The sequence below is a fragment of the Bos grunniens genome, chromosome 23 (assembly GCF_055505025.1).
Source record: "Bos grunniens cultivar Pamir isolate PY7600 chromosome 23, Bosgru_T2T1.0, whole genome shotgun sequence".
Lineage (NCBI taxonomy): Eukaryota > Metazoa > Chordata > Mammalia > Artiodactyla > Bovidae > Bos > Bos grunniens.
In genome coordinates this window covers 32129011-32417368 of record NC_141187.1, presented here as the reverse complement: position 1 = coordinate 32417368, position 288358 = coordinate 32129011, and the positions used below count along the sequence as shown (strand labels likewise).

The window sequence follows — 288358 nt, the reverse complement described above, 5'->3', positions numbered from 1 at the left end:
AATATGCTATCTAGGTTGGTCATAACTTTTCTTTCAAGGAGTAAGTGTCTTTTAATTTCATGGCTGCAGTCACCATCTGTAGTGATTTTGGAGCCCAGAAAAATAAAGTCTGACACTGTTTCCACTGTTTCCCCATCTATTTCCCATGAAGTGAGGGAATCCCATACTGAGGACCTAATCAGTACAGATCATTGTGTGGGAAGCTGGAATAGGTACAAAATGCCTTGTGTCTACATTCATGGCTAGTATTTTGCAAGCATAGGTCACTGTCTGATCCTATATTGGAGATCTCCTAGTGATGAATCCTTGACTTAGAAGGACTTTAGAGGAATAAAAGTGATGGTCAGCTCAGGAATTTGCACTTTCTCAACCTAGCTAAACCATTGAATTCCCACATCTCATTAAGTCCCTTCTCAGTCTGTAATGTCAGAACACTCCTTTATTTGCTAGGTCTGACAGTGTATATAGAAGGTGGATCAAAAGACAGTCCCCAGATTTGATGACTTTTTACTCTACTTCTGCCTCTGCCTTCCCTAGTACCTTCTTCATGGCCTCTTTAACATCTTTGTTTCTCAGTGTATAGATTAGGGGGTTAACACTGGGAGTGACTATTGTGTAGAAAAGAGTAAGGAACTTGCCCTGGTCCTGGGAATAAGTGTTTGCTGGCTGGAGGTACATGTATATAATCGTACCATAGAAGAGAGAGACAACAATGAGGTGGGAGCTACAGGTGTTGAAGGCTTTCTTTCGCCCGGCAGCTGACTTGATCCTTAGCACAGCTCGTGCAATATAACCATAAGAGACAAGGATGAGGATGAGTGGTGCCAGGATGATAAAGATTGCCAAGGCAAATGCCAGTGCCTCAAGGGTCATGGTATCTACACAGGCCATGCCAATTAGTGCTGGCATCTCACAGAGAAAGTGGTCCACCCGCCGGTGCCCACAGCGAGGTAGCATCAACGTCTGGGGTGCCATTATGAGAGAATTGCCAAAGCCACTCAACCATGCCACTGAAGCCAGCTGCCCACAGAGACGCGGGTGCATGATAACAGTGTAGTGCAGGGGTTTGCAGACTGCAGCGTAGCGGTCATACGCCATGACAGCCAGGAGAACACACTCCACCCCTCCCAGAGCCAGGACGAAGTAGAGCTGGATGGCACAGCCCAGATAGCTGATGGTCTTATCTGCACCCCGAAGGTTGTAGAGCATCTGAGGGATGGAACCTGTGGTGAAGCACATGTCTAGGAATGAGAGGTTGGCCAGAAAGAAATACATGGGTGTGTGCAGCCGGGGAGCCACAACTGAAAGCAAGATGATAGTCATGTTGCCAAGAAGAGTCAGCAGATAAAAAGTGAGGACAACCACAAAGAGGATCAGCTCTAGGTGGGGACGATCAGAGAAGCCCACCAGGATGAAGCCTTCAAAAGCACTTGTGCTGTCATTTTCCATCACCTGTGATCACATGTTACCTGGTAGGAGAAAGATGAGTATCTATGAAGGCCATAGATACGCTCCCTCGAAATGGAATGACTGGTAAAATGGTAGAACAGAAACTTCTTTGGAAATGCTGAATGCTTGACCCAGAATTTCAATAGGTGTTAGTTAAGTCATTACTGGATCTGCAAATATATTGTTTGCAAATTTTCAGGCTCTGGGCTATGAATTTTTTACCAATATTTTGCATCACTCTTTTTAGTTCTGCAGGATATAAAAACCTACTTTCAAATGCTGGTTATTTTACAAGAGAATTAACACAAAATTATCCACCTTTAAAAAAAATTTTAAAGGAAGCATTAAGTTCTTCTAGTCGCATGTAATATATGGATGGGAATAGTGGCTTATGTCTTTGGATCAGAGAACCAGTTTGCTAATGGGTGAAATTTCATTCTGTATGTTTAATGGATAGAACTCCATGGATAAGTTCAAAATCTCTCTCCAGCTTCCTCGTAGAATGAGGATTTGATCAAGCTTATGTAAATAAAGTGCATAAGCATTTAGGCTGTGAAGTATTGGCATAATAGATCAAATTGCCCATAATACAGTTATGGTCTAAAGTTCAAAAAAATATCAGCCCAAAACAAAATAAAAACAAAACCAAAACAAAACAAAAACCCATAAATGATAGGAAAGAGGCCTAGGTTATATTTCTTCCTACACAGAATCACTAACTTACCAAATTTGACTGCAACCTCAGAAATCCCATGTCCACAGTTGCTTCTCTTTCTTGGGACTTTACTTGGAAGTCCAAGTGAGATGACCAGAGTGAAAACAAAGAGAAGAGAAAGATGACATTTAGGAAATCTATGAGAGGGAAAGACGGTAAGAAGGCAACAATACCCAGCAGAGGCAAATCCAAATGAAGAGAGAATATTGATAAGTACACAATAGTTATACCACTTGAAGCCCCCAAATATCCACATGCCCCCTCCCACTCAGATAAGGAGTCAGAGAAGGAGCAGGCCAGGGGTAACTCTGATGTACGCTCTGTACAGGAAACACTTGAAGATCGGAGGATTCACATTTGAAAAGGAAGAATTTATATTGGTTTCAGAGTTGATATCAGATTCGATTCTTCCTTTTCTGCCTCACCCTATGGAGTAAAACTTTCCTTTCAAAATTCCCTGAACTAATTATCTCTAACAAGCGATGGGAGAGTATATGGTCTCAGAGGAAATATCACTTTTACTAACACACACACACACACACATGCGCATGCGCACGCGCGCACACACACACACACACACACACACACACACACACCACACACACTACAGATTCATCCTAGAGAGAGATGGAGAGAGAGCACCAAATCTTCCCTCCTGGTTTTGTCAATACCAGTAGTTAGTGATAAGCATTAAGGCATGGAACTTGGTCACCTCATAATTCAGAATAGAACCTAGAATCAATGAAAAGATGCATAAGGATCTATATTGCATTTTTAGAGCATTTGTGCAGAGAAATACTATTCATAGCCCTTTAAAATTTTGTTGAAGATTAATTTTCTATGCAAATTTAAGGTCCATAACAATAAAGCTTAACTTGAAAAAGAGAGACTAATTTTGACATTCAAAATTAATGCACAAACTATCTGTTACAATCATAAGGTGAACAATATGAAAACTATTGCATCTCAAAAATGTTTTCTATATTTAGCTTTCAAAGACTTCTAAGGGAGATGAATCTCATGTTTCACCTCGACAGCCAGAGATTTCAGCTGGTATACATGAGATACTATGTATAAATGTGCTTTATACATTGAAAATATTGTTAGATTTTGGTAACCAATATTATTAATATCCTATGGCTGACTAACTTCAGTAACCATTTCTATAGATTTTTCTCAAGTAAAAGCAGAACATATTTGATAATTATCAGGTCAAATACTATGTTTTAAACATACAAATATTAATGTCATATAGTATAATCTTAATACCACTAGTTATATCAGTAGAGATGGAATATACTAGCTAGAAACAGTGATAGTATTATCATCTCCTTTAATTTATAAACAAATGGCATGCAATGATTGTTTTCTGTCAGCAAACACTGAAATACATAGATGAGCAATAAAAGCAAATCAACATTAATTCTGAATTCCAGCAAATTTCTTGACACAGTGGGGTGACCCATTCCCCTTAGAACTGCTTCTTTTACTTACACTAAGTGTAAGCAGCTTGTGTACCATCTCAACCTACTGTTTTCTCATGAAAAGTAGGGAGAAATACCTAGATAATTTGATGCTCTCAAGAATTTCCTTTCTGAGATAATAAGTCCTTCTGAGAAATGAAGATGAGATCCTCATGGAGCACTTAATGAAGGATGTAGAATTGTTAGCCATAGAAGAAAATTTTGAAGCAATCTTTAAATTTTTTTGCCACCTCATTCTTATCCATTTTAGTCACACCTGGCCCATCACTAACCCTGCTGCTGCTGCTGCTAAGTCGCTTCAGTCATGTCCGACTCTGTGTGACCCCATAGTCGGAAGCCCACCAGGCTCCCCCATCCCTGGGATTCTCCAGGCAAGAACACTGGAGTGGGTTGCCATTTCCTTCTCCAATGCAGGAAAGTGAAAAGTGAAAGGGAAGTCGCTCAGTCGTGTCCGACTCTTTGAGACCCCATGGACTGCAGCCTACCAGGCTCCTCCGTCCATGGGATTTTCCAGGCAAGACTACTGGAGTGAGGTGCCATTGCCTTCTCCCTAACCCATTACAAATACATTTAAACTTGTAACTGATGGAAATAATACAGTCACAGAATGTTGTTTTCTGTGAAATAAAATAATACAATCCAAGCATTACAGTGATTACAAAAGATGTTTCCCAGTTGTGATATGACATCATAGAATGTTATCAGAGAAAAAGGATGAAAAGATAGAATTGGAGGCCCACAGAAAGGATGAAGAGAATGAGGAAGAAGTACTGTAACTGAAGAACCAAAGAGATTCACGATGCAGGAAATGGCAAAGGGATTTTCTTTACTTGAGGAGGCACTGTTAGTTTTTGAAGCACATGACCACAGGAATCAGAGCTGTGCTATCAATGTCAGGCTTGAGTGTAATTCCAGCTTGCCCTCCATCTCCTATCGCTGATGATCCTTCAGCTCTACCATCTCCCACCTCCTCTCCTTCCTCCAGTCAGGAACTCTTCTTGCCTGTTCACTGATGCCAGCCCCTGTATGCCAGCTGTCGTACTACACTGTACATTTCAAGGTCCTACACTGTAAGAGTAAAAATGTTTTCTTTATTTTTTGTGTTAGTTTGTTTTTAGGTATTATTTGCGTGAAAGGTATTATAAACTTATACACTACAGTACTACATAGCTGATTGTGTTAGCTGGTACCTAGGATTACTTTGTTGGGCTCACAAACATGCTCTTGGAATGGAACTTGTTTTTATGTAGGGAACTTATTGTATTTCTCTGTGCTAAAAAAGGAATCTTTCTAAAATATAAATGTTATACTGCCAGTACTTCAGGTCCTGAAATGACTCATTGTCTAGAGAAATATACACATTTCTTAATATTAATGCTACTTCTGGACAAATTTACATTTCCAGCTCTTTCTAAAAGGGATTCTGTTTATTTTATATTCCAAATATTTTGAACTAGTCAACATTTCCCCTAAACAACAAAAAATTGAATTATATCTGGAAAATAATTTTGAATAAATGGGAAGGAGAATAACATTTGGAGATAGAATGGCTCAAACTCCAGATCAGAAACAATACAGGCTTAAAAACTAGAAAGCTTCATTTACTATCACTAGGGAGAAAAATTACTTTGAAGAATGTTTGTGAAAGTTAAAGAAATATTAAATATTGAATGTTGTCCCTGACAATATATAGTAGATCTTTAATAGTTGTGATTTTTCCCAACTATATGTCTTCTTATTACATTCTCTTTGATGAGGATACTTGTTCTATAAAAAATAATACTTATAGAAAAAGCAAGGGAATTTCAGAAAACATCTATTTCTGCTTCATTGACTATGCTAAAGCCTTTGACTTTGTGGATCACAACAAATTGGAAAATTCTTAAAGAGATGGGAATATCAGACCACCTTACCTGCCTCCTGAGAAACCTGTATGCAGGACAAGAAGCAACAGTTAGAAACTGGACATGGAACAACGGACTGGTTCCAAATTATTAATTTATGCTTTAGAACTGTGGTGTTGGAGAAGATTCTTGAGAGTCTCTTAGACAGCAAGGAGATCAAACTAGTCAATCCTAAAGGAAATCAACCGCGAATATTCACTGGAAGGACCCATGCTTAGGCTGAAGTTCCAATACTTTGGCCATCTGATGCAAAGAGCCGACTCATTTAAAAAGACCCTGATGCTGGGAAAGTTTGAGGGCAAGAGGAGAAGGGGACGACAGAGGATCACATGGTTGGATGGCATCTCTGGCACAATGGACGTGAGTTTGAGCAAACTCTGGGAGATCGTGAAAGACAGGGAAGCCTGGTGTGCTGCAGTTCATGAAGTTGCAAAGAATTGGACAGAACTTAGCAACTGAACAACAAATATAAATTCTTACACTTTTAATTTTCTTAAGAAATACAGATTAAATATACATGTATATAGATAAATACATGTATTTTTTGTGAATTAAAGTGTAAGTTGCTCAGTCACATCCAACACTTTGCGACCCCATGGACTGGGGACCTGCCAGGCTCCTTTGTTCATGGGATTATCTAGGCAAGAACACTGGAATGGGTTTCTGTGCCCTCCTCCAGGGGATCTTCCTGACCCTGAGATCAAACCTGGGTTTCCTGCATTGCAGGCAGATTCTTTACTGTCCGAGCCACCAGGGAAGACCCCCTATGCATTAAAAAAAAAAGAAAAAAAAAACTGATAATATATGTTCTTGATTTTTTTAGCTTTTTATTTTGAAATAATCTTAGACTTACAACAAAACTGCAAAAATAGTTCAGACGGTTACTGTACACCTTTCAACTATCTTCCCTTAATGCTTTTTTTTTTTTCCTGCACTTGGTCTTCTTTGTGGTGCAAAGTCTTCTCTAGTTGTGGCACATGTTGCCCTGCAGCATGTGGGAATCTTTGCTTCCTAATCAGGGATCAAACCTGCCTCCCCTGTATTGGAAAGCAGATTCTTAACCATGGGACCACCAGAGAAGTCTCTATCTTCCCCTAATGTTGCATCTTGCATAATCATTTCCCAAAAAATGGGAAATTAACATTGATAAAAGAGGATTAGAATTTTGCAAACTGTCCCACTAATATTCTTTCATTGCTCTCGGATCCAATCCAGGAAACCACATTGCATTAGTTGTCACATCTCCTTAAGTCTCCTCTAACTTGGGGCAGTTGTTTATCCTTTCTTTGTCTTTCATGACCTGGACACTTATGAAGAGTAATAAAGTGACCATGATGTTAACTTTGATCATTTGGTTAAAGTAATTTCTACCAGGTTGCTCCATCGTGAAGTTACCATTTTCCTTTTGTAACTAAGGATTATCTTGTGGGAGAATGTGTTGAAATTATGCAAACATTTGTATCTGATCATGTTTTTACATTTATCTTGGCATTCATCAGTGATTCTTCCCTACAACAAATATTTCTATTGCATCTATTTTCTATTTCCATTACTCGTTCTCCACTTAATAATTGAAATTCTAGTAAAGAAGAGCTATTACTTCTCCTTCTGTTTGTTTAATCTTTCATTAAATCATTATTTAATCAGTATAGACTTGTGAATATTTACTTTATTGTACTGGTTACAGTCCAATACTACCATTATTTTGCAGCAGAAATGGTCTTATATTTGGCCTTTAAAACTCCTTCAAGGTGGCTCATCCTTCCAACATGTTATGTTACTTCACGAGCATTTCCTTGGGACTATAAGATATAACCTGTTCAGTCTGTGTTTTATCCTATTGTTATAATTAATTAATATCACTATTTATACTGCTGCTCAAATTGTCCAAACTTTGGCCTTTGGGAGCTCCTTCAAGTTGATTCCCATGTTCTTTTAATGTGCCCTGAACATTTCTGGCCTCTTGTTCCATCACTTCATGGCAACAAGAAGAGGGAAAAGTGGAAATGGTGATAGATTTTACTTTCTTGGGCTCCAAAATGACTGCAGACAGTGACTGCAGCAATGCTTGCTCCTTGTAGGAAAGCTAGGACAAACCTAGACAGCATATTAAAGAGCAGACATGTCACTTTGCCAAAAAAGCAATGGTTTTTCCAGTAGTCATGAACCGATATAAGAATTGGACCATAAAGAAGGCCGAGCACCAAAGAACTGGTGCTTTTGAACTGTGGTGCTGGAGAAGACTCTTGAGAGTCCCTGGACAACAAGAAGATCTAACCATTCAATCCTAAAGGAAATCAACCCTGAGTATTCATTGGGTGGACTGGTGCTGAAGCTGAAGTTCCACTACTTTGGCCACCTGATGCAAAGAGCTGACTCATTGTAAAAGACCCAGATTCTGGCAAAGATTGAAGGCAGGAGGAGAAGGGGACAACAGAGGATAAGATAGTTGGATAGCATTACTGACTCAATGGACATGAATTTGAGCAAACTCTGGGAGATAGTGGAGGACAGAGGAGCCAGGCATGCTGCAGTCCATGGGGTCGCAAAGAGTAGGATCTGACTTAGGGACTGAACAAAAACATTGCTGAACACTATTCTGTGGCATCATCAGATATTCCAAGATCATCTTGTGCTTTTGCAGTCCAAGCCCTAAAGCCAACCGTTTTACCAAGGACCCCAGGTTCCTTTTCCTGTATTAGAGAATGTATTTAGAAATCAAAATCTGGGTGCTAAGTATGCTCATTGCTATTTTATTATTCCTTCTAGGCTCTCTCAGCTAACAGAGCTTAGAAATATCTATGTATACTCATATATACATTCACACATATATTTTTATTTCTTTACATTTATTCATGTTTGTATGTTTGTGTGTGTGTATAACCACAAGTTCCTACTGATGCCTCCAATTCCAGTAAAATATCACAGAGCTTGTTCTAGCCTCCATTGTTTCCTTATTTGTAACTTTTTCTCTGACTGTGGAAAGTTGGCTCTCATGATCTGTAATTTATTTACTTACTTTGTCAGTTCTAATATGCAAGCAATTTCAGAAGTTCTAACCCCTACTCCTGCCAATAACAACTTCACTAACTAGAGAACACAACTTGTGCATAGTTGTGGTTTTTTTCCACAACTTTTGTTTCACCTTAGAGTTGTCTATACTGGGCATGGGAGTCAAATGCTTTTTCAGAAAGTTAATTTAGGCTAATTTTTTTCTTCTTTACTTTCTTTAGCATGGTTATGCTGTTCATCTGTAACACTGGTGGGTTCATTTATTACCATTTGTATCTCTTTTAGGTACCTCACCTTCTGGTTGACTTTAAATTATTTATTTAAATTTTGAATATGTGAAACATTTTCATGGTTACAAGGTTAAGAATTATATAAAACATTGTATTCAGAAAAGGGTCACTCCTCTCTTATCCCCTTCTTATATGAAAGGTAACATATAATACATAGTCTTTGTATTTTGTTTTTTAAGTTAACAGAATAACCTGTAACAGTCAATAGTTTATACAGATTTTTATCTTACTTTAAATTATCTTTATTTTGAAAAAAATCATATATTTGCAGGAATTTGCTGCAATAATAATACAGAGAGGTCCTGTGTACCAAATGGGCCATTGGGACACTTAACATAAATATAGTACCATGTCAAAAAAGAAAATTGACATTGCTACAATTTACAGATTTTTTTTCAGATTTCACTGGTCTCACATGTACTCATTTGTGTGTGTGTGTGTAGTTCAATGCATACCTCCACAATCAAGATACACAGGAACCCAAATGGAAGTGAGAGAGCCAATTCCTAGGCAGGTTGATAAGAAAAGTCTGGGGTCCTGGAGGAAGAGAGAGGGGTCTGGAATTCTCAAGGAGGAGAAAAGGACAAACGTTTTTTTCGTTAAGCCCACAGCTAATGATTGCACAACAAAACAACTCATCTTGCTCAAGGATATACTTTCTCTTAAACTCTGTACCAATGATTATATAACAACAATGTATCCTGCTTGAGGATATGTTTCTCCTTCTTGAGAACCTTCTAACTAATCCTGTCATCTTAAAATGTATGTTGTGGAAGTGGGTCTGGTGAGACCTTTCTGTTGATAGTTCTAATCTTGTTAATTTAAGATTTATATTGTGGGAATGGGTCTGGTAAAAGTATATAAGACTAGACTAATTATAAGTATATAAGTATATAAACTTATATATACTTATTATAAGTATATAAGACTATACTATACTAAAAGTATATTGACAAGACTAATGAGTGGGGCACTCGCCAACCCCCTTCTGATGTCTGTGTCAGAAGCTTTCTCTGTCCCTTTTTCACTTTAATAAAACTCTGCTACACAAAAGCTCTTGAGTGATCAAGCCTGGTCCCTGGTCCCGAAGCTGAATCTTCTTCAGAGATCACGAATCTGACATCATTCACCATAAGCTTTCAGAAGTTTAGCCAAATATAACAGTGAGGAATAAGAGAATTTTCCAGGAAGAATATTTTAACTGAGTCTTTATTATTTTAGTATTATTTTTGTTGCTTTTCAGTTGGTAAGTTGTGTCCGACTCTTTGTGACCCCATGAACCACAGCACACCAGGCTTCCCTGTCCTTCACTATCTCAAGGAGCTTGCTCAAACACATGTCCATTGAATCAGTGATGCCATCCAGCTATCTCATCCTCTGTCACCTCCTTCTCCTCCTGCCTTCAGTCTTTCCCAGCATCAGGGTTTTTTTCCAATGAGTCAGCTCTTTGCACCAGGTGGCCAAATATTGGGGCTTCGGCTTCAGCACCAGTCTTTGCAATGAATATTCAGGGTTGATTTCCTTTAAGATTGACTGGTTAGATCTTCTTGCTGTCCAAGGTACTCTCAAGAGTCTTCTCCAGCACCACAATTCAAAAGCATCAATTCTTCGGCACCCAGCCTTCTTTATGATCCAGCTCTCACATCCATATGTGATTACTGCAGAAACCATAGCTTTGACTATATGGATCTTTGTCAGCAAATGATGTCTCTACTAGTTAATACACTAACTTTTTCATAGCTACTCTTCCAAGCAGCTAAAGCATCTTTTAATTTTGTGGCTGCGGTCACTGTCTGCAGTGATTTTGAAGCCCAACAAAATGAAATCTGACACTGTTGCCACATTTTCCCCATCTATTTGTCATGAAGTGATAGGACCAAATGCCAACATAGTTTTTTGAATGTAGAGTTTTAAGCCAGCTTTTTAATTCTCCTCTTTTACTTTCATCAAGAGGCGCTTTAGTTTGTGTTGATTTTCTGCCATTAAAGTGGTACCGTCTGCATATCTGAAGTTGTTGATGTTTCTCCTGATTCCAGCTGTGATTCATCGAGCCTGGCATTTGGCCTCATATACCCTGCATTTAAGTTAAATAAGCAAGCTGACAATATACAGCCTTGACGTACTCCTTTCCCAACTTATATTAGTTACCCTTTAAAGCACTAACTTAAGGTGTTCTACTTTCTATTTTCCTCAGTTATTCATTCCTTTCCAAAGATGGTACAGGGAGGGCTGTGCATAGCTTGGGGGGGGTGGTGAGGGTGAGGGGTTGAGTAAGGATGGCAGGTAGGCCTGAGTTCTAGGCTGCTACTCTCTCCAGAGATTGCACTGTACTTGTGCACCAAGTCACTCATTTTATTTGAACATTGCAAAAATCTTTCAAATTTCACATGAACATTGCCAACTTTTTGAAAAAGTTGCTTGTATTCATTTGTGTTCTGGATTCTCTTTTAATTCCCTGAAAATATATTCCTTCATTAGTCAGAATCCTTACAATGATTATGTATGCATTTTAAGACTTGGACAGCTGTATAATAACTATACACAGTCCATATACTTCGGAGAAGGCAATGGCACCCCACTCCAGTACTCTTGCCTGGAAAATCCCATGGACGGAGGAGCCTAGTAGGCTGCAGTCCATGGGGTCACTAAGAGTCAGACACGACTGAGTGACTTCACTTTCACTTTTCACTTTCATGCATTGGAGAAGGAAATGGCAACCCATTCCAGTGTTCTTGCCTGGAGAATCTCAGGGACGGGGGAGCCTGGTGGGCTGCCGTCTATGGGGTCGCACAGAGTTGTACACAAATTAAGCAACTTAGCAGCAGCAGTAGCAGCAGTCCATGTACTTCAGGTGACTGGCATCATCAGACATCTCCACATCCTAACCCTACATCATGGTGCTGGTAAGTCAGCAGAGTCAGAAATCAGAGCATTCCTATATCAGAAGGGCTAACAGCTACTAACCTACATGTAGAAAATGACTGTGAACTTTATAACAATATCTCTAAAACAACTTTCTCTTAGTCAGTTGACAAAAATTCTTACAGCTACTTCATTACCAGTTTACATGAGAATATGACAGGAGGAAGTTGGAGTTAGTGGTTTTAACTAATTATGGATTAGTTTTTTGCCTTGGTTTGTTTTTTGTTTTTACAAATTTTGCGAATACATGGGTTTAGGTGAACACATTGCTAGAATCCTGCCTTCCCAGATTCTTAGAAAGGGCCCATGGAAATGATAGTCTGAAGATTAAGCTCGATCGGTTTCATGGTAAATCCATCTCTGACATTGCTCATGAAGCCACCCACATCAGCAAAATCTGTGCTGTTAACTACAGACTTAGCTCAAATCTGCTACAAGAATTCTGTTTTCAGGAAAGATAAAATTGCTTTCAGAAGTCCTCAAGAACTAGAAAAGACATAAAAATAAAATCATTTGTGTTAAAATATCAGGGAGCCATGGGAACAACAAAGATAAAAATATTAAGATTCAATTAATGCTCCATAGTGAAGAACTTGTGAAAAAGTGAGCTGACGTTGCTTTTTCCCTAAACTTACTGATTCTGTATGCAAATAAGCTGATGCCTTTAGCTGGTAAAGGACTATTAGAAAAGAATACAGGGGGAAAAAACTCAGAAATTTGTTGTTTGTGTAAAGCAAAGTGACAAAAAAGAATTGAAAGCCTGAACTATAAGGCAATTTTCCCCTAAAGGTATTTGACAAGCCTTTAAATAAGGAGGGGAATTTTAAAACTATGTCAAAATCTCTCAAAAGATTGAGAAGTCAATTGGTACTGAGAAGTTAAAGTTTAAAGTTTATGATTAATCCAGAAGCATAATACTGTCTAGGTCTGTTGACATTGTTCTGAATAGCAGGATTTCATTCTTTTTTATGTTGAATTTTATTCTTTTATATATATATGTGTGTGTGTATATATATTTTATATAAATATATATATCTGAAAAAAAAATCAAAACACTAACTGGGAAAGATACATGCTTCCAGTGTTTATAGCAGCATTATTTACAATAGCCAAGATATGGAAGCAATCTAAGTGTTCATCAAGTGATGAATGGATAAAGAAGATGTGTACTAAATATGTGTTTCTTTTGGCAGAATGCAGTTAGGCAAGGAAATCATTGTGATGTCTGTCCTTGGGGCAAGCTTCAGCATTCCCTTTTATTTATTAGAATACTACCACTCTCTTGGGACTCTAATGCTAAAATTTCATTTTATTTATTTATCTTTTAGCTGTGCTATGTGGTATGTGGGATCTTAGTTCCCTGACCAGGGATCACAGATTTGCCCTTTGCATTGGAAGCACAGAGTTCTAACCAGTGAACTATCAGAGAAGTCCCTAAAAGTATATTTTAAACTTTAATAGAGTTTGAATATATCTCTACCCCCCTTTCCTCCTAGATAAGCCATTATCTCCAGCTTTTTGTAACATTTCTCTTACAGAAAACACAGCTGGTTTGCTTACGCTGCTACTGCAGACTTTTATTCCCTGCCTACCTCACCATTGCAGGCTTTTGTTCCAATAGGCAATATTAAAATGTCACATAGTCAAAAAGTAACATACCAAATAATCTTCTTCTAGAGGTTCTTTCCAAGCAAAAGGAGAGAGCTACACTAATTAAATTGATTTCTTAAAAATGAGTCTTGGTGGTAATGAAACAGAGCAGGACTCTATGCTCTTGGTCTATCATGTCCTCTGTCTACCTTTTGTCTGTGGAAAAACTTTAGCTGAAGAATAAATTAAATCAGAGAAGTGAGAACACACAGGAAATAAGGAAAACAAAGGAGACCAAGTAATGGTTTAGTCATTCAGTTCAGTTCAGTTCAGTTCAGTCCCTCAGTCGTGTCCGACTCTTTGCGACCCCATGAACTGCAGCACGCCAGGCCTCCCTGTCCATCACCAACTCCCAGAGTTCACTCAAACTCATGTCCATCAAGTTGGTCATGCCATCCAGCCACCTCATCCTCTGTCGTCCCCTTCTCCTTCTGCCCCCAATCCCTCCCAGCATCAGGGTCTTTTCCAGTGAGTCAACTCTTCACATGAGGTGGCCAAAGTATTGGAGTTTCAGCTTCAACATCACTCCTTCCAATGAACACCCAGGACTGATCTCCTTTAGGATGGACTGGTTGGATTTCCTTGCTGTCCAAGGGACTCTCAAGAGTCTTCTCCAACACCACAGTTTAAAAGCATCAATTCTTTGGTGCTCAGCTTTCTTCACAGTCCAACTCTCCCATCCATACATGACCACTGGAAAAACCATAGCCTTGACTAGATGAACCTTTGTTGGCAAAGTAATATCCCTGCTTTTCAATATGCTGTCTAGGTTGGTCATAACTTTTCTTCCAAGGAGTAAGGATCTTTTAATTTTATGGCTGCAATCACCATCTGCCATGATTTTGGTTTAGTCATTAAGCATAGTCAAAGACTTTTAGTTCCTTCTCAAGGGATATAGATAGTATTCTTAACCATATCCTGGGAACTATTTTATAGATACTGAATTCCCACCAGGTGGAGAGTTCACTACATGGTGACGAGACTGTAGCCATGACATAAGCTGCCACAATTGCTCAAGAAATGGAAACAAACATACCCTGAAAGTGAAGATTGACTCTACTTAAAAAAGTCAAGATGATGCTAGTCAAACCACCGATGACCCATTCCAAGATGGCTGTGCTGTTTCTGCATGTAGGCCCTTCCTTAGCCTATAGAAGTTCTTGCCCACTGATTGTCAGTGAAGTTGGCCTTTGAACAGGAGTCTGCCCCCTCCTTGGCCCACGCTGGTTGCCAACATCCAAAATAAAACAAACTTTCCTTTCCACCACCTGGCTTCTTTATTGGCTTTTTGAGTGTTGGAGTGGCTGGATTCCACTTTCATCTTCATTAAGAAGGGAGGCCCATAACTCTTTGGTAGCAGAGCCAGAAGGTTAAAAAAGAAGAAAAGAACAGAAGTGGGACTTCCACTTATGTAACCAATTTCCTAACACATTTTATTTTAACCACTTTAAGCCTCTATTTCTGTATCTATGTATCTTTGGAAATAATGAATGACTGTCTCACAGGGCACTTATGAGGACTGAGTGAAACAATCCTTTCAAAGCACTCAGCACTGGTGTCTAGATAATAATGATAACCTTAATAGATCCTCCCTATTTCTAAGATCTCCAATAAGTGTGCACTACTTGGTACTTTCTAAATTTAAAGAATTCTGAAACAATTTCAATTTGTATATACTTGGTCCATTCTGCAGAATAAATATTTACCTTTATTCATATTTTCTTTAGTCCTTTCTTTACTTTCTTCTTAAATTGTGGTTTTTGTTCATTTAAATGCAATCTGTTAAAAAAAAAACTATAAAGATAATTTATACTCTAGTTCAATTTGTCCCCTAACCATCTTCAACCTTACTCCTACTCTTGTATAGAGAAGTAACCAGTGTCATTAATTTTTAAAACTTTTATAAATATACACAAAGTCTCAATTTGTTTCTTTTCTAGCTTTACTTCATGCCCCATCTTCCTCTAGATATTACCCTCTGCCCCTTTCCAGATCATTCATGTTCATGTTATTTAGATTATAATGTTAAGAATTAGTCATTCTTATTATTCTTAAAAAAAAAAAAACTAGAAATTTTCTCATGTAATCTCATACTGACACACAATACATAATAAAATTATATCTCAGTGTCTTAAATTATTGGTTTATAAAAGTAGGGCCATGTAATGTATTTGTTTCAGCATTTTTGATTTCCTCATTCAGCAAAACCTCAGGAAAACATCTCCAAGACATGTGTTAGTGCTATAATTCCTTGTTTCAGATGAATGAATATTTTCCATTCTGTGAATATATTAGATGGTAAATTTGCTATCAAAGGACCATATATTTTTCTTCATCATTGGTCATTAAAGTATTTCTACATCAAACATTATTGTTCATTTGTCCTTTCTAGGGGAATGATTCCTGCGAATAACAGCACTAGATTGAGAGTTTATGTAGTTTTTAGAAGACATTGCCATATTTTCCCCAAGAAAACTTGTAACTCTTTGAATTTCCACCAGTAATCTGTGAGTAGCACTTTTCCTTCATTCTCATTGGCAATAAAATTCAGTTCTTTTGCCTCCAGTCTGGTGAGTATGAAGAGATTTATCATCATTATTTTAATATATCTTTCTCTATTTGAGAATTTGGTCACATTCTTATATATCTTGTTCATTTGGATTTTGTATTCTAAATCACAAAGAGTCAGCCATGACTTGGTGGCTAAACAACAACAACAAATTGTCTATTCATATAATTGCTTTCCTATTGGGATATTTGTGGGGTTTTCCCATGTTTGTTAAAATCATAATCTTTTTTTCAGAATTATAAATATATGTCTTCTAAATCTACTCACCTGGAAAAGAAATTGAAAAGAACTTGAATATGATAGCACATAAAAATAGAAATGTAATATTTTGGCCAGAATAAATACTATAATATAAAACATTTAAATTACAAGACAATCTATATAATTGTGAGTTGAAGAAGAACTTGGTTACTAAGCCTGGAAATTTTAAAAATCCATAAAAAAATATAGAATATATTAGTTCTACATAAACTCTTTAAAACTGATTTACATAAAATGTGTCATAAACCAAGTTAGGCAATTTTCTTAAGAGAAATTAAATTGAAGTCTATTTTCTGATACACAAATCAAAGGATTGGTAGCATAACCTCAGATGAGTTCTCAGAAAATTTACACACAGAATAAAAATTCCTTCATGAGAGAAATAAGTAAGTAACTTTAGACTAGAAAACAAATTCCAATTCAATAACAGAAAGTCCAAACTGTCTTTGAAAGATATTTTAGTCCCCACTGTCATTTTGTCTTAGACAAAGTTGAGGATTCAGTCCCTGGAGAAAGAGTTTGCTGAGTAAATCAATGATGAAAGAGGAATATCACTTCATAAAGCTGTCCTCTTTCTCTCTTCCCACTGGGTATTTGCTATAAACTATGGGGGAAGACTCTTGCAATTCAGTGTTTGAGATCTCTGCCAGAGACCAAAACAAATACCAATATTGATAGAGAAAGCACATTTATTTTGAAAAACTAGCTGGAAAAAAAAAAACAAACTTGAAAACAGCAGTTGATGTACTAATTAAAAGTGATGCCAGAACATCATTCAGATCGTCTGTAATACTTCATTCTTATCTTCCAGTTAACTCTGAATGGAGACATCATGACTTGCTACATTGTGAGTGTAACTAAAAGAAGCTGAATGAATTTCATCAAATCAGTTATACAGCTAAATAGTATATGAAGACGTCATTTTATCTGTGCACTTTAAATTAGTCCTATTTTGAACTTAAAATTGATCTATCACCAATGTTTAAGATGGAGGTAAGTAGCATATATTTCAAAAAAATGACACTAAAATTTGAGAATTCTAAGCATGTGTTTCATGGACTGTTTATATTTCAGATCTCAGAAAAGACCAACAACTTATCTGTTAGAAAAAATCTGATTTATCTAGCTTCAGCTTCTAAAAATCTTTTTTATATATTTTGTAAAAGTATATATTTTATATGTGATATAGTTTATATTTTAATCATATGTTTTAAGAATATACTACACATGTACATACAAATTATATTATATATTATGTACAAATATGTTCAAATGTTTTTTATACAAATATATTTTGAACATATCTGTAAAATCTAAAGGAAATAAGAACTTTAGAGCAGGTCGGTTTTAGGTTCTAATCTTTAGTCTGTTATTTACTAGCTCCAGGACCTGAGGAAAGTAATTTCTCTAAGCACATAAATTCAGTTCCTGCCTGCAAATTTAATCTTAATAAAATGAAAAAATTTTTTGACAAACTTCCTTGTGTTGATAAGCCAATCTACAATGTATTAGCTGTGTGAAAAATTACTCCTATTATTTATCTTTTTGGGCTTCCCTGGTGGCTCAGACAATAAAGAATCCTCCTACAATATGAGAGACCTGGATTTGAGCCCTGGGTTGGGAAGATCCCCTGGAGGAGGGCATGGCAACCCATTTCAGTATATTTGCCTGGAGAATCCCCATGGACAAAGGAGCCTGGTGGGCTACAGACCACTGAGTCACAAAGAGTCAGACAGGACTGAAGTGACTGGGCAAAGTGTCTCTGAGTTCCCACATCACTATCATACTTTGACTAACATAAGCATATTCATCCTTTTACTCCTGGAAGAATATGGTATCTATGTGGTATTTGGAAGCCTACCTTATAGGGATATGAAATAATTTAAGAAAATGTAACAGTAAACAGTTTTCATGCTAAAAGGAAAGTAGGATTCCTATAGTCTTACTGAAGGTAACTGATATCCAAAGCTATTAATTAACTTGTTCTATTATACAATGATTTACTGGTTATTTGGGGACTAAAATTCTTGTTAATTCTATTGTCTCAAGTCTTTTTCCATAGTGTTGCTTAAAATGATGCTTCCAAGACTGTTGAACTTTACCTTTTTGAATGTTCAAGGTCAGATATGGGATAAGAGAATTCAGTACAGAGATGATAGATATAAGATTAATGCATCACAGATAAAATTTATTAATATCTCATCAGCAGCTTTCTAAACTCCTTCTATCAACTTCCAGTAACATCTGTATTATCCCAGTTATACTCCCTTTCTGATCTCCTTGATATCTCTCATAATTCAAATGTTTCCTTCTGCTGCCCTCTTGAATGCCACTCAAAATGAGATAAACAGTATCTTGAGATTCTGGCAATGTATGTTTACTCAAAAGCAGAGGAATCTTCTCAGTGGCCTTTCAGGAATTAGCCACAATTGCAAGCAATTATAGAGATGTCCACAGGTAATACTCAGGAGCCTGTCTGATATAATTTCAGAGAAGCAGATAAGGACTTCCTAGGTTTTTGTTCTTTTGTTTTGTTAATAAACACTTCAGTCCTAACACTGGGAATATGAATCAGAATTCAAATTACTTAAAACTTCTAAAATGCAAAAATGATAGCACAACTACTTAGTCTAAAGATATACTTTCAAGAATGGATAAACATTTGAGGTTACTGTGTGTTTGAAAGGTGAGTGAATGGACAAAAGAAAAAAAAAAAGAGTAAAGCAAAATACAAGAATTCAATGCTCTGAAATCTCCTATTTCCTCATTACTTTCTGGCTCCACCATCTGTAGATCTAATTCTGCTCCAGTGCTTTGTGCTGGAGTGATAAATATTTTCCCCCTTACTGTGCCCTCACTGAGTACAGGATATGAGAAGATATTACATATGACAAGATATGTGAACTAATATATCATATTGATGCAGAAGCAGTTTATCATGTTTGTAAGTAGCGAATCTCAGAAGGAGAGGGATCAGTTGATTAAAATAAAATTAACTGATTCCCTCTACTGTAATCTTCCATAGAGAGGACTTCCTTGACTGAGTTTCAGGAAGTAACATCCTATCTAGGATCAGTCAGGAAAGGACATTGCCCATGTGAGAGAAGAAAATACATGCAATGTCCTCCATGATGAGATACCTCCTGAGCAATAATATAAAAATAAAATAAAATTTAAAAAAAATAAATAAAATAAGGATACAAAAAAAAAAAAAAGAATTGTGTCATTCTGCAATATTACATTTAAAGAGATACTGCACCTTATCCAAACAGGAATACTGAGAATGAAAGTGGCTCTATTAACAAACTGCAAGCACAGTAGGAGTAACTACAGCAGTCCTGGGTAAACTGGGGAGTGTCATTCACCCCAGTTACATGGACCAGAGTGGATCTGTTCAACACTTATGCAACTCAAGGAAATTATGGATTGTGTGAAATCTCTCCACTGAGGCCATTTATGCTGTTTAACCTGATTCCTCCATTCCTCGGCAACATTTTTTTTTCCCCAATAAAATTCAAAATGCCCTTCACCACCCCCCCCAATTCATTCCTTAGAAAAACCCCTTGCAGATTCAGATATAATTTTAAGAAAACATGAGGAGGTTAAAAAATTAATTTTCTTGCAAAGATCTGCACCCTAATGAGGATCAAAGTATTAAACTAAAGCAATGCTGCTCTGAGAGTTAAATACAGCGAGTAAATTGATATGTGCGTGTGTGTGTGTGTGTGTGCTCTCAGTCCCTCAGTCATGTCCAACTTCTGTGGCCCCGAGCACTGTAGCCCACCAGACTCTCCTGCCCATGGAATTTTAAGTGAAGATTTTTTTTTTTTAATGTTAAAAGAATAATGTCTCCTTTTTAAAAATTAGAACAAAAAACACATAAATTTATAAATAATTCTGCTTACTCTCCACCATCCCCATTTCTCAGGAGTAACACTTTCTTCTGTATACTTCAAGGTAATTTTAAATTTATGTATTAGTATCTTTATGCATGTATGTGTAAAATAATGTTTTATAAATTGATAGAATTATGCTATACAAATGTTCAGTAACTACTTTTTTTCATTTAAAGATACATTTAAACATCATTTTACGTCTATATCTATGACTATGTTTCTCAAAGTTTTTGTCAAATGAGAGTAAAGCCATTTTTAGGGGACTAGTAGTCCCAGAAAAAGTAGAACAAAATTAAAATACACATTGCTATCTTTCAAATGAACCTGAATAATCATGAAATTTTGTATTCTGATATTGATAAAATAATAAAATAATTTAGAGTGTCCTGTTAAGATTTCTTCAGGATGAATACATGTTTAGCAGGTGGAACTGACATATCAGCAGTTTTAGGAAATTCAGGGCGCTGAATAGCTTTTGCTTAAAACATCTCTAGAGGGCTTCCTGTGTGGCTCAGAGGTAAAGAATATGCCTGCAATGCAGGAGACACAGGAGATGCAGGTTTGATCCCTGGGTTGGTTAGATCCCCTGGAGGAGAGTATGGCAACCCACTCTGGTATTGTTGCCTGGAGAATTCTATGGACAGAGGAGCCTGGCAGGCTTACAGCCCATGGCATCTCAGAGTCAGACATGACTGAAGTGACTGGGCAAAGTGTCTCAGAGTTCCCACATCACTATCATACTTTGACTAACATAACTGTGTTTCTATGTGCCAGGCACTATGCCAGCCAATTTTCACTGAAAAATCACATTTATACTTCACAGCAGGTGGTTACTAGGATCCTTACTTTGAGGGTTGATAGTTTGGGGGCTAAGGAGGAAAAAGGAAGATGAGTTTTCAACTGGCAGAACCATCTTTCACAGGTAAACTTAGAAAATTTATAGTTTTATAAACCATAAGTAACTCCTCTCTGAGCAACCTCAGAGACCTTGAAACACTCTAACTTCTTTCATCCACACTGCTCTGTTTCTAAGGGCCAGGGTCTAGACTAAATAATATGTGTATATGTTTTATATCAAGACAACCTAAAAACGCAGGATTATTTTCACAAGTGAAGAACATGAAGATCAGAGGATAAGAAACATTCCCAGTGTAATGTAACTAATTAGTCAAGGTAGCCTATGAGCCCAAGTCCAGTTCCAGATTATTAAATAATCCCTTATGAATTCTGAGCTTCTAAAATAAAAAAATATATATATGTTCTCAGTTGTGTCCATTATTGATACTTTCTACATGTTCTTTTGGGGGGAAGGGGTGTGAAATTTACACAATTTTAATTAATTTTAATTTACACAATTTTTAAACAGGGAATCTCATTGGCATTAGGAGAAAATAGATGTCGATTGGGGTAAAGAGCTCACCTGCCAAAGAAGGAGACGCAGGAGATGTGGGTTCGATCCCTGGGTTGGGAAGATCCCCTGGAGGAGGACATGGGAACCCACTCTAGTATTCTTGCCTGGACAATCCCAAGGACAGAGGAGCCTGGCGGGTTACAGTCCATGGGGTCGCAAAGAGTTGGACACAACTGAAGTGACTCAGCAGGCATGCAGAAAATGAATTCAAATGGCAGGAACTGTGTCTATATCTATCTAATAGTAGGTACCCAGGGTAGAAAAAAGTGAGAACAATGAATTTACAGAATAACAAAAGATCAAATTTTGATATTTTATAAAGAATAAGTTCTATGAATACAGAAATTGATGATACTTTAAAATTTTTGAAATTTATTTTGCTAATACACTTAAAAATAGAAACACTTGAAATACTTGGAAAGATAAATATGTATATTTTTGTCAATATATTTTCACATTATTAATAGCATCATTCTATAAGTTTATATAAACTATTAGCAAAATGCTTATAACTGACAGTAAATAAATGTGCTTGTTAACTTACTTTTTATATTCCAGAGAACCAAGAGCTGACCATTTAACATGAATAGGATCAATGAGAGTGTCCCCCAAGAGTTCATCCTCTTAGGTTTCTCAGATCGACCATGGCTGGAGCTTCCACTCTTTGTGGTGTTCCTAATTTCCTATATCTTGACCATCCTGGGCAATCTAGCAATAATTATTGTGTCCCGTCTGGATTCCAAGCTCCATACCCCCATGTATTTTTTTCTTACCAATCTCTCACTCTTGGACCTTTGCTACACCACAAGTACAGTTCCACAAATGCTGGTAAACATACGCAGCATCAGGAAGGTGATTAGTTATGGCAGCTGTGTGGCACAACTTTTCATTTTCCTGGCTTTGGGTTCCACTGAATGTCTCCTCCTGGCTGTAATGTCCTTTGATAGGTTTGTAGCTATTTGTCGGCCTCTCCACTACTCCGTCATCATGCACCAAAGGCTCTGCCTCCAGCTGGCAGCTATGTCCTGGGTTAGTGGCTTTAGCAACTCAGTCTTGCAGTCCACCTTGACCCTGCAGATGCCACTCTGTGGCCACAATGAAGTGGATCACTTCTTCTGTGAAGTTCCTGCTCTGCTCAGGTTGTCATGTCTAGACACAACAGCAAATGAAGCTGAACTATTCTTTATCAGTGTGCTATTCCTTCTAATACCTGTGACACTCATTCTGATATCATATGCTTTTATTGTCCAAGCAGTGTTGAGAATACAATCAGTGGAAGGTCGGCGAAAGGCATTTGGAACATGTGGCTCCCATTTGATAGTGGTGTCTCTTTTTTATGGCACTGCTATCTATATGTACCTGCAACCACCATCCCCTGCCTCCAAGGATCGGGGAAAGATGGTATCCCTTTTCTATGGAATCATCACACCCATGTTGAACCCCCTTATATACACACTTAGGAACAAAGATGTAAAGGGTGCATTTAAGAGGCTGATTGCAAGGATTCTCTTAATCAAGAAATATCCAAGTGATAGGCCTTGTTAAAGCCTTGAGGTTTACTATTTTAATAATTTAATAAATTTAATAAAATTAATTTAATTAAAGTTAAATGAAATATGTTGAAGTTGCTTTAGTCTGACTACTGTTAGAACTATTATCATGAACTTCTTTAAATAAAATGTCACTGACAAAAAATTACACTTATTTCCTACTGTCTACCTATAGTCATTGCACAAGTCCTGAGAACTGGTGCATTATGATCCCCTAAAATAGTGTAAGCTTGAAATATTTAAAGTCTCAGGCTTTATAACACTGGTTTGTGTACTTGGTAAAGATTCTTAAACTTCTGTGAGTCTAGAATAAAAGTTTAGGAAACATAAAATTTTTATACACGTTCAAATATGCTTACACACACCACAAATATTTTCTTAATTACAGGAGACAGAACAGAAGTCCATAAAGCCATCCAAAGCCCCCTCCTCTTATAGATATAAAGTTAATGATAATAGCTTAAATTTTAACACTATTCCCACATCAACACAATATTTGGGTTCCACAATGATTTTACTTCCACAGTTTTATCTGGATCTTCTCTCATGTCTATACTTTCCATTTATCCTAAATTGAAGTATCTTATCCTATTCCATCTACCAAATAAATTTGTAGCTACATTTTAGACCTGAATCACACACTCTTTATTGGAATTTTTTTCATGATTCCCTTACCATCTATGTTATCTGTCTCCTTTTAATCCTTAAAGCAATTAGAATCTAAATCATAAAACTAGCACAGTATATAATGACATTCATTGCTTATTCAATGCACTTTTCTTGTGTAAGAAGAAAACCTTATGTTAGCTCCCTTAGGTACCATAGATTATAATTTATACTTCTTCCACATGGCCTTCAGAGCTCATCAAAGTGCTGAGAAAAATATTTGCACACTGTGAGTTGGTTTTTGGCTGATTTAATGAATAGCTGGCGTGCTGCAGTCCATGGGGTCACAAAGACTTGGACATGACTGAGTGACTGAACTGAACTGATGAATAGTTCCACTGTAATAACTTTAACTGCTTCTTTTTCTAATTACTTCTTCTACTAAATCCAAAAACAGAAAATACAGTAACTAAGAAACGCAATTAGCTTGTTTCCTTTGAACACCTTACAGTAACAAGGTACATTTCTGCCTCAGTGTAATTTTCTGACACAACATGGTGGATCTTAAAACTTCAACTTGCATCAAGACCACCTGGAGGGCTTTTAAAATCCAAGATCCCTGGGAGTCAACCCACCTACACTCCTAGAGTTCTAAAGTAGGAGGTCTGGAGGGAGGGCCTGGGAATTGCATTTCTAATCAATTCTCAGGTTGTGCAGATCAGGGACTGCACTTTAAGGACTGCTGTGCTAATGGTTAAAATGAATAAAGATGTCTTGCCAGTCCTGGAGCTCAGGGTGGGCCACCTCCTAAAATATCACAATGGCATTATTTTGAGTTGAAGTTGCTTGAGAAGCAGCAGATACAAAGAGGAAACTCTGACCCTCCTCTCTCTCCCGGAAAACAGGGAACAAATCTCTCATGTGAAAGGTACACTCTCCACATCTGGAAGTAGGAGGACACCCTGATCACCGCAGATAAGGAATTCAGGCTGAGAAGCCAGTTTAAACCAACTGTTGTTAATTAAACATACAAATCACTGACTTCTGTTCTAGGATTCACATTTTGAGAGATACATATATTGTAAAACCAAAATGCCTCTGCAGAATAATGACTAGAGAAATGAGGAATCAGAACATCATGTCTCTTGAAGAACTACTGAAGGCCTAGGTTTACTTAACATGGAGTGAAAATGCTTTGTCGATGTTTGATGCAATAGTTCTCTTCACGCATATTAAGGGCAGTCATGTAGAGTATTGTCTGTTCTGTGAAGGATAGGATTCATATTAATGGGTAAAAATAAAGTTGGTATTATATAAAAAGGGATTCACAATAAAATTTACATTATACCATGATGAAATAGTTACATTTCTGGCAATATGGGAAAATGGAAATCTATATAAAATAGAGACTCAGTTAGTCTACCTAAGGCTTTTCCTTTTTAAAATATGCTTTATAAATTTTCTGTAGTTAGATCACATGTCATAACCATCTGTGAATCACCAAAGAATAAATGTAGACACAGAGAAAATGATAGATATAACCACGCCTTTAGAAAAATATCATGTAGAAATTGATTCTTGTGGCTTCTAAGGGAAGAGTTAGGTGGAAGCTACTGTGATTCAGTGTATAAGAGTCAACACTGGAAGAAAAAAAAGAGAGAGAGTTTAAATGAATAAATATATCTGTGGAGACAAGATTTTCAGTTCTAGAAGGAATTGGACTACATGACTTATAAGATCATTCCTGATCCAGGAAGTCTGTGGCTAAGTCAGTAAGAATTAGGAGAATTTGATTAGATATAAAAAACAACCTCCTGAAGATAAAATTTGTGATAAAATGGAATATATAAATAAAGGAGACAGTGAAATTTATTCTTTCACAGTTCTGGAGCTCAAAAGTCTAAAGTCAAGGTGTCAGTAAGGTCATGCTCCCTCTGGAAGCTGTGTGTGGGGGGGCACGGGAGGGGTAATTGGTGGGATCTGTTCCTTGTCTTTTTTGCTTTCTAGTGGCTACTGGCATGCTTCATGTCGCATCACTCTCAGTTCTGCCTCTGTTTTCATATCTCCTCCTCTGTGTGTGCCTCAGTCTAATCTCCTTCTGCCTTTCTCTTATAAGGACACATGCGATGGCAGGTAGAGTCCACCCAGGTAAACTAGCATAAATTTCTCAACATCCTTGAGTAATCACATCTTTTGCTACTGAAGGTAACATCCAAAGTTCTGGAGATTATGAGGTGGACATATCTTTTGGGAAGTCATTCAAGCTACTACATCATCTATAATGTTCAGGGTGATGTAGCCCATCATGCCATGAAAAATGAAGAGTAACATTAGCTTCTGAAGATTTTCTTCATTAAATGTGTTGAGGGGTACATGTGGGAGAGTTCCTCCTTTAGTGCTTCTTTTTACATTTTTTTATTTTTTGGCTGCGCTGTGTGGGATCTTACCTGATCAGAGATAGAACCTATTTCCGCTGCATTGGGAGTACAGAGTCTTAACCACTAAACAACCAGGGAAGTCCCATTCTTAACTCCATTTTAAATGAGGCTTCTTTCATTTTCACAGTACTTAAAGCAGAGTAATGAGCTAATGTGACAAAAGGGGCAACCTGGAGACAGAGACTGTTTTGATATTATTTCCATAATTCACTGTTAAGATAGTCAAAGCTGTGGTTTTTCCAGTAGTCATGTACTGATGTGAGAGTTGGACCATAAAGAAGACTGAGCACCAGAGAATTGATGTTTTAGAACTGTGGTGCTGGAGAAGACTCTTGAGAGTCCCTTGGAAAGCAAGGAGATCAAAGTAGTCAATCGTAAAGGACATCAACCCTGAATATTCATTGGAAGGACTGATGCTGAAGCTGAAACTCCAACTTTGGCCACCTAATGCAAAGAGCTGACTCATTGGAAATGACCCCGATGCTGGGAAAGATTGAGGGCAGGAGAAGAAGGGAACAACAGAGGATGAGATGGTTGGATGGCATCACCAACTCAATGGACATGAATTTGAGCAAACTCCAGGAGATAGTGAAGGACAAGGAAGCCTGGGGTGCTGTAGTCCATGGCGTTGCAAAGAGTCAGACTCGACTGAGTGTCTGAACAATAACAACAACTGTTAAGGATATAAAATTATATATTTTGTATGAAAAACCTATCCAACGATCTTTTTTTGTTTGTATTTGATTTTATCCAGACGAGAACCCTGAAATGGATATTGTGTGTGCTTAGTTGCTCAGTTGTGTCTGACTCTTTGCCACCCCATAGATGTAGCCTGCCAGGCTCCTTTGTCTATGGGATTATTCTGGCAGGAATACTGGAATTGATATCAATAGTGCTCTAATCTTATGGTTTATTATAAGATTTGATAGTCCCTATTTTAATAAGATGAGCATACTGTGTCTCAGGTTATGTGAAGGGATTCCTTGTAATTTAGATTTGAGACAGCTAGCCCTTTTAAACATTATATTCTGACAACTCTAAATCACCCTTTCACACACCAAATTCAGTCTTTTATACACCACCCAATAAATGATTGGATCCCCACATGGTGACATGCTCTACTAAGATAGGGAGAGGTTGAAGGAATGACTAGTGAACAAAACATCTAGTAAATATTAGTGGGCAAAATCACAACTTTTAGAAGCTGTGTTATTGTGTACTATTAATTTTAGGAAAATTCATTGGTGTTTTTACATATAATTCAATTGTTTAAGTCATTTTTCACTGATCTCAAACTTTCTTGATAGTTAATTATCAAAAGATAGTATAAGTATTTCTTTGGTTAAAATTTTACATTTATTGCACTTTGTGGCATTTTTCTCTTCTTTATTTTGGTTTGAAGAGTCTATACAATTAGCTCAAGCTCTGCAGTATCCAACATTTAATGATATATTAAAAGGTAGAAAATTTTAGAAAAATTTTAATGTGAGAAAATAAATTTGTTCACTCCATATTCCACTTAGTCAATGAAAGGGTTTTATTTACACACCAAATTACTGAGAATCATTACTTGTCAGTTAACAGGGATACTCAATGAAGAGGATTAAGAACGTTTTTACCCTCAGATCAGATCAGATCAGTCGCTCAGTCGTGTCCGACTCTTTGCAACCCCATGAATGGCAGCACGCCAGGCCTCCCTGTCCATCACCAACTCCTGGAGTTCACCCAGACTCACGTCCATTGAGTCAGTGATGCCATCCAGCCATCTCATCCTCTGTCATCCCCTTCTCCTCCTGCCCCCAATCCCTCCCAGCATCAGAGTCTTTTCCAATGAATCAACTCTTTGCATGAGGTGGTCAAAGTACTGGAGTTTCAGCTTTAACATCATTCCTTCCAAAGAAATCCCAGGGCTGATCTCCTTCAGAATGGACTGGTTGGATCTCCTTGCAGTCCAAGGGACTCTCAAGAGTCTTCTCCAACACCACAGTTCAAAAGCATCAACTCTTCGGCACTCAGCCTTCTTCACAGTCCAGCTCTCACATCCATACATGACCACAGGAAAAACCATAGCCTTGACTAGAACTGCTTTGCAGTTCACAAATCAGGGACTGAAGCAGAGATAGGATACAAAGACCCATAAATGTTTCAGTCATCTACTGCTGTGCAAAAAAACTTAATGGCATGAAATTCCATCCATTTTATTATGCTCATGGATTCTATAGGTGAATTTGGACAGGGCACAAAGGAGATGGTTTGGCTTTGCTCTATAGTGTCTGGGAAAACTTAGTCTATAGGGACTAGAATTATATGGAGGCATCTTCACTTTGTTAACCTAAAATAATACAACAATCAATTATTTTATCAGAAAAAAGGGTTTACTCAGAAACAGTAAAGAATGACATTTCCTGGCATGTAATCTATAGGGAACCACCGGCAAGTCCAGAGAACAAATGAGAGGAATGCTCTTTTATAAAGAAGGGCAATAGGGCGGAGCTGCTATAAACATGAGTCCATTGGAAGAAACTGGGAGTTTGAAGTATACTGGCTTTTCTCTGGCTGAGTTGTGGCAGTCTTTTATTGGCTGGGCTGTTGCCTGGCAATGAGAAATTCTTTCTTCCTCCTGCTGGGTAGTCAAGTGGTAACCATCTTCCTTTTGGAGACACCAAGGTACCATCCCTTTCCATTGGATCACCAACTGACCTGGAGTGGTAAGGCTTAGAGCTCTCCCTATGGCCTCTTAACTCCATTTAAAATGAGGTTTCTGTTTATTAACTTTCATAACTTGTAAGTCTGGCATCTGGGTTGGGATAACTGAAAGGCTAGACTCTTACTGGGAATGTTAACCAGGGCACTGTTAGTAGTCTCTCCACGTGACTGGCATAGGCTTCCTCACAGAATGGTCTCAAGGTAGTCAGACTTCTTAACATGGTCACTCAAAACTCTAAGAGTAAGTTCTAACCAACAAGGTGAAAGTTGAATGTCCTGTTAGGACCTAGCCTTGCCTGTCACAATATCACTTTTGTCATACTCTATTGGTTAAAGCAGCCACAAGCTCATAGACCTCTCTTATCTTCAACCAAGACAGAGTAGCATAAGTCTGGATAAGGAGGAAGTGGGAGGCTGAATGTGATGGATATTTTTCCTTGGCTACCTCACACTCTCATCCTCTTCCCCTCTCTATCTTCAGTTCAGTTCAGTTCAGTCGCTCAGTCGTGTCCGACTCTTTGCAACCCCATGAATCACAGCACACCAGGCCTCCCTGTCTATCACCAACTCCCGGAGTTCACTCAGACTCACGTCCATCGAGTCAGTGATGCCATCCAGCCATCTCATCCTCTGTCGTCCCCTTCTCCTCCTGCCCCCAATCCCTCCCAGCATCAGAGTCTTTTCCAATGAGTCAACTCTTCGCATGAGGTGGCCAAAGTACTGGAGTTTCAGCTTTAGCATCATTCCTTCCAAAGAAATCCCAGGGCTGATCTCCTTCAGAATGGACTGGTTGGATCTCCTTGCAGTCCAAGGAACTCTCAAGAGTCTTCTCTAACACCACAGTTCAAAAGCATCAACTCTTCAGCGCTCGGCCTTCTTCACAGTCCAACTCTCACATCCATAAATGACTACTGGAAAAGCCATAGCCTTGACTAGACGGACCTTTGTTGGCAAAATAATGTCTCTGCTTTTGAATATGCTATCCAGGTTGGTCATAACTTTCCTTCCAAGTAGTAAGCATCTTTTAATTTCATGGCTGCAATCACCATCTGCAGTGATTTTGGAGCCCAAAAAATTAAAGTCTGACACTGTTTCCACTGTTTCCCCATCTATTTCCCATGAAGTGATGGGACGAGATGCCATGATCTTCGTTTTCTGAATGTTGAGCTTTAAGCCAACTTTTTCACTCTCCACTTTCACTTTCATCAAGAGGCTTTTGAGTTCCTCTTCACTTTCTGCCATAAGGGTGGTGTCATCTGCATATCTGAGGTTATTGATATTTCTCCCGGCAATCTCTCTATCTTAGGTCACCTTAATAGTAACAAGCAGGAATATGAAAGCTCAAAAATAGCTGGAGAAAAAAGAAAAGAGATTAACATAGGCCCATGAATTACCCTCCTTTTCACAGATCCTGACATGGCAAATTAAGGTACAGTGCCCAAGATTTTTGCCGTAGATGACGGGAAACATGCCTTATTTCCTAACATAGTACCCTGGGGAATTTATTTGAATTTCATTTAATCAAATGTCAAAATAGGATAATACAAAAAAAAAGTGATTTTACTAAACTCAGCCAGTAAATAACAATGAATGAGAGTTCAGAAAGTTCCTTTTGGACCAAAAATTCTGTGATCTGTTGTTATGATTTTACATTTTTCTGAACTCCTGCCTAATTCCAATGATCACTCAGTGTGGCTTAGATCTTTCAATTAATAAACAGAGTTGTAGCTTGGGCTACATTTGCTAATGTGGGCAGTCAGCAGTGTTTAGATGGCTTTCCTGATCCTATTCTACTACATCATTTACTTTGAGTTGTTTCTTCTATTTCTTCTCAGCTTGTAATTAAGATTTGTATTCCTACTTGTATTTTTAAATCTCCATTCACAGTAATAAATATAGAAGATTTGCATAACTGAATGAACTTTAAAAATTGATGGTCAAATTCTGTGCCTAGCTTTTAAACTATATCTTGCATTCTTTTCTACAGAAAAGTAAAATGTTTTTATAAAAGTGTACACACTCAATCAGGATTAAAAAAAAAAAAAACATGATGAGAAGAAAATGGTCAAACAGCAGTGATATTAAGAGAACCCAGCAGTTAAGGCAATTTTCACAATTGCATAGAAAAAAAAAAAAAACCTTTAAAAGTGGCCTGGCAAAATTCACAGTTCATGTGGGATAGTAATTCTAGTGGAGTAAGTATATTTCATTCTTCCTTAGAAGAATGAGACAACATAACTGCTTAGAGAACAAACATAACTACTCTTATTTCCCATCAAGTCACTGCACAGGAGTTGTGGATGGTTGTCCTGACCTCCTATCTTCCATCTGATTTTAGGAAAGGATCAGGGTTGACTGAACCCCTTGGTATGCATCTAGAATATCTGGAATCAGTGGTACAGACTAATTCCCCTGTGCTGGGGGAAGCAGTTTCTAGCCCAGGCTTTGAGTGTGGGTCTAGGCTCCACAAGTTACCATTTTGTGTTATGTGGCAACTCATCTAACCCTTGGCACCTCAGCTTCCTCCTCAGGAAAGAACTAGCAATATGACTTACTTCACAGGATTGTTGTGGAGATCAAATAAGATTAACACACAAAACTTGCTTACAGTCTCCACCAGATGATGAACTACTACCTCAAGAATAGAGAAGAGGCTGTTTTCATCTTTTTGTACTGTTTATCACAGTGATAAATGAAGAGCAGGTATGCAATCAATGGCTGACAAATCACTGAAATAATTCATCTCTGGTAGAAATTAGTAACAGCTCAAATTTCTTTCTCACTATTAAATACTAATGTTGTAAACAGAGTTTAAAATAATCTAGTCTTCAGGATCTTTAAATCCATCTGAATATGTTGAATTCTTACTAATATAGATAAGTTTCAAGACCTGGCTCAACAAGTATGGGCCATTTCAGAACCTTCACAAGTAAGGTTATAGGTATTTTTCTTGAGAGCTGTCAAGTGCCTCGCACTATCCAAAATGCCTTGGGCAATTCAAAAGAATCACAGAGCATACAAGCTGGAGGAAATCATTATAGAAGTTTGAGGCTTGGAGGAGTTGACTGATTTGCATATCTAACAGCATTAAAGTAACAGATCTACAGCTAAAGTCAAACTCTGACTCCCAGTCCACTGTGTTCTGCCAACTGTGGAAATTCCGTATTTAAGCATACGAGAATTGAAGAGAAACAAGCCCATAGTACCTGACTTGACAGACTTATTTGGTGTACAATACTGTCTTGTAGTTGTTCAGTTGCTCAGTTGTGTCCAACTCTTTGTGACCCCATGAATTACAGCGTGCCAGGCTTCCCTGTCCTTCACTATCTCTTAGAAGCTCACTATCTCATATCCATTGAGTCTATGATGCCATCCAACCATCTCATTCTCTCTTTTCCCCTTCTCCTCTTGCCCTCAACCTTTCCCTGCTTCAGGGTATTTTCCAGTGAGTTGGCTGCTCCCATCAGGTGGCCAAACTATTGGAGCTTCAGCTTTAGCACCAGTCCTTCCAATGAAAATTCAGGGTTGATTTCCTTTAGGATTGACCGGTTTAATCTCCTTGCAGTCCAAGGGACTCTCAAGAGTCTTCTCCAGCACCACAGTTCTTAGTAGTGTGGCTTGTTGAAAGATGAAAAGTAAACTCAACCTCACTGTTTGAGGTCCTTTTCTGGGAGACTGCAGTCTTGATCCATGTGAGTGGAAATTCAGGTTTTCTTTGTCCAGTGGGCTCAAAAAGTAGTCAAGAAGTTCTCTGCCGAATGTGCTGTGAGGAATTCTACTGACGTGCACTGCTGTTGCTGGCTGTGAGCAGGCTCCTGCAGGATCACAGTTCTGCCCTGCTTCTGAGCAAATCATCTTCTCTCCTCCTTTCTGAGTGATTCAACCAGGAGCCAGCATCCAAAGACTCAAAATTTGACAATGAATTGTCAGTTGGAGATTACATTTGAAATCTAAATTTAAATTTTAAGGAGAGAAAAATTATTTTTTGAAAAGTTAAAGATATTGTCAAATGTCAGAAGAGAATACGAAAAAAGACTACTGCTGCTAAGTCGCTTCAGTCGTGTTCGACTCTGTGCGACCCTATAGACGGCAGCCCACCAGGCTCCCCCGTCCCTGGGATTCTCCAGGCAAGAACACTGGAGTGGGTTGCCATTTCCTTCTCCAATGCATGAAAGTGAAAAGTGAAAGTGAAGTAGCTCAGTCGTGTCCGACTCCTAGCGGCCCCATGGACTGCAGCCCACCAGGCCCCTCCGTCCATGGGATTTTCCAGGCAAGAGTACTGGAGTGGGTTGCCATGGAACCAAATGGATACCAGCAAGTAGTTATGGCACAGTATTGTTTACCAAACATTGAGCAGGTGACTTGATCACCTGGGTGGTGAATTTCCAGTCATTTGGAGGGGGGTACTTTTATCTTTTTAAAAGACATTTTTTGTTACATAATAAAAAAATTAATGCACCTCTGCCCCCCAAAAAGAAAGAAAAGTTGCAAAGGATGAAAGAAAGGATGTGATCCATGTTCTCAAACTATGTTTTCTAAGAAACAGGAAATACACTTAACTGCATGAGAAAGAAAATGCAAGTAATAAAATTCTACCTTTTAAAGTTTTAAATTTGCAAATATATGAAATGTAAAACCCTGTGCAGAAGAAGCTACTCTGATAAAATTACCAAAGAGGATGCTGTTGGGGGCTGTCTGGTTCAAAACAGAATACACACTCAGATCCTACCGACACCAAACACAAACAAAATCCTACACTTTCATATAGGAAAGTTCTTTAATGTCCCTCAGACTGAGCTATCCTTGCTCACATGAGGGTATCCCACAGCCCTTTGAACTGTCATAACTCACTGCATTGCATTCTTTAGGCATCACTTCCCAGGTGTCTCTCTTCCCTAATAATTAAGTTACTGGAAATTTGGGACTGTTTTTTTCCTTTATCATTCATTTTGTCACTTCTTGGTGCCTGGTATTGGGCTTCAGACACCCTGGATTTCCATAAAGTTGAATGGTAATTATATGTTTTATATTTATAAAATATAAATATTCCTGTATTCAATTCCTGATTTCATTCGTTATCACCCGAGTGACTAGGGGCTAACCCTAATCTCTCCACTCCCTCAACTCAAACATTGGGACAAGAATCCTGGCCTTGAAGGTTCTTTTATGGGTACTCAGGGAAGTTAGTAGTGGCATGTAACAGAAATGATCTCAGCAGATGGTGATTTTGTGAATTATCATGATGCTTTCAAAACCCTTCAATTATACATTACCTCTTAAAGAGAAATACTCATTGCCACTGGATCAATTCCCTTCTCTGGGTCTCAGTTTCTCCTCCTGTAAATGAAGGACATTAGGCTAGATTTTATCCGTCCTTTAGTGAGCTTTCTTTCTGAGAAATTTGTTTTCAGGTGCCCCTGAGGAATGGTCCAAAGTGCATTACTCTTTTCTTTGACCAGCTTGTAGCTAGAGGACTAGCATAGGGACCCAAAACTGCAGGTGAGATACAAAGACCACTCTCATGCTCACCTCACAGAATTCCCACACCCTTTTCCTGATGTGGCTCTGTCCTTCTCCTGCCTCTTCAAATCCACCTTCAGAAGAACGTTGCTTTGATGATCCAACAGTCATTCTGGAGAACTTAAAGGCCGGCACAGTCGTTGCTACAAGGGTCAGGGCGTGAAGTTTTGCTTTGAGTGAAGGGTCAGGGTGTGCTTGGAGCAGGGTTGGGGTGCAAGGGTTCGTTCCACCCTCGCTGTGAAACCAGCCTCTGCCCACCACACTGGCTCTGGTTCAGCCTCAGTTTTGTTCCCAGCTGTGCTCCGACCCATGTGATGCTGGTAGGTCTCTCCTGGTGCTTCTGATTGGCTGCCCGCCTCAATCAGTTCCCCGACCCTCTCACATCCATCCTTGGACAAAGCATCCTTCCTTGCCTAGCTACCCACACTCTACTTGGTAACACCCTGCTGGTGGAGCCTGGTACTCCACTTCTTTCAACTGTGTTCAGACATCAACTTCTTAATAGATACATGTGCTTCAGTCGTGTCCAACTCATATAGCTGATAGGAAAAACTCATATCCTGAATCTGTAAAGAACTCAAGCATCAATACTAAAGAAGACAAAAGGGAATTCTCTTGCACTGTTGATGGGAATGTAAATTGACACAACCACTGTGGAAAACAGTATGGAAGTTCCTTAAAAACTAAAAATTAAACTACTATACAAGCAACCTCACTATTGGGCATACACCCTGAGAAAACCATAATTCAAAAAGACACATGTAACCCTATGTTCATTGCAGCACTATTTACAATAACCAGGACATGGAAGCAACCTAACATGGATGTCCATGTCCATCAACAGATGAATGAATAAAGAATATGTGGTGTATATAAACAATGGAATATTCCTCAGCAATTAAAAACAAAATCAGGTCATTTGTAGCAATGTGAATGAAACTAGAGCCTGTTATACAGAATAAAGTAAGTCAGAAAGAGAAAAACAAATATCATATATTAATGCATGTGTGTGGAATATAGAAAAAATGGTACAGACAAACCTAGTTCCAGGGCAGGAATAGAGACCTGCATGTAGAGAATGGATGTGTGGAAACGGTGGGGGAAGGGGAGGGTGAGATGAATTGGGAGATTAGGTCTGATATAAATACACTACCAGGTATAATAGATAACTGGTGGGAATCTGTGGTATAGCACAGGGAGCTCAGCTCAGTGCTTTGTGATGACCTAGATGGATAGGATGATGCAGGGGGAGGGGGGCTCAGGAGGGAGGGAATATATATATACTACAGATGATTCACTTTGTTGTACAGCAGAAACTAACACAACATTGTGAAGCAATTATATTTCAATCAAAAAACCTTATTTAGTTCAGTTCAGTCACTCAGTCATGTCCAACTCTTTGCAACACCATGAATCACAGCATGCTAGGCCTCCCTATCCATCACCAACTCATGGAGTCTACCCAAACCCATGTCCATCGAGTTGGTGATGCCATCCAGCCATCTCATCCTCTGTCGTCCCCTTCTCCTCCTGCCCCCAATCCTTCCCAGCATTAGGGTCTTTTCCAATGAGTCAACTCTTTGCATGAGGTGGCCAAAGTATTGGAGTTTCAGCTTCAACATCAGTCCTTCCAATGAACACGCAGGACTGATCTCCTTTAGGATAGACTGGTTGGATCTCCTTGCAATCCAAGGGACTCTCAAGAGTCTTCTCCAACACCACAGTTCAAAAGCATCAATTCTTTGGCACTCAGCCTTCTTCACAGTCCAACTCTCACATCCATAAATGACCACTGGAAAAGCCATAGCCTTGACTAGACAGATCTGTGTTGGCAAAGTAATGTCTCTGCTTTTTAATATGCTGTCTAGGTTGGTCATAACTTTCCTTCCAAGGAGTAAGCGTCTTTTAACTTCATGGCTGCAATCACCATCTGCAGTGATTTTGGAGCCCAAAAAATTAAAGTCTGACACTGTTTCCACTGTTTCCCCATCTATTTCCCATGAAGTGATGGGACGAGATGCCATGATCTTCATTTTCTGAATGTTGAGCTTTAAGCCAACTTTTTCACTCTCCTCTTTCACTTTTACCAAGAGGCTTTTAGTTCCTCTTCACTTTCTGCCATAAGGGTGGTGTCATCTGCATATCTGTGGTTATTGATATTTCTCCTAGCAATCTTGATTCCAGCTTGTGCTTCTTCCAGCCCAGCGTTTCTTATGATGTACTCTGTGTATAAGTTAAATAAGCAGGGTGACAATATACAGCCTTGATGTATTCCTTTTCCTATTTGGAACCAGTCTGTTGTTCCATGTCCAGTTCTAACTGTTGCTTCCTGACCTGCATACAGGTTTCTCAAGAGACACGTCAGATGGTCTGGTAGTCCCATCTCTTTCAGAATTGTCCACAGTTTATTGTGATCCACACAGTCAAAGGCTTTGGCATAGTCAATAAAGCAGAAATAGATGTTTTTCTGGAACTCTCTTGCTTTTTCAATGATCCAGCAGATGTTGGCAATTTGGTCTCTGGTTCCTCTGCCTTTTCTAAAACCAGCTTGAACATCTGGAAGTTCATGGTTCACATATTGCTGAAGCCTGGCTTGAAGAATTTTGAGCATTACTTTACTAGTGTGTGAGATGAGTGCAATTGTGCAGTAGTTTGAGCATTCTTTGGCATTGCCTTTCTTTGGGATTGGAATGAAAACTGACCTTTTCCAGTCCTGTGGCCACTGCTGAGTTTTCCAAATTTGCTGGCATATGGAGTGCAGCACTTTCACAGCATCATCTTTCAGGATTTGAAATAGCTCAACTGGAATTCCATCACCTCCACTAGCTTTGTAGTGATGCTTTCTCAGGCCCACTTGACTTCACTTTCCAGGATTTCTGGCTCTAGGTGAGTGATCACACCATTGTGATTATCTGGGCTGTGCAAATCTTTTTAGTACAGTTCTTCTGTGTATTCTTGCTACCTCTTCTTAATATCTTCTGCTTCTGTTAGGTCCATGCCATTTCTGTCCTTTATCGAGCCCATCTTTGCATGAAATGTTCCCTTGGTATCTCTAATTTTCTTATAGAACACTGTATAAAATAAACATAAAAGAAAAGATACAGTGAGTTGGATGATGCTGAAGTAAAGAAAACTAGAAAGAATTCAGCATGATTCTAAAGTGAACTAAGGCAAGTCATGAAAAATGGGAACGGCTTTTTAGTTATATCTTAAATCCAGTTGCTTTAAATTTTTTTTCAATACTATGTAAGCTTATTTTCCCTAGTCCATGTCATTTGGCAGAGACAGATCAAAAAGTAAACGGTAGAAAAATATTCTCCTTCTCATGCCATAGGCATATATATGGTTCTCTCACATTTGAGATACACATCTGCACACATACACAAATCCAGGATATCTAGAATACTTGGGTATTTGGATTCTTATGGAAACAGGAGCTTACTCATCGATGGTTGCCCTTATTTCTTGGACTTCAGAAATGTGCTATTATTTAAAGAATAAATAAAACTAAATGTTCTTATTTAAGGAATATGGTATTAAAGTCCAAGCAAGTTCTAATTCATTAGCCCTGGAAACTTACTGCTGAGGAAAGCAGAAAGGAAAACAGGATAGTTAAGGAAGCCTTAAGGCTTCCCTGGTGGCTTAGATGGTAAAGAATTTGCCTACATTGCAGGAGACCCAGGTTCAATTCCTGGGTCAGGAAGATCTCCTGAAGAAGGGAATAGCTACCCGCTCCAGTATTCTTGCCTGGTGAATTCCATGGACAGAGGAGCCTGGTGGGCTACAGTCCATGGGGTTGCAAAGAGTCAGATAGGACTGAGCAACTAACACTTATGTCAGCAGTCATTTCTGGAGAAGGCTGTGATGCATAGCTGAAGCTGTCCAGATATCTTTTTGTGAAGAAGAAAAAAAAAAAGGTCCTTCTCTAATTTTTAGAGTTCCTGTTTACAAACTAAAATGAATATCTTTGAAATGATTCATCTCAACCAGTTAAAGGCAGTTAGACTCTGATAAGTTAAAGGTATATACATAGGAGTAAAATGTAAGACAAAAATAACATAATAGATGGATGAAGTGGTAAAATATTATTTGAAGCCAGATTGTCATAAGTTAAAGATGTATTCATGCTTATGTCCAACTCTTGCAACCCATGTGCGGTAACCTGCCAGGCTCCTCTGTCCATGGGATTTCCAGGCAAGAATACTGGAGTGGGTTGTCATTTACTACATGAATAAATTAAACAGAGATACAGCTAGTAAGGCAAGAAAGAAAATAAATAAATGTAATTATAAAACAATCAGTAATATAAAGAAAGCAGGAAAAGAGGGGAAAAGAAAAAAACAGATAAAAAAATAGGAAACAATAAGTATGACAGATGACAGATTTACAGGCAAGCATGTTGATAATCACATTAAATGTAATTGAAGAAAGAATACAAAAAAAATCCTCAACTTTCACTTTAAAGAACTAGGAAATAAGAACAAATGGAAACTCAATAATAACAGAAGAAAAGGAAATAACAAAATATCAAATTTCAGTAGAAGTGAAATCAATAAACAAAATTTTTGAAAACTATGAAACCAAAAGCATGTTCTTTGGGACTATCAATAAAATTGATAAACCTCTTACCCAGAATGATTGGGGTGAAGGAGACACAATTACCAATATGAAGTATGAAACAGTTGATATCATTACAGACACTACAGATAATAAAAAATAATAAATAATTACTAAAAATCATTCCAATAAATTCAACAATTTATGGGATGAGAAAGATTTCTTGAATTACACATACTATCTAAAGCTTGTTCAATAAGATTCTGAATAGTCTTTAATCTGTTAAAGAAATTGAATTTGAAGCTAAAAGTCACAAAGAATTCAAGGAATTTATGGTTTCACTGGTGAATTCTACCATTTAGTTAAAAGTAATACCAGTTCTATACAAACTCTTCCAGAAAACTGAAGCAGACTGAATACTTCTGAATTCATCCTTTAAGGCCAGCACTACTCTGACAACAGAACCAGAAAGTCATAAGAAAACAAAAAAGCCCAATATCCCTCATGAACATAGATTCAAAAAAACCTTAAAATTTTAGCAAATTCAATCCCACAGTACACAAAAAGAACTACATATCTTGACCAATCAGGGTTTATTACAGGAATGATAGATGGATTTACAGTTTAAAATCAACATAATTCACCATACTAACTGCCTAAAAAGAGAATAAACTATATGGTCATCTCAATAGAAGCAGAAAAATTCAACATTCATTTATGATTAAAACTTTCAGTAAACTAAGAATAAAAGGCACTATCACAAACTGAAAAACAGCTTCCAAAACATTAAACTCCAGCTCTACTTTTCTCTATCAGGAAAAAGGCAAAATGCTAACTCTGGCCACTACAATTCAGTACTGTCCTGGAGGTTCTGGCCAGTCCAATAAGGGAAAAAAATAAAAAGCACTTATTATGGAAAAGAAGAAATAAAACTGGCCTTATCCATAGATAAGTTGATCCATGATCATCTATAGGATATGTGTTGGAATCTACCCCCCAAAAGTTATTAAAACTAATTGGTAGATTTAGTAAGGTTGGAAGTTAAACAATAGAGAAATTATATCTCTACATAATAGCATTAAATCCTCAAATTGAAATAAAAATACAATTTGCAATGGTATCAAAAATATGAGCTATATAGGGACTAAATTTTAAGATCAACTTAGGCCAGGACTCCATTCATCAGTTGGCTCATGTGTGGCTCCATTCCAACAGTGTCCATGATGGTATTTTGTGTCTGCTTGATATCAGTGTTACCTTGACCTCTTCTACACAATAATCCTTGAAATCTCTGAGACTTTCCATTTCCCAGTACACAGTTATTCTGGTAAATAACTCGAGTGCCATTTAGAAAGGAACAGTGGAAATTGTTACTGAAGATCAATACAAAGCCTCAATTTAAGAGTGTAGTGACATTGGCTGTCCTTCTTCAGTGGACACTGTCTCCTTTTAGTTCCATGATCTCTTCTGATTCTCAGTACCAGCACGTATCTGGAAACTGGACAAAGAATTCTGTATTTAAAAAGTGGAGGCAAATTGCTACTTATCCCTGTGTGTTAGGGCCCCTTGGAAAAATGGCTGAATCCGAAATGCAATTGAAAAGTTTAAAAAGATTAACCTGGATATTTTGTGCTAAAAAGTAAGGAAGTGTTCAAAGAATGGCAGGGACATATCAAAAGGACAGAGAAATGTGGTTGTATAAAGTGCTCATATGATGGGAAGCTAGGTAAAGGGTTCACAGTAACTCTCTTCACTATGACTTTTCTGTAGGTATGGGCTTCCCAGATAGCTTAGTGGTAAGAATCCACCTGCCAATCCAGGAGGCCCGGGTTTGACCTCTGGGTCGGGAAGACTCCAGGAGGAGGGCATGGCAACCCACTCCAGTATTCTGGAGAATCCCATGAACAGAGGAAACTGGTGGGCTACAGTCCATGGGGTTGCAAAGGAGTCGGACACGAATTCGAGACTAAACAACAAGACAAATAGTATTACAACTCTTCTGTAAGTTTGAAATCATGACAAAACCAAAACTTGTTTGAAATAACTTCTGGGGATTTCCCTGGTGGTCCAATCTTGCTGTGCAGGGCACATGGGTTTGATCCCTGGTTGGGGAACTATGATCCCACATGCCTCGGGGCAATTGCAAGCAGCTAAAAAATACTTTAAAAAAAGAACAAAAAGCAAAAAAGTCTGGCACCTAAAAGAACACCAATTGTTTTTAGAATGGTCTCAGGCTTGACTAAGTCTTCTCAGCCTTAAAGATGATTTCAAGGAGATAGACTTCTTATCCAATATAAAAACAAGTGCCCTGCTTCCCTCCACTCCGATACTCAAAGACTAAAGGAAGTGCAGATTTTAGTTACCTTACATATGTCCCACTGGTTTTCCTTTCTGGGCAGAAGAGCAAAGTTTTCTAATTGCTTCACTGGAATATGTTTTCCCAAAGGCTTTAGTGAAGATAGTAAAATATTTTTAGATCTCCAATCTGAGAAGTTCAGGAACATTTTAAAGTATAAATGGTCTTTATTACTTTAGAATAGTCCTTTAAGAGTCTGAAGGTCTGATCTCGGATTTCTGGTGTGCAATATGCTGAAACCTTCCATGGGCTTCACAAATGGAAAATGATCCTGGTGCCCAGCATAAGTTGAGGGTCAAAGGGACTGAGGCCCAGGTTGTAGGTATAAACCATACACTTGTTTGGTGTGTGTTTGCTTTCTCACACTGGCCTCCTTGTAGGAATTATCTGTGCAAGTTCAAAAGCAAGCTTCAAGGTAAAGTGACAGAAGGGCAAATATCCTCAAGAATAGAGACCACAAATCAGCTTCCAAGGATTAAAACCGATTTTCAGAAGAAAGGAAAAAATAGTGAGAGAAGAAGAATTACAACAGAAGTAAATCCTGACAATATTTCCTCATGGATACTTTAAGAGAAGGCAAGTTCTATTTTAATAATTGAATTATTTTTTGACAATGACTTTTTTTATTATGCTAGTCTACTTGTTTCCTAGCCATAAAAACATAATTGGCAGTCATATTTAATGATATTAATGGTATATAATGACTATATTTTTCTTTGACATATCTAGGAAAAAAGAGGGCAATAGGAAGAATTGCATTAGGAAGCAACTACTAGACTGGAACATAACTTTTAATGTAACTAATAATATATAATCATAGAAGTAGAATTCATGTAAACAAATGAAGTACTAAAAAAAATCCAGGCTTATGAAATTCCAGATAAATTTCAGATTCCTGGATTCCAACACAGAGCTTTTATCCAACTTCAAGAATTCTATACATTCACAAACAACAATTACTAACTATTGCTAATTATGATGTCAGAAATGTATAGTTATACTAAAAATCATCAGGTTTTTGTTTGTTTAGATAATGTTAATATTCTATTTGCCGAAGATCCGTGTGTGCTGATATAGCATATAGGTAAAATATATTTCAAAGTGTTTTTAGTTTAGAATACTTTAAGGAAACTTGATATAAACAGACAAAATCTTTCAGTCTTTTGAAAAACCATCAGTGATAACTGATTCATCCCACTGGATAAAATTTCTATCAGTTTAAGCTAAGCTAAGCTAAGCTAAGTCACTTCAGTCGTGTCCAACTCTGTGTGACCCCATAGACGGTAGCCCACCAGGCTCCCCCATCCCTGGGATTCTCCAGGCAAGAACACTGGAGTGGGTTGCCATTTCCTTCTCCAATGCATGAAAGTGAAAAGTGAAAGTGAAGTAGCTCAGTCGTGTCCGACTCTTAGCGACCCCATGGACTGCAGCCTACCAGGCTCCTCCATCCATGGGATTTTCCAGGCAAGAGTACTGGAGTGGGGTGCCATTGCCTTCTCCAATGTAACATAACCTATTTAGAAAAGAAACCCATATGATCCTTTCCAAGTTTTCCATTGGATCAGAGGTCAATGACCTTTCAGAAGCCATGTGGCAGTTTCCAAAGTTTTTTCTAAATCACTATCACCTGAGCAAGCAATGCAACTTCAATTGTGATTTTAACTAGTCTAGGAAGTTCCCAGAGTTTAAGAGTTTAAGATTTCACTAATACAAGCTAAAGTGGAATGAGGTTCTTATTTTGATACTGGTAGTCTATTAATTTTATTGTACGTTACTATTCTTATCTCTAAATATAGACTGGTTACTTATTTTTTCACATCAGATTCAGTTTTGAGAACAAATCAATGATCTTAAACTTCTTAAACAGATTGATAATTCCTGTACCTTGTGTGCTTAGCAAATCATAAGCAAATGCAAAATAAAAATAACCATGTAGTAAAATCCTTTCCTAAATCTTTAAAACATTCTACAGATCATGTTGCCTTAATATGTGCCTGAATGGATGTCTTTTTAATTTTTTAAAAAGATTGAAAAGTCTCTAAAAATTCTTTTTGTTTCCCAGATAAACAAATATATCATGTATATATACATAATATATAAGAACAAAAGTGATTTCATAAGTTGGAAAGGATGCAGATGTCCATCCGCCTTTGGGCTTTTTCACTACAAGGTTCTGTAGATACTTTACACTTACTTGGCCCCCAAATTAAATTGGTTGTTTCCACTAATTCAAAGGTACTCCTTTCCTTCTGTGTTCCTACTTTATTAAGCATCTGTGCAGCCCACCAGAAAAACTTGAAGACCTTGCTTCACCACTGTGTCATCTCTCATCTGATAAATCCCCCAGTGATGCAGATTTTCTCTCCATCACTTGTCCAGCTGTACACTTCTTTTCTCAGAGTTGGAGGCAGTATAGCTGATTTACAATGTTGTATCAGTTTCAGGTGTACAGCAAAGTGAATCAGTTATACGTATACACATAGCCTCTTGTTTCTAGATTCTTTTCCCATATAGGTCATTACAGAGTATTGAGTAAAGTTCCCTGTGCTATACTTAGGTCTTTATTAGTTATCTATTTTGTAAATAGTGGTGTGTACACTTCTTTTTCTTGCAGCTTTCACAGAATAACAGATTACCAACATTTTTCACCTAGATAACTGTAGCCATCCCAAGATTGTCTCCTACTTTCCAATATTGCTCTTTTCTAATTCATTGCAGCCAGAATAAGTTCTAAAATCCAAATTCACTCATGTAACTATGAAGAGGAAAAGTTAAAACTTTACATAACATCCTGCTCCTTCTGCCTCTGTAACTCAGCTTGCTCCTTGCAAAGTCTGGATCATGTAGGTCACGTAGTCTCAGAAAGTAGGGGCTTACAATACTAGGAACTGGAGCTTATCTCACTCACCTTTGTTCTGCTCTTTGCAATTGCCCAGCCCCTGCAACCATGATTAATCATGCCTGTCCATGTAAAGGTCAGGCATCCCCCTCCCCATCTTGACTGCTGTTCCTGCACATGCAAAACCCCTTAGTTTAAACCAGCCTCTTAACAGCTAGTGTTGCCCACTATCGTCTGGCTATAAAAACTCTGTAACGCCTTTGTTCGGGGCTCTGAGCTTGGAGTGTTAACTCATTTGGGCCCACCAGCATAATAAACCTGAGTTCTCCAACTCTCCGAGTGTGGTGCTTGGTTTCTCGAGTACTGGTTTCTGCAACAACTACTTTAAATTACTTAGCACTCCTCTCTTTTTTAACATAAAGACAGAAATTGTTAACATGAACTACAAGACCATGCATACACTAGCCTTTATTACTTCTCCAGTTTGAGTGAATTTCATTCCCTCATCACATTCCACAAAACCAAGCCATTTCAGCTTCTCCCATGTGCCACTCTTTTCCTTGACTCTAGTTCTCTCATGTTAAAGCTCTTATCTGAGGTACTACTTCTTCCAAGAAATATTCCTTATCCCTTGGGTTTTAGGTAAGTACCTCATCTAAGTTTGTGTTATATCAGTCATGTCTGACTCTTTGCAACCCCATGGACTATAGCCTGCCAGGTTCCTCTGTCCATGGGATTCTCCAGGCAAGAATACTGGAGTGGGTTGCCATTTCCTCCTCCTGGGGATCTTCCCCACCCAGAGATCGAACCCAGATCTTCTGCATTGGCAGGTGGGTTCTTTGCCACTAGTGCCACCAGGGAAGCCTTACTTCTTCCAAGAAACATCCTCATCCCTTGGGTTTTAGGTAAGTACCTCATCTAAGTCTTATACACCTTCTAATCACATTTTATATCACTATTATAGTTGCCATATTGTTCTCTGCATTCCATTCTAAACTATAAGCTCTGTGAAATCAAGGATTATCTACATATTGTTTGTCATATTATCCTGAGAAATTTTCATAGTGTCAGTTATATGGTAGACATTTATATTTTATTTTTTCTTAAATATACCTCAAGCTTTCATTCTGTACAAGTAGGAATGACTACTTGTTAGTTGACTAAACTACCAAAGGTTTTTGAATATAGACTGGAAATTTTGAATGAATTATAAATAAAGAGAATATTATTGAAGAAAAATAAAATCAGGAAGACAAGCAGTACTATATTTTTTTTTTTGCAGTGGAACAGATAGTAATAGAAAAAGAAAAGAAGACAGGAAGGTATGATCAGGCAAACGGGACTTTGAAATAGACATATTCTTCATTTCTTTACTTCCAACATTATAAGACCCCAAACTCACTAACTCCAATTGAATAACATAGTTGACTTTACTGCTCTAGTTCTAGTATACTGCCTAGATGAAACGGATGACTGGATATTAAGAAAAAAAAAATGCTGCATATAAACACAACAAGTAACCCTTCTTTAAAACCCAGCAGTCCTTGAGCTATGTGAGGACAGGAACACTTACAAGGAATATAACTATTGTGATAATAATAAATCTTTAGGTATTTGATATTGTTAGGCAGAACAAGAGGACTTCCCTGATGGCTCAGATGGTAAAGAGTCTGCCTGCAATGCGGGAGACCTGGGTTCAATCCCTGGGTTGGGAAGATACGCTGGAGGAGTAAATGGTAATCCACTCCAGTATTCTTGCATGGAGAATCTCCATGGACAGAAGAGCCTGGTGGGCTACAGTCCATGAGGTCGCAGAGAGTTGGACTGAGTGACTAAGCACAGTACAGGCAGAATAAGAAACAATGCATAAATTAGCTTCTTAATCTTTACTCCAGAGAGAGGGATATTGTTACTATGGTTTTCATCTCAATGGACAGTTAAGGACACTCATGTGAATATAACTTGCCTAAGGTTACACAGCTACAAACCAGGGCCTGAGCCTTACTTTAAATCAAGGTTGATCTGACCAAAGTGGCCTTATTCATTATTCTTTGCTGCTTTTGCAAAAAGTGAGAACGTGGAGACATACCAAGAGTAGGAGAGCATCAAGTCAGCATCATCCATCAGCACATTACATACCATGTTCCCAAATTTCAGAACCTATTTCACATCCAGATTTTCCTAGGAGTTCTTTAAAATTTGTCTGCTCTTCTGAACCTAACAATTTCCCATAGCCTCAATAATCTCTGTGAAAACTGAAGCCTGGTTGCCCCTCTGTTTGGGATGTATCTGGGCATGTCTAGACTCAGTTTGCCTGATAAACTCAAGTCCTGGTAAATAACTCAACAAACAAATTAAAAGTGTGTATATATATGTGTACATATATAGGCTTCCCTGATAGCTCAGTTGGTAAAGAATCTGCCTAAAAGGCAGGAGACCCCGGTTCGATTCCTGGGTTGGTAAGATCCCCTGGAGAAGGGATAAGCTATCCACTACAGTACCCTTGGGCTTCCCTTGTGGCTCAGCTGGTAAAGAATCCACCTGCAATGTGGGAGACCCCAATTTGATCCCTGGGTTAGGACGATCCCCTGGAGAAGGGAAAGGCTACCAACTCTAGTATTCTGGCCTGGAGAATTCCAGGACTGTATAGTCCATGGGGTCACAAAGACTTGGACATGACTGAGTGACTCACCTTCAAGCATGTCAAATATTTAACTCTTTAAACAACTCTCTTTAGAACTATTATTATGCCCATTTTACAGATTATAAAGTTGGATACAGAGTGTTTAAGTAACTTGTCCAAAGTCTCTTAGCTATTCAGTGGCTCCTCCAACCATGGGATTTTCCAGGCAAGAATACTGGAGTGGGTTGCCATTTCCTTCTCCAGGGGATCTTCCTGACCCAGGGATTGAATTTAGGTCTCCTGAATTGCAGGCAGATCTTTACCATCTGAGCCACTAGGGAATCCCTTAGCTATTCAGTAGCACTGCTGGAATCTGAAACCATGCTCCAGTGTCTGGGCTCATTATCAGAATGCTATCTATTTCTCAACTATTAGTCACTCAAGTAAAAATATTCAGAAAAAAGAAGAATATGCAGGTCTATATTTTGGAATAAAAATCTAAGATTTGGTAACCATCAGCTTATGAATGGTATTTGAGTCAAGTATAAAGAATATATTACTCAGAATAATATATGAAATAAATTAGATCCAAAATATGAGAAATGTCAATACTAGCACTCAAGATTTGTGCTTGGCAATATGAGCGGTTCTTGATTTTGTTATTTTCTTTGTGCGACATACTGACAGCATTTGATATTTTTGTCCATGCCAATTTTGAAATGTTCTCTTGGGTTCCATTTCACAATGGAATAGAAAAGACTTGACAATGGAATAAAAAAAAAAGATAATAAGTTAATGAAAATAATTAGACTAAAATAATAAGTAGTCTTTGTTACATTGCTATGACACAGTTCAATATGCTATCCAATATAACTGCATATATAATTTCATTCTTTCATCCTAAAGTTCCATAAGATTTGTACTTTACCTTCCCTATCTCACAGAAAAGGAAAGTGAAAACAGAGCAGTTTTGTATTTGGATCAAGGTCATAAGACTGGTAAGGGGTAGAGCCATGGTTTGAACGATTGTTCTAATATACTATTTTGAGCTATATATTTTACATCTATATTTTTCTAAAGAACTAGATTATAAGTTTCGCTTTAAAACATGTATTTTAATCAAAATAATATACACAAAATTAACGCAATAAGAAGTAGAAAAAAAGTCAATAACAGAAAAAAAAAATTTATACAGTATCTTCCAACATCAAATTGCACATTCCAAGGATGCAGTTTTTAACTCTTTCTTGTTTGGCTCAATTTACTAATTCTAAACCTGTACTTACACCTTGATTCCTTGATTTACCAATTTTAGTATCTATTGATGGTGCTTTAACCAATACTATCAGCTATTTCATTGTTATTGTCATTCTTCCATTGATCGTGTAACTTTTGTGATATACTTGTTTCTACACTTTGATTCACCACATTTAGAACTACTTTCTGTCTTGCTTTCCTTCCACTTCTCTTCCTATCCTACACCTCCTACCTCTTGTCAGCAATTAACTCATGCCTTGTCAACATCGACCTTAGGTTTCTAACGTCTAAACCCATCACAAATGAAGGCAAATCAGATTAGCAAGATTGCTTATGAGAAAAATCAGAGCTCTCCCCATATGTCTGAACACATTTCCACCTACCTGTTGTCTAATGAAAATTAATGTTCAATAAGTAAGAAATAAACAAATTAGATTTAAAAAAATTTAAAAACAGGAGCAACCAATAGTATCCATGTGTGTGTGGGCCAAATAATATATATTCTGGCTGTAATTATTGACTTAGAATATTAAAATGAATCTAGATTTTTGGCATATTTTATCTATTTTTACTGGAAAACAAGTTATGTCACATAATTCTTGTAATAGTTGAAATTATTTTATTTTATTATTATTTAAATTATTTATTAATTTATTATTTAAATTATTTTATTAATAATTGAAAGTCTTTTCAATAATTGTTCTCGGTTGTACTTGCAATATCTAGTTTTCCAAAAAGGCTATTTTTAGCAATTTATCTTGGTCTATATATAACACTAGGCTTCCCTGATGGCTCAGCCGCGATGCAAGTTCAATCCCTGGGTCAGGAAGATCCCCTAGAGGAGGAAATAGCAACCCACTCCAGTATTCTTGCCTGGAAAATCCCATGGACAGAGGAGCCTGGTGGGCTACAGTCTGTGGGGTCTCAAGAGTCCCGCATGACTTAGCAACTAAACTGCCACCACGATATATAACTTTATGTTTGAATTGATTACTTTTCTACTTAAAATCCAGCAAACTTTGAGCTAATTAGTAACTATGCTTTTAAAATTTGTTTGAGAAGACTGAGTTTTTGGTGACATTTCCCTAACTTGATTTATCTTGAATAGACTTTGACATTCTTCTTTGATTGGGACTAAATCATGATTAAAGGACTCAGAGCACTCAATCCATCTTAACTGCATCCAACAGGTGATATTTGGGAATTGAGTAAATACATTATCTTTCTGTTTTAGCCCCATGGTGTTTAGAAACTTGGTTTGAGAGTCAAATAAATCTGAATCTGAATTCCACATCCAGAACTTCCTAGCTGTGTACCCTTGGTAAGTTACTTAATGCCTAAATCCTTCAAATTCAGGTATGAGTATTAAATAAAGCAGCCCAAGAAAATAGCACAGTGCTAGTGTAAGGGCTTAGTATCACTGATAATTATTATACATTTAATTGTGTGAGTTTTTGATGATTGTTTTCCCACTAGACTATAAATCGTGAAGTAAATTGCTATCTATTTTAGTAATCTTTTATCTCTGACATACAGTACAGTGTTTGGCAAACAACAAGGGTTCAGTAAATATTTGCTAAATATGTATTTATTTATCAATATAAATATTTTCAGTAATTCTTATTCCAAAGATCATAATCTGAACTTCCTGATCTGCTACTGCTGCTGCTAAGTCACTACAGTCGTGTCTGACTCTATGCAACCCCATAGACGGCAGCCCACCAGGCTCCTCCGTCCCTGTTCTTGTCTCCAGGCAAGAACACTGGAGTGGGTTGCCATTTCCTTCTCCAATGCATGAAAGTGAAAATTGAAAGTGAAGTCGCTCAGTCATGTCTGACTCGTAGCGACCCCATGGACTGCAGCCTACCAGACTCCTCCATCCATGGGATTTTCCAGGCAAGAGTACTGGAGTGGGGTGCCATTGCCTTCTCCTTCCTGATCTGAGGTTGTATCAATCTATGTATTAGTAGAAGTCTTTTAAAATCACTTGGACTATAACTTTCAGTCAAAAGTTTTCTTCTCAGGAGACTTCCCTGGTGGTCCAGTGGTTGACAATCTTCCTTGCAGTACAGGGGGCATAGGTTTGATCCCTGCTCCAGAAAGATTCCACATTCTGTGGGACAACTAAGCCCTTGTGCCACAACTACTAAACCCCTAGTGCCTAGAGCTCAGGTTCCACAAGAGAAGCTACTGCAATGACAAGCCCAAGCAACCCAACTAGAGAGTAGCCCCACTCACCACAACTAGAGAAAGCCCACACACAGCAACAAAGATGCAATGTAGCCATAAATAAATAGGCGAACAAATTTTTTTAAAAATCTAAGTTTTCTTCTTAGGCCATCTCTACAGGTTTAATTAATTTAAACTGACTAAAACTGTTTAGTAATAACACTACTATTATTTATACCCAAAATAGCATGGGAAAGATTCTCTTCTTGATCATGTGTAACATAGACCTGTTTTTTTCTGTTTGTAATCATAATAACAAACATCTAACATGGTTTATGATGTGCAATGTATTTCACAAACATGTGTAATCGTGTGTAAAAGATCAATGTGTATGAGATACTGGTGTAGAAGTGGAGATGGAGATGTGATTCCTTCACTCTTTCTTATCCTTCCCAGATCTTGTTTTATACTTGTTTGGCCAGAGAACATTACTAGTTATAGTAGGAACTAGTTACAGTAACAATTTGAAGTGGTATCTGGTAGTCATAAACTCTTTAAGCACCTGAGGGAGAGGTGGCACTGAAAGCTGTAATTTCACATCAAACTTATAAGGCTAAAATTATTTCATAGCCCAATACACAGAGTATTGACACAGTCTTTTGACTCAAACACCATATTCTGGACATAGAGTATAGGAAACATCTTTATTAATTTGTTAATTTAAGGTGCTGAGAAATGTCCTGTTATATGTCAGATCATAAAATTACCTTTGAGCATTTTAAACTCTCTGATTTTGGAAGTGTTTCTGACACATTCAAGTAAATCTAAAACTTTTACTTCTTTAATTACTAATGCAATCAAGGGGATTTTTGGCTCTAGGAAGAATTGAAAGAATTTTGAGATTTTTCTTGAAAAGTTTTTATAAAACACATGCTTATGACTTTTGAATTGATCCATAGGTTTTAAATATGAAAAAATGATTTATCTGGCTTTTTTATTTTTATTTTTTTACTTTATTTATTTTAATTAGAGGCTAATTACTTTACAATATTGTATTGGTTTTGCCATACATCAACATGAATCCTGCACGGGTGTACACGCATTCCCAATCCTGAACCCCCCTCCCACCTCCCTCCTCATAGCATCCCTCTGGGTCATCCCAGTGCACCAGCCCCAAGCATCCTGTATCCTGCATCAAACCCGGACTGGCGATTCGTTTCTCATATGATATTATACATGTTTCAATGCCATTCTCCCAAATCATTACCCCCGCCTCCCACAGAGTCCAAAAGACTGTTCTATACATCTGTGTCTCTTTTGCTGTCTCGAATACAGAGTTATCATTACCATCTTTCTAAATTCCATATATATGCATTAGTATACTGTATTGGTGTTTTTCTTTCTGGCTTATTTCACTCTGTATAATCAGCTCCAGTTTCAACCACCTCATTAGAACTGATTCAAATTTATTCTTTTTAATGGCTGAGTAATACTCCATTGTGTATATGCACCACAGCTTTCTTATATTCATCTGCTATCTGACTTTTTTTAATTTGACAATTAGTCTTTACTTGGGGATAAAAAAGCATATTTTTTAAAGCAACATGATAGAATTAAAATTTATGTGTAATTTTCTAAATGATATAAATGAAATCATATCATTCTATTTTATATCATTTATAATCTTTATATCATTTTATACATATGTCTCTATTGATATAAAATGATAATTTTATATAATTTGTGTAATCTAAAAAACTATAAGTCTGTCTCACATTTATATCCAGTTAAAAATATAATTATACACTTCATTCATAAAGGAAAGAAATTTTTAAAATACAGTATTCATTGAAAACTACATAATTTCATAAAAATGAACTTTTATGAAATACAAGAGAATATATTTATAAATAAAGACAATAAGAATTCCAAAATAAAGTATTAGAAATAAGAATCCCATGACTTACAAAATAATTTATGTGTTGTTATGGATTAAATTTTTGAATAAAAATTGAAAGGTTGTGTCTTGAATTCCAATGAGTTTAAAAAAAAAGCAAGAACAACTTGTACTCCTATTTTAATTGTTAAGTAAAACATCACTTTCAAGTTGTAGTGATAGAATTTTTCTATGATATGTGACATACTAGCTCAGTGACAAACATTTTCCCAAATTCAGAAGGCTAATAAGCATCAAAAATTAATCAACCTCATAGCTAATATCACCCAGTTTAAACAATATGAGATTAGGGGTTGCAGGCAGAGACCAAATGAAAAGAATCCACCTGCCAGTGCAAGAGACGAACCTGGGTCAGGAAGGTCCTCTGGAGAAGGAAATGGCGACCCACTCCAGTATTCTTGCCTGGAAAATTCCACGGACAGAGGAGCACCTGGCCAGCTACAGTCCATGGGGTCACAAAGAGTCAGACATGACTAAGCATGAACACACGCACACCAAACAACTGCCAAAGATTTAAGGAAAAATAAGCTGCTTTAGAGTTCAGTAAAATAGGTACCTCTGTAATCTCTCTATCAAGACCTTTAAAATATTGGAAATACTGTTAACAATTAACTATGGAGCAATGATTGGAGAAATGATGACACAGCTACAGGAAGATCATACAGACATTAATGATTATTTTTGTAGAACTTTAAAACCAAAGCAAATTTTCACAATGTAAAATTATGAAAGGAAATGTAGAATATAAAATTTGTAAACACACTATTATTTATATTTTGTTAAATTCAGTTCAGTTCAGTTCAGTCGCTCAATCGTGTCCAACTCTTTGCGACCCCATTAATCGCAGCATGCCAGGCCTCCCTGTCCATCACCAACTCCCAGAGTTTACTCAAACTCATGTCCATCGAGTCGGTGATGCCATCCAGCCATCTCATCCTCTGTCATCCCCTTCTCCTCCTGCCCCCAACCCCTCCCAGCATCAGGGTCTTTTCCAATAAGTCAACTCTTCGCATGAGGTGGCCAAAGTATTGGAGTTTCAGCTTCAGCATCAGTCCTTCCAATGAACACCCAGGACTGATCTCCTTAAGAATGGACTGGTTGGATCTCCTTGCAGTCCAAGGGACTCTCAAGAGTCTTCCCCAGCACCACAGTTCAAAAGCATCAATTCTTTGGCACTCAGCTTTCTTCACAGTCCAACTCTCACATCCACACATCACCACTGGGAAAACCATAGCCTTGACTAGACGGACTTTTGTTGACAAAGTAATGTCTCTGCTTTTTAATATGCTATCTAGATTGGTCATAACTTTCCTTCCAAGGAGTAAGCATCTTTTAATTTCATGGGTGCAATCACCATCTGCAGTGATTTTGGAGCCCCCAAAAATAAAGTCTGACACTGTTTCCACTGTTTCCCCATCTATTTCCCATGAAGTGATGGGACCAGATGCCATGATCTTAGTTTTCTGAATGTTGAGCTTTAAGCCAACTTTTTCAATCTCCTCTTTCACTTTCATTAAGAGGCTTTTTAGTTCCTCTTCACTCTCTGCCATAAGGGTGGAAATATGCCATAAATTTATATATGCCATAAATTACATATACTCAAAAGAATGAAAAGAAATAAATCAATATTGCAGTGTGGTTGTTTCTGGGATGTGGGTAATCTTTTCCTATCCTTCATGTATATCTGTGTTTTCCTAATATTCCACAATAATTGTAATTGGAAGGATCCAAAAGAAAGAGAATTATTAAAAGATAGTATTCCTAAAATACACAATTTATACCTACATGTAATATTGAAATTTTAAGTAATTATTTTACATAATTACTTGATATGACCCACCTCTCTCTGTGAATTCCTTAGCCTGCTTCATGAAGAATATAATGTGTTACTATTTGCTCCCCTGCAGATGTGTACTGATTATCCTCTGTCATGACCAACCAGAGTTGCCAGGAAGGCTTCATCTTGTTGGGTTTCTCAGACAGACCCAAGCTAGAGCAGATCCTCTTCGTGTTTGTCCTCATCTTCTACCTTGTGACTTTGGTGGGCAATGCTGTCATCATCCTGGTTTCCCGCTTAGACCCCAGCCTTCACACGCCCATGTACTTCTTCCTCACTAATTTGTCCTTCCTAGATCTCTGCTTTACCACCAGTTCTATCCCCCAGCTGCTTTTCAACTTAGGCAGCCCAGATAAGACCATCAGTTATGTGGGTTGTGCCATCCAGCTCTTCATGTTCCTGGGACTGGGTGGCACAGAATGTGTTCTCTTGGCTGTCATGGCTTATGACCGCTTCACTGCAATCTGCAAGCCCCTCCACTATTCTGTCCTCATGCACTCTCAGCTCTGTTGGAAGTTGGTGTCTGTGGCCTGGGGAGTTGGACTTCTCAACTCCCTGGTTATGTCTCCAGTGACTATGAAACTGCCACGATGTGGGAGATGCAGGGTGAAACATTTCCTGTGTGAGATGCCGGCTCTGATAAAAGTTGCCTGTGTGGATACAGTGGCTGTAGAGAGCACTGTTTTCATCCTATCAGTGATCATCGTTCTGGTGCCCCTGTCGTTCATCCTCATCTCTTATAGCTGCATTGCCCTTGCAGTGCTGAGGATGAAGTCGGCGGCAGGAAGGAGGAAGGCTTTCAACACATGCGGGTCCCATCTCACTGTAGTCTCCTTGTTTTATGGGAATATTATCTACATGTATATGCAACCAGGAAATAATTCATCTCAGGACCAAGGGAAATTCCTTACCCTCTTCTACAACTTGGTGACTCCCATGTTGAACCCTGTCATCTATACACTGAGAAATAAGGATGTAAAGGGTGCACTCAGGAGACTTGTGTCTACAAAGTAAGGTGACAGTGACCAGTTTTCTGGTTACTTCTTTTATTCAGTTAATAGAAATAAATAATTCTTAAAGTAAAAATTTTTAATTTATTTAAACACCTCTACCAACCCAATAAAAATTTCCATGAATGGAATTTGGAAATATGTACTATAAAGGCCAAATATGATCCTGATTAGATAACAGGTAAATTTAGGTAAAAATTAATTTTCAGTATATCTTATGTTTAACACTTCAAATCATCTTTTTTTCTTCTTTTCAGTTGTCCTCATCTAACTGAAATCCAATAAAACAATCAGTTCATTCACTCAGTCGTGTCCGACTCTTTGCAACACCATGAATCATTAAAACCATGAATCAATATATATAAAGATTTGTATCCAGAATATATCAAGAATGTGTACAAATAATGAAAAGGCAAACAACTGAATGAAAAGGGGAAAAAAGCTAAAACCAGACTTTTCACAAAGTAAGATGTATGTAAGGCAAAAAACACATGAAAAAGTGCTCGTTATTTTCATCTTCATGAAAATTAAAACCACAAGATACCACTTTATAATCATTAAAATAGCTAAATTAAAACATAAAATACCAAATATTAATAAAGATGGAGAACAACTGGTACCCTCATATGTTGCTCGTGAAATATAGAGTGATTTAATTATTCTGGGAAAGTGTTTGGCTACCTCTTTAATAAAATTAAGCACATATCCTCTATGATTGAGTATTTACACTCCTGTGTATTTTCCTCAGAGAAATGAAAACAAATGTCCATAAAAAACATTTATGTGAGAGAAGTCTCACAGAGGTTTTGTTCATTAGAGCACAAAACCAAAAACAATGCAAAAATCTACAATGAACTGATTCAAATGTATTCTTTTTAATGGCTGAGTAATACTCCATTGTGTATATGTACCATAGCTTTCTTATCCATTCATCTGCATTTGAATCAGTTCTAATGAGGTGGATGAAACTGGAGCCTATTATACAGAGTGAAGTAAGCCAGAAGGAAAAACATAAATACAGTATACTAACGCATATATATGGAATTTAGAAAGATGGTAACAATAACCTGGTGTACGAGATAGCAAAAGAGACACTGATGTATAGAACAGTCTTATGGACTCTGTGGGAGAGGGAGAGGGTGGGAAGATTTGGGAGAGTGACATTGAAACATGTAGAATATCATGTAAGAAACGAGTTGCCAGTCCAGGTTCGATGCGCGATACTGGATGCTTGGGGCTGGTGCACTGGGACGACCCAGAGGGATGGTGTGGGGAGGGAGGAGGGAGGAGGGTTCAGGATGGGGAACACATGTATGCCTGTGGCAGATTCATTTTGATATTTGGCAAAACTAATACAATTATGTAAAGTTTAAAAATAAAATAAAATTTAAAAGAAAAAAAAATCTACAATGAAAAAATAGATACAATGTGATAAGTCACCAAATGTAGTTCTATTCATCAATGAAAATGAATAATCTATTGATCCATGCAACAATATGGATGGACCTCAAAAACTTCCTGTTGCATGGGAAGTCAAAAACAAAAGCATGGATACCATATTATTCTAATTATATGAACTTCCAGGTAGTCAAAAGACTAAGCTAAGATAATGGAAAGCAGAGCAGTGATTTTCTTTGGGGATTTTAACAAGGTGGGAACATGAAGGAATTTTTTAGGGTGATATAAGCACTCTACATCTTGATCTAAGTGATTATTGCTGCTGCTAAGTCACTTCGGTCGTGTCCGACTCTGTGCGACCCCAGACGGCAGCCCACCAGGCTCCCCCGTCCCTGGGATTCTCCAGGCAAGAACACTGGAGTGGGTTGCCATTTCCTTCTCCAATGCATGAAAGTGAAAAGGGAAAGTGAAGTCGCTCAGTCGTGTCTGACTCTTAGCGACCCCATGGACTGCAGCCTACCAGGCTCCTCCGTCCATAGGATTTTCCAGGCAAGAGTACTGGAGTGGGGTGTCATTGCCCTCTCCACACAGATGTATAATTTGTCCAAAAACACTACAGATTAATATCCCTTATAAACATTGATGCAAAAATTCAAAGCAAAGTTTTAACAAACAGAATCCAATAATATCCCAGGAATGCAGTTAAACAGTTGAAAATCAGTTAAAGTAGTCTATGTCTATACCAATCTGAATGTGCCTTATCTGACCTGAAAATCAATGTATTTCATCATATTAACAAACGAAAGAAAGAAAAACCATGTGATCATCTGAATAGATGCAGAAAAAACATTTGATAATTTCAACATCTGATCCTGACAAAAATTCCCAGCAAACTAGTAATACAAACAACTTTCCTCAGCATTTTAAATGGCATTGATGAAAACATATACATATATCAAAACATTAAATTATACTCTTTAAATATGTGAGGTTACTGTACATCAATTATACCTCAATAAAAGTGAAAAGAAAACATGGAAGAACGAAGAGAAGGAGGGGGGAGGAAAGAATGAAGGAAGAAAGGAAGTGGAAAAGAAGGAAGTAAAGGAGACAGGAAAGGAAAAAAATCATGCCACTGCTGACACTGCCATCTTTCCAAGATATGTGGTAATACTTTAAATTTCTTCAATTTCTACATTTTTTCTGCTTATTATATTACTCAATTCAGGACCTGAAAAAATGGCACTTCAAAATTTCAAAAAATGTATGTATGTTTATTATGACAATAGAAGGTATAATCTGTTCCACTGTGGATGGTGACAGAAGCCACAAAATTAAAATATGCTTGCTCCTTGGAAGAAAAGCTATGATAAACCTAGACAGTAGACTAAAGAACAGAGACATCACTTTGATGACAAAGATACATATAGTCAAAGGTGTGGTTTTTCCAGTATTCATGTACAGATGTGAGAGTCAGACCACAAAGAAGAAAGAAGGCTGAGGAGCCGAAAAATTGATACTTTCGAATGGTGTTGCTGGAGAAGACTCTTGAGAGTCCCTTGGACAGCAAGGAGATCAAAACAGTCACTCCTACAGGAAATCAACCCTGAATTTTCGTTGGAAGGACTGATACTGAAGCTCCAATATTTTGGCCACGTGATGAGAAGAGCTGACTTGTTGGAAAAGACTCTGATGCTGGTAAAGATTGAAGGCAGGAGGAGAAGTGGGTGACAGAGGATGAGATGGTTGCATGACATCACTGACTCATTGGACATGAGTTTCAGCAGTCTCCAGCAGATAGTGAAGGACAGGGAAGCCTGGCATGCTGCAGTTCATGGGGTCACAAAGAGTCAGACATGACTTAGAGACTGAACAACAGCTTGTTCCATGGAGACCTTTAGTGCTGTAAGTTCTAACAAAAGCATACACTTACCACCCCCACGTTAACTGTTTTTTCTTTTCAGTGTGACTTGCAGGAATAAACTATGGACCAACACTCACTTGTGTGTATTTTGTACTTATTTCAGAAATCATAGAAATTTCATTATATGTAAGGGTATAACTTCTAAGTAATAGAGAGCTAAAGGAAACATATATTCTTCTACTAATCATCTTCAGAAAGAGTTAAGAGATTGACCTACAAGAGACTGCATGTGGAAAAAAAAAAGAGAGATTGCATGTGTAATGCATGCTTTGTAAATGTGTATATATGTATTTACATGTGTGCAATAGCACATTAACATATAATGTATTATTTATGTTATTAAATCCAAGTACAAGTCAAAACGTAGCATGTTGCAGTGTATACTACAAACTGAACTTGATCAGGGATCTATGGGCTAGAATGTCAGATTAAATTTTTCTAAGGTGTTTATATTTATTATTCAGATTTCATAACTGTAAGAGTTTATTTCATAGGGAGATGGTTGTTTGTGAAGCTTAGGTGAATAGAATCTTTGCGACCCTATGGACTGTAAATCCTCTAGGCTCCTCTGCCCGTTGGAATTCTCCAGGCAAGAATACTGAAGTGGGTAGTCATTCCCTTCTCCAGGGGATCTTCTCAACCCAGAGATCAAACCTGGTCTCCTGCATTGCAGATTCTTTACCATCTGAGCCATTAGGGAAGCCCATAATATATTTTCTATGTTATTAAATCCAAGTACAAGTCAAAATGTAGCATGTTGTAGTTTACATTACAAACTGAGCTTGATCAGTGATCTAAGGGCTAGACTGTCAGATTAAATTTTTCTGGGATATTTATATTTATTATTCCGAATTGTTTAAGAGTTTATTTCGTAGGGAGATGGTTGCTTGTAAAGCTTAGGTGAACAGAATCTTTCAAAATTAATATGTACATTATTTATTCTTTAAATTTTTTTCCAGGTAAATTTATTTGAGTAAGCATCTGCAGAACATGGGGATTCATGGAAATAAGGGACTATTTTTCATACTTTTAGAATATATATGGGGCCTTTGCTAGATGTAAGATACAAAGGCCCTGACCAATTGATGCCTGAATCAAAGAATTTGTAAAATGGTATGAGGACAGTAATCTAAGTATATTCTACCGTTTGAAATTTATTATTGTCAGTGAAATGTGTAGAATATGAAATAGAACTTAGGTCATGTACTATTCAGACATGATAATGTTCTTAAAGGTCATTTTTAAAAAGGAAGAAGGTTAAAATGACCAACTCCCATGCCTCACATCAGCATTTTTCAGGCTATACGCAAAACTATATGTAAATACTGCCTGGTGTTATTACAGCTAGTGGCTGCCGCTGTCCCTGGCAGCAGTGAATCACACCCTTCACTCGGTGCTTCCTGTCTACAGCCTTCTCCAAAATAGATGCTGCATAATATGGCTGCCACACTAGTGAAATCACAGTTGGGCCTAATTTCTGGTTGGCTTTATCAGGATTGGTGTTAGAAAAGTTTTTCTTTGAGCCTAAACTTTCTTTTCACAGCTGCCTCCACCTATTTCTCTGAAAAAGCTAATGCATTCAACCCATGAACTTTATAATAAAGCCACAATCAAAATGCAAGAAAAAGTGATATCTCTTTAGCAATTGTCAGAAAATGCTAAAATACTAGTATTCCTTACAGTGCTTTTATTGGTTTCTTGCTTTTATTTTTATATTGATTTTATTTTTTATTTTTATAATGGTTTCATGCTTTTATTTTTGCTGTACTTCATACTATGTTCTTACATGCCTCTTTGCAAGTAGAAATGGGATAATGTTCCCAAATACGGTTGCAAATAATAAAAACCAGTGCAGCCTGTAGGGAAGGAAAAAATTTTCCTCCACCATCTTAGGGTCCTGGCTGGGTCTGAAAATTAAACTGACAAAGACAGATAAACAGGAGAAAAGCATACAAATCTTATTGAACTTTTACGTGTTCATAGGAGCTTTCACAAGAGAATGAAAAACCCAAGAAGGGCAAACCAGTAAGCTCCTTTTAGACAAAGAACCAATATATTTGTGAAAAATTGACAAGACAAAGGGGTCTGGACTAGAGGTGGCCCAACTATAGCTGGGTAGTACTTATCTTCCTTAATAGCAATAAGGGTTAGTTTAACAAGGTTTGTTTACAAACCTTGTCTACAGACTCCTCTGGTGCCATCTCTGGGTTGATAAGAGTCTATATGAAAAGGAGAATATGTACTGCTTTAGGCAGAAAACGGTGAGTTTTTTCAGCATTTACTGCTTAGTTGCTTTCAGCTCAAAATATGTTCTATGTTCTTTAGGTATATTTTAGGATGAGAATATTCTGCATTAATTCAAACTGCTTAAAAATTTTTTTAAAAAACATAAATGCTCCAGGAACAGTGAATCATCATCTCTGGAGGTTGAAATGAATCCATTAACCAGGTTTGGAGCACTCATTTTTGTAAAAGAATGTAATGCAAAAGGGCTTCCCTTGTGGTTCAGTGATAAAGAATCCACCTGCCAATGCAGGAGACATAGGCTCAATCCCTGGGTCGGCAAGATACCCTGGAGAAGGAAATGGTAACCCACCCCAGTATTCTTATCTGGGAAATTTCATGGACAAAGGAGCCTAGTGTCCTACAGCTCATGGGGTCAAAGAGTTGGATATGACTGAGCACCGATGCACCACACTGAAGTAAAGAAATTCCCTCAGAGTTATCAGAGGAAATTTCAGATGACTCATGGGGGACACACACATACATCTAAAGAGCTCTGATGTTCAATTGCTTCCATTAAGCTGTCCTTCTCAGCCATCATCTGGAGTCAGAGTCCTTCCAAAGTACCTTCTTCATCCTCCCTTCACATTCCTATTCCTCAGTGTACATATGAGGGGGTTGGTCATGGGGATAATGACAGTGTAGAAAAGAGACATGAACTTTTTCTGATCCTGGGAGTCGCTGCTCCTGGGATGAAGATACACATAGATGGCTGTACCAAAGAGCAGGGAGACCACCATGAGGTGGGATCCACACGTGCCAAACCCTTTTCTCTGCCCTATAGTGGACTTTATTCTTAAGACCGCCCTGACAATCTGACCATAGGAGAACATAAATAAGGCAAGAATGATGACACTGCCAAAAAAGGTCACATATACATTCATAGTGGTGTCAACACTGCCAAGTGTGAGAAAAGGAGAGATCTCACAAAGAAAGTGGTCTCATTTATTTCTCCCACAAAGTGGTAAAAGGAAGATATACACTGTCTGCAATAAGGAGTTGGCAAAACCAATGATTCATGAAGCAGAAGCCATCAGGGCACACAGACGGGGGTGCATGATTACTGTGTAGTGAAGGGGCCTGCAAAAAGCTTCACAGCGGTTAAATGACAAGAATACTAAAAGAAAGCATTCTGTGCATCCCAATCCCAGATAGATGAAGAACTGAGCTACATAGCCACCGAAGGAGATGGATTTGTCTGCTCCACTGAGATTAACCAGGAACTGGGGAACAATGCTGGTGGTGTAGCACATGTCCAGAAAGCTCAGGTTAGAGAGGAAAAAGTACATCGGGGTGTGAAGACGTGGGTCCAAGTAGGACAATGCAATGATGGCTGTGTTTCCCAGCAAAGTGAAGACGTAGGAGATCAAAAGGACCACAAAGAGAATTTGTTCCAGTTGATGTCTGTCAGAGAAGGCCAGTAGGATAAACCCAGTGAAAGAAGTTCCATTTTTCTGTTCCATCTTTTATTAGCACATGGCTCCTGTCAAGACAAAGCATTTAAAATTTTAAAAAGTATCTTCAAAAAGGGGGAGGGCCTAGGGAGGTGGTAAATCTATCATGTTAAAAGACAGGGCCACTGGATTTTATATGCAACTATCTGGTTAGATAATGTATTCATTGAAATCGACATATATTATACCAATTTGGGGCTTCCCAGGTGCCATAGTGGTAAAGAACCCATCTGCCAATGCAGGATACGTAAGAGATCAAGGTTCGCTGTCTAGGTTGGGAAGATCCCCTGGAGGAGGAAACGACTAAAATGATTTAGCATGGCATGGCATGACGTGGCATATCAACTTAGTTCTACATTACCAAAAATAATGATATTGATGTTTAATATAAGAAAAATCAAATAGTAGACCTTGTGTTTCCATGCATCATAGATATAAAAGGTATTTTTCAGATTGAGTTTAATAGGATTTAAAGTACTGTAAGAATATACAGTAGAGAAGCAATGCTGTACATAAAGCTTTTGGCAAAATTGCTTCTCTACTCTTTTCACATATTTGTGAATGCTACCTTGGTCTTGGTATGGTAGGAAAACAAATAAATAGACAGAGCCTAAAAATATGACCATTCAATGACAATAATTACAATGCTTAACTCATGTCCTCAAGATAACTAAAATTACTACACCATAATAAGAACTCCAAAATTTCACTGATGTCACCAACACTTACCTCTTCTTTCTGTTGATTTCATTTTCACAAAGTACCAATAACCACAGGGCATGGACTTCTAACGGAGGTAGGATTATTCACTTCCAACATTTTAATCAAGATAAACATTTTTAAAGCTATCTAATCGTGTGATCTGTGCATAAAGTATAATGCTCTACATTGCTCTCTATGATAAATAATTAAATGCATAGAGATAAAGACATATACATTGTCAGTGCACTGACAGGTCAAAGATAGAATATAAAACTAAAACTAATATAAGGAATGGCATAAAGAAAAGGATATTATGTTATTATAAAAATCTAAGCACCTCCATCTACAATAGGCTAATTTATATTTGCAATCTTGAAGCATCAGTTATACTAAACCAAGCACATTGCCATTCCTAAGGTTAGTTGATTATCATTTTCATCCAACTATTTAGTATTTGCATAAGCATGAAGTGAAGTGAAAGTCACTCAGTCATGTCCAACTCTTTGCAACCCCATGGACGATAGAGTCCATGGAATTCTCCAGGCCAGAATACTGGAGTGGGTAGCCTTTCCCTCCTCTAGGGGATCTTCCCAACCCAGGAGTTGAACCCAGGTCTCCTGCATTGCAGACAGATTCTTTACCAGCTGAGCTACAAGGAAAGTCCTTGCATAAGCATGGTTATACACTACCCCAAGTGGCATTAGAAAATAAATAATTCAGTTCTATCATGTTCAAATTGTTAGACATAAAGTAAATTTTTAATTCTTCCAAAATTTTAAAAATCTGAATCAGGTTTGAGTGTAGAACCCATTGATGTGTTAAATAAATTGATACCAAATTAGCATAAAATAAATGTTAATAAAATCTGCATAAGGGAAAAGTAAAGGGCAAACAAAAAAAGAGTCGGTGATAGAAAGGCCACTGGGAAATATTCCTCCATCACTACCATAAATATCTTCCTTGTCCCATAATTTAGTTAGTTGCAAGGAAAGCAAACAACCAAAATATCATAAGGTTTAAAATATAAAAGCACACAAAACAATATTTAATACTTCATATATAAGAAGGATTGAACTAATTTAACTTCACACTCAATCACCTGACAACAGTATGGAAGAATACATGCATATCTTGCAAAAATAATCTTTAATTAGTAAAAAAAAAAAGTTCACATTTAAAGTTTGAAAATACAGCATCCAAAGGTTGAATGCTAGACAGATATGCTACCTACATATCAATTAACAATATAATTACTGGTATTACTGTTTTATGTTCTAAAACCTTTACAAGCATAATCACAACTCCAAAAAATTGAAATTTACCATTTCCCTTTTACATATGAAGAAATAGGTTAAAGTAGTTAACTAACTTAACCAGAATCATAAAATTCCCATTTTATAGAAACCCAAGTCCTTTTAATATCTAAGTCTGTGCTTTTAAATAGCTATTACTTTATCATCAAGCAAATGAATATATTAAAATTCAAAGGCAGTACATGTGGTATAGAGGATGTAGTATTTTATACTTTCTTTGACTTTTATAATGATGTGATCAATGGTATCCACATAAAAATCTGGGTCCAAAAATTTCATAATAAAATTAATCATAAAAGTATGAGAAAAAAATACCATTACAGTTTCCATGTACAATGACATTCTACATCCCCCTGATTCACACCTGCTCAGAAGAACAAATTTAAAAATCATGGTTCAGTCTCATGAACACATATATAAATATAATATAGTCATCTGAAATGTACTGCTGGCAAATTATTTTTAATGTACCTAATAAGTATTTAGCAGAGTAAAGGAGGGAAAAAATAAAATGCTAATTCATTCAGGGAAAACACTAATATAATAACACAGTATAATAAAATAATAATTTATTTGAACATTATCATATCAATAAGGACCAAGAAGGCAGCTGACAAAAGGTAAAATCCTCCAATTTTCATAGCAGCATTATTTTCAATTGCCAAGATATAGAAGCAACCTATGAAATAGATGAATGGATAAAGAAGATGTGGTGTATATTTATATAGATAGATAGGTACAATGGAATATTACTCAGCCATGAAAAAGAATGAAATTTTGCCATTTACAACATGGACAAACCTGGAGAGTATTATGCTTAGCAAAGTCAGACAAAGAAAGACAAATACTTTATGTTTTTACTTATATGTGAAATCTTATATGTAAAACAAATGAGTATAACAAAACAAAACAGACTTAAAGATACAAAGAACAAACTAGTGATTACCTGTGGGGAAAGGGAGAGGGAAAAGAGTGAGACAGGGGCAGTGGATGAAGAGGTTAAAAACTACTAGGTATAAAATAAACAAGATACGAGCATATAGCATAGGGAACAAAGCCAATATTTTAAAATAACTTTTTGTGGAGTATAATCTTGAAAATAAAAAGTCACTATGCTATATACCTGAAGTGAATATACAAGTCAACTACTCTTCTATTTGAAAAAAAAAAAAAAAAAAACTTGGGGAGATAAAGTTGCATAAACCATTTACTGCTTTATAGGATAAACAAAAAAGCATGCTGAGTGGCTACCTACATGACAGATAAAAATGAATGATTTTAGATTGAAATATAAAGTGTCAGGCAAAGAAGACACCAACTAAAATAGAATAAAGAATATAACGTTCTCTTTATGTTAAAATTGAATCCACATAGAGAGCACACTGAGACATAATTAGGATACTAATGTATACTGCTGCTGCTGCTAAGTCGCTTCAGTCGTGTCCGACTCTGTGCGACCCCATAGACCGCAGCCCACCAGGCTCCCCATCCCTGGGATTCTCCAGGCAAGAACACTGGAGTGGGTTGCCATTTCCTTCTCCAATGTGTGAAAGTGAAAAGGGAAAGTGAAGTCGCTCAGTCGTGTCTGACTCTTTGCGACCCCATGGACTGCAGCCTACCAGGCTCCTCCGTTCATGGGATTTTCTAGGCAAGAATACTGGAGTGGGGTGCCATAGCCTGCTCTGACTAATGTATACTAAGATACTATATATCTTAATAATGTATCCTAATATACATACTGTATACTATAATGTATCCTAATGTATGCTATACTAAGATACTAATTCTTTTTTTTTTTTTTTTTACATTCAGGAAAATTATTATCCTTTAGAAAAGTTGGATATGGGAAATCTCTTGGTGCTGGAAGCATTAACCCATTAATTCTCTAATATATTCTGCTGTTCCGGGTCACTTTGCTCCTTTTGTACTTTCCTACTCAAAATCAATTTCTCTTAAAACTATTCACACCACCACAAAAGGCAGTCTTCCAAGGGAAGAAATATGTTTTGGATAAAGTTAATTAGAAATTCTCATTTCTTTCCTACATACTTAAAGAATTGTGTAATTTCACTGGGAATTGTCATCTATGTTAACACAAGCATCAGTTGACTTCATGCAGTAAGAAATCTTGATCTATATTACATAAACTATGTAAATAATGACTGGAAATGCTAGACACATTCACTCTAACTACAGGAACAAAAAATGGTGTCTGTGTTAACCATCATTATGTGACATGATATAAGAAAGTCTTGCCATAAAAAGTATATATAAGTTATTACTTGGATACAAAAAAGAAATAATTGAAAAACAACAAAGTTTATGTAGAAAAATTTAAATAGGTAAAATTAAAATAAATAGATTCTATAAGACAACGATGACATTCTGTGTAACAATTATTTTAAAAATGGAAAATGATATCTCACGGGAACACAATTTTACTATTCTAATCAAGAGAATAGGCATCAAATAAAAGAAGTTAAATGCTTAGTACTGACACATCAGGTGGTAGAGATAATAGTTTGCAATTACAATAATTGTACAATACTGACAAATAATATGACTAAAATTTGAGTGGAAGAATATGTATTTTAATAAAACTGGTTACTCAGTAGGTAAACCACACATTTTAAAGACAGGAGATTTCAAGATAATAATTTTTAAGATATTTCAAATTATACAGCATTCACATATTTTAAACATTCAGACTCTGTCTTATCCAGTTTCTCAATGAATCCTGAAGTCTCGGCAAAATTTCTGCAGCCTCAGGGCTATGACTGAGTTACTATTGCTTTGAGGCATTGACACAATATTCCTTGTCACTGTCAACCTAGCATTTGGAAGATTCCATGTATATTTTAGATATTTTTGTACCTCTTTGAAAAAAATGAACATTAAAAAACATAGATGGTGACAGTAGATTTTGAGAAATATTGTGTAATTTCACAGAAAATAAGGACCCAGAGGAAGAAATGGAAACATATAGTCTAATAGTTTTACATTCAGACATGCATTATTATCCTGTTTCTAAATGCATATTTTACTACAGCTAAATATGCTGTATTTAAATTATTTTCATGTGTACATACTGTGTTATAATGAATGTACTAAAATAGAATGAAATGTCTAAGAATAAAGTGTTGGCTTCTAAAATAAACAATTGAGTTTAGTTCTTATAGTTGTTGAATTTCTGTAGGAATTTCTGTTCATTTTGCCAACTGACATATATGCTAACCAACTGGGCTTTTCAAGAACAATCACAACTGAAAATAATCTAATTTGCCGATTCCTAAAGCAACAGAAACTTAGTTCTACTTTACTTACTTTTATTAACCTTATCTGTGGAACCAAAGCTCTTATCCTAGCTAATATCCAAGTTGCTACTTTAACACAGTACTGGGGACTGGAACTTGGATATATAAAATCAGAAAGCAGGTTGTTTGGAATGAGTGCAATCAAGCACCAGATTAACCTGAAATTTTTCTTAAGCCATAAAGTGTTTTCTCATGATGACTTCACATATCTTCATGTGGTACTGGGGATATGTATTCTATCTCATGGTAGGAAGATAAAGAGAGGTAGTTTTGAACTCTTAGTATTACCTCCTGAATACAATGACCTGGCTGTTTTGACAGACCCATGTAGGCAACAAGAGAAGGTGGTATGAAACTGCACTGTGACTGGGTTGGCACAGAGAAAAAAACCAAACCTGACTGACATCTCTGGTGAATGTGTGTCCTAAAGTGTTAATCAACTGATGTCACCTCACTGTCCAGAGATTCCAACCATCAGGGAAAATGAATATCAAGGAAAATAGCAGAGGACACAAAATCTGCCTCTTTTATAATTTCACATATTTGACAGATGACTGATGATTTCCTAGACCTCCCAGTTATCTTAGCTCTCATCTTTGAATAATTTAGATGTTTCACAAAACATGAGATTTTCTCTTACAATTGCAAAAACAACTTTTACATATAAATATATAATGAAAACTTCATTCAGTTACTTAATATTAAACATAAATATGCAAATTATTTTTCACTTAGTATAATTCATAACCACTTATAAGGGATCATAGAGCTAATGCAGTAATTAGGCACATTCTTATCTTTTATGGTCAATGTAAACCACCATATTTACTACTAAACATCTAATGTGGCTAAGAAAAAAAAAAATCAGTGTATAGAAGTATACATTGCTCAGTTTATACCCAAAGGTTTTAATTATCTACTCAAACAATAAAGAGAAAAATTATCATTTTTTTTAACAAAATTGACATGGTTTGTTTAAATTCAACTAGTCTTTGCCTTTACGTTTCACATGATTTCGGCTAAAGAAAACAGAAGGAAGTTGATGGGCCTTGTGTCTGTTTAAGTCAAGTTCAAAGTTAATTCAGTTAAATTATCTCAAAACAGTTTATCTTGACAATATAGGGAAAAGGCAGGTATAAACAACACCTGACTTTGAAAAACTTTAGCTCTAAACTTCAAAGGCAGTTTCAAAAGTGAAATTAAATCCCCTTTTCAAGATGGGAACACATTTTGTTTCAGAGTAATACATGACTGCTAGTTAGCAGTACAAGCTAGCTCAGAGAAAGCCATTTAGGTTTGAAGCATCTCAGTTTCCACATGCTAGTCAGACAAGCATCGAGAGCTTCTGTGAATAATTTACATTTTATTGCCAACTGCTTCCCATATATTCATAAATTGCAGTTTTCTTGATAATTTTCTGCTAAACTACCCATTACTAAAAACATTCATAGATTAAAATTTTTCTGTTATGTAATACTAGTTAAATCTCATCATATTTATAAGGAGGTCTAGTTAAGACAACTCTGCTTAAGTCATCCAGAGGAGGGATTGAATAGAAACCTGCTACTAATGCATTTCTTCCCAGTTTACTCTTACTGTTGCAAGTATTAGTTAGCAAAATCTCTTTTGATAATAGTTTGGCTGTTATCTAGCAATGCTGACCTGCAATTACACTCCTGGATACAATATTCTTCTCTAAAGTCATTCTTGGTCACCTACCTCAAGTGACATATATAAGAATGCTCAAAGAAGCATTGTTTGTATCAACCAAAACTTGAAAACAATCCAAATGTTATCAACAACAAAATAGGTAAATTTTGACCTCTTCATACAACAGAGTACTACACAAACTACAGCTAAACAAGTCAAAATGAGGTCTTTTTCCAAAAAGAGCTGAGAAAAATTTGAAATTCACCAAGTAATCAATCCCTTGACATAAAGTTGAAAAGTGGTAAAACAAATTGTTGCTTATGAATGCAAACACGGGTGGTAAACAACTATGGTTATAGTCAAAAGTTATCAGATCAGATCAGATCAGTCACTCAGTCGTGTCTGGGTGCTGCGACCCCATGAATCGCAGCACCCCAGGCCTCCCTGTCCCTCACCAACTCCCAGAGTTCACTGAGACTCACGTCCATCGAGTCAGTGATGCCATGCAGCCATCTCATCCTCTGTCGTCCCCTTCTCCTCCTGCCCCCAATCCCTCCCAGTATCAGACCTCTTGAAAAACCTGTATACAGGTCAGGAAGCAACAGTTAGAACTGGACATGGAACAATAGACTGGTTCCAAATAGGAAAAGGAGTACGTCAAGCCTGTATATTGTCACCCTGCTTGTTTAACTTCTATGCAGAGTATATCATGAGAAACACTGAGCTGGAAGAAGTACAAGCTGGAATCAAGATTGCCGGGAGAAATATCAATAACCTCAGATATGCAGATGACACCACCCTTATGGCAGAAAGTGAAGAGGAACTAAAGAGCCTCTTGATGAAAGTGAAAGAGGAAAGCGAAAAAATTGGCTTAAAGCTCAACATTCAGAAAACGAAGATCATGGCATCCAGTCCCATCAGTTCAATTCAGTTCAGTCGCTCAGTTGTGTCCGACTCTTTGCGACCCCATGAATCGCAGCACGCCAGGCCTCCCTGTCCATCACCAACTCCCAGAGTCCACCCAAACCCATGTCCATTGTGTCAGTGATGCCATCCAACCATCTCATCCTCTGGCGTCCCCTTCTCCTCCTGCCCTCAATCCCTCCCAGCATCAGAGTCTTTTCCAATGAGTCAGGTCTTCACATGAGGTGGCCAAAGTACTGGAGTTTCAGCTTCAGCATCATTCCCTCCAAAGAAATCCCAGGGCTGATCTCCTTCAGAATGGACTGGTTGGATCTCTTTGCAGTCCAAGGTACTTGCAAGAGTCTTCTCCAACACCACAGTTCAAAAGCATCAATTCTTCGGTGCTCAGCCTTCTTCACAGTCCAACTCTGACATCCATACATGACCACAGGAAAAACCATAGCCTTGACTAGACGGACCTTTGTTGGAAAAGTAATGTCTCTGCTTTTCAATATGCTATCTAGGTTGGTCATAACTTTCCTTCCAAGGAGTAAGCGTCTTTTAATTTCATGGCTGCAATCACTATCTGCAGTGATTTTGGAGCCCAAAAAAATAAAGTCTGACACTGTTTCCACTGTTTCCCCATCTATTTCCCATGAAGTGATGGGACCAGATGCCATGATCATCCCATCACTTCATGGCTTACCATCTTACATTTCCATCAACAGTACATAAGTGTTCCTTTTCCAACTTCACCAACTGTTGTTATCCTTTATGTTTTTAATAATAGCTATTCTTTTATTTTCTTCCAGCTTCGTTGAGGAATAATATTTTCTTCTAAAAGTTTTATGACTTCATGTCTTATATACAGTATTGCATAAGTTTGTTTTGCCATCAAACCATCTCATCCTCTGTCGTCCCCTTCTTCTCCTGCCCTCAATCTTTCCCAGCATCAGGATCTTTTCAAATGAGTCAGCTCTTCGCATCAGGTGGCCAAAGTATTGGAGTTTCAGCTTCAGCATCAATCCTTCCAATGAATACCCAGGACTGATTTCCTTTAGGATGGACTGGTTGGATCTCCTTGCAGTCCAAGGGACTCTCAAGAGTCTTTTCCAACACCATAGTTCAAAAGTATTAATTCTTCGGCACTCAGCTTTCTTCACCGTCCAACTCTCATATCCATACATGACTACTGGAAAAACCATAGCTTCTGTTATGTTTTAATTTTTTATGCTGGTGTTTCTTATACCTTGCCCAATTTATTTTATTAATAATCTATCTTATGGATGTTTGAGTTAGAGATCCCCCCCTCAAAATCTCAGTCTTTTCAATTTCTTTATCGCTTCTTTCCCACCCCTCAACTTCTTTTCTCCCATCTGCTTTCAATATGTTGGCTCTTTCCCATTTCACTTACCTTGTTCCCCAGTCTACTGTAAAGAGAATGATTTCCATAATTCTCCAAAGAACATATTTTGTAAGTAGAAAGCCAATATTTACAAAATATTGTGTATGTATATATAAATGGATGTGTTTATTTGTTGTTGTTGTTGTGTTAGTCACTCAGTCATGTCCAATTCTTTGCGACTCGGACTGCAGCCCACCAGGCTCTGTCCATGGAATTCTCCAGGCAAGAATACTGGAGTAGGTAGCCATTCCCTTCTCCAGGACATCTTCCCAAACCAGGAATTGAACCCAGTTCTCCTGCACTGCAGCAGATTATTCACTATCTGAGCCAGTACAACAAGCCAATCTTTGATTATATTGTAAATATCACATATTATTCCTTCTCCCCTAGTCACTTTACACATTCAACTTACAGAAAGATTAAGTACATTGGGAAGTTACATTTTTTTAAATTTTGAATCATTTTAGACTTATTAAGTTACTGAGATGTCCAATAACATTTATTTTTCCAAAATCACAGAGCTGGTGCTTTCTTTTGAAGCCCTTTGAGTTCCAATTTTTCCCTGTCTACCTGGAAGAAGACACACTTCAAAGAGGAAAAAAAAATGCTTTAAATTTTAAAAAAACTTTAAATTAAAAAAAAAAAAAAAGTAAAAGGCAAAAGATTTACTCAATCTGAAGAGAAACCAGAGCTTGAACTGAAGTATGACGGTTGAAAGAAATACACTATATCAAAACACTCAAAGCAAAAGAAGCATCATAGGGGAAAAGCTGAACCGTGAAACTAAACAATAAGGAAGCAACAGGACAAGAAAAAGAACCTTGACTATGATGCTTAAGAGTTTATACACTTTACTGAAGAAAATAGTGCACAAAGAAATTTGAGCAGAAAAGGAATTCTCACTTTTAAACATTAAGGAGATTCCTCAAGTCCACATTCACAATCTCACATCTTAAATGAACATCCACTTGAAGGATATACATGGACCTTCAATATATACACAGAGAGTAAGATAATTTGAGTATTTTTTCTCATTCCACCACAATTAGAGTCTACATGAAAACTAAATTCGTACAAATATTGAATCAATATGGTGCACACCCAAAACTAATGTAAGTGTCAACGATATCTCAACTTATAAAGAAATGTAAAGACTAGGACTTCCCTGGTGGTCCAGTGATCAAGAGTCCAACTGCCAATTCAAGAGACACAGTTTTGATCCCTGGTCAGGGAAAATTCCGCACGCCTTAGGGCAACAACTCCTGTGTGCCACAACCACTGAATCCTGTGCAACCGCAGCCCAAGAGAAGCCACTGCAGTAAGAAGCCCAAGCACCTGAGCTAGAAAGTAGCCCCTGCTCACCACAACTAGAGAAAGCCTGTGCACAGCAACAAAGACCCAGCACAGACAAAATTAAATAATTTTTTTAAAAAACTAGCCAAAAAAAATTTGCAATCAATATACGAGATTTGAAATTTGAAAGTTAAGTGGAAACAATAGGTTCACTCCTAATCAATTTGGAAGGAAAAGATGGACTATGTTGATGTCACCTCTCCAGAGACTCCCTCTTTCCTTGAACCCTAGAGACAGTCAAACTCTGGATACTTGAACTGAAGCTAATGAGTTACATGGGGCAGGACACTCTTGGGGCCACTAAAAATAAACACATCTTCAAGTATCTCAGTCTCTTAAAGCACATGCTTTGACTCTGGTGCTTATAAAAATATCCTTCAGATATAATATTAGCCCTTTTATAGGCAGTTTCCATAGATTTTACAGATTCCAACATCTGTTTAGTTACAGAATTAACTGTCTACTCTGATTTATATGCCTCATATGTCCTGAAACATGCAGTGCACTCATAGATTCCTCCTGGGAAAACTCTGCGGATGACAAAAGTTACAGTAAATGTAATTTTTAAAAGAACTGGTTCTACCTTCAATGGAGCCTGAGTGAGTTATAATTTTCATTTTCCTTGCCTTTGAGAACTAATCACTTTCAAGTTTAGCATATTTTAAAATATATTTAAGTGCATGGCTCTGTATTTATCCTAAGGATTCTGTCCTATCTGCTTCACCTCAAATCAGTTCAGTTCAGTTCAGTCACTCAGTCGTGTCCAACTCTTTGCGACCCCATGAATTGCAGCATGCCAGGCCTCCCTGTCCATCACCAACTCCTGGAGTTTACCCAAACTCAAGTCCATTGAGTCAGTGATGCCATCTAACCATCTCATCCTCTGGCATCCCCTTGTCCTCCTGCCTTCAATCTTTCCCAACATCAGGGTCTTTTCAAATGAGTCAGCTCTTTGCATCAGGTGGCCAAAGTATTGGAGTTTCAGCTTCAATATCAATCCTTCCAATGAATATCCAGGACTGATCTCCTTTAGGATGGACTGGTTGGATCTCCTTGCAGTCCAAGAGACTCTCAAGAGTCTTCTCCAACACCATAGTTCAAAAGCATCAATTCTTTGGCACTCAGCTTTCTTTATAGTTCTACTCTTACATCCATACATGACTACTGGAAAAACCATAGCCTTGACTAGACGGACCTTTGTTGGCAAAGTAATGTCTCTGCTTTTGAATATGCTGTCTAGTTTGGTCATAACTTTCCTTCCAAGGAGTAAGTGTGTTTTAATTTCATGGCTGCAATCACCATCTGCAGTGATTTTGGAGCCCCCCCCAAAAAATAAAGCCAGCCACTATTTCCACTGTTTCCCCATCTATTTGCCATGAAGTGATGGGACCGGATGCTATGATCTTAGTTTTCTGAATGTTGAGCTTTAAGCCAACTTTTATGCTCTCCTCTTTCACTTTCATCAAGAGGCTCTTTAGTTCTTCACTTTCTGCCATGAGAGTGGTGTCATCTGCATACCTCAAATACCTTTCCTCAATTCCAAGACCACACTCACTTGATAACCACTGAATTACTAGCTTTCATGGGGGACAAGTAGTTATGTGATTCATCTGTCTGACATTAACATTTTCATCAATACACCAAGCCTCTAATTTCATACAACTATGGTGATCCTTCAAGACCATCTTGTTTCTTCTAGAAGTAGTTTTAAATCTTTCATCTTGTTATTTTCTCTTAAAGAAAACACCATATTCTTAGTCCAACACCCATTCAAGTGTCTCTAAGGCCACAAGACATAGTTTCTTTGACCCAAAAATGTTCTGGTGATATCTGCAGAGATAGTGTCTATGCATCAGTTTGCTATTTACTTAAAGTAAGTTCTGGACTGGAAGAGGAATCTGAACTCCAGACTTGGAGAATAGTGGTATGGATGAAAGGAGAAATGAAAGGAGGTAAGTATTTTCTCTACCAATTCAAACAAAATGTTAGATCTTATTATCATGCAATCTGTAATGATATTTTAGATTTGTAAAGTGTAACAAAAGTGTGTATGGGAAAATAAGCTTCATTGGACATTCATGCCAAGTAAAGGAAATCAGTTTTTCCCTATTATTGCAGACTTCTGCTATCTACACAGAACTTAGAATGAGAAATAGCAACATTATCCATAATGCTTAGCAATTATCATGACCAAACGCACCTCATTTATGAACTTAGACTAAGATAGAACTAATACCTGCATCTTAGGCTTACCACTGCATACTAGGCACTTACAGTAAAGAATTGTTACAAGTTAACAGGCATGATTACATTATACTTGCTATTGGTTGAATTGTGTCCCCTCTCCCATCCAATGGTAGGTTGAAATCCAAAACCCAAATTCCTGTTTATATGACCTTATTTGAAAGTAGAATCTCTGCAGATGTAATGAAGTTAAGATGAGGTTCTACTCACTAGTGTGATCCCTAATACAATATAAAGAAACACAGAACAGAGAAGCAAGGACACTGCCATGTGACTGCCAAGAAAGTAATTGAAAGGCTGCTGCTGCAAGTCAAAAAACCCCTAAAATTATCACCAAAGCACCAGAAACTAGACAGTTGCAAAGATATATTCTCCCCAACAGGTTTCAGAGGTCCTGGAGGACCTATATTTTGGACCTTCTAACCTCCGGAATTGTAAAATGATAAATTTCTGCTGTTTTAAATCTCTAAATTGTGGTATTCTGTATAGCAGATAGGTAAATGGCAACCCACTCCAGTGTTCTTGCCTGGAGAATCCCAGGGATGGGGGAGCCTGGTGGGCTGCCATTTATGGGGTCGCACAGAGTCGGACACGACTGAAGCAACTTAGCAGCAGCAGCATGGAAATTTGTTTTAAATGCTCATGTCAATTTGATTCTACTTTTTGTAATTACAAAGAATTTTACATATTCTTGTCAGAATGAACTTTTTCTTAATTCAGATCACATTCTGTGAATCACTGAGAAAAACAAAATCATTTCCCATCATGTTCCAGACTGAATGTTATGACATTTCAGTGATCTATGAGAAATAGCCTATTCAAAAACATTGCCAAAGACTTCAGCTGGCACCATGATAGACAGGAAAAGGTCACTCTCTGTGACTCCTAAAGTACAAGGATAGAGGGAAGAAGCAAAAGTAAGAACAATACATTTGATAAAACAAATTGTAGTAACTAATGCCAGTTTTATGATTCTGGATATTTTGAAAAAAGGGCCTGATAATCTAGAGGATACCAGAATTAAGAACCATGGGACCTTAATCTTAACCATGGGATCTTAATCATGGGATCACTAAAAAATGTGAAAAGAATGAGAAGAGCTTACTCAAAATATGACAATAGATCTCTTGGAACACAAACCTACCAGCTTTCAGTAAAGAACTAAAGACATTATCTCTTATTAAAAGCTAATAATGTTATTTCTATTATTAGGAAGCAGAAAAGACCAAGATGCATGGGTTGGAGGGCAGCCTTTAAAATCTCAGAGATTATTAGCAGTAGACTGATAGTTAGACCAAGTATCCTGTTCCAATTTAATTGCGTTTTAGAACTTTTAATTCCAAATTAATTTAACGTTTTGATGCCACAGTAACAACAGCCACCAAGCCACAAAATAATCACTAAAAAACTTGTAATAAAAGGAATTGAAGTACTAAGAACCAACAGAAAATGTGTAATTGAGAGGCAGCAGAAGATCCTCCTGCCTGGTCATGGATTTTGTTAATAAAAAAGTGATGTTTACAAAAGTTGGAGTCCTACAAGTTTCCATAAAACCTAGCAATTAAAAAATATAAAATTAGAACAGTCAAGACTGCTTTTAACTCTTGTTCAAAAATTCATTTTTTTTCCTCTTGTACGTTTATAAATTTCTATAGCTCCTAAATTCAGTTTCTAAAGTCCTTTACAGTTTTTGAACTTCCTTTTCACTTATTTAACAAAATTATTTTGTAAACCTCCTATATATACTAGACTCTTTTCTAGGCTGCAGTGCTATTATGAAATATTTCTCTTCTTTAGGTAACCTGTTCAGTTCAGTTCAGTCACTCAGTCATGTCCGACTCTTTGCGACTCCATGAACCACAGTACGCCAGGCCTCCCTATCCATCACCAACTCCCGGAGTCTACCCAAACTCCCAGAGTCAGTCATGCCATCCAACCATCTCATCCTCTGTCGTCCCCTTCTCCTCCTGCCTTCAATCTTTCCCAGCATCAGGATCTTTTCCAATGAGTCAGCTCTTCGCATCAGGTGGCCAAAGTATTGGAGTTTCAGCTTCAGTATCAGTCCTTCCAATGAACACCCAGGACTCATCTCCTTTAGGATGGACTGGTTGGATCTCCTTGCAGTCCAGGGGACAGTTCAAAAGCATCAATTCTTTGGTGCTCAGCTTTCTTTATAGTCCAACTCTCACAGCCATACATGACTACTGGAAAAACCATAGCCTTGACTAGATGGACCATTGTTGACAAAGTAATGTCTCTGCTTTTGAATATGCTGTCTAGGTTGGTCCTAACTTTCCTTCCAAAGAGTAAGCGTCTTTTAATTTCATGGATACAGTCACCATCTGCAGTGATTTTGGAGCCCAGAAAAATAAAGTCTGTCACTGTTTCCATTGTTTCCCCACCTATTTGTCATGAAGTGATGGGACCAGATGCCATGATTTTAGTTTTCTGAATGTTGAGTTTTACACCAACTTTTTCACTCTCCTCTTTCACTTTCTTCAAGAGGCTTTTGAGTTCCTCTTCACTTTCTGCCATAAGGGTGGTTCATCTGCATATCTCAGGTTATTGATATTTCTCCTGGCAATCTTGATTCCAGCTTGTGCTTCATCCAGCCCAGCATTTTGCATAATGTACTCTGCATATAAGTTTAAAAAAGCAGGATGACAATACACAGCCTTGACATACTCCTTTCCCTATTTGGAACCAGTCTGTTGTTCCATGTCCATTTCTAACTATTCCTTCCTGACCTGCATACAGATTTCTCAAGAGGCAGGTCAGGTGGTCTGGTATTCCCATCTCTTTAAGAATTTTCCACAGTTTGTTGTGGTCCACACAATCAACAGCTTTAGTATAGTCATTAAAGCAGAAGTAGATATTTTTTTTTTTGAACTCTCTTGCTTTTTCAATGATCCAACAGATGCTGGCAATTTGATCTCTGTTTCCTCTGCCTTTTCTAAAACCAGCTTGAACATCTGGAAGTTTACAGTTCATGTGCTGCTGAAGCCTGGCTTGGAGAATTTTACTTTACTAGCATGTGAGATGAGGGCAATTGTGTGGTAGTTTGAGCATTCTTTGGCATTGCCTTTCTTTGGGATTGGAATGAAAACTGACCTTTTCCAGTCCTGTGGCCACTAGCTGAGTTTTCCCTATTTGCTGGCATATTGAGTGCAGCACTTTCACCACATCATCTTTTAGGATTTGAAATAGCTCAACTGGAATTCCATCACTTCCAGTAGCTTTGTTTGTAGTGCTGCTTCCTAAGGCCCACTTGACATCACAATCCAGAAGGACTGGCTCTAGGTTGGTGATCATACCATGGTGATTATCTGGGTCAGGAAGATCTTTTTTGTATAGTTCCTCTGTGTATTCTTGCCACCTCTTTTAATATCTTCTGCTTCTGTTAGGTCCATACCATTTCTGTCCTTTATTGTGCCCATCTTTGCATGAAATGTTCCTTTGGTATCTCTAATTTTCTTGAAGAGATCTCTAGACTTTCCCCTTCTATTGTTTTCCTCTATTTCTTTGCATTGATTGCTGAGGAAGGCTTTCTTATCTCTCCTTGCTATTCTTTGGAACTCTGCATTCAAATGGGTATATCTTTCCTTTTCTCCTTTGCCTCTTGCTTCTCTTCTATACACAGCTATTTGTAAGGCCTCCTCAGACAGCCATTTTGCCTTTTTGCATTTCTTTTTCTTGGGGATGGTCTTGATCCCTGCCTCTTGTACAATGTTATGAACCTCTGTCCATAGTTCTTCAGGCACTCTATCTATCAGATCTAATCCCTTGAATCTATTTGTCATTTCCACTGTATAATCATAAGGGATTTGATTTAGGTCAGAATGGTCTAGTGGTTTTCCCTACTTTCTATAATTTAAGTCTGATTTTGGCAATAAGGAATTCATGATTCGAGCCACAGTCAATTTCTGGTCTTGTTTTTGCTGACCTTATAGAGCTTCTCTATTTTTGGATGCAAAGAAAATAATCAATCTGATTTTGGTACTGATCATCTGGTGATGTCCATGTGTAGAGTCTTCTCTTGTATTGTTGGAAGAGGGTGTTTGCTATGACCAGTGCATTCTCTTGGCAAAACTCTATTAGCCTTTGCCCTGCTTCATTCTGTACTCCAAGGCCAAATTTGCCTGTTACTCTAGGTATCTCTTGACTCCTTACTTTTGCATTCCAGTCCCCCATAATGAAAAGGACATCTTTTGGGGGTGTTGCTTCTAGAAGGTCTTGTAGGTCTTCATAGAACCATCCAACTTCAGCTTCTTCAGTATTACCATGATATTGAATGGTTTGCCTTGGAAACGAACAGAGATCATTCTGTCATTTTTGAGACTGCATCCAAGTACTGCATTTTGGACTCTTTCGTTGACTATGATGTCTACTCCATTTCTTCTAAGGGATTCTTACCCACAGGAGTAGGTATAATGGTATTCTGAGTTAAATACACCCATTCCAGTCCATTTTACAATTTCAAAAGACTTATAAAGTGAAAGAAAATTAAAAGCTAGTGATGATTTCCTAAGTTTTCACTGCAGGTGGTTATAATGATGGTTACTCAGACTGAGTCCCTCTGGAACTTTCAGTTTGGATACAATAAAATCTTAGATCACTTCCAATAAAACGTTTCCAATCAAAGAAATGATTACAGACTCAACACCAAAGGCTCCATTACTCCACACATTAAAATGTATTGTTCCCAACTGAATAAAATTGTTAATAGTAAATTCTATTATCTTTGCATCTTCAGAAAAATAAAGTTTTTCTCTACACAAAACATAACCAGGAAAGCTGGTCTTTAAATATATTCAATCCTCCGGGGCAGGGTGGCGGGGAGGGGAAGCTAGTACTGAGGCAGTACATATTTGTGTCTTATTTAGAACATTTAGATTTAATTTTTGAGAAACTTTTGAGTTATCTTTCTAGTTCATACAGTCATAAAGACAGACAGTGTCCCCAAAAGTTAAAAACTTATATTGTAGAGTCTGTTGGAATCCTGCCTCAGTGGTTTATTAAATACATCACTCTCATAAAATCACTGCACCTCTTTAACCCTCAGTTCCTTCATTATTTAGTAGAAATCATGATAATGCCGAGCTTATAGAGTTGTTCTGACAAATTGCCTAGAAAGTGCTTTGGTCAGTGCGTGAAACATGGAAGGTACTCTTACAAAGTAACTCTCTAGTACTCCCGTTTTTGTCAACAAAAGGGTAACTGTGAAAATGCCTCAAGCTTCTAATCAAAGTCTAGGAGAAAAGAAGTGGATTAAACATAAAAGTATGGAGTCTTCTTAACTCCAACAAGCAGAGTACAATGGAAAGAGCTAATGACAGCGCCTTCTCTGGATTCATTCTCCTGGGCTTCTCCAACCAGCCCCAGCTGGAAACGGCTCTCTTTGAGGTCATCCTGATCATCTACTCCTTGAGCTGTTTAGGCAATGGCGCCATTATGCTTTTGTCAACGATGGATCCTCACCTCCACTCCCCTATGTACTTCTTCCTCTCCAACCTCTCTTTTATGGATCTTTGTTTGACTACTTGCACTGTCCCTCAGACCCTGGCCAACTTTAAGGGGAAGGACAAGACCATCACCTATGGCGGCTGTGTGGCCCAGCTCTTCATTGCCTTGGGACTCGGGGGAGTAGAGTGTGTCCTCCTGTCTGTCATGGCCTATGACCGCTATGTAGCTGTGTGCCGTCCCCTCCACTACATGGTGATCGTGCATCCCCAGCTTTGCTTGCAGCTGGTTGTAACTGCTTGGCTTACAGGCTTTGGCAATTCTGTAGTCCAGACAGCACTGACCATGACTCTTCCCCTCTGTGGTAAAAACCAAGTGGACCATTTCTTCTGTGAAGTTCCAGTGATGCTGAAACTGGCCTGCACCAACACCTCTGTCAATGAGGCTGAACTCTTTGCTGTCAGTGTGTTCTTTTTTGGTGGTGCCCCTGTCACTCATCTTAGTATCCTACGGTCACATTACCCGTGCAGTCCTGAAGATAAAGTCGGCCCAAGGGAGACAGAAGGCTTTTGGAACCTGTGGTTCTCACCTAATGGTAGTGATTATTTTCTTTGGGACGCTCATCTCCATGTACCTTCAGCCTCCTTCCAGCTATTCACAGGATGTGAACAAAAGCATTGCACTGTTCTATACTCTGGTGACTCCCCTGCTTAATCCCCTGATTTACACTTTGAGAAACAAGGAAGTCAAAGGGGCACTAAGGAGACAAATGAGGAGAATCCTAGACTTGAGGCAGAGTTAAAGCAGTGCTTGCAGGCCCAGGAAGTTCTGCAATGGAACACTTCTGAGTGACTAAAAACTGGTTAATTTAATCAAACACATCCATGTGCGAGACAGTGTTCTAGGTACTTGAAACATATCAGTGAGACAGAAGCTCCTGTCCCCATTGAGCTAAACCTTTTGCTAGGGAGAATATATGTTAAATAAGATATTCTAAAAATAAACTATGGTATATCATGTACTACACAATAATGGGAATGAACAATAATTACACGTACAAAAACATGAATGATTCTTACAAACGTGACTTACAGTGAGAAAACTACATACAAAATACTTCCTACTGTATGATTCCATTTACATAAAATTCAACCAAGGCACAACAAATCTCTGGTATTGAAAGTCAGAACAGTGGTTCCCCTGGGGACTGGGAGTTCTCCCTTGGAAGATATGTGGGGGAGGGGCATTCTGGAGTTCTGGTCAGGTTGTGATTCTTGATCTGGATATTGGTGATACAAAGTATTCAATCTGTGAAAATTCATCAAACCTGAAACTTAAAGTACTTGCACTTTCTGTATGGATGCTGGACTTCAAATCATTTACTTCTTAAAAGTTTTAAATAAACCAGATATTAGCAGAATACTTTGATTCTAAATGATCACACTAAATATTTTTGTTACTTTCACATAAAATTTGGCTTTATCTTCTCAGTGATCTAAGTTTCTTCTATCCATTGACCATCTTTAATAGATTTAAAGTGTTTATGTTATGCTATGCTAAGTCACTTCAGTCGTGTCCAACTCTGTGCAACCCCATAGACAGCACCAGGCTCCCCTGTCCCTGGGATTCTCCAAGTAAGAACACTGGAGTGGGTTGCCATTTCCTTCTCCAATGCAGGAAAGTGAAAACTGAAAGTGAAGTCGCTCAGTTGTGTCTGACTCCCAGCAACCCCATGGACTGCAGCCTACCAGGCTCCTCCATCCATGGGATTTTCCAGGCAAGAGTACTGGAGTGGGGTGCCATTGCCTTCTCCATTTAAAGTGTTTAGATATTAGCAATTTTTGGCCAACTCAGACGAACCTTGTCTTGAAGATCTCAATTTAATGAAGATCTCAATTCAAGATCATGTGTCCTGTGAGTCTCTCTGGTCTCTTCATTCCATGTAGATACTTAGTAACCAGGTCTTGAGACAAAAATCATAGTGATAATTTTCAGATGAAAATTCTACTCCTGGGTTTATATTGCCTTGAATTAAGTTTATCTTGACTGAAAAAGACATTTGTTGTGAATATTTGTTTGTATATCTGCATTTTTATAATGTAGCATGCAAAAATGCATAATTTACTAGTAGCCAAAAATATTTTCTTTTACCAGAGATTTTAATATTTTTAGTATTTAATAGGATATGATAAAAAGGCAGATAATGAAAGGACTTTATAAAACAATGTAAAACACAGAAATAATTGTCTGGTAAGCTCAATGTGCCTTTGTGCAAATATGTTCTTCTTAAATAGTTCTTATTTAATAATGGAAAGTTGGATGGTTTTTCATGTACTATTCTGCTAATGAAATAATAGAACAAGGATTTTCTTCATTTAAGTGAAAATAGATTACTGAATTGTTGAGTTCTGTACTATTCTTATCTCTGCTTGTACTGAATATGAGTGATTTCTGATTATATTTTTTGTAATAGAGAAGATATGATTTTTTTATATCAACCCCTTGGAATTTTCTTTCAAACCATGACAGCTAGCTTCACTGATAACCATATCATTTTTTGGCACTAAAGTTCCATACTCTATAATCATCTAGATGCTTAATTTTTTTCCTTTTCAGAAAATAAATGCTGAAAATTTATCATTTCATTCAAGGTAGTCTTTTGTGAATTTCATTTCCCAATAAGGTGCACTAGGTTACAGCTGATCAAAGTTCCCACTGCAAGTCCAGTCACTCCTCCTTAGCCACAGACTCAACCAAACATGGATCCATTTGATCTGTCATTCTCCATAAAGGATTTGAGCATCCAGCTTTTCTAGTATAGGAGTGGGTGGGAGGAAGTGCCTGAAACAACCCCTGGCCAATAATACTGAGGAACAATTGTACTTGGAAAGGTCAAATTAATTTTAGCAACCGTATTTATGAAGCCATTATAAATGTTGTGAAAGTGATGAGGGTGATGTAGACATGAATAACAGAAAACACTGAACACTTCTGAGGTGAGCTGAAGGGCAAGTGCTTTTTTTTTTTTTCTCTCTCTTAGAGCATTTGATGAACTTGAGTGTAAGCTGAGGATTGAGCGTGGCACATAGAGAGAGACTTTGCCATGAAAACATGAACAGCCAAACACTCATGTAAGGCTAGAGTGACAAGCTGAAAAGTTAAAGAGACTTAACTATGTGGCCAGATTTTTCCAGTGGACATTTCTATTTCCAGTGGACTCCCTGGGAATCCAGAAAGCCAGACCAAAGTTTCAAAAATATGGAACAATCTATCCTGCAACTCCATTATGCTTAGGGAACAAAAACTCGCTGGGGTACGGGGTCCTTTCTCTAACACATAGTTCTCTTGGGTAAGGCAGTTGCCAAATTTTGAAGCTTCATGAAGCAGGGGCTAAAAAGCTAAGCTAGACGTCTGTGAGGGGCAGAACTTAAGGTCCAAGAGTCTTTCAGGGCTGAGAAAATAAGACTCCTGAGACTTTCTGTCAAAACCCAGGAGAAGATTGTATCTCTTCTATCTCTGCTGCTGTTACTGCTAAGTCGCTTCAGTCGTGTCCAACTCTGTGCGACCTCACCAGGCTCCCCCGTCCCTGGGATTCTCCAGGCAAGAACAATGGAGTGGGTTGCCAAGAAAATGAAGTCACTCAGTCGTGTCTGACTGTTCGAGACCCCATGGACTGCAGCCTACCAGGCTCCCCCATCCATGGGATTTTCCAGGCAAGAGTTCTGGAATGGGGTGCCATTGTCTTCTCCACTTCTATCTCTAGAAGACAAGATAAAGGCTGAATAGAACAAGGACCTACTGTACAGCAGAAGAAACTATAGTCAATATTTTGTAACTATTTTTGTACCCAATAAAGGTTAAGAATCTGAAAAATGATATATACACACACATATTGTGATCATCATTTCATGATGTATGTAACTCAAATTACTATTCTATACATCTCAAACCTATGCAATACTGTATATAAGACATGAAGTCATAAAACTTCTAGAAGAAAATATTCCTCAGTGAGGCTGGAAGAAAATAAAAGAATAGCTATCATTAAAAAGATAAAGGATAACAACAGTTGGTGTAATTGGAAAAGGAACACCTATGTACTGTTGATGCGAATGTAATTTGGTAAGCCACTATGAAGGATAATATGAAGATACCAAAAAAACTAAAGATAGAATTTCCATGTTATCCAGCAATCCAAATTCTGCTGCTGCTACTACTAAGTCCCCTCAGTCGTGTCCGACTCTGTGCGACCCCATAGACGGCAGCCCACCAGGCTCCCCCATCCCTGGGATTCTCCAGGCAAGAACACTGGAGTGGGTTGCCATTTCCTTCTCCAATGCATGAGAGTGAAAAGTGAAAGTGAAGTCGCTCAGTCATGTCCGACTCTTCGAGACCCCATGGACTGCAGCCTACCAGGCTCCGTCCACAGGATTTTCTAGGCAAGAGTACCAGAGTGGGGTGCCATTGCTTTCTCCATCCAAATTCTAGGTACACCAAATAAAATGAAATCACTATCTGCACTCCCATGTTCAATGGCCTCATTTTTCACAATAGACAAGATACAGAAAAAAACATAGGTGACCAAAGAGGTGAATGGCTAAAGAAAAAGTTCTATGCATATCCAAAAGAATATTATTCATTAATGAGAAAGAATGAAATACTGCCCTTTGCAGCAACATGGATGGACCTTGAGAGCATTATGCTCAGTGAAATGTCAGAGGAGAAAGACAAATGCTGTATGATCTCACATACATGTGGCATCAGAAAAGCTGAACTTGTTACAAACAGAGGGAAGAATGGTGGTTACCAGGGCCAAAGAGGTAGAAGAAATGGGGAGATGTTGGCAAATAGGTCCAAACTTCCAGCTAAAAATTAATTTCTGAGGAATCAAAAAAATGAAGCTTTTTAAATTTTATAAGGGGAATAAATATTTGACAAGATAAAGATCTTAGCTAACACTATGTAGTAATCACTTTACCATATGTAGGTATATCAAATCACACTTTGTACTCTTTAAACTTGCTCAATTTACATCTCATTAGATATAGAGGAAAATAAATGAAAATAAGAGTTATTATTCATTTCTTTCATCCTACTTATTTTTCCTCTCCTAACTCAGATGTTCACTATTGGTTAAGACAAAAATTTCTACATAGTTAATAAAGGAAAATACTCTAACTTAATCCTAAATACAGAGACTGCCTTCTCTTTATGATCCCAATTTCAATCCAGAGTCTGAAAGAATGGCACTTCTAAAAGTTTAATATTTTGTATATTCATCGTAACAGCAAAAGGAGCATGATTTCTTCCATGAAGCTCCTTAGTGCAGCAAATTTTATCAATTTTCTTTTTAATGTGACTTGCAGGAATAAAAAATTACCACATTGACTTGTGTGTATTTGTCCTTATTTCTGAAAACACTGAAATTACACCATATATAAACCTGTATCTTCTAAGTGATATAAGCTAAAGAAAACATTTCCTTCTACTGTTCATCCTCAGGAAAGAGTTAAGAGATCAATCTAAAAGTGGTTGCATGTACAGTGCGAGTTTGTGGATGTTCACATCCAGCTGTGTGTAATCACTTAGTAATGTGTGTTATTTAAAGCCAAATATAAACCACATTGAACATGCTGGGGAGGAATATGAGGAGAAATATTCTTTGGGAAGTACTGGAGCTTTTTTCCAAGATGGGGAGTAAATTCAGAGAGAGATTGACCTTATGATAAAAATAACATTGATGACTATGGTGCTCACTTTATTTATATTAAACCAAACAATTCTCAATGAGTGGATGCATTATTAAGAAGCTTTCTAAAGAGAATCTTTGGATACTATTTAACAATCCTCAAATGCATGAAATAAGGACTGAAAAATATTTACTAAGCACTACTTGTGACCAGCTAACACAAAATCAGGACAGGGCTCCTGAGAAAGGCTTTGACAACTAACAGTGACATTGCATTGATCCTGAGTATCCCCAATAACCTAATCACTGGAAATGCCTAGGATGCTTCAGTGAGACTAAAGCCACAGGTACAGCAACAGCTTCCCTGGTGGCTCAGAGGGTAAAATATCTGCTTCAGTGCAAGATACCCAGGTTCAATCCTCAAGGAAGATCCCTGGGTCAGGAAGATCCCCTGGAGAAGGAAATGGCAACCCACTCCATTATTCTTGCCTGAGGAATGCCATGGACAGAGGAGCCTCATGGGCTACACTCCGTCAGGTCACAAAGAGTTGGACACAACGGAGTGACTTTCACTTTTCACAACTGAAGAGTTTCACTCTCAAAAGAGGTTAAAATTACCCTCAGAAATGGTCACCTAATTAGAATAACTTGCAGCTTCTAAAGACATTGTGGATTTAATTCACTACAAAATGGTTAAAAGAATCCACCAAACAATATACATCAGTAGAATAGACTGTTTAAAAGGAGCATGAATACCCAATCCCTATAGCTGCTTCAGGGACACCTTCCCCTGAACCCTCTGATTCAGGAGACATACAACTTCTCATTTCTGCATTTACACAGAGTACCCCTTTCCAGGAAACCACATCCACAAGACATTTCCATACACTGTGGTTCTGAGTCTGCCATATCAAGTTGAACTATGCTACAATACTTAAAAGACGGAAGAAGCTCTCAGTCATAATACAAACAGGCATCAGAAAAGAGCACACCTACAGAGGAAAGAGTTGACAGAGAACTATAATCTGTTCTTCCGTCCTCAGTGACCCTGGTTAGAGCAGAACCCTGGGCAAACAAACAGTTAACACTGAAATCTACTGACTAGGAGATAAATGAGGATATTACAGGGGTCACTATATGCTGATTACCATTCTACTAATGTTTTTAGCAGGGTGGATAGGGTCTATTTAGAATGTGATAAACCTACAGTCTACAGACTACAATTGTTCTAATGAATAAAAGTCCTAAAAGCCAGAACACTACAAAGGTGAGGACACATATCAAGCGAGAAACTCTCAAGCCTTCCTTTGCTGACTTGAATGATGCAAGTTAAATAAGTGAGAGTCCCTCATTTATTTTATATATTCCATTTTAAAAACCTAGATTCAGGAAGCAGTGTCTGACTGGTTTGGGGCCTCACAGACATTGCACATGTTGTTGCTCTTGTTTTGTATTATTTTCTAATTGCTAGTCAATCTGGTGCTGGTTAAGAACTGTGTTTCCCAAGGAAACCAGAATTGAAAGAGACACATTTACCCCAATGTTCATCGCAGCACTGTTTACAATAGCCAGAACAATAGCCAATGGAGTCAACCTATATGTCCATCGGCAGACGAATGGATAAGAAAGTTGTGGTACATATACACAATGGAATATTACTCAGCTACTAAAAAGAATGCATTTTATTTAGTTCTAATGAGCTGGATGAAACTGGAGCCTATTATACAGAGCAAGTAAGTCAGAAAGAAAAACACCAATATAGTATATTAATGCAATTATATGAAATTTAGAAAGATGGTAACAATGACCCTATATGCGGATCAGCAAAAGAGACACAGATGTAAAGAACAGACTTTTGGACTCTGTGGGAGAAGGTGAAGGTGGGATGATTTGAGAGAATAGCATTGAAACATGTATATTATCATATGTGAAACAGATCACCGGTCCAGGTTCAATGCATGAGACAGGGTGCTCAGGGCTGGTGCAATGGGATGACCCTGAGGGATGAGATGGGGAGGGAGGTGGGAGGAGGATTTGGGATGGGTAACACATGTACACCCATGGCTGATTCATGTGAATGTATGGCAAGAACCACCACAATATTTTAAAGTAATCAGCCTCCAATTAAAATAAATACATAAAGGAATTGTGTTTCATGGGAGTCATACTGATACTTCAGGCTTCCAAGGGTGACACATTTCCTGAGAACACTGTGTTCACCTTGTATTCCTCAGAAGGCAAAAATGATGAAAGATTATGAATTTCTCTTGGGTGTATTGACAGTTCAAACTACAGATGGGATCAAATAATTTAGCCAAGGCATGGGTACACCCACTGCAACCATTTCACAGATATTAAGAATTCAAAAGGAGGGAATTCCCTAGTGTTCCGGGGTATAGGCTCCCTGTTCTTCTGCAGGGGGCATGGGTTCAATCCCTGTTCTGGGAACTAAAGAGGGAAAGCTTGTAACAGTAGATATCATTTGAAAAATTTACAAAATAGAACTGAACTTTAGGTATGTAATATCTTTTAAGTGATCTTTTTTTATTATTATTTTAGCCTGGGATCTAGATACCTTTATTATCTATAATTTATTCTGAAGTAAAATACACATCCAAATGATGCTCAAGCATTTGCTTAAAACAAATAAATCTGTTTTGTGGCAGTCCTCAGGAGCAGACAAGTAGCTGCTCACTCAGGAAAATGGGCTTTGTGACTTCATGTGACCTTGAGGGTTTCTGTACCAAATAAAGTATCATTGAGGGATTTGTAAGTGACTATTTGGGCATAACTATCAAGACCTGATTGAGTAATAAGGAGAGGGGGGAAATTTCTCACCATTCTGAGTACAGAGCACTCCAAACTGCTTTTTATCAGGTATATGTTCAGCATTACTGTGGAGTCAAAATCCTTGGTTTCACAAGTATTTAACTCAAGGGTGAAGAGTGTGGTGTGTTAGGAATATAGATAGAATCTTGACCTTGTATATAATTTACCCACACTGCCATATCCAGCTTGCAAGACCACTTCTCAGGCAAATTGGCGAGAGGGTTCTAGACCAGGAGGATGGTTAGCTGCTAGGAGAGGGAACTGTGTGATAGTTGTCATGCTTTTGTCTCCACTAAGAGACACAAATGCACTTACTTGCTTAGTGGTACATGCTGAGGAAATCTACCAAAAATCATAAATATTTCTGTGATGATTGCACAGTCAAAGCTCTAACCTCCAGAGAAAAATCACTGTTTGTGACATTTAACTGACACCAAAAAACAGAATCTATACCTGAAAATAAATTTATGGTATAAACTGAGCTATAGTAGGGATCTAAGTGGAGAAGGCAATGGCACCCCACTCCAGTACTCTTGCCTGGAAAATCCCATGGACGGAGGAGCCTGATAGGCTGCAGTCCATGGGGTCGCTAAGAGTCGGACACGACTGAAGAGAATTAGCAGTAGCAGTAGCAGGGATCTAAGAGCTACTATGGCAGATTAATTTTTTCTGGAATGTTTGTTTTGTTACTCATAATTCAGAACTCTGTGACAGTTATTTCACAATTACACAGCTACTACTAAAGCTTAGGCATGTATTTTTAAATTAATAGACACAATATTTATTTTTTCAATTTCCTTCTGATGAGTCTGAGGACATCTCCACCAAACATGGGATTTCCTGGGAATCAGGGGCAATTTTCAATATTTTTATACTTCACTAAATCTGAATTTCACAGGACGTTTGCCAGAGTAGACATTCTAAGGTCTTAACCAATTGATGCCTAAATCAAAGAGTTTATAAAATGGCATGACAAGAAAAATCTAAACATATTTTACCCTTTGAAACTTTTGCTTCATCACAGGAGGTAAAATGTGTAGAATATGCAGTAGAACTTGGGTCATATGCTGCTCAGATATAATGCCCTCGAAAATTCCTCATTTAAAAATCTCATTTTAGAAAGGAACTAGGTGGTTCACAAAATTAAAATAACCAACTTTGTACCTCACATTGGTGTTTTTCTCCTGCTGTGTACAAAAATGCATGTAAGAACTACCTGGTGTTCTTACCAACAAAGGGCTACCAGTGTCACTGCCAGCAGTGCATCATACCCTTCGCTCAGTGAGTCCTAGGCGCGGCCTTCTCTGAAATGATCCTACACAATATGGCGGCTGCACTGCTGAGGTTACAGTGGCACCTGATGTCTGAATGGCTTTACCGGGGTTAATGCAGCAAGATTTTCTTTGAGATTCAACTTTATTTTCCCCACAAGTGCTCCACCTACATCAGTGAAAAACATCAAACCATGGAATTTTAGTAGAGCCATGATCCAAATAAGAGAATGAATGGTATATTAGAGTAACTCCTAGAAAATATTATTAATAATATTCCATATAGTGTTTCAGTGGTTTTATGATCTTATTTGGGCTTCTTGTAATTTAGACACATACAATCTTTTTGCAAATAGATGTGGAGTTATGTGGAACCCAAATGGGAGTACAAACAAGAAAAGTTATTGGAGATTTTTAAAACAGTAACTACAAAGCAGAAGCTGTCACAACACTGAATCAGCATCTCTGGAAGTTGAAATGAGTATATGAACTTAGAATCTGAACACTCACTTTTCAACAGTAATGAAGTAAACAAATTCCCTTCAGAATTCTCACAGGGAATTTTAGATGACTCGTGTGGAATACACAGATACATCTAAAGAGCACTAGCATTCCAGGTCCTTCCAGTAAATTGTCCTCAGCCATCATCTGGAGTCAAGAGTCTTTCCAAAGCACCTTCTTAATTGCCCCATTCACATCCCTGTTCCTCAGCGTATATATGAGGGGGTTGGTCATGGGGATAATGACAGTGTAGAAGAGAGACATGAACTTGTCCTGATCCTGGGAGTCACTGCTGCTGGGCTGAGTATACACATAGATGGCTGTGCCAAAGAACAGGGAGACCACCGTAAGGTGGGACCCACATGTGCCAAATGCTTTTCTCTGCCCTCCAGTGGACTTTATTCTTAAGACTTCCTTGACAATCCAACCATAGGAGAACATGATTAATGAAACAGGTGTGAGAAGCATGATGACACTGGCAAAGAAGGTCGCATACACATTCATGGTGGTGTCAACACAGACAAGTTTGAGAAAAGGAGGGATCTCACAAAAGAAGTGGGCTAATTTATTTCTTGCACAACGAGGTAAAAGGAAGACAAGCACTGTCTGCAAAAAGGAGTTGGCAAAACCAGTGACCCACGAAGCAGAAGCCATCAAGGCACACAGACGGGGGTGCATGATTACTGTGTAGTGAAGGGGCCTGCAAACAGCTGCATAGCGGTCAAATGCCATAACTCCTAGCAGAATACATTCTGTACCTCCCAACGCCAGAGAGATGTACATTTGAACTATACAACCGCCAAAGGAAATGGATTTGTCTTCTCCGCTGAGATTAAATAGGAACTGGGGAACAATGCTGGTGGTGTAGCACATGTCCAGAAAGCTCAGGTTAGAGAGGAAAAAGTACATCGGGGTGTGAAGACGTGGGTCCAAGTAGGACAATGCAATGATGGTTGTGTTTCCCAGCAAAGTGAAGATGTAGAAGATCAAAAGGACCACAAAGAGGATGAGCTCAAGTTGAAGCCTGTCAGAGAAGCCCAGTAAGATAAATCCAACGAAAGAACTTTCATTTTTCTGTTCCATCCTTTGTTAGCACATGGCCTCTGTCAAATCAAGCATTTAGTAATTTATTAAAGGTATCTTCCAAAAACAGTGCAGGGATAAAGAGGAAAATTGTCATGTTCAAAGACATGGTCATGTGATTTTATATGCAACTCTTTGAATAAATGATGTACTCATGAAATTGAGCTCTATACTATCACAAAAAGTTATATATTTAGTTATATGTTGATAATTAGTATAGGAAAATAATAAATAATAATAATAAACTCAAATAGTGAACCTTGGTTTGCATCAGTCACACATATAAGATGCCTTTTTTAGATTGAGTTTAATAGGATTAAAGTATGATCATTATACATGTACATTTTAGAGAAAGTGGGAATGAGGGAAATCAAGGGAGAGTAATTAGAAAGAGCAAGAAAGATGTAGACAAAGGGAGAAAGATTATTTTAAATATGTATCTCATAATTCTACATAACTGGATATGCACATACATCACATGTAATAGGGGCTTCCCTTGTGGCTCAGCTGGTAAAGAATCCGCCTTCAATACGGGAGACCTGGGTTCTATCCCTGGGTTGGGAAGATCCCCAAAAGAATGGAAAGGCTACCCAATCCACTATTCTGGCCTGGACAATTCCATGGACTATATGGGGGTCACAAAGAGTCAGACAGGACTGAACGACTTTCACTTCACATGGAATAGAATAATACAAAATAATCTCTAAAATGCATTCACATATAGAAATTTATGAGCTAGAATGTACTTGACAAAGGATTATATTACATTCAAAGTATCACTATGATACTGCCTCATGTAAACATTTTGGCAGAATAGTTACTCTACCCCTAATAGTTACTCTACCCCTAATACACGATATTAGTGAATACTATATCCTGGTCTTTTTGTGTAGTACTTTCTGAAGGAGATCAGTCCTGGGATTTCTTTGGAAGGAATGATGCTAAAGCTGAAACTCCAGTACGTTGGCCACCTCATGCGAAGAGTTGAAGGGGACGACAGAGGATGAGATGGCTGGATGACATCACTGACTCGATGGACGTGAGTCTGAGTGAACTCCGGGAGTTGGTGATGGACAGGGAGGCCTGGCGTGCTGCAATTCATGGGGTCACAAAGAGTCGGACACGACTGAGCGACTGAACTGAACTGAACTGAAAAAGTAAATTGTTTAGAGCCTGAAAAATCACCTTCAATTATACTGCTTAACTCTTGCCCTTGAGATACCTAAAATTACTAAACCTATTTAACAAGAACTGCAAAAATGTATTCACTGTGCATAGTCAGTTCATGGGCTTCCCTCTTGGCTCAGTGATAAAGAACCCACCTGCCAATGCAGGAGACGCAGGAAACACTGATTCAATCCCTGGATCGGGAAGATACCTTGAAGAAGAAAATGGCAACCCACTTCAGTACAGAATATTCTGGTGGGATAGAGTCCATGGAGTCAAAAAAAGCTGGACATGACTTAGCGACTAAACAACAGAAGTAGTCAATTCACAGTAGAAGTTCAAAATCCAGTGACCTGTACTTACATTTTCTTTCTGTTGATTTCATTTTCATATATTACCACAACTAAAATGCCTGAAATTCCTATAGGAGACAGGATTATTCACTATCAACATTTGAATGGCAATGAAGAACATATAAATGAGGAAGAAACAGATCAATCACAATCTCAGAAATAACACTTCTAATCACTATGGACAGAGTTTGGCCAACTTAGGGAGAAGAGGCTGAAATGGAAATTCCTTTGCATACTGTTCATTGAATGAATGTCCTCAAGACAAAGAGAATCTGGGAAGCAAAACAGAGCAGACAAATGTGCTAAGCAAGGATGTGATCTCAAATGGAATAGCACGAACCTGATCCCATAGAAAGCTGGAAAATGACTCTCCAAATAGAACGATCTGCTGGTAAAAATATTCTGTCATCACTTACAATCAATGCTACCTGAGCATTTCAAGTGGGCAGATAAAGAACTGAATTTTAAATTTAATTTTAACTCAGGTAAATTTAAATACCTAATCATTTAAATGAGTCTAGTTACTACTATACAGAATAACAAGCTGTGGAGCATGCATTGTGTCAGATGCAGTCCCACCTTGACAAAAAGGCAGCCTTTTATATACCCCACGAGTCTGTCATTGACTGCAAGCTGCCCCAAACACATCCAGGAGACCTCCTGGCAATGTGGCTCCGATTCAACTGATGGCAATTTTCTGAAGAAGGAAAGAGCTCTGAAGCTATCAGTCAATAGTTGTGACCAATATGGTGTGGACTGGTGCACCAGCCAGTAGAAAAGGTCTGAGCTGGACACCGAAAGCATTCATACAAAAGGTAGAGTGCATTCACGCAAAACGTAGAGTCCATTCATAAGTGTGTGCAAGGATAGGACAGTCACCAGTGTACATTACACATCACCTTGTCATCTGCCTAATATACCAATAAATTAAATTCATATCACCTTTTCTGACCCATGTGTCTCCTCTCCAATTGAAGAATGATCATTTTTCATTAACAATAAATTAAAAAATGCATTGACACAATAACCACAAAATGGACATTCATTGTTTTAACTGCCAAACTAGTGTGTGGAAAAGTACACATGTTCCTTTCTTTAAGAACATAAACATTTTAAAACTACAGATATTGACAATACACTTTAAGAAACATTCTGTAATTTCACAGAAAATAAGGAGCTGAGGAAAAAATGAAAGTGTATAGTCTAATATTTTCACATTCATATATATGCTATTATTCAATTACTGAAGGACTTGTTTTATTACAGCCAAAAATCTTGTATTTCAATTTTTCCATATATACATGCTATGCTATGCTATGCTAAGTCACTTCAGTCGTGTCCGACTCTGTGCAACCCCACAGACGGCAGCCCGACAGGCTCCCCCGTCCCTGGGATTCTCCAGGCAAGAACACTGGAGTGGGTTGCCATTTCTTTCTCCAATGCGTGAAAGTGAAATCGCTCAGTCGTGTCCGACCCTCAGCGACCCCATGGACTGCAGCCCACCAGGCTCCTCCATCCATGGGATTTTCCAGGCAAGAGTACTGGAGTGGGGTGCCACTGCCTTCTCCGATATACATACTGAGACATAATGAATATACTACAATAGAATGAAATGTCTAGGAACAAAATGTTGGCTTCCATAGGAACAGTTAAGTTTAGTTCTTAAAGTTGATGAATTTCTATAGGAATTTCTGTTTCTTTTGCAAACTAACATGTATGTTACTCAATGTAACCTTTAAAGAACATTTGCAACTGAAAACAAGCTAACTTACCAATTCCTAAAGTGCTACAGAGATCAAGTTCCAGTCCACTCAGTTTTATTCACCTTATGTGAGTGTCCTAAGCTCATTCTCTACCTTATTTCCAAATTCCTGCCTTTAATACAGCACTAGGCACTGGAACCTGGGTATGTAGATTAAGGACTCAGGTTGTATGAAATGAGTACATAAGTTGACTCTGCCAGCACTGGATATCCCTAAGCTTTCCTTAAGCAAGAAGATGCTTTCTCTTGATAATTTCAAATACCTTCACATGATACTGAAGATCAGCATTGTGTCTAGCTGGTAGGATGACATAGGAAGGCAATTTTAAACTCGAAGGATTCCTTCTGAATATAATGGCTTGGCTCTATGACGGATAGCTCATTACGAAATCGTGAGGTTGGTGTGAAACAGCAGTAAAACTGGTCTGGTGAAAACTGTTTACCTGGCTGCAGTCTCTGAGGAATGGATGTCCTGTACTACTAATTAGCTGATGTTGCCTAGCTGCCCAAAGATGACAATCCTCAGGGAAAATGAATATCAAAGAGAATGCAAGAGATTACTTAATCTGCCTCTTTTGTAACTTCTCATAAATGACAGAGGTCAGATAACTCCCTAGACTTTGCAGTTATCTTAGCTCTCCTCTTTAAATGGCTTAGGTATTTTACTAAACACTGGAGATTTTTTCACACAATTGTAAAAAAAAAAAAAAATACTGCATATATAAATAAGAACTCATTCAGTTACTTAACTTTAAATATAAATTAATTTTCACCTAATATTCATAACCAAATTTTTTTTGTTTTATAATTAAATGTTTTTATTTTTCATTGAAGGAGAATTGCTTTACAGTATTGTGTTGGCTTCTACCAAACATCATATGAATCAGCCATAGGTATACCTATGTCCCTTACCTCTTATGCCTCCCTCCACATCCTACCACACTAGGATTTACAGAGGCCCTGTTTGAGTCCCTGAGTCATACAGCAAATTATAACCAACTTCTAAGAGATCACAGAGTTAAAGTTTAGGCAGATTCTAACCTTTAAGGTAATATATTAAATGGCAACACCCACACTTTACTCCCAAACTTCTAATGTGGCTAAGGAAAAACACCAAGTCCTTTATAACATTGTTCAATTTCTATCAGAGAGTTGCAATAATTTACTTAACCAAACAGAAAAACTACTGACTTTTTAAATGGAACTTCCGTGCTGCTACTGCTGCTAAGTCGCTTCAGTCGTGTCCGACTCTGTGCGACCCCATTGACGGCAGCCCATCAGGCTCCCCCGTCCCTGGGATTCTCCAGGCAAGAACACTGGAGTGGGTTGCCATTTCCTTCTCCAATGCAGGAAAGAGAAAAGTGAAAGTGAAGTCGCTCAGTCGTGTAACCCCATGGACTGCAGCCTTCCAGGCTCCTCTGTCCATGGGATTTTCCAGGCAAGAGTACTGGAGTGGGGTGCCATTGCCTTCTCTGGAACTTCCGTGGTTTGCTTCAATTCAACTCATCTTTGCATTTACGATGCACATGATTGAGTTAATTAAGATAGCTATAATTGCTCAAGTAAATTGAAAGAAACTTGAAGAGTATTGTGCCTACTGAAGTTTGAAGATCAATCAATTTCGAAACAACGTATACACTTGACTATACAAGCAAAAGGCAGGAATACTTAACATCTGTCTATGGAAAGCTTTGACCTAACCATCAAATGCAGCTTCAAAAAATATAAAATCTCTTTTTCCCACTAGAACACATTTTGTTTCAGAGTAATAGACCACTGTTACTTAGTAGTATAAGCTATCTCAGAGAAAGCTATTTAGGTTTGAAGCATGTTGGTTTTTATATGTTATTAGTCAGAAAAGCACAGAGAACTTCAATAATTAACTTACATTTTATAGCCAGCCATTTCCCATATAAGCATAAATCCTTTTTTTTAATAATATTCTATGTGTAAGGAGAAACTATCTCTTCCTTAAAATAGTCTTAATTAGAATTTTCTCGGTAATCTGGCCACTATTTAAATCCCAACATAATATTTATAAGGAGGCCAAGGAAAGACCATTATGTCATAGGGTGTCCAGAGGTGGAAAGAATCATAGACCTGCTATTAACACTTCTTCCTGGTTCAATCTTGCTGATGCAAACATTAATTGGCAAAATAATGTTGGCTAATAATTTGACATTATCTAGGAATGCTTCGGAGAAGGCAATGGCACCCCACTCCAGTACTCTTGCCTGGAAAATCCATGGACAGAGGAGCCTGGTAGGCTACAGTCCATGGGGTCGTGAAGAGTTGGACAGGACTGAGCGACTTCACTTTCACTTTTCACTTTCCTGCATTGGAGAAGGAAATGGCAACCCACTCCAGTGTTCTTGCCTGGAGAATCCCAGGGACAGGGAAGCCTGGTGAGCTGCCGTCCATTGGGTTGCACAGAATCGGACACAACTGAAGCGACTTAGCAGCAGCAGCAGGAATGCCTACTTGAAATTACATGCTTTTTTTTTCCTATGCTGTTTTTCAAAATTCTTGTTTTATATTGGAATATAATACATTGGAATATAATACAACAAAAGCATGATCTATTTTTTAAAAAATCTAAAAGTGACGATTCACCAAAATAAAATCATTATTAAAGACAGTTAAGAGGATAATTAGATAAGCTACACACTGGAAGAAAATATTTTCAAACTGCTTCTCATAGAAAACACTCATATCTTGAATATACAAAGAACTCTCAAAACTCTACAATAAGAAAATAACTCAGTTAAAAAACATTTGAGCAAATAACTCACCAGTGTAAATATACAGATGTTAAAGATGTCTTGATGAAACATGAAAACATGTTTAGCATCACTAATCATCAGCAAAATGCAGACTAAAACCATGAAGACATATCACCACCTACCTACTAGAACAACAAAAATCAAAAATATAGGAACAAAACCAAATGTTGGTGAGATTGTGGAAAAGTTGAATCACTCATACATTACTAATGAGAAAATAAAATGGTGCAGCTACTTGATAAAAGAGCTTGGCTGTTTCTTTAAAAACTGAATATCCACTTGCCATATGCCCAGTAATCATGCTCTTGGGCATTTATGGCAGAGAAACAAAAATTTATTCCACACAAAATCCTGTGCACAAGTATTCATAACAGCTTTATCTGTAACAGCAAAAAGCTGAAAGCAACTAAAATATTCTAAACAAATACTGGTACATACATACCATGGAATACTACTTGGCAATAAAAAAGAATACACTATTGATACACACCACATCTTGGATGAATCTCAAGGGTATTATGTTGAATGAAAATAAGTCTGTGCTAATAGGTTAAATATGATCCCATCTATATAACACCCATGAAATAAAAAAATAATAGAGACAGAGACCAAATTAGTACTGCCCAGAAGTTAGGGATGGTTTTACAGAGGGTTCAGGGGAGAGGGCTGCTTCCCTGATAGCTCAGTTGGTAAAGAATCCATCTGCAATGTAGAGGACCCGGGTTTGATTCCTGGGTTGGGAAGATTCCTTGGAGAAGAGAAAGGCTACCCACTCCAGTATTCCAGCCTAGAGAACTCCATGGACTGTATAGTGCAGGGGGGCTAAAGAATTAGATGTAACTGAATGACTTTCACTTTCAGGGGAAGGGAGGGACTAGCTGTGACTATACCCTAAAGGGTTATCACAAAGAAGATGTGTGTGGTGATGGGATAAATCCATATCTTGATTGCGATGGTAGCCTCAGGAATCTACACGGGGAAAAATTTATATAGACCTAAACACACACAATGCACATATGTCAGTTTCCTTGTTTTTAAATTGTATTAGAGTTGTATAATGGGCTTCCCTGGTAGCTCAGCTGTAAAGAATCCACCTGCAAGCAGGAGACTCCATTAGATGCCTGAGTCGGGAAGATCCCCTGGAGAAGGGACAGGCTACCCACTCCAGTAATCTTGGGCTTCCCTGGTGGTGCAGAGGGTAAACAATCTGCCTGCAGTGCAGGAGACCTCAGTTTGGTCACTGGGTTGGGAAGATTCCTTGGAAGAGGGCATGGCAACCACTCCAGTATTCTTGCCTGGAGAATCCCCATGGACAGAGGTGCCTGGTAGGCTACAGTCCATGGGGTTGCAAAGAGTCAGACACGACTGAGCAACTAAGCACAGCACAGCATAGTTATATAACATAAAATCACTGGGAGAAAATAGATCAAATTTTCAAGACTTCTCTCTACTAACTTTGGACTTTCCCGTCGATCTGTAATTATTTCAAAATAAAAAGTATAAAAAGAAAAAAGACTTGAATAGCACAAGAACTAGAGAATGAGGAAAAGAGGGACAGACAGAGACACAAAGCAACAAGAATGGCAAAGAGAGAGAAAAGGAGAGAGGAAGCTGTTCAAAAGGGTAGAAGGTTCCTGTTCACTCATGACATACTGGATCCATATCTCCTCTCCTCCCATGGATACAATGAATCTACAGTTTTACACAGAACAACTTCTTCGAAAAGAAATGTGGAAACTAGCTGGGTAAATCCTATACACAAGGTGAATAGGACAAGACCCAACTAAAATCATTAGAAGATAAAAAAATAAATAAATCATTAGAAGAGGCAGAGACAAAATCTCTATATGAAACCCACCCTTGGAGCCACAATATAGAAGCAGGTGGGAAGTCACCACCGTCGGTTTCTCCTGGAGGAACAAAGTGTCCCACACCTGGGACCCTAACTTTGAAGACTTAACACCTGAAACATGACCCTCCAAAACATAGAGCTCTGAAAGCCAATGAAGCTTGTGTCCATGAAATCCATGAGGCTACAAAGAACTGAGAAACAGTTCTTAACAGGCTCACCCAGACTCACTGTGGCTGTCTCTCCAGGGAACAGCACAGAGACACAGACTGAAACCTCCAGCTTGTCCCTGAAAGAAGCCTATTTCCTTATCTTAAAAGCTAAGACTTGTAACACATATCTAGGGGCCAATTGCAATCCTCACCAAACACCTGAGAAGCCAAAAGGGGCCGTCATCATGCTCTCCCTCTGTCCCACCTCAGGTCACACGTGTCTCTGTGAAAGGAGCTTGTGCACATGTGCGGCCACCCAGGTTTTGTGGCTGCTGCCAGAGGTCACACGCTTATCGTGTAGCCCAGGCCCCCTCCAGGGCTTGCGTTCCTGGGTCCAACAGGACAGTAGCAAACTAAGCAACAGCTCCTAACTGGCTGCCTGTGCCCCGCACTTCCCCCTCTCCTCCCACTTAGGGCTAAATGTGAAAGGAACAGACAGAAACTCTCATCTCCCAGTCTTCTCCTGAAGCAGATGAGAGGGTAACAAGCAGGAAGGTCAGGGGTCTCCAAACGGAGGAAATAGGCTGCAAGTGTCAGACATTTTTCTCTTAAAATTCTCTGTTGTCATGACGACACCTTGTTCTACCTGAACTTAACTTTTCTCAAACCTTGAGCTAACCAATGTGTTTTTCTTATGGAAATGTTTTTCTTAAGCTACGTTAATTAAACCATGTATTTGCTTTGCAATTTGCCTTTCTTCAAAATGGTTCCACCTAAGACTTAACTTTTGGCTGATAATTGCTTAACAAACCAGAATTGCTTTATGGCTGAGGGATGACACATCTCCTGCCACCCTATCTCAAAAATGCATATTGTGGGAAAGGGGCCTGGTGAAACTCCCTCGGTCTTCAGGTGTCTCTCTTATCTGATTAATAGCTTTCTAACAGACATAAAACATCCAGCTAAAGACTAGCAGGGGCCACGCTCTCCGTCCCCCTTCTGATGTTTATGTCAGGAGCTTTCTCTGTCCCTTGTTATATTTTAATAAAATTCTGCTATACAAAAGCTCTTGAATGATCAAGCCTGGTCCCTGGTCCCGAAGTTAAATCTTCTTCGGAGATCATGAATCTGACATCATTCACTGTAAGCTATCAGCGGTATACTTTCATATTTGAAGTTATTCCCTGATGGTCCACCTTCCAATCAGCCTCCATCTAGATGCTGACTGAGATCCTCCGCTTTAGAACATTGAGGTCTTGACAAACCTTTAAATGCTGGGAGCCACTAAGAGTAAGGTGGAGCAGAAATATTCCACAACTGTTAACAAGCTACATCCCTGCCTGAGAGAGAAAGCAGGGGACAGAGACAGTGGTAGACAGAGAAGGACTCTTCTTTAAGCTACTGGATTTTCAGGGTCTTCTTATAGCAGCTTACCCTTTAATTCAACTAATTGAGTTTTCCTCTCACATCTCTAGATTTTCCTTCCAATCTCATGAAGAGTCTTAAAATTCTCTATTACCCAATCATTAAATGTTGAGCTGCCTCAAACCTTGGTCTTCAGTCTTCTTCTTTCTCTAAAATCTCTCATGTAATGTCCTTCATTCTTTTGGTTACCAGGAGTAGTGACCGTTAGCAGTTGCCGGGATATAAAAATAGAATCTGGGTAATAAATTCTAACCTTTTTTTTTTTTGTCTTTTCCTTGGTGCTTAGTCTTGTTTCACTTTCTCATAGGGTACCTGGCACAGAGGCATCGTGCCCCAGACTTCAGCTCAGGAGACTATGTGCAGAAGTGCTGTGAACGACACAATTCTAGATGGCGGCAGCAGGCCATGCACAGAGACGCTGCACCTGGCACTGGGGTGTGGAGCCACAGGCAGTGCAGCTGCGCCTGCCCAGGGAGAATCCTGCAACCTGCTTCCCAGTGATGAGAGACCCCAATCACACAACCTGAGGATGGGCTGTCCAGCAGAGGGCATACTCTAGATGGTGAGCTCCCATTTCTCCATTTTATGACTAAAGGATAAAACTTCTCTTTGCTTCTACTTTTTTAAAATATTTATTTTTATGTATTTACTTGACTGTGGCAGATCTTAGTTGTGGCAAGCAGGACCTAGTTGCCCAAGCAAGGATCAAACCCAGGTCCCCTGCACTGGGAGTGCAGAGTCTTAGCCACTGGGCCCCCAGGGAAGTTCCTTCCTTTGCTTCTGAGCTGAACTCTGTCTTGTTCTAAGGGCACGATCAACAGCCAGCAGAAGGACCATTTTTAGGGCCCAACTTCAAAGGGTTGGTAACAGTTGCAAACGTCTTTGACAGTCAGAAACTTCAAAATTTGTATTTATGATCCAGAACATTTTTATAGGCCCCCAGACTCTTGGTCATATCCTAGGCTTTCCCAGAAAAGATAACTTGAAACAAAGGTTTATGCACAAGCACTTAATGCAGAATGAGATACAACATCAGGAGTGAAAGAAAGGGAATAGAAGAGGCAGAAAAGCGGGCTTGTCAAGGATACATTATCAAATTTGCCATTAGTATGGAGTAACTGGGTGCTCAATCACATTTGTCCCCCTGAAGTATGTCTTAGGAGACATCGAACAGATCCCCAGCTCAGGAGTAGAAAGGAGAAATAATCTGCTCATCAGCTCCCATTTCCCATTAGTCAAATCTTCACTCTGAATCTGAGCAGTCCCATGTACGGCCCTTGCTGGTGACAGACCCCTCTGTGTCCCCACTTACTGATTTGTTCTCTTTGTTTTTTAATGTTTGGCCATGCTGCGTGGCATGTGGACCTTAGTTCCTGATCAGGGATGGAACCCTTGACCTCTGCAGTGAAAGCAAGGACTCTTAACCACCTGGCCAACAGGAAAAGACCTCCCACTGATTGGATTTTTTCTTTTGTTTTTGCTGTGCTCGGTCTTTGTTGTGGCTCTTCCTTGCTCCATGCAGGCTTTCTCTAGCTGTGGTGCAAGGGCTTCTCATTGCCGTGGCTTCTCTTGTTGGCGACCATGGGCTCTAGGGCATGCCGGCTTCAGTAGTTGTGGCTCATGGGATCTAGAGAGCTGGCTGGGTAGCTGTGCGCATGGCCTTAGTTGCTCCGCATCATGTAGGAACTTCCTGGACCAGGAATGTAATTCTGTTTGTTGCATTGGCAGCAGGATTCTACCACTAGACCACCAGGGAAGGCCCTACTTATTGTTGACTGGGAAAGAGGCTATGGAAATACACTGTGACCTCCTAGACCCTCCAAGTGGAACAAAGAACAGACCCTAACAGTTACTAGTTATGGAGGTAAACAATGCACAAAGAGAGACGGGACAGGCAAGCAGGAGAGCAGCCATATCTTAAACAATAAATTGGTCACAAGGACTTGGAAATCAGCCTTCCCCGTATGAACATTCCAGGCCATCGTACTGGAAGATAAGAGACCACATCAAAGAGATGGAAGCCATGACAACTGTGGCAATCTAGATCAGGAAGCCCTAAGTAGACCCAGAAGCCTACTGCAAGGCATTTGAGTGAGTCCAGCCGAGACCAGAATTGTCCAGCTAAACTTAGCCCAAATGCTGATGCACATAATTGTGAGATAAATTAATGATTAAAGTTTTAAGCAACTAAATTTTGAAGTGATTTGTTATACAGAAGAAGCTAACTGATATCTACCCTTTGGCATCTGAACACATGTGTTGGAGCAGTAACAATTCTTAGGAAATGATAAAGGTTAATATTCCTTACAGCATTTCAGTGGTTTCCTGTTCTTATTTTGGCTGTAATTTCATGTAATATATTCATATGGCATTTTGCAAATAGATGTGGAATAATGTACTTAAAAGTGAGTGCAAACAAGAAAAACCCTAGAACTTTAAAAAACAATAACTACAAAACAGATGCTGTCAGAACACCGAATCCGCGTCTCTGGAAGTTGAAATGAATACAAAAACTTAGAATTTGACCACTCATGTTTCAAAGGGAATGAACAGAGCTTCCAAAGGAAATTTTAGATGGCTCATGGGGCACACATATATATCTGAATAGTTTCTGGCATTCAAAGTCCTTCCATTAAACTGTTCTCCTCAGCCATCATCTGGAGTCAGAGTCCTTCCAAAGCACCTTCTTAATTGCCCCATTCACATCCCTGTTCCTCAGCGTATATATGAGGGGGTTGGTCATGGGGATAATGACAGTGTAGAAGAGAGACACGAACTTGTCCTGATCCTGGGAGTCGCTGCTGCTGGGCTGAAAATACACATAGATGGCTGTGCCAAAGAACAGGGAAACCACCATGAGGTGGGACCCACATGTGACAAATGCTTTTCTTTGCCCTGCAGTGGACTTTATTCTTAAGACCACCCTGACAATCTGACCATAGGAGAACATGATTAATGAAATAGGTGTGAGAAGCATGATGACACTGCCAAAGAAGGTCACATACACATTCATAGTGGTGTCAACACAGGCAAGTTTGAGAAAAGAAGGGACCTCACAAAAGAAGTGGGCTAATTTATTTCTCCCACAACGAGGCAAAAGGAAGACAAGCACTGTTTGCAATAAGGAGTTGGCAAAACCAGTGACCCACGAAGCAGAAGCCATCAAGGCACACAGACGGGGCTGCATGATTACTGTGTAGTGAAGGGGCCTGCAAACAGCTGCATAGCGGTCAAATGCCATAACTCCTAGCAGAATACATTCTGTACCTCCCAACGCCAGAGAGATGAACATTTGAACTACACAGCCACCAAAGGAGATGGATTTGTCTTCTCCGCTGAGATTGAATAGGAGCTGTGGAACAATGCTAGTCGTGTAGCACATGTCCAGAAAGCTCAGGTTAGAGAGGAAAAAGTACATCGGGGTGTGAAGACGTGGGTCCAAGTAGGACAATGCAATGATGGTTGTGTTTCCCAGCAAAGTGAAGACGTAGAAGATCAAAAGGACCACAAAGAGGACTGGCTCAAGTTGAAGTCTGTCAGAGAAGCCCAGTAAGATAAATCCAGCAAAAGAACTTTCATTTTTCTGTCCCATCCTTTGTTAGCACATGGCTCCTGTCAAATCAAGTGTTTAGCAATTTATTAAAAGTATCTTTCCAAAAAGTGCATAGATGAAGAGGAAAATCTGTCATGTTCAAAGACATTAAAAAAAAAAAGACATGGTCATGCGATTTTATATGCAACTATTTGAATAAATTATGTACTCATTAAAATGGATATATTTTAAATTAATTAGGTCTTTCCTATTCAGAAAAATTATATATTGAAATAAATATAAGAAAAGAAAAATAATAAAATCAAGTAATGAACCTTGGTTTGCATCAATCCTAGATATAAAATGCCTGTTTTAGATTGAGTTTAATAGGATGAAAGTATAATGATTATTTATGTACATCTTAGAGAAAGTGGGAACGAGGGAAAATCAAGGGAGAGAGATTAGAAAGAGTAAGAAAATGTAGACAAAGGGAGAAAGTTTATTCTAAATATGTATCTCATAATTCTACATAACTTGATTTGCACATACCTCACATGTAATAGAATAATACAAAATGATCTCTAAAATGCATTCAGATATAGAAATTTATGAGCTAGAATGTAGTTTTACAAAAGATTATATTACATTCAATATATCACTGAGATACTTCTCATAGATACATTCTGGCAAAATAGTTATCTCTACTCCTAATGCATTATATTTGTGAATGCTATAAGCTGGTCTTTCGGTATAGCAGTAAAAACTAAATTGCTCAGAGCCTGAAAATATCACCTTTAATTATAGTGCTTAACTTTTGTCCTTGAGATACCTAAAATTACTATACCAATTTAACAAGAACTCCAAAAATTTATTCACTGTACATAAGCAGTTCACAGGCTTCCCTGTTGGCTCAGTGGTAAAGAAACCGCCTGCCAATGCAGGAGATGCAGGAAAGGCAGGTTCAGTCCCTGAATTGGGAAAATAACTTGAAGAAGAAAATGGAACACACTTCAATACAGAGAATCCTGGGGAGCTACAGTCCATGAGGTCAAAACAAGCTGGACTTTACTCAGTGACTAAACAACAAAAGTAGTCACTTTGCAACAGAATTTCAAACTCCAGCGACCAGACTTACCTCTTATTTCTGCTGATTTCAGTGTCATATATTACCAATAACTAAAATGCCTGGAGTTCCTACAGGAGATAGGATTATTCACTATCAACATTCTAATGACAATGAAAAACACATAAATGAGGAGGCAATGGATCTATCACAGTCTCAGAAATAACACTTCTAATCACTATGGACAGAGTTTGGCCAGGTTGGGGAAAAGAGGCTGAAATGCGAATTCCTTTGCATGCTGTTTATTGAGTGAATGTCCTCAAGACAAAGAGAATCAGGGAAGCAAAACAGAGCAGACAAATGTGTTAAGCAAGGATGTGATCTCAAATGGAATACATGGACGTGATCCCATAGAAAGCTGGAAAAGGACTCTCCAAATAGAGCTATCGGCTGATAAAAATATTGTTGCTTCACTTACACAATCACTGCTATCCACATGCTGCTACCTGAGCCTTTCAAGTGAGACAGATAAAGAACTGAATTTTAAATTTAATTTTCATTCAGGTAAATTTAAATACCTACTTATTTAGATGTGACTAGTTACTACTATCAGAGAGGGCAATGGCACCCCACTCCAGTGCTTTTGCCTGGAGAATCCCATGGGCAGAGGAGCCTGGTAGGCTGCAGTCCATGGGGTCACTAGAGTCGGACATGACTGAGCGACTTCACTTTCACTTTTCACTTTCATGCATTGGAGAAGGAAATGGCAACCAACTCCAGTGTTCTTGCCTGGAGAATCCCAGGGAGGGGAAGCCTGGTTGGCTGCCGTCTATGGGGTTGCACAGAGTCGGACACGACTGAAGCAACGCAGCAGCAGCAGCAGCAGCAGTTACTACTATACAGAATAACAAGCTGTGGAGCATGCGTTGTGCCAGATTTAGTTCCACCTTGACAAAAAGGCAGTCTTTTATAAATCCCACCAGTCTGTCATTGACTACAAGCTGCCCCAACCACATTCAGAACTTCTGGCAATGTGGCTCCATTCAACTGATGGTAATTTTCTAAAGAAGGAAAGGGCTGTGAAGCTGTCAGTCAATACCCATGACAAATATGGTGTGGATCAGTGCAGCAGCCAGTAGAAAATGTCTGAGCTGGACATTGAAAGAATTCATAAAAAATGAGAGTCCATTCATACAAAATTTAGTCCATTCATAAGTGTGTGCAAGGATGGAAAGACAGTCACCAGTATACATTACACCATCGTCGCCAAGTCGCTTCAGTTGTGTCTGACTCTGTGCGACCTCACAGACTGCAGCCTACCAGGCTTCTCAGTCCATGGGATTCTCCAAGCAAGAACACTGGAGTGGGTTGCCATTTCCTTCTCCAATGCATGAAAGTGGAAAGTGAAAATGAAGTCACTCAGTCGTGTCTGACTCTTAGGGACCCCATGGACTGCAGCCTACCAGGCTCCTCCGTCCATGGGATTTGCCAGGCAAGAGTACTGGAGTGGGGTGCCATTGCCTTCTCCATACATTACACATCACCTTGTTATTTGCCTAATTCACCAATAAATTAAACATTCAGATCACCTTTTCTGACCCACATTTCTCCTCTCAAATTGGTGTTCTTCTCAATTGAAGAATGATCATTTTTCATTAACAGAAATACAAAAATGCATTGACACAATAACTGCAAAATGGACCTTCATTGTTGTAATTATCAAGCTAGCATTTGGAAGATTACGTTTGTTCATTTCTTTGAGAAAATGAACATTTTAAAACTACAGATAATGACAATACACTTTAAGAAACATTCTGTAATTTCACAGAAATACGAGCTGAGGAAAAAATGAAGGTGTACAGTCTAACATTTTCACATTCACATATATGCTATTATTCAATTACCGAAGGACATGTTTTATGACAGCCAAATATCCTGAATAAATTGCTCCAGATATCCATACTGAGACATAATGAATACACTACAATAGGATGAAATGTCTAGGAAAACAAAGTTGGCTTCCACAAGGAAGACTTGGTTTGGTTTTGAAATTTGGTGAATTTCTACAGGAGTTTCTGTTTCTTTTGCCAACTGACATGTATGTTACTCAATTTAGCCTTTAAAGAACACTTGCAACTGAAAACAAACTTACTTACCAATTCGTAAAGTACCACAGAGATCGAGTTCCTGTCCTCTCAGTCTTATTCCCCTTATGTGAGTGTCCTAAGCTCGTTCCCTATCTCATTTTCACTTCCTGCTTTTAATACAGTACTGGGCATTGGAACCTGGGTATGTAGACTAAGGATGCAGGTTGCATGCAGTGAGTACATAAGTTGACTCTATCAGCATTGGAATATCCTTAAGTTTTCCTTAAGCAAGAAGATACTTTCTCTTGATAACTTCAAATACCTTCACAGGGTACTAAAGATCAGCATTGTGCCTAGCTGGTAGGATGACATAGGAAGGCAATTTCAAACTCTCAGGATTCCTTCTGAATGTAATGTCTTGGCTCTATGATGGAGAGCTCATTATGAAAGCATGAGATTGGTATGAACCTGCAGTATAATGGTCTGGTGAAAACAGTTTACCTGACTGAAGTCTCTGAGGAATGTATGTCCTGTATGGTTAATTAGCTGATGTCATCTAGCTGCCCAGAGATGACAATCCTCAGGGAAAGTGAATATCAAGGAGAATGCAAGAGGATACCTAATCTGCCTCTTTTATAACTTCTCATAATTGACAGAGGTCAGATAATTCCCTTGACTTCTCAGTTACCTTAACTCTCCTCTTTTAATGATTTAGATATTTTACTAAACACTTGATATTTTTTCATACAATTGCAAAAAAATTATCCATATATAAATAAGAACACATTCAGTTACTTAATTTTAAATGTAAGTTAATTTTTATCTAATATTCATAACCAACTCTTAATGGATAACGGAGTTACGAATTCACTTCAGTTCAATTCAGTCGCTCATTCGTGTTCGACTCCTTGCAACCCCATGAACAGCAGCACACCAGGCCTCCCTGCTCATCACGAACTTCTGTCATCCCCTTCTCCTCCTGCTTTCAATCTTTCCCAACGTCAGGGTCTTTTCAAGTGAGTCAGCTCCTCGCATCAGGTGGCCAAAGTATTGGAGCTTCAACTCCAACATCAGTCCTTCCAATGAACACCCAGGACTGATTTCCTTTAGGATGGACTGGTTGGATCTCCTTGCAGTCCAAGGGACTCTCAAGAGTCTTTTCCAACACCACAATTCAAAAGCATCAATTCTTCGGCACTCAGCTTTCTTTATAGTCCAACTCTCATATCCATATCATGTATGGATATACATGACTACTGGAAAAACCGTAGCCTTGACTAGACGGACCTTTGTTGACAATGTCTCTGCTTTTTAATACGCTGTCTTGGTCGGTCATAACTTTACTTCCAAGGAGCAAGCGTCTTTTAACCAATTAGGCAGTGTCTACCTAATCTTTAAGGTAAATACATTAAAGGTCAACCACCACATTTTACTCCCAAACCTCTAATATGGCTAAGGAAAAACTACCTGTCCTCTATGATGTTGTTCAATTTCTATCTGAAAGTTGTAATGATTTACATAAGCAAACATAAAAAATATTGATTTTTTAAATGGAACTTCCATGGTTTGTTTAAATTCAACTCATCTTTGCATTTATTTCCACATGATTGAGTTAAACAAGATAGGTATAATTGTTAAAGTAAATTGAAAGAAACTTGATGGGTATTGTGTGTTTTGAAGTTTGAACATCAATTAATTTCAGAACAACTTATACACTTGACTATACTGGCAAAAGGCAGGAACAATTAGTATCTGTCCATGGAAGGTGTTGGCCCTAACCATCAAAGGCAGCTTCAAAAAGTACATAATCTCTTTTCCCCACTAGAACATGTTTTCTTTCAGAGTAATAGACAACTACTAGCTAGTAGTCCAAGCTATCTCAGGGAAAGCTATTTAGGTTTGAAGCATCTTGGTTTTTGTATGTCATTAGTCAGACAAGCACACAGATCTTCTTTAACTAATATACATGCTATAGCCAAGCATTTCACATAGAACCGTAAATTCCAGTTTTTTTAATAACATTCTATCCATAGGGAAAAATTATCTTTTCCTTAAAATACTCTTATAATTTTCTCAGTAATCTCTCTACTAGTTAAATTCTATGATAATATTTACTCAACTGTAAAGATTAGTACTGCATACAGTGTCCAGAGATGGAGGGAATTACAGACATGCAATTAACATTTCTTCCCATTTCCATCTTGTTGCTGTAAATATTAATTGGCGTAATAATGTTGGATAATAATTTGACATTATCTAGAAATGCTTACTTGCAAATACATGCTTTTTTCCTATGCTATTTTGTAAAATTCTTATTTTGATTTGGAATATAATACACCAAAAGCATAATCTATTTTTTAATTTTATTTTATTTTTAAACTTTACATAATTGTATTAGTTTTGCCAAATATCAAAATGAATCCACCACAGGTATACATGTGTTCCCCATCCTGAACCCTCCTCCCTCCTCCCTCCCCATACCATCCCTCTGGGTCGTCCCAGTGCACTAGCCCCAAGCATCCAGTATTGTGGATCAAACCTGGACTGGCATCTCATTTCATACATGATATTTTACATGTTTCAATGCCATTGTACAAATAAGGACTCGTCAAAATAAAGAGCATTTGTCTGTTAAAGACTCTGTCAAGAGGATAATAAGATAAGCTACAAACTGGAAGAAAATATTTTCAAGCTACTTATCTTACAAAACAGTCATATCTAGAATATACAAACAACTCTCAAAACTCTACAATAAGAAAATAACTCAATGAAAAAACATTTCAGCAAATAACTCACCAATGCAAATATATGAATGGTAAATAAGCACATGTAAAGACGTTTAGCATCACTAACCTTCAGGAAAATGCAGATTAAGAACATGAAGAGATATCACTACCTACCTACTAGAACAACCAAGACAAAAAGTGTCAGAACAATACCAAATGTTGGCATCATTGTGGAAAAACTGAATCACTCATACATTGCTAATCAGAATATAAAACGATACATCTACTTTATAAAAGAGCTTGGATGTTTCTTTTAAAAACCACATATACACTTGCCATAGAGCTCAGTAATTATGCTCTTTGGCATTTATGACAGAGAAACAAAAATGTATTCCACACAAAAACCTGTGCACAATTATTCATAGCAGTTTTATCTGTAACAGCAAAAAGCTGAAAACAAAGTGTTCTAAACAAATGATGGCATATCCAAACTATGAAATACTATTTGGCAATAAAAAAGGAATAAGCTATTAATACACACAATATCTCAAGGGTATTATGTTGAATGAAAATGTCTATCTTAATAGGTTAAATATTATATGATCCCATCTATATCCTATCCACAAAATGACAGAATAATAGAGATGGGGATCAAGATAGTTGTGCCCAGGAGTGAGTGATGATTTATGGAGGGTGCAGAGGAGGGGAGGAAATGAGTGTGACTATAAAGTGGTATCACAAAGGAGATGTGAGTGGTCAAGGGGTAATTAAATATTTTGAGCATGATGATGGCTACAGGAATATACATGAAAAAATTACATGGAACTCTATATATACATTGTACCAATGTCAGTTTCCTCGCTTTTAAATTGTATTACAGTTATAGAATATATAACCATTGGGGAAAAGGTCAAAGGTACCCAAGACCTCTCTATACTATCTTTAGACCTTTCTGTTAATCTGCAACTATTTCAAAATAAAAAGTTTTTTTAAAAAGGACTTGAATAGAACAAGAACTAGAGAATGAAAAAAAGAGGGACAGACAGAAACACAAGGCAAAACAAAAATGGCAACAAGAGAGAGAAGGAGAGAGGAAGCTGCCCAAAAAACTAGGTTTCTCAGTTCTAATGAGATGGATGAAACTGGAACCTATTATACAGAGTGAAGTAAGCCAGAAAGAAAAACACCAATACAATATACTAACGCATATATATGGAATTTAGAAAGATGGAAACAATAACCCTGTGTACGAGACAGCAAAAGAGACACCGATGTATAGATCAGTCTTATGGACTCTGTGGGAGAGGGAGAGGGTGGGGAGACTTGGGAAAATAGCATTGAAACATGTATAATATCATATATGAAACGAGTCGCCAGTCCAGGTTCAATGCACGGTACTGGATGCTTGGGGCTGGTGCACTGGGACGACCCAGAGGGAGGGGAGGGGAGGGAGGAGCGTGGAGGGTTCAGGATGGGGAACGCGGGTATACCTGTGGCGGATTCATTTCGATATTTGGCAAAACTAATACAATATTGTAAAGTTTAAAAATAAAATAAAATTAAAAAAAAAAAAAAAAACTAGGTTTCTGTTTACTCATGACATACAGGCTCCAGATCTCCCCTCCTCCCTTGGGCACACCTAATCTACAGTTTTACCCAAAACAACTCCTTTGAAAAGAAATGCATGAACTAGCTGGGTGAATCCTACACACAAGGTGAATAAGAAAAACCCCACACGAAAATCAATTTCAATTCAATTCAGTCGCTCAGTCGTGTCCGACTCCTTGTGACCCCACGAAGCACAGCATGCCAGGCCTCCTTGTCCATCACCAACTCCCAGAGTCCACCCAAACCCATGTCCATTGAGTCAGTGATGCCATCCAACCATCTCATCCTCTGTCGTCCCCTTCTCTCCTGCCTCAATCTTTCCCAACATCAGGGTCTTTTCAAATGAATCAGTACTTCACATCAGGTGGCCAAAGTACTGTAGTTTCAGGTTCAACATCAGTCCTTCCAATGAACACCCAGGACTGATCCCCTTTAGGATGAACTGGTTGGATCTCCTTGCAGTCCAAGGGACTCTCAGGAGTCTTCTTAAACATCACAGTCCAAAAGCATCAATTCTTTGGCTCTCAGCTTTCTTTATAGTCCAACTCTCACATGCATACATAACCACTGGAAAAACCATAGCCTTGACTAGACAGACCTTTGTTGACAAAGTACTGTCTCTGCTTTTTAATATGCTGTCTAGGTTGGTCATAACTTTCCTTCCATGGAGTAAGTGTCTTTTAATTTCATGGCTGCAATCAGCACCAACAATTTCTCCCTAAGAAGCAAAGTGTTTCATGTCTGGGACCCTCAGTTTGAAGACTTACACCTGAGACATGGGCCTCCAAAACATACCTCTGAAAATCAATGAAGTTTGTGTGCATGAAATCCGTGAAGCTATAATGAACTAAGAAACAGGCTCACCCAGACTCACTGTGGCTATCTCTCCAGGGCACAGCATACAGACACAGACTGAAACCTCCAGCTTGTCCCTAAAAGAAGCCTATTTCCTTATCTTAAAAGCTAAGACTTCTAACACATATCTAGGGGTCAACTGCAATCTTCGCCAAACTCCTGAGAAGCCATCAGGTGCCATCATCATGCTCTCCCTCTGTCCCACCCCAGATCACTGGTGTCTCTGTGCAAAGAATTTGTGCACACATATGGCTGCCCAGGTTTTGTGGCTGCTGCCAGAGGGCACACTCCTTGATCACCTGGTTCAGTGGCTTGCGTTTCTGGGTCCAACAGGAGAGTAGCAAAAAAGAAACAGCCTGTAACTGGCTACCTGCACCCACCCACCCAGGGCTCAATGTTGAGGGAACAGACAGAAACACCCATCTCCATCTTCTCCTGAAAGAGGTATAATTGCATATTTGAAAAGTTATTGCCTTGGGTTCTGGTAGATTGCCTATGACAACAACAATCACCTTGCCCTGAATGAGGACCTGTGCTTTTGGACCACAGCACATGCAGAGGCTCAGATCCCCAAGCTCAAGCTTGAGCAGGGTGGTGCTTCGGGGAACAGTAGGAACTATCTGGAGGGGGGCTGCAGGGGGTGGGTCCACAGACACCTGGAGAACGGGAAGGACACACTGCTGCACGCAGGTACGAGGGGCGTGGGGCCTCCCTGGTCCCCCCTAGGGCTGGACCTGGCTTCCCACGAAGAGAAGAAAGTGAGGTCAATGTGGAAACAGTGCCCCGGTTCCTGTAAGGAGAGGGAGGAATCCTCCCAGGTTTTCATATTCTGTACAAGAGAGTGACTCGCCAGTGGCCCCACTTCTCTGAAAGACAATTAAGGAATCCAGTCTCCTTGGGGAAGAAGCAGGAACCTATCCCTGAGATAACTGGTCAGCGGTGCCCCTTCACCCTGGGTGCCATCTTGTGAACCATGACTGTCTCTCAGGGCCAGGTCTCACCCTGAGAACATGTTTGGAGGCCTGACTCCAGCTTTTCTGAGTCATTCGGCCTCCACCCAAGTCAGGAGCATTACTCTGTATTCATTCCCTTACATAGTGCCTCCTACCTTGGCTCTCACCCTGACTCCAGAACTTTCCAAGGACTCAGGAACATGCCCAGACCTCCGAGCTCAGGCTGATGTCTGGTGTTTGTGCTGCTTCTTTTCAAACCCTCTGTCCTGTTTATTCTCAGGATGGTCACAGGATGCTGCTTCAGGGACCCATGGAGGTAACACTAAATGGGAATTTTCTGATTCATCCTCCATAGACCTTCCAAAGACACATGTGACCCATAACCCCATCTCTGGCCATGACGTCCCCCTGAGGTTCTGGGCCCTGGGCTTCTACCCTGAAGAGATCTCACTGACCTGGCAGCGTGACATGGAGGACCAGACCCAGGACATGGAGCTTGTAGAGACCAGGCCTTCAGGGAATGGAACCTTCCAGAAGTGCGCAGCCCTAGTGGTCCCTTCTGAAGAGGAGCAGAGATACACGTGCAATGTGCAGTGCAAGGGGCTTCAGGAGACCCTCACGCTGAGATGGGGTAGGGAGGATGCTGGGGTGGAGCTTCTTCTCAGATAAAGCTGGAGCCTTTCTGGACCCCTTCAGCAAGGTCAGGACTCAAACCTGAAGTCTGGGCCCCTTCTCTTTCCTCCACAGTACCTTCTCGGCCCTCCGTCCCCAACACAGACATCATTGTTAGTCTGGTTCTACTCGTGGTCATTGAAATTGTAGTAACTGGAGAGTTGGACTATAAAGAAAGCTGAGTGCTGAAGAACTGATGCTTTTGAGCTGTGGTGTTGGAGGAGACTCTTAAGACGCCTTGGACTGCAAAGAGATCCAACCAGTCCAATAAAGGAAATCAGTCCTGAATATTCATTGGAAGATCTGACGCTAAAGCTGAAACTCCAATACTTTGGCCACCTGATGTGAAGAACTGACTCATTTGAAAAGACCCTGGTTCTGGGAAAGATTGAGGCAAGAGGAGAAGGGGACAACAGAGCATGAGATGGTTGGATGGCATCACTGACTCGGTGGACATGAATTTGAGTAAACTTCGGGAGTTGGCAATGGACAGGGAGGCCTGGCGTGCTTCAGTCCCTGGGGTTGCAAAGAGTTAGACACGACTCAGCAACTGAACTGAACTGAACCAAATCTTTGATATTTGTTGTCTCAGGCGCTGTTAGGGGAAGGATTTTCTAATACCCTTTCGGAAAGCCTATTAACAACTTCCACATCTTATAATTCCCTGAATCTCCTGGAGAATTGTCTATCAGGTACATTATCCCCAGGGTTGATACTAGGAAACCCACATGGGGATAAGTAACTATTACTGGAGTTGAAGGAGACTGGGTTCCCAGAGGCTACAAAGAAGCTGTAAATTTCAATGTAAGGAAGTCCTGTGGTCGCTCCAGTTCTCACAAAGCCAGACATACCCTCCACAAGAATCATTCCATCTCTCATCCTTGTACACAGAACACAGAAGTCGCTCAGTCATGTCCGACTCTTTGCGACCCCATGTATTGTAGCCCACCAGACACCTTGGTCCATGGGATTTTCCAGGCATGAATACTGGGTTGCCATTTCCTTCTTCATCCTTGTACATCTGGAGGCAAAGGCAACATTCTCTTTCTTTTATTTTTCCCATTATGCTGGAGGCTGACTTGGAAGCCAAAGGCTCTTCCCAGAAGACACTTTCATTCTGATATGAGCATCTGGTAAGTACAATGACCTTTACCTGGTTAAGAAATGAGTCAAACTTGAAGATGAGCACTGTGTGACTCTCTTCCTTTTTCTCAAATCTACTTTTTACTTCTCTCTCTGCAGGCAGGTTTCCTTTGTTATTCAGTCCATACAGCATGAAGTGGCAGTAGCTTAAATTCCAAATCTTCATATGTCCTCTACCCAAGAGCTAACCATACTTCACCTGGCCATCCCCCACCACCCTTCAAAGACCCCTGAGTGAAAGGGCAGAGTCTTTGATGAAAGGATGGAGATAATCACAGGAGCCACTTTCTCTTGGACATTTCTCTTTAAGTAGAAGAGAAAGATCTACACACTAGAAGTAGCTACTTTAAGGTAGAGAGGCCTTCTACACTTTAAGTGCAAAGTGGTGAAAGTCATTGGCATTTTGGGACCCAGAAAACTCAGGGCTGCATCAACATTAGTCACATTGGCAGCTCTGAGACCACTGGTGCCCGACATAGCATCACTTTGTCAAAGCAGGCACTGGCAGAACAGTAGTGATGAGCAACGTATATGAGAAGGGGAAGAAAATAGAGGGTTCTGCTCACCAGGAACAGAATTCATGTGAGAACTTTCTGGGAACTCTAGATAGAAACGGTGGCAAATAATAAAAGCAGAGATTTCTGTTGTGCCAGCCAGATGTAGAGCTGAGGGAAAGTACAGAGAGAAGAAACCTCCCAAGAAGGACTTTTCTTAATTTTCTTCCTTCTGCTTCTTGCAAAGCTCAGAGCTTGCCTTCCCCTCCATCTTTGCCCACTTGATATCCTATGGTGAAATGCTAAAGTCTCCACAGGTGTCAGAGAACACTTTTTCAGCAAACATTTCTGAATGTCCCCCTATGTGGCAAGAGCAATGCCAAGTGGCATGACACAACTCCAGCCTGTGTTTCTTGAGACTGTATCAGCCCATAGGCCCAAGAGTGATAATAAACAACAGGCTGTTGTTTTATCTACTATTTTATTTACTATTTCAACCCCACCTAGGGCTTCTCAGGTGACTCAATGTTAAAGAATCCACCTGCCAATGCAGTAGACAAGGGTTCAGTTCCTGGGTAGGAAGATCGTCTGGAGAAGGAAATGGTGAACCCACTCCAGCATTCTTGCCTGGGAAATCCCATGGACAGAGGAGCCTGGCAGGTACAGTCCACAGGGTCACAAAAGAGTCAGACACGACTTAATGACTAAATAACAACAACAAGCCCTGCAGTCTGGCCAAAATGAACTGTTTCTGGCAGTTCCCAGGAAGTTCTTGCATGAGCTCTGTGTTCTCTGGAGTTTAAAGCACCTGTGCCTCTCTCCACTTTGCCTATCTCCGTGTAGAATACCTCTCTCTTCCCTTGAGTTTTGTTACTCAATCACTGAAAAAATAGCCCAAGAGAGGCCCTCTACTATCTTTAGCTTCTGCCACCAGACTCTCTATCCCTTTGGCTAAGACACAAGACAGTGGGGCTGGTGAAGAATCAGTAATAGAATCAGAGATGGTGTTGTCTGGCATCCTCTGGCGTGCATCTCATTCTACCCCAAAACCAGTCTCTCTCCAGAGGCAAATAGAAGTCTACGTTTATAAAACTGGATTTCCATACACAAAGGCAAAAAAGATTCAGTCCACGGGATCGCCAAAGTATCTTACAAGCACAAAAGGGTCTTTAAACCCAAACAATAAATACATAAATGTTTATATTCAGAGAGATTTGTATATACTATATTTACATAGCATATATTTTATATATTTATTACACATTTTATACATAATCTCAACTGCCACATAGCCTGGAATAAAAATCACTATGAAATAAACACTGAGGACACATATTTCTATAAGAAAAAATTACCTAAGTCTTTAAGTATATTAATGTATTCATACATTACATGTTGATTCAACTGTTCAATTGCACACATTACAATACATCTTGATTGTTTCCTGTATGTCAGGCACTGTTCTACACATATAATGATTTTGTTAAGACAAATTTCCGGATCTATAAATCTGTCATTATACTGAGGCAGATTAGAAAAGAAATAAGATTTTTTTTTTTTTAAGAAACAAGGAAAACTCTGGATAGTAATGAGTGATCTGAAGACGAAATAAAGGACAATGCAATAGACAATATCTTGAGGGGAGTATTAGTTGTGGTGTCAGAGAAATTGAAAATGAGAAAAACCAGACAGACATGAACATTCGGGTATTAATGTTGGGAAATTCTAAGGATAAGAGGGTTTCCCTGGTGGCTCAGTGAATAAGAATCCGTCTGTCAGGGAAGAAGACATGGGTTCGATTGTGATCCAGGAAGATCCCACATGCCTCAGAGCAACGAAGCTCGTGCACCATAACTACTGAGCCTGTGCTCTAGAGCCCAGGAACCACTCTTATCGAGCCCATGCATCACAACTAATGAAGACTGCATGCCCCAGAGACCGTGCTCCACAAAAAGAGAAACCCATGCACTACAAATGGAGAAAGCCCCAACACATCAGTGAAGACCCACCACAGCCAACAATAAGTGAAATGAATAAATAAATTTTTTAAAAAAATTCTAAAGATGGGAAATTGAGCATAGCAAGAGAAAATACTAGAAAGGTAAGAAAAGGATTATGAAGGCTCCTGTATGCCATAGTGAGGAATTTGGAATTTGAGTTGAAGGCAATTGAAAACCACTCGAAGTTTTCGAGAAGGGAAGTGAGGCAATTTTTAGGAAGGATAATTCTTTTCACAATATTCAAGAAGGCTATAACCCCTAAATTCCATTTCTAAAACCCTTACAGTTTTGAAACTTCTTCCATATTATCACTTCTTTGACAAAGTTATTTTGTGAATCTACTATACATACTAAATTCTTTTCCAGGCTATGGTACTATTATGAGATATTTCTCCTCATAGGTATTATATACTATTAATATCGTCTCGTGGTTTGTGTGTGGTGTGTGTGTCTATGAAAAAGAGAGACATACAGACAGACAGAGGTTGATTTCTAAAATGAGACCAGATGATTTTATCAAAAAGAGAATGATTAATGTGAGGTCTGAATTTATAGGAAGTGAACACGAAAGGTTGAAACAGTATTTGCTCTATCATATTAAGCAATTTTAAAAGACATAAGGAAAGAAAACAAAAACTCATTGGTGCTTTGCTGAGTTTTCACTGAAAGTGGTAACAATGAGAGTTTCTCAGGCTTAGTCCTCTGGAACATACAGTATGGACAGTGAATTCTAAATCACTTCCAATAAAAGTTTTCCAATCAATAGACATGATTACAGACTCCATATCAAAGGCTCCATGACTTTACTTATTAAAATATATTGTTCCCATTTCAATACAATTGTTCATAGTAAATTTTATTATCTGTGCATTTTCAGAAAGAAATATTTTTCTCTACACAAAGCAGAAGCAAGAAAGCCAGTCTAAATATTTCAATCGTCCAGAGAAGGACTAAGGCAGTACATATTTGTAACTTATTTCGAACATCTAGATTTAATTTTTGAGAAACTCGAGTTATCTTTGTAGTTCATACATCATAAAGACAGTATCCCCAGCAGTTAAGAACTCATATTTTAGAGTCTGTTGGAATCCTGCCTCTGTGATTTACTAAGTACATCACTCTGATAAAATCACTGCACCTCTTTAACCCTCAGTTCCTTCACATATTTAGCAGAAATCATGATAATGCCAAGCTCACAGAGTTGTTGTGGCAAATTGCATAGAAACTGCTTCTGTCAGTGCCTGAAACACAGAAGGTACTCTTATATAGTAACTCTCTAGCACCCCCTTGTTTGTCAACAAAAGAGTAACTGTGAAAAGATCTCAAGCTTCCTCACAAACTCTACTTACTCAGGGAAAAAGACGTGGATTAAACAAACAGCTTAACAGTATGGAGTTTGCTTAATTCCAACAAGTAGAGTACAATGGAAAGAGCTAACGACAGCACCTTCTCTGGATTCATTCTCCTGGGCTTCTCCAACCAGCCCCAGCTGGAAACGGCTCTCTTTGCGGTCATCCTGATCATCTACTCCTTGAGCTGTTTAGGCAATGGCGCCATTATGCTTTTGTCAACCATGGATCCTCACCTCCACACCCCTATGTACTTCTTCCTCTCCAACCTCTCTTTTATGGATCTTTGTCTGACTACTTGCACTGTTCCTCAGACTCTGGCCAACTTTAAGGGGAAGGACAAGACCATCACCTATGGCGGCTGTGTGGCCCAGCTCTTCATTGCCTTGGGACTTGGGGGAGTAGAGTGTGTCCTCCTGTCTGTCATGGCCTATGACCGCTATGTAGCTGTGTGCCGTCCCCTCCACTACATGGTGATCATGCATCCCCAGCTTTGCTTGCAGCTGGTTGTAACTGCTTGGCTTACAGGCTTTGGCAGTTCTGTAGTCCAGACAGCACTGACCATGACTCTTCCCCTCTGTGGTAAAAACCAAGTGGACCATTTCTTCTGTGAAGTTCCAGTGATGCTGAAACTGGCCTGCACCAACACCTCTGTCAATGAGGCTGAAGTCTTTGCTGTCAGTACCTTCTTCTTGGTGGTGCCCCTGTCACTCATCTTAGTATCCTATGGTCACATTACCCATACAGTCCTGAAGATAAAGTCGGCCCAAGGGAGACAGAAGGCTTTTGGAACCTGTGGTTCTCACCTAATGGTAGTGATTATTTTCTTTGGGACGCTCATCTCCATGTACCTTCAGCCTCCTTCCAGCTATTCACAGGATGTGAACAAAAGCATTGCACTGTTCTATACTCTGGTGACTCCCCTGCTTAATCCCCTGATTTACACTTTGAGAAACAAGGAAGTCAAAGGGGCACTAAGGAGACAAATGAGGAGAATCCTAGACTTGAGGCAGAGTTAAAGCAGTGCTTGCAGGCCCAGGAAGTTCTGCAATGGAACACTCCTGAGTGACTAAAAACTAGTTAATTTAATCCAACACATCCTTATAAAAGCACCAACCATGTGCAAGACAGTGTTCTGGGTACTTGAGATGTATCAGTGAGACAGAGGCTAAACCATTGAGCTAAACCTTTTGCTAGGGAGAATATATGTTAAATAAGATATTCTAAAAATAAACTATGGTATATCATGTACTACACAATAATGGGAATGAACAATAACTACACATACGAATACATGAATGATTCCTACAAACATGACTTACAGTGAGCAAACTAGATACAAAATAATTCCTACTGTATGATTCCATTTACATAAAATTCAACCCAACGAATCTCTGGGATTGAAAGTCAGAACAGTGGTTCCCCTGGGGACTGGGAGTTCTCCCTTGGAAGATATGTGGGGGAGGGGCATTCTGGAGTTCTGGTCAGGTTGTGATTCTTGATCTGGATGTTGGTGATATAAAGTATTCAATCTGTGAAAATTCATCAAACCTGAAGCTTAAAGTACTTGCACTTTCTGTATGGATGCTGGACTTCAAATCATTTACTTCTTAAAAGTTTTAAATAAACCAGATATTAGCAGAATACTTTGATTTTAAATGATCACACTAAGTATTTTTGTTACTTTCACATAAAATTTGGCTTTATCTTCTCAGTGATCTAAGTTTCTTCTATCCATTGACCATCTTTAATAGATTTAAAGTGTTTAGATATTAGCAATTTCTGGACAACTCAGATGAACCTTGTCTTGAAGACTTCAATTTAATGAAGAGATCAATTCAAGTTCATGTGTCCTGTGAGTCTCCCTGGTCTCTTCATTCCATGTAGATACTTAGTGACCAGGTCTTGAGACAAAAATCATACTGATAATTTTCAGATGAAAATTCTACTACTGGGAATTATATTGCCTTGAATTAAGTTTATCTTGACTGAAAAAGACGTGTATTGTGAATATTTGTATATTTCTATTTGTATAATGTAGCATACAAAAATGCATAATTTACTAGTAGCCAAAAATATTTTCATTTACCAGAGATTTTAGTACTTTTCAGTATTTAATAGCATATGATAAGAGGGCAGATACTGAAGGGAATTTATAAAACAATATAAAAAACAGAAATAATTGTCTGGTAAGCTCAATGTGCCTTTGTGCAAATATGTTCTCCTTAAATATTTCTTATTTAATATGGTAAATTGGATAGTTTTTCAGGTATTATTCTGCTAATGAAATAATAGAACAAGGATTTTTCTTTATTTAAGTGAAAATAGATTGCTGAATTGTTGAGGTCTGTACTATACTTTTCTCTGCTTGTACTAAATATGAGTGATTTCTGATTATATTTTTTGTAATACAGGAGATATGATTTTTTTATATCAACCCCTTGGAGTTTTCTTTCAAACCATCACAGCTAGACTCACTGATAACATAATCATTTTCTGGCACAAAAGTTCCATACTCTATAATCATCTAGATGCTTACATTTTTCCTTTTCAGCAAATAAATGCTGAAAATATATCATTTCATTCAAAGTAGCCATTTGTGAATTTCATTTCCCAATAAGGTGCATTAGGTTACAACTGACCAAAGTTCCCACTGCAAGTCCAGTCACTCCTCCTTAGCCACAGACTCAACCAAACATGGATCCATTTGATCTGTCATTCTCCATAAAGGATTTGAGCATCCAGCTTTTCTGGTATAGGAGTGGGTGGGAGGAAGTGCCTGAAACAACCCCTGGCCAATACTGACGAACAATTGTACTTGGAAAGGCCAAATTAATTGTACTTGGAAAGGCAACCATATTTCTGAAGCCATTAGAAAGTTGTGAGGTGATGAGGGTGATGTAGACATGAATAACAGAAAACACTGAACACTGAGGTGAGCTGAAGGGAAACTGCCTTTTTTTTTCTCATAGAGCATTTGATGAGACTTGATTGTCAGATGAGGATTGAGCATGGCCCATAGAGAGGGATTTTGCCACGAAAACATGAAAAGCTAAACACTCATGTAAGGCTAAAGTGACAAGCTGAAAACTAAAAGAGACTTAACTATGTGGCCAGATGTTTCCAGTGGACATTTCTATTTCCAGTGGGCTCCCTGGGAAGCCAGAAAGTCAGAACAAAGTTTAAAAAATATGGAACAATCTATCCTGCAACTCCATTGTGCTTCAGTTCATTTCGTGCAGTCGCTCAGTCGTGTCCAACTCTTTGCAACCCCATGAATCACAGCACGCCAGGCCTCCCTGTCCATCACCAACTCCCGGAGTTCACTCAAACTCAGGTCCATCGAGTTGGTGATGCCATCCAGCCATCTCATCCTCTGTCGTCCCATTATCCTCCTGCCCCCAATCCCTCCCAGCATCACAGTCTTTTCCAATGAGTCAACTCTTCACATGAGGTGGCCAAAGTACTGGAGTTTCAGCTTTAGCATCATTCCTTCCAAAGAACACCCAGGACCGACCTCCTTTAGAATCAGACTAGTTGGATCTCCTTGCAGTCCAAGAGACTCTCAAGAGTCTTCTCCAACACCACAGTTCAAAAGCATCAATTCTTTGGCGTTCAGCTTTCTTCACAGTCCAACTCTCACATCCATACATGACTACTGGAAAAACCATAGCTTTGACTAAATGGAACTTCGTTGGCAAAGTAATGTCTGTGCTTTTCAATATGCTATCTAGGTTGGTCATAACTTTCCTTCCAGGGAGTAAGCGTCTTTTAATTTCATGGCTTCAATCACCATCTGCAGTGATTTTGGAGCCCAAAAAAATAAAGTCCAACACTGTTTCCACTGTTTCCCCATCTATTTCCCATGAAGTGATGGGACCAGATGCCATGATCTTAGTTTTCTGAATGTTGAGCTTTAAACCAACTTTTTTACTCTCCTCTTTCACTTTCATCAAGAGGCTTTTTAGTTCCTCTTCACTTTCTGCCATAAGGGTGGTGTCATCTGCATATCTGAGGTTATTGATATTTCTCCCAGCAATCTTGATTCCCGCTTGTGCTTCTTGCAGCCCAGCGTTTCTCATGATGTACTCTGCATATGTTAAATAAGCAGGATGACAATATACAGCCTTGACATACTCTTTTTCCTATCTGGAACCAGTCTGTTGTTAAAAACTCACTAGGGTAAGGGGTCCTTTCTCTAACACATAGTCCTCTTCGGTAAGGCAGTTGCCAAATTTTGAAGCTTCATGAAGCAGAGGCTAAATAGCTAATCTAGATGTCTTTGAAGGGCAGAGCTTAATCTACAACAGTCTTTCAAGGCTGAGAAAATAAGACTCCTGAGACTTTCTGTCAAAACCCAGGAGAAGATTGTATCTCTTGTATCTCTAGAAGAGAACAAGATAAAGGCTGAATAGAACAAGGACCTACTGTACAGCTGAGGAAACTATAGCCAATATTCTGTAACTATTTTTGTACCTGATAAAGGTTAAGAATCTGAAAAACAATATATACACACACACACATTGTGATCATCATTTCATGATGTATGTAACTCAAATCACTATTCTATACATCTCAAACTTAAATTACTATTCTATACATCTCAAACTTATGCAATACTGTATAAAGGACATAAAGTCATACAACTTCTAGAAGAAAATATTATTCCTCAATGAGGCTGGAAGAAAGTAAAAGAATAGCTATCATTAAAAAGATAAAGGATAACAACAGTTGGTGAAGTTGGAAAAGGAACACCTTGTACTGTTGATGGGAATGTAAGTTGGTAAGCCACTATGAAAGATAATATGAAGATACCAAAAAAATAAAGATAGAACTTCCATGTTATCCAGCAATCCAAATTCTAGGTACACCAAATAAAATGAAATCACTATCTGCACTCCCATGTTCAATGGCCTCATTTTTCACAAAAGACAAGACAAAGAAAAAAAAATAGGTGACCAAAGAGGTGAATGGCTAAAGAAAAAGTTCTACGCATATCCAAAGGAATATTATTCATTAATGAGAAAGAATGAAATACTGCCCTTTGCAACAACATGGATGGACCTTGAGAGCATTATACTTAGTGAAATGTCAGAAGAGAAAGACAAATACTGTATGATCTCACATACATGTGGCATCAGAAAAACTGAACTTGTTACAAACAGAGGAAAGAATGGTGGTTACCAGAGGCAAAGAGATAGAAGAAATGGAGAGATATTAGCAAAAAGGTACAAACTTCCAGCCAAAAATTAGCTTCTGAGGAGTCAAAAAAATAAACTTTTTAAAAATTTTTAAGGGGAATAAATATTTGACAAGATAAAGATCATAGCTAACACTAAATAATAATCACTTTACCATATATAGGTATATCAAATCACACTTTGTACTCTTTAGACTTGCTCAATTTGTCTCTCATTAGATATAGAACAAAATAAATGAAAATAAGTTATTATTCATTTCTTTCATCCTACTTATTTTTTCTCTCTTAACTCAGATTTTCACTATTGATTAAGACAAAAATTTCTACGTAGTTAATAAATGAAAATACTCTAACTTTATTTATGTACAAAGACTGTCTTCTCTTTGTGCTCCCAATTTCAATCCAGAGCCTGAAAGAATGGCACTTCTAAAAGTTTAACATTTTGTGTATCCATCATAACAGCAAAAGGAGCATGATCTCTTCCATGAAGCTCTTTAGTGCAGCAAATTCTATCAATTTTCTTTTTAATGTGACTTGCAGGAATAAAAAATTACCACATTGACTTGTGTGTATTTGTCCTTATTTCTGAAAACACTGAAATTACACCATATATAAAACTGTATCTTCTAAGTGATATAAGCTAAAGAAAACATTTCCTTCTACTGTTCATCCTCAGGAAAGAGTCAAGAGATCAATCTAAAAGTGGTTGCATACAGAGTGCGTGTTTGTGGATGTTCACATCCAGCTGTGTGTAATCACTTAGTAATGTGTGTTATTTAAAGCCAAATAGAAACCAAAATAGAACATGCTGGGGAGGAATATGAGGAGAAATATTCTTTGGGAAGTACTGGAGGCTTTTTCCAAGATGGGGAGTAAATTGAGAGAGGTTGATCTCATGATAACAATGACACATTGATGACTATGGTGCTCCCTTTATTTATATTAAACCAAACAGAATTCTCATTGAGTGGATGCATCATTAAGAAACTTTCCAAAGAGAATCTTGGGAGACTATTGAACAATCCTCAAATGCAAGAAATAAGGACTGAAAAATATTTACTAAGCACTACTTGTGACCGGCTGACACAAAATCAGGACTGGGCTCCTGAGAAAGGTTTTGACAACTAACAGTGACATTGCATTGATCCTGAGTATCCCCAATAACCTAATCACTGGAAATGCCTAGGATGCTTCAGTGAGACTAAAGCCACAGGTATAAGCAACAGCTTCCCTGGTGGCTCAGAGGGTAAAGTATCTGCTTACAATGCAAGATACCCAGGTTCAACCCCCAAGGAAGATCCCTGGGTCAGGAAGATCCCTGAAGAACGAAATGTTATCCCACTCCAGTATTCTTGCCTGGGGAATGCCATGGACAGAGGAGCCTCATGGGCTACACTCCATCAGGTCACAAAGAGTTGGACACGACAGAGTGACTTTCACTTTTCACAACTGAAGAGTTTCACTCTCAAAAGAGGTTAAAATTACCCTCAAAAATGGTCACCTAAATAGAAGAACTTGCAGCTTCTAAATACATTGTGGATTTAATTCACTACAAAATGGTTAAAAGAATCCACCAAATAATATAAATCAGTAGAACAGATTGTTTAAAAGGAGCATGAATACCCAATCCCTATAGCTGCCTCAGGGACACCTTCCCCTGAACCCTCTGATTCAGGAGACATACAACTTCTCATTTCTGCATTTACACAGAGCACCCCTTTCCAGGAAACCACATTCACAAGACATTTCCATACACTGTGGTTCCGAGTCTGCCATATCAAGTTTGAACTATGCTACAATACTGAAAAGACGGAAGAAGCTCTCAGTCATAATACAAACAGGCATCAGAAAAGAGCACACCTACAGAGGAAAGAGTTGACAGAGAACTATAATCTGTTCTTCCGTCCTCAGTGACCCTGGTTAGAGCAGAACCCTGGGCAAACAAACAGTTAACACTGAAATCTACTGACTAGGAGATAAATGAGGATATTACAGGGGTCACTATATGCTGATTACCATTCTACTCATGTTTTTAGCAGGGTGGATAGGGTCTGTTTACAGTATACAGACTACAATTGTTCTAATGAATAAAAATCCTAAAAGCCAGAACATGACTACAAAGGTGAGGACACATATCAGGTGAGAAACTCTCAAGCCTTCCTTTGCTGATTTGTACGATACAAATTAAACAAGTGAGAGTCCCTCATTTATTTTATATATTCCATTTTAAAAACCTAAGTTCAGGAAGCAGTGTCTGACTGGTTTGGGGCCTCACAGACACTGCACATGTTGTTGCTCTTGTTTTGTATTATTTTCTAATTGTTGGTCAGTCTGGTGCTGGTTAAGAACTGTGTTTCATGGGAGTCTGACTGACACTTCAGGCTTCCAAGGTGGCACCTTACCTGAGCACACTGTGTTCACCTTGTGTTCCTCAGAAGGCAAAAATGATGAAAGATTATGACTTGCTCTTGGGCGTATTGACAGTTCTGAACTCCAGATGGGATCAAATAATTTAGCCAAGGCCTGGATACACCCACTGCAGCCATTTCACAGATATTAAGAATTCAAAAGGAGGGAATTCCTCAGCATTCCAGGGTATAGGCTCCATGCTTCTACTGCAGGGGCCATGGGTTCAATCCCTGTTCTGGGAACTAAAGAGGGACAGCTTGGAAAGGTAGATATCATTTGAAAAATTTACAAAATAGAACTGAGCTTTGAGTATGTGGTATCTTTTAAATGATTTTTTTTAATTATTTTAGCCTGAGATCTAGATACCTTTATTATCTGTAACTTATTCTAAAGTAATATACACATCCAAATGACACTCAGGCATTTGCTTAAAACAAATAAATCTGTTTGGTGGCAGTCCTTAGGAGCAGACAAGTAGCTGCTCACTCGGGAAAATAGGCTTTGTGACTTTATGTGACCTTGAGGGTTTCTGCACCAAAGAAAGTATCATTGAGGGATTTGTAAGTGACTATTTGGGCATAACTATCAAGAACTGATTGAGTAATGTGAGAGGGGGAAATTTCTCACCATTCAGAGTACAGAGCACTCCAAACTGCTTTTTATCAGGTGTATGTTCAGCATTACTGTGGGGTCAAAATCCTTGGTTTTACAAGTGTTTAATTCAAGGGTGAAGAGTGTGGTGCTGTTACAAATATAGATAAAATCTTGACCCTGTATATAATTTACCCACACTGCCATGTCCAGCTTGCAAGACCACTTCTCAGGCAAATTGGCCGAGAGGGTTCAAGACCAAGAGGACGGTTAGCTGCTAGGAGAGGGAACTGTGTGATAGTTGTCATGCTTTTGTCTCCACTAAGAGACACAAATGCACTTACTTGCCTAGTGGTACATGCTGGGGAAATCTACCAAAAATCATAAATATTTCTGTGATGATAGCACAATCAATGCTCTAACCTCCAGTGAAAAATACACTGTTCATGATATTTAACTGACACCAAAAAACAGAATCTATACCTGAAAATAAATTTATGCTGTAAATTGCACTTGAGTGGGGATCTAAGACCTAAAATGGCAGATTAATTTTTTTCTGGAATGTTTATTTTGTTACTCATAATTCAGAACTCTGTGACAGTTATTTCACAATTACACAGCTATTACTAAAGCTTAGTCATGTATTTTTAAATTAATAGACACAATATTTGTTTTTTCAATTTCCTTCTGATGAGTCTGAGGACATCTCCACAAAACATGGGATTTCCTGGGAATCAGGGGCCATTTCCAATATTTTTATACTTCACTAAATCCGAATTACACGGGACGTTTGGCAGAGGAGAGATTCTAAGGTCTTAACCAATTGATGCCTAAATCAAAGAGTTTATAAAATGGCATGACGAGAAAAATCTAAACATATTTTACCCTTTGAAACTTTTGCTGCATCACAGGAGGTAAAATGTGTAGAATATGCAGTAGAACTTGGGTCATATGCTGCTCAGATATAATGCCCTTAAAATTTCCTCATTTAAAAATCTCATTTTAGAGAGGAACTACGTGGTTCACAAAATTAAAATAACCAACTTTGTACCTCACATCAGTGTTTTTCTCCTGCTGTATACAAAAATACATGTAAGAACTACCTGGTGTTCTTACCAACAAAGGGCTACCAGTGGTCTGCCAGCAGTGCATCATACCCTTTGCTCAGTGAGTCCTACTGCTGCTGGTGCTGCTGCTGCTGCTAAGTCGCTTCAGTCGTGTCCGACTCTGTGCGACCCCGTAGACGGCAGCCCACCAGGCTCCTCTGTCCATGGGATTTTCCAGGCAAGAGTACTGGAGTGGGGTGCCATTTCCTATGCACGGCCGTCTCTGAAGTGATCCTACACAATATGGCGGCTGCACTGCTTAGGTTACAGTTGCACCTGATGTCTGAATGGCTTTGCCAAAAATAATGCAGCAAGATTTTCTTTGAGATTCAACTTTATTTTCCCCACAAGTGCTCCACCTACATCAGTGAAAAACGTCTGATCAAATCATCAAACCATGGAATTTCAGTAGAGGCATGATCCAAATAAACGAATGAATGTTAATTAGTAATAATATTCCTTACAGTGTTTCAGTGGTTTTATGTTCTTATTTGGGCTTCATATAATATAAACGCATGTCTTTTTGCAAATAGATGTGGAACAATGTACCCAAATGAGAGTGCAAATAAAAATCTTTGGAGCTGTTAAAACAGTAACTACAAAGCAGATGCTGTCAGAACATTGAAACAGCATCTCTGGAAGTTGAAATGCATACATGAACTTAGAATCCGAACATTCACTTTTCAACAGGAATGAAGGAGACAAATTCCCTGCAGAGTTGCCAAAGGAAATTTTAGATAACTCATGGGGCATACATATATCTCTGAATAGTTCTGGCGTTCAAAGTCTTTCCATTAAACTGTCCCCCTCAGCCATCATCTGGAGTCAGAGTCCTTCCAAAGCACCTTCTTCATCGCTCCCTTCACATCCCTGTTCCTCAGCGTATATATGAGGGGGTTGGTCATGGGGATAATGACAGTGTAGAAGAGAGACATGAACTTTTCCTGATCCTGGGAGTCGCTGCTGCTGGGCTGAAAATACACAGAGATGGCTGTGCCAAAGAACAGGGAGACCACCGTGAGGTGGGATCCACACGTGCCAAATGCTTTTCTCTGCCCTGCAGTGGACTTTATTCTTAACACGGCCCTGACAATCCGACCATAGGAGAACATGATTAATGAAACAGGTGTGAGAAGAGTGATGACACTGCCAAAAAATGTCATATACACATTCATGGTGGTGTCAACACAGGCAAGTTTGAGAAAAGGAGGGATCTCGCAAAGGAAATGGTCTAATTTATTTCTCCCACAAAGTGGTAAAAGGAAGATGAGCACTGTCTGTAACAAGGAATTGGCAAAACCAATGATCCATGAAGCAAAAGCCATCAAGGCACACAGACGAGGGTGCATGATTACTGTATAGTGAAGGGGCCTGCAAACAGCTGCATAGCGGTCAATTGCCATAACTCCTAGGAGAATACATTCTGTACATCCCAAACCCAGAGAGATGAACATTTGAACTACACAACCACCAAAGGAGATGGATTTGTCTGCTCCACTGAGATTAACCAAGAACTGGGGAACAATGCTGGTGGTGTAGCACATGTCCAAAAAACTCAGGTTAGAGAGGAAAAAGTACATCGGGGTGTGAAGACGTGGGTCCAAGTAGGACAATGCAATGATGGTTGTGTTTCCCAGCAAAGTGAAGATGTAGAAAATCAAAAGAATTACCAAGAGGACGAGCTCAAGTTGAGGCCTGTCAGAGAAACCTAGTAGGATAAACCCAGTGAAAGAACTTCCATTTTTCTGTTCCATCCTTTGCTGGCACAAGGCTCCTGTCAAACCAGGCATTTAGCAATTTATAAAAGGTATTTTCCAAGAAAGAGCAGTGTTGAAGAGGAAAATCTATCATGTTCAAAGGCATGGCCACAGGATTTTATATACAACTATTTGAATAAATCATGTACCCATTGAAATTGATATATATTAACTCAATTAGTTCTATACTATTCACAAAAAGTTATATATTGATATTTAATACAAGAAAATAATAAATAAAATACTAAGATCAAATAATGAAACTTGGTTTGCATCAATCATAGATATAATATGTCTTTCAGATTGAGATTAATAGGATTGAAGTACAATCATTATATATATACATTTTAGAGAAATTGGAAGTAAGGAAAAATCAAGGCAGAATGATTAGAAAGAGTAAGAAAGATGTAGACAGAGGGAGAAAGTTTATTTTAAATATGTTTTTCATTATTCTACGTAACTGTATGTGTATATATCTCACATGTAATTGAATAATACAAAAAATCTCTAAAATGCATTCAGATATAGAATAGTATAAGCTAGAATGTACTTATACAAAGATTATATTACATTTGAAGTATCACTAAGAGTGCTGCATGCAAACATTTTGGCAGAATTGTTGTCTCTCTACTCTTAATACATTATATTTGTGAATGCTATACTCCAATCTTTCTGTATAGTAGTAAAAAATAAACTGTTGAGAGTTTGAAAATATTACCATTCAATTACAGTGCTTAACGCTTGCCCTTGAGATAACTAAAATTACTACACCAATTTAACAAGAACTCCAAAACTTTATTCACTGTGCATAGTCAGTTCATGGGCTTTCCTGATGACTCACCAGTAAAGAACCTGCCTGCTAATGCAGGAGATACAGGAAATGTGGGCTCAGTCCCTGCATTGGGAAGATACACTGGAGAAGAAAATGGCAACCCACTCTAGTACAGAGAAACTGGTGGGCTACAGTCCATGGAGTCATAAAGACTCAGACATGACATAGTGACTAAATAACAAAAATAGTTCACAGCAGAAGTTCAAAACCCAGTGATCATCATTTACCTCTTCTTTCTGTTGATTTCATTTTCACTTATTATCAGCAACTAAAAGCCTGGAATTCCTAAAGAAGATAGGATTATGCGCTATCAACATTTTAATCAAGATAAATATTTTTTAAAGATATCCAATTGTGTAATCTGTGCACAAAGTGTAATGGTGTACAACACTCCCTATGATAAATATTTAGATAGATAAATATATACAAACACAGATGCACTGTCAGTGCAATGACAGGTCAAAGATAGGATGTAAAACTAAAAGTATTAATAATATGAGGGAAGATATAAGGAAAAGTACACTTTGGTATTATAAAAATCTAAGAACATCCATTTACATTAGGTTAATTTTATGTATGCACCTTTCTGGGAGCTATCTTGAAACATTACTTACATCAAACCAAATGCAACACCAGCCCTAAGGTTAGCTGATTACCGTATTCATCTACCTATTTATTATTGCATAGACATGATCATTGGTATTCTCTGGTGGCTCAGATGGTAAAGAGTCTACCTGCAATGCGGGAGACCTCTGTTTGATCCCTGGATTGGTAAGATCCCCTGGAGAAGGAAATGGCAACCCACTCCAGTATTCTTGCCTGGAAAATCCCATGGACAGAGGAGCCTGATGGGCTACAGTCCAAAGGAGTGAAAAGAGTTGGACACAACTGACCGACTTCACTTTCACTTTTTCATGATCATACATTAACTTAAGCAACATAAGAAAGTATGTAATTCAGTTCTATTGCATTCAAATGATTAGGCACATAGTGCATTTTTAATTCTTCTAAGGCTTTCAAACTTTGAATCTGAATTGGGTGTAGACCCGCTGCTGTGTGAAAGAAATTGATACAATATTGTCATAAAATAAATGTTAATAAAAACTGAGTAAAGGAAAAAGTGTGAAAGTGTTACTCACTCAGTCACGTCCAACTCTTTGTGACCCTGTGGACTGTAGCCCACTAGGTTCCTCTGTCCTTGGGATTTCCAGGCAAGAATACTGGAGTAGGTTGCCATGCCCCCTCCAGGGGATCTTCCTGGCCCAGGGATTGAACCCACATTTCTACTCACACTTCTTTTGTCTCCTGCATTGGCAGGCAGGTTGTTCACCGCTAGTGCCACCTGGGAAGCCATTAATGAAGGAAAAGTAAGAGCCAAATGTACAAGCTGGATTTACAAAAGGCAGAGGAACCAGAGATCCAATTGCCAATATTAGTTGGATCATAAAAAAGCAAGGAAATACCCCCAAAATTCTACTTCTGCTTCACTGACTACACTAAAGCCTTTGACTGTTGGACCACAACAAACTGTGGAAAATTCTTAAAGAGATGGGAATACCAGACCACCTAACCTGTCTTCTGAGAAACCTGTATGCAGGTTTCATACAAGAAGCAACAGTTAGAACCAAACATGGGATATGGACTGTTTCAAAATTGGGAAAGGAGTACATCATGCCTGTGTATTGTTATCCTGCTTATTTAACATATACAGAGTACATCATGTGAAATGCCAGGCTGAATGGCTCACAAGCTGGAATCAAGACTGATTGGAGAAATATTGAAAACCTCAGATACACAGATGATACCACCCTGATGGCAGAAAGCAAAGAGGAACTAAAGAGCCTCTTGATGAAGGTGAAAGAGGAGAGTGCAAAAGCTGGCTTAAAATTTAACATTCAAAAAACTTAAGATCATGGCATCTGGGCCCATCACTTCATGGCAAATAGATGAGGAAAAAATGGAAACAATGACAGATTTTATTTTCTTGGGCTCCAAAATCACTACAGATGGTGACTGCAGCCTTGAAATTAAAAGACCCTTGCTCCGTGAAAGAAAAGCTGTGGCAAACTTAGATAGTGTATTAAAAGCAGAGACATCACTTTACTAACAAAGGTCCATACACTCAGAACTATGGTCGTGTATGGATGTGAGAATTGAACCATGAAGAAGGGTGAGTGCCAAAGAATTGATGCTTTTGAATTGTGGTACTGGTGAAGACTCTTGGACTGCAAAAGTCCCTTGGACTGCAAGGAGATCCAGCCAGTCAATCCTAAAGGAAATCAACACTGAATGTTCACTGGAAGGACTGATGTTGATGCTGAAGCTCCAATACTTTCACCACCTGATGTGAAGAGCCAACTCATTGGAAAAGACTCTGATTTTGGAAAAGATTGAGCACAGGAGGAGAAGGCATCAACAGAGGATGAGATGGTTAGATAGCATCATTAACTCAATGGGCATGAACTTGAGATGGTGAAAGACAGGGAAGCCTGGCATGCTGCATTCCTGGGGTTGCAAAGTCCGACCTGACTGAACGACTGAACAACAACCACAAAGACTCAAATGAAAGAAGAGGTAGTAGTGGAGGGGCCCTGGGGAATATTCCTTCATCAATGGTGTAAATGTCCTCCATGTCCCATACTTTAGTGGTAAGGAAAGAAAAAAAAAAAGATCAGAAATATAAAAAGGACACATAATAGAAATTTAATACATCATGTATGAGAAGGATTAAGCTAATCTAACTTAACACTCAATCACAGAACAGTATGGAAGAGCACTAGTTCACACACCTCCAAAAACAATACTTAATTAAAAATTCTCACATTTAAAGTTTGAAAAATTAAAGTATCCAAAATTTGAAGGCTGGAAAGATATGCTGCTTGTAGCTAATAATGCTGGGATTCCCTGGTGGTCCAGTGGTGAAGAGTCTGCCATGCAATGTAAAGGACACAGGTTTGATCCCTGGTCAAGGAAGATCCCTCATGAGCAGGACAACTATGATTCCACATGCGCGGGGCAGCTATGCCCATCCGCCACAACTACTGTCTCCTGCACCACAACTACTGAAGCTCGTGCTCCACAACAGGAGAAAAAAACTCACTGAGAAGCCGGCGCACCACAGCTAGAGAGTAGCCTCTGCTCACTGCACCTGCAGAAAGCCTGTGAGCAGCACCCAAGATCCAGTGCAGTCAAAAATTAAATGAGTAAATACAGAAATAGTTTTGAAAATAATAGTAATAATGCCAGCACTGTTGGTATTGTTGATTGTTTGATATGCACTACAACTTTTACATGCATAATCTCAACTATCTCCAAAACAGTTTGACATTTATTACTGTTACCCTTCTATATTTGAAGAAATAGACTAAAGTGGTTAAGCAGCTTAGCCAAGATTATTAAAATCCTAAATTTGTAAACAAAAATTAGGTCTCTTGGATATCAAAGTTTGTGTTTTTAGCAAACACATTGCTTTATTGCCAGACATGAATATATTAAAATTCAGAGGACACCACTGCACATGGCAGGGTTTACAATTTCATAAGATTTCATTCTTCCTTTGATTTCTTATAAGAATGTGGTCTGTGGTATTCACAGATCTATATAGAAAAAAATTTATAATAGAATTATAAATTTTTGACAGTCTAAATGTGCAATGACAGGATATATTCCCTGACACACTTTCTCAGAAGAGCAAATACAACCTATAGCTCAGTCTCATGAACATATACACAAATACTGACACATTCATCCTAGATGAACTGCTGGAAAATTTTTCTAAATGTACCTCATAAAGGAAGCATTCACCAAAGTGAAGGGCAAATATAAAATGTTATTTCTTCAAAGGAAAACAGCAACACAAAAATGGACCAGTGTAATAAAATGATGATATATTTTATCATCATATCAATAAGGACCAGAAAGGCAGTTGATAAAAGATAAAATCCTGTCAAGATGAAGTTGTTCAAACCATTTGCAATTATACAGAGTAATATTCGTTTATTAGAAAAGGGATGCTGAATGACCAGGTATCTGACAGGTCTAAAAATCAATGATTTTAGACTGAAAAATTTAATGTCAGACAACAAACAAAAGCAACACCAACTAAAACAGAAAAAAAGAATGTAATGTCTTTGTATGTTACAAATGATTCCGGTCCAAGTGGAGATTACACTGGAAGGTAATTAGGATACCAATGTCATATTTGCTTCTTTAAATATTTTTTCTCTAAAGAAATTCAGGAAATTATCCCTTCCTGAGGACACCAGATATGGGAAACTTCAAGATGCATCATCGCAATGATCTCAAGAGTACATTCTGCTGGCCTGGGTCACACCAATCCCTTGCTCCTTCCCTACTCAGCACCCGCCCTTCCTAAAGCTGTTTGCACAACCACAGAAGGCAACGTTCCAAGGTAAGGAATATTATTTGGCTGAGGTTAAGTGGGAAATTTTTATCTCCTTCCTACCACATTTAAAGAATTCTGCTCTTTAATTGGGAATTATCATCTATGTTAAAATACATATCAACTGACCTAACGTAATAAGGAATACTGATATGTAGGAGACAAACTACATAAACAATAAAAACTAGAAATATTAAGCACATTCATCCTAGCTACAGGAACAACAAATACTATCCTTGGTAACCATCATGATATGACATGAAATAGGCAAATTCTGCTATACAAGCTACATATCAATAAATACTTGGATACAAAGTGAAATAAATGAAAAAATCAAAGTATATGTGTGTATATATAGAAAATATCAAGTGGGTAAAATTGAACAGATTCTACAAAATAAAGATGACATCTTACATAACAATTATTTTTTAAAAGAATATAATAGAAATTATATGTCACAAGAACACAATTCTACTATACTAATTAAGAGAAGAGACATCAAGTGAGAGAGGTTAAATGTTTAATACAGACACATATCAGTGCTAGAGGTATATTTACAGTTATAATAACTGTATATTACTGACAATAATATAACTCAAATTGTAGTGGAAGAAGTATTTCAAGAAAACTAGCTACTTGCTGTGCAAACCAAACATTTTAAAGACAAAAGATCTCAAGATAATGTCTCTTTAAGAGATCTCAAATTATGCAACATTCACTGATAAATTTCAAGTTCAAACTCTACCCTATCCAGTTCCTCAAGGAATCCTGAAAAGGTGCAGACAAAATCCCTGCAACCTCAGAGCCATAACTGAATCACCTTTGCCTTAATAATCTCCTGTCTCAGCTTAACTCCAATACATTAGGACTGGTCCCTAATGGCAATGCAGGACTTATAAATGAGGAGCAAATGGGTCTATCATGGTATCAGAAATAACAGTTCTAATCACTATGGACAACATTTGGCCAGGTTGGGAAGGAGAGGCTGAAGTAGGAATTCCTTTGCAAGCTGTTTATTGATTGAATGTTCTCAGGATAAAGAGAATCAAAGAGCAAAATAGAGCAAATAATGCTGCTAAGCAAGGATGTGATCGCAAATGGAATAGAATAAGCCTGGTCCCAGAGAAATCTAGAACAGGACTCTCCAACAACTATGCTGATAAAAAGTATTCTATCTTCACTAATACAATCACTGCTACCCACGTGTTGCTGACTGAGCATTTCAAGGGTGGCAGCTAAGGAATGAAAGTTTAAATTTAAATTTAATTCAGGTTAATTTAAATACCTAGTCATTTAAATGTGACTAGTTACTAGTATACAGAATAACAAGCTGTTGAGCATGCATTGTGTCAGATGTAGCTCCACTTGACCCAAAGGCAATCTTTTATATATCCCAAGGATCTGTCATTGACTGCAAGCTGCCCCAACCAAGTTCAGGAGACCTCCTGGCAATGTGGCTCCCATTCAATGATGGCAATTTTCTGAAGAAGGAATGGGCTCTGAAGCTATCGGTCAATACTCATGACAAATATGGTGTGGACCAGTGCACCCACCAGCCAGTAGAAAAGATCTGATCTGGACACTGAAAGCATTCATACAAAACCTAGAGTCTATTCATACAAAATGTAGAGTCCATTCATAAGTGTGTGCAAGGATGAAAGGACAGTCACCAGTGTACAATACACATCACCTCAGTGCAAGGCCATCAGAAAATTGTCATTTGCCTAATTCACCAATGAATTAAACATTCAGATCACCTTTTCTGGCCCACGTTTCTCCTCTCAAATTGATATTTCTCCTCAATTGAAGAATGATCATTTTTCATTAACAATAAATTCAAAAATGCATTGACACAATTACCAACAAATGGACATTCATTGTTGTAACTGTCAAACCAGCATTTGGAAGATTACTTATGTTATTTCTTTGAGAAAATGAACATTTTAAAACTACAGATATTGACAATATACTTTAAGAAACATTCTGCAATTTCACAGCAAATAGGAGCTGAGGAAAAAGTGAAAGTGTATAGTCTAATAAGTTCACATTCACATATATGCTATTATTCAATTACTGAAGGACATGTTTTATGACAGCCAAATATCCTGAATTTAAATTGTTTCATATATCCATATTGAGACCCGGGAGCACAAAGTTGGCTTCCATAAGGAACACTTAAGTTGAGTTCTTAAATTTGGTGAATTTCTATAGGAGTTTCTGTTTGTTTTGCCAACTGTCATGTATGTTACTCAATTTAGCCTTTCAGGAACACTTGCAACTGAAAACAAACTCACTTACCAATTTCTAAAGTACCACAGAGATCGAGTTCCTGTCCTCTCAGTCTTATTCCCCTTATGTGAGTGTCCTAAGCTCGTTCCCTATCTCATTTCCAGTTCCTGCCTTTAATACAGTACTGGGCATTGGAACCTGGGTATATAGACTAAGGATGCAGGTTGTATGAAATGGGTACACAAGTTGACTCTGCTAACTTGGAATTGGAATGTCCTTAAATTTCCTTAAGCAAGAAGATGCTTTCTCTTGATAACTTCAAATATCTTCACACGATACTGAAGATCAGCATTGTGTCTAGCTGGTAGGATGACATGGGAAGGCAATTTCAAACTCTCAGGATTCCTTCTGAATATAATGTCTTGGCTCTATGATGGAGAGCTCATTATGAAAGCATGAGATTGGTATGAAACTGCAGTAAAACTGGTCTGGTTAAAATAGTTTACCTGAGTGAAGTCTCTGAGGAATGTATGTCCTGAACTGTTAATTAGCTGATGTCACCTAGCTGCCCAGAGATGACAATCCTCAGGGAAAATGAATATCAAGGAGAATGCAAGAGGATACCTAACCTGCCTCTTTTATAACTTCTCATAATTGTCAGAGGTCGGATAATTCCCTTGACTTCTCAGTTACCTTAACTCTCCTCTTTAATTGTTTAGATATTTTACTAAACACTTGAGATTTTTTTCTACCTTTGCAAAAAAAAATTATCCATATATAAATAAGAATTCATTAAGTTTCTTAATTTTAAAAGTAAATTAATTTTTATCTAATATTCATAACCAACTTTTAATGGATCACAGAGTTACCAATTAGGCAGTTCCTATCTAATCTTTAAGGTAAATATATTAAAAGTCAGCCACCACATTTTACTCCCAAACTTCTAATATGGCTAAGGAAAAACTACCAATCCTCTATGACATTATTCAAATTCTATCTGAAAGTTGTAATGATTTACATAAACAAACAGAAAAATTATTGACTTTTTAAATAAAACTTCCATGGTTTGTTTAAGTTCAACTCAATTTTGCATTTATTTCCACATGACTGAGTTAAACAAGATAGCTATAATTGTTAAAGTAAACTGAAGGAAACTTGATGGATATTGTGTGTTTTGAAGTTTGAAGATCAATTAATTTCAAAACAACTTATACACTTGACTATACAGGCAAAAGGCAGAATTAATTAGCATCTGTCCATGGAAGGCTTTAGCTGTACCATCAAAAGCAGCTTCAAAAAATATATAATCTCTTTTCCCCACTAGAACACATTTTCTTTCAAACTAATAGACAACTTCTAATTAGTAGTATAAGCTATCTCAGGAAAAGCTATTTAAATTTGAAGTATCTTGGGTTTTATATGCCATTAATCAGACAAGTATACAGATCTTCTATAACTAATTTACATGCTATAGCCAAGCATTTCCCATAGAACCATAAATGCCAGTTTTTTCTAAATAACATTCTACCCATAGGGAGAAATTATCTTTTCCTTAAAATACTCTTAGAGTAGAATTTTCTCAGTAATCTCTCTACTAGTTAAATTCCATTGTAATATTTATAAGGAGGTCAAGTAAAGATTAGTATTGCATAGGGTGTCCAGAGATGAAGGGAATTACAGACCTGCAATTAACATTTCTTCCTATTTCCATCTTGATGTTGCAAATATTAATTGGAAAAATAATGTTGGATAATAATTTGACATTATCTAGAATGTGATGTGGATGTGACAGATGATGGAAGTAAAGTCCAATGCTGAAAAGAGCAAAATTGCATAGGAACCTGGAATGTTAAGTCCATGAATCAAGGCAAACTGGAAGTGGTCAAACAGGAGATGGCAAGAGTTAGCATCAAAATTTTAAGAATCAGCTAACTAAAATGGACTGGAATGGGTGAATTTAACTCAGTGACCATTATATCTACTACTGTGAGCAAGAATTCCTTAGAAGAAATGGAGCAGCCATCAGAGTCAACAAAAGAGTGCAAAATGCAGTACTTGGATGCAATCTCAAAACTAACAAAATGATCCCTGTTCACTTCCAAGGCAAACCATTCAATATCACAGGAATCCAAGTCTATGCCCCAAGCAGTAATGCTGAAGAAGCTGAAGTTGAATGGTTCTATAAAGACCTACCGGAGAAGGCAATGGCACCCCACTCCAGTACTCTTGCTTGGAAAATCCCATGGACAGAGGAGCTTGTTAGGCTGCAGTCCATGGGGTCGCTAAGAGTCGGACATGACTGAGCGACTTCACTTTCACTTTTCACTTTCATGCATTGGAGAAGGAAATGGCAGCCCACTCCAGTGTTCTTGCCTGGAGAATCCCAGGGACAGGGGAGCCTGGTGGGCTGCCATCTATGGGGTCACACAGAGTCGGACACGACTGAAGTGACTTAGCATAGCATAGCATAAAGACCTACAAGACTTACAAGAACTAACACCTAAAAGAGATGTCCTCTTCATCATAGGGGACTGGAATGCAAAAGGAGGAAGTTAAGAGAAGTAGGCAAATTAGGCCTTGGAGCGCAAAATGAAGCAGGTCAAAGGCTAACAGAGTTTTGCCAAGAGGACACACTGGTCATAGCAAACACCCTCTTCCAACAACACAAGAGAAGACTCTACTCATAGACATCACCAGATGGTCAATACCAAAATCAGATTGATTATATTCTTTGCAGCCAAAGAAGGAGAAGCTCTATACAGTCAGCAAAACCAAGACCAGGAGCTGACTGTGGCTCAGATCATGAACTCTTTATTGCCAAATTCAGACTGAAATTGAAGAAAGTTGGGAAAACCACTAGACTGTTCAGATGAGTTCAGTTCAGTCACTCAGACGTGTCCGACTCTTTGCTACCCCATGGACTGCAGCACGCCAGGCTTCCCTGTCCATCACCAACTCCAGGAGTTTACTCAAACTCATGTCCATTGAGTCAGTGATGCCATTCAACCATCTCATCCTCTGTAGTCCCCTTCTCCTCCTCCTGCAATCTTTCACAGCATCAGGGTCTTTTCAAATGAGTGAATTCTTTGCATCAGGTGGCCAAAGTATTGGAGTTTCAGCTTCAACATCAGTCCTTCCAGTGAACACTCAGGACTGATTTTCTTTAGGATGGACTCTTTGCATCTCCTTACAGTCCAAGGGACTCTCAAGAGCCTTCTCCAACACCACAGTTCAAAAGCATCAATTCTTCGGCGCTCAGCCTTCTTCCCAGTCCAACTCTCACATCCATACACGACCACAGGAAAAACCATAGCCTTGAGTAGATGGACTTTTGTTGGCAAAGTAATGTTTCTGTTTTTTAATATGCTGTCTAGATTGGTCATAACTTTTCTTCCAAGAAGTAAGTGTCTTTTTATTTCATGGCTGCATTCAACATCTGCAGTCATTTTGGAGCCCCAAAAAATAAAATCAGCCACTATTTCCACTGTGTCCCATCTATTTCCCGTGAAGTGATGGGACCAGATGCCATGATCTTAGTTTTCTGAATGTTGACCTTTAAGCCAACTTTTTCACTCTTCTCTTTCACTTTCATCAAGAGGCTCTTTAGTTCCTCTTCACTTTCTGCCATAAGGGTGGTGTCATCTGCATATCTGAGGTTATTGATATTTCTCCCAGCAATCTTGATTCCAGCTTGTACTTCATCCAGCCCAGCTTTTCTCATGATGTATTCTGCATATAAGTTAAATAAGCAGGGTGACAATATACAGCTTTGACGTACTCCTTTTCCTATTTGGAACCAATTTGTTGTTCCATGTCCAGTTCTAACTGTTGCTTCTTGACATGCATACAGATTTTCAGGAGGTAGGTCAGGTGGTCTGGTATTCCCATCTCTTGAAGAATTTCCCACAGATTGTTGTGATCCACGCAGTCAAAGGCTTTGGAATAGCCAAAAAAACAAAAGTAGATTTTTTCTGGAACTCTCTTGCTTTTTCAATGATCCAGCGGATGTTGGCATTGTTGATCTCTGGTTCCTTTGCCTTTTCTAAAACCAGTTTGAACATCTGGAAGTTCACGGTTGACATATTGTTGAAGTCTGGCTTGAAGAATTTTGAGCATCACTTTACTAGCATGTGAGATGAGTGCAATTGTGTGGTAGTTTGAGCATTCTTTGGCATTGCCTTTCTTAGGGACTGGAATGAAAACTCACCTTTTCCAGGCCATTCAGGTATGACCTAAATCAAATCCCTTACAATTGTACAGTGGACATGACAAATAGATTCAGTGGATTAGATCTGATAGAAAGAGTGCCTGAAGAACTATGGACGGAGGTTTGTGACATTGTACAGGAGGCAGTGATCAAGATCATCCCCAAGAAAAAGATATGCAAAAAGGTAAATTGGTTGTCTGACAAGCCTTACAAATAGCTGTGAAAAGAAAAGAAGCTAAAGGCAAAGGAGAAAAGGAAAGATATACCCATTTGAATCAGAGTGCCAAAGAATAGCAAGGAGATATAAGAAAGCCTTCCTCAGTGATCAGTGCAAAGAAATAGAGGAAGACAATAGAATGGGGAAGACTAGAGATCTCTTCAAGAAAATTAGAGATACCAAGGGAACATTTCATGCAAAGATGAGCACAATAAAGGACAGAAATGGTATGGACCTAACAGAAGCAGAAGATATTAAGAACAGGTGGCAAGAATACACAGAAGAGCTGTACAAAAAAGATCTTCATGACCCGATTAATCACGATAGTGTAATCACTCACCTAGAGCCAGACATCCTGGAATGTGAAGTCAAGTGGGCCTTAGGAAGCATCATTACGAACAAAGCTAGTTGAGATGATGGAATTCCAGATGAGTTATTTCAAATCCTAAAAGATGATGCTATGAAAGTGCTAGACTCAATATACCAGCAAATGTGGAAAACTCAGCAGTGGCCACAGGACTGGAAAAGGTCAGTTTTCATTCCAATCCCAAAGAAAGGCAATGCCAAAGAATGCTCAAACTACCGCACAATTGCACTCATCTCACATGCTAGCAAAGTAATGCTCAAAATTCTCCAAGCCAGGCTTCAACAGTAAGTGAACCGTAAACTTCCAGATGTTCAAGCTGGTTTTAGAAAAGGCAGAGGAACCAGAGATCAACAATGCCAACATCCGCTGGATCATTGAAAAAGCAAGAGAGTTCCAGAAAAAATCTACTTTTGCTTTTTTGGCTATTCCAAAGCCTTTGACTCTGTGGATCATAACAATCTGTGGGAAATTCTTCAAGAGATGGGAATACCAGACCACCTGACCTACCTCCTGAAAATCTGTATGCATGTCAAGAAGCAACAGTTAGAACTGGACATGGAACAACAAATTGGTTCCAAGTAGGAAAAGGAGTACGTCAAAGCTGTATATTGTCACCCTGCTTATTTAACTTATATGCAGAATACATCATGAGAAAAGCTGGGCTGGATGAAGTACAAGCTGGAATCAAGATTGCTGGGAGAAACATCAATAACTTCAGATATGCAGATAATACCATCATTATTGCAGAAAGCAAAGAAGAACTAAAAAGCCTCTTGATGAAAGTGAAAGAGAAGAGTGAAAAAGTTGGCTTAAAGGTCAACATTCAGAAAACTAAGATCATGGCATCTGGTCCCATCACTTCATGGCAAATAGGTGGGGAAATGATTTAAAAAGTGAAAGACTGTATTTTTTGGGGCTCCAAAATCACTGGAGATTGTGACTGTAGCCATGAAATAAAAAGTTGCTTGGTCCTTGGAAGACAAGTTTTGGCAAACCTAGACAGCATATTAAAAAGCAGAGACATTACATTTCCAACAAAGGTCCATCTAGTCAAAGCTATGATTTTCCAGTAGTCAGGTATGGATGTGAGAGTTGGACTATAGAGAATGTTGAGCGCTGAAGAATTGATGCTTCTGAACTGTGGTGTTGGTGAAGACTCTTGAGGGTCCCTTGGACTGCAAGGAGATCCAACCAGTCCATCCTAAAGGAAATCAGGTCTGAATATTCACTGGAAGGTGACCCTGATGCTGTGAAAGATTGAAGAGGGGAGGAGAAGGGGACCACAGAGGATGAGTTGTTTGGATGGCATCACCAACGAGATGGACATGAGATTGAGTAGGCTCCGGGAATTGGTGATGGACATAGAAGCCTGGCGTGATGCAGTCCATCGGGTCACAAAGAGTCAGCTGAGTGACTGAACTGAACTGAGAAAAGCTTATTTGCAATTACATGCATTTTTCCTATGCTACTTTTTAAAATTCTTATTTTATATTGGAATATAATACACTGAAAGCATAATCTATTTTTTTAATCTACAAATGAGGACTCATCCAAATAAAAAGCATTGGTCTGTTAAAGTCTCTGTTAAGAGGATAATAAGTTAAGATACAGACTGGAAGAAAACATTTCAAGCTACTTATCATATAAAACACTCATATCTCGAATATACAAACAACTCTCAAAACTCTGCAATAGAAAACAACTCAGTTAAAACACACTTGAGCAGATAGCTCCACAATGCAAATTCACAAATGGTAAATAAGCACATGAAAAGATGTTTAGCATCACTAACCATCAGGAAAACACATATTAAGACCATTAAGAGTACCTACCTACTAGAACAACCAAGATGAAAAATATGGGGAAAATATCAAATGTTGGATTCATTGTGGAAAAACTGAATCACTCATACATTTCTAATAAGAATGATACATCTACTTTATAAAAGAGCTTGGATGTTTCTTTAAAATCCAATACACACTGGCCATAGAGCCCAGTAATCACACTTTGGGGCATTTATGACAGAGAAAAAAAATGTATTCCACACAAAAACCTGTGCACAATTATTCATAGCAGTTTTATCTGTAATAGCAAAAAGCTGAAAATTACTAAAATATTCTAAACAAATGATGGTACATCCAAACTATGAAATACCACTTAGCAATAAAAAAGGAATAAGCTGTTAATACAGACAGCATCTTCGATGAATCTCAAGGGTATTATGTTGAATGAAAATAAGTCTATCTTAATAGGTTAAATATTATATGATCCCAGCTTTATCCCATCCACAAAATGAAAAAATAATAGAGATGGGATCAAGTTAGTGGTGCCCAGGAGTGAGGGATGGTTATGGAGAGTGCAGGGGAGGGGAGGAAGGGAGTGTGACTATAAAGGGGTATCACAAAGAAGATGTGAGTGGTCATGGGGTCATTCCATATTTTGATCATGATTGCAGCTACAGGAATCTACATGTGAAAAAAAATTACATGGAACTCTATACATATGTTGTACCAATGTCAGTTTCCTCGCTTTTAAATTGTATTATAGTTATATAATGTATAACCTTTGGGAAAAAGGTCAAAGGTAACCAAGACCTCTCTATACTATCTTTAGACCTTCCTGTTAATCTGCAACTATTTCAAAATAAAAAGTTTTTTTTAAGGATTTGAATAAAACAAGAACTAGAGAATGAGAAAAAGAGGGACAGACAGAAACACAAATCAAAACATAAACGGCAATGAGAGAGAGGAGAGAGGAAGCTGCTCAAAAGGCTAGAAGGTTCCTGTTTACTCATGACATACAGACTCCAGATCTCCCCTCCTCCCAGGGGCACACTGAATCTGCAGTTATACTCAGAAAACTGCTTCTAAAAGAAATGTAGAAAAGCTGGGTGAATCCTACACACAGAAAAACCCCACACTAAAATCATTAGGGGTTAAACAAGTAAATCATTAAAAGATGCAGACACAAAATCTCTACCTAAGCCCCACCCTTGGAGCCACAATATACAATCAGGAGGGAAGTCACCGCTGCCAGTTTCTCCCTGAGAAACAAAGTGTCCCACGTCTGGGACCTTCACTTTGAAGGTTTAGACCTGAGACATGGGCCTCCAAAATTCTCTGAAAGTCAACAAAGTTTGTGTCCATGAAATCCATGAGGCTATAATGAACTAAGAAACAGGCTCACCCAGACCCACTGTGGCTATCTCTCCAGGGCATAGCACACAGACACAGACTGAAACCTCCAGCTTGTCCCTGAAAGAAGCCTATTTCCTTATCTTAAAAGCTAAGACTTCTAACACATATCTAGGGGTCAACTGCAATCCTCGCCAAAACCTGAGAAGCCAACAGGTGCCATCATCATGCTCTCCCTCTGTCCCACCCCAGGTCACTGGTGTCTCCGTGAAAAGAGTTTGTGCACACGTATGGCTGCCCAGGTGTTGTGGCTGCTGCCAGAGGGCACACTCCTTGATCACCTGGTTCAGTGGCTTGCATTTCTGGATCCAACAGGACAGTAGCAAAAAAAGAAACAGCCTGTAACTGGCTGCCTGCACCCGCCCACCCAGGGCTCAATGTGGAGGGAACAGACAGAAACACCCATCTCCCAGTCTTCTCCTGAAAGAGGTATAATTGCATATTTGAAAAGTTATTGCCTCGGGTTCTGGTAGATTGCCTATGACGGCAACGATTTACCTTGCCCTGAACGAGGACCTGTGCAGCAGCTCAGATCTCCAAGCTGAAGCTTGAGCAGGGCAGTGCTGCGGGGAACAGTAGGAACTACCTGGACAGTGACTGTGTAAAGTGGCTCCACAGACACCTGGAGAACGGGAAGGACACGCTGCTGTGCTCAGGTACGAGAGGCGTGGGGCCTCCCTGATCCCCCCTCGGGCTGGACCTGACTTCACACAAGGAGTAGATAGTTCCTGTCGGCAGAGGGAGGAATCTGCATAGGTTTTCATATTCTGTACAAGAGAGTGACTCGCCAGTGGCCCCACTTTTCTGAAGGACAGTCTCTTTGGGGAAGAAGCAGGAACCCATCCCTGAGATAACTGGTCAGCGGTTTCTCTTCACCCTGGGTACCATCTTGTGAACCATGACTGTCTCTCAGGGCCAGGTCTCACCCTGAAAACATGTTTGGAGGCCTGACTCCAGCTTTTCTGAGTCATCCAGCCTCCACCTAAGTCAGGACCATTACTCTGTACTCACTCCCTTACATGGTACCTCCTACCTTGGCTCTCACCCTGACTCCAGAACTTTCCAAGGACTTGGGAACATGCCCAGACCTCCGAGTCCAGGCTGGTGTCTGGTGTTTGTGTTGCTTCTTTTCAAACCCACTGTCCTGTTTATTCTCAGGATGGTCACAGGATGCTGCTTCAGGGACCCATGGAGGTAACACTAAATGGGAATTTTCTGATTCATCCTCCACAGACCCTCCAAAGACACATGTGACCCATCACCCATCTCTGACCATGAGGTCCCCCTGAGGTGCTGGACCCTGGGCTTCTACCCTGAAGAGATCTCACTGACCTAGCAGTGTGACACAGAGGACCAGACCCAGGACATGGAGCTTGTAGAGACCAGGCCTTCGGGGAATGGAACCTTCAAGACGTGGGCGGCCCTAGTGGTCCCTTCTGGAGAGGAGAAGAGATACACGTGCCATGTGCAGCACAAGGGACTTCAGGAGACCCTCCCGCTGAGATGGGGTAGGGAGGAGGCTGGGGTGGAGCTTCTTCTCAGATAAAGCTGGAGCCTTTCTGGACCCCTTCAGCAAGAACAGGATTCAAACCTGAAGTCTGGGCCCCTTCTCTTTCCTCCACAGTACCTTCTCAGCCCTGTCCCCAACATAGACATCATTGTTAGCCTGGTTCTACTCATGGTCATTGGAGTTGTGGTAACTGGAGAGTTGGACTATAAAGAAAGCTGAGCACCGGAGAATTGATCCTTTTGAACTATGGCGTTGGAGAAGACTTTTGAGAGTCCCTTGGACTGCAAGGAGATCCAAGCAGTCCACTAAAGGAAATCAGCCCTGAATATTCCTTGGAAAGACTGATGCTGAAGCTGAAACTCCAATGCTTTGGCCACATGATGCAAAGAACTGACTCATATGAAAAGACCCTGATGCTGGGAAAGATTGAAAGCAGGAGGAGAAGGGGATGACAGAGGATGAGATGGTTGGATGGCATCACCAACTCAATGGACATGAAATTGAGTAAACTTCGAGAGGTGGCAATGGACAGGGAGGCCTGGCATGCTGCAGTCCATGGGGTCGCAAAGAGTCAGACACGAATGAGCAACTGAACTGAAATGAACTGAACTGGAGCTGTGATCTGGAGGAAGAAGCGCTCAGGTAGGGGAGGGACGGAGGGATTTGAGTTTTCTTGTCTCACTGGGAGTTTCAAACCCAGGTAAATGTTTACCTGCCTAATTATTGGAAAGTACCCTCCACACACACATGTGGAGTCTGAGCTGATGCTAACAATGACCCTTTTGTAAAGTACATGTGAAATGAAAGACAGATTATTCACTTTGTAATTCCAGTTGGGGGCCTGTCTCTCAGCACGTGATGATCAGAGGGGAGGGTCCCTGCTGAGGACAGACCTCCAAAAGGGCAGTTGGTCCAGTTGCCTCAATAGCACCTTTCTTCATTCTCCTGATTTTGTCCTGGATTTTGGTCACAGTTCCAAAAAATTCTGTGGGGTCCAGGACTAGGGGGTTCCTCTAGGATCTCATGATTCAGTCTTCTCTATGGCCTCTCACTTGATGTTTTCTTCTTGCAGGTGAAAAAGAGGGAGCTACACTCAGGCTGCAAGTGAGTACAGATTGGATGTGGTTCTTGAGACCCTTGCCAGGGTGCAGACAGGAGGCCATGGGGGCCTCCTCAAAATTCCTTCTCTAGTTTCTCTCCTGTGGGTTCTGACCACATCATGTCCACACAGATGTCTGGAGGAAGTTCTCTCTGGGCAGGGTAGTCTCCTGTGCAAATGCACGAGGGTAGGAAAGTGTCTGCATTCAAGGAAGAGCCAGAAGGCAGGTGTGGCTGGCCTAATGAGGAACTGAGATTAGATCCCATGTTTTGTCAGATCATACAGACCTAGATGATATTGGAAAGTGTTGATGTTGTCTGAGTAAGATGTGGATTCGTAAGATGGTGTAAACAGAGGACAATCCATTGTGACTGCCCTTTAGAAGCATCAGTCAGGTTGCTGTACATAATTAGGAGGTGAAGGGTGAGTGCACTAAAGGAAACTGTAAGAAATAGTGCAGTGACCAGGCTGGAGATGCTGGTCTAGACAGCATCTAGACAGTCGGGAGTAGAGCCTGGGAATTTACATTCATAACAAGTTTGATGCTGATGCTGCTGGCTTTCAGATCACAGATTTAGTGGTGAGAATATAGACCAGGATTCCCACATGGCTGTGCATCAGCCTCCCCTCTAGGACTTGCTCATAAGGGATTCCTGGATTCCGTGCCCTACACTCTTAGATGTTCAGTCTAGGAGGAGACCCAAGTATTTTCTAAGAAGGCTGACAAGCAGTCCTGATTCTCAGTCAGATTTGGATCCACTGAGGCTTGTGATCAGAGAGTGATCAGGATGGGGAAGGGCTTAAATCCACACTTAAATGGGAAGAAAAAGTCAAGACATTTTCTGGGAGATACATGTTTTCTCTTCCAAGCAGGATAGGCAGCTGGACATTTTAGAAAGTAGTCTGATATCATAAAGTCTCTGAGTTGCTAAGAGAGCAGATCTAAATGCTCTCACCACAAAAAAAGAAATGGTAATTATGTGACTTTATACAGGTGTAAGCTAAAGTTGTGGTACTGATCATTGTGCAATAGAGAAAAGTATCAAATCACAGGTTGTACACTTACTCAATACATCAATCATATCTCAATAAAGCAGAGAGGAAAAAATCTCTGATAGTTTCCTACATGATAGACTTATGAAGTTCTTCATGGGAAGAAAAGGGATTTCAATTTGTTGCAAAGGAGAGAAAGAGTGAGATTTGTGGTTTTATTTCAGGAAAAGTCACAGAACAGCCTGAGGATTCATAGCCAGCTCAGCATCCACAGTCTCTCCCAGGTGGGGAACCATATGGGAACCACCACCCCTGCACGGGGAGCAGAAGCCACTGTCCACAAAACAGACACTCCCTTAGCTGGAAGATGGACTCTGGTGCTAGGCTTGCTGTCTCTGCTGCCCTTGGCAACTCAATGACACTACCACCATTTACTCTGTGCAGGTCAAAACTGTCAGCATGGTGTCAGCCTCTCTGTCTCAGTTCACTTTAGTTCAAGGCTCAGTCGTGTCCAACTCTTTGTGACCCAATGGACTGCAGCATGCCAGGCTTTCCCGTTCATCACCAACTCCTGGAGATTACACAAGTTGGAGATGCCATCCAACCATCTCATCCTCTGTCATCCCCTTCCCTTCCCACCTTCCATCTTTCCCAGCAGTAGGATCTTTTCAAATGAGTCAGTTCTCCACATCATGTGGCCAAAGCTTTGGAGTTTCAGCATCAGTCTTTCCAATGAATACTCAGGACTGATTTCTTTTAGGATGGACTGGTTCGATCTCCTTGCTGGCCAAGGGTTTCCCAAGAGTCTTCTCCAACACCACAGTTCAAAAGCATCAACTCTTCTCCACTCAGCTTTCTTTATAGTCCAACTCTCACATCCATACATGACTACTGGAAAAACCATAGCTTTGACTAGACGGACCTTTGTTGGCAAAGTAATGTCTCTGCTTTTTAATAAGCTGTCAAGGTTGGTCATAACTTTTCTTCCAAGGAGCAAGTGTCTTTTAATTTCATGGCTGCAGTCACCATCTGCAGTGATTTTAGGGCCCCAAAAAATAGTCAGCCACTGTTTCTACTGTTTCCCCATCTATTTTCCATGAAGTGATGGAACCAGATGCCATGATCTTAGTTCTCTCTGTCTCACTGTGTCCTTATTTGGAGTCCATGTGACTGGAGGAGCCTAGTGCCATGTCCACCTGCAGAAATGTTTAGGAAACAAGCTTTTCTCCTTCACGGTGGGAGGTGATCTCGGACTCTGACCAAAATGTTTAAGTGTGAAATTCCCTTCAATTGGGAAGCGGGTATACATTTGGAGGTAGAGGTGAGGGTTGTCATTGTTTAGTCTCTAAGTCATGTCTGACGCTTTGGGACCCATGGACTATAGCCTGCACAGCACCTATGTCCATGGGATTTTCCAAGCATGAATACTGGAGTGGGGACACCATTTCCTCCTCCAGGGGATATTCCTGACCCAGGGATTGGACCCGGGTTCTGCATTACAGACAGATTATTTACCACTGATTCACCAGGGAAGTCCCCGAGGTGAGGGTAAGCAATGGGGGAAATGTGACAAATTTCAGTATTTAGACCAGTGATCTAGACCAGAACTTAATCTAGTACATTCTAGGCACTTGAGTTTGGCTGGATGAATGAGTGACTACCATATGACATCTTCACTTCTCTAATGTTCTGTGATAGGATCCAGCTTCTGTCCACTTAGTTTATATTCTAGATAAGTGGAGTCCATTTTCGAATGATGAAATGATTACTCAAAATGTCTTTTCCTTGCCTTTGTCTCTTTCTAGGATTAAAAAGCCAGTACCTATAAGTCTGCATGGGTTCCATATATACATACATGCATGTGTGCTAAATCACTTCAGTCATGAATGTCTCTTGCAACCCTATGGACTGTTGCCTACCAGGCTCCTCTGTCCATGGGATTCTCCAGGCAAGAATACTGGAGTGGGTTGCCATGTCCTCCTCCAGAGGATCTTCCCAACCCAGCGACCATACTCGCATCTCTTGCAGCTCCTGCACTGCAGGCAGTTTCTTTACCGCTGAGCAAAGAGGAAAGCCCATGTGTGTGTGTCTTTGTGTGTGTATACTGATATTTTATATTGCTTTATATTCCTTTGTACATGAATATCTTACTGGAGACATTATCCATAATATTTATCAGTTTATCAGTTTGTGACCCCCATCAAAGTCTTAAAAAATTACTAGTTCACACACCAAACTACTAACTTCACTAAACTACCACATTTATATTTTGGCCAAAACAATTATTTCCTTAGTCTCTTAGTTATGGAAACTTTTTGTACTTTATTAGTTTTATTTGTTTTCCTGGAAGAGGAAGCCTTAAAACCAAGCCCACCATGTTACTGGAAATGGACTCTCCATGACCTATTTTTTCACTCCTGCTATTTTTCTGGTGCCAGGGCAGGGGCCTGAATATATGTCTACCTGAACCATGGGGATTTGGTCCACGGAGAGCTAACAATTCAACTATCTTAGCAGATCCAATGACATTTTTTCTTTTTTTTCATCCAACAAGAAGCCAAAACTTTTTTGATAGAAACAGCACAAATTTCAAGCCCAGCTACAGTTACTCTTTTGAAATACCAAAGAAGGTCCTCTTCCCAGATGGTTACATTGTTAATTCCATATTAGCATTTACAATATCATGACTATTGTTCTTCAGTGCTGGGACAACATTTGCTTTCGACACATTTGCTTGTGACATGACCAGTTCTATGCCCTTCACTTCCACGTCTGCCACATCTGTTTCAACAACCTCTTTCTCTTCACACTCTTCTTGTACAGTTGGAGTCTGTGTGTTTTCTGGAATGGTTGAGACAGCTTCATCTTGAAGTTTTCACTCTCAGAAGCTACTAACTGCTTGCTGAGATAAAGCCTCAATCGTGGCTTAAAAAAAAAAAAAAAAACTATGCCAGATTCTGATGCTGGCAATTACCAGTGTGGATTGAAATAAAGTAGTTTACTTGCTTATGCTCACTTTCAATGTCTGTATGTTTCTTATTGTGACCTGATAGCAAACATCTCAGAAACCAGCACTGGCTCACAGAAGAGAGAAAAGTTTCATTAGTTCAGGTGGAGTTGTATTCAGGAAGCTACCTTGGCACCAGAAAAATAGCAGGGATGAAAAAAATAGGTCATGGAGATTCCATTTCCAGTAACATGGTAGGCTTGGTTTTAAGGCTGCCTCTTCCAGGGAAACAAAATAAAAGTGATTAAGTATGTAAAGTTTCCATGACTACAATATGAAGGAAATAATTGTTTAGGACAAAATATAAATGTGGGCAGTACTCCAGAGGGAAAATTTGTTTTTATCCTTAGGGTGTTAGGCAAATCTGGAAAAACCTTACCTCTGATTTTCTCAAGTTTATGAGCTATAACAGGAAATATAAGCCAGAGCTTATTTGTGTGGAGAGCTAAGAGGCATCCCCTCCTTCAAAATCCAGAAACCAAGATTCATATCCTTAAGGAGGGTGTGCGCACTTAACATGTCCAAATCTTTGCCCCCACCATAAACTATAGCCCACCTGATTCCTCTGTCCATGGGATTATCCTGGCAAGAATACAGGAATGGGTAGCCATTTCCTCCTCCTGGTGTCGTCCCAACCCAGAGATCGAACCTGCATCTCCTGCTTTGGCAGGCAGATTGTTTACCACTGAGCCACCTGGGAACTGTAGAGATATTGGAAGCATGTAACATGCTGGAGAGAATATAAAATGCCAATGCCACTTTGGAAAATGCTCTGGAAGTTTCTCAATGTTTGAACACAGATTTACTGTATCAGTTCTGCAGATTATCCTACTCAAGGTGGACCCACAGTGACAAAGATTGTTCAGTGACTGTGCAGCCCATGTGTGACCATGTCCAGGGCATAGGGCTCACCACCTCGTGCTCCTGCTTCTCTGACCTGGAAAGTCTTTGTGCAGATGGACTCTGAGATGCACACAAGTGTCCCTGCCTCCTGGGTCCACACCTTGTGGACTCTCCTCCCCTGAGTGTGGGCGGGAGCTCTGACCTGCTTCTGACCAGTAGAATATGGCAACAGGGACATCACTCCTGGGATTAGATCACAGAAGAGCAAAACCCCATCTTGCTGGCTGACTTTCTACTTGTCTTCCCTGCTTGCAATCTCTGATGAAGGAAGCAGCTGGGATGGAAACATCCTTGTTTCACGAAACTGAGGTCAGCCCCCTACCAACATCCAGCAGAATACTAAGGCCTCCAGTCTAACAGCTCACAGGAAGCCTCAGGCAGCCCTTGCCTTTCTTGAAGACAGACACACTGCTTTCTCTTTACAGCATAATGTCAAGTTCTCAGGCTATCCTAGTTGTTTTCCTCTCGCTCCATCCAGGAGACCCCGGAAGGGAGCAGCAGGCAGGGTGGGAGGAAGTGCTGGTGAGCAGGGGTGTGGCCAGACCCCTCCTTGGAGAGATGTTCCCAGGGAGTCAGTTGGAAGAAGAGCAGTAAGGGCAGTGAGATGGGAAGGAGAAGAGTGAACACCCCTGGGACCTCAGGTCCACAGGAGGCTGTGTTTCAGGCTGTGAAATATCACAGTGATGAGGAAATCCTGCACGGCACCTGCTGGTCTTCCCTCTTCAGCATCTGGAGAGCCCAGCTCATACCCATATGCAAACACCGCTGACGGCCCACAGCCCAGATGTGAGCCCCCTTCCCCCAACTCCAGCGAACACACTCCATCAGCCAATATAGGCCCAACTCTCCTGTCACTTCAGACCTCAAGGGTCATCTGTAGTGAGTGTGGGAAACACAACAGACTCCCTGCCAGTCTCAGAGCCCAGAGGGCAAAGGAAGCTGTCAGAGCCCAGAGGAGGTGACCCTTAGTGAGGCAGGTGGACAGTGTACGGGAGTCAACACAAACATTAGGACACACTTGGGCTCAGCAGTCAGACTGTTTCCTTAGAGTCGTGGCTCAGCCAACTGAGGGTCAGTCAAACTCCCACAGACCTCAGTTTCCTTGCCTACAAAATGGGCATGAGAGCTGTCCCATGGACTCATCTCATGGACTCTTATCAGATTTAAGTTAATTTACGTAAATACCTGAAAACAGTACCTGACACGTTTATTAAGGGAGAATCCTGGGAAGGAAGAGAGCCCAGGTATGTGGCTCCTCTTTCTTTCTCTCAAGAGGAAGAGGACAAGTTCTCCCAACACTCTCACTCAGCCTCTTCTTAACTCCTGTGCAGAGGAGGAGTGTCCTTTCTCTTATCTCCCTTATCTCCCGTGAGGGAGGAGGGGCATCAGGAGAGGCCAGGGTGGGGTCAGGATGAGGAAGCATCAGAGCAATACACAGGAATATTAGAGCAGTGGGAACACACAGCTGTATATTGGTTATTTTTCATTGAATATCCAACATCCTGGAGTACAGCATCCCAAAATTTCTGGCTGTTACGTCTAAGCTCACACATCAGCTGAGGCTTTAAGAGGCCCCTCCTGGGGCTTCCCTGGTGGTCCAATAGTTGGGAATCTGCCTGCCAATGCAGGGAACACCAGTTTGGTCCCTGGTCTGGGAAGATCTCACAAACCTTGGGTCAGCTAAGCCTTTCGCCACAACTGCTGAGTTGCACACTCCAGAGGCCTGACCTGCAACAAGAGAAGAGACGGCAGTGAGCAGCCCGCATACCACAGCTAGAGAGTAGCCCCTGCTCTCTGAAACTAGAGAAAGCCCACGTGCAGCAACAAAGACCCAGCACAACCAAAAATAAACAAAATTAAAAAGAGAGAGAGACCATTCCACTGTTGCATTAGCTGAGTGCTTCTTAGGGATGGATATCTGATAAGACAAGTGAGTCCTGACCATGTGCATTGTCTCATTTCCTTTACCAACAAATGGGTCCTGTTTTATCTCAGGCAACATTGATAGATCACGAACTTTAAGTCCAAGGACAGTATTGCTGACAGAGTGCTGCAGGCAGGGAAGATAAAGCCTACATTTAGGGGATAAGTCAACCCATGCCAGAAAAGATTATTTGCTATTCATGTAATGTTTTGTATTTGTTGTCTCAGGGCCTGTTGGGAGAAGGATGTGCTAATACCCTTCCTGAAAGCCTATTAACAACTTCCACATCTTATAATTCGCTCAATCTCCTGGAGATTCTGTCTGATGTACATTATCCCCAGGGTTGATACTGGGAAACCCACATGGGGATAAGTAACTATTACTGGTGTTAAGGGAGACTGGGTTCCCAGAGGCTACAGAGAAGCTGTGAATTTCAATGTAAGGAAGTCCTGCGGTAACTCCAGTTCTCACTAAGCCGACATACACTCCTCAAGAATTATTCCACCTCTCATCCTTGTACATCTGGAGGCAAAGGAAACATTCTCTCTCTTTTAGTTTTCCCATTATGCTGGAGGCTGACTTGGAAGCCAAAGGCTCTTCCCAGAAGACACTTGCATCCTGATATGAGCATCAGGTAAGTATGATGACCTTTACCTGGTCAAGGCTGTTAAGAAATGAATCAAACTTGAAGATGAGCACTGTGTGACTCTCTTCCTTTTTCTCAAATGTACTTTTCCTTCTCTCTCCACAGGCAGATTTCCTTGGTTATTCAGTTCATACAGCATGAAGTGACAGTAGCTTAAATTCTAAATTTTAATATATCCTCTGCTCAAGAGCCAGCCATACTTCACCTGGCCATCCCCACCACCCTTCAAAGACCCCTGAGTGAAAGGGCAGAGTCTTTGATGAAAGGATGGAGATAATCACAGGGGCCACTTTCTCTTGGACATTTCTCTTTAAGTAGAAGAGAACGATCTACACACTAGAAGTAGCTACTTTAAGGTAGAGAGGCCTTCTACACTTTAAGTGCAAAGTGGTGAAAGTCGTTGGCATTTTGGGACCCAGAAAACTCAGGGCTGCATCAACATTAGTCACATTGGCAGCTCTGAAACCACTGGTGCCCGACATAGCATCAGTTTGTCAAAGCAGGCACTGGCAGAACAGTAGTGATGAGCAACTTAGATGAGAAGGGGAAGAAAATAGAGGGTTCTGCTCACCAGGAACAGAGTCCATGTGAGAACTTTCAGGGAACTCTAGACAGAAATGGTGGCAAATAATAAAAGCAGAGATTTCTGTTGTGCCAGCCAGATGTAGAGCTGAGGGAAAGTACAGAGAGAAGAAACCTCCCAAGAAGGACTTTTCTTAATTTTCTTCCTTCTGCTTCTTGCAAAGCTCAGAGCTTGCCTTCCCCTCCATCTTTGCCTACTTGATATCCCATGGTGAAATGCTAAAGTCTCCACAGGTGTCAGAGAACACTTTTTCAGCAAACATTTCTGAATGTCCCACTATGTGGCAAGAGCAATGCCAAGTGGCATGACACAACTCCAGCCTGTGTTTCCTGAGACTGTATCAGCCCATAGGCCCAAGAGTGATAATAAACAACAGGCTGTTGTTTTATCTACTGTTTTATTTACTACTTCAACCCCACCTAAGGCTTCCCAGGTGACTCAATGTTAAAGAATCCACCTGTCAATGCAGTAGACAAGGGTTCAGTTCCTGGGTAGGAAGATCGTCTGGAGAAGGAAATGGTGAACCCACTCCAGCATTCTTGCCTGGGAAATCCCATGGACAGAGGAGCCTGGCAGGTACAGTTCACAGGGTCACAGAAGAGTCAGACACGACTTAATGACTAAACAACAACAATCCCTGCAGTCTGGCCAAAATGAACTGTTTCTGGCAGTTCCCAGGAAGTTCTTGCATGAGCTCTGTGTTCTCTGGAGTTTAAAGCACCTGTGCCTCTCTCCACTTTGCCTATCTCCGTGTAGAATACCTCTCTCTTCCCTTGAGTTCCGTCACTCAATCACTGAAAAAATAGCCCAAGAGAGGCCCTCCACTATCTTTAGCTTCTGCCACCAGACTCTCTATCCCTTTGGCTAAGACACAAGACAGTGGGGCTGGTGAAGAATCAGTAATAGAATCAGAGATGGTGTTGTCTGGCATCCTCTGGCGTGCATCTCATTCTACCCCAAAACCAGTCTCTCTCCAGAGGCAAATAGAAGTCTACGTTTATAAAACTGGATTTCCATACACAAAGGCAAAAAAGATTCAGTCCGTGGGATTGCCAAAGTATCTTACAAACACAAAAGGGTCTTGAAACAAAAACAATAAATACATAAATGTTTATATTCAGAGATATTTATATATACTATATTTACATAGCACATATTTTATATATTTATTATACATTTTATACATAATCTCAACTGCCACATAGCCTGTGATAAATACCACTATGAAATAAACACTGAGGACACTTATTTCTACCTGATATAAGAAAACACTTCCTAAGTCTTTAAGTATATTAACGTATTCATACATTACATGTTGATTCAACTGCACGCATTACAATACATGTCGATGGTTTGCTGTATGTCTGGCACTATTCTGCACATATAATGATTTTTTAAAAAAAGACAAATTTCCTGATCTTATAAATCTGTCATTTTACTGATGCAAATTAGAAAATAAATAAGAAATTTTTTTAAGAAACAGGAAAATTGTGGATTGTAATGAGTGATCTGAAGACAAAAAGCAGGGCAAAGCAATAGAAAATATCTTGAGCAGAGTTTTAGTTGGGGTGGTCAGAGAATTTCAAAAGGAGAAAAACCAGATAGACATAAACGTTCGGGTATTAATGTTGGGAAATTCTAAGGATGAGAGGGTTTCGCTGGTGGCTCAGTGAATAAGAATCTGCCTGCCAATGAAGAAGACAAGGGTTCGATTGTGATCCGGGAAGTTCCAACGTGCCTCAGAGCAATGAAGCTCATGCACCATAACTACTGAGCCTGTGCTCTAGAGCCCAGGAACCACAACTATTGAGCCCATGCATCACAACTAATGAAGACTGCATGCCCCAGACGCCGTGCTCCACAAAAAGAGAAACCTGTGCACCGCAACGAGAGAAAGCCCCAACACATCAATGAAGAACCAGCGCAGCCAAAAATAAATAATGAAAAAATTAAAAATAAAAATTCTAAAGATGGGAAATTGACAATAGCAAGAGAAAATACTAGAGAGGTAAGAAAAGGATTATGAGGGCTCCTGTATGCCATAGTGAGGAATTTGGAATTTTAGTTGAAGGCAATTGAAAACCACTTGAAGTTTTCGAGAAGGGAAGCGAGGCAATTCTTTTAGGAAGGATAATTCTTTTGGCAATATGCAAGAAGGCTATAACTCCTAAATTCAGTTTCTAAAACCCTTATAGTTTTGAAACTTCTTTCACATTATCACTTCCTTGACAAAATTATTTTGTGAATCTACTATACATACTAAACTCTTTTCCAGGCTATGGTACTGTTATGGGATATTTCTCCTCTTAGGTATTATTTACTATTAAATTTGCATCATGGTTTGTATGTGGTGTGTGCGTCTATGAAACAGAGAGACACACAGACAGAGGTTGATTTCTAAAATGAGACCAGATGATTTTACCAAAAAGAGAATGATTAATGTGAGGTCTGAATTTATAGGAAGTGCACACAAAAGGTTGAAAAGAGTATTTGCTCTATCATATTAAGCAATTTTAAAAGACATAAAGAAAGAAAACAAAAAAACATTGATGCTTTGCTGAGTTTTCACTGAAAATGGTAACAATGAGAGTTTCTCAGGCTTAGTCCTCTGGAACATACAGTATGGATACAGTGAATTCTAAATCACTTCCAATAAAAGTTTTCCAATCAATAGACATGAATACAGACTCCATATCAAAGGCTCCATGACTTTACTTATTAAAATATATTGTTCCCATTTCAATACAATTGTTCATAGTAAATTTTATTATCTGTGCATTTTCAGAAAGAAATATTTTTCTCTACACAAAGCAGAAGCAAGAAAGCCAGTCTAAATATTTCAATCGTCCAGGGAAGGACTAAGGCAGTACATATTTGTAACTTATTTCAAATTTCTAGATTTAATTTTTGAGAAACTCTTGAGTTATCTTTGTAGTTCATAGATCATAAAGACAGTATCCCCAGCAGTTAAGAACTCATATTTTAGAGTCTGTTGGAATCCTGCCTCTGTGATTTACTAAGTACATCACTCTGATAAAATCACTGCATCTCTTTAACCCTCAGTTCCTTCACATATTTAGCAGAAATCATGATAATGCCAAGCTCACAGAGTTGTTGTGACAAATTGCATAGAAAGTGCTTAGGTCAGTGCCTGAAACACAGAAGGTACTCTTACTTAGTAACTCTCTAGCACCCCCTTGTTTGTCAACAAAAGAGTAACTGTGAAAAGGCCTCAAGCTTCCTCACAAACTCTACGTACTCAGGGGGAAAGACATGGATTAAACAAACAGTTTAACAGTATGGAGTTCTCTTAACTCCAACAAGCGGAGTACAATGGAAAGAGCTAACAACAGCGCCTTCTCTCGATTCATTCTCCTGGGCTTCTCCAACCAGCCCCAGCTGGAAACGGCTCTCTTTGCGGTCATCCTGATCATCTACTCCTTGAGCTGTTTAGGCAATGGCGCCATTATGCTTTTGTCAACGATGGATCCTCACCTACACTCCCCTATGTACTTCTTCCTCTCCAACCTCTCTTTTATGGATCTTTGTTTGACTACTTGCACTGTCCCTCAGACCCTGGCCAACTTTAAGGGGAAGGACAAGACCATCACCTATGGCGGCTGTGTGGCCCAGCTCTTCATTGCCTTGGGACTCGGGGGAGTAGAGTGTGTCCTCCTGTCTGTCATGGCCTATGACCGCTATGTAGCTGTGTGCCGTCCCCTCCACTACATGGTGATCGTGCATCCCCAGCTTTGCTTGCAGCTGGTTGTAACTGCTTGGCTTACAGGCTTTGGCAGTTCTGTAGTCCAGACAGCACTGACCATGACTCTTCCTCTCTGTGGTAAAAACCAAGTGGACCATTTCTTCTGTGAAGTTCCAGTGATGCTGAAACTGGCCTGCACCAACACCTCTGTCAATGAGGCTGAACTCTTTGCTGTCAGTGTGTTCTTTTTGGTAGTGCCCCTGTCACTCATCTTAGTATCCTACGGTCACATTACCCGTGCAGTCCTGAAGATAAAGTCGGCCCAAGGGAGACAGAAGGCTTTTGGAACCTGTGGTTCTCACCTAATGGTAGTGATTATTTTCTTTGGGACGCTCATCTCCATGTACCTTCAGCCTCCTTCCAGCTATTCACAGGATGTGAACAAAAGCATTGCACTGTTCTATACTCTGGTGACTCCCCTGCTTAATCCCCTGATTTACACTTTGAGAAACAAGGAAGTCAAAGGGGCACTAAGGAGACAAATGAGGAGAATCCTAGACTTGAGGCCGAGTTAATGCAGTGCTTGCAGGCCCAGGAAGTTCTGCAACGGAACACTTCTGAGAGTAAAAACTAGTTAATTTAAACACATCCTTATAAAGCACCAACCATGTGCGAGACTGTGTTCTAGATACTTGAGATGTATCAGTGAGACAGAGGCTAAACCATTGAGCTAAACCTTTTGTTAGGGAGAATATATGTTAAATAAGAAATTCTAAAAACAAACTATGCTATATCATGTACTACACAATAATGGGAATGAACAATAATTACACATACAAAAACATGAATGATTCCTACAAACATGATTTACAGTGAGCAAACTAGATACAAAATAATTCCTACAGTATGATTCCATTTACATAAAATTCAACCAAGGTACAATGAATCTCTGGTATTGAAAGTCAGAACAGTGGTTCCCCTGGGGACTGGGAGTTCTTCCTTGGAAGATATGTGGGGGAGGGGCATTCTGGAGTTCTGGTCAGGTTGTGATTCTTGATCTGGATGTTGGTGATATAAAATATTCAATCTGTGAAAATTTATCAAACCTGAAACTTAAAGTACCTGCACTTTCTGTATGGATGCTGGACTTCAAATCATTTACTTCTTAAAAGTTTCAAATAAACCAGATATTAGCAGAATACTTTGATTCTAAATGATCACACTAAGTATTTTTGTTACTTTCACATAAAATAAAATTTGGGTTTATCTTCTAAGTGATCTAAGTTTCTTCTATCCATTGACCATCTTTAATAGATTTAAAGTGTTTAGATATTAGCAATTTCGGGCCAACTCAGATGAACCTTGTCTTGAAGATCTCAATTTAATGAAGATCTCAATTCAAGATCATGTGTCCTGTGAGTCTCTCTGGTCTCTTCATTCCATGTAGATACTTAGTGATCAGGTCTTGAGACAAAAATCATACTGATAATTTTCAGATGAAATTTCTACTACTGGGTATTATATTGCATTGAATTAAGTTAATCTTGACTGAAAAAGACATTTATTGTGAATATTTGTTTGTATGTCTGTATTTATATAATGTAGCATACAAGAATGCATAATTTACTAGTAGCCAAAAATATTTTTACTTACTACAGATTTTTCAGTATTTAATAGCATATGATAAAAGGGCAGATACTAAAGGGAATTTATAAAACAGTGTAAAAACAGAAATAATTTTCTGGTAAGCTCAATGTGCCTTTGTGCAAATATGTTCTTCTTAAATATTTCTTATTTAATAATGGTAAGTTGGATGTTTTTTCATGCATTATACTCCTAATGAAACAATAGAAAAAGGATTTTTCTTTATTTAAGTGAAAACAGATTAATGACTTGTTGAGGTCTGTACTATTCTTACCTCAGCTTGTACTGAATATGAGTTATTTCTGATTATATTTTTTGTAATACAGAAGATATGGGTTTTTTATATCAACCCCTCGGAGTTTTCTTTTAAACCATGACAGCTAGCTTCACTGATAACCATATCATCTTTTGGCACAGAAGTTCCATACTCTGTAGTCATCTAGATGCTTACATTTTTCCTTTTCAGCAAATAAATGCTGAAAATTTATCATTTCATTCAAGGTAACCTTTTGTGAACTGCATTTCCCAATAAGATGCATTAGGTTACAGCTGAACACAGTTCCCACTGCAAGTCCAGTCACTCCTCCTTAGCCACAGACTCAACCAAACATGGATCCATTTGATCTGTCATTCTCCATAAAGGATTTGAGCATCCAGCTTTTCTGGTATAGGAGTGGGTGGGAGGAAGTGCCTGAAACAACCCCTGGCCAATACTGGGAAACAATTGTACTTGGAAAGGTCAAATTAACTTTAGCAGCCATATTTTTGAAGCCATTATAAAGTTGTGAAAGTGATGAGGGTGATATAGACATGAGTAGCAGAAAGCACTGAACACTTCTGAGGTGAGCTGAAGGACAACTGCCTTTTTTTTTCTCATAGAGCATTTGAAGAGTGTGAGTGTGAATTGAGGATTGAGCATGGCCCATAGAGAGGGACTTTGGCACGAAAACATGAAAAGCCAAACACTCATGTAAGGCTAGCATGACAAGCTGAAAACTTAAAGAGACTTAAATACGTGGCCAGATGTTTCCAGTGGACATTTCTATTTCCAGAGGACTCCCCGGGAAGCCAGAAAGGCAGACAAAAGTTTCAAAAATATGGAATAATCTATCCTGCCTCTCCATTGTGCTTAGGAAACAAAAACTCACTAGGGTAAGGGGTCCTTTCTCTAACACATAGTTCTCTTCGGTAAGGCAGTTGCCAAATTTTGAAGCTTCATGAAAGTGAAGGCGCTCAGTCGTGTCCACTCTTTGTGATCCCGTGGACTGTAGCCTACCAGGTTCCTACATCCATGGGATTTTCCAGGCCAGAATACTAGATTGGGTTGCTATTTGGCTAAGTAGCTAAGCTAGATGTCTTTGAGGGGCAGAACTTAAGCTCCAAGAGTCTTTCAGGGCTGAGAACATACGACTTCTGAGACTTTCTGTCAAAACCCAGGAGAAGATTGTATCTCTTGTATCTCTAGAAGACAACAAGATAAAAGCTGAATAGAACAAGGACCAACTGTACAGCAGAGGAAACTATAGTCAATATTTTGTAACTATTTTTGTACTCAATAAAGGTTAAGAATCTGAAAAACGATATATACACACACACATATTGTGATCATCATTTCATGATGTATGTATGTATGTATGTATGTAACTCAAATCACTATTCTATACATCTTCAGTTCAATTCAGTCAGTTCAGTCGCTCAGTTGTGTCTGACTCTTTGACAGCCCATGAACCACAGTACACCAGGTCTCCCTGTCCATCACCAACCCCCAGAGTCCACTCAAACCCATGTCCATTGAGTCTGTGATGCCATCTTATCCTCTGTTGTCCACGCCTCCTCCTGCCCTCAATCTTTGGAAGGATAGTTATGACCAACCTGGAAAGCATATTAAAAAGCAGAGACATTACTTTGTCAACAAAGGTCCATGTATTCAAGGCTATCTTTTTTCCAGTAGTCATGTATGGATGTGAAAGTTGGACTATAAAGACAGCTGAGCAGAGAAGAATTGATGCTTTTGAACTGTGGTGTTGGAGAAGACTCTTGAGAGTCCCTTGGACTGCAAGGAGATCCAACCAGTCCATCCTAAAGGAGATCAGTCCTGGGTGTTCATTGGAAGGACTGATGTTGAAGCTGAAACTCCAATACTTTGGCCACCTGATGCGCAGAGCTGACTCATTTGAAAAGACCCTGACACTGGGAAAGACTGAGGGCAGGAGGAGAAGGGAACGACAGAAAATGAGATGGTTTGATGGCAAAACAAACTTATGCAATACTGTATATAAGACATGAAGTCATAAAACTTTTAGAAGAAAATATTATTCCTCAACGAAGCTGGAAGAAAATAAAAGAATAGCTATTATTAAAAACATAAAGGATAACAACAGTTGGTGAAGTTGGAAAAAGAACACTTATGTACTGTTGATGGGAATGTAAGATGGTAAGCCACTATGAAAAATAATATTAAGATATCAAAAAAAAAACTAAAGATAGAACTTCCATATTATCCAGCAATCCAAATTCTAGGTACACCAAATAAAATGAAATCACTATCTGCACTCCCATGTTCAATGCCCCATTTTTCACAATAGACAAGATACGGAAAAAACATATGTGACCAAAGAGGTGAATGGCTAAAGAAAAAGTTCTATGCATATCCAAAGGAATATTACTCATTAATGAGAAAGAATGAAATATTGCCCTTTGCAATAACATGGATGGACCATGACAGCATTATGCTCAGTGAAATAAGTCAGAAGAGAAAGACAAATGCTGTATGATCTCCCATACATGTGACATCAGAAAAACTGAACTTGTTACAAACAGAGGGAAGAATGGTGGTTACCAGGGCCAAAGAGGTAGAAGAAATGAGGAGATATTGGCAAAAGGTACAAACTTCCAGCTAAAAATTAATAATTTCTGAGGAGTCAAAAAAATAAACTTTTTTAAATTTTTAAGGGGAATAAATATTTGACAAGATAAAGATCTTAGCTAACACTATGTAGATATCCCTTTACCATATACAGGTTTATCAAATCATACGTTGTACTCTTTAAACTAGCTCAATTTATATCTCATTAGATATAGAGGAAAATAATTGAAAATAAGTGTTATTATTCATTTCTTTCATCCTACTTATTTTTCCTCTCCTAACTCAGAATTTCACTATTGTTTAAGACAAAAATTTCTACATAGTTAATAAAGGAAAATACTCTAGCCTATGTACAAAGACTGCCTTCTCTTTGTGATCCCAATTTCAATCCAGAGCCTGAAAGAATGGCACTTCTAAAAGTTTAACATTTTGTGTATCCATCATAACAGCAAAAGGGCATGATCTCTTCCATGAAGCTCCTTAGTGCAGCAAATTCTATCAATTTTCTTTTTAATGTGACTTGCAGGAATAAAAAATTACCGCATTGACTTGTGTGTATTTGTCCTTATTTCTGAAAACACTGAAATTACACCATATATAAACCTGTATCTTCCAAGTGATATAAGCTAAAGAAAACATTTCCTTCTACTGTTCATCCTCAGGAAAGAGTTAAGAGATCGATCTAAAAGTGGTTGCATACAGAGTGTGTGTTTGTGGATGTGTACATCTGGCTGTGCGTAATCACTTAGTAATGTGTGTTATTTAAAGCCAAATAGAAACCAAAACAGAACATGCTGGGGGAGGGAGGGTGAATATGAGGAGAAATGTTCTTTGGGAAGTACTGGAGGCTTTTCCCAAGATGGGGAGTAAACTCAGAGAGAGGTTGATCTCGTGATAACAGTGACACATTGATGACTATGGTGCTCACTTTATTTATATTAAACCAAACAGAATTCTCATTGAGTGGATGCATCATTAAGAAACTTTCCAAAGAGAATCTTGGGAGACTATTGAACAATCCTCAAATGCATGAAATAAGGACTGAAAAATATTTAGTAAGCACTACTTATGACCAGCTAACACAAAATCAGGACTGGGCTCCTGAGAAAGGTTTTGACAACTAACAGTGACATTCCATTGATCCTGAGTATCCCCAATAAATTAATCACTGGAAATGCCTAGGACGCTTCAGTGAGACTAAAGCTACAGGTACAGCAACAGCTACCCTGGTGGCTCAGAGGGTAAAATATCTGCTTGCAATGCAAGATACCCAGGTTCAACCCCCAAGGAAAATCCCTGGGTCAGAAAGATCCCCTGGAGAAATGGCAACCGAACCCAGTATTCTTGCCTGAGGAATGCCATGGACAGAGGAGCCTCATGGACTACACTCCATCAGGTCACAAAGAGCTGGACAGGATGGAGCGACTTTCACTTTTCACAACTGAAGAGTTTTACTCTCAAAAGAGGTTAAAATTATCCTTAGAAATGGTCACCCAATTAGAAGAATTTGCAGCTTCTAAACACATTGTGGATTTAATTCACTACAAAATGGTTAAAAGAATCCACCAAACAATATAAATCAGTAGAATAGATTGTTTAAAAGGAACATGAATACCCAATCCCTATAGCTGCCGCAGGGACACCTTCCCCTGAACCCTCTGATTCAGGAGACATACAACTTTTCATTTCTGCATTTACACAGAGCACCCCTTCCCAGGAAACCACGTCCACAAGACATTTCCACACACTGTGGTTCCCTGAGTCTGACATATCAAGTTGAACTATGCTACAATACTGAAAAGACGAAAGAAGCTCTCAGTCATAATACAAACAGGCATCAGAAAAGAGCACACCTACAGAGGAAAGAGTTGACAGAAAACTATAATCTGTTCTTCCGTCCTCAGTGACCCTGGTTAGAGCAGAACCCTGGGCAAACAAAGAGTTAACACTGAAATCTACTGACTAGGAGATAAATGAGGATATTACAGGGGTCACTATATGCTGATTACCATTCTACTCATATTTTTAGCAGGGTGGATAGGGTCTGTTTACAGTACACAGACTACAATTGTTCTAATGAATAAAAGTCCTAAATGCCAGAACACGACTACAAAGGTGAAGATATATCAGGTGAGAAACTCTCAAGCCCTCCTTTGCTCTCTTGTACGATACAAGTTAAACAAGTGAGAGTCCCTCATTTGTTTTATATATCCCATTTTAAAAACCTAAGTTCAGGAAGCAGAGTCTGACTGGTTTGGGGCCTCACAGACACTGCACATGTTGTTGCTCTTGTTTTGTATTATTTTCTAATTGTTGGTCAATCTGGTGCTGGTTAAGAACTGTGCTTCATGGGAGTCTGACTGACACTTCAGGCTTCCAAGGTGGCACCTTACCTGAGCACACTGTGTTCACCTTGTGTTCCTCAGAAGGCAAAAATGATGAAAGATTATGACTTGCTGTTGGGCGTATTGACAGTTCTGAACTCCAGATGGGATCAAATAATTTAGCCAAAGCCTGGATACACCCAGTGCAGCCATTTCACAGATATTAAGAATTCAAAAGGAGGGAATTCCTCAGCATTCCAGGGTATAGGCTCCATGCTTCTCCTGCAGGGGCCATGGGTTCAATTCCTGTTCTGGGAACTAAAGAGGGAAAGCTTGGAAAGGTAGATATCATTTGAAAAAATTATAAAACAGAACTGAACTTTGGGTACATGGTATTTTTTAAGTGATCTTTTTTTTTTTTTTTTTTTTAGTGCAGCCTCGGATCTAGATAACTTTTCTTATCTGTAATTTATTCTGAAGTAATATACACATCCAAATGACACTCAAGCATTTGCTTAAAACAAATAAATCTGTTTGGTGGCAGTCCTTAGGAGCAGACAAGTAGCTACTCACTCAGGAAAATAGGCTTTGTGACTTTATGTGACCTTGAAGGTTTCTGCACCAAAGAAAGTATCACTGAGGACTATTTGGGCATAACTATCAAGACCTGATTGAGTAATAAGGAGAGGCGGAAATTTCTCACCATTCAGAGTACAGAGCCCTCCAAACTGCTTTTTATCAGGTATATGTTCAGCATTACTGTGGGGTCAAAATCCTTAACTCAAGGGTGAAGAGTGTGGTGTGTTAGGAATATAGATAGAATCTTGACCCTGTATATAATTTACCCACACTGCCATATCCAGCTTGCAAGACCACTTCTCAGGCAAATTGGCTGAGAGGGTTCAAGGCCCAGGAGGATGGTTAGCTGCTAGGAGAGGGAACTGTGTGATAGTTGTCATGCTTTTGTCTCCACTGAGAGACACAAATGCACTTACTTGCCTAGTGGTACTTGCTGGGGAAATCTACCAAAAATCATAAATATTTCTGTGATGATCGCACAGTCAAAGCTTTAACCTCCAGAGAGAACATACACTGTTCATGACGCTTAACTTACACACACAAAAAAACAGAATCTATACCTGAAAATAAATATATGCTGTAAACTGAACTTGAGTGGGGATCTAAGAGCTAGAATGTCAGATTAATTTTCTATGGAATGTTTATTTTGTTACTCATAATTCAGAACTCTGTGACAGTTATTTCACAATTACACAGCTACTACTAAAGCTTAGTCATGTATTTTTAAATTAATAGACACAATATTTGTTTTTTCAATTTCCTTCTGATGAGTCTGAGGACATCTCCACAAAACATGGGATTTCCTGGGAATCAGGGGCCATTTCCAATAGCTTTGTACTTCACTAAATCTGAAATTCATAGGAAGTTTGGCAGAGGAGAGATTCTAAGGTCTTAACCAATTGATGCCTAAATCAAAGACTTTATAAAGTGGCACGACGAGAATAATCTAAACATATTTTACCCTTTGAAACTTTTGCTGCGTCACAGTAGGTAAAATGTGTAGAATACGTAATAGAACTTGGGTCATATGCTGCTCAGATATAATGCCCTCGAAAATTCCTCATTTAGAAATCTCATTTAACAGAGGAATTAGGTGGTTCACAAAATTAAAGTAACCAACTTTGTGCCTCACATCAGTGTTTTTCTCCTGCTGTGAACAAAAATACATGTAAGAACTACCTGGTGTTGTTACCAACGAAGGGCTACCAGTGTCACTGCCAGCAGTGCATCATACCCTTCGCTCAGTGAGTCCTAGCACGGCCTTCTCTGAAATGATCCTACACAATATGGCGGCTGCACTGCTGAGGTTACAGTTGCACCTGATGTCTGAATGGCTTTACCAAAATTAATACAGCAAGATTTTCTTTGAGATTCAACTTTATTTTCCCCACAAGTGCTCCATCTACATCAGTGAAAAACATCTGATCAAACCATCAAACTATGGAATTTTCGTAGAGACATGATCCAAATAAGAGAATGAATGGTATCTTCTAGTAACTCCTAGAAAATATTATTAATAATATTCCTTACAGTGTTTCAGTGGCTTTATGTTCTTATTTGGGCTTCATGTAATATAGACGCATGTCTTTTTGCAAATAGATGTGGAACAATGTACCCAAATGGGAGTGCAAATAAAAATCCTTGGAGCTGTTAAAACAATAACTACAAAACAGATGCTGTCAGAACACTGAATCAGCATCTCTGGAAGTTGAAAAGAATACATGAACTTAGAATCTGAACACTCACTTTTCAACGGGAATGAAAGGAACAAATTCCCTTCAGAAATGTCAGAGGGAATTTTAGATGACTTATGCGGGACACACAGATACATCTAAAGAGCACTGGCGTTCAAGGTCCTTCCATTAAACTGTCCTCCTCAGCCATCATCTGGAGTCAGAGTCCTTCCAAAGCAGCTTCTTCATCGCTCCCTTCACATCCCTGTTCCTCAGCGTATATATGAGGGGGTTGGTCATGGGGATAATGACAGTGTAGAAGAGAGACATGAACTTGTCCTGATCCTGGGAGTTCTTGCTGCTGGGCTGATAATATACATAGATGGCTGTGCCAAAGAACAGGGAGACCACCGTGAGGTGGGATCCACACGTGCCAAATGCTTTTCTCTGCCCTGCAGCGGACTTTATTCTTAAGACCGCCCTGACAATCCGACCATAGGAGAACACAATCAATGCAACAGGTGTGAGAAGAATGATGACACTGGCAAAGAAGCTCGCATACACATTCATAGTGGTGTCAACACAGACAAGTTTGAGAAATGGAGGGATCTCACAAAAGAAGTGGGCTAATTTATTTCTTCCACAACGAGGTAAAAGGAAGACAAGCGCTGTCTGCAATAAGGAGTTGGCAAAACCAGTGACCCATGAAGCAGAAGCCATCAGGGCACACAGACGGGGGTGCATGATTACTGTATAGTGAAGGGGCCTGCAAACAGCTGCATAGCGGTCAAATGCCATAACTCCTAGGAGAATACATTCTGTACATCCCAACGCCAGAGAGATGTACATTTGAACTACACAGCCACCAAAGGAGATGGATTTGTCTGCTCCACTGAGATTAAATAGGAACTGGGGAACAATGCTGGTGGTGTAGCACATGTCCAGAAAGCTCAGGTTAGAGAGGAAAAAGTACATCGGGGTGTGAAGACATGCGTCCAAGTAGGACAATGCAATGATGGTTGTGTTTCCCAGCAAAGTGAAGATGTAGAAGATCAAAAGGACCACAAAGAGGATGAGCTCAAGTTGAAGCCTGTCAGAGAAGCCCAGTAAGATAAATCCAGTGAAAGAACTTTCATTTTTCTGTTCCATCCTTTGCTAGCACATGGCTCCTGTCAAATCAAGCATTTAGCAATTTATTAAAGGTATCTTCCAAAAAAGTGCAGGGATAAAGAGAAAAATTTGTCATGTCCAAAGACATGGTCATGTGATTTATATGCAACTATTTGAATAAATGATGTACCTATTGAAATTGAGCTCTATACTATCACAAAAAGTTATATAGAGAGTTATATATTGATAATTAATATAAGAAAATAATAAATAATAATAATAAAATCAAATAATGAACCTTGGTTTGCACCAATCATACATATAAAGTGCCTTTTTCAGATTGAGTTTAATAGGATTATAGGATGATCATTATATATGTACATTTTAGAGAAAGTGGGAATGAGGGAAATCAAGGGAGAGTGATCAGAAAGAGTAAGAAAGATGTAGACAAAGGAAGAAAGTTTATTTTAAATATGTATCTCATAATTCTACATAACTGGATATGCACATACATCACATGTAATAGGGGCTTCCCTTGTGGCTTAGCTGGTAAAGAATCTGCCTGCAATGCAGGAGACCTGGGTTCTATCCCTGGGTTGGGAAGATCCTCAGGAGAATGGAAAGGCTAACCAATCCACTATTATGGCCTGGACAATTCCATGGAATATATAGTCCATGGGGTCGCAAAGAGTCAGACAGGACTGAATGATTTTCACTTCACATGGAATAGAATAATACAAAATAATCTCTAAAATGCATTCACATATAGAAATTTATGAGCTAGAATGTACTTGTACAAAGGATTATATTACATTCAAAGTATCACAATGATACTGCCTCATGTAAACATTTGGGCAGAATAGTTAGTCGACTCCTACTACAGGATATTAGTGAATGCTATATCCTGGTCTTTTTGTATAGTACTAAAAAGTAAATTGCTCAGAGCCTGAAAAATCACCTTCAATTATACTGCTTAACTCTTGCCCTTAAGATACCTAAAATTACTATACCAATATAACAAGAACTCCAAAAATATATTCACTGTGCATAGTCAGTTCATGGGCTTTCCTCTTGGCTCAGTGGTAAAGAACCGCCTGCCAATGCAGGAGACGCAGGAAACATGGATTCAATCCCTGGATCGGGATGATACCTTGAAGAAGAAAATGGCAATCCACTTCAGTACAGAAAATCCTGGTGGGATAGCGTCCATGGGGTCGCAAAGAGCTGGACATGACTTAACAACTAAACAACAGAAGTAGTCAGTTCACAGTAGAAGTTCAAAATCCAGTGAGCTGCACTTACATTTTCTTTCTGTTGATTTCATTTTCACATATTACCAACAACTAAAATGCCTGGAATTCCTATAGGAGACAGGATTATTCACTATCAACATTTGAATGGCAATGAAGAACATATAAATGAGGAAGAAATGGATCAATCACAATCTCAGAAATAACACTTCTAATCAGTATGAAAAAGGGTTTGGCCAGGTTGGGGAGAAGAGGCTGAAATGGGGATTTCTTTGCTGTTTATTGAGTGAATGTCCTCAAGACAAAGAGAATCAGGGAAAAACAACAGAGCAGACAAATGTGCTAAGCAAGGATTGATCTCAAATGGAATAGCATGAACGTGATCCCATAGAAAGCTGGAAAAGGACTCTCCAAATAGAACTATCTGCTGGTAAAAATATTCTGTCTTCACTTACACGATCAATGCTACCTGAGCATTTCAGGTGGGGCAGATAAAAAACTGAATTTTAAATTTCACTTTAACTCAGGTAAATTTAAATACCTAATCATTTAAATGAGTCTAGTTACTACTATACAGAATAACAAGCTGTGGAGCATGCATTGTGTCAGATGCAGTCCCACCTTGACAAAAAGGCAGCCTTTTATATACCCCACGAGTCTGTCGTTGACTGCAAGCTGCCCCAAACACATTCAGGAGACCTCCTGGCAATGTGGCTCCGATTCAACTGATGGCAATTTTCTGAAGAAGGAAAGAGCTCTGAAGCTATCAGTCAATACTCGTGACAAATACGGTGTGGACTGGTGCACCAGCTAATAGAAAACATCTGAGCTGACACTGGAAGCATTCATACAAAATGTAGAGTCCATTCATAAGTGTGTGCAAGGACGGACGGACAGTCACCAGTGTACATTACACAGCACCTTGTCATTTGCCTAATTTACCGATAAATTAAACATTCAGATCACCTTTTCTGACCCACTTTTCTCCTCTCAAATTGGTATTTCTCTTCAATTGAAGAATGATCATTTTTCATTACCAATAAATTAAAAAATGCATTGACACAATAACCACGAAATGGACATTCATTGTTGTAACTGCAAAACTAGCATGTGGAAAAGTAAACATGTTCATTTCTTTAAGAAAATGAACATTTTAAAACAACAGACATTGACAATACACTTTAAGAAACATTCTGTAATTTCACAGAAAATAGGGAGCTGAGGAAAAAATAAAAGTGTATAGTCTAATATTTTCACATTCACATATATGCTATTATTCAATTACTGAAGGACATGTTTTATTACAGCCAAAAATCTTGTATTTAAATTTTTCCATATATACATACTGAGACATAATGAATATACTACAATAGGATGAAATGTCTAAGAACAAAATGTTGGCCTCCATAAGGAACAGTTAAGTTCTTAAAGTTGGTGAATTTTTATAGGAATTTCTGTTTCATTTGCCAACTGACATGTACGTTACTCAATGTAACCTTTAAAGAACACTTGCAACTGAAAACAAGCTAACTTACCAATTCCTAAAGTGCTACAGAGATCAAGTTCCAGTTCTCTCAGTTTTATTCACCTTATGTGAGTGTACTAAGCTCATTCTCTACTTCATTTCCAAGTTCCTGCCTTTAACACAGTACTGGACATAGGAAAGTGGGTATGTAGACTAAGGACACAGGTTGTATGAAATGAGTACATAAGTTGACTCTACCAGCATTGGAATATCCTTAAGTTTTCCTTAAGCAAGAAGATGCTTTCTCTTGATAACTTCAAATACCTTCACAGGGTACTGAAGATCAGCATTCTGTCTAGCTGGTAGGATGACATAGGAAGCCAATTTCAAACTCTCAGGATTCCTTCTGAATATAATGCCTTGGCTCTGTGACAGAGAGCTCATTATGAAAGCATGAGATTGGTATGAAATGGCAGTAAAACTGGTCTGGTGAAAACTGTTTACGTGGCTGAAGTCTCTGAGGAATGGATGTCCTGTACTGTTAATTAGCTGATGTCACTTTGCTGCCCAGAGATGACAATCCTCGGGGAAAATGAATATCAAAGAGAATCCAAGAGAATACCTAATCTGCCTCTTTTGTAACTCCTCATAAATGACAGAGGTCAGATAACTCCCTAGACTTTGCAGTTATCTTAGCTCTCCTCTTTTAATGGCTTAGGTATTTTACTATTTTTTCACACAATTGCAAAAAAAAAAAAAAAAACTGCATATATAAATAAGAACTCGTTCAGTTACTTAACTTTAAATATAAGTTAATTTTCACCTAATGTTCATAATTTTCACCTAAAATTCACATAATATTCATTTTAAAATTCTTTTTTCTTTGTTTTATAATTAATTTTTTTTATTTTTAATTGAAGGAGAATTGCTTTACAGTATTGTGTTGGCTTCTGCCAAACATCATACAAATCAGCCATAGGTATAACTATGTCCCTTCCCTCTTGTGCCTCCCTCCACATCCTACTCCTCTAGGTTGTACAGAGCCCCTGTTTGAGTCCCTGAGTCATACAGCAAATTATAACCAACTTCTAAGAGATCACAGAGTTAAAGTTTAGGCAGATTCTAAACTTTAAGATGATATATTAAATGGCAAAACCCACATTTTACTCCCAAACTTCTAACGTGGCTAAGGAAAAATATCAAGTCTTCTACCATTGTTCAATTGCTATCAGAGAGTTGCAATAACTTACTTAACCAAACAGAAAAACTATTGACTTTTTAAATGGAACTTCCATGGTTTTCTACAGTTCAGCTCATCTTTCCATTTACGATGCACATGATTGAGTTAATTAAGATAGCTATAATTGCTCAAGTAAATTGAAAGAAACTTGAAGGGTATTGTGTGTTTTGAAGTTTGAAGATCAATCAATTTCAAAACAACTTATACCCTTGACTATACAAGGAAAAGGCAGGAATACTTAACATCTGTCTATGGAAGGCTTTGGCCTAACCATCAAATGCAGCTTCAAAAAATGTAAAATCTCTTTTCCCCACTAGAATACATTTTTTTTTAAATTCCAGTAACACTTTATTTATGGACACTGAAATTTGAATTTGATATCATTTTCAGGTGTCACAAAATATTCTTACTCTTTAATTTTTGACTATTTAAAACGTAAAACCATTCTTAGCTCACAGGCAGTACAAAAGCAGGCAGTGGGCTGGATGTAACCTGCAGGCCAACACCTGCTCTAGGGTCTCCTCCGGGTCCTCAGAGTTGATCTCTGCATCCTCTGTACCCAGGTGGTGATGAAGGATCTTGTAGGAGATTTTAGGGGCCAGTTGTGCTCCCACACCACCCTTCCCCCATTTCCTTGACCAGAATTAGTTACAGGCCCTACTGGGATATAAGAGGTCTAGAAAGTACAGCCTCCTATATGCCCAAGAAGAAAATGAAATGGTGTGGGGAAGAAACGGCAACATATTTGCCATCAAATAATTTTTCTATATTTTCCATTCTTCTTGCCTTTCTTTAAAATATTTCTCACTTTCCTTTTCCCTTCCCCAGCCAGGTGGTTCATCATTTCATACTGTTTCAGTATGACCTTTCTTTAAATATTTCTTCAAATATTTCTTTTTTATCTTGAAGCTTTTCTTGACTCATCTAACCAAAAATAATATCTTTCCTTTGAAGCATCAAAGAACTTCTCTCATCATTTACTTTACCTAACATGGTGAATACTTGTGAACTTTTCTTCTTCCCATCGCTAGGTTATAAGATCCTTGAGGGTTGTGTTAGTGTTAGTCGCTCAGTTGTGTCCAACTCTTTGCGACCCCATGGACTGCAGGCCACCAGGCTCCTCTGTCCATGGAATTCTCTAGGCAAGAATACTGGAATGGGTGACCATATCCTTCTCCAAGGGATCTTCCCAACCCAGGGATTGAACCCTGGTCTCCTGCATTGCAGGCAGATTCTTTAACATCTGAATCATCACGGAAGCCCTGAGGGTTGGTACTACACCGATTTTGAATTACAGTTTTCTTGAAATGAAACTCATATGTGATGAAATTGACCCATTTAAAGAGTACAATTCAACATAAAATGGTACAGCTGCTATGAAAAACAGTATGGCAGTTCCTTCAAAAATTAAAAATAAAATTATCATACAATCCAACAATTCCACTTCTGGGCATATCCAAAAGAACTGAAAGCAAGAACTCAAACAGATATTTGTCCACTCATGTACATAGCAGAATTATTCCCAATAGTGGCATAATGGCAACCCAAATGTCCATTGACAGATGAATGGACAAACAAAATGTGCTACATATATATATATATATATATATATATATATATATATATATATATATATATATTCAAAGGGATAATATTCAGCCTTAAAAGGTGGGGAATTCTGACACATACTACATGAATAAACCTGAGGCTCCTCTGCTAAGTGAAATGAGCTAGTCACAAAAGGACAAATACTATTTGATTCCACTTATATGAGGTATCTAGAGTACTCACAATTATAGAGTATAGAATGATGATTGCCAGGGAGAGAAATGGGGAGTTCTGGTTTAATGAGCACAGTTTCAGTTACAGGATGGGAAAAGTTCTAGAGATAGATGGTGCGAGATGGTGCTGGTTACACAGCTTTGTGAATGTGCCTAATGCCACTGAACTGTACACATAAAAATGGTTATGATGTTAAGTTTTATGGTATATGTATCTTATCATAAAACGTTTTTAAAATACGTAGTAACAATGTCACCAAAAAAGGAGCACACTTAAGTTGTTTTTAGATATTTGTAAAGTTGTCCAACCATTGCCACAATTTTATTTTACTTTTTTAGACTTAAAAAAAATTTTTTTTTTAGTTTTTTGGCTGTGCCCCATGGCCTGTGGGATCTTAGTTCCCCAACCAGGGATTGAACCCATGCCCCCTGCATCAGAAGTGTGCAGTCTTAACCACTGGATTGCCACGGAAGTATGCCACAAACAATTTTAGAACCTTTTCATCACCCTAAAAAGAAAACCTGTACCCATTAGCAGTCATTCCTCATTGCCCTTCCTCCCAGCTCCTGGCAACTACTAATCAATTTTCTGTCTCTATTGATTTCCCTATTGTGAACATTTCATACAAATGGAATCATATAACATGTAACTTTTTGTGTCCAACTTTAACTTAGCATAATGTTTTTTAAAGCCCATCCACACTATCGGATGTATCATTTACTTTTACAGCTGAGTGATTTTTCCGAAGGAGAGATATACTGTCTATGCATGCTCAGTCGTATCCAATTTTTTTGGACCCTATGGACTGTAGCCCTCCAGGCTCCTCTGTCCATGGGATTCTCCAGGCAAGAATACTGCAGTGGGTTGTCATGCCCTTCTCCATGGGCGTCTTCCTGACCTAGGGGTCCAACCTGTGTCTCCTGCCTTTGCAGGTGGATTCTTTACCACTGAAACCACCTGAGTAGCCCCAGAAAGAGATGCTGCTGCTGCTAAGTCGCTTCAGTCGTGTCCGACTCTGTGCGACCCCATAGACAGCAGCCCACCAGGCTCCTCTGTCCCTGGGATTCTCCAGGCAAGAACACTGGAGTGGGTTGCCGTTTCCTTCTCCATAGAATACATTTTGTTTCAGAATAATAGACCACTGCTAGTTAGTAGTATAAGCTATCTAAGAGAAAGCTATTTAGGTTTGAAGCATCTTGGTTTTCATATGTTATTAGTCAGAAAAGCACAGAGAACTTCAATAATTAACTTAAATTTTATAGCCAGCCATTTTCCATATAAGCATAAATTCATTTTTTAATAACATTCTACCCATAGAGAGAAACTATCTCTTCTTTAAAATAGTCTTAATTAGAATCTTCTCAGTAATCTTGCCACTATTTAAATCCCAACATAATATTTATAAGGAGGCTTAGGAAAGACCAATATGGCATAGGGTGTCCAGAGATGGAGAGAATCTGCTGCTGCTGCTAAGTCGCTTCAGTCGTGTCCGACTCTGTGAGACCCCATAGATGGCAACCCACCAGGCTCCCCTGTCCCTCGGATTCTCCAGGCAAGAACACTAGAGTGGGCTGCCATTTCCTTCTCCAATGCATGAAAGTGAAAAGTGAAAGTGAAGTCACTCAGTCATGTCCAGTTGTTTGCAACCCCATGGACTGCAGCCTACGAGGCTCCTCTGTCCATGGGATTTTCCAAGCAAGAGTACTGGAGTAGGGTGCCATTGCCTTCTCCAGGAGAGAATCATAGACCTGCTATTAACACTTCTTCCTGGTTCACTCTTGCTGCTGCAACTATTAATTGGCAAAATAATGTTGGATAATAATTTGATATTATCTAGGAATGCTAACTTGAAATTGCATGCTTTTTTTCCTATGCTATTTTTCAAAATTCTTGTTTTATATTGAAATATAATACAACAAAAGCAAGATGTATTTTTTTAAAAGTCTATGAATGAGGATTCAGCAAAATAAAATCATTATTAAAGACCCTGTTAAGAGGATAATAAGATAAGCTACAAACTGGAAGAAAATATTTTCAAACTGCTTATCATAGAAAATACTCATATCTAGAATGTACAAAGAACTCAAAACTCTACAATAAGAAAATAACTCAATTAAAACACATTCAAGCAGATAACTCGCCAATGTAAATAAACAGATGGTAAAGATATCTTTATGAAACATGAAAACATGTTTAGCATCACCAATTTACAGCAAAATGCAGACTAAGACCATGAAGACATATCACCACCCACCTACTAGAACAAAAATGAAAAATATAGGAACAATAACAAATGTTGGAGAGATTGTGGAAAACTTGAATCACTCATACATTACTAATGAGCATATAAAATGATGCAGTTACTTGATAAAAGACTTGGCTGTTTCTTTAAAAACTGAACATGTACTTGCCATACAGCCCAGTAATTATGCTCTTGGGCATTTATGGCAAAGAAACAAAAATTTATTCCACACAAAAACCTGTGCACAATTATTCATAGCAGCTTTATCTGTAACAGGAAAAAGCTGAAAACAATTAAAATATTCTAAACAAATACTGGTACATCCATACCGTGGAATACTACTTGGCAATAAAAAAGAATAAACTATTGATACACACAACATCTTAGATGAATCTCAAGGGTATTATGTTGAATGAAAATAAGTCTATGTTAATAGGCAAAATATGATCTCATCTATATAACACCTATGAAATAACAAAACAATAGAGACAGAGACCATATTAGTACTGCTCAGGAGTTAGGGATGGTTTTACAGGGAGGGGGTGCTTCCCTAATAGCTCAGTTGGTAAAGAATCTACCTGCAATGCAGAGGACCCTGGTTCAATTCCTGGGTTGGGAAGAATCCCTTGGAGAAGAGAAAGGCTACCCACTCCAGTATTCCAGCCTAGAGAATTCCATGGACTGTATAGAGCTGGGGATCTAAAGAGTTAGATGCGACTGAACAACTTTCATTTTAAGGGGAAGGGAGGGACTAGAAGTGACTATAAAAGGGTATCACAAGGGAGATGTGTGTGGTGATGGGATAAATCCATATCTTGATTGTGATGGTAGCTACAGGAATTTACACGGGGAAAAATTTACATAGACCTAAACACACACATTGTATGTATGTCAGTTTCCTAGTTTTTAAATTGTATAATGGCTGTGTAATGGGATTCACTGGTAGTTCAGCTGGTAAAGAATCCACCTGCAAAGCAGGAGACTCCAGATCAATTCCTGAGTTGGGAAGATCCCCTGGAGAAGGGACAGGCTACCCACTCCAGTAATCTTGGGCTTCCCTGGTGGCTCAGAGGGTAAACAATCTGCCTGCAGTGCAGGAGACCTCAGTTTGATCACAGGGTTGGGAAGACTCCCTGGAAGAGGGCATGGAAACCACTCCAGTATTCTTGCCTAGAGAATCCCCATGGACAGAGGTTCCTGGCGGGCTACAGTCCATGGGGTTGCAAAGAGTCAGACATGACTGAGCAACTAAGCACAGCACAGCATAGTTATATAACATAAAATCACTGGGAGAAAATAGATCAAATTTTCAAGACTTCTCTCTACTAACTTTGGACTTTCCCGTCAATCTGTAATTATTTCAAAATGAAAAGTCTAAAAATAAAAAAGACTTGAATAGAACAAGAACTAGAGAATGAGAAAAAGAGGGACAGACAGAGACACAAAGCAACAAGAATGGCAAAGAGAGAGAGAATGAGAGAGGAAACTGCTCAAAGCGGGAGAAGATTCCTGTTCATTCATGACATACTGGTTCCAGATCTCCTCTCCTCCCATGGGCACAATAAATCTACAGTTTTACACAGAACAACTTCAAAAAGAAATGCAGAAACTGGCTGGGTGAATCCTATACACAAGGTGAATAACAAAAACCCCACACTAAAATCATTAGAAGATAAAAAAATAAATAAATCATTAGAAGAGGCAGAGACAATATCTCTACGTAAACCCCATCCTTGGAGCCACAATATACAATCAGGAGGGAAGTCATCACTGCCAGTTTCTCCCAGGGAAACAAAGTGTCCCACACTTGGCACCTTATCTTTGAAGACTTCCACCTAAGACATGACCTCCAAAACATAGAGCTCTGAAAGCCAAAGAAGATTGTGTCCATGAAATCCATGAGGCTACAAAGAACTGAGAAACAGTTCTTAACAGGCTCACCCAGACTCACTGTGGCTGTCTCTCCACGGAACAGTACAGAGACACAGACTGAAACCTCCAGCTTGTCCCTGAAAGAAGCCTATTTCCTTATGTGAAAAGCTAAGACTTCTAACATATATCTCGGGGTCAACTGCAATCCTCACCAAACACCCGAGAAGCCAACAGGTGCCGTCATCGTGCTCTCCCTCTGTCCCGCCCCAGGTCACCATTGTCTGTAAAGGAGTTTGTGCACCTGTGTGGCCGCCCAGGTTTTGTGGCTGCTGCCAGAGGACACACTCTTATCGTGTAGCCCAGGCCCCCTCGAGGGCTTGCGTTCCTGGGTCCAACAGGACAGTAGCAAATTAAGGAAAGGCTCCTAACTGGCTGCCTGTGCCCCTCCTGCCACACACACACACTTAGGGCTCAATATGGAAGGACAGACAGAAACTCGCGTTTCCCACTCTTCTCCTGAAACAGGTGAGATGTAACAAGCAGGAAGGCCAGGGGTCTCCAAACGGAGGAAATAGGCTGCAAGTGCCAGACATTTTTTCTCTCTCCCTTAAGAGGCAGGACTTCCCTGGTGGCTCCGACTGTAAAGCCTCTGCCTACAATGCAGGAGACCCGGGTTCAATCTCTGGGTCAGGAAGATCTCCTGGAGAAGGAAATGGCAACCCACTCCAGTATTCTTGCCTGGAAAATCCCATGGAAGGAGGAGCCTGGTAGGGCTACAGTCCATGGCGTCGCAAAGAGTCGGACGCAAGTGAGTAACTTCACTTTTAAAAGCAAAAATAAACAAATGGGACCTAATTAAACTTAAAAGCTTCTGCACAACAAAGGAAACTATAAGCAAGGTGAAAAGACAGCCTTCAGAATGGGAGAAAATAATAGCAAATGAAGTAACTGACAAACAACTAATCTCAAAAATATACAAGCAACTCCTACAGCTCAATTCCAGAAAAATAAATAACCCAATCAAAAAATGGGCCAAAGAACTAAATAGACATTTCTCCAAAGAAGACATACAGATGGCTAACAAACACATGAAAAGATGCTTAACATCACTCATTATCAGAGAAATGCAAATCAAAACCACTATGAGGTACCGTTTCACACCAGTCAGAATGGCTGCGATCCAAAAGTCTACAAGCAATAAATGCTGGAGAGGGTGTGGAGAAAAGGGAATCCTCTTACACTGTTGGTGGGAATGCAAACTAGTACAGCCACTATGGAGAACAGTGTGGAGATTCCTTAAAAAACTGGAAATAGAACTGCCTTATGATCCAGCAATCCCACTGCTGGGCATACACACTGAGGAAACCAGAAGGGAAAGAGACACGTGTACCCCAATGTTCATTGCAGCACTGTTTATAATAGCCAGGACATGGAAGCAACCTAGATGTCCATCAGCAGATGAATGGATAGGAAAGCTGTGGTACATATACACAATGGAGTATTACTCAGCCATTAAAAAGAATACATTTGAATCAGTTCTAATGAGGTGGATGAAACTGGAGCCTATTATACAGAGTGAAGTAAGCCAAAAAGAAAAACACCAATACAGTATACTAACGCATATATATGGAATTTAGAAAGCTGGTAACAATAACGCTGTATACGAGACAGCAAAAGAGACACTGATGTATAGACCAGTCTTTTGGACTCTCTGGGAGAGGGAGAGGGTGGGATGATTTGGAAGAATGGCATTGAAATACGTATAATATCATATATGAAACGAGTCGCCAGTCCAGGTTCGATGCACGATACTGGATGCTTGGGGCTGGTGCACTGGGACGACCCAGAGGGAGGGTATGGGGAGGGAGGAGGGAGGAGGGAGGAGGGTTCAGGATGGGGAACACATGAATACCTGTGGCGAATTCATTTCGATATTTGGCAAAACCAATACAATATTGTAAAGTTTAAAAATAAAATAAAATTTAAAAAAAAAAGAAAGAAAGAAACTTTAACAGAACCAAATCATAAAAAAAATAAATAAATAAATAAAAGGCAGGAGGAAACAAACTACAAGTGTCAGACTTTTTTCTCTTAAAATTCTCTGTTGCCATGATGACACCTCTTCCACCTGAACTTAACTTTTCTCAAACCTTGAGCTAACCAATGCATTTTTCTTATGGAAATGTTTTTCTTAAGCTATGTTAATGAAGCCATGTATTTGCTTTGCAATTTGCCTTTCTTCAAAATGGTTCCACCTAAGACTAACTTTTGGCTGATAATCGCTCAACAAACCAGTATTCATGTCAATCGTTTTATGGCTGAGGGATGACACACCTCCTGTCATCCTATCTCAAAAATGCATATTGTGGGAGAGGGGCCTGGTGAAACTCTGTCAGCCTTCAGGTGTCTCTCTTATCCGATTAATAGCTTTCTAACAGACATAAAACACAGAGCTAAAGACTAGCAGGGGGGCCCTCTCTGTCCCCATTCTGATGTCTATCTCAAAAGTTTTCTGTCTCCCTTGTTATACTTTAATCAAACTCTGCTATACAGAAGCTCTTGAGTGATCAAGCCCGGTCCCTGGTCCCGAGGTTAAATCTTCTTCTTCGGAGATCATGAATCTGACATCATTCACTGTAAGCTATCAGCAGTATACTTACATATTTGAAAAGTTATTCCCTGATGGTTCAGCTTCCAATCAGCCTCCATCTAGATGCTGACTGAGATCCTCTGCTTTAGAACATTAAGAGATCTTGACAACCCTTCAAATGCTAGGAGCCACTAAGAATAAGGTGGAGCAGAAATACTCCACAATTGTTGACAAACTACACCCCTGCCTGAGAGAGAGCAGGGAACAGGGACAGCAGAGGACAGAGAAACACTCTTCTTTAAGCCACTGGATTTTCAGGGTCTTTCTTATAGCAGCTTAGGCTTTAATTCAACTAATAGAATTTTCCTCTCACATCTCTGGATTTTCCTCCCAATCTCATGAAGAGTCTTAAAATTCTCTATTACCCAATCATTAACTGTTGAGCTGCCTCAAACCTTGGTCTTCAGTCTTCTTTCTCTAAAATCTCTCCTCATGTAATGTCCTTCATTCTTTTGGTTCCCAGGAGTAATGACCATTAGCAGTTGCCAGAAAATAAAATAGAATCTGGATAATAAACTCTAACCTTTTTTTTGTCTTTTCCTTGGTGCTTAGTCTTGTTTCACTTTCTCATAGGGTACCTGGTACAGAGGCATCGTGCCCCAAACTTCAGCTCAGGGGACTGTGTGCTGAAGTGCTGCGAATGACAAATTCTAGATGGCGGCAGCAGGCCGTGTGCAGAGACACTGCACCTGGCACTGGGGTGTGGAGCCACAGGCAGGGCAGCGGCGCCTGCCCAGGGAGAACCCGGCCACCCACTTCACAATAAGATACCCCAATCACGCAACCTGCGGATGGGCTGTCCAGCAGAGGGCATACTCTAGATGGTGAGCTCCCATGTCTCCATTTTACAACTAAAGGATAAAACTTCCCTTTGCTTCTACTTTTTTAAAGTATTTATTTATTTTTCTGTATTTATTTGGCTGTGCCACGTGTTAGTTGAGGCAAGCAGGACCTAGTTGCCCAAGCAAGGATCAAACCCAGGTCCCCTGCACTGGGAGTGCAGAGTCTTAGCCACTGGGTCCCCAGGGAAGTTCCTTCCTTTACTCCTGATCTGAACTCCATCTTGTTCTATTGGCAAGATCAACACCCAGCAGAAGGACCATTTTTAGGGCCCAACTTCAAAGCATTGGTAACAGTTGCAAATATCTTTGACAAAGTTTGTATTTATGAGCCAGATGATTTTTATAGGCCCCCAGACTCTATGTCATAGCTTAGGCCTTCCCAGAAAAAGGAACTTGAAACAAGGATTTGTGAACAAGCACTTAATGGAGAATGAGATACAGCATCAGGAGTGAAAGAAAGGAAACAGAAGAGGAAGAAAAGTGGGCTTATCAAGGATACATTATCAAATTTGCTGTTAGTATGGAGTACCTGGGTGCTCAATCACATTTGTCCCCCTAAAGCATGTCCCAGGAGACATCCAACAGATCCCCAGCCCAGGAGAAGAAAGGAAAAATAATCTGCTCATCAGCTCCCATTTTCCATTAGTCAAATCTTCACTCTGAATCTGAGCAGTTCCATGTAGGGCCCTTGCTGGTGACAGACCCCTCTGTGTCCCCACTTACTGACTTGTTCTCTTTGTTTCATAATGTTTGGCCTTGATGCATGGCATGCGGATCTAGTCTCCTGATCAGGGATGGAACCCCCGACCTCTGCAGTGAAAGCGAGGACTCTTAACCACCTGGCCAACAGGAAAGACCTCCCACTGATTGGACTTTTTCTTTTGTTTTTGCTGTGCTCGGTCTTTGTTGTGGCTCTTCCTTGCTCCATGCAGGCTTTCTCTAGCTGCAGTGCAAGGGCTTCTCATTGCTGTGGCTTCTCTTGTTGGGGACCACGGGCTCTAGGGCATGCCGGCTTCAGTAGTTGTGGCTCATGGGATCTAGAGAGCTGGCTGGGTAGCTGTGGCACATGGCCTTAGTTGCTCTTCATCATATAGGAACTCCCTGGACCAGGAATGTAACTTGTGTTTGCTGCATTGGCAGCAGGATTCTACCACTAGACCACCAGGGAAGGCCCTACTTATTGTTGACTGGGAAAGAGAAAATTGACTGTGACCTCCTAGACCCTCCAAGTGGAACAAAGAACAGACCCTAACAGTTACTATTTATGAAGGTAAACATTGCACAGAGAGAGACAGGACAGTCAAGCAGGAGAGTAGCCATAATTTGAACAATTAATGGGTCACAAGAACTTGGAAATCGGCCTTCACCATATGAACATTCCAGGCCATCCTACTGGAAGACAAGACACCACATCAAGGAGATGGAAACCATGCCAACTGGGACAGTCTTGGATCAGGAAGCCCTAAGTCAACCCAGAAGCTAACTGCTGGCATTTGAGTGAGTCCAGCCAAGACCTGAAGAATTGTCTAGCTAAGCTTAGCCCAAATTGCCAATGCACATAATTGTGGAATAAATTAATGGTTGGTGTTTTAAGCAACTTAATTTTTGAAGTGATTTGTTATATAGGAAAAGCTCATCAATTGTAGGTGCCAATTTACCTGTTGGCATCAGAATACATGTGTTGTAGAAGTAGCAATTTTTAGGAAATGATAAAATGTTAATATTCCTTACAGTGTTTCAGTGGTTTCCTGTTCTTATTTTGGCTATGTTTTCATGTAATAATTTCACATATCTTTTTGCAAATAGATGATGAATAATGTACCTAAAAGGGAGTGCAAACAAGAAAAATCCTTGGAACTTTAAAAACAATAACCTCAAAACAGATGCTGTCAGAACACTGAATCAGCATCACTGGAAGTTGAAATGAGTACATGAACTTAGAATTTAAACACTCACTTTTCAAAAGGAATGAAGGAAACAAATTCCCTTCAAAGTTGCCAAAGGAATCTTAGATGGCTCATGGGGCACACATATATATCTGAGTAGTTCTGCCGTTCAAAGTCCTTCCATTAAACTGTCCCCCTCAGCCATCATCTGGAGTCAGGGTCCTTCCAAAGCACCTTCTTCATCGCTCCCTTCACATCCCTGTTCCTCAGCGTATATATGAGGGGGTTGGTCATGGGGATAATGACAGTGTAGAAGAGAGACATGAACTTTTCCTGATCCTGGTTGTCGCTGCTACTGGGCTGAAAATACACATAGATGGCTGTGCCAAAGAACAGGGAAACCACTGTGAAGTGGGATCCACACGTGCCAAATGCTTTTCTCCGGCCTGTAGTGGACTTTATTCTTAACACGGCCCTGACAATCCGACCATAGGAGAACATGATTAATGAAACAGGTGTGAGAAGAATGATGATACTGGCAAAAAAGGTTGCATACACATTCATGGTGGTGTCAACACAGGCAAGTTTGAGAAAAGGAGGGATCTCACAAAAGAAGTGGGCTAATTTATTTCTCCCACAAAGTGGTAAAAGGAAGATGAGCACTGTCTGCAATAAGGAGATAGCAAAACCAGTGACCCACGAAGCAGAAGCCATCAGGGCACACAGACGGGGGTGCATGATTACTGTGTAGTGAAGGGGCCTGCAAACAGCTGCATAGCGGTCAAATGCCATAACTCCTAGGAGAATACATTCTGTACATCCCAATGCCAGAGAGATATACATTTGAACTACACAGCCACCAAAGGAGATGGATTTGTCTTCTCCACTGAGATTAAATAGGAACTGGGGAACAATGCTGGTGGTGTAGCACATGTCCAGAAAGCTCAGGTTAGAGAGGAAAAAGTACATCGGGGTGTGAAGACGTGGGTCCAAGTAGGACAATGCAATGATGGTTGTGTTTCCCAGCAAAGTGAAGACGTAGAAGATCAAAAGGACCACAAAGAGGACTAGTTCAAGTTGAGGCCTGTCAGAGAAACCTAGTAGGATAAACCCAGTGAAAGAACTTCCATTTTTCTGTTCCATCCTTTGCTAGCACAGGGCTCCTGTCAAACCAAGCATTTAGCAATTTATAAAAGGTATCTTCCAAAAAAGAGCAGGGTTAAAGAGGAAAATCTATCATGTTCAAATGCTTGGCCATGGCATTTTATATACAACTATTTGAATAAATGATGTACTCATTGAAATTGATATATCTTTAATCAATTAGTTCTATACTATTCACAAAATGTTATATATTGATATTCAATACAAGAAAATAAAATAATAAGATCAAATAATGCATCTTAGTTTGCATCAACCATAGATATAATATGTCTTTTCTGATTGAGATTAATAGGATTGAATTATGATCATTATATATGTAAATTTTAGAGAAAGTAGGAATGAGGGAAAATCAAGGCAGAGTGATTAGAAAGAGTAAGAAAGATGTAGACAGAGGAAGAAAGTTTATTTTAAATATGTATCTCATTATTCTACATAACTGTATGTGTACATACCTCACTTGTAACTGAATAATAGAAAATAATCTCTAAAATGCATTCAGATATAGAAATTTATGAGCTAGAACATATTTATACAAAGGATTGTGTTATATTCAAAGTATCACTAATAGTGCTTCATGCAAACATTTTGACAAAATTTTTATCTCTCTAATCCTAATATTTGTGAATGCTATACACCAATCTTTTTGTATAGTAGTAAAAAATAAAATGTTGAGAGTTTGAAAAATCACCATTCAATTACAGTGCTTAACGCTTGCCCTTGAGATAACTAAAATTATGACACCAATTTAATAAGAACTCCAAAACTTTATTCACTGTGCATAGTCAGTTCATGAGCTTCCCTGATGACTCACCAGTAAAGAACCTGCAGGAGATGCAGGAAATGCTGGTTCAGTCCCTGTTTTGGGAAGATACACTGGAGAAGAAAATGGCAACCCACTCTAGTACAGAGAAGCTGGTGGGCTATAGTCCATAGAGTCGTAAAGAGTCAGACATGACGTAGTGACTAAACCACAAAAATAGTCAGCTCACAGCAGAAGTTCAAAATCCAGTGACCTGAACTTACCTCTTCTTTCTGCTGATTTCATTTTCCTATGTTACCAGCAACTAAAACACCTGGAATTCCTAAAGAAGATATGATTAGTCACTATCAACATTTTAATCAAGATAAATATTTTCAAAAGATATCCAACTGTGTAATCTGCACAAAGTATAATGCTTTACAACACTCCTTATGATAAATAATTAAATAGATGCTATGCTATGCTATGCTGTCACTTCAGTCGTGTCCAACTCTGTGTGACCCCATAGACGGTAGCCTACCAGGCTCCCCCGTCCCTTGGATTCTCCAGGCAAGAACACTGGAGTGGGTTGCCATTTCCTTCTCCAATGCATCAAAGTGAAAAGTGAAAGTGAAGTCGCTCAGTCGTGTCTGACTCTTAGCGACCCCATGGACTGCAGCCTACCAGGCTCCTGTGTCCATGGGATTTTTCAGGCAAGAGTACTGGAGTGGGGTGCCATAAATACATACAAACACAGATGCACTGTCAATGCAGTGACAGGTCGAAGATAGATAATACTAAAAGTATTGGTAATACAAGAGAAGAAATAAAGAAAAGCACATTTTGGTGTTATACACATCTAAGAACATTCATTTACATTAAGTTAATATGTGAACTGTGAACGTCCTGATGTTCAAGCTGGTTTTAGAAAAGGCAGAGGAACCAGAGATCAATTTGCTAACATCCGATGGATCATAGAAAAAACAAGAGAGTTCCAGAAAAACATCTATTTCTGCTTTATTGACTATGCCAAAGCCTTTGACTGTGTGGCTCACAATAAACTGTGGAAAATTCTGAAAGAGATGGGAATACCAGACCACCTGACCTGCCTCTTGAGAATTTGTATGCAGGTCAGGAAGCAACAGTTAGAACTGGACATGGAACAACAGACTGGTTCCAAATAGGAAAAGGAGTACATCAAGGCTGTATATTGTCACCCTGCTTATTTAACTTATATGCAGAGTACATCATGAGAAATGCTGGACTGGAAGAAACACAAGCTGGAATCAAGATTGCCGGGAGAAATATCAATAACCTCAGATATGCAGATGACACCACCCTTATGGCAGAAAGTGAAGAGGAACTAAAAGCCTCTTGATGAAAGTGAAAGTGGAGAGTGAAAAAGTTGGCTTAAAGCTCAACATTCAGAAAACGAAGATCATGGCATCCGGTCCCATCACTTCATGGGAAATAGATGGGGAAACAGTGGAAACAGTGTCAGACTTTATTTTTCTGGGCTCCAAAATCACTGCAGATGGTGATTGCAGCCATGAAATTAAAAGACGCTTACTCCTTGGAAGGAAAGTTATGACCAACATAGATAGCATATTCAAAAGCAGAGACATTACTTTGCCAACAAAGGTTTGTCTAGTCAAGGCTAGGGTTTTTCCAGTGGCCATGTATGGATGTGAGAGTTGGACTGTGAAGAAAGCTGAGCACCGAAGAATTGATGCTTTTGAGCTGTGGTGTTGGAGAAGACTCTTGAGAGTCCCTTGGACTGCAAGGAGATCCAGCCAGTCCATTCTGAAGGAGATCAGCCCTGGGATTTCTTTGGAAGGAATGATGCTAAAGCTGAAACTCCAGTACTTTGGCCACCTCATGCGAAGAGTTGACTCATTGGAAAAGACTCTGATGCTGGGAGGGATTGGGGGCAGGAGGAAATGGGGATGACAGAAGATAAGATGGCTGGATGGCATCACTGAGTTGATGGACGTGAGTCTGGGTGAACTCCGGGAGTTGGTGATGGACAGGGAGGCCTGGCGTGCTGCAATTCACGGGGTCACAAAGAGTCGGACACGACTGAGAGACTGATCTGATCTGATCTGAATTTTACATATGCACCTTTCTGGGAGCTATCTTAAAACATTACTTACACCAAACTGAACACAATACCAGCTCTAAGGTTAACTGACTATCATATTCATCCAACTACTTATTACTGCATAAACATGATCATTGGGATTCGCTGGTGGCTCAGATGGTAAAGAGTCTACCTGCAATGCAGGAGACCTCAGTTTGATCCCTGGGTCGGTAAAATCCCCTGGAGAAAGAAATGGCAACCCACTCCAGTATTCTTGCCTAGAAAATCCCATGGATGGAGGAGCTTGGTGGGCTACAGTCCAAAGGGTTGAAAAGAGTTGGACACAACTGACTGACTTCACTTTCATTTTTCATGATCATCCATTAACTTAAGCAGCATAAGAAAGTATATAATTCAGTTCTATTGTATTCAAATGATTAGGTACCTAGTACATTTTTAATTCTTCTAAGGCTTTCAAAATTTGAATCGGAATTGGGTGTAGACCCACTGCTGTGTGAAAGAAACTGATACAAAATTGTCATAAAAGAAATGTTAATAAAAACTGAGTAAAGGGAAAAGTGTGAAAGTGTTAGTCAGTCATGTCCAACTCTTTGTGACCCCATGCACTGTAGCCCTCCAGGTTCCTCTATCCATGGGATTCTCCAGGCAAGAATACTGGAGTGGGTTGCTGTGCCCACCTCCACGGGATCATCGCAACCCTGGAATCAAACCCACATTTCTTATATCTCCTGCATTGGTGGGCTGGTTCTTTACCACTAGTGCCACCTGGGAATCACACCAGAGATCAAATTGCCATTATTAGTTGGATCATAAAAAAAGCAAATAAGTAAGTAAGTAAATAAATTCACTCAGTCATGTCTGACTCTTTAAAACCCCATGGACTGTAGCCTACCATGCTCCTCTGTCCATGGGATTTTCCAGGCAAGACTACTGGAGCGGGTTGCCATTTCCTTCTCCAAAGGATCTTCTCAACTCAGGGATTGAACCTGGGTCTCCCGCATTGTAGGCAGACGCTTTACCATCTGAGCCACCAGGGAAGTCAAAAAAAAAAAAGGCAAGGGAATTCCCCAAAAAATCTACTTCTGCTTCAATGACGACATTAAAGCCTTTGACTGTGGGACCACAACAAACTGTGGAAAATCCTTAAAGAGATGGGAATACCAGACCACCTAACCTGTCTCCTGTGAAACCCATATGCAGGTCAAGATGCAACAGTTAGAACCATACATGGAACAGTAGACTGCTTCAAAAGTGGGAAAGGAGTACATTCATGACTGTGTATTGTCATCCTGCTTATTTAACTTATATACAGAGTACATCATGTGAAATGCCAGTCTGAATGACTCACAAGCTGGAATCAAGATTGCTGGGAGAAATATAGACAACCTCAGATATGCAAATGATACCACCCTGATGGCAGAAAGTGAAGAGGAACTAAAGAGCCTCTTGATGAAGGTGAAAGAGAAGAGTGAAATGGCTGGCTTAAAACTTAACATTCAAAAAACTTAAGATCATGGCATCTGGGCCCACCACTTCACGGCAAATAGATGGGGAAAAAGTGGAAACAATGACAGATTTTATTTTCTTGGGCTCCAAAATCACTACAGATGCTGACTGCAGCCATGAAACTAGAAGACACTTGCTCCTTGAAAGAAAAGTGACAAACTTAGATAGTGTATTAAAAGCAGAGACATCAATTTACCAACAAAGGTCCGTACACTCAGAGCTATGGTTTTTCCAGTAATCATGTATGGATGTGAGAATTGAACCATGAAGAAGGCTGAGCACCAAAGAATTGATGCTTTTGAATTGTGTTATTGGAGAAGACTCTTGAGAGTCCCTTGGATTGCAAGGAGATCCAACCAGTCAATCCTAAAAGAAATCAACACTGAATTTCACTGGAAGGACTGATGCTCATGCTAAAGCTCCAATACTTTGGCCACCTGATGCAAAAGGCCAACTCACTGGAAAAGACCCTGATTTTGGAAAAGATTGAGCACAAGAGGAGAAGGGATCGACAGAGGATGAGATGGTTGGATGGCATCATTGACTCGATGGACATGAACTTGAGATGGTGAAAGACAGGGAAGCCTGGCATGCTGCAATTCCTGGGGTTGCAAAGTCCAACCTGACTGAATGACTGAACAACAACCACAAAGAGTCAAATGAAAGAAGAGGTAGTGGTGGAGGGGCCCTGGGGAATATTCCTTCATCAATGGCGTAAATGTCCTCCATGTCCCATACTTTAGTGGTAAGGAAAGAAAAAAAAGATCAGATGGTTTGAAATATAAAAAGAACACATAATAGAAATTTAATACACCATATATGAGAAGGATTATGCTAATCTAACTTAACACTCAACCACAAAACAGTACAGAAGAGCACTATAGTGTTCACACACCTCCAAAAACAATACTTAATTAAATAAAGTTTGAAAAATTGAAGTATCCAAGTTTTGAAGGCTGGAATGATATACTACTTACAGCTAATAATGCTGGAATTCCCTGGTGGTCCAGTGGTGAAGAGTCTGCCATGCAATGTAAAGGACACAGGTTTGATCCCTGGTCAAGGAAGATCCCACATGAGCAGGACAACTATGATCCCACATGCGCGGGGCAGCTATGCCCATCCGCCACAACTACTGTCTCCTGCACCACAACTACTGAAGCTCGTGCTCCACAACAGGAGAAAAACACACTGAGAAGCCGGCGCGCCACAGCTAGAGAGCAGCCTCTGCTCGCTGCACCTGCAGAAAGCCTGTGAGCAGCACCCAAGATCCAGTGCAGTCAAAAATTAAATGAGTAAATACAGAAATAGTTTTGAAAATAATAGTAATAATGCCAGCACTGTTGGTATTGTTGATTGTTTGATATGCACTACAACTTTTACATGCATAATCTCAACTATCTCCAAAACAGTTTGGCATTTATTACTGTTACCCTTCTATATTTGAAGAGATAGATTAAAGTGGGTAAGCAGCTTAGCCAAGATTATTAAAATCCTAAATTTGTAAACAAAAATTAGGTGTCTTGGATATCAAAGTCTGTGTTTTTAGGAAACACATTGCTTTATTGCCAGACATGAATATATTAAAATTCAGCGGACACCACTGCCAATAGCAGAGTTTACAATTTCATAAGATTTCATTCTTCCTTTGATTTCTTTCTGATTCTTATTTTATATTATTTTTTAATATAAATGTATTTATTTTAATTGGAGGTTAATTACTTTACAATATTGTACTGTAATTTTGCCATACATCAACATGAATCCGCCACAGGTATACACGTGTTCCCCATCCTGAACCCCCCTCCCTCCTCCCTCCCATACCATCCCCTCAGTGCACCAGCCCCAAGCATCCAGTATCATGCATCGCTTATAAGAATGTGATCTGTGGTATCCACAACAGAAGTCTATACAGAAAAAAATTTATAACAGAATTGTAAAATTTTGACAGATAGTCTAAATGTGCAATGACAGGATATGTTCCCTGACTCACACCTGCTCAGAAAAGCAAATACAACCTATGGCTCAGTCTCATGAACATATATACAAATACTGACACATTCATCCTAGATGAACTGCTGGAAAACTTTTCTAAATGTACCTAATAAAGGAAGCATTCACCAAAGTTAAGAGAAAATATAAAATGTTAATTCATCAAAGGAAAACACCAATACAATAATGAACCAGGGTAATAAGACAATGATACATTTTATCATCATATCTATAAGGCAATTGATATAAGATAAAATCCTGTCAAGATGAAGTGGTTCCAACCATGTGCAACTATACAGAATAATATTCATTTATTAGAAAAAGGATGCTAAATGACCGAGTATCTGACAGGTATAAAAATGAATGATTTTATGATGAAAAATTTAATATCAGACAACAACAAACAAAAGTAACACCAACTAAAACAGAAAAAAAGAATATAATTGTCTTTGTATGTTACAATGGTTCCAGTCCAAGTGTATATTACACTGGAAGGTAATTAGGATACCAATGTCATATTTGTCTTCTTTAAATTTTTTTTCTCTAAAGAAATTCAGGACGTTATCCTTTCCTGAGTAAATCAGACATGGGAAACTTCAATATGCAAGACACATCATCACAATGATCTCAAGAGTACATTCTGCTGACCAATCCCTTGCTCCTTCCCTACTCAGCACCCACCCTTCCTAAAGCTGTTTGCACCACCACAGAAGGCAATGATTCAAGGTAAGGAATATTTCTTGGCTAAGGTTAAATGGGAAATTTTTATTTCCTTGCTACCACATTTAAAGAATTCTGCTTTTTAATTGAGAATCATCATCTATGTTAAAATACATATCAACTGACCTAACGCAATAAGGAATACTGAGTAGTATGAGACAAACTACATAAATAATAAAATAAATAACATAAATAATAAAAACTAGAAATATTAAACACATTCATCCTAGCTACAGGAACAACAAATACTTTCCTTGGTAACCATCATGATATGACATGAAATAGGCAAATTCCGCTATACAAGCTACATATCAATAAATATTTGGATACAAATGAGAAATAATTGAAAAAATCATATATGTGTGTATCTATAGAAAATATTAAGTAGGTAAAATTAACAGATTCTACAATAAAAGATGACATCTTACATAACAATTATTTTTTAAAAGAATATAATAGAAAATTATATCTCACAAGAACACAATTCCACTATACTAATTAAGAGAAGAGGCATCAAATGAGAGAGGTTAAATGCTTAATACAGACACACATCAGTGCTAGAGGTATATTTACAATTATAATAACTGTATATTACTGACACATAATATAACTGAAATTTTAGTGGAAGAATATAAGTATTTCAAGAAAACTAACTACTTGGTGCACAAACCATTATAAAGACAAAAGATCTCAAGATAATATCTCTTTAAAATATCTCAAATTATGCAACATTCACTGATAAATTTAAAGTTCAAACTCTACCCTATCCAGTTCCTCAAGGAATCCTGAAAAGGTGCAGACAAAACCCCTGCAGCCTCAGAGCTGTAACTGAATCACTTTTGCTTTAATAGTCCTTCTGTCTCAGCTTAACTCTGATACATTAGGACTGGTCCCTAATAGCAATGAAGGACTTACAAATGAGCAGCAAATGGATCTATCATGGTATCAGAAATAACAGTTCTAATCAATATGGACAATGTTTGGCCAGGTTGGGAAGGAGAAGCTGAAGTAGGAATTCCTTTGCAAGCTGTTTATTGATCGAATGTTCTCAGGATAAAGAGAATTAAAGAGCAAAATAGAGCAGACAATGCTACTAAGCAAGGATGTGATCCAAATGGAATAGCATAGGCCTGATCCCAGAGAAAGCTGGAATATGACTCTCCAACAGAACTATCTGCTGATATAAAGTATTCTATTTTCACTAATACAATCACTGCTACCCACATGTTGCTGACTGAGCATTTCAAGGGTGGCAGCTAAGGAACTGAAGTTTAAATTTAAATTTAATTCAGGTTAATTTAAATACCTAGTCATTTAAATGTGACTAGGTACTGGTATACAGAATAACAAGCTGTGGAGCATCCATTGTGTCAGATGCAGTTTCACCTTAACAAAAAGGCAGCCTTTTATATATCCCAAGGATCTGTCATTGACTGCAAGCTGACCCAACCAAGATCAGGAGACCTCCTGGCAATGTGGCTCCCATTCAACTTATGGCAATTTTCTGAAGAAGGGACAGGCTGTGAAGCTATCAGTCAATATTCATGACAAATATGGTGTAGACTGGTGCACCCACCAGCCAGTAGAAAAGATCTGAACTGGACACTGAAAGCATTCATACAAAACCTAGAGTCTATTCATACAAAATGTAGAGTCCATTCATAAGTGTGGGCAAGGATGAAAGGACAGTCACCAGTGTACAATACACATCACCTCAGTGCAAGGCCATCAAAAAATTGTCATTTGCCTAATTCACCAATAAATTAAACATTCAGATCACCTTGTCTGACCCACGTTTCTCCTCTCAAATTGGTATTTCTCCTCAATTGAAGAATGATCATTTTTCATTAACAATAAATTCAAAAATGCATTGACACAATAACCACAAAATGGACTTTCATTGTTGTAATTATCAAACTACCACTTGGAAGATTACATATGTTCATTTCTTTGAGAAAATGAACATTTTAAAACTACAGATATTGACAATACACTTTAAGAAACATTCTGTTATTTCACAGTAAATAGGAGCTGGGGAAAAAATGAAAGTGTATAGTCTAATACTTTCACATTCACATATGTGCTATTATTCAATTACTGAAGGACATGTTTTACGACAGCCAAATATCCTGAATTTAAATTGTTCAATATATCCATGCTGCTGTTGCTGCTGCTGCTGCTAAGTCGCTTCAGTTATGTCCGATTCTACGTGACCCCATAGACAGCAGCTCACCAGGCTCCCCCGTCCCTGGGATTCTCCAGGCAAGAACACTGGAGTGGGTTGCCATTTCCTTCTCCAATGCATCAAAGTGAAAAGTGAAAGTGAAGTCGCTCAGTCGTGTCCGACTCTTAGCGACCCCATGGACTGAAGCCCACCAGGCTCCTCCATCCATGGGATTTTCCAGGCAAGAGTACTGGAGTGGGATGCCATCGCCTTCTCCGTCAATATATCCATACTAAGACATAATGAATATACTACAATAGGATGAAATGTCTAGGAACACAAAGTTGGCTGCCATAACACTTAAGTTTAGTTCTTTAATTTGATAAATTTCTATAGGAACTTCTGTTTCTTTTGCCAATTGACATGCATGTTACTCAATTTAGCCTTTAAAGAACACTTGCAACTGAAAACAAACTCACTTACCAATTCCTAAAGTACCACAGAGATCGAGTTCCAGTCCTCTCAGTTTTAGTCACCTTATGTGAGTGTCCTAAGCTCGTTCCCTATCTCATTTCCAGTGTCTGCCTTTAATACACTACTGGGCATTGGGACCTGGGTATGTAGACTAAGGATGCGGGCTGTATGAAATGAGTACATAAGTTGACTCTATCAGCATTGGAATATCCTTAAGTTTTCCTTAAGCAAGAAGATGCTTTCTCTTCATAACTTCAAATACCTTCAGAGGGTACTGAAGATCAGCATTGTATCTAGCTGGTAGCATGACATAGGAAGGCAATTTCAAACTCTCAGGATTCCTTCTGAATATACTGTCTTGGCTCTATGATGGAGAGCTCATTATGAAAGCATGAGATTGGTATGAACCTGCAGTAAAACTGGTCTGGTGAAAACTGTTTACCTGGCTGAAGTCTCTGGGGAATGAATGTCCTGTACTGTTAATTAGCTGATATTGCCTAGCTGCCCAGAGATGACAATCCTCAGAGAAAATGAGTATCAAGGAGAATACAAGAAGATACCTAATCTGCCTCTTTTATAATTTCTCATAAATGACGGAGGTCAGATAACTCCCTAGACTTCCCAGTTATCTTAGCTCTCCTCTTTTAATGGTTTAAATATTTTACTAAATACTTGAGATTTTTTCACACAATTGCAAAAAAAAAAATTCTGCATATAGAAATAAGAACTCAGTTACTCAAATTTAACGGTAAATTAATTTCACCTAATATTCATAATCAAATTGTTTTTTTCTTTTTTATATAATTAAATTTATTTATTTTTAATCAAAGGTGAATTGCTTTACGCTATTGTATTGGTTTCTGCCAAATACCAATATGAATCAGCCATAGGTATACCTATGTCCCTTCCCTCTTGAGCCTCCTTCCCCATCTCACTCCTCTAGGTTTTACAAAGCCTGGGGTTGAGTCCCTGAGTTATACAGCAAATTATAACCAACTTCTAAGAGATTACAGAGTTAAAGTTTAGGCAGATTCTAATCTTTAAGGTAATATATTAAACAGCAACACCCACATTTTACTCCCAAACTTCTAATGTGGCTAAGGAAAAATATCATCTCCTCTAGGACATCATTCAATTTCTACCAAGAGTTGCAATAATTTACTTAAACAAACAGAAAAACTATTGACTTTTTAAATGGAACTGCCATGGTTTCCTTCAGTTCAACTCATCTTTGCATTTACGATACAAATGACTGAGTTAAACAAGATAGCTATAACTGCTAAAGTAAATTGAAAAGAAACTTGAAGGATATTGTGTGTATTGAAGTTTGAAAATCAATCAATTTCAAAACAACTTATACACTTGACTATACAAGGAAAAGACAGGAATGCTTAATATCTGTCTATGGAAGGCTTTGGCCTAACCGTCAAATGCAGCTTCAAAAATTATAAAATCTCTTTTTCCCCACTAGAACATATTTTTTTTCAGAGTAATAGAGCACTGCTAGTTAGTAGTATAAGCTATCTCAGAGAGAGCTATTTAGGTTTGAAGCATCTTGGTTTTTATACGTTATTAGTCAGAAAAGCACAGAGAACTTCAATAATTAACTTACATTTTATAGCCAGCCATTTCCCATATAAGCATAAATCCTTTTTTTAAATAATATCCTATGCATAAGGAGAAACTATCTCTTTCTTAAAATAGTCTTAATTAGAAGTTTCTCAGTAATCTCTCCACTATTTAAATCCCAACATAATATTTATAAGGAGGCCAAGGAAACACCAATATGGCAAAGGGTGTCCAGAGATGGATAGAATCACAGACCTGCTATTAACACTTCTTCCCAGTTCAATCTTGCTGCTGCAAATATTAATTGGCAAAATAACTTTGGTTAATAATTTGACATTATCTAGGAATGCTTACTTGAAATTACATGCTTTTTTTTCTATGTTGTTTTTCAAAATTCTTGTTTTATATTGCAATATAATACAACAAAAGCATGATCTATTTTTTTAAAAATCTACAAGTGACGATTTATCAAAATAAAATCATTATTAAAGACGCTGTTAATAGGATAATAAGATAAGCTAGACACTGGAAGAAAATATTTTCAAACTGCTTCTCATAGACAACACTCATATCTAGAATATACAATGAACTCTCAAAACTCTACAATAAGAAAATAACTCAATTAAAAAACATTTGAGCAGATAACTCACCAATGTAAATATACAGGTGGTGAAGATGTCTTGATGAAACATGAAAACATGTTTAGCATCACTAATCATCAGCAAAATGCAGACTAAAACCATGAAGACATATCACCACCTACCTACTAGAACAACAAAAATCAAAAATATAGGAACAAAACCAAATATTGGTGAGATTGTGGAAAAGTTGAATCACTCATACATTACTAATGAGAATATAAAATGGTGCAGCTACTTGATAAAAGAGCTTGGCTGTTTCTTTAAAAACCGAATATCCACTTGCCATACAGCCCAGTAATCATGCTCTTGGGCACTTATGGCAGAGAAACAAAAATTTATTCCACACAAAATCCTGTGCACAAGTATTCATAACAGCTTTATCTGTAACAGCAAAAAAATGAAAACAACTAAAATATTCTAAACAAATGATGGTGCACACATACCATGGAAAACTACATAATAATAAAAAAAAATCTGTTGATACACACAATATCTTGGATAAATCTCAATGATATTATGTTGTATGAAAATAAGTCTATGTTAATAGGTGAAATATGATCCCATCTATATAACACCCATGAAATAACAAAATAATAAAGACGGAGACCAAATTAGTACTGCCCAGGAGTTAGTGATGGTTTTACAGAGGGTTTGGGGTGGGGGCCATGGGGGGAGCTTCCCTGATAGCTCAGTTGGTAAAGAATCCACCTGCAATACAGAGGACCCTGCAATACAGAGGACCCTCAGTTAGTAAAGAATCCACCTGCAATACAGAGGCTTGGGAAAGGCTACCCACTCCAGTATTCTGGCCTAGAGAATTAAATGGACTGTATAGTAGAGGGGGTCAAAAGGAGTCCGATGCTGACTGACTTTCACTTTCAGGGGAAGGGAGGGACTAGAAGTGACTATAAAAGTGTATCACAAAGGAGATGTGTGTGGTGATAGGATAAATCCATATCTTGATTGTGATGGTACATACAGGAAACTAAACGGGGGGGAAATTACATAGACTTAAACACACACATTGTACCTATGTCCGTTTCCTAGTTTTTAATTGGTATTATAGTTGTATAATGGGCTTCCCTGGTAGCTCAGCTGGTAAAGAATCCGCCTGCAGTGGAGGAGACTCTGGTTCAATTCCTGAGTCAGGAAGATCCCCTGGAGAAGGCACAGGCTACCCACTCCAGTATTCTTGGGCTTCCCTGATCTCTCAGATGGTGAAGAATATGCCTGAAGTGCATGAGACCTCAGTTTGATCACTGGATTGGGAAGAGTCCATGAAGAAGGGCATGGCAACCACTCCAGTATTCTTGCCTGGAGAATCCCCATGGACAGAGGTGCTTGTCAGGCTACAGTCCATGGGTTTGCAAAGAGTCAGATACGACTGAGCAAATAAGCATGGCACAGCATAGTTATATAATATAAAATCACTGGGAGAAAATAGATCAAATGTATCCAAGACTTCTCTCTACTAACTTTGGACTTTCCCATCAATCTGCAATTATTTCAAAATGAAAACGGACTTGAATAGAACAAGAACTAGAGAATGAGGAAAAAAGGGACAGACAGAGACACAAAGCAACAAGAATGGCAAAGAGAGAGAAAAGGAGAGAGGAAGCTGTTCAAAAGGGTAGAAGGTTCCTGTTCACTCATGACATACTGGCTCCAGATCTCCTCCCCTCCTATGGACACAGTGAATCTACAGTTTTACACAGAAAAACTTCTATGAAAAGGAATGTGGAAACTAGCTGGGTGAATCCTATACACAAGGTGAATAAGAAAAGCCCAAACTAAAATCATTAGAAGATAAAACATAAATAAATCATTAGAAGAGGCAGAGACAAAATCTCTATATGAAACCCACCCTTGGAACCACAGTATAGAAGCAGGTGGAAAGTCACCACTGTCGGTTTCTCCCGGAGGAACAAAGTGTCCCACACCTGGGACCCTAACTTTGAAGACAACACCTGAGACATGGGCCTCCAAAACATAGAGCTCTGAAAGCCAATGAAGATTGTCTTCATGAAATCCACGAGGCTATAAGGAACTGAGAAACAGTTCTTAACAGGTTCACCCAGACTCACTGTGGCTGTCTCTCCAGGGAACAGCACAGAGACACAGACTGAAACCTCCAGCTTGTCCCTGAAAGAAGCCTATTTCCTTACCCTAAAAGCTAAGACTTCTAACACATATCTCGGGGCCAACTGCAATTCTCACCAAACACCTGAGAAGCCAACAGATGCCATCATCGTGCTCTCCCTCTGTCCCACCTCAGGTCACCCGTGTCTCTGTGAAAGGAGCTTGTGCACCTGTGTGGCCACCCAGGTTTTGTGGCTGCTGCCAGAGGACACACTCCTTATCCTGTAGCCCAGGCCCCCTCCAGGGCTTGCGTTCCTGGGTCCAACAGGACAGTAGCAAACTAAGGAACAGCTCCTAACTGGCTGCCTGTGCCCCGCACCTCCCCTTAGGGCTAAATGTGAAAGGAACAGACAGAAACTCGCATCTCCCAGTCTTCTCCTGAAACAGGTGAAAGGGTAAAAAGCAGGAAGGCCAGGGGTCTCCAAATGGAGGACAGGCTGCAAGTGTCAGACATTTTTCCTCTCTCGCTCAAGAGGCAGGAGGAAACAAACTACAAGTGTCAGACTTTTTTTCTCTTAGAATTCTCTGTTGCCATGACACCTTGTTCCACCTGAATTTAACTTTTCTCAAACCTTGAGTTAACGAATGCATTTTTCTTATGGAAATGTTTTTCTTAAACTATGTTAATGAAACCATGTTTTTTTTTTTGCTTTGGAATTTGCCTTTCTTCTAAATGGTTCCACCTAAGACTAACATTTGGCTGATAATCACTCAACAAACCAGTATTCGTATCAATTGTTTTATGGCTGAGGGATGACACACCTCCTTCTATCCTATCTCAAAAATGCATATTGTGGGAGAGGGGCCTGGTGAAACTCTGTCAGCCTTCAGGTGTCTCTTATCTGATCAATAGCTTTCTAACAGACATAAAGCATCCTGCTAAATACTAGCAAGGGAGCACTCTCCATCCCCCTTCTGATGTCTATGTCAGAAGCTTCCTCTGTCCCTTACTATACTTTAATAGTATATACAAAAGCTATACAAAAGCTCTTTAGTAGTATATACAAAAGCTCTTGAGTGATCAAGCCTGGTCCCTGGTCCCGAGGTTAAATCTTCTTCTTTGGAGATCATGAATCTGACATTATTCACTGTAAGCTGTCAGCGGTATACTTACATATTTGAAGTTATCCCCTGATGGGCCACCTTCCAATCAGCCTCCACCTAGATGCTGACTGAGATCCTCTGCTTTAGAACATTAAGAGGTCTTGACAAACCTTCAAATGTTGGGAGCCACTAAGAATAAGGTGGAAGAGAAATATTCCACAATTGTTGACAAGCTACACCACTGCTAGAGGGAGAAAGCAGGGGACAAAGACAGGGGTAGACAGAGAAAGACTCTTCTTTAAGCTACTGGATTTTCAGGGTCTTCTTCTTATAGAAGCTTAGCTTTTAATTCAACTAATAGAGTTTTCCTGTCACGTCTCTGGATTTTCCTCCCAATCTCATGAAGAGTCTTAAAATTCTCCGTTACCCAATCATTAAATGTTAGGTGCCTCAAACCTTGGTCTTCAGTCTTCTTTCTCTAAAATCTCTCCTCATGTAATGTCCTTCATTCTTTTGGTTCCCAGGAGTAATGACCATTAGCAGTTGCCAGAAAATGAAAATAGAATATGGGTAATAAACTCTGAAAGCAGAGTTCCAAAGAATAGCAAGAAGACATAAGAAAGCCTTATCAGCAATTAATGCAAAGAAATAGAGGGAAACAACAGAATGGGAAAGACTAGAGATCTCTTCAAGAAAATTAGAGATACCAAGGGAACATTTCATGCAAAGATGGGCTTGATAAAGGACAGAAATGGTATGGACCTAAGAGAAGCAGAAGATATTAAGAAGAGATGGCAAGAATACACAGAAGAACGGTACAAAAAAGATCTTCATGACCCAGAGAATCACGATGGTGTGATCACTGACCTAGAGCCAGACATCCTGGAATGTGAAGTCAAGTAGGCCTTAGAAAGCATCACTACGAACAAAGCTAGTGGAGGTGATGGCATTCCAGTGGAGCTATTTCAAATCCTGAAAGATGATGCTGTGAAAGTGCTGCACTCCATATGCCAGCAAATTTGGAAAACTCAGCAGTGGCCACAGGACTGGAAAAGGTCAGTTTTCATTCCCATCCCAAAGAAAGGCAATGCCAAAGAATGCTCAAACTACCGCACAATTGCACTCATCTGACACGCTAGTAAAGTAATGCTCAAAATTCTCCAAGCCAGGCTTCAGCAATACGTGAACCGTGAACTTCCTGATGTTCAAGGTGGTTTTAGAAAAGGCAGAGGAACCAGAGATCAAATTGCTAACATCCACTGGATCATGGAAAAAGCAAGAGAGTTCCAGAAAAACATCTACTTCTGCTTTATTGACTATGCCAAAGCCTTTGACTGTGTGGATAACAATAAACTACGGAAAATTCTGAAAGAGATGGGAATACCAGACCACCTGACCTGCCTCTTGAGAATTTGTATGCAGGTCAGGAAGCAACAGTTAGAACTGGACATGGAACAACAGACTGGTTCCAAATAGGAAAAGGAGTACATCAAGGCTGTATATTGTCACCCTGCTTATTTAACTTATATGCAGAGTACATCATGAGAAATGCTGGACTGGAAGAAACACAAGCTGGAATCAAGATTGCCGGGAGAAATATCAATAACCTCAGATATGCAGATGACACCACCCTTATGGCAGAAAGTGAAGAGGAACTAAAAGCCTCTTGATGAAAGTGAAAGTGGAGAGTGAAAAAGTTGGCTTAAAGCTCAACATTCAGAAAACGAAGATCATGGCATCCGGTCCCATCACTTCATGGGAAATAGATGGGGAAACAGTGGAAACAGTGTCAGACTTTATTTTTCTGGGCTCCAAAATCACTGCAGATGGTGATTGCAGCCATGAAATTAAAAGACGCTTACTCCTTGGAAGGAAAGTTATGACCAACATAGATAGCATATTCAAAAGCAGAGACATTACTTTGCCAACAAAGGTTTGTCTAGTCAAGGCTAGGGTTTTTCCAGTGGCCATGTATGGATGTGAGAGTTGGACTGTGAAGAAAGCTGAGCACCGAAGAATTGATGCTTTTGAGCTGTGGTGTTGGAGAAGACTCTTGAGAGTCCCTTGGACTGCAAGGAGATCCAGCCAGTCCATTCTGAAGGAGATCAGCCCTGGGATTTCTTTAGAAGGAATGATGCTAAAGCTGAAACTCCAGTACTCTGGCCACCTCATGCGAAGAGTTGACTCATTGGAAAAGACTCTGATGCTGGGAGGGATTGGGGGCAGGAGGAGAATGGGAGGACAGAGGATGAGATGGCTGGATGGCATCTCTGACTCGATGGACGTGAGTCTGAGTGAACTCCAGGAATTGGTGATGGACAGGGAGGCCTGGCGTGCTGCGATTCATGGGGTCCCAAAGAGTCGGACACGACTGAGTGACTGAACTGAACTGAATAAACTCTAACCTTTTTTTTGTCTTTTCCTTGGTGCTTAGTCTTGTTTCACTTTCTCATAGGGTACCTGGTACAGAGGCATTGTGCCCTAAACTTCAGCTCAGGGGACTGTGTGCAGAAGGGCTGTGAATGACAAATTCTAGATGGCGGTAGCAGGCCGTGTGCAGAGACGCTGCACCTGGCACTGGGGTGTGGAGCCACAGGCAGCGCAGGTGTGCCTGCCCAGGGAAAACCCTGCGACCTGCTTCCCAGTGATGAGAGACCCCAATTTCGCAACCTGAAGATGGGCTGTCCAGCAGAGGGCATACTCTAGATGGTGAGCTCCCATTTCTCCATTTTATGAGTAAAGGATAAAACTTCCCTTTGCTTCTACTTTTTTTTTAATATTATTTATCTTTATGTATTTACTTGTTTGTGGCAGATCTTAGTTGTGGCAAGTAGGACCTAGTTGCCCAAGCAAGGATCAAACCCAGGTCCCCTGCACTGGGAGTGCAGAGTCTTAGCCACTAGGCCACCAGGGAAGTTCCTTCCTTTGCTTCTGAGCTGAACGCTGTCTTGTTCTATTGACATGATCAACACCCAGCAGAAGGACCATTTTTAGGGCCCAACTTCAAAGGGTTGGTAACAGTTGCAAATGTCTTTGCAAGTCAAAAACTCCAAAATTCTTATTTATGACCAGAACATTTTTATAGGCCCCCAGACTCTTGGTCATAGCCTAGGCTTTCCCAGAAAAGAGAATTTGAAACAAAGATTTATGCACAAGCACTTAATGCAGAATGAGATACAGCATCAGGAGTGAAAGAAAGGAAACACAAGCGGAAGAAAAGCGGGCTTGTCAAGGATACATTATCAAATTTGCCATTAGTATGGAGTAACTGGGTGCTCAATCACCTTTGTCCCCTTGAAGCATGTCTTAGGAGACATCCAACAGATCCCCAGCCCAGGAGAAGAAAGGAAAAATAATCTGCTCATCAGCTCCCATTTTCCATTAGTCAAATCTTCACTCTGAATCTGAGCAGTTCCATGTAGGGCCCTTGCTGGTGACAGACCCCTCCGTGTCCCCACTTACTGATTTGTTCTCTTTGTTTTTTAGTGTTTGGCCATGCTGAGTGGCATGTGGACCTTAGTTCCTGATCAGGGATGGAACCCTCAACCTCTGCAGTGAAAGCGAGGACTCTTAACCACCTGGCCAACAGGAAAAGACCTCCCACTGATTGGACTTTTTCTTTTGTTTTTGCTGTGCTCAGTCTTTGTTGTGGCTCTTCATTGCTCCATGCAGGCTTTCTCTAGCTGCGGTGCAAGGGCTTCTCTTTGCTGTGGCTTCTTTTGTTGAGGACCACGGGCTCTAGGGCATGCCAGCTTCAGTAGTTGTGGCTCATGGGATCTAGAGAGCTGGCTGGGTAGCTGTGCGCATGGCCTTAGTTGCTCCGCATCATGTAGGAACTTCCTGGACCAGGAATGTAATTCTGTTCGTTGCATTGGCAGCAGGATTCTACCACTAGACCACCAGGGAAGGCCCTACTTATTGTTGACTGGGAAAGAGGCTATGGAAATACACTGTGACCTCCTAGACCCTCCAAGTGGAACAAAGAACAGACCCTAACAGTTACTAGTTATGGAGGTAAACAATGCACAAAGAGAGACGGGACAGGCAAGCAGGAGAGCAGCCATATCTTAAACAATAAATCAGTCACAAGGACTTGGAAATCAGCCTTTCCCGTATGAACATTCCAGGCCATCATACTGGAAGATAAGAGACCACATCAAAGAGATGGAAGCCATGACAACTGTGGCAATCTAGATCAGGAAGCCCTAAGTAGACCCAGAAGCCTACTGTAGGCATTTCAGTGAGTCAGAGAAGGCAATGGCACCCCACTCCAGTACTCTTGCCTGGAAAATCCCATGGACCGAGGAGCCTGGTAGGCTGCAGTCCATGGAGTCACTAAGAGTCGGACAGGACTGAGCGACTTCACTTTGACTTTTCACTTTGATGCATTGGAGGAGGAAATGGCAACCCACTCCAGTGTTCTTGCCTGGAGAATCCCAGGGACGGCAGGGCCTGGTGGGCTGCCGTCTATGGGGTCACACAGAGTCGGACACGACTGAAGTGACTTAGGAGTAGCAGCAGCCAAGACTAGAGGAACTGTCCAGCTAAACTTAGCCCAAATGCTGACACACATAATGGTGAGATAAATTAATGGTTGGTGTTTTAAGCAACTAAGTTTCGAAGTGATTTGTTATACAGAAGAAGCTAACTGATATCTACCCTTTGGCATCTGAATTGTAGCAGTAACAATTCTTAGGAAATGATAAAATGTTAATATTCCTTACATCATTGCAGTGGTTTCCTGTTCTTATTTTGGCTGTGATTTCATGTAGTATATTCATATGTCATTTTGGAAATAGATGTGGAAATATGTACCTAAAAGGGAGTGCAAACAAGAAAAACCCTGGAACTTAAAAAACAATAACTACAAACAGATGCTGTCGGAACACTGAATCAGCGTCTCTGGAAATTGAAATGAATACATGAACCTAGAATTTGAACACTCACTTTTCAAAGGGAATGAAGGAAACAAATGCCCTGCAGAGTTCCCGAAGGAAATTTTAGATGACTCATGGGGCACACACATATATATCTGAATAGTTCTGGCATTCAAAGTCTTTCCATTAAACTGTCCTCTTCAGCCATCATCCGGAGTAAGAGTTCTTCCAAAGCATCTTCTTCATCGCTCCCTTCACATCCCTGTTTCTCAGTGTATATATGAGGGGGTTGGTCATGGGAATAATGACAGTGTAGAAGAGAGACATGAACTTATCCTGATCCTGGGAGTCGCTGCTGCTGGGCTGAAAATACACATAGATGGCTGTGCCAAAGAACAGGGAGACCACTGTGAGGTGGGATCCACACGTGCCAAATGCTTTTCTTTGCCCTGCAGTGGACTTTATTCTTAAGACCGCCCTGACAATCCGACCATAGGAGAACATGATTAATGAAACAGGTGTGAGAAGAATGATGACACTGCCAAAGAAGGTCACATACACATTCATAGTGGTGTCAACACAGGCAAGTTTGAGAAAAGGAGGGATCTCACAAAAGAAGTGGGCTAATTTATTTCTCCCACAACGAGGTAAAAGGAAGATGAGCACTGTCTGCAATAAGGAGTTGACAAAACCAGTGACCCATGAAGCAGAAGCCATCAGGGCACACAGACGGGGGTGCATGATTACTGTGTAGTGAAGGGGCCTGCAAACAGCTGCATAGCGGTCAAATGCCATAACTCCTAGGAGAATACATTCTGTACATCCCAACGCCAGAGAGATGTACATTTGAACTACACAGCCACCAAAGGAGATGGATTTGTCTGCTCTGCTGAGATTAAATAGGAACTGGGGAACAATGCTGGTGGTGTAGCACATGTCCAGAAAGCTCAGGTTAGAGAGGAAAAAGTACATCGGGGTGTGAAGACGTGGGTCCAAGTAGGACAATGCAATGATGGTTGTGTTTCCCAGCAAAGTGAAGATGTAGAAGATCAAAAGGACCACAAAGAGGATGAGCTCAAGTTGAAGTCTGTCAGAGAAGCCCAGTAAGATAAATCCAGCAAAAGAACTTTCATTTTTCTGTTCCATCCTTTGTTAGCACATGGCTCCTGTCAAATCAAACATTTAGCAATTTATTAAAGTTATCTTCCAAAAAAGTGCAGAGATGAAGAGGAAAATCTATCATGTTCAAAGACATGGTCATGTGATTTTATATGCAACTATTTGAATAAATGATGTATTCATTGAAATTGATATATCTTAAATCAATTAGTTCTTTACTATTCACAAAACTTATATATTGAAATTAATATAAGAAAATAATAATAATAAAATCAAGTAATGAACCTTGGTTTGCATCAATCATAGATATAAAATGCCTGTTTTAGATTGAGTTTAATAGGATGAAAGTATGATGATTATTTATGTACATCTTAGAGAAAGTGGGAATGAGGGAAAATTAAGGGAGAGTGATTAGAAACAGTAAGAAAATGTAGACAAAGGGAGAAAGTTTATTTTAAATATGTATCTCATAATTCTACATGACTTGATTTGCACATACCTCACATGTAATAGAATAATACAAAATGATCTCTAAAATGTATTCAGATATAGAAATTCATGAGCTAGAATGTACTTACACAAAGGATTATATTACATTCAATGTATCACTAAGATACTTCCTCATAAATATATTCTGGCAAAAGTTATCTCTATTCCTAATGCATTATATTTGTGAATGCTATATCCTTGTCTTTTTGTATAGTAGTAAAAAATAAATTGCTCAGAGCCTGAAAACACTACTTTTGATTACAGTGCTTAACTTTTGTCTTTGAGATACCTAAAATTACTATACCAATTTAACAAGAACTCCAAAAATTTATTCACTGTGCATAAGCAGTTCATAGGCTCCCCTGTTGGCTCAGTGGTAAAGAAACCGCCTGCCAATGCAGGAGATGCAGGAAAGGCAGGTTCAGTCCCTGGATTGGGAAGATAACTTGAAGAAGAAAATGGAACCCACTTCAGTAGAGAATCTTGGCGGGCTACAGTCCATGAGGTCAAAAAGAGTTGGACTTTACTTAGTGACTAAACAACAAAAGTAGTCACTTCACAACAGAATTTCAAACTCCAGTGATCAGAACTTACTCTTCTTTCTGCTGATTTCAGTGTCATATATTACCAACAACTAAAATGCCTGGAATTCCTGCAGGAGATAGGATTATTCACTATCAACATTCTAATGACAATGAAAAACACATAAATGAGGAGGCAATGGATCTATCACAGTCTCAGAAATAACACTTCCAATCACTATGGACAGAGTTTGGCCAGGTTGGGGAAAAGAGACTGAAATGGGAATTCCTTTGCATGCTGTTTATTGAGTGAAAGTCCTCAAGACAAAGAGAATCAGGGAAGCAAAACAGAGCAGACAAATGTGTTAAGCAAGAGATGTGATCTCAGATGGAATAGCATGAACGTGATCCCATAGAAAGCTGGAAAAGGACTCTCCAAATAGAGCTACCTGCTGATAAAAATATTGTGTCTTCACTTACACAATCACTGCTACCCACACGCTGCTACCTGAGCGTTTCAAGCAGGGCAGATAAAGAACTGAATTTTAAATTTAATTTTAATTCAGGTAAATTTAAATACCTATTTATTTAGATATGACTAGTTACTACTACACAGAATAACAAGCTGTGGAGCATGGGTTGTGTCAGATTTAGTTCCACCTTGACAAAAAGGCAGCCTTTTATAAATCCCACCAGTCTGTCATTGACGACAAGCTGCCCCAAACACATTCAGAACTTCTGGCAGTGTGGCTCCATTCAACTGATGGCAATATTCTAAAGAAGGAAAGGGCTGTGAAACTATCAGTCAATACTCATGACAAATATGGTGTGGATCAGTGCAGCAGCCAGTAGAAAATATCTGAGCTGGACACTGAAAGCATTCATAAAAAATGAGAGTCCATTCATACAAAATTTACAGTCCATTCATAAGTGTGTGCAAGGACAGAAGGACAGTCACCAGTGTACATTACACATTACCTTGTTATTTGCCTAATTCACCAATAAATTAAACATTCAGATCACCTTTTCTGGCCCACGTTTCTCCTCTCAAATTGGTATTTCTCCTCAACTGAAGAATAATCGTTTTTCATTAACAGTAAATTCAAAAATGCATTGACACAATAACCACAAAATGGACCTTCATTGTTGTCATTATCAAACTAGCATTTGGACAATTACATACATTCATTTCTTTGAGAAAATGAACATTTAAAAACTACAGATATTGACAATACACTTTAAGAAACATTCTGTAATTTCAGAGAAAATAGGAGCTGAGGAAAAAATGAAAGTGTATAGTCTAATATGTTCACATTCACATATATGCTATTATTCAATTACTGAAGGACATATTTTATGACAGCCAAATATCCTGAATTTAAATTGCTCCATATATCCATACTGAGACATAATGAATACACTACAATAGGATGAAATGTCTAAGAACAAAATGTTGGCTTCCACAAGGAACAGTTAAGTTCTTAAAGTGGATGAATTTTTATAGGAATTTCCTTTCTTTTACCAACTGACATGTACATTACTCGATGTAACCTTTAAAGAACACTTGCAACTGAAAACAAGCTAACTTACCAATTCTTAAAGTGCCACAGAGATCGAGTTCCAGTCCTCTCAGTGTTATTCACCTTATGTGAGTGTCCTAAGCTGGTTCCCTACCTCATTTCCAGTTCCTACCTTTAATACAGTCCTGGGCATTGGAACCTGGGTATGCAGACTAAGGATGCAGGTTGCATGCAGTGAGTGCATAAACTGACTCTATCAGCATTGGAATATCTTTAAGTTTTCCTTAAGCAAGAAGATGCTTTCTCTTGATAACTTCAAATACCTTCACACAATACTGAAGATCGGCATTGTGCCTAGCTGGTAGGATGACATAGGAAGGCAATTTCAAACTCTCAGGATTACTTCTGAATATAATGTTTGACTCTATGATGGAGAGCTCACTATGAAAGCATGAGATTGGTATGAAACTGCAGCAAAACTGGTCTGGTGAAAATGGTTTACCTGGCTGAAGTCTCTGGGGAATGTTTGTCCTGTACCATTAATTAGCTGATGTTGCCTAGCTGCCCAGAGATGACAATCCTCAGGGGAAATGAATATCAAGGAGAATGTAAGAGGAAACTTAATCTGCCTCTTTTATAACTTCTCATAAATGACAGAGCCCAGATAATTCCCTAAACTTCCGACTTATCTTAGCTCTCCTCTTTTAATGGCTTAGGTATGTTACTAAACATTTGACACTTTTTTATACAATTGCAAAAAAAAAATCTCCATATATAAATAAGAATTCATCAGTTACTTAATTTTAGATGCAAATTAATTTTTATCTAATATTCATAACCAACTTTTAGGGATCACAGAGTTACCAATTCAGTTCAGTTCAGTTTAGTCGCTCAGTCGTGCCCGACTCCTTGCTACCCCATGAACCGCAGCACCCCAGGCCTCCCTGTCCATCACCAACTCGCGGATCTTACCCAAATTTATGTCCATTGAGTTGATGATGCCATTCAGCCATCTCATCATCCTCTGTCATCCCCCGCTTCTCCTGCCTCAATCTTCCTCAACATCAGGGTCTTTTAAAATGAGTCAGCTGTTCACATCAGGTGGCCAAAATATTGGAGCTTCAATATCAGTCCTTCCAATGAATATCCAGGGTAGATCTCCTTTAGGATGGACTGGTTGGATCTCTTTGAAGTCCAAGGGACTCTCAAGAGTCTTCTCCAACACCACAGTTCAAAAGCATCAATTCTTCTGTGCTCAACTGTCGTTATAGTCCAACTCCCACATCCATATAAATACTGGAAAAACGATTGCCTTAACTACACGGACCTTTGTTGACAAAGTAATGTCTCTGCTTTTGATATGCTGTCTAGGCTGGTCATAACTTTCCTTCCAAGGACTAAGTGTCTTTTAACCAATTAGGCAGTGTCTTTTAACCAATTAGGCAGTGTCTACCTAATCTTTAAGGTAAATATAGTAAAGGTCAACTTCTTGAGAAACCTGTATGCAGATCAGGAAGCAACAGTTAGAACTGGACATGGAACAACAGACTGGTTCCAAATAGGAAAAGGAGTACGTCAAGCCTGTATATTGTCACCCTGCTTATTTAACTTATATGCAGAGTACATCATGAGAAACACTGGGCTGGAAGAAACACAAGCTGGAATCCAGATTGCCGGGAGGAATATCAATAACCTCAGATATGCAGATGACACCACCCTTATGGCAGAAAGTGAAGAAGAACTAAAGAGTCTCTTAATGAAAGTGAAAGTGGAGAGTGAAAAGTTGGCTTAAAGCTCAACATTCAGAAAACGAAGATCCTGGCATCTGGTCCCATCACTTCATGGGAAATAGATGGGGAAACAGTGGAAACAGTGGCTGACTTTATTTTTCTGGACTCCAAAATCACTGCAGATGGTGATTGCAGCCATGAAATTAAAAGACACTTACTCCTTGGAAGGAAAGTTATGACCAACCTAGACATAGCATGTTAAAAAGCAGAGACATTACTTTGTCAACAAAGATCCGTCTAGTCAAGGCTACAGAGTTTTCAGTGGTCATGGTGGATGTGAAATTTGGAGATGTAGGCCTCCAAAACATACCTCTGAAAGTCAATGCAGTTTGTGTCCATGAAATCCATGAGGCTATAATGAACTAAGAAACAGGTTCACCCAGACTCACTGTGGCTATCTCTCCAGGGCATAGCATACAGACACAGACTGAAACCTCCAGCTTGTCCCTGAAAGAAGCCTATTTCCTTATCTTAAAAGCTAAGACTTCTAACACATACCTAGGGGTCAACTGTAATCTTCACCAAACTCCTGAGAAGCCAACAGGTGCCATCATCATGCTCTCCCTCTGTCCCACCCCAGGTCACCAGTGTCTCTGTGAAAGGAGCTTGTGCACACGTATGGCTGCCCAGGTGTTGTGGTTGCTGCCAGAGGGCACACTCCTTGATCACCTGGTTCAGTGGCTTGCGTTACTGGGTCCAACAGGACAGTAGCAAAAAAGAAACAGCCTCTAACTGGCTACCTGCACCCGCCCACCCAGGATTAAATGTGGAGAGAACAGACAGAAACACCCATCTCCCAGTCTTCTCCTGAAAGAAGTATAATTGCATATTTGAAAAGTTATTGCCTCAGGTTCTGGTAGATTGCTTATGACGGCAATGATTACCTACCTTGCCCTGAACGAGGACCTGTGCTCCTGGACCGCAGTGGACAGGGTGGCTCAGACCTCCAAGCTCAAGCTTCAGCAGGGCAGTGCTACAGGTCACAGTAGGAACTACCTGGAGGGCGACTGCATAAAGTGGCTCCACAGACACTTGGAGAACAGGAAGGATGCGCTGCTGCGCACAGGTACAAGGGGCACGAGGCCTCCCTGATCTTCCCTCAGGCTGGACCTGGGTTCCAACGAGGAGAAAAAAATGGGTGCTTGTAGAAATAGGGCCCCGGCTTCTCATCAGAAGAGGGAGAAATCCACCCAGGTTTTCATATTCTGTACAAGAGAGTGACCTGTCAGTGGCCCCACTTCTCTGAAGGACAATTAAGGAATCCAGTCTCTCTGAGGAAGAAGCAGGAAACTATCCCTGAAATAACTGGTCAGTGGTGCCCCTTCACCCTGGGTGCCATCTTGTGAACCATGACTGTCTCTGATGCCAGTTCTCACCCTGAGAATGTGTTTAGAGGCCTGACTCCAGCTTTTCTGAGTCATTCGGCCTCCACCCAAGTCAGGACCATTACTCTGTATTCACTCCCTTACATGGTACCCCCTACCTTGTCTCTCACCGTGACTCCAGAACTTTCCAAGGACTCGGGAACATGCCCCGACCTCCAAGTCCAGGCTGGTGTCTGGTGTTTGTGCTGCTTCTTTTCAAACCCTCTGTCCTGTTTATTCTCAGGATAGTCACAGGATGCTGCTTCAGGGACCCATGGAGGTAACACTAAATGGGAATTTTATGATTCATCCTTCATCAGTTCAGTTCAATTCAGTCACTCAGTCATGTCCAGCTCTTTGCAACCCCATGAATCGCAGCACACCAGGCCTCCCTGTCCATCACCATCTCCCGGAGTTCACTCACTCACGTCCACCGAGTCAGTAATGCCATCCAGCCATCTCATCCTCTGTCATCCCCTTCTCCTCCTGCCCCCAATCCCTCCCAGCATCAGAGTCTTTTCCAATGAGTCAACTCTTCGCATGAGGTGGCCAAAGTACTGGAGTTTCAGCTTTAGCATCATTCCTTCCAAAGAACACCCAGGGCTGATCTCCTTTAGAATGGACTGGTTGGATCTCCTTGCTGTCTAAGGGACTCTCAAGAGTCTTCTCCAACACTACAGTTCAAAAGCATCAATTCTTCGGCATTAGGCTTTCTTCACAGTCCAACTCTCACATCCATACATGACCACTGGAAAAACCATTATCTTGACTAGATGGACCTTTGTTGGCAAAGTAATGTCTCTGCTTTTGAATATGCTATCTAGGTTGGTCATAACTTTCCTTCCAAGGAGTAAGCGTCTTTTAATTTCATGGCTGCAATCACCATCTGCAGTGATTTTGGAGCCCCCAAAAATAAAGTCTGACACTGTTTCCACTGTTTCCCCATCTATTTCCCATGAAGTAATGGGACCAGATGCCACGATCTTCGTTTTCTGAATGTTGAGCTTTAAGCCAACTTTTTCACTCTCCTCTTTCACTCTCATCAAGAGGATTTTTAGTTCCTCTTCACTTTCTGCTATAAGGGTGATGTCATCTGCATATCTGAGGTTATTGATATTCCTCCCAGCAATCTTGATTCCAGCTTGTGCTTCTTCCAGCCCAGCGTTTCTTATGATGTACTCTGCATAGAAGTTCAATAAGCAGGGTGACAATATACAGCCTTGATGTACTCCTTTTCCTATTTGGAACCAGTCTGTTGTTCCATGTCCAGTTTTAACTGTTGCTTCCCTACCTGCATATAGGTTTCTCAAGAGGCTGGTCAGGTGGTCTGGTGTTCCCATCTCTTTCAGAATTGTCCACAGTTTATTGTGATCCACACAGTCAAAGGCTTTGGCATAGTCAATAAAGCAGAAATAGATGTTTTTCTGGAACTCTCTTGCTTTTTCCATGATCCAGTGGATGTTGGCAATTTGATCTCTTGTTCCTCTGCCTTTTCTAAAACCAGCTTGAACAATCAGAAGTTCACCCTAGATCCTCCAAGGACACATGTGACCCAGCACCCCATCTCTGACCATGAGATCCCCCTAAGATGCTGGGCCCTGGGCTTCTATCCTGATATCTCACTGACCTGGCAGCATGACGTGAAGGACCAGACCCAGGACATGGAGCTTGTGGAGACCAGGCCTTCAGGGAATGGAAACATCCAGAAATGGGTGGCTCTGGTAGGCCCTTCTGGAGAGGAGCAGAGATACAGGTGCAAAGTGCAGCACAAGGAGCTTCAGGAGACCCTCACCCTGGGGTAGGGAGGAGGCTGGGGTGGAGCTTCTTCTCAGATAAAGCTGAAGCCTTTCTGGACCCCTTAAGCAAGGTCTGGACTCAAACATGAGTGCTGGGCCCCTTCTCTTTCCTCTACAGAACCTCCTCAGCCCGCCGTCCCCAACATAGGCATCATTGTTGGCCTGGTTCTCCTCGTGGTGGCTGTGGTGGCTGGGGCTGGGATATGGAGGAAGAAGCGCTTAGGTAGGGAAGGGACGGAGGTATCTGAGTTTTCTTGTCTCACTGGGAGTTTCAAACCCAGATAAAAGTTTACCTGCCTGGTTATTGAAAAGTACCCTCCACACACACATGTGGAGTCTGAGCTCCATGCTAACACTGACCCTTTTGTAAAGTACATGTGAAAATGAAAGACAGATTTTTCACCTTGTAATTCCAGTTCGGGGCCTGTCTCTCAGCACATGAAGATCAGAGGGAAGGGTCCCTGCTGAGGACAGACCTCCAGAAGGGTAGTTGGTGCAGTCACCCCAACAGCACCTTTCTTCATTCTCCTGATTTTGTCCTGGATTTTGGTCACAGTTCCAGAAAGTTCTGTGGGGTCCAGAACTAGGGGCTTCCTCTAGGACCTCATGACTCAGTCTTCTCTATGGCCTCTCATGTGATATTTTCTTCTTGCAGGTGAAAAAGCAGGGAGCTACACTCAGGCTGCAAGTAAGTACAGAAGGGATGTAATTCCTGAGGCCCTTGTGAGGGTGCAGACAGAAGGCTATGGGGGACTGACCCTCCTCAAAATTCCTTCTCTAGTTTCTCTCCTGTCAGTTCTGACCACATCCTGGTTTTCTTCTCCCCCAGGCGTTGACAGTGCCCAGGGCTCTGATGTGTCTCTCATGGTTCCTAAAGGTGGGACCCTGGGGCGTCTAGATTGGGAGAGGGGTTGGGGCAGAGAGGACACACTGGGTGGTGGGGGTCTCTGAGTGGGACATGTGAGCATGTGGGGGGCTGTGGAGAATGTCAGCCCTTACATGACTGATCTGAACTGGATCCTGATTCTTTTCTCTCACGGTGTGAGACAGCTGCCTTGTGGGGACTGAGTGATGCTCGGTCCCACTTTGTGATGTCAGATCCCCAGACCCCTCTTTCTGCAGCTGCATCTGAATGTGTCTGTGCTCCTATTAGCATAATGTGAGAAGGTGGGAGACTGGTCACACCTGCCCATTACACCCCCTCCCCACCCTGACCTGTGTTCTCCTCTCTGATCCACTGTCCTGTTCCAGCAGAGACAGAGCTGGACCCTCTCCATTGCTGTCTTCACTTCGTGTGCACTGAGTAATTATGTCATATTTCCTTTGAAAATAAAATCTATTTATATGAATGTTTTTTCTAACTGGTGCTGTGAAGGTTTGTAGGGATAGCAAGGGAGAGGATTCTAAAGTTTGAGAGAGGAAGTACATGGAAGCACTGAGAATCTTCCAGAATTGTTATGCTTGCTGTGCTCAGTCTGTTGCAAGAGGGACAGGAGGAGGCTGTGAGGAGCTGAGCATAGTCGGGGCCTGTGCCCAGTTGGTGGTCAGTGTATCATGGATTTGATGTGGTCAGTCTTGCTTGGGCCATCTTCTCAGCTGCTTTGTCTTTGTCCTTTCAGTCGCTCCCTGTCCCACCAGGACCTGTGTTCTTGCAAACTGAGAACTCACCTGGGCCTTGTCCTGTCTCTAGGACCATAGGCAGTGAAGAGGTCCCATAATCAGGTCAGCCTAGCTTATGCTAGGTTCTGCCTTTCTTTGTGTTTATATGCTTATATTTTGCTTATTTAGTTTATTTCTGAATAATGACTGTTCTTTTTCATGTGTAGAGTTCTGGTCTCATTCTGCCCTGGGTGTCCTCATCTCTGACAGCAGCAGGAGTCATTTTCATTAATGATTATCCTCACAAGATGAAGGGGTCCCTGCATACAGGATCTCAGTGGTATCAAGAGAGAAATTCTCATCTCTCCCAGCTCTAAGACTTTTTCCTGGATTCCTCTTCCCATTCTTTCTGCATCCTTTATAAGGAACCAGATTTGGGGATTAGCATAGAGGACGGACCCAGTTGTTTCACATCTTGTCTTAACTCTTGCTGGATTTCTACCTTCTCTGCAGCTTGGTCCCTCTCTCTGCCCTTAGATCTAGTAATCCTAGTGCTGGCTTCAATCAAAGCTCATGGGGATTTATAAAGCAGTATCTAATAGATTCACAGTAGGTTAGAATATAGGACCTATAAACCTGACATCATCTTTTCTTTTTTGTTTTTTTTTTAAATTTTATTTTATTTTTAAACTTTACGTAATTGTATTAGTTTTGCCAAATATCAAAATGAATCCACCACAGGTATACATGTGTTCCCCATCCTGAACCCCCCTCCCTCCTCCCTCCCCATACCATCCCTCTGGGTCGTCCCAGTGCACTAGCCCCAAGCATCCAGTATCGTGCATCAAACCTGGACTGGCATCTTGTTTCATACATGATATTTTACATGTTTCATTGCCATTCTCCCAAATCTTCCCACCCTCTCCCTCTCCCACAGAGTCCATAAGACTGTTCTATACATCAGTGTCTCTTTTGCTGTCTTGTACACAGGGTTATTGTTACCATCTTTCTAAATTCCATATATATGCGTTAGTATACTGTATTGGTGTTTTTCCTTCTGGCTTACTTCACTCTGTATAATAGGCTCCAGTTTCATCCACCTCATTAGAACTGATAGAACTAAATAGACATTTCTCCAAAGAAGACATACAGATGGCTAACAAACACATGAAAAGATGCTCAACATCACTCATTATCAGAGAAATGCAAATCAAAACCACTATGAGGTACCGTTTCACACCAGTCAGAATGGCTGCGATCCAAAAGTCTACAAATAATAAATGCTGGAGAGGGTGTGGAGAAAAGGGAACCCTCTTACACTGTTGGTGGGAATGCAAACTAGTACAGCCACTATGGAGAACAGTGTGGAGATTCCTTAAAAAACTGGAAATAGAACTGCCTTATGATCCAGCAATCCCACTGCTGGGCATACACACTGAGGAAACCAGAAGGGAAAGAGACACGTGTACCCCAATGTTCATTGCAGCACTGTTTATAATAGCCAGGACATGGAAGCAACCTAGATGTCCATCAGCAGATGAATGGATAAGAAAGCTATGGTACATATACACAATGGAGTATTACTCAACCATTAAAAAGAATACATTTGACATCATCTTTTCTGAAGAGAAAATATCATTATGTGTAGAGTGCAGACTGATCTCTGTGGGAGGGATGGGACATCAGCCCTTGTGGGGAAAATACAGGCAGCACTGACATCAATGTGAATGGACGTTGTGCTGTAGCGGCCAAGAGGGAGCACATGGCCTGAGGTCACATTAATAAAGACACAGTCTCTAGAATAAGGAGGCACTCCACACTGATCATTCATTCAACTGATACTTGTTGTCTGCCAGAGAAATGACACACTATTTTTGCATCTAGAAAACCTCAGTGAACTAACAACAGACACACCTTGTTGGCCTTGTGAAGTGTGTTCTGGTGAGAAGGGGCAGAGTGAGCCTAGTAAGTGAGGGAATGTTTGCCTTAGAGGTTAGGAAGTGTTTTGAGGAAGCATATGTGTGTAGGGACAAGGAAGGTGGCTCTTTCAATCATGTGGTTAGTGTGGGCCTTATTGAGAAGGTGACCATTGAATAAAGATGTGAAGAACATGAAGGAATGTCCACACAGATGTCAGAAGAAGTTCTCTCTGGGCAGGGGAATCTCCTGTGCAAATGCATGAGGGCAGGAGAGTGTCTATGTTCAAGAAAGAGCCAGGAGGCAAGTGCGGCTGGAGGAATGAGGAATTGAGATTAGATCCCATGTTTCACCAGATCATATAGACCTAGATGATACTACAAGGGTGTTGATGTTGTCTGAGTAAGATGTGGATTCATACAATGCTTTTCACAGAACACAATCCATAGTGACTACTCTTTAGAAGCTTCAGTCTGGCTGCACTACACAGGAGGTGAAGGGTGAGTGATGCACTAAAGGAAACTGTAGGAAATGGTGAGGTGACCAAGCTGGAGATGCTGGTGCTCACCTAGACCTCTCATTAAATCTAGACAGTTTGCAGTAGAGCCTGAGAATCTACATTCATAACAAGTTTGCAGCTGATGCTGCTGACTTTCAGATCACATATTTAGTAGTGAGGGTATAGACCAGGATTCCCACATGGCTGTGCATCAGCCTCCCCTGTAGAACTTGTTCATAAGGGATTCCTGGACTCCATGCCCAACACTCTGAGAAGCTGGGTCTAGGAGGAGACCTGAGTATTTTCTAAGAAGCCTGACAAGCAGTCCTCATGCTTAGTCAGGTTTGGATCCACTGAGGCTTGTGATCAGAGTGACCAGGATGGGGAAGGGCTTAAATCCACATTTAAATGGGAAGAAAAAGTCAAGACATTTTCTGGGAGATACATGTTTTCTCTTCTAAGCAGGATAGGCAGCTGGACATTTTAGAAAGTAGTCTGATATCATAAAGTCTCTGAGTTGCTAAGAGAGCAGATCTAAATGCTCTCACCACAAAAAAAAAATGGTAATTATGTGACATCATACAGGTATAAGCTAAAGTTCTGCTGCTGATCATTGTGCAATAGAGAAAAGTATCAAATCACAGGTTGTACACTTACTCAATATTTTATATCAATCATATCTCAATAAAGCACAGGAAAAAAATCTCTGAAAGTTTCCCTACGTGATATTCTTATAAAGTTCTTTGTGAGAAGAAAAAGGATTTCAATTTGTTGCAAAGGAGAGAAAGAGAGTGAGATTTGTCGTTTTATTTCAGGAAAAGTCACAGAACAGCCTGAGGATTCACAGCCAGCTCAGCATCCACAGTCTCTCCCAGGTGGGGAACCACATGGTAACCACCGCCCCTGCACGGGGAGCAGAAGCCACTGTTCACAAAACAGACACTCCCTTAGCTGGAGGATGGACTCTGGTGCTAGGCCTGCTGTCTCTGCTGCCCTTGGCAACTCAATAACACTACCACGATTCATGCTGTGCAGATCAAAACCTTCAGTGTGATGCCAGCCTCTCTGTCTCAGTTCAGTTCAGTTCAGTCTCTCAGTCGTGTTCGACTCTTTGTGACCCCATGGACTGCAGCACGCCAGGCCTCCCTGTCCATCACCAACTCCCGGAGGTTACTCAAACTCATGTCTATCAAGTTGGAGATGCCATCCAACCATATCATCCTCTGTCATCCCCTTCTCCGGCTGCCTTCAATCTTTCCCAGCATCAGGGTCTTTTCAAATGAATCAGTTTTTCGCATCAGGTGGCCAAAGTATTGGAGTTTCAGCATCAGTCCTTCCAGGGAATATTCAGGGCTGATTTCCTTTAGGATGGACTGGTTCAATCTCCTTGCAGTCCAAGGGACTCCCAAGAGTCTTCTCCAATACCACAGTTCAAAAACATCAACTCTTCGCTGCTCACCTTTCTTTATACTCCAATTCTCACATCCATACATGACTACTGGGAAAACTATATCTTTGACTAGATGGACCTTTGTTGGCAAAGTAATGTCTCTGCTTTTTAATAAGTTGTCATGGTTGGTCATAACTTTTCTTCCAAGGAACAAGCATCTTTTAATTTCATGGCTACAGTCATCATCTCCAGTGATTTTGAAGCCCCAAAAAATAAAGTCTCACTGTTTCCACTGTTTCCCCATCTATTTGCCATGAAGTGATGGAACCAGATGCCATGATCTTAGTTCTCTCTGTCTCACTGTGTCCTTATTTGGAGTCCATGTGACTGGAGGAGCCTAGTGCCATGTCCACCTGCAGAAATGTTTAGGAAACAAGTTTTTCTCCTTCATGGAGGTAGGTAATCTCAGACTCTGACCAAAATGTTTACATGTGAAATTCCCTTCAGTTGGGAAGTAGGTATAGATTTGAAGGTAGAGGTGAGGGTTTTCATTGTTTAATCTTTAAGTCGGGTCTGACTCTTTGTGACCCCATGGACTGTAGCCTGCCAGGCTCCTATGTCCATGGGATTTTCCAAGCAAGAATACTGGAGTGGGGACACCATTTCCTCCTCCCAGGGATCCTTCTGACCCAGGGATTGAACCCAGGTCTCCTGCATTACAGATTATTTACCACCAAGCCACCGGGGAAGTCCCAGGGGAAAGGGTAAGGGATGGGGAAAAAGTGACAAATTTCAGTATTTGGAGCAGTGATCTAGACCAGAACTTGATCTAGTACATTCTAGGGACTTGGGCATGGGTGGATGAATGAGTGATTACCATATGACATCTTTCACTTCTCTAATGTTCTGTGATGGGATCCAGCTTCTAGATAAGTGGAGTCCATTTTTGAATGATGAAATGATTACTCAAAATGTCCTTTCCTTGCCTTTGTCTCTTTCTAGGATTAAAAAGCCAACCTCTATGGATCTTCATGGGTTATCTGCTAAGTCACTTCAGTCATGTCCGACTCTTGCAACCCTATGGACTGTTACCTACCAGGCTCCTCTGTCCATGGGATTCTCCAGGTAAGAATACTGGAATGGGTTGCCATGTCCTCCTCCAGGGGATCTTCTCAACACAGGGACCATATTCGCATCTCTTGCAGCTCCTGCATTGCAGGGAGTTTCTTTACTGCTGAGCCACCGGGAAAGCCCGTGTGTGTGTGTGTGTGTGTGTGTGTGTGTGTGTGTGTTTATACTGATATTTTATATTGCTTTATATTCCTTTGTACATGAACATCTTACTGAGAAAATATCCATAATATTTATCAGTTTATCAGTTTGTGACCCCCATCAAAGTCTTAAAAAATTACTAGTTCAGACACCAAACTACTAATTTCACCAAACTACTGCATTTATATTTTGGCCAAAACAATTATTTCCTTTGTATTGTACTTACAGAAACTTTTTATACTTTATTACTTTTATTTGTTTCCCTGGAAGAGGTAGCCTTAAAACCAAGCCCACCATGTTACTGGAAATGGACCCTCCGTGACCTGCTTTTTCACTCCTGCTATTTTTCAGGTGCCTGAATACAAGCCTACCTGAACCATGGGGACTTGGTCGATGGAGAACTAATGATTCAACTATCTTAGCAAATCCAATTATATATATATATATTTTTTCATCCAACAAGAAGCCAAAATGTTTTTGATAGAAACAGTACAAATTTCAAACCCAGCTGCAGTTACTCTTTTGAAACACCAAAAAAGGTCCTCTTTTCAGATGGTTAATTCCATATTAGCATTTACAATATCATTACTGTTGTTCCTCAGAGCTGGGACAACATTTGCTCTCAACACATTTGATTGTGACATGACCAGTTCTACACCCTTCACTTCCACATCTGCCACATCTGTTTCAACAACCTCTTTCTGTTCACTCCCTTCTTGGAGTCTGTGTGTTTTCTGGAATGGTTGAGACAGCTTCACCTTGAACTTTTCATTCTCAGCAGCTACTAACTGTGCTTGCTGAGATAAAGCCTCAATCTTGGCTTTAAAAAAAACCTGTGTCAGTATCTGATGCTGACAATTACCAGTGTGGATTGAAATAAGGTAGAAGTTTACTTGCTTACACTCACTTTCAATATCTATATGTTTCTTATTGTGACCTGATAGCAAATATCTCAGAAACGAGCACTGGCTCACAGAAGAGATAAAAATATCATTTGTTGAGGTGGACTTGTACACAGGGACCTACCCTGGCACCAGAAAAATAGCAGGGGTGAAAAAATAGGTCATAGAGATTCCATTTCCAGTAACATGGTGGGCATGGTTTTAAGGCTGCCTCTTCCAGGGAAGAGTCTAGTCTAGTCTAGTCAAGGCTATAGTTTTTTCAGTGGTCATGTATGGATGTGAGATTGGACTGTGAAGAAAGCTGAGCACTGAAGAATTGATGCTTTTGAACTGTGGTGTTGGAGAAGACTCTTGAGAGTCCCTTGGACTGCAAGGAGATCCAACCAGTCCATTCTGAAGGAGATCAGCCCTGGGATTTCTTTGGAGGGAATGATGCTGAAGCTGAAACTCCAGTACTTTGGCCACCTCATGCGAAGAGTTGACTCATTGGAAAAGACTCTGATGCTGGGAGGGATTGAGGGCAGGAGGAGAAGGGGACGACAGAGGATGAGATGGCTGGATGGTATCACTGACTCGATGGATGTGAGTCTGAGTAAACTCCGGGAGTTGGTGATGGACAGGGAGGCCTGGCGTGCTGCGATTCGTGGGGTCGCAGAAAGTCGGACACGACTGAGTGACTGAACTGAACTTCCAGGGAAACAAAATAAAAGTAATAAAGTATAAAAAGTTTCCATAACTACAATATGAAGGAAATAATTTTTTTAGGCCAAAATATAAGTGTGGGCAGTCTCCAGAGAGAAAATATGTTTTTATCCTTAGGGTGTTAGCCAAATCTGGAAAAATCTTACCTCTGATTTTCTCAAGTTTATGAACTATAACAGGAAATATAAGCCAGAGCTTATTCGCGTGGGGAGCTAAGAAGCATCCCCTCCTTGAAAATCCAGAAACCAGGATTCATATCCTCAGGGAGGATGTAGAGATATTGCCTGCATGCATGCTCTGTCACCTAGTAGTGTCCAACTCTTTGCCCCCCCATAAATTATAGCCCACCGGACTCCTCTGTCCATGGGATTATCCCGGCAAGAATATAGGAATGGGTAGACATGAGTTTGGGTGGGCTCTGGGAATTGGTATTGGACAGGGAGGGCTGGTGTGCTGCAGCTCATGGGGTTGCAGAGTCGGACACGACTGAGCAACTGAACTGAGCTGAACGGAACCATTTCCTCCTCCAGGTGTCGTCACAACCCAGAGACCGAAACTGCATCTCCTGTTTTGGCAGGCAGATTCTTTACCACTGAGCCACTTGGGAACTGTAGAGATATTGGAAGCATGAAACATACTGATGGGAATATAAAATGGTGCTGCCACTTTGGAAAACGCTCTGGAAGTTTCTCAATGTTTGAACACAGATTTACTGTATCAGTTCTGCAGATTATCCTACTCAAGGTGGACCCACAGTGACAAAGATTGTTTAGTGACTGTGCAACCCATGTGTGACCACGTCCAGGGCGTAGGGCTCACCACCTCGTGCTCCTGCTTCTCTGACCTGGAAAGTCCCTGTGCAGATGGACTCTGAGATGCACACAAGTGTCCCTGCCTCCTGGGTCCACACCTTGTGGACTCTCCTCCCCTGAGTGTGGGTGGGAGCTGTGACCTGCTTCTGACCAGTAGAATATGGCAACAGGGACATGACTCCTGGGATTAGATCACAGAAGAACAAAACCCCATCTTGCTGGCTGACTTTCTACTTGTCTTCCCTGCTTGCAATCTCTGATGAAGGAAGCAGCTGGGATGGAAACATCTTTGTTTCACGAAACTGAGGTCAGCCCCCTACCAACATCCAGCAGAATACTAAGGCCTCCAGTCTAACAGCTCAGAGGAAGCCACTTAGTGTTCTTCCCTCAGGCAGCCCTTGCCTTTCTTGAAGACACACACGCTGCTTTCTCTTTACAGCATAATGTCAAGTTCTCAGGCTATCCTAGTTGCTTTCCTCTCGCTCCATCCAGGAGACCCCGGAAGGGAGCAGCAGGCAGGGTGGGAGGAAGTGCTGGTGAGCAGGGGTGTGGCCAGACCCCTCCTTGGAGAGATGTTCCCAGGGAGTCAGTTGGAAGAAGAGCAGTCAGGGCAGTGAGATGGGAAGGGGAAGAGTGAACACCCCTGGGACCTCAGGTCCACGGGAGGCTGTGTTTCAGGCTATGAAATAGCACAGTGATGAGGAAACCCTGCACGGCACCTGCTGGTCTTCCCCCTTCAGCATCTGGAGAGCCCAGCTCACACCCAGATGCAAACACCACTGATGGCCCACAGCCCAGATGTGAGCCCCACTTCCCCCAACTCCAGCGAACACACTCCATCAGCCAACATAGGCCCAACTCTCCTGTCACTTCAGACCCTGGGACCATCTGTAGTGAGTGTGGGAAACACAACAGACTCCCCACCAGTCTCAGAGCCCAGAGGGGAAGGGAAGCTGTCAGAGCCCAGAGGAGGTGACCCTTAGTGAGGCAGGTGGACAGTCTATGGGAGTCAGCACAACAGAGTAAGTACACACTCGGACTCAGTGGTCAGACTGTTTCATTAGAATCATGGCTCAACCAACTGACAGTAAGTCAAGCTCCCAGAGACCTCAGTTTCCTTGTCTGCAAAATGGGCTTGAGAGCTGTCCCTATCTCATGGACTCTTATGAGATTTAAATTAATTTATGTAAATACCTGAAAACAGTACCTGACATGTTTAGTAAGGGAGAATCTTGGGAAGGAAGAGGCACGTGGCTCCTGCTTATTTCTCCCAAGAGGATGAGGATAACTTCTCCCAACACTCATTATCTCAGCCTCTTCTTACTTGTGTGCAGAGGGAGAACAGTCCTGTCTCTTATATCCCCTGAGGAGAGGGCCACCAGGAGAGGCCAGGGTAGGGCCAGGATGAGAAAGCATCAGAGCAATGAACACCCACATACATTACAGCAGTGGGAAAACACAGCTGTATGTTGGTCATTTTTCAGTGCATATACAGCTCTTGGAGTACAGCATCCACACATTTCTGGGTGTTACCTCTAAGCTCACACATTACCTGAGGCTTTAAAAGGCCCTTCCAGGGGCTTCCCTAGTGGTCCAGTACTTAGGAATCCATCTGCCAATGCAGGACATACCAGTTCAGTCCCTGGTCTGGGAAGATCTCATATGCCATGGGGCAGCTAAGGCTGTGGCCACGACTGCTGAGCCTGCTTATTCTGGAGCCCTGTTCCATGACAAGAGAAATGACTGCAGTGAGCAGCCCATATACCACTGCTAGAGAGTAGCCCCTGCTCTCTGAAACTAGAGAAAGCCCACGTGCAGCAACAAAGACCCAGCACAGCCAAAGATAAACAAAATTAAAAAGAGAGAGAGACCATTCCACTGTTACATTAGCTGAGTGCTTCGCAGGGATGGATATCTGGTAAGACAAGTGAGTCCTGACCATGTGATGTCTCACCTCCTTTGCCCCCAGATGGGTCCTTTTTTATCTCAGGCAACATTGATAGATCACGAATTTTAAGTCCAAGGACAGTCAGTATTGCTGACAGAGTGCTGCAGGCAGGGAAGATAAAGCCTATATTTAGTGAATGTCAACTCATGCCAGAAAAGGTTATTTGTTATTCATGTAATAGTTGATATTTGTTGTCTCGGGGCCTCTTCAGGGAATGATGTGTTACAATCCTTCCTGAAAGGCTATTAACAACTTCCACGTCTTATAATTCCCTGAATCTCCTGGAGAATTGTCTGTCAGGTACATTATCCCCAGGGTTGCCACTGGGAAACCCACAAGGGGATAAGTAACTATTTCTAGAGTGGAGGGAGCTTGTCAAGATTGGGTTCCCATAGTCTACAAAGAGCTATAAATTTCAATGTAGGGAAACCCACATTGTGGTCACTGCAATTCTTACTAAGCCAGACATATGTTCCGCAAGAACCATTCCATCTCTCATCCTTATACATCTGGGGGGGCGGGAAATGCAACATTCTCCTGTTTTTGTTTTTCCTATTAGCCTGGAGGCTGACTTGGAAGAAAAAGTCTCATCCCAGAAGGTTACTAATATGAGCATCTGGTAAGTGCAATAAACTTTAATTGGTCAAAGCCATTAAGAAATGAGTCAGACTTGAAAATGAGCACTATGTGACTCTATCTCTTTCTGCAAATCTACTTTTTCCTTCCCAAGCTGAAGATAGGTTTCCTTTGCTGCTCAGTCCACACAGCTTGAATTGGAAATAGATTAAATTTTAAATTTTCATATCTTCTCTGCCCAAGAACTAACCCTACTTCACCTGGCCATCCCCCACCACCCCTCAAAGACCCCTGAGTGAAAGGGCAGGGACTTTGATGCAAGGATGGAGATAATCACAGGGCCATTTTCTCTTGGAGATTTCTCTTTAAGCTGAAGAGAAGGATCTACACACTAGAAGTAGCTACTGTCAAGGTAGAGAGGCCTTCTACACTTTATGTGCAAAGTGGTGAAAGTCATTGGTGTTTGGGGACCCAGAAAACTCAGGGCTGCATCAACATTAGTCACATTGGCAGCTCTGAGAGCATTGGTGCCTGACATAGCATCATTTTTGTCAAAGCAGGCACTGGCAGAACAGTAGTGATGAGCGACTTAGATCAGAAGGGAAAGAAAATAGAGGGTTCTATCCACCAGGGTGAGGGAAAAGGGTTCATGTGAGAACTTTCTGGGGACTCTAGATAGAAACGGTGGCAAATGATAAAAGCAGAGATTTCTTTTGTGCCAGCCAGATGTAGAGGTGAGGGAAATTACAGAGAGAAGAAACCTCCCAAGAAAGACTTTTAATAATTTTCTTCCTTCTGCTTCTTGCAAAGCTCAGAGCCTGCCTTCCCCTCCATCTTTGCCCACTTGATATTCCATGGTGAAATGCTGTAATCTCCACAGATATTAGAGAACAATTTTCCAGTGAACGTTGTTGAATGCCCCCTATGTGGCAAGAGCAATGCCAAGTGATATGATACAACTCTATCCTGTGTTTCCTGAAACTGTATCAGCCTGAAGCCCAAGAGTGATAATAAACAACAGGTTGTTTTTTCATCTACTGTTACAATCCCTGCAGTCTAAGGAAAATTGCTTTAATTATTTCTGGCAATTCCCCAGAAGTTCTTGCATGAGCTCTGTGTTCTCTGGAGTCCAAAGCACCAATGCCTCTCTCCATTTTGCCTATCTGTATGTAGAACACCTCTCTCTTTCCATTCAATTTTATTAATCAATCATTAAAAAATTAGTTTAACAGAATCCCTCCATTTTCTTTAGTTTCTGCCACACACTCTCATCCTTTTGGCTAAGACATAAGACAATGGGGTGGGTTAAATACCAATAGTAGAATCAGAGATGTGTTGTCTTGCATTCTCTGGCATGCAGCTCATTCTACCCCAAAATCAGTCTGTCTTCATAGGCAAGTATAAGTATTGGCTTATAAAACTGAGTTTCCCTATACAAATATAAAATCTGAATAAAATCCAGTCCACATGCTCTCCAAAGTATCTTACAAGTGAAAAAGAATCACAAAAACAAAAGAACAAATACATAATTATTTATATTTATAGATCTTCCCTGGTGGCTCAGACAGTAAAGAATCCACCTGCAATGTGGAAGATCTGGGTTCCATCCTTGGCTTGGGAAGATCCCCTGGAGGAGGACATGGCAACCCACTCCAGTATTCTTACCTGGAGAATCCCCATGGACAGAGGAGCCTGGTGGGCTACAGTCCATGAGGTCGCAAAGAGTTGGACATGACTGAACTAAGTACAACACATATATATTTACATGTGTGTATTGGTCACTCATGTTCAACTCTTTGGGACCCCATGGACTGCAGCCCATCAGTCTTCTCTGTCCATGAGATTGTGCAGGCAAGAATACTGAAGCGGGCTGCCGTTTCCTCCTCCAGAGGATCTGTCCAACCCAGGGATCCGACCCACATCTCCTGCATTGGCAGGCAGATTCTTTACTACTGAATCACCTTGGAAGCCCATATATATTTGAATAGTGTATATTTTATATAAATAAAAGTCACTATAAAATATGCATTGAGAACACATACTTCTATCTGATATATGAAAGAACTTCCTAAATCTTTAAGAAGTATATTCATTCATTCAACAAATACATGTTGATTGCCTCCAGTATGCCTTCAGGAGGCATAGTGATTTAAAAAAAAAAAAAAAGACAAATTTCCTGATCTTATAAATCATCTATTTTATCGATGCAGTTAGAAAATCAATAAGAAATTATTTTTTAAGAAATAATAAAATTCTTAATAGTAATGAATGACATGAAGAAAAATGAAGGGCAATGGAATAGAGAATATCTTGAGGAAAATTTCAGTTGGGGCAGTCAGAGAATTTCAAGACAAGAAAAGCCAGATAGACATAAACTTTCACTGTATGTTAGGAAATTCTAAGGACGAGAAATTGAGCATGGCAAGAGAGAGTGCTAGAGAGGTAAGAAAAGGATTATGAAGAATCTTTTATGCCATAATGAGGAATTTGGAATTGGAGCTGAAGGCCATGGAAAACAACTAGAAGTTCTTAAGAAGGGAAAGTGAGGAAATTTTTGTTTTAGAAAGATAATTCTTTTGTTGTTGTTCACTCAGTAAGTTGTTTCCAGCTCTTTGTGACCACATGAACTCCTCTGTCCTCTGCTATCTCTGGAGTTTGCTCAAACTCATGTCCATTGAGTCAGTGATGCCATCCAACCATCACATCCTCTGTCAATCCCTTCTCCTCCTGTCCTCAATCTTTTCCAAAATCAGGGTCTTTTCCAGTGAGTCGGCTCTTCAAATCCAGTGGCCAAAAGGTTGGAGCTTCAGCTTCAGCACCACTCTTTCCAATGAATATTGAGAGTTAATTTCCCTTAGGATTGACTGGTTGATCTCCTTGCAGTCCAAGGGACTCTCAAGAATATTCCCCAGCACCACAATTCAAAAGCATCAATTCTTTGGTTCTCAGCCTTCTTTATGATCCATCTCTCACATCTGTACACGACTACTGGAAAAACCATAGCTTTGACTATTTGGCCTTTGTCAGCAAAGTGAGGTCTCTGCTTTTTAATCTGCCATCTAGGTTTGTCATAGCTTTCCTTCAAAGGAGCAACCATCTTTTAATTTCATGGCTGCAGTCACCATCCACAGTGATTTTGGGGCCCAAGAAAAGAAAATCTGTCACTATTTCAACTTTTCCCCTCCTGTTTGCCAAGAAGTGATGAGACTGGATGCCATGATCTTAATTTTTTCACTCTCCTCTTTTACCTTGATCAAGGGGCTCTTTAGTTCCTCTTCACTTTCTGCCATTAGAGTGGTATTCATTAGGAAATATGAAAGAAAACTTGAAAGGAGGAAGACTACAGGAAGTAAAATGAATTTTAAGTTTATTACAAGTGTATTCAGATGAGAGATGATGAAAGTCTGACATCGGCAGTATAATTAGGAATGAAGAAAAGGAGTATGAGTGTGCGAAAAGTGAGAATCAATGGAGCTTGGTCATGCGCTGGGTGACTCAAGGATAATTCTAAATTTTCTGGCTTTTATTGAAAGCTCCTTAAGGGTAGAGACCATGCCTTTCTTGTCACCACTGTTTTTCAATGCCTAAAACAGTGTGTTAATTTGTGGTAGATGTAAAAATATATTTATTTAATAATAAGGTTCTTCTTCCCCAAAAGCAATAACAACAAGACTTAAGAATTGATTAGATGCACAGGTTAACGAAAGGTAGAAGTCCTGGGATGACTGCCAAGTTTTCTTTTCTTGAATAACTGGATACACTGTGGTACTATTTATTGATAAAAGGTACATGAAGAGAGGAACAGTCTTCAAGCAGGGAGGAGAATTTGATGGATTCAGTTTGGGAAATCTTAGATACAAGTGTCTATGATATCCAAGTTGACATTCAAAGAGCACTGGGAATATGAGCCTGAATATGAGAGGTGCACTAGAGAAACAAATTTGGGAGAGATTGGCATACAGATAGTATGAAACCCATGGGAGTGAATAGACTCATCCACAAATATCTGTAGGATGAAAAGAAAACAAGGCGTAAGATGAAAACCAAAGACATGCCAATATTTCAGGGATTGTCAAAAGAAGTAAATTCTGCAAAACGACTGGAAAGAAATAGCCAGAAAGATTAGAGGAAATCTGAAAATTAATTCAAAGAGGAATAGAATTTCTCTAGGAGAGAATTCTAAGAAGTCTAAAAACACATGGACTGAGAAGTGTCCACTGAATTCTTTCAAGACTTGGCAGAGCAATTCATTGGAATTCCTGGGGCAGTAGACAGAATGACATGAGATGTGAAATAAGTAGGATGTGAGGAAGTCAGTTATGTGAGGGGTTGAGTCAGGGAAGAGAGAGTCAGGAAGAAGCCAGAAGTAGTCATGGATCTGGAAAGGGATGTAGAAGATGGAAGAAACTGAAGCTGAAAGTATGAGTCCAACAGAGCAGGAGAACACTGAAGTTATAGAAAAGAGAAGGGAGTTTTAAGAGAAGTGGGAAAGGCGGGGTACATATGTGGAGGTATCAATCTTTTCAGGAAAGAAAGATAACGCTTTTTTGTAAAAGGAGGGAAGGGGGAAAGGAAGGATAAACGGAGATGCAGACAAGTTTTCTGCATCGTGTCAAGAAGTCAGGCACATCCATCTAGCAGTGGCTTCTATTTTCTGTGAAATGACAGTAAGTGAAGTAATTGATGTGAAGGGACGTGCTGGAGTAAAAAGTTTGAGAAGAAAGATTTAAAATCGCCATTGTGAAGACAAGAAAGAAACCTGCTTTACCCCTAGTTTGGCTGTCAACCATAGTTCGCATTTATTGAGTAATCACTATTTGCTAAAACCTTTGCATACACCAACTAATTTCATTTTCACAACAACCTTTAAGGTAGGTGCCATTATTATATATAAGAAAATTAAGATTTAGAGAGGTTACGTGACCTGGGGTCTCGTTTCACCGTGGCCAACCTCAGAGCCCACACTCTCCAGGATTTTTTCTGTCTCTTGGAGAGTACTCCATTCTTCTGAAATTATTCACATGTATATGTGAACATTTGTCCTCTGAAGTATTTTATATGACAATTATTTAATTTTATTAATTATTTAATGACAGTATTTTCCATCCACAAACTGATTTCAAGTTTCTTGGGTTAGGAGCTTTGTCTTCTATTATTTCGTGTTTTCTACAACTCCAAGAAATGCAGGAGCACAAATATTAACAACACTTTATAAACATGAAGCCTTTTTTTTTTGTAGTTATAGTAAAAATATTACAAAACTGTTAAAAGGGAATCTTTTAAATCAGCCACATTTGGGCATAACTTTTTCTATGTGCTCCTCTTTAGCCTTATCTACTAAAGAAGAACAGTGTATTCTATAACTACATGTGTTATATAACTTTTAAAATTATTTATAAATATTTTCCTATGTTTCTCACAGTGTTCAGGTAAACTCATTTTTTGAGGTTTAACTTTTTACACTTGTCAAGCACATTACTATATTTTTTCTTTTTATCTTAAAAAGATAAAATAGTTTGTTTACATCTTATGAATCCTAAATGGTAGATGTCTGACTTATTTCCAAGAACAATGGTTCATATGGGATTGGACAAAAAACTGTAAAACATTCATCATTTATATCTCCATGTTTGGCATGGAGTCCTTTAGTGTGTCAGACTCACAGATATGTTCTAACACACAGCTGACAGGTAGCCACACAAAATGGAGAATGTGCAACAGTTGCTATCAACATGGAAAGTAGGAAGAGAGCCTTTGCCTACGGTGGGGGGATATACAGAGATCCTCAGAAACCTCAGAGGAGGAAACGTTCCAGTAAGTAAATCAACTGAAGAAATGGATGGTCATGCCTAAGGTCCACTGACCTCGGGCTTCCCTCGTGGCTCAGATGGTAAAGAATCTGCCTGCAATTCAAGAGACACGGGTTCAATCCCTGGGTTGGGAAGATCCCCTGGAGAATGGAATGGCAACCCACTCCAGTATTCTTGCCTGTAGAAATTCATGGACAAAGAAGCCTGGCAGGCCACAGTCCATGAGGTCACAAAGAGTCGGACATGACTGTGAGTAACACACAAAGTCCACTGAGGCTTGGTAGAGAGCATCAGAGAGGAAATAGGATGGCCTAAAGAGAAAATATTTAGTAAATGAGACAAGACTAGGTGAGTATGTAAAAAATGAGAAGGGAACTTTTTTTTTCTGTCAGAAATATTTCATCCTCTCGGACTCCCCTGGTGGTCCAGTTGCAGGGGGCACGGGTTTGATCTCTGTCGGGGAAGTCCACATGCCGCAAGTTGCAGCCCCCAAAAAAGTCATCCTCTGGTCTTCATGCAGATACATTCAAGTAATGGAAAGGGAAAACCAAACTAGCATCTCTGAATTTCTCCTCCTGGGTTTCTCAAGTTGGCCAGAGCAACAAGAGCTGCTTTTTGCACTTTTCCTGTGTCTCTACTTAGCAGGGCTGTTTGGAAACATATTCATCTTGCTGGCCATTTCCTCAGACCATCGCCTCCACACTCCCATGTATTTCTTCCTCGCCACTTTGTCTGTGGTGGACCTCTGCCTTCCTTCATCTACAGTACCCAAGATGCTCCTGGACATCCAAACACAGACTCAGTCCATCTCCTATCCTGGCTGCCTGGTTCAGATGTATTTCTGTATGATGTTTGCCAACATGGACAATTTCCTTCTCACGGTGATGGCCTATGACCGTTATGTGGCCATCTGTCACCCTTTGCATTACTCCACCATTATGACCCAGCACCTCTGCATCTCCCTCGTGGGTGGACCTTGGGTGATTGCCTTTTTGAACCCCCTCTTGCATACCCTTATGATGACCCGTCTGCATTTCTGCTCTAACAATGTCATCCACCATTTCTTCTGTGATATCAATGCTCTCCTCCCTCTATCCTGTTCTGACACCAGTCTTAATCAGTTCTTGGTTCTTGCTGTGGTGGGGCTAATCTTTGTGGTACCCTCAGTGTGTATCCTGGCATCCTACAGCCTCATTATCTCTGCTGTGATGAAAATTCCTTCTGTCAAAGGAAAATTCAAGGTGTTCTCCACCTGTGGATCTCACCTTGCCTTGGTCATTCTTTTCTATGGAGCAATCACAGGGGTCTATATGAGTTCCTCATCTAACAGTTCAACTGAAAAAGACACAGCAGCATCAATAATCTTCATGGTCATAGTCCCTGTGGTCAATCCCTTCATTTACAGTCTAAGGAACAATGAGCTAAAGGGGGCTTTAAAGAAGATTTTAGGCCAGAGCAAAATCTTCTCCCAGTGATTCATTCTGGCTGAGTTCAACAGGTGGTAAATCCTAATGAGATCATTATTTTCATTCTCATCATAATTGAAAAGCTGTTACAAAATACCTACTTTTGTTTTATTGACTACACCAAAGCCTTTGACTGTGTGGATCACAACAAACTGGGAAATTCTTCAAGAGATGAGAATACCAGACCACCTGACCTGCATCCTGAGAAATCTGTGTGCAGGTCAAGAAGCAACAGTTAGAACTGAACATGGAACAATAGACTGGTTTCAAATCAGGAAAGGAGTATGTCAAGGCTGTATATTGTCACCCTGCTTATTTAACTTATATGAAGAGTATATCATGCAAAATGCTGGACTGGATGAAGCACAAGCTGGCATCAAGATTGCCAGGAGAAATATCAATAACCTCAGATATGTAGTTGACACCACCCTTATGGCAGAAAGCGAAGAAGAACTAAAGAGCCTCTTGATGAAAGTGAAAGAGAAGAGTGAAAAAGTTGGCTTAAAACCCAACATTTAGAAAACTAAGATCATGGTATCTGGTCCCATCACTTCATGGCAAATAGATGGGGAAAGAGTGGAAACAGTGACAGACTATTTTGGGGGGCTCCAAAATCACTGCAGATGGTGACTGCATCCATGAAGTTAAAAGATGCTTGCTCCTTGGAAGAAAAGTTATGACCAACCTAGATGGCATATTAAAAAGCAGAGACATTTCTTTACCAACAAAGGTCCATCTAGTCAAAGCTATAGCTTTTCCAGTAGTCATGTATGGATGTGAGAGTTGGACTATAAAAAAAGCTGAGCACTGAAGAACAGATGCTTTTAAACTGTGGTGTTGGAGAAGACTCTTGAGGGTCCCTTGGACTGCAAGGAGATCCAACCTGTAAATCCTAGAGGAAATCAGTCCTGAATATTCATTGGAAGGACTGATGCTGAAGCTGAAACTCTCAATACTTTGGCCACCTGATGCAAAGAACTGACTCATTTAAGAAGGCCCTGATGCTGGGAAAAATTGATGGCAGGAGGAGAAGGGGTCGACAGAGGATTTGATGTTTGGATGGCATCACCGATGCAATGGACAAGAGTTTGAGGAGGATCCGGGAGTTGCTGATGGACAGGGAAGCCTGGTGCGCTGAAGTCCATGGGATTGCAGAGAGTCAGACACAACTGAGCAACTGAACTGAACTGAACTACAGAATACCTAATTAAACTTGACACCTACCTCACTTTGCTACAAACTCTAGGAATGACATGATCATAGGACTTATCCACTTGAGTTCCCTAAGATATTAATAATGTGGGCAAATATTTAAGTCTCTGAAAATCACAATACAAATATGCAATCAGCATTAAAATGAATCATTAAGACATCCCATATGTCTAGGATTAATGCAGGAATATACCATGGGGAAAACATAAAATTTCCCTAGGACTGCCCTAGAGTAGACAGGAATAGGTAATTACATTGTCATTCATGAAAAACAGTAGAGAATAAATGGGCTATGTAATGAAAGTTTCAAACCATGACTACAAGTTGAGGTAAGAAAAACAAAGATATTAATAAAGAGGTCAAGTAAGGCTTCAGTGAAAAGACAGTACTTTAATCTGGGTCTTAACCACAGATGAGTTTTACAAAGGAATAATGAAAATATTCAAAATATATGAGGAAGAACTTTAGGTAAGGAGGACCACGGTGTGTATGAGCAAATGTATTGAATAAATTAACCTTAATGCAGTGTAGGGTCCATATTGGGATTGGTGAGAATGGGGGATGGATTATTTCTCATCCCAATGTTTTATTCATGTTTTACAGCTATATTGCATGCATTTCCTATAATCAGTCTTTATTCCTTTGTGTTAAAAGTAAGATTTATATCTGTTGTCTACGTGTATACCTATATATCTTCATGATGCTCTACAAAAAATTACCTGGGTGGCTATTAATTATCAATTTAAATTTTAAAACTTTGTGTGGTTATTAACTCTGAGATATGCATAGAGTTGCCTATATGAGTAGACCCTGCCAGTAATAGAAAGCATATGCCCTTGTGAATTTTTATTTAAAAATCATATCTGATTTAACATTTTCTGTGTACATAATGTTCCCCAAAGCCCTGCAAAGAGCATTGTTCCATAGGCCATAAGTCCCATATTTTAAGTCATACCATCCAAAATATTTCCTCAAAGCTGGTTTTTAAAAATGTTCAATCATTTTTATGATGTGATCACTGAGAGACAGAAATAAAGATAAAAAGATAAAGATGAGCTAAAGATACAGGTTTTTTTCTTAAAAGACATCCTGCTATAAACATGTATTTACTTATGATAAGAAGACCTTCTATAAATTACCTTTGTCATTTTTACTCCTTTATGATGAGAGATAGATCAGAAAAATTTGTTGGAGCATGTAAAGATCAATGCAAATAGCACTCATGCAAAGACAGAAGCAACAGCAAAAATCAACCAGTTTACAATTCCCTGTCTCTTGAGAGATCTTTGTGGGTACCAGATATACTGGTTGCAAATAAGAAATCAATTATTCTTAATTAAATAGAAAGCTTAATGAAGAAGTACTGTTCATTATGAACTCATCAGGAATTCATAAAATTGCTGGAAGGGTTGGAGAAGCAGACTATCAATATAGGAAACTGAAAGAAATGGAAACATATGCTCTTGGATTGGAAGAATTAATATTATTAAAATGGTCACACTACCCAAAGCAATCTACAGATTTAATGTGATCCCTATCAAATTACCCATGAAATTTTTCATATAAATAGAACAAATAATCCTAAAATGTATATGGAGCCATAAAAGACCCGGAAGTGCCAAAGCAATGCTGAGAAAAAGAACAAAGCTGGAGGCATAACCCTCTCAGACTTCAGAAAAAACTACAAAGCTGCAGAAATCAAAAGAATGTGGTATTGCACAAAAACCATGAGGATGTGGAGAAAACAAAACCCTTGTACACTGTTGGTGGTGTAAATGTAAACTGGTGCAGGCACTGTGGGAAAGAGTATGGAGGCGTCTCAAAAATCTAAAAATTGCCATATGACCCAGTAATTCCACTTCTGGATTTATATACAAACAAATCAAAAAAAAAAAACAAACCACTAATTAGAAAAGATACATGCACCTCAATATTCATAGCAGCATTATTTATAATTGCCAAGATGTGGAATCAACCTAAGTGCACATCAATCAGATCAGATCAGTCGCTCAGTCGTGTCCGACTCTTTGCGACCCCATGAATCGCAGCACGCCAGGCCTCCCTGTCCATCACCAACTCCCGGAGTTCACTCAGACTCACGTCCATCGAGTCAGTAATGCCATCCAGCCATCTCATCCTCTGTCGTCCCCTTCTCCTCCTGCCCCCAATCCCTCCCAGCATCAGAGTCTTTTCCAATCAGTCAACTCTTCGCATGAGGTGGCCAAAGTGCTGGAGTTTCAGCTTTAGCATCATTTCTTCTAAAGAAATCCCAGGGCTGATCTCCTTCAGAATGGACTGGCTGGATCTCCTTGCAGTCCAAGGGACTCTCAAGAGTCTTCTCCAACACCACACTTCAAAAGCATCAATTCTTCGGCACTCAGCCTTCTTCACAGTCCAACTCTCACATCCATACATGACCACAGGAAAAACCCTAGCCTTGACTAGACGAACCTTTGCTGGAAAAGTAATGTCTCTGCTTTTGAATATGCTATCTAGGTTGGTCATAAATTTCCTTCCAAGGAATAAGCGTCTTTTAATTTCATGGCTGCAGTCACCATCTGTAGTGATTTTGGAGCCCAGAAAAATTAAGTCTGACACTGTTTCCACTGTTTGCCCATCTATTTCCCATGAAGTGATGGGACCGGATGCCATGATATTCCTTTTCTGAATGTTGAGCTTTAAGCCAACTTTTTCACTCTCCACTTTCACTTTCATCAAGAGGCTTTTGAGTTCCTCTTCACTTTCTGCCATAAGGGTGGTGTCATCTGCATATCTGAGGTTGTTGATATTTCTCCCGGTAATCTTGATTCCAGCTTGTGTTTCTTCCAGTCCAGCGTTTCTCATGATGTACTCTGCATAGAAGTTAAATAAACAGGGTGACATTATACAGCCTTGATGTACTCCTTTTCCTATTTGGAACCAGTCTGTTGTTCCATGTCCAGGTCTAACTGTTGCTTCCTGACCTGCATATAGGTTTCTCAAGAGGCCGATCAGGTGGTCTGGTATTCCCATCTCTTTCAGAATTTTCCACAGTTTATTGTGATCCACACAGTCAAAGGCTTTGGCATAGTCAATAAAGCAGAAGTAGATGTTTTTCTGGAACTCTCTTGCTTTTTCAATGATCCAGCGGATGTTGGCAATTCGATCTCTGGTTCCTCTGCCTTTTCTAAAACCAGCTTGAACGTCAGGAAATTCACGGTTCACGTATTGCTGAAGCCTGACTTGGAGAATTTTGAGCATTACTTTACTAGCATGTGAGATGAGTGCAATTGTGCAGTAGTTTGAGCATTCTTTGGCATTGCCTTTCTTTGGGATGGGAATGAAAACTGACCTTTTCCAGTCCTGTGGCCACTGCTGAGTTTTCCAAATGTGCTGGCATATTGAGTGCAGCACTTTCACAGCATCATCTTTCAGGATGTGGAATAGTTCAACTGGAATTCCATCACCTCCACTAGCTTTGTTTGTAGTGATGCTTTCTAAGTGCACATCAATAGATAAATATATAAAGACTATACAAATACAATGGAATACTACTCAACCATAGAAAAGAATGAAATTTTTTTATCATTTGCAGTAAGGTAGATAGACTTGGAGAGAACTATGCTAGCAAAATAAGTCAGACAGAGAAAGATAATATATATCTTTTATCAGAGAAAGATAATATATAATATGTATGCAAAATATACATCTGTATATATCACACATGTAAAATCTAAAAAATAAAACAAACTTGTTACTATTGTCATAGCCATATTCTGATTTAAATATATATATATATATATATATATATATACACAGTGCCATCCTCACAACTGGAATATTATATAGTAATGAATATGACTTTAACTCAACAATATGGTTATATCTTAATAACATATTGAATGAAAAGAAACAAATATCAGAGTATCTTTGAGACAATGCCTTTTAGATCAAAACCAACTAAAATTAAAAGCATATACTTTTCGTTCATGAGTATGCACCAAACAGAACTATCTTTTCAATAAATCAGATCAGATCAGCCGCTCAGTCGTGTCCGACTCTCTGCGACCCCATGAATCGCAGCACGCCAGGCCTCCCTGTCCATCACCAACTCCCAGAGTTCACTGAGACTAGACACAAAATTTGTAATAGTGATTAACTCAGATTACAGGAGATACAGAAGGAAACAAGAGAAAGAGTTGTTGTAAAAGTTAAGTTACTGTCATATTCTAGTTCTTATAGACTTGATGTATCTGCGTTGCAGCCGGGGGGATAAAACAAGGATTCGGAAAAAAGGTTTCCTGTAAATCCAAAGTTTGAACCGTTTGAACCGTTTCCCTGCTGCGTGAGCTTTCATTTCGGGGTCTAGACTGAAATGTCCTAAAGGAGATCAGTCCTGGGTATTCATTGGAAGGACTGATGCTAAAGCTGAAACTCCAATACTTTGGCCACCTAATGCGAAGAGCTGACTCATATGAAAAGACCCTGATGCTGGGAAAGATTGAGGGCAGGAGGAGAAGGGGACGACAGAGGATGAGATGGTTGGATGGGGCATCACAGACTCAATGGACATGGGTTTGGGTAGACTCCTTAGTTATGGACAGGGAGGCCTGGCGTGCTGCGGTTCATGGGGTCGCAAAGAGTCGGACACGACTGAGCGACTGAACTGAACTGAGACTGAAATGGGCCCATTAAAAAGTTAAGGATGAGGCTCACATGAGATGTAAAGGCAAGCTTACTGCTACAAAAAGGAGAAAAAACATCCCCTCCAAGCTCCGAGAGCTCCAAGACTGGCGAAGACGCCTGGGAAATGGAGTCCCAGACCCTGAGGATACCCGAAGGCTTCTGGGAAGTGCAGTCCAAAGTCAGCCCGTCTCCTTCTGCGCAGCCTCAAAAGTCTCTGTGAAAGGAAGCCTTGAAAAGTCGTGCAGCGCCGTCCTTCCACCGGAAGTGTCCGATCGGAACCAGCCCTGTGGAAGAGGTGAGTCCGGGTCTGGGGACCCAGGTGTCCGGTCCTTTGTCTCCTTTAAACACCCAGTCCCTATCATGTTCCCTTCGGGATTGCAACAGCCCTGTGACACTCTGGGCCTGGGACCTTAGAGGAATCCCGAGGAAATGTGGAACTAGGTTTGGCGTTGGGAAAGCGTTTGCGCCGGCCTATATCTGGAATGGATAGGGGTTTCCATAGTTACCCCGCCGCGCGTGACGTCATCGTTGAGCGCTGCGAAGGCGTGGTCTGGGGGACTGCGGGCCTTCCGGCTGGCTGAGATTTTGGGGTCACTGGGAAAAGAAGTGGCCTGACCCAGTTGGGCGAGGCGGGGAAGGGTGGCATCTGTCTCGGGTCGACTGCGTTCTGCCAGAAGAAACTGTCCCAGGGTCCGCCCCAGACTCCTGCTCTCCTTCTGGGAGAAGTAACCCGCCTTTTTGTACGAAAAGTGGGACAGCTCCGGCATCCTCAAGAAATTTATTCACACAGTAAATATTTAGTATTTCCTGTGCATTTCCTGTGTGCTGGGGATGCCTAGAAACTAATATTGAAACGAGTATCGCGTTTTCGAATGAGAGACCAGACAGCAAAACAGGAAAGTTAGTTGGAAGACCGGAAAGTGCCTCAGTGTGAGAAACATAAGGGGCTGTGAGAGCCTTCGTCATTACGCACTGTGAATCCCCTGTTCCACTCTGTGACCTCTACTGGAGGTATAGCCCCCCACACCTTATACTTATAACTCATCGTACACACCCGGAAGCTACCCATCCAACAAGAACCTACTATTCATCCAGCACTTTACCAGTTCTCCAACGTAACTAATTACTCCTTACTCTCTTTACCAAACCTCCAATGTAACTAATTACTCCTTGAAGTGAAGTCAGTCAGTCGTGTCCGACTCTTAGCGACCCCATGGACTGTAGCGTACCAGGCTCCTCAGTTCACGGAATTTTCCAGGCAAGAGTACTGAAGTGGGTTGCCATTTCCTTCTCCAGGGGATCTTCCCAACCCAGAACGAACCCGGGTCTCCGGCAGGGCAGGCAGACACTTTACCGTCTGAGCCACCAGGGAAGCCTAAATTACTCCTTACTCTGTTGTAATATTTGTTTATATATTTACTTAGCTCCTCTAGGCTGCCGCCCCTGACCTCGGGCGTGGGGTAGTTCCCATCTATTTCTGCTTTATTGACTATGCCAAAGCCTTTAACTGTATGGATCACAATAAACTGTGGAAAATTCTGAAAGAGATGGGAATACCAGACCACCTGACCTGCCTCTTGAGAAACCTATATGCAGGTCAGGAAGCAACAGTTAGAACTGGACATGGAACAACAGACTGGTTCCAAATAGGAAAAGGAGTACGTTAAGGCTATATGTGGTCACCCTGCTTATTTAACTTCTATGCAGAGTACATCATGAGAAACGCTGGACTGGAAGAAGTACAAGCTGGCATCCAGATTGCCGGGAGAAATACCAATAACCTCAGATATGCAGATGACACCACCCTTATGGCAGAAAGTGAAGAAAAATTAAAAAGCCTCTTGATGAAAGTGAAAGAGGGGGAAAAAAAAAAAAGTGAAAGAGGAGAGTGAAAAAGTTGGCTTAAAGCTCAACATTCAGAAAACAAAGATCATGGCATCTGGTCCCATCACTTCATGGGAAATAGATGGGGAAACAGTGGAAACAGTATCAGACTTTATTTTGGGGGGCTCCAAAATCACTGCAGATGGTGATTGCAGCCATGAAATTAAAAGACGCTTACTCCTTGGAAGGAAAGTTATGACCAACCTAGATAGCATATTCAAAAGCAGATTACTTTGCCAAATACAAACATACATACAACATATAACATACATAGTCCATCTAGTCAAGGCTATGGTTTTTCCAGTAGTCATGTATGGATGTTAGAGTTGGACTGTGAAGAAAGCTGAGCACCTAAGAATTGATGCTTTTGAACTGTGGTATTGGAGAAGACTCTTGAGAGTCCTTTGGACTGCAAGGAGATTTACCCAGTCCATTCTAAAGGAAATCAGTCCTGAGTGTTCTTTGGAAGGACTGATGCTAAGGCTGAAACTCCAATACTTTGGCCACCTCATGTGAAGAGTTGACTCATTGGAAAAGACTGATGCTGGGAGGGATTGGGGGCATGAGGAAAAGGGGATGACAGAGGATGAGATAGCTGGCTGGCATCACCGACTCGGTGGACATGAGTTTTGGTGAACTCCGGGAGTTGGTGATGGATAGGGAGGCCTGGCGTGCTGTGATTCATGGGGTCGCAAAGAGTCGGACACGACTGAGCAACTGAACTGAACTGAACTTGCTTAGCTAGTCTTTGTAACGCTCCTCCTACACAGTGATTGTAAAGCACTAGATGCTCAAAAAATGTTTACTAGTTTGAGGTTATTAAGACATTTGAAACCCAGCTTTAGGGAGAATATATAAAATCCTTGCAAATTAGATTATTTTTATCTAGAGTTGTGGGCTGTTTTAAGTGGATAAGAAGTGATTAAACATCTGAAGACAAAACTTTCAGCTATCTGAAGGGGTAACATATGTTGTAGAATGAGATAATGCCCATAAAGTATTAGGCCAGTTCAGTTCAGTTGCTCCGTCGTGTCCGACTCTTTGCGACCCCATGAATCACAGCACGCCAGGCCTCCCTGTCCATCACCAACTCCCAGAGTTCACTCAAACTCGTGTCCATCGAGTCGGTGATGCCAGCCAGCCATCTCATCTTCTGTCATCCCCTTCTCCTCCTGCCCCTAATCCCTCCCAGCATCAGGGTCTTTTCCAATGAGTCAACTTTTCGCATGAGGTGGCCAAAGTATTGGAGTTTCAGCTTTAGCATCAGTCCTTCCAGTGAACACCCAGGACTGATCTCCTTTAGGATGGACTGGTTGGACCTCCTTGCAGTCCAAGGGACTCTCAAGAGTCTTCTCCAACACCACAGTTCAAAAGCATCAATTCTTCGGCCCTCAGCTTTCTTCACAGTCCAACTCTCACATCCATACATGACCACTGGAAAAACCATAGCCTTGACTAGACAGACCATTATTGGCAAAGTAATATCTCCGCTTTTGAATATGCTATCTAGGTTGGTCATAACTTTCCTTCCAAGGAATAAGCGTCTTTTAATTTCATGGCTGCAGTCATCATCTGCAGTGATTTTGGAGCCCAAAAAAATAAAGTCTGACACTGTTTCCACTGTTTCCCCATCAATTTGCCATGAAGTGATGGGACCAGATGCCATGATCTTCATTTTCTGAATGTTGAGCTTTAAGCCAACTTTTTCACTCTCCTCTTTCACTTTCATCAAGAGGCTTTTTAGTTCTTCTTCACTTTCTGCCATAAGGGTGGTGTCATCTGCATATCTGAGGTTATTGATACCCGGCAATCTTGATACCAGCTTGTACTTCTTCCAGCTGAGCATTTCTCATGATGTACTCTGCATAGAAGTTAAATAAGCAGGGTGACCATATACAGCCTTGACGTACTTGTTTTCCTATTTGGAACCAGTCTGTTGTTCCATGTCCAGTTCTAACTGTTGCTTCCCTACCTGCATATAAGTTTCTCAAGAGGCAGGTCAGGTGGTCTGGTATTCCCATCTCTTTCAGAATTTTCCACAGTTTATTGTGATCCACACAGTTAAAGGCTTTGGCATAGTCAGTAAAGCAGAAATAGATGTTTTTCTGGAACTCTTTTCCTTTTTTGATGATCCAGCACTAGCTGGTAAACAGTTAACACGTCTAGAAAACATAACAAGAAGTTAAATTAGCTCTCTATATCAAAAGAATGTCCCAATAAATTAGTAAGAATTGAAACATACATCATAGCTCCAAACCCCCCTCCCACTTTCCTCCTCTGTCATTGCTAAATTTTTACCTCGTTTACACCCACTCAGACTCTTGTTTTCCAAGATTCAGTCTGAGCCTGTGAGCTTCATTTCATACTCTCGGAGAATTATCCTCAATTTTTATGTTTAACTTCCCTTTCCATGGATCTTATCTAAACTTGTATTTCCATTCCTAACTTCTTTCCATTAAATCTCTTAATATCTTTTGGAAATGTTTTTCTAAGTGGACGTCTCATTAGCATCTAAAATATGCAATATACAAAGCAATAGGAAACTCAAACTTCTTAATTTCCCCTTTTATCCAATAAATCAACAAAAGTGAGAACTTAAGAATAAATATTAATAATGCATGGTCCTTCACTTCATGGGGCTCCAATCCATAAAAAAACATTGAAAATAATACAAGATGATATGTGTTTTATCCACAGATGTTATGTGTTAGGAACCTAGAACTCAAAGTCAAGTTAGTGAATTCTTTCTCAGAGGTTTTAGAATTCTTAGTCACTCCAGTTACACCCTGTAAGCTGGTCTCACTATCAATCTGCTGTTCATTCACACTTTCTCAGCTCTTTACTCTCCCTTCCTTTTTGCCTTTCTGGATTTTTCTTATCCTTTATTGTTACGGGTTAAGCCCCACTACCTGTAGGAAATATTTGCACACATACACACACATTCTCCCTCTACCTCGGAACTATTAAGCTATTCAGTGTCTCTACCATACAATCTGTTCAGTACATCAGCTTTCAACATTTATCAAACATTTTCAGTGTGTGTCATGTGAAGCAGGTTTTGTTATTTAAATGTTGCATATCCATATGTGTTTTGTGTCATTTCTTTCCAACTCTTTTGCAAACTCCTTGGAAACTCAAACACTATTTTTAAAATTCCTTATATCTGTACATCAGAATACAGAAAATCCTGGCATATCCCGTATTAACCAGATCAGCATCACCATAGGCAGAAGGCCAAGGAATCTGTTTCTAACAAAGTTCTCACATGACAGGCAGTGAGCCCAGTTTGAATTCAGACTTTCTTAGAAATCACTGCCATATAACTTCTAGCCCAATGCTTTGCCGTTATAAGGTCTTAATAAAGTATATGTTTGTGCAACAATCAGTAGTCAGCTTGGTGAAATGTTTAGTAGAAGGACCTGAAAGATGGATATTTGCCTTTCACTAGGGCTTCACTTCTGAATTACTTTATTCAGTTTTTCAGTTCAGATGCAAAACAGACCATTCCCAAGTGCTGCTAGGACTTGAGGAACTGATATCTAACGATAAGATTCACAAAAGATTGATAAGCAGGTCTTGGTGCAGTTTATTATGCTTTATTGGTAATCTAATAGGCCTCAATATCTAGGACACGGACTGAGCCATTAAACTCAGAAGGCAGAGAGAATTGTTGAGACAAAAGGAAACAGATTTATCTAAGAACTTGAGAGAAGAAGCTCATTACACTGAAATTGTTAACCTCGGCCTTTAAGGAAAGTTGCCTGATTTTTATTATTTAAGAAATGTCTTAGTAATCCTAGTTCAGTGTTCTGAATAATTATAACATTCTAAGCCTGTGTTTTCCCCACACTTTGAGGGCAGTTGCCTCTTTATATTTCTGTCCTATTATGGTCCATCCTAAAGATGAACAATATATTTATCTCCACAAACAGCATTTATCAGGCCATTCTGCTCAGAAGCTTTCACTGGCTCCCCAGTGCGTAAAAGATAAACTGAATTCATGAGCTTGACATTTGAAGCTTCCTTCAACAGAACCTTTGTCTCTATAATTTATTTATGCAAACCTACTGACATTTTGCCTTCCCACTTGTGTTCCTACCATTAACCAGTTGTTCAAGGTGTTCCTTGCTTGTAATTTCCTGTTTCTCTCTCCCAACATCCTAGTCAAATTCTATCCATTCATCAGAAGTTAGTTTTTTAATTAAGCTTTTGCTGACCATTGAAACCTACTGTGCTGTTTTCCATCCCCAACTTACTGAGCACTTCTGTCATTTTTCTCTTTTTTGATGGTTATTTTCTTTATGAGTAATATATAATTTAGTTGCATGTGACAAAGTTGCCTTATATTTATACTGTCTTATATTTAATGTCTGTAATTTAAATTATCTTATTTTTAAAATTAAATTTTAAGCTGGTTTTAGGTGGAAATTATGTAACAGTTGTAAGTCCACAAAACAGGTATTTCAGTGCTTTTAAATGCCCAGCCAATTTTTGTATAATGGAGAATGACTGTTTCTGTGATGTGATCTTTTGTCTTCCTGAACAGTAATAGTAATCTTTTTAATCCCTCAGGAGAGTTCTTAAAACTAAAAAAGGCTCTTCACAGAGCAGAAGCGGGATTCTGATAATACAGTTTATTTCAAGATGGCAACTGAATCAAAGAAAGCTACAGCTCAGAACCTTCAGGAGGATGAAGGACTTCTGATAGTGAAGATGGAAGAGGAAGATTTTGTCTGGAGGCAGGGTGCTTGCTTACAGAGGAATGATCCCCTCAGGCAGGAGCTCTGCCGGCGGCTGTTCCGGCAGTTCTGCTACCAGGATTCTCCCGGGCCCCGAGACGCACTGAGCCAGCTCCGGCAGCTCTGCTGTCAGTGGCTGAAGCCAGAAACCCAGACCAAGGAGCAGATCCTGGAGCTGCTAATTCTGGAACAGTTCCTGGCTATCCTGCCAGGGGATCTGCAGGCTTGGGTGCGTGAACGTTATCCAGAGAGTGGAGAGGAAGCAGTGACCCTACTGGAAGATTTAGAGAGAGGCACTGATGAAGCTGTACTCCAGGTACAAAGGGGTTGGGGGATCTAAGACCTCCAGGATGGATGGAGTCCCACATAGGGAGAAAAGGACCTGAGACTGAATATCTAGTGAGCTTTATGAAAAAGAAGTGAAAGTGAAGTCCCTCAGTTGTGTCCGACTCTTTGCGACCCCATGAACTGTAGCCTATCAGGCTCTTCTGTCCATGGGGTTTTCCAGGCAAGGGTACTGGAGTAGGTTGCCATTTCCTTCTCCAGGGGATCTTCCAACCCAGAGATTGAACCCGGGTCTCCTGCATTACAGGCAGACCCTTTACCATCTGAGGCACCAGGCTCCCAAAGTGAGCTTTGTAGGAACTCTTATTTAGTTTAGTGTTTATTTATGGCTCCTTCCCTCTCTGCTAGGTACTATGCTACCTTTTACAATTGAGGCAGACTTAATTCTTCCTTCCCCAGTTTTGTATAACTCTGCAAGATTCTCTTTGGTTTGGGAAGATGTTTAATTCCAACTGGGATTCTCTCATAAGCCCAAATGTACTTTGTTTTTCTCAGATTCCAGTCTGTGGACATGGACAAGAACCATTCAGGAGAAAAGTGGCATCTCCTGGGCCAGCACTTAGTGTCCCGTTCCAGCCAGTGGACACCACGGCCCTTCATGGTTCTTCAGAACCCCAGCTCCTACTGGACTGTGGTAAGGAGCAATACTCTATGTGATGCATGTCCCTGAAGTGCTAGGACAGTAAACCTCCCTTCTCAGACTATTTTTAGTAACTGTAGATGGTCCTTTCCTTTATTACTTAATAAGAAATAGAGAACTCTTTTCCTTTTGTGTCATTGGCCATCCAAAATAAGAGAGAGAGAACTTTGTTTTTTATCCAGAATGTCTCCTTTTTCATTTGTTCTTTTAGAATATTTCTAAAACATGAGATGTTTTCATGTTATGAGCTAATTAACGGAAAGAAAATGAATGGGTTGAGAAAATGTCAGGGAATGAAAAAAGAAGCAAAAGTGAAAGAAACACATGCATAGAAATAAACATGTTAATAGGAAAGAGATATAATGATAGGAAAAAAGACAAATATGTGATGATACACTCATAAATAGAATATAATTCACAGATACATAAAACAAGATCCATATTATTGCCTTTTTATTTTACTTTTGGTTTCATGAAGCCCTCATGCTTTTATAGAAAGTTGGCCATACTTGAGCTGACTACCTCCATAGACTCCTCTTTGCTGTTCTAAAACTCATTGTTTAAAAGGTTCAAGGACTCAGTATCACTTTAGGTGCATATGGTCCCAAAAATAAACCTAAGAATAAATTACAGTAATTTTTAAGATTACCCAATTTCTGCTTTCGAGTTTGTTCTGGAAACATTTCCATCCATCTCATCTAAAACTGTAAATTTTCCCATCCTAAGACCAGTACTGCCTAACCCCTTCTCCTATCCTAGCTTATTCTAGACAAAGGAAACCCTATAAAAAGAGGGGCAGCTTTAATTCCAGTTTAATATGGTTTAATATAGAGTCATGAGTACAGTATAGATTGATGAGCTAGAAGGTAGGATTTGTGAGAACTAGATCATAAATGAGTCTGAAGAGCTCAGATGTGTTGTAGAGGAGATTAGGATTTCTAAGTAGGGTGTAAGAATGACAAGGTTTAGTGACGATTAGTCTGGTGAGGGTATTTAGGATGACTAGGAAGAATAGCCGGAGAAGGCAATGGCACCCCACTCCAGTACTTTTGCCTGGAAAATCCCATGGACGGAGGAGCCTGGTAGGCTGCAGTCCATGGGGTCGCTAGAGTCAGACACGACTGAGCAACTTCACTTTCACTTTTCACTTTCCTGCATTGGAGAAGGAAATGGCAACCCACTCCAGTGTTCTTGCCTGGAGAATCCCAGGGACGGGGGAGCCTGGTGGGCTGCCATCTATGGGGTCGTACAGAGTTGGACATGACTGAAGCAACTTAGCAATAAACGAGGAAGAATAGCTCTGAGTGAAACAAAAGGAGGCTGTTACAGTTATCTGAATCGGAAGTGGTGAGGTTCTGGAGTAACAGAAATGTAAAGAAAGGGAGGTATATAGGGGACATTTAGCAGAAATGAAAGAATTTGACTATCCATGAAAGATGAAGAAGAAATGGAAAGATGGATTGGATAATAGATGGATGGAGGTTTTCCCCACCACATATGCATACCTCAGAGTCTTTATAATTTTATTTTTCTCTATGCATCTATGTCTTCATATACCTTCTTTAATATGGTGCCTCCCTTTCACCCTCTAACAGTAGAAATATAGACCTAAACTTCCCCAAGATCCTTCTCAGTCACATTTCATAGTTCTCCTTACTTTGTTCCCCCCACCTCCATTCTTGCTGGTGATGATCCTCTTCCTGGTCTTCTCTACTGTTGTCTGCTCATCTCACATGTCTGTTTCCTCTCTCTGCCAACTACTGCATATATATGCTTTTACCAATTATTCTTTCTCTTCTATCCTCATCCATCACTCCTCTCATTTGAAAGGTCACGTTTTTAGAGTAGCCAAATAATGGCTACTATGTAACTATGATTATTTGGCTCCTATGATTATTGTCACTATCTTGGGTGTATCTCAAAGTTTTACCTTCTTTTAGTTCAGCAAACAGGTATTTTCCTCTTTATTTTTTCATCATTTTTTTAGATAACAAGAGTGAAAACAGTGAATCCATGCCAAAGCTGGACATTTATGAGAAAATGGAATCGCAGAAAATTGTATCAGGAAGAATTTCAGAATTTGTGTCAGAAGGATCTGCTGAGCCTCAAGACATCTGTAAGTCTGCAGGCAAGATAAAGAGGCAGCAGGAAAAAGACTCAGGGGAGTCTCAGAAATCATCATCTGCTCAGGATGCTGCTTTCAGTAAAATCCTCACCCACAAAAATACACTTAGAGGCGAAATAATAAGCCATGATGGCTGTGAGAGAAACTTAAATCTGAACTCAAATGAATTTACACACCAAAAATCTTGTAAACACAGTACCTGTGACCAAAGTTTCAAATGGAATTCAGATTTTATTAAGCATCAGAGAATTTATGCTGGAGAAAAAATTCACCCATATGGGAAGTCTCTCAAGAACCCAAACCTTATTAAACATGCAGCAGTTTTCACTGGCGAGAAGACCCATCAGTGTAATGAGTGTGGAAAAGCTTTCAGACACAGCTCAAAGCTCATTAGGCATCAGAGAATCCACACTGGAGAGAGACCCTATGAATGTAATGAGTGTGGAAAAGGCTTTGGGGGGAGCTCAGATCTTATTAGACACCAGAGGATTCACACTGGGGAGAGACCCTTTGAATGCAAAGAATGTGGGAGAGCATTCAGCCTGAACTCACATCTTATCCTGCATCAGAGAATTCATACCAGGGAGAAACCCTATGAATGTAGTGAATGTGGGAAAACCTTCAGAGTGAGCTCACACCTTATTCGACACTTGAGAACCCACACTGGAGAGAAACCCTATGAATGCAGTGAGTGTGGAAGAGCCTTCAGTCAGAGCTCACACCTTAGTCAACATCAGAGAATTCACAAGAGGGAAAACCTATTCATGTAAAGAACTTAAATTCATAAGGAAATAGAACAGGAAAAATATTGAGTAAATAATAAATATCAGTTGAGATGAATGACTGAAAGACCAGTATCACTTTATTTTCTCTCTCATTTTCAGCTTGCTGTTCTGCATATAATCTTTACTGCCATGTGTCTGCTTGCTAAAGTCAAACCAGAAGAGCAAAATTTGGGGGAGGCTAATAAATAAGTCAGGCTTCCCTGGTGGCTCAGTAATAAAGAACCTTTCTGCCAGTGCAGGAGACACAGGTTCAATCTCTGGGTCAGGAAGATCCCCTGGAGAAGGAAATGGCAACCCATTCCAGTATTCTTACCTGGGAAATCCCATGGATAGCGGAGTGTGGTGGGCTAGTGTACATGGGGTCGCAAAAGGGTCAAATACAACTTAGAGACAAAACAATAACAAATAAATTAGTTTGTCTATGGCAATGAAAATAGAAAAAGAGGACTCTTGGGAAATAACCAGAATTACAGTGTGGGGGAAAGAAGATTCAGGTAAAGAGAGCCTGATCATTATTATTAACTCTAGTTAATGATTCTCCATGAGAAGAGGTAGGCCAAGCCTCAAAGTGGAATAGTTTGAGCAAGGTACTGCAGAACAGTGCTTTTAAAGTATTCCTTTAAAAAATGAAGATACAACAAAACTAAATTAGTCATGTCAAAAACGAGGAGGTATGCAATGGTGGCATTCCAATATGTAAGCCAGACTCTATGTCCAGCGGTCATGCCAGGAAGCACACAACCAGAAGAGCACTTAAAGCAAGAGGCCATAATCCTGAGATTGAAGGAAGACAGGGAGGAAGTAGAAACAAATTAGGCAAGAGCTGGGGTTAGAGGTAAGGAAAGGTGCTCAAATTGAACTAAACCTTCGAATTTGGAGGACAGAGGCCATAATCCTGAGATTGAAGGAAGACAGGGAGGGAGTAGAAACAAATTAGGCAAGAGCTGGGGTTAGAGGTAAGGAAAGGTGCTCAAATTGAACTAAACCTTCTAATTTGGAGGACATACACAGTAGCATAACCAGGACTTTACTGCCATGCTGTGGAGGTTTGGGGCACCTTCCTGGAGTGGGAGGATAGTGTAGTTCTGGGGAGCTCTCTTGGCAGAAATAGGGTTTTCTGGCTACTAACAACTGTGGAAGAGGGCTGAGGAAGTTAGTACTACAAAACTAAGTCCTGAAACTATTTCATTGCAGCTAGCTGCTCTCTCCAGAAAAGCCCGGGAGGAGAGTATAGAAAGGGTTGGTATCTGAGAAAAGAGTGGAGAGGAATCTGCAACAAGTTGGAGCTCTATCAATGATTTCAGGATATAAAGGTGAATCCTGCTTTACTTATTTTACCTGTTTGATGAGGTACCTTTTCACTAATGTGAGAAATAAAAACATTTGAGGTCTAAATATTAAATTTCATGTTTTTATATGAAAACTAACTAGAAACAGAACCTTTACGTTAGAAATATGATAATCTAAAGAACAAAATTTTCCATAAAGAGGCTTTATAAGAATAGCAATTGTGTTTCAATGACCTTGAACTATAGGATCTAGATAACCCAGTATTTTGTTTTAAGGTAATGTTGAACTCATAATTTCTTTTTACAGGCACTATGCTGATGCATCCTATCACATGACTGTACATGTGGTTATATTTTCTATTTTATTTCCCATTTTATAGTTGAGAAAACTGAGCTGTAAAGTAGCAGACACAGGAATACATAGTAAACAGTGGAAGCAGGATATAAACATATATATTATTCCAGAGCCCTAGTTCTTAACCTTGACTATGTCAATGACAATATGACTATGGATATAAAATCAGAAAATACAGTACTGGGGGATTACCTGGCTGTCCAGTGGTTAGGGCTGGGTGCTGTCACTTGGGGCAGCCTCATTCAGTCACTGGTCAGGGAACTATGATCCCACAAGTCTTGCCGCATAGCAACACAACTTCAAAGCTGGGGGGAAGGGGTTTCTATATCATCCTTTTAGAAGACTAATTGGTGATACATTTCAAAATCATGGTGGCAGTGGGGACCTGGTAGCCTGGGCTGACTTTGCCCTGGAGGCCCCAGGAAACAACCACCAAGAGCTTCTTCCTACAGAGGCCAGGCAGTAGCCACTGTGCCCAGGGTTAGCAGGCTTCTGGCGGGCTTGCCAGGCCCAGGCCTGGAAAGGGGTAAGAGCCTGTTTCCCAAGGTTTAACTTCCCTCAGGGCTGCTATAAGATGCTTTGAGATGAGGCCAGCAGCTGTAGGTAGGGGCCGAAACTTTGAATACACAGCCGCTTTCCCACCCACCACCCCAAATCACACACACATACACACACACGCACACACACACACACACACATACACACATGCACACGTGCAGAGGCTCCTGGGAGAGGAAGGAAAGAAGACCCTCCTCCTTTGCTTCTGTCCTCCTCTCCCTCCAGCAACGGCTATAGGAAGTTCTGTCTTCCAGTGATGTTGGCAGAGGCACCTTGTCAGTGGGGAGTGTGTATTCACACACAAGCATGCAGACCTGTTTATGTTGCTAGCAAACATCTGGACATAATTTGATCACTTACTGATCATGATCAGAAATCTTATCTGTAGATTTATTTGTAGTGGAGAACATCAACATGCTTGATTTGGTATTTTTAATCTCATCACTTGTGGCCAAGCTTCACATTGTTTCCATATTACAAGTTGTAGTGTCTGTCTTACCTAGTTTATGCTTTCTGTCACATGTGACAGTTCACCAGAATTGTCAGTTTTCCTTTTGAATTTACATTTTAATGGTTCACTGAATTAACATTTTAGTGGTTCATTCGGTAGTTTTCAAGATGACTAGTCTTTCACCTCAGCTAAAGATTTCAGTAGGCATTTCTCTAAATTAATAATGATGTATTTCACCTTAGAAATGGCACCAGGGCTTCCCTGATGGTCCTGTGGTTAAGAATCCACCTTGCAATGCAAGAGACACCAGTTCAATCCCTGGTCTGGGAAGGTCCCACATGCCACGGAACAACTAAGCCTGTGCCCCACAACTACCAATCCTACATGCTACAGCTACTGAGGCCTATATGCCCTAGAGCCTGTGCAATAAGAGAAGCTGCATTGGCTGCAGTCTTCTCTATTAAATATCAAAGGGAACAGAAAAGTCTCCAACAGTGAAAGAAGAGGGCAACACTCGGGGCCATGAATATAGGCAACATGGGAGGAAATGTAACAACCAGGAGGTAGCTGCTAGTCAGAACTTTAGGCATTTCTGTTACCTGGAGGCACCTTAACACTGTGAGGCTCTGAACCAACTCTGGAAACTTTGCCATCAATGAATGATGCCACACCAGGGAACAGATCCTGGAGCTGCTACTGCTGGAGCAGTTCCTAATCAGCCTGCCCCAGGAGCACCAGGCCTGGATGTCAGAACATCAGCCAAAGGATGACAAGGAGCCAGTGATCATATTGGAGGATTTAAAGAAAGAACTTGATGAAACAGGACCGCAAGTGTGATTAAATAGGGGAACATGAGGGAATGAAAGTCCTAGCCAGAGAGAGAAGCATCCATACTACCATGGAAGCAGGTTGCAGAATGCAAGTCTCTACTCACCCTGACTGGATATGATAGTCACTGTGTTTTTACTTCCTCTTGAGGATGGAATAAGACTGTGTTCACTCTTTCTCTATTCTGTGCCCTGGGAATTGTTCTCTAAGATGTCTTTCAACGGTATTAACTCTAGTTCATTCATTAAGTCTATCACAATCCTACCATATCTTGTTTCCAGGCTGTAACCAGAACCTGTGAATTCCAGGTGAAATTTTTCCCACATTTGTCACCCATCTCTTTGAAGCCTGCTCCACAATTTTCTCCCTTGTAAGGTTCCCCACTGTGTCTGCTAGATGTGTGGTACTAGCTTCAAAGCTGACTTATGCAGTCACACAGTGCCTTAGAGCTCAGAAATATCCTGCTTTCAGAAAGTCATGAGCTTGGTTTAATGCCCTGTTGTCACAGTCTTGAAATTCTTAACTTTATCTTTTAACTTGTAGGACAACAGAGCATGTGCCTGAGCAGAGGATTTGCCCCCATTCACATGTAGCATTTGTAATCCCCCATGAGCACAGAATTCCAGTGGACCCATAATTTGTGGGAATTCAGCAAGACTCAAAGTGAGTATGAACGAGAGAACAAGACTACTCTGAAATGTGCCACTTTGCTGCTGCTGCTAAGTCGCTTCAGTCATGTCCGACACTGTGCGACCCCATAGACGGCAGCCCACCAGGCTCCCCTGTACCTGGGATTCTCCAGGCAAGAACACTGGAGTGGGTTTCCATTTCCTTCTCCAATACATGAAAGTGAAAAGTGAAAGTGAAGTCGCTCAGTCATGTCCGACTCTTAGTGACCCCATGGACTGTAGCCTACCAGGCTCCTCTGTCCATGGGATTCTCTAGGCAAGAGTACTGGAGTGGGTTGCCATTGCCTTCTCCTGTGCCACTTTGGAATGTGAATTATTTTGAGTTGAAATCTATCAACCTGGAAGACTCAGGAAATACTTTTACCTCTCCCTTAACTACTTGGAAGAATTTAGATAGGGAGCTTATGCTAAAAAAAAAAAAAAAAAAAGAGTTATTACCAGAGATGAGTTTTTAAATCTGAAAGACCTATATATATATGGCACAGCAAACACCGAGTTACCAAACATCTGCTTTTCTTATCCTGTAAATTACCCTCCTGCCCTTTGAAGCCCAGACCCCTTTCCATTCATTAAGTCAGGATGGCATATAAACCCCTCTTATTTTCAGGGCTCCTATACATACAAAATTTGATTTTTCTCCTGAGAATGTTTTATGTCAAGTATAAGACCAACCAAAGAACTTAGAAATGTAGAAAGAAAAAATTTCCCCTCAACACTTATTTCCTACTCCATTTACCAACTGAAAAAGCCTGCAGAGTGGAAGCATTCTGTACAAGTTACAGCCCATCAGCTGTTGGATTTTTCCAGAAGATTCTGTTCTCTCCCTGGGGTCCTAATTTTCTTAAAGAAACCTTTTGTGTTGTCTACCAAAGAAGTTTTGAAGCACTCATTCTCTGTGCCACTCACAACAATTAAACTTTATTGTGCAACAAATGAATTGCCACTCTGTTTAAGACAAGGGTGCAGGAATAACAAAAATGAAGAGTCTGACTTTTTTCCGGTAGTTTCAAGGAGTTCACTCACTCACTGCCTAGAATAAAATAATAAGGATTCTTGCCTAAAGGTAAGAAATCAAATTACTAAATGGTTTTTATTGTAATTCTTATGAAAACAGCATGTTACTACATGTTGCATTGTAACATTGCAGTGTAATATTTCCTAATTCGTGACAGGAGGGTTGCCCTTGCTGAAAAGGATACAAACTAGTATCCTGTTCAGTTCAGTTAAGTATCCTGTAGAGACCTCTAAACCCCTTCCCAGACACACCCAGGAGAGCTCCAGATATGCTACAAAATAACCACAGAGATTTTTCCAATTCCTGCACAGTGCCCTAGGTATACAGTGGATACAAACTAACCATAAAGACTTCCTTGAGAAACTTTATGCAGTTAGGGGCCCATTCAGTTCAGTTCAGTTCAGTGGCTCAGTCCTGTCCGACTCTTTGGGGCCCCATGAATCGCAGCACGCCAGGGCTCCCTGTCCATCACCAACTCCGGGAGTTCACCAAAACTCATGCCCATCGAGTTGGTGATGCCATCCAGCCATCTCATCTTCTGTCATCCCCTTCTCCTCCCGCCCTCATTCCTTTCCAGCATCAGGGTCTTTTCCAATGAGTCAACTCTTTGCCTGAGGTAGCCAAAGTACTGGAGTTTCAGCTTCAACATCAGTTCTTCCAATGAACACCCAGGAATGATCTTTAGGATGGACTGGTTGGATCTCCTTGCAGTACAAGGGACTCTCAAGAGTCTTCTCCAACACCACAGTTCAAAAGCATCAATTCTTCAGCGCTCAGCTTTCTTCACAGTCCAACTCTCACATCCATACATCACGACTGGGAAAACCATAGCCTTGACTAGACGGACTTTTGTTGGCAAAGTAATGTCTCTGCTTTTTAATATGCCGTCTAGATTGGTCATAACTTTCCTTCCAACGAGTAAGCATCTTTTAATTTCATGGCTGCAGTCACCATCTGCAGTGGTTTTGGAGTCCAGAAAAATAAAGTCTGACACTGTTTCCACTGTTTCCCCATCGATTTGCCATGAAGTGATGGGACCAGATGCCATGATCTTCATTTTCTGAATGTTGAGCTTTAAGCCATTTTTTTCACTCTCCACTTTCACTTTCATCAAGAGGCTTTTGAGTTCCTCTTCACTTTCTGCCATAAGGGTGGTGTCATCTGCATATCTGAGGTTATTGATATTTCTCCCAGCAATCTTGATTCCAGCTTGTGCTTCTTCCAGCCCAGCATTTCTCATGATGTACTCTGCATATAAGTTAAATAAGGAGGGTGACAATATACAGCCCATTAAGGGTTCATAAATATTCTGCACATATATACATCTGATTATAACAGACTGAATTATGAGAAGACAGATAAAACAGATGTACTGTTATATAACTTGCAAATGTCAATTGACCTTGAGCATATGCCTATTTGCATTCCTTTTCATTGATTGGTGGCAGGTACAAGTCCTATTTTGCACAGGGCATAACCAAAAGAAGAGACAGGAAATACAAAAGAGGGGAAGCCAAGGAATATGCACTTCCCTAATGGCACAGATGGTAGAGAATCTACCTGCCGTGCAGATTCCTGAGTTAGATCCTTGGGTCTGGGAGATCTCCTGGAGAAGGGAGTGGCAACTCACTCCATTATTCTTGCCTGGAGAATTCCATAGACAGAGGAGCCTGGCAGGTACAGTCCATGGGGTTGCAAAGAGTCAGACATGACTGAACAGCTAATACATAAGGAGTATGTGGAGGCGACCTGCTCCTGTGTTTTGAGAGTTTGTGTCTAATAAAACATCTATCTGCTTGAGCTGAACTGAGCTGTAACTTGCCTGTTGCTTTGAACTCTTTAGTCCGTCCAGAGAAAGAAACCAACCTGACAACAGTACTCCTGCGAATTACTAGTATCTCTAATTTGAGAAGAAATGGGTTTATTAAAGTTCAGCTAATAATCCGGAGAACATAGGATTCCAATACAACTTGCCCAACTCCATATCAGAGGTTTCTAAGCACTAGCTAGTCCGTGTCCCCAGTTGGACTGTAAGCTTCTTAGGCCAAGAACCATCTCCTTCATATACTTTCGCTGTACTCCTGGTGCCTATTATAGTACTGAACAGCTCCTAAGCAACATTACATTGCATACAGCTGAAAGAGCCCTGTAACAGCTTCATTTTTAAATGTCACACATTAAGCCTGAAAACTGTCATTTTAATTTGAGCAGCAGTGGTCTCTGGCTTTGCAGCCTTCACTGTGGCCACGTTGTAGGGATCCCAAGACAGGTCTGGGTCACGCATGCGTGGTGCGCATCCTGTCCCTGGCTGTGCAAACTTGAGCAGATCACTTTGTTCTTTGCTTGTTTCCGGGTTGTAAATTGAACGAACAACACTGTATTCATCAATCAGCCTTAATCCTTCTTTCCTTTCCTCTCCTTGCGGGTCAAGACTGAGCGATTGTGCTGATGGCAATGCTGCGGACACATTCTGGTTGAGCTTTGTGTCTGCCTGGTAAATATATTCAAGTTGATGGAGGTCGGGACGGAGTGGCGGATGCTGTCGAGAGAGGTAGGCTGGCAGGGAGGACGCGAGTACTCGGGTCAGTGAATAGGAACCGAGAAGTGGTGGTCGGAGGGGAAGCACGCCTGGGAATGTCCCCGCCCGCCGCCCCGAACAGGACAGGGCCTAGGAACTCAAAGCCGCGGAGCTGGCGTTAAGATCCTCTTTTTAAGAGGAGGAGAGTTATGAATCAAAACGCCACAGACATGGGTGTCCCCATGTGCAGACTCGCGCGGGTCTCGGCCACACTAAACGGCTCGGACCTTTCCTCCGAAGCCGCCGGAAGCGGGGGCGCACGGCCGGGCAGGGTTCGCGGACGCACTTCCGCTGGCGGCAGGTCTGAGGCTCCGAGGTGCAGGATCGGTAAGTGCGGCCGCCTCCCTTGGGCCGGGATAAGACTGGCGGGAAGACAGCCGGACGTCGCGGCGGGACCCCCAGGTCGGTCGGGCGCGGGTCGGGGGAGTCACTGCTTTGCTCTGCCGACGCTGGAAGTGCCGGCGGAGACTCCACAGGAGCCCGCCCCGCTGCCGGCCGGCGCTCCAGAAAGTTTGTAAGACTCGGACTTCTGGCTCACTGATGTTAACACGAGTTCTATGGGGGCCATCCGTTTGTCCAACTCGGCCGCCTACTCCCGGAAGCCTTTTATGATCAGCCAGGTCCTTGTGGCTTAAAGGATACACAGACAGTCAACACTTTCCGAGGCTGGGCCACCGTGATGTGCCGGTGCGGTAAACTGGAAAGGGGTTTGTAGTCTGGCTGGTTAACTTACTATATTGTCTTATTCGCTCGAAGATTTAAACTAGTAGAAGACAACACTTGTAAGCGGGCTCCATATCCTTTATCTTGAGTTATTCCTGAAACAGTCTTTCTCCTATGGCTGGGAAAGTGGAGGTGTTTACCAAAGCTGCCCAGTGAGTAAAAGATGCTAGGTGCAGAGAAGGCACTAGAGGGCCTCCTTGCGTGGTCCTCTGTTATGTGTCCTGAACCCTAGAAGTGTACCTCAGCTCGAGGCGTCATGCCTGGAGCCAGCGGCTGGGTGACCAAGTCACAGTGGTAACTCCAGCACTCTAAACTGAGGTCTTACCAAGTGCCAGGCACTGAATTTAATTTATTCTCAAAAAGACGCTATATAATAAGGTCTGCTGTTTAGTTAATCGCATTGTAACATTTTTCTGGTTTTGGAATTGTGCTGTGGTTATATAAGATGTTAATATTAGGTAGGGGAAGCTGAATGAGGGTTATAGGGACCGTTGTGTACCTTTTTTGAAAAATTTTTAGTTAAGTTTAACATTTCAAAATAAAACATTGTTTAAAAGCTTCTAAGGTATTTTTACAGAAGGGAAAAATTTGGAGATGTTAAGCTACCACATATTAGAAAACATGACAGGATTCAAGCCGAGGTCTTTTGGAATCCACAGCCTATGCTCTTAATCACTGCCCACCATGCTAATCAAGTGTTAGTCCACATTTCCCTAAACCCATAGGCCCTGCTTAAGTCTATTACATGAAAAACTGAAAGCGTCTACACCCACACAGCCTGCTACCTACACTAACATAATTTTAGTATTCAACTGTCTTCCCTAAGTGTGACTTCACTATTCTGTTTCTTTATCAACATAACTTTACTTGCCCGAAAAGAGTTGCTGATAATTATGTGTTTTAACAACTTGCCCCTCAGTCCATTTATGTGAACATCAAACACTTCAACTTTCAATATATAGGATTTAGACTTTTCAAAACCTTCAACTGAAAATCTTCACCTATACTACTTTATTACTATCCTTGCCCAATCCTTATCCTGCCTTGAAAGATCTGCTGTAAGCCCCCCAAACCTCATAAATATTCTGCATTGCCTTCTCCCCTAGGAGGTACTAGCAAGACTATCAAAGTGCTCTCCATCTCTCATAAGAATAAACTTAGCTTGGTCATATCAACTAATTGTTTTGCTGTTATTTGGAGGATATAAGGCATCCAACAATATTCCCAGTATTGTCAAAAATGCTGTCTCTTGACAAACATTCCTTCTCCTATTTAGAAAAAGGTATGAATTGCCTTAAACTTTTATTTTTTACATTTTCTTTATTGAATTCTCTTTAATTTGGGGTTGAGCTTCCTTTTTCTTCTAGAACAGAAAGATTAAACTTAGTGTGTGAGCTCAAATGTTGAATCAGCCTTCCTATCTTTTTAATTGTGGTTTCTGTAACCCCAGGAGTGTGCCCTAAAGGATAACACTTGTAGCAACAATCCTCCTCTTGGCCCATTGGAGCAAGAATGGCCACTGTTTTCCTTCTAGAGGTTCCTGAAGAGTCAGTAAGGGCTCTTTGAAGTAACTAATAAAAAAGGGCATGCTGGGAATAAGAGATCTGGCCCAAAAGAGAGCAGCCAAAACAACCAGGAGTTATTCCACCACCGCTTCCCATAGTTCTGCTACCAAGAGACTCCTTGGCCCTTTGCGGTCTTGTGCCAGCTCTGGGTATTCTGCTATGAGTGGTTAAGGCCTGAGATACCCACCAAGGAGCAGACGTTGGACTTGGTGGTGCTGGCACAGCTCAACCATACTGCCTGAGGAACTGCAGGACTGGATACAGAAGTCCAGAGAGTGGGGAGGAGACAGTTGCTATGCTGGAAAATCTGGAGAGGAAGTTAGATTAATCAGGCCAGCAGATAGGAAAGGGCCCTGTGCTCAGTGGGGACAGAGTTGGGAAGTGGGCATCCAGGCTGGTCCCTTTTGGGATCTCTGGGGATCATTTACTCTTTGGGCCCTTCAGTTGCCTAAATGAGCTTGCTTATCCTCAGGTTTCAACCCACGCCTGGACACAGGAAGTGCTTTCTGAGACATCGGTACCTCTGGATCCAGCTAAGAAAGCAGCATATCTCCAGCCTCACACCATGGAAATCCAGCTTCAGGACCCTCAACACCAACAGGATTGTGGTTAGTGTTGACACGTAGGTCATATAGCTCCCCTGAAGACCATAGAATTGTTCATTATTCAGCAGATGTATATTAAGTACCTGTTATATTCCAGGCACTGTACAAAGCACTGGGTGTAATAAACAAAGTGGACATGATCTGTTTTCGTGGAGCTTACAACAATCTGATGACAGAGGCATTAAACAAATAACCACACAAATAACTATGCTGTGATAGATTGTATATGGGGAGAGAAGTCAGAGGTCTCTTTAAGAAAATAACACAGTAACTAATCCTAAAAGTGGAATAGGAATCAACCAAGTGAATAGTAGAGGTAGAAAGCATTATAGGCCAGAAGAGCATGTGCAAAATCAAGTGGGAAGGAAATTGGTGGGTTTGAAAGATGGCCAGTGTGACTGTCTCCAAGCTGTCCTTTCCTCCATTTAGCACCTTTGTCACACAAAGCAAACCACTTTTCCCTGCATCATTTCTACATGGTTATAAATTCTGCCCTTTACTCTGGGCCCTAAAAATGTGATTACTGCAGGGAGAACATGGCTTGAATGGGATAATCTCTCACCTATTTTTCAGAAACTATTGATCATTGAGGAAGTGGCCACATCTCTCACCCTGAAAGAGTAGGGGTTGTTGGGACTCTACTCAGAGGAACTTCTGTAGTAAAGACAGGCAAAGGAATTATGGGATCATGCTTTCCTTAGATAAGGTCAGATGGGAGGCTAGGGTCTGCTAAAGAACCTTCTCTGTGTTAGTGCTGTTTTCTTGAGAATCTCAGTCTCAAATAACCCATAGAGTGTAGTTTCAGGTTTGACAGATTCCAGTGTTCTTTGTAAGAAGAGTAATAATGTCTCTGGGAGCTAAAGCAATTTCTGTCTCTTTTACCCTGTGTGTCTAAAGTCTAATCTCCTTGTTCTGCATGTTTGGATGTGTGATACTTCTCTTTGGCTGATCTCTCGTGTTTTAATATTCCTAAAGGTCTTCCCATTATTCCTCAGCACGCTCTGCACAAAGTTGTTTCATGGTTTCATCTTGATACCTGCCACTGCTGGCTTCCTGTCTTGTTTTGTTACTGCCACAGTTTCTGCTCTTTCATCCCTCTCTACCCAACTTGTGGCCTCCCTGATGAACCCACTCTTATCTGAGATCTTCTTCTACTGTTTACAGTGATTATTCATTGGATCCTTCTTCATCCTCCCTGATTTTTCTCCACTCTTTTCTTGAATCACTCCCTCCCCATCCAGTGGCTGCTAATCTTCCTTTGCCATCTCCCAATTTCCTCTTCAAATGTTGTGAAATCATTTTGTTAGTATATTGAAGCTGTGTATGTCTAATAAATGTTTCATTTTATTTCCTATATATTTCAGTGACATTTGAATACCGTGTTTTTTACTTCAGGTGATATGATAAGAATAAAGAAAGAAGAACTGGATATAAAGCAGGAACTTACTGTAGATACGGAATCCCAAGAAAAGTTATCAGACCAAATCAATGGAGAGGCTTTTGAATGTGGAGAAACCCAAGAACATAAAGGATGGATGGAAAGATATCAGAGAAACACTTCAAATGAGAGGAAATACAAGTGTGATGAATGTGGGAAAAGATTCACTCTAAAGTCAAGCCTCATTAGACATAAAAGAATCCACCCTGGAGAGAGATCCTATTCGTGTAATGTATGTGGCAAAACTTTCATTCAGAGCTCACAGCTTACTGACCATCAGAGAATACATAGCCAGTTAAAACCACATCAGTGTAATGAGTGTGAGAAAGGCTTTTATTACAGGGCACATCTTGTTCAGCATCAAAGGATCCACTCTGGAGAAAAACCTTTCCAATGTAATGAGTGTGGGAAAGCTTTTCATTACAGCGCAGGCCTTATTCGACACCAGAGGACCCACACAGAAGAGAAACCATACCAGTGTAATGACTGTGGGAAAGCTTTTCATTACAACTCGGGCCTTATTCGACACCAGAGGACCCACACAGGAGAGAAGCCATACCAGTGCAACGACTGTGGGAAAGCTTTCTGTCTGAGCTCACATCTGATACAACATCAGAGAGTTCATACTGGAGAGAAGCCATACCAGTGTAATGAGTGTGGGAAAAGCTTCAGCCAGAGCTCAGGCCTCTTCCATCACCAGAGAAGCCACAGTGGGGAGAAACCATATGAATGTGATGAGTGTGGAAAGGCTTTCAGTCATAGTTCAGCTCTTGTTGGACACCAGAGAATGCACAGTGGAGAGAGGCCCTATGAGTGTGATGTGTGTGGGAAAGCTTTCGGCTATAGCTCGCATCTTCTGGGACACCGAAGAATCCACACTGGAGAGAAGCCATATGAATGCCATGTGTGTGGAAAAGCTTTCCGGCAGAGCTCACACCTCATTGTACATCAGCAAATCCACACTGAAGAGAAGCCCTGGTAATGTCCAGAGTTATGTAGAATTTTCCATCTACGCTCATTCCTATGGGACATCAAAAAAGCACAGCTAGATGTAGGGAACTCTGTGATCACTATTCAATTTCAGCAGTCACTCGGAAATACTTATAGAAGCTGCAATAGACAAGCACCTGACGGTTTACCAAACAAGACACTGATGTTCTGCCACTAAGCACATCATGTGATGAACTAGGACATTGGAAGGGTTCATTTCATTATTCTGAAACTTTTCTTCTCTGAAGCAAGTGGCTCCAGCAATCTAAATGTTCTGTTAGACATATAACGAGATTTTAGAGATTACTACTGTTTCTTTTCTCCTTCCCTTTCCATTCTTCCCCTTTTTTTTGGCTAAAGTATGAATTTAGAATTAATATCTGATCTACACTTTAAAAAAAATGAGTTTTTGGTTAGCTTGATAAAATGTATTAGCCTATGAATTATATACACTAAAAATATTGTGTACTACAAAAGCCATTTTGTGATATTAGAATGAACTATGACTTGCATGGGTAGGATAGGTTAGGGGTGGTGGAGCAAGATTTATCTTGCAATTTCCCAGTGACCTTTCACATCTTAAACCAGAGAGAGCAAACAAGCCAATGAGTTCTATTTAGCCTGTGCATGGATTTTTCTCACAAAGTATGATTATCTCTTGGTAATATAAAATTATTGCCACTACTTAAAGAGATTTTACATAAAATCTGACTTTCCAGATTCTCTTAGAAAAATGCATGATGTGGCAACACAGGCACCAGATTCCCATGTGAGAACAATTGACTAAAGCTGACTATTGTCTAGCGAGACATGGTCCCCACTGCCGCACAGCTTCCTACTGTCTTACATACCTCCCTTCATTCATTTTGCCTGTGTGACCCCTACCACTGCCTTAAGGGTTTCTCAAGGAGGCTTCAGGGCTCTAGGTCCCTTACCAACAAAACAGCTTCACTTTAATTAGTTTTATATATTGGCCTCCCAAATAAGATTTCTCTGAAGATTTTCTGCTAACAGTTTGAAGATTTAGATTAAATAATAAATTTTAAAATGTAACTTTTGAGCACCTGAAGGTAGAGGAAAGCCACTTTAAATTTTTCTTTAGATAGAATTTATAGGTAATCTCAGAGAAGGCAATGGCAACCCACTCCAGTACTCTTGCCTAGAAAATGGACAGAGGAAATGAAAATGCTTCTCCTGCCATGGACGGAGGAGCCTGGTAGGCTGCAGTCCATGGGGTCACTAAGAGTCAAACACGACTGAGCAACTTCACTTTCACTTTTCACTTTCATGCATTGGAGGAGGAAATGGCAACCCACTCCAGCGTTCTTGCCTGGAGAATCCCAGGGACAGCGGGGCCTGGTGGGCTGCCGTCTATGGAGTCGCACAGAGTTGGACACAACTGAAGCAACTTAGCAGCAGCGGCATAGGTAATCTATTGAAAGTCAATAATCATAGCTTCTAAAGAAAAGCTATCACAAACCTAGACAGCATATAAAAAAGCAGAGACATTACTTTGCTGACAAAGGTCCGTCTAGTCAAAGCTATGGTTTTTCCAGTAGTCATGTATGGATGTAAGAGTTGGACCATAAGGAAGGCTGAGTGCCGAAGAATTGATGATGCTTTTGAACTGTGGTGTTGGAGAAGACTCTTGTAAGAGTCCCTTGGACTGCAAGGAGATCAAACCAGTCAATCCTAAAGGAAATCACCCCTGAATATTCATTGGAAGGACTGATACTGAAACTCCACTATTTTGGCCACCTGATGCAAAGAGCTGACTCAGAAAAGACCCTGATGCTGGGAAAGATTGAAGGCAGGAGGAGAAGGGGATGACAGGATGAGATGGTTGGATGTCTTCACCGACTCAATGGACATGAGTTTGAGCAAGCTCCAGGAGATGGTAAAAGACAGAGAGGCCTTGTGTGCTGCAGCCCATGGGGTCGCAGAGTCAGGCACAACTGAGCGACTGAACAACAAAAACAACAAACCAAATTCTTAGAGACCAGTTAATCAGGTGAGATGAAAAACAAAAACACATATGAAGAGAATCGACATTTAAGTGAAAAACTGAAAAAATGCAGGTCCAAAAGTAGAGATCATTTGGGGAAGAGAACTGTTGAAATGTGAAGCATTCAGTAATAGAAGCAGCTGTGGGAAAGCAGTGGGTTAAGGTCTGAATGGGCAAGTGGGGAGGGGTGAAAAGAAAAAGCAGTTAAAGGAAAAGACAGGGATAAACTGAGAGAAGGAAAGCAGCAAAGAGAAGTTACGGGAAAAGAGGAAAGGTCAGAGACTTTACAAAAATTTCAAACAGGAAATGGAAGCAATGAAAACATAAGTGAAAAAGCAATCTGTAAAGAAACATGAAGGGGAGATTGAGGATTTGCAGAGGCTGGTGTACTTGCTTTGATCATGGATCTCCCAGTGACTTTAGAGTAATAATCAATCCTTTATTTCCATGCCATGTAGGCCAAATCCCTCATATGAAAGAACTGAACCTGTATTCACTAATGTCTTTATGAATCACTCAGGATCCTGGCCCTGTGTGGGTCTCTGAGATATGAGACACGAGACACTTCTCTTTTCTTTACCACACTCTAAGCCCCAACTTGTTGAACTCTGCTCAGCCTGGACTGTACTTTCTTAGCAAAACCAACAAAGCAGAAGGATTCTCTTGAAGACCAATAATAAATACTTGGCCTCTCTGGGATGCATTGTTGTTCAGTCACTAAGTCGTATCCAAGTCTTTGGGACCCCATGGACTGTAACCTGCCAGGCTGCTCTCGTCTCTGGGGTTTTTCCAGGCAGTAATTCTGGAGTGGATTGCCATTTCTCCAGAGGATCATCCCAGTTCAGGGGTCAAACCTGCATCTCCTGCATTGGCAGGCTGATTCTTTAGCTCTGAGCCACCAGGGGAGCCCCTCTCCCTCACCTGACCAACCACAAATCATTATCTTGACTCTATTTTCAGACAATATCCAGGATCTTGCCACTTAACACTCCTACTGCCTCCAGGCTTGCCTATTCCATTAAGGAGGAAAAAGCATGTTGAGAGTAATACCCATTATGAATTAAATAATATCTGGAAAAGGAAAAGCCCTTCACAAACTGTAACGATAGTAGCTACCATTTGTTGAACGCCAGTGTCCCAGACACTGTACCAGGCACCTTATTATATATCTCATGTAAACTTTCCATCTCTTCTATAAGCACTATTATATCTCAAACAATGTCTACATATAATTTTTTAAATGAAAAGTTTTATTACAGTTAAGCAGCCTACTAAAATGTTTATAGAATAAGATCACACAACTATTTTAAACATTTAAAATAGCAAAAATTGGAAGTAAATGACAACAAAATGTCAACAGTAACTGCATATAGGTGATGAAAATAGATTCCTTTTCTTTCTATTTCTTCTATATTCCAAATGGAAAAGTTAGAATTCATCTATACCTGTAAACTTTTAAAAAATTAAAGTGCTACAGAATATCTGAGCCTTCCTGGAGATGATTCTTTAATAGTTTTGTGTTTGTGTTTGTGTTTGTTTGTTTGTTTCAGTTATTTAGTATTTATAAATTTCTTGAATGAATTTTGGAACTAATGGTTTTTCATTAAGATTTTTAAAAATTTCAGTAGCATACTTATTTCCTCACCTGCTATTATTTGATGAGGAGATACTGATATTATCTGATGAGGAAACATTGATAATTTTTCTCTCAGTTGGATTTACCATGGGTTTGTTGTTTTTATGGGCTTGTTTACAATGATTTCATTCTTAGATTTATTTATTAACATGACTTTTTTCTATTTTCTAATTCATTTACTTCTCCTTTTATCTTGATTTCTTCTCTAACCTTTTCCTTCGGGGTTTCTTCCTCATTCTTTTTCTGATTTCTTGAGTTGAATTCTTAGTTCATTTTGTTTCTGTTTAAACAGTGAAAGCAAGTGAGTGTATATATCTACCAAGTACTGATTTTTTTTTAGTTGTCAACTATTGTTTTCTCTGGGTTTTTATTTTGCTTTGTTTTGTTTGTTAGTCTTTCTGGGAGATAAACTAGAGGGGGAAGAGGGAAGGCTCTCCTTGTCATACACAAACTGTCTGCTTATGTCTTGGTAAAGAGGTCAGAGAGGCTTTATCCCAATAGAGGAAGGACATACCTAAGCCAACAGCAGAGACAGGATTTTAACAGGATATCGGTGACAATGGATGGAAGCCTCATTTTGGTGTTCAACCACTCAACCACAGCCAGTGCTCCAAAGGACTGGTGAGTTGATTCTCTGAAGCTGACGAGTGACTGAAGCCAGGGGTATCTGAAGAATACTCAGACCTACTCAGGAAGTTCATGGCCTGAGGTGAGGTTTGTGTTTGAAAACCTGGTAAAAGAATTTGATAGAACAAACATTAAATAAGGAAGGAGAGACATGCTAATAGTCTGTCATGCACTGAAGGGGAAACAAAAATACTTAAGCATTTTCTAGGTTTTCTACTTGCTCAATTGGCTATGCGAGACATATTATGCAGAGCAAGGGTTATCCTTTGTCTAAATTTTATAAAGCTTACCTGATAATTCATTTTACACCCTTTCTAAATGTTCCACCTAGGTTTACTTGATTACTTATATTTACCCTTCAGAAGCACAGGGAAGTTGGATCTGATTTTCATCTTAAAGGAGTTACGTTCTTTTACAGAATAACTTATCAGACAAAGAGTTTCAGAGAAAAGAGATACTGCAAACAGGAAAATTATTTGTAAGTTGTGAAAAATAAGGTTTTAAAAAATTATCTTTTTCTGTTTACACTAGTATTAGGCTTTTATAAAAAAATTAAATATAGTGTATTAAAAAAAAGTGCTGGTTCTCTGTAAGTTTATCCCAAGTGATAATCATTGAGAACACATTTAAGATGATTATTTTACAAAAATGATCAGATCATATACTGTTTGTTTACTCATATGCCTTTAGCATCTTGTAGTTTTTACTTTTAAAAATGATTGAGCATGTAGAAATTAAAATTCCCAAATGTTAGATGTTTGGGTTTTCCAATATAAAAAATGTTTGTGTACATGTTCAAACATTTGTAAAACTATTTTATATGGATAATTCAAAGCTAAGTTGCTGGATCAAGAGGTATGGACATACTAATTTTAACAGCTCTTGCCTTCCAAAAATATACAACTGACAGTGCCTCTATTTCCACATACTTCTCAATATTGAATATTATCAATCTTTGTCTTTCATAATCTTCAGGATTTTAGAAATCTCATTGTTTTAATGTAAATTCTTTATCAATTTTGAATACATTTTAACAGTCATTGTTGTCGATCAAAAACTGTTCTAAAAATGCTGACTTATGTCCTTTGCCAATTTTTCTATTGGCTTGTTTTCTTTTCTTTCTCAGGGATCTTTGCTTATTAGGAAAATCAGCCCTGTGTCTTTTGAGATGTGTGGCATATTATATTTATATATATATGTGTGTGTGTGTACACACACACACACTGAGCTTATATTTTAGGGGTTTTTTTCCCCCATTCAAAAATTCTAAATTTTTACATCACCAGTTCTATTTATCTTTCTCTTCGTGACTTTTCAGTTATGTCTTTAGGGTCTTTATGCCACACTTCCCCACTCCAAGGTAGCAGTAGTTTCACACTTACAAGTTCATCTTTAAGACAGCAGGCAGAGAAATCTTTTTAATGCCTAAGTCTGATCATGCTACTCCTCTGCTCAGAAATTCTGAATGGCTTCTCCTTTTGGAGTACAAAGTAATATCCTTAGACTCACCGACAATCACATTTCTCTCTCTTTACTCCCAACACCCTTTTGTTCCTTTAGCTCCAGACACAGAAATCTCCTTCCTGTTCTTAGATTATTTCAAACACAGTTCACTCTCAGCCTTTGCATTTTCTAACCCTCTCCCAGAAACACCTTTGCCTCTGATGGCTCATTTACTCATCTTCCTGAGTCTTTGCTCAGAAGTCAGTGTACTGGTGAGGTCCTTGGTGACCACCCTATTAGAATTGCATTACTACTTCATTCTCATCCCAAACTCCATATTTTCTTTATTTTCTCCTGAGTACTAACATCTACCAGCTAACAATATATTTTTCTTGTTTATTGCCTGCCTCACTCCCCATCCTTTCTGCCGCCCCACCCCCACCCCCCCAATTATAACTTCCATGAAGTCAAAGGCATTGTTCTGCTTTAAACTAAAGTTCCAGCTTGCAGAACATTGCCTGGTGTGGTAGGTGAATAAGCAATATTTGTGAAAGAAAGAGAAGAAGGAAAAAAAACACCTAAGCTTTCTTACCCATCATATTAGTAAAGATCAAAATATTTTGTAACATTATGTTGACAAGTATAGGTTAACATCACAAGTGGGTTCCAAGATTAGTAATTTGGCAGTAACAAAAATACAAATGCTCCAACTCTGTGCTCTAGTAAATCCTTAGCTCTAGAAATATATACTATGGATATACCCTTATACACAAGAAGTTATGTGCAGAGTAATTTATTGAAAAAGAAAACAACCTACATAACCACCAACAGGGTCATTATTAATAAATTATGGCATAGTTGAACCCTATGTGATTATTTTTCTTTAAAAGAAAAAAGAGCAAAATGAAAGAAGTCTTTTATGTACAAAATCCAGAATCAATTAGTAGAAGGAAAAAAAGTTGCAGAACTGCTACCGTGTGTGTGTGTGTGTGTGTGTGTGTGTGTGTGTAATTTACAATGTATTAATTTTAGGTGTATAGCAGTGATTCAGTTATTTACATATATATATATATACACACACACATATTATTTTTCAGATTCGTTTCCACTATAGGTCATAATTCTTTATAAATATTGACCCCTGTGAATGCATTACATATTCATATTGTTTAATAATTGAGTCAAAAAATTTGAGAGGGAATTTTTTTTTTTTTTTTAAAGCAAAGAAAACTTCAGCCAGCGCTGAAGTCCCATAAATCAAATGTTCACAAGTGGGGTCCTCCGCGAGCTAGAACTGACTAGCTCCACCGAGGCGAGGCTTCCTAGAGCGGCCCGGAAGTGCCTGGCTGAAAGCAGCGGAGCGTCGATTGGTCAGTCAGTCCTTGTTCGTGCCGCCCCAAAGAACGCTAGCTGTTCTCCAAGCGTGAGGTGAGTCTCTCCCGGCTCCTGAGGAGGGGACAGGGCACAGTTGTAGGCAGCAACCCCCTCCCCACACCTCCCCCTTCCAGGCTGCCTCTTCAAACAGCTACGAGGGAGGACTAGGGCTTACATGCCCGGAGGACCGAGCTAAAGGGGAACACTGATTGTGAGCTGCTCTGCGAGGGTACTCTTATAACCCTCTTCCTAAATTGGAGCATGTACCCCCACAACCACTGAATCCTACAGACCGGTCCACCTCAGGTTGTGGAATGAAAAAGCCTCTTAACAAATACTCAGCGTTTACTCAATGCTTGCTGCCAGGCCAAGGGCTTTGCCTACTTATTTACACATCAACCCTATGAGAAACCTGAGAATTTTTACAGATGAGGATCTAGTAACTTGCTTTAAATTACACGACAGCCCAGATTCAAATTCATGCTCCTGCTTCAGTGTTCTTATTTACAGCCTCATATCAGACTGTTTGGGCTTCTCTGGTGGCTCAGACGGTAAAGTATTTGCCTGCAATGCAGGAGACCCAGGTTCAATCCCTTGGTAGGGAAGATCCCCTGGAGAAGGGAATGGCAACCCACTCCAGTATTCTTGCCCGGAGAATCTCATGGACAGAAGAGCCTGGTGGGCTACAGTCCATGGGGTTGAAAAGAGTCGGACATGACTGAGCAACAGATTGTTTACTCAGTTCTGGTAGCTTCCTTTTATTAGTGTTTGTGTTCACAGCAGTTATTGTCATTTCTCTATGGCAATAGGTTTTTCTCTGAGACAAGATTCTGAGAGATTCCCCTTGACTCAGTCCCAGATAGAGGATTAATCTCCTGAAAAACAGCCCAGAATGACCACATTTCTGGAACTTGAAGAACAAAAAAGACTTCTAATAGTTAAAGCAGAAGACCATTACAGGGGACAGGACTCCATCTCACAAAAGTCCAGTCCTCACAGAAGGGAACTCTTCAGGCAACACTTCAGGAAGCTCTGCTATCGGGATGCACCTGGACCCCGTGAAGCTCTTACCCAGCTCTGGGACCTTTGCCGCCAGTGGCTGAGGCCAGAATGCCACACAAAAGAGCAGATTTTAGACCTGCTGGTGCTTGAACAATTCCTGAGCATTCTCCCCAGGGACCTGCAAGCATGGGTGCAGGCACACCATCCAGAGACTGGAGAGGAGGCGGTGATTGTGCTGGAGGATCTGGAGAGAGAGCTTGATGAACCTCGAAAGCAGGTGGGAAGGCGGTAATCATTTGCCTGTGAGTTTTCAGGGTATATGCACCCAGCGGAGGCAAAAGGCATATGCAAGAATACCTGAAAATATTTTAATATGTTACCCTAGGGAAGAACAAGGCTTAGGGACTGGCACTACCCGTGTCAAATAACTAAAGTGTGACTGAGTAAAAAGAGACACTAGGCCAATTCTGTCAGTTTGGAAGGCTAGGATCAGTGAGAAGCTATAGGAAGGCAAATAGGTGTCAGAGGAAAACAAAGAATTTTCTAATATTCATGGTTACCTATACACAAAATGCTTCCCTGGTGGCTCAGATGGTAAAGAATCTGCCTGCAATGCAGGAGAGACCTGGGTTCAGTCCCTGAGTTGGGAAGATTCTCTGGAGGATGGCATGGCAACCCACTCCAGTATTCTTGCCTGGAGAATCCCCATGGACAGAGATGCCTGGTGGGCTACAGTCCACGGGGTAGCAAACAGTGGGACATGACTGAGCGACTAAGCACAACACATACATAAAATAGGCTACCTTGTAATAAAAAACTCCCCTTCGAGGAGGGGTTCAAGTAGATAACAAGGATATTGCAGAACAGCACTGTCTGTGACCCATTCACATTTAATACCTATAATTAAATATACATTTAATATATGGTAATTAAATATGAGCATATATGTAATTTAAATTTTTAGTAGCCACATTTGTGAAATGTATTTACCAAAAATATGTAATCATGCAATCAATATTAAACATGAGGTATTTTACATTCTTTTTTTTCAGTTTTCAAAATTTGTATGTATTTTACATATCTCAATTTGTATTAGCTATATTTCAGGTGCTCAGTAACCACATTTGACTAGTGGCTATCATCCTGGACCACACAGTTATAGAAGCTGCTGCTGCTGCTAAGTTGCTTCAGTCGTGTCTGATCCTGTGCAACCCCATAGACAGCAGCCCACCAGGCTCCTCTCTCCCTGGGATTCTCCAGGCAAGAACACTGGAGTGGGTTGCCATTTCCTTCTCCAATGCATGAGAGTGAAAAGTGAAAGTGAAGTCACTCAGTCGTGTCCGACTCTTCGCGACCCCATGGACTGTAGCCAACCAGGCTCCTCCATCCATGGGATTTTCCAGGCAAGAGTACTGGAGTGGGTTGCCATTTCCTTCTCCTAGTTATAGAAGGAATGCCCCCATTTGGTGGAAGTTGAGTTCAATGATATTTAAGGTATCTCAAGTCCCAAGACTATGATTCTGGGCCTCTGCAGATCACTGTTAGAGACACTGAATTTTACTCTCCAGTGTCCTGAAGTGTAGATTAGCCTCTGTCTCGTTTTTAGTCATTATTGCCATTTGCAGTTAAATGATAATTTGTCCTCTTTTCTGTGGCCCTGGTTCCTGGCACATGCTTCTTCTGATCTAGCTCTGAAGTTCTTTCTGTTCTTTCACAAAATCTACTTTACACACCAAACATACTTCATTTTTCCCAGGTTCCAGGCAATTCAGAAAGACAGGACACACTTTTGGACAAGTTGGCCCCCTTGAGAAGGCCACATGAGTCATTGACTATCCAGCTTCATCCCAAGAAGACCTGTCAGGAGCAGAAATCTGGGGAGGCCCAAAGGAATGGTAATGTACAGGCGTTTGTATATATGAAGGAAGAGCTGGTTCCTTAGAGATGAGCTTCTTCATTTTCTTCTTCTCCTTTTTAAGTTTTTCTGCTTGTTCTTCACTTCATTGTGGAAGATTTTATCTCCCTTCCTCCCTTGACCTTATCATTAGACTTAGGTGCTATTTTTTAATGAGTCTTATGGGCAGGAGTTTCAGGAGGTAGAAGCTGAAAGATTCAGACCATTTTAATAAGCTTTAGTAAGCTTAACTTTATGGAATCTTCACTTATGTTCTGTAAGAAGCCATATAATAAGTTTCTCTCCTCACCTTTGGGAGATGACAGGACATGTACTTATAAAATAGTACACAATAATAATTAACATGTCAACATGCTAAATTCTATTGTGTATAACACAGGTTATTATTATGATGATTAATGGCTTGTCTGTGCAAAACTTTAAATTCTAGATGGTCTTTCCTTATGTTTTTATACAAATACTTCTGGACAGTTTCACTCTGCTTCTCATTAGTGTAAGTCCAGAAAAATACACACTTACTATACCTAAAATTGTAGAGGTTTACGTATGTGCTGCTACCAAAATATTCCATTTCAAGGGAATACTATGCAGTTAAAATATGAATTGTATTTTCTAATTCTAATCAGCTGAAAGATGCCTCATGAAATCTAGCTATCCTGTGAGGCCTGTGGATTCTTAGGGAAGTCCATTTTGTCTGCATTGAACAGTGTGAATATGACTTTTTTCTAAAGTACCACCCTGGCAACTTTTTAAATCTATATACCCCCCAACCAGGCTCCCCACCAAAAAACAGACAAGGGAAGAACAAAACAACTATCACACACACACACACACACAAACCCTGTAGAAATCACAGGAAATACATTTGAAGAAATGCCTCTCAACTTTATTAAAATAATATAATATCTGGTCCAAATCCTCATTTTACAGTTGAACAGATATACCCACAGTGGCTATGACTTTTCCAAGTTTCCATAGGAGTCACAGGGAGAGCTGGGGCTCCTGCCTACTAGTCCAGAACAATATTTTAAAACCATCATAGTAATAACCCAATAAAGCCAGTGTCTTTTAAAATAAATTTATTATTAAATAGACCTTTTTATGCAGGATCTTGTTTTAAAATTTTCATTCTATCCATATCAGCAAGATTATGAATATTATCTGTTGACTAGGATAATGAAACTCACCTCTGTAAACATAACTTGGAATTATAAGTGAGGTCATTTAATACAGAATTATCTTCATATATGAGAGAACTTGGAGAACTGAGTGTCTTGCAGTTCTTTCTAACACATTGTCAGGTATTTCAAAGGAAACTTTTTGGATATGCTATTAACCCACAACACTGACTCTCTGGTAGAAGTGATAGTCTCCCTAACTTTGTTCCTGTTTCACTTCACTCAGCATTTAACCTTGTCCTTTCCCTCTATACTGTCAACCAAGTTGTACATATGGTAATCAGATGATTTTTATGGACATATCCTCATCCCAGTGACCAGCAGGACTGGGCTCATCTGGAGTGATAAGGCAATTCATGGATGTACCAAAATAAAATTGGAAGAATAGCCCTGGCAGAAGATGCAAAAATGAAATAGTCCTAATCTTGTCTCTGAAACAGGATCACCTTATATCATATTAGACTGGGATTAGCTGGCAATTGGAAAAGATACATCAACAGAGCCCTGAAACTCCAGTTGGCCAAGTAAACTGCAGGTCCCTGAGATGAGTAAAGTTCACATTTGACAGTTTCCATACAATTTTCTTTACATTGTTTAATTGCAGATATAATGGAGAGGGTTATAATTTGAATTGCTAACCCTATATATTTTTTTGTAATTCTTTTGAAGTCTTGGTGAGGGATTTTCTCCAGACTTTTCTTGAAGTCATGGGAGAGAGATTCATCCTAAAGACTGGTAGATTCCTCTGAAGGTAGTAACTGACCACAGGTGCAAACTCTTTGTGTTCTTTAAAAAAAAAAAAAAAAAAAACTCATCTTCATCAGTAAGCCACCAAAAACCAACTGTCAGTGCCTCCAGTATGTAAAAGCAGCAACTGAGCCAAGGTGTTGATGTTTGAAAACACTTTCTTAATGGTATGGTGTTATCTCTAATTTCCATGATTTGTTTAATGATCATTAACCTACTAACTTAGAAATACTTCTGCCACATATTATAATTTTCCACATGCTTTATCATACATTTCCTCATCTAATCAAACAATAGGTAAGGAGGAGGGTACAGAGATGATATGGAACCAAATGGTTATGATCTGCCAACATTTAAAGAGTTTTCAGTAGAGCCAGGACTGAAATCTTGACCTTCTGGCTCTAATCCAGTCCTTTTATTCTAGCCAGAGATAAAATGGTATTTAGATTCCAAAACAATATTATTTTAGAGCAAATAATCAAACTTAAAAAAAAAAAATCTATTGCCTGATTAAAAATATGTATTGTAAAGAAGAAGGTAAAATTTGAGGAAGATTTGGTAGCAAGAGGATATTGTGATGACAGTGAAAAGTGGAGTTCACTCAGTCCAGAGCCAGTGTTTTCCATACCCAGCCCAGGCACTGAAATGTTCTGGTAGTTCTTGCTGTTTCTCCCGTCGTGCCGAGTGGACCACTGTAAACCATGTGATTAAATGATTGTTGCACAGTTGGGATTCCTAGACCTGTTGAGATGGAGGTTTCAGCATAACCAAACAGATGACATCCAACATTAGACCACATAGGATTACCCCCTCCAAATCATTAAAACACCTACTTACTTATAAAATTTATTGACTACTTGCTGTGTGTCAAGTTCCATGCTAAGCTTGGGATTGAGGATATGGGATCAGGAAGAGGGAAAAGAGCACATCCAATTTAGGAGGTTAGGGAAGACTTCCTGGAGGAGACAGCATTTGAGATGGACCTTGAATAATAGGTAGGTCAGTGGCTCTCAAAGTGTGGTCTCTAGACCAGCAGTATCTATCATACCAAGAACTGCAAATTCCTGGGCTGCACTCCAGCCTTATCAGATCAGAAGCCCTGGTGGTAGGGAGCCCAGCGATCTGTTTTGTTAAGCCATCCAGATGATTCTGATGCACAATAAAGTTTGAGAACCACCAAGCTAGGATTTAGACAAGACGAGATGATAGCGAGGACATCAGTTTCAGAAGAAAGGATTCAACCCAGAACATATGCCAGACCATCTACTGTCACTTCCTGCTTATCTTCCTCCCTCTATTTATCCTGACCATGTTTTCTCTCCGCTTTTAGCTATTATTTATGCACACTGCTCCCTCGATAGTTCCTACTCAGTACATTCCTCTCAAATCCCTCATCCCATTACCCTCTCCAATCACTTTTACTTGGTTTTACTCCCACTTACTACCTATGTTTCAGACTCCTTAAATTTCTCCCAAAGTACCTCCCTCACCTTCTTTGTTTTCTAATCTGTTTATCCTTCTTAATTATCATTGGTATATCTGGAGTTCCCATTTACCACTCTGCGTTTGCACATGATTGCCTTGTCCACATTTTTGCTTTTTCTTTTCCTCCTAGTTTATTCCCAAATAATAATTCTGATGTCATTCTTAGTGGCCTCTTTGTAAATTTCTTCCCTATATTGCCCATATATGTTTTGATGGTGCCATTTATCTAATTTGTGCATTGTATGTGATTTTTCATTTTTATAACATATTTTTAATATTTACATGTTCTTTATTCCATGGGTTTCTTGCTTCTCAAACCTAGAATAGGACCTATTTGTATACTGTACATTTGTTACAGGTGATGAAACCAAGACTAACACTGAAGAGTTGTCCCAGAAGGAAGATAAATCCAAAGACATGGAATTCTTTGGGAAGATAAATGACAGACTTAACAAAGATATTCTTCAGTATCCTGAATCCAAAGATGCTTTTGAAAGTGAGGGCATTTTCAAGTGGCAACAGAGGAAAAGAAGATGCTATAAATGTGATGACTGTGGAAAAAGTTTCAGTCATAGCTCAGACCTTAGTAAACACAGGAGAACACACACTGGAGAAAAGCCCTATAAATGTGATGAATGTGGAAAATCTTTCATTCAACGCTCACATCTCATTGGACATCATAGAGTACACACTGGGGTGAAACCCTATAAATGTAAAGAATGTGGGAAAGATTTCAGTGGGCGCACAGGTCTCATTCAGCATCAGAGAATCCACACAGGTGAAAAACCCTATGAATGTGATGAGTGTGGGAGGCCCTTCCGTGTAAGTTCAGCCCTTATTAGACATCAAAGAATTCATACAGCAAATAAACTCTACTAATATGGTGTAAGTAACAAAAGTTCTTTAGCCACTCAGGCCAAATTAGTTATCAGAGAAATCTACCTTGGAGACCTTGAGTATCCTAAATGTAGGCAAAGCTTCAATCATCATTAAAAATTTCTCTGGCACCAAAGAATCTACCTGAGTAAAATTTCCTTTTATTTCTAAATTTGTCTTAGAGTTGTACACCCTCAAAGTCTTAACGTGAAAAGTAGTTTGGAGCATTGAGACCATGCTACCCTTTTTCAGTCCGATGCTGATTCCAGATTGTTACCACAGTGTCTACATCTGATCTTGACCAGAGGGCAAGGATAAGAGGGAGGTACAGAAAGATTTCAGGGCAGAGACAGCCTGGAGTGATAGTGGCAATAAAAGAAAGTCCAGTGGGACCTGAGATAACTGCTGCCATAAGGCAAAGGAGGCATGGTATTAAAGGAGATCTAAGTTGTTAGTACCATGAAGGATTAGTCAGTGCCCTAGTAAGTCTGTAGAAACCCACAAAAAATTGATGAGACAACCATTTGGAAAGAAGAGCTCTGAGTCCAATCACAGCCACAGTTTCTGGAAATGAAGATGTTATATGTTAGACACTGTAATCCAGAATTACTGGGTTCTAGCAGAAAGCCATCGTGGAATGATGGCACCTCTTCTAAAAGAACCCTAAACATGGAAGGCAGTTTCTCAAATTGTTGTGAAACATGTATCACTTCTCCCATCATTTTTGGAGGGAGGCAAGAACTTGTAGTTTTCATGAACTAGTAGAACAGACAGTGACAGTTAAGAGGCACCTAAAGGGAATATGGGGACAGTTCTTTCAGACACAGGTGGGGGTGGTGGTTAAACTGGTGATTCTGAATGGGGAAGCAATAGCTATGAAGGGAAGAAATGGTTGACGGTTGGGGAGGAGGAGATGTCAGAGGTATGCACAGGCATTGGTGAAGAGAGAGGAAACAAGATAGAACAGAAAGGGATGGAATGAAAAGAGAAGGATAAAAAAGGAATAAAGGTATAAGGAAAGGAACAAAGATAAGAGATGGTGATGGGGAAGAGAAAAGGGTGACAATTCTAATATTGACATCAATTATATTTGAAACAGTGGGGCACATGTCACAAGTCATGCAAAGGTGAACAGATAGCTTATCCCAAGGTCATTGAGTCATACATGCACATGTTATTTATGTTATCTTTATTGAGTCCACAGTCTCATCCTGAGCATGAAATTATTTATAGTCTAACCAAAAAGTCCATCAACAGTGAAAACCTACTAGAAACTTTGAAATGCTTCAAAACAACCTGTTCTCCTCTTAGTAATATCGCAAGAGAGATTAAGGTTCTAAAAGAATAGATCTCTCAGTCTTTCTTACTCAAATCCTCTAGAGCACAGTTTCTCAACCTTGGTTTTACTGACATTTTCACCCAGACGATTCCTTGTGAATTTGTCTCTGCACTATGGGATGTTTAGCAGTTTGCCTGGCCTCTACCCCTAGAGGCCACCAGCAGCCCCAACTTGTGACAAGCAAAAACTTCTTAAGAGATGCAAATATTCCCTGAAAGGCAAAACCTTTCCCCTACCCCACCAGCCTAGTTGAAGAATCACTGCTGTGTAGGAAAATAATCTGATTTCCATGACTGTCCCACATCATATAAGATTCAATTTAGAAATATATATGACCAGCACTGCTAGACCATTTTTCTACCCCACAAAATGATTCCCAGAATACCTAAAATCTATGCAGCACACATGCTAAAGTAGTCTACTTTAGGAAGCCATACCTCACTTAGTTTTGAGCATCAGAGGAATCTGTCCTCAAATATGACCTGTATAAAGAGCTTACAATTGCATTTTTCTAGACCTTCTTCCCTCTACCATACTTCTGATACTACCCTCTCCTTTGCCCCTTTTGACCCAACAATGAACAGACATTTTATCCTTTAACTATCTGTGCTGTCCAATACATTAGCCACTACGTACATGTGGCTATTTAGCACTTGAAAGATGGCTATGCAACTGAGGAACTAAATTTTTTTTCACTTTAATTTAAATTTAAAAACTGATACTCAATTCAGATATTGGAAAACCTTTAAGTATGTTTAGAGTAATTTGTGTATAGGAATCTATTTTTTCCACTGAATTTTATGCCATCTCAATATAGATCAAGTAGTTCCAATGAAAATTTAATAACAATTGAGATGTGTAATAAGTGTAAACACTGGCTTTCAAAGACTTAGAATGAAAAAAGGTATTAACTTTCATTTATAAGTTTAGATTTTAAAATAATATTTTGGACATACTGGTTTAAATAAAATATAATAAAATTAATTTCATCTGTCTTTTAACATTTTTAATGTGGCTACTAGAAAACTTAAAATTACATAGGTGGATCACATTACATTCCTATTTATTGGAAAACACTGATCAAGATCTCATTCTCAGGGCAGGTCCAATTCACTACTGTATTCCAAACCACCTCAATTCTGTACAGCTAAGTTCTGCTGTGCCAAAGACTATACCTATTTCTTTTTATTCGTTAATCTAATAAGTATTTGCTTAGTGCATGCTGTGTTCCAACCCTCTCTTCTAGGTATTGGGGCTATAGCAAGATAAGATCCCTACTTATATAAGCCTACATTACAGTAAAGGGAGACAAGACATATCAAAGAGCATTAATGGTATGTGGAATATATAACAATGAACTGAAACAGAGTGACTGACTACTACAAGTAATCAGAAAAGGCTTTTCCGGACAGCTGACATTTTAACTGAAATATAAATGTCCAGCCTTGGGAAGTTCTGCAGAAGACCATGCCAGGATAAGCGAATAACTAATACAGCCTGTATGGTAGGAATGAATCTGATGTGTTTACAGGAAATGAAAGAAAGTCACTGGGTCTAAAGCACTAGCTTATAAGAAATGTGGTATAAAGTTAGGCTAAAGAGGTGAGCAGGGGATATGTATTCTAAGCATGGGGCACCACTGGAAGGGAAAGACATGATCTGATTTATCTTTTTAAAAAACCCTTCTGGCCCTTTAGGGAACCAAGAGTGAGGAAAGAGAAGAAGTAAGAAAACCAGTCAAGAGCCTACTGCAGTAACCCAGATGAGAGAAGGCAGTGGCACTGACCAAAGTGGACATGAAGAGAAATAAACAGATTCAAGGTATATTTTGGAGATAAAGCCAGAACAATTTGCTAAAAGAAAAGAATGGTATACACCCCCTAAATTCTCACACAAGAAGATGTTTAAATACTGGGTTAAACATTTGAAATTCCATTTTTGTACAGTCAAATATCAGCAATTTCAAATGATTTAACTTAGTAGAAACAAAATAAGAACAGAAGAATCTAGAGAGAAATGGAACAGGAAAAAGGACTCTGCAATTGTGTAGGGGCCTAATTAATTTGTGAAATGAAAATCTGTATACTTTTCTCCTTAAAACTCTCTATGGAAGGCACCCTTTGTTAAGCTCTTTGTCTAGACAGAAATTGTCAACAAACCTGATTCAGAACACTGCTATAATAACATGTCTCAGTACAAACTTTCTTCTGGATTGCACATTTCCTAAACTGGTAAAATCAGGTTATCAGTGAAAGGCAGTAGAGCAGAGGTTGAGAAGACTGCCTGGGTATGAATCTTTGCTTTTCCTGTTTCTAATTATATGACCTTGGCATATCCATTTTCTGTGCCTCATATCCCCCATCTGTAAAACAGTGATAACATGCTGTCTACCTCAAAAAGTAGGAATTACACAAGGGACCAAATGTCTTGGGTTTAGAACAGTACCTGCACATAGTAAATACTGTTAGTATTAGGCTAGGCCAATAATACTTAAGTATTCTTAACTATTGTTAAGTCTTTTTGTTCATCAAAATGCATCATGTTCAGCATTTGTTCCCCTCAAAGCTGCTTAAACTAGTTGAGTGGTATTTTATCTTCATGAATTCACTGCAGCAACTGTTGCTGTTGTGTATGTGTTTTCCCGTAATGCTAACAATTACCCTAATTCTGAACTGCTCCTTAAATACCTAACCCAATTCCAGCCCGGACGGTCCCACCCGACGGAGAACATCATCCGCGTCGCCCTCACTTGGGCACTCACCCGCCAGCCCTCGTCTCCCGGCTGTTTCCAGGCCCTGGCACTGGGCCCAGCTCACAGTGCCGTTTACCTGGCCGCAGAAGCCGGCCCCGGGAGCTCTGGAACCTTTAGCTACCGGAAGTGGCCAGGACGCGTGAGAGCGCGAGGAAAGGGGCCGGTCTTTCCCGGATCCAGAAGCACTGAGGGTGGCCTGGGAAGGAGCTTGGGACCCCGGGTGGAGGAAGCGGAGAACTGTCTGAGGGATCCAAGAACTCCGTCATTTAAGTGGGTTCTTGAGAGGGAAGGGAAGTAGGTCATCTTTCCAACATGAACTTGAAATAAGTAATGTTCTTCTATTCCGTACCTTCTCTCATTTTCGCTGTTTTACACACCTCATTTTTGGATTCCTAGAGAAGGCTTTCTGATTAAAGTAAAATCTGAGCCAGACCTTGAAGAATGGACAGAGTTTAGTTAAGTGCAGAGTAGTAGGAAATGTACTTCTACCAGAAGGGTCAGTATGAGCAAAAGTGTGATACTGAGTGAAATAGCAGATACAATCAAGCCATCTTCTATTAAGTCAGACATTAAAGAGATTTGCAGAAATGTCAAATGATTCCACCCCTTTTACTTTTTTGGAAAATACAGATAAACTTCATAAAATATTAAAGTAACATAAAATATGTTACCTAACATGTAATGGGTACCTTACTGTTAAAGAAAAACTTTAATTCCTCAGCTTTAATTTCCAACACAGCAAAATCTTGTTTTATATGACCCATGTAAACAAACTCTTTGGAGTCCTCACTAGTTTTTAAGAATATAAAAGGAGTCATGAGACCAAAATATTTGAGAATATGCTATTCCGTACACTATATGAAGTGATGCTTCTGAAACTAAAATGTAGAGCAACTATGGAAAATGCAGGAACACCTTGAGGCCCTAGGTGTGGAAAATGTTTGGAGTCTTATTAGAAACATGTCATCTGCTTATACAAACAAGGAAAGTATGAGTGACCAGAGTCTTAACATTTTTTTGTGTTCTGGTGGGTCTTTCATTGCTGTTGGACCTAGTGACTCAGGAAGTTTAAAATATGTTCTAAACCCTGGTGTGGCTAATTCTAGTAGTGATTTAAAAGGGTTAAAAGTTTATTTTTCATAGTCAATAGATAATATATCTGTACCTGAAAAATTCAAGAAATGGTAGTGTTATGTTATTTTTAAATGTGGAGGTTAATAAAAAAGTAAACGGAAGGAGTTAAAGTGGTTGCCTCTGGGGAATAGATATTGATAACAAAAGGGAAGAGTGAGGCCTTGTGTTTATCACACCGTAAGCCTCAGAGTACTATTAATTTTATTTACTTTTTTAAAATGTCTTTTTATTAGCAAAATCCACAAATCAGATGTGCAACTCAATGAATTTTTATAATATGTGCAACCATGTAACTACAACGCCAACCCATAATAAACATTTTTTTATCTTCTGTCACCACAGATATTAATCTTGATATTAATTTTACTTAAATGCTCACACAAGGCTACTTTTATTCAACATGATAGGTAGGAAGTTAGACATGAGTAACTGGAGGGGAGGCCTGGCTGAAAGGGATGCAATTTGATCTCTAAACTCCATCCCAGACACATCCAGGAGAGTTCACAGATATGCTACAAAATAACCACAGAGACATTTCAACTCCTGTACATGGGTCCTAGGTACACAGTGGATACAAATGACCAGAGACTTCCCCAAGTAACCTTAGGCCATTCAGTTCAGTTCAGTCTCTCAGTCAGGTCGGACTCTTTGCGACCCCATGAATCGCAACACGCCAGACCTCCCTGTCCATCACCAACTCCCGGAATTCACTCAAACTCAACATCTATCAAGTCGGTGATGCCATCCAGCCATCTCATCCGCTGTAGTCCCCTTTTCCTCCTGCCCCCAATCCCTCCCAGCATCAGCGTCTTTTCCAATGAGTCAACTCTTCGCATGAGGTGCCCAAAGTACTGGAGTTTCAGCTTTAGCATCATTCCTTCCAAAGAACACCCAGGGCTGATCTCCTTTACAATGGACTGGTTGGATCTCCTTGCAGTCCAAGGGACTCTCAAGAGTCTTCTCCAACACAGTTCAAAAGCATCAATTCTTCGGAGCTCAGCTTTCTTCACAGTCCAACTCTCACATCCATACATGACTACTGGAAAAACCATAGCCTTGACTAGACAGACCTTTGTTGGCAAGGTAATGTCTCTGCTTTTGAATATGCTATGTAGGTTGGTCATAACTTTCCTTCCAAGGAATAAGCGTCTTTTAATTTCTTGGCTGCAATCACCATCTGCAGTGATTTTGGAGCCCCAAAAAATAAAGTCTGACACTGTTTCCCCATCGATTTGCCATGAAGTGATGGGACCAGATGCCATGATCTTATTTTTCTGAATGTTGAGCTTTAAGCCAACTTTTTCACTCTCCTCTTTCACTTTCATCAAGAGGCTTTTTAGTTCCTCTTCACTTTCTGCCATAAGGGTGGTGTCATCTGCATATCTGAGGTTGTTGATATTTCTCCCGGCAATCTTGATGCCAGCTTGTGCTTCTTCCAGCCCAGTGTTTCTCATGATGTACTCTGCATATAAGTTAAATAAGCAGGGTGACAATATACAGCCTTGACGTACTCCTTTTCCTATTTGGAACCAGTCTGTTGTTCCATGTCCAGTTCTGTCACGACCAAGATAATCATGATGGTGTGATCACTCACCTAGAGCCAGACATCCTGGAATGTGAAGTCAAGTGGGCCTTAGAAAGTATCTCTATGAACAAAGCTAGTGGAGGTGATGGAATTCCAGTTGAGCTATTTCAAATCCTGAAAGATGATGCTGTGAAAGTGCTGCACTCAATAAGTCAGCAAATTTGGAAAACTCAGCAGTGGCCACAGGACTGGAAAAGCTCCGTTTTCATTCCAATCCCAAAAAAGCCAATGCCAAAGAATGCTCAAACTACCGCACAATTGCACTCATCTCACACGCTAGTAAAGTAATGCTCAAAATTCTCCAAGCCAGGCCGCAGCAATACATGAACCGTGAACTTCCAGATGTTCAAGCTGGTTTTAGAAAAGGCAGAGGAACCAGAGATCAAATTGCCAACATCCGCTGGATCATGGAAAAAGCAAGAGAGTTCCAGAAAAACATCTATTTCTGCTTTATTGACTATGCCAAAGCCTTTGACTGTGTGGATCACAAAAAACTGTGGAAAATTCTGAAAGAGATGGGAATACCAGACCACCTGACCTGCCTCTTGAGAAACCTTAGGACATTAGGAGCCAATTAAGGATTCATGAATATTCTGCATCTGATTATAACAGATAGAATTATGGGAAGACATAAACAACAGAACTTACTGTCATATAACATAATTGTCACTCAGCCTTGAGTATATGCCCAATGGAATTCCCTTTCATTTATTGGTGGTGGGTACAAGCCCTACTTTGCACTGGGTATAACCAAAAGGAGGAGCCTGGAAGTATAAAATAGGGAAGCCAAGAGGGCTCAAAAGGAAGGATGAGGAGGGTTCCTTTAGGAGTGTTGGACTAATGGAAGGTCTATCTGCCTTTGTCTGTTGTTCTACTTTTTTTGGTCCATTGCTCCAAAAAAAGAAATAAACCAACATAACAAATATTTTTGGATTTATCCATGTTGTTCATCTATCAGTGCTGTACTTAGTTGCTGAGTTGTATCTGACTCTTTGTGACCCCTTGGACTATAGCCCACCAGGCTCCTCTTTCCATGGGGATTGTCCAGACAAGAATACTGGAGTGGGTTGCTACGCCCTCCTCCAAGGGATCTTCCCAACCCAGGGATTAAACCCAGGTCTCCCTCATTGCAGGCAGATTCTTTACCATCTGAGCCACCAGGAAAGCCTTATCTATCAGTAGCTGCTTTCAGTTTCTGACTGTATGATCAGTTTAGTTTCTGTTGTATGATCATAACAGTATTTGATTTTCTGTTCTCCTTTTGATGAACTAATTTGGGCCTACTATGAATAATTATGAATTATGAATAAAGCTGCTATGGACTTATGGTTTTATGTCTTAGGTAAAAACACCCAGGGGTGAAATTACTGGGCTATAATGTAGGCATTATTTAACTTTATTAAAAATTGCTATTTTTCAAACTAGTTGTACCATTTTACATTCTCACTAGCAGTGTATAAGAGTTCAGTTGCTTCATATCCTCACTTCAGTTTAGTTGCTCATTCGTGTCTGACTCTTTGCGACCCCATGGACTGCAGCATGCCAGCCCTCCCTGTCCATCACCAACTCCTGGAGTTTACTCAAACTCATGTCCATTGAGTCAGTGATGCCGTCCAACCATCTCATCCTCTGTTGTCCCCTTCTCCTACCTTCAATCTTTCTTCAGTGTCTTTTCCAATGAGTCAGTTCTTCACATCAGGTGGCCAAAGTATTGGAGTTTCAGCTTCAGCATCAGTCCTTCCAATGAATATTCAGGACTGATTTCCTTTAGGATGGACTGGTTGGATTTCCTTGCTGTCCTATATCCTTTTTAGCACTCAGTATTGTCAGTCATTTTCATTTTAGTCATTCTAATGGATGTTGACTCATTGGAAAAGACTCTGATGCTGGGAGGGATTGGGGGCAGGAGGAGAAGGAGCAACTGAGCTGAACTCAATCGATGTGTGGTGGTCTTAATTTTATATTCCCTTGATGAATAATGATTTTGAGTACCTTTTCATGAACTTATTGATAATTCATATATCTTCTTTGGTAAAGTGTGTGTCCATAACTTTTGCCTATTTACCATTGTTTTCTTATGATTGAGCTGTAAGAGTTCTTTATATATTCTGAATACCAGTTGTCAGAAATATGTATTGAAAAAATATTTTCCATTCTAAATGGAATATTTCCATCCTAAATATTTTCCATTCCATTTTTCATTTCTAAATGGTGCTTTTTGCTGAGCAGAAAATTTAAATTTTGATGAAGTCAAATTTAGCAATTTTATCTGTTATTATTAGTGCCTTATGAGAAATCTTTGCTTAGGTTACAACACTATTTCATTTCTACTACCTATGTGTACAACTTTTATTTTAAAAAATTGTTTTTTAATGTAAAAACGAAACAGCATAGTTCTAATCTGTTGACAGTTATTTTCAGTTTTCATCTCTGGTGGGAAGCAAAAACTATGAAATAACCAAAGTGTTTTGAAAGAGTTGAAACACTGTAACTTCTGTGTTTATTGTTATTTGTTTTATTGTGATGATTAGCTGACAAAACTCTTACAAGCAAATCAAAACTACTAAGGCTTAGTCTTGAGGACAGACAAGATATTTTTAAGTTAAGGTTGGAGACTGGATAGAAACATTGGTGGTGGTGGCTATCAGCAGGATCAGATAAGGAGGGAAAATTAAGATGAAGATTGGAGGGGCACCTGAAAACCCAGCATAAATGGATAGTTAGAAAAAAATGTTAAAGGAATAAAAACGGGGGACCAAAACAGCAACAAAAGTAAGACATTTTTCATGTGAAAATAAATCAAGGAAAACCTCCTTTAAAATGGAGTCAGGAAGCCCTGAAGGAGAGCTCTCAAGCATGTACTAGTATTACAGCCTGCATAACCAGTAAGAATAAGGAAAATAAATATTTAACAAGGTCCGTTTCCGCTTATATGGAATTCTTTGTATAAAAGTCTGTCTGTCACAACTTATTTATGACAAGAATATAACTTTTCTTCTGATACGAGAGGACATTTTTCACAAGGGAATTTCATCACCTGCTTTTAAGAAGAGCCCTCCCTGCCCCAGTGGCAATGCACTGACCACCGCTTGAAGCTAATAAGAAACGGCCATAACCT

At 39.8% G+C, this 288358-nt stretch overlaps 15 protein-coding genes, 1 long non-coding RNA gene and 4 pseudogenes across 28 annotated transcripts in view; 10 read left to right on the top strand and 10 right to left on the bottom strand.

Moving 5' to 3' along the window:
• The window catches only part of LOC147347367 (putative olfactory receptor 2W6 pseudogene), a 5318-nt pseudogene extending 2475 nt beyond the window's left edge, over positions 1-2843 (bottom strand). Inside the window, exon 1 of the transcript XR_015152270.1 lies at positions 1-2843. This exon is cut by the window's left edge and continues 2475 nt beyond it. The product of XR_015152270.1 is annotated as a putative olfactory receptor 2W6 pseudogene (transcript).
• Positions 2844-22145: 19302 nt separating this feature from the next.
• Positions 22146-23108, top strand: LOC147347366 (olfactory receptor 2B2-like). The gene has a single exon (XM_086370589.1). It carries the CDS (start codon positions 22146-22148, stop codon positions 23106-23108), a length of 963 nt encoding a protein of 320 aa, XP_086226715.1.
• A 14203-nt stretch (positions 23109-37311) lies between these two features.
• On the bottom strand, positions 37312-52590 carry LOC147347365 (uncharacterized). Its single transcript, XR_015152278.1, has 2 exons — positions 52488-52590; positions 37312-37454 (listed from the first exon to the last, which is right to left on the bottom strand). It is a non-coding gene; the product is annotated as an uncharacterized LOC147347365 (long non-coding RNA).
• Positions 52591-54056: 1466 nt separating this feature from the next.
• LOC147347364 (olfactory receptor 2W3-like) lies at positions 54057-54992 on the top strand. Its single transcript, XM_086369847.1, has one exon. The coding sequence runs from the start codon at positions 54072-54074 to the stop codon at positions 54990-54992; it is 921 nt and encodes a 306-aa protein (XP_086225973.1). The 5' UTR covers positions 54057-54071.
• A 6032-nt stretch (positions 54993-61024) lies between these two features.
• LOC147347363 (olfactory receptor 2B8-like) lies at positions 61025-62070 on the bottom strand (annotated as a pseudogene).
• An 18177-nt stretch (positions 62071-80247) lies between these two features.
• LOC147347362 (olfactory receptor 2B8-like) lies at positions 80248-81193 on the top strand (annotated as a pseudogene).
• Positions 81194-90834: 9641 nt separating this feature from the next.
• Positions 90835-91800, bottom strand: LOC147347361 (olfactory receptor 2B8-like). Its single transcript, XM_086369824.1, has one exon. It carries the CDS (start codon positions 91762-91764, stop codon positions 90835-90837), a length of 930 nt encoding a protein of 309 aa, XP_086225950.1. The 5' UTR covers positions 91765-91800.
• Positions 91801-103908: 12108 nt separating this feature from the next.
• LOC147347360 (olfactory receptor 2B8-like) lies at positions 103909-104868 on the bottom strand. The gene has a single exon (XM_086369846.1). It carries the CDS (start codon positions 104845-104847, stop codon positions 103909-103911), a length of 939 nt encoding a protein of 312 aa, XP_086225972.1. The 5' UTR covers positions 104848-104868.
• Positions 104869-106771: 1903 nt separating this feature from the next.
• LOC147347353 (BOLA class I histocompatibility antigen, alpha chain BL3-7-like) lies at positions 106772-216721 on the top strand (annotated as a pseudogene).
• On the top strand, positions 119812-120756 carry LOC147347359 (olfactory receptor 2G6-like). Its single transcript, XM_086369825.1, has one exon. It carries the CDS (start codon positions 119812-119814, stop codon positions 120754-120756), a length of 945 nt encoding a protein of 314 aa, XP_086225951.1.
• On the bottom strand, positions 129859-130833 carry LOC147347358 (olfactory receptor 2B8-like). The gene has a single exon (XM_086369822.1). The coding sequence runs from the start codon at positions 130831-130833 to the stop codon at positions 129859-129861; it is 975 nt and encodes a 324-aa protein (XP_086225948.1).
• Positions 160247-161191, top strand: LOC147347357 (olfactory receptor 2G6-like). The gene has a single exon (XM_086369827.1). The coding sequence runs from the start codon at positions 160247-160249 to the stop codon at positions 161189-161191; it is 945 nt and encodes a 314-aa protein (XP_086225953.1).
• On the bottom strand, positions 167863-174500 carry LOC147347356 (olfactory receptor 2B8-like). Its single transcript, XM_086369831.1, has one exon. It carries the CDS (start codon positions 170849-170851, stop codon positions 169913-169915), a length of 939 nt encoding a protein of 312 aa, XP_086225957.1. The 5' UTR covers positions 170852-174500; the 3' UTR covers positions 167863-169912.
• LOC147347355 (olfactory receptor 2B8-like) lies at positions 185035-187198 on the bottom strand. Its single transcript, XM_086369830.1, has one exon. It carries the CDS (start codon positions 187182-187184, stop codon positions 186246-186248), a length of 939 nt encoding a protein of 312 aa, XP_086225956.1. The 5' UTR covers positions 187185-187198; the 3' UTR covers positions 185035-186245.
• LOC147347354 (olfactory receptor 2B8-like) lies at positions 207379-208353 on the bottom strand. The gene has a single exon (XM_086369823.1). It carries the CDS (start codon positions 208315-208317, stop codon positions 207379-207381), a length of 939 nt encoding a protein of 312 aa, XP_086225949.1. The 5' UTR covers positions 208318-208353.
• Positions 216722-222995: 6274 nt separating the features above from the next.
• Positions 222996-225703, bottom strand: LOC147347352 (nascent polypeptide-associated complex subunit alpha-like). Its single transcript, XM_086370588.1, has 3 exons — positions 225583-225703; positions 224198-224221; positions 222996-223384 (listed from the first exon to the last, which is right to left on the bottom strand). Exons 1-3 carry the CDS (start codon positions 225701-225703, stop codon positions 222996-222998), a joined length of 534 nt encoding a protein of 177 aa, XP_086226714.1.
• A 5747-nt stretch (positions 225704-231450) lies between these two features.
• On the top strand, positions 231451-234672 carry LOC147347351 (putative olfactory receptor 1F12P). The gene has a single exon (XM_086369820.1). The coding sequence runs from the start codon at positions 233668-233670 to the stop codon at positions 234670-234672; it is 1005 nt and encodes a 334-aa protein (XP_086225946.1). The 5' UTR covers positions 231451-233667.
• A 6041-nt stretch (positions 234673-240713) lies between these two features.
• ZNF165 (zinc finger protein 165) lies at positions 240714-255658 on the top strand. 4 transcript variants are annotated; one of them, XM_086369775.1, is made up of 6 exons: positions 240714-240835; positions 246997-247479; positions 248004-248142; positions 250136-250264; positions 252253-252371; positions 255083-255658. In XM_086369775.1, the coding sequence occupies exons 2-5, from the start codon at positions 247069-247071 to the stop codon at positions 252354-252356; spliced, it is 783 nt and encodes a 260-aa protein (XP_086225901.1). In that variant the 5' UTR covers positions 240714-240835; positions 246997-247068; the 3' UTR covers positions 252357-252371; positions 255083-255658. The 4 variants fall into 4 exon arrangements, with proteins under 4 accessions (XP_086225901.1, XP_086225900.1, XP_086225898.1 ...); XM_086369774.1 differs by lacking the exon at positions 255083-255658 and having other exon boundaries at positions 252253-252453; XM_086369772.1 differs by lacking the exons at positions 252253-252371; positions 255083-255658 and having other exon boundaries at positions 250136-251113.
• A 2872-nt stretch (positions 255659-258530) lies between these two features.
• On the top strand, positions 258531-267633 carry LOC147347349 (uncharacterized). 6 transcript variants are annotated; one of them, XM_086369804.1, is made up of 3 exons: positions 258531-258794; positions 261582-261717; positions 263110-267633. In XM_086369804.1, the coding sequence occupies exons 1-3, from the start codon at positions 258756-258758 to the stop codon at positions 264132-264134; spliced, it is 1200 nt and encodes a 399-aa protein (XP_086225930.1). In that variant the 5' UTR covers positions 258531-258755; the 3' UTR covers positions 264135-267633. The 6 variants fall into 6 exon arrangements, with proteins under 6 accessions (XP_086225930.1, XP_086225934.1, XP_086225931.1 ...); XM_086369808.1 differs by having other exon boundaries at positions 258774-258794; positions 261582-261731; XM_086369805.1 differs by lacking the exon at positions 258531-258794 and adding an exon at positions 259043-259148.
• Positions 267634-267677: 44 nt separating this feature from the next.
• Positions 267678-283991, top strand: ZSCAN16 (zinc finger and SCAN domain containing 16). Of its 4 annotated transcripts, XR_015152268.1 has the most exons (6): positions 268259-268404; positions 271075-271281; positions 272037-272506; positions 273986-274124; positions 281467-281590; positions 282472-283991. XR_015152268.1 is itself a non-coding variant. In XM_086369818.1 (5 exons), exons 3-5 carry the CDS (start codon positions 272120-272122, stop codon positions 281478-281480), a joined length of 540 nt encoding a protein of 179 aa, XP_086225944.1. In that variant the 5' UTR covers positions 267678-268404; positions 271075-271281; positions 272037-272119; the 3' UTR covers positions 281481-283991. The 4 variants fall into 4 exon arrangements, 3 of the variants coding, with proteins under 3 accessions (XP_086225944.1, XP_086225943.1, XP_086225942.1); XM_086369818.1 differs by having other exon boundaries at positions 267678-268404; positions 281467-283991; XM_086369817.1 differs by lacking the exons at positions 281467-281590; positions 282472-283991 and adding an exon at positions 277913-278569 and having other exon boundaries at positions 268059-268404.
• The last annotated feature ends 4367 nt before the right edge of the window (positions 283992-288358 follow it).

Coding starts and splice junctions, on each gene's coding strand:
- LOC147347360 (XM_086369846.1), bottom strand. CDS start 104,847: ATGGGACAGAAAAATGAAAGTTCTTTTGCTGGATTTATCTTACTGGGC.
- LOC147347366 (XM_086370589.1), top strand. CDS start 22,146: ATGAATAGGATCAATGAGAGTGTCCCCCAAGAGTTCATCCTCTTAGGT.
- LOC147347354 (XM_086369823.1), bottom strand. CDS start 208,317: ATGGAACAGAAAAATGAAAGTTCTTTTGCTGGATTTATCTTACTGGGC.
- LOC147347356 (XM_086369831.1), bottom strand. CDS start 170,851: ATGGAACAGAAAAATGAAAGTTCTTTCACTGGATTTATCTTACTGGGC.
- LOC147347359 (XM_086369825.1), top strand. CDS start 119,812: ATGGAAAGAGCTAACGACAGCACCTTCTCTGGATTCATTCTCCTGGGC.
- LOC147347349 (XM_086369804.1), top strand. CDS start 258,756: ATGGAGGTCGGGACGGAGTGGCGGATGCTGTCGAGAGAG. Junction 258,795..261,581: donor GGCGGATGCTGTCGAGAGAG/GTAGGCTGGCAG, acceptor GCTTATCCTCAG/GTTTCAACCCACGCCTGGAC. Junction 261,718..263,109: donor TCAACACCAACAGGATTGTG/GTTAGTGTTGAC, acceptor TTTTTACTTCAG/GTGATATGATAAGAATAAAG.
- ZSCAN16 (XM_086369817.1), top strand. CDS start 272,120: ATGACCACATTTCTGGAACTTGAAGAACAAAAAAGACTTCTAATAGTT. Junction 272,507..273,985: donor TTGATGAACCTCGAAAGCAG/GTGGGAAGGCGG, acceptor CATTTTTCCCAG/GTTCCAGGCAATTCAGAAAG. Junction 274,125..277,912: donor TGGGGAGGCCCAAAGGAATG/GTAATGTACAGG, acceptor CATTTGTTACAG/GTGATGAAACCAAGACTAAC.
- LOC147347351 (XM_086369820.1), top strand. CDS start 233,668: ATGCCGCAAGTTGCAGCCCCCAAAAAAGTCATCCTCTGGTCTTCATGC.
- LOC147347355 (XM_086369830.1), bottom strand. CDS start 187,184: ATGGAACAGAAAAATGGAAGTTCTTTCACTGGGTTTATCCTACTAGGT.
- LOC147347364 (XM_086369847.1), top strand. CDS start 54,072: ATGACCAACCAGAGTTGCCAGGAAGGCTTCATCTTGTTGGGTTTCTCA.
- LOC147347357 (XM_086369827.1), top strand. CDS start 160,247: ATGGAAAGAGCTAACAACAGCGCCTTCTCTCGATTCATTCTCCTGGGC.
- LOC147347361 (XM_086369824.1), bottom strand. CDS start 91,764: ATGGAACAGAAAAATGAAAGTTCTTTCGTTGGATTTATCTTACTGGGC.
- LOC147347358 (XM_086369822.1), bottom strand. CDS start 130,833: ATGCCTGGTTTGACAGGAGCCTTGTGCCAGCAAAGGATGGAACAGAAA.
- LOC147347352 (XM_086370588.1), bottom strand. CDS start 225,703: ATGGAGTGTGTTCGCTGGAGTTGGGGGAAGTGGGGCTCACATCTGGGC. Junction 224,222..225,582: donor TGAAGGGGGAAGACCAGCAG/GTGCCGTGCAGG, acceptor TTCCTGTTATAG/TTCATAAACTTGAGAAAATC. Junction 223,385..224,197: donor TAAACTTGAGAAAATCAGAG/GTAAGATTTTTC, acceptor ATTTGCTATCAG/GTCACAATAAGAAACATATA.
- ZNF165 (XM_086369772.1), top strand. CDS start 247,069: ATGGCAACTGAATCAAAGAAAGCTACAGCTCAGAACCTTCAGGAGGAT. Junction 247,480..248,003: donor CTGATGAAGCTGTACTCCAG/GTACAAAGGGGT, acceptor TGTTTTTCTCAG/ATTCCAGTCTGTGGACATGG. Junction 248,143..250,135: donor CCAGCTCCTACTGGACTGTG/GTAAGGAGCAAT, acceptor TCATTTTTTTAG/ATAACAAGAGTGAAAACAGT.